We start from the raw sequence: 245,273 nt of genomic DNA, 5'->3' as shown, positions 1-245,273 counted from the left end.
CTGAAGCCAAACGCCAACTCGAGGACTCCTCTTCCTACTGCCCCCCTCGACCATGACTGCACCCCCATCACCAAACCATCATCTCCCAGACTACACAGAACCTCATCACCTCAGGAGATCTCCCACCCACAGCTTCCAACCTCAGTCCGGGAACCCCGCACTGCCCAGTTCTACCTCCTTCCCAAGATCCACAAGCCTGACCACCCTGGCCGACCCATTGTCTCAGTATGCTCCTGCCCCACTGAACTCATCTCTACCTATCTCGACACTGTCCTATCCCCCCCCTAGTTCAGGTACTCTCACATACGTTCGAGACACCACCCACGCCCTCCACCTCCACCAAGACATCTGTTTCCCCGGCTCCCAACGCCTCATCTTCACCATGGATATCCAATCCCTCTACACCTCCATCCGCCATGACCAGGGCCTCCAAGCCCTCCATTTTGTTCTCTCCAGACGTCCCCAACAGTACCCTTCCACTGACACTCTCATTCGTTTGGCCGAACTGGCCCTCACCCTTAACAATTTCTCCTTTGAATCCTCCCACTTCCTCCAGACCAAAGGGGTAGCCATGGGCACAGTATGGGCCCCAGCTATGCCTGTCTCTTTGTCGGCTGTGTAGAACAATTGATCTTCCGTAATTACACTGGCACCACTCCCCACCTCTTCCTCCGTTACATTGATGACTGCATTGGCATCACCTCCTGCTCCCGCAAGGAGGTTGAGCAATTCATCAACTTCACCAACACATTCCAGCCTGACCTTAAATTTACCTGGATCATCTCTGACACCTCCCTCCCCTTCCTGGACCTCTCCATCTCCATTAATGACGACTGACTTGACATTGACATTTTTTACAAACCCATCGACTCCCACAGCTACCTGGATTACACCTCTTCCCACCCTACCTCTTGGAAAAATGCCATGCCGTATTCCGAATTCCTCCGCCTCCGCCGTATCTGCTCCCAGGAGGACCAGTTCCACCACAGAACACACCAGATGGCCTCCTTCTTTAGAGACCGCAATTTCCCTTCCCACGTGGTTAAAGATGCCCTCCAACTCATCTCGTCCACATCCCGCACCTCTGCCCTCAGACCCCACCCCTCCAACTGTAACAAGGACAGAACGCCCCTGGTGCTCACCTTCCACCCTACCAACCTTCGCATGAACCAAATCATCCACCGACATTTCTGCCACCTCCAAAAAGACCCCACCACCAGGGATATATTTCCCTCCCCACCCCTTTCCGCCTTCCGCAAAGACCGTTCCCTCCGAGACTACCTGGTCAGGTCCACGCCCCCCAACAACCCACCCTCCCATCCTGGCACTTTCCCCTGCCACCGCAGGAACTGTAAAATCTGCACTCACACCTCCTCCCTCACCTCTATCCAAGGCCCTAAAGGAGCCTTCCACATCCATCAAAGTTTTACCTGCACATCCACTAATATCATTTATTGTATCCTTTGCTCCCAATGCGGTCTCCTCTACATTGGGGAGACTGGGCGCCTCCTAGCAGAGCGCTTTAAGGAACATCTCTGGGACACCCGCACCAATCAACCACACCGTCCCGTGGCCCAACATTTTAACTCCCCCTCCCACTCTGCCGAGGACATGCAGGTTCCTGGGCCTCCTTCACCGCCGCTCCCTCACCACCAGACGCCTGGAGGAAGAACGCCACATCTTCTGCCTCAGAACATTTCAACCCCAGGGCATCAATGTGGACTTCAACAGATTCCTCATTTCCCCTTCCCCCACCTCACCCTAGTTCCAAACTTCCAGCTCAGCACTGTCCCCATGACTTGTCCGGACTTGTCCTACCTGCCTATCTCCTTTTCCACCTATCCACTCCACCCTCTCCTCCCTGACCTATCACCTTCATCCCCTCCCCACTCACCCATTGTACTCTATGCTACTCTCTCTCCACCCCACCCTCCTCTAGCTTATCTCTCCACGCTTCAGACTCTCTGCCTTTATTCCTGATGAAGGGCTTTTGCCCGAAACGTCGATTTCGCTGCTCGTTGGATGCTGCCTGAACTGCTATGCTCTTCCAGCACCACTGATCCTGAATCTGGTTTCCAGCATCTGCAGTCATTGTTTTTAACCTCTTAAAGTTTATAGCTTGACTTAAATCATAAGACGTAGGAGCAGAAATTAGGCCATTCGGTCCATCGAGCCTGCACCACCATTCAATCCTGGCTAATAATTTTCTCAATCCCAATCTCCCATTTTCTCCCGGTAACCCTTGATCCCCTTGAGAATCAAGAACCTACATATCTCTTAAATATACTAAATAACCTGGCCTCCAGCCTTCTGTGGCAATGAATATGAATTCAGTTTAAACTTGATCTGCAGGTGCTGTAACTTTAGTTAAAAGTTGGTTATTCCTGTGTGTGCTGAAAATGTGTTGCTGGAAAAGCGCAGCAGGTCAGGCAGCATCCAAGGAACAGGAAATTCGGCGTTTCAGGCATAAGCCCTTCATCAGGAATCTCCTGTTCCTTGGATGCTGCCTGATCGGCTGCGCTTTTCCAGCAACACATTTTCAGCTCTGATCTCCAGCATCTGCAGACCTCAATTCTCCTCGAAGATATTCCTGTGTGTTCCAATATGTCTAACCATGTTGCCTGATTGAAGCTCCTTTTGTTAAATGTGAATTCCAGGAAGCAAAACAAGCTAGGGAGGGAAGAATTTGTTCATGTGCAGTACAGTGGAGTCGTTTCCACACTTCCCTTTATGTTGGAAACGCTTTCCTTGCAATTGTGATTATTGGGATTTCATCTTTATTGTTGAATTTCCTATTTTTTTACCCATAGAGTCATCACAGTTTATAGCATGGAAACAGGCCATTGGTTTTCACAATTAATCTAGTTCAATTTGCTGCGTGAGGTACATATCCTGCCTTACCTATCCCATCCATGGACCTGTCCAAATGTTTCTTATTTGACGAAATTGTACTTGCTTCCCACTACCTCTGGCAGCCCATTCCAGACACTCACCAGCCTCTGTGTGAAAAAAAAACCCTCTGGGCTCTGTTGTATCTCTCCTCTCTCACCTTAAATCTATGCCCTCTGTTTTAGACTCCTCTGCCATGGGGGAAAGCTTTCTATCTTATCTATGCATCTCATGACTTTAAAAACCTCAATAAGGTCACCCCTCAGTTTCTTACTGTTCAGGGAAAAAAGTATCAGCCTATCCAGCCTCTCCTTATAACCATCCAGTCTGGGTAGCATCCTCGTAAATATTCTGCACTCTTTCTAGATTAATACTATCCTTTCTATAATAGGGTGAGTGGAGCTGCAATCCATAGCACCAAGGAATGTGTATCAATACAAAAAACACCTTCACAAAGCACTGAGAGTGAGTTTAATAAAATCTCAGTTGCTACTGAGTTGGCTTTCACAACCATTGGGAAAACATCATAGAATCCCTACAGTGTGGAAACAGGCCATTTGGCCAAACAAGTCCACACTGACTCTTCGAAAAGTAACCCATTCAAACCCATTCTCCCACCCTATTATTCTACATTTTCCTCTAACTAATGCCTCTAACCGATAGGAAGGAGACCAGAATTGCACGCAATATTCCAAAAGTGGCCTAACCAACATATTGTACAACTGCAACATGACTTCCCAACTCCTACAATCTGACCAATAAAGGCAAGCATATGAAATGCCTTCTTCACTATCCAGTCTACCTGCAACTCCATTTTCAAGGAGCTATGAACCTGCACTCCAAGGTCTCTTTATTCAGCAACACTCCCCAGGATCTTACCATTATGTGTATAAGTCTGGCTCTGATTTGCTTTTCCAAAATGCAGCACCTCACATTTATCTAAGTTAAACTCCATCTACCATTCCTCAGCCCTTTGGCACATCTGATCAAGATCCCATTGTAATCTGAGGTAACCTTCTTTGCTGTCCACTGCACCTTCAATTTTGATGTTATCTGCAAATTTACTAACCATACCTTCTATGTTCACATCCAAATCATTTATATCAATGATGAAAAGTAGTGGACTCAGCACCAGTCCTTGTGGCACTCCACTGGTCACAGGCCTCTACTCTGAAAAGCAACCCTCCACCACCACCCTCTGTCTTCTACCTTTGAGCCAGTTCTGTATCCAAGGCTGGAATCAAACCCAAGTCCATGGTGCTGTGAGGCAGCAGTGCTAACCACTGAGCCACCATGCCATGGTTGATCTCAGCGAAAACCCTTTAAGAATTGTTCAGTGCATTGAGTACAGGAATTAGGATGTCATGTTGCAGTTGTACAGGACATTGGCTAGGCCACTTTTGGAAAACTGCATACAGTTCTGATCTCCTTGCTGTAGAAAATATGTTGTGAAATGTGAAAGGGTTCAGAAAATATTTACAAGGATGTTGCCAGGACTGGAGAGTTTCTTTTATAGGAAGAGGCTGAATAGGCTGAGGCTGTATTCCCTGGATGTTGGAGGCTGAGGGTTGACCTTATGGAGGTTTATAAAATCCTGACAGATATGGATAGAATAGAGTGACAAGGTCTTTTCCCCAGTGTCTTTTCTCCAGACTGGTGCAATTACAGCATTTAAAAGGCATCTGCATGGATATATGAATAAGAAGGGTTTAGAGGGATATGGACCAAATGCTGGCAAAGGGACCTAGATTATTTTAGGATATCTGGTCAGCATGGATGAGTTGGACTGAGGGGTCTGTTTCTGAGCTGTACGTCTCCATGACTCTAATTCATCCCATTTCGCCCTGGCTTTGCACATCTATCAAAAGTTGGCCTTCCCTTTAACATTAATACGCTGCGACATAAAAAAAAATTGCAGGTTCTTTATAAAACAATGTGTTGCAAGAGGAGGTAAGAGATACAGAGATGAGATGTGAGCAAAAAGAATCCGGGTTTAGATGTTCAGACCTTGAGAACAAAAGTTTGGAATGTTATTATCATTAGTTGATAATCCTCTGCTTTTCAGCATTTCAACGTCATCTCCATTCCCAAAAGAGACTGTGAGTTTCCTCAGCCTGCTTGATACATACAATTGGAGTGAACTCTGTGGCACAAATCACCGCAGATTTTGATTTAAAGTTAATGGCTTTAGGTGATATTGTTTCTGAGGTGATTATTAACTGAGTGATTCTCAGTGCTGCGTTCCCTGAGGATTCAGAAATATTGCAGTCTGCAGAGTATCATCATGTTCCAGCACTGTGAATGATAACTGAACACTACATTTGAAGCAAAGCTTTTATGTCTAAAACATGCAATCCTTTGAAAGACATCTTGTGTTATTCGGACTGACTGTATCCTATCGAATTCACATTACTGTTCCCATATGACTGTACCCTATTGTACCCTGTACCCTCCTGTGATACCCTCAGAGATAGTGCCTTGTTACTGTATCCCAACTGATGGGTTTCCCTGACTGGATTGAATCCCTACAATATGGAAGCAGGCCATTTGACCCATTGATTCAACACCGACTCTCTGAAGAGCATCCCACCCATACCCCCTCCCCCACACTAGCCCTGTATCCCTGCATTTCCCATTGCTAATCCACTGAGCCTGCACATCTTTGGACTGTGTCCATATTTTTGTGCATGTCTGTTACCCTTGTGCTTGTGTACAGATCAGTGTGTATATTTGTATTTGGGCCATGTCTGTGTGTATTTTTATGTGCACACCCTCTGTGTATAAGGATTGATGTGCATTTTATAAGTGTATTAGTTTGAGTGTGGGAGAATGTCCCCTTTGTAAGTGTGACAGTTGCTAGCTGTGGCACAGTCAGCCACCTTTCCACCTCCAGGTTTTGAGTTCAAGTCACAATCCAGGTCCTGAACGCAGTATGCAAACACAACATTCCAGTGCAAAGCTGTGGGACTACTACACTGTCAGAGATGCTGTTTTTTTTGTGTGTGAGACATTAAACTGACGCTCTAGGTGGATGCAAGTGTCTCTATTTAAAAAAAGAGGAGGGCAGTTTTCTCTGGTGTCCTGACCAATATTTATCCATTATTATGATCCCAGCAGATGGTACTACTGGATATATAATCTCACAATGAAATCTGACTTAATGGATCATTTGAAGTTAGTTAGCATGATAGTTAATCATGAAGCATATTCACATGAGGCTGCAACTGTTCTTTAACAATAGAACTTAAGTTTATTTCACTATAGAATAAACCTACCACAGCCAAGAAGATCTTAACATGGACCACAAAACAATGTCTCAACCTGTTTCCCTATATTACCCATGACAAAATCTCAATCACAGAACAATTATCCCCTATCTCAACTCTATAAGTTTCTATTTAACTGACTCCTTTCCAGGTTCTTTTTCATAGACTGAGAAGATAATTTGATTTCTTCTCAAGTCCACTATCATTAATGTTTCACAAATCCAAGTTCCTAAACTTTATTCATTCTAATAGTTTGGGCAGTTCCGCTGTGATGATAAAAGCTACCAGCAGGGGTCCCTGTCAGGCACAGGAATGGGAAATGAACCCTGTGTAAAGGACTGATACTTCATGTATTGACCAGATAGGTTGCTCTGTCCTTTGCTGAAACAAAAGCAGGTCAGATTTGGCATCAACAAGTTAGGTTAATTGTTCCAATCAAGTTCTTCGGTTCTAGAAACTTCACAAACTAGACAGTTCTGCTGGGGTTGAAAATGTGTTGCTGGAAAAGCGCAGCAGGTTAGGCAGCATCCAAGGAACAGGAGATTCGACGTTTCGGGCATAAGCCCTTCTTCAGGAATCACATTCCGGAGTTCCTGAAGAAGGGCTTATGCCCGAAACGTCAAATCTCCTGTTCCTTGGATGCTGCCTGACCTGCTGAGCTTTTCCAGCAACACATTTTCAGCTCTGATCTCCAGCATCTGCAGACCTCACTTTCTCCTAGTTCTGCTGGGGTGACTGGCTTCCAGGAGAGAAAGTCAAAGCTTGCTTCTGAGCTCAACACTGATATTTCTCGAATTGCCACAGCTACTTGTCTTAAAATGTGTTCAGTCTACCTGTCATAAATGTAACAGTACAAACATCTTCCTATACACCACAGGAGTCACATGCTTTCTGAGTAACATTAAATTTACATCACTGTTCCAGAGTGACTTGCTGACCTTTTCCAAAAACAACATTTTCACACTCATCTGCCTCTCTTTCTAAAAATAATCTAAATTCCAAAAATGGGGTTAGCATATATTGCAAATATTTCATCATACCATCAATCAACAATATATATCCATTCATTATCACTTTAATACTTGTGGGGGCTTGCTGTGCATGAATTAGCTGCTGGGATTCCTGCATTTTACACCCTACAAAATATGTATAAAGCAATTTGGAACAAATGTCCTGAAGCTGTGAGAAGTCTTGTACAAGTGCAAGTCTTTCTGTCTGTAGGCATATTTCTATGTGTGTATTTGTGTGAACAATCTTTTTGTGGTTTGGGCAACATTTGATCAGTGGATGTACATCCAGTCATGTTACCACCACCATCTAAATAGGATGCCAGGAGAGAAAAAGAATAGTTGCAGGAATCCGGCGGGAAAAAGGAATGTGACGTTGCATTACATGAGTATGAGCCATTCTTCCACTAGATGGACCTCTACTCCAATCAATACAAACGTGAAGCTCAACTTTGGGCAGTTTCACTGTGATGATAAAAGCTACCAGCAGGGGTCCCTGTCAGGCACAGGAATGAGGAATGGACCCTGAGTCTCATGGAACTGATGTCTCATGCATGGACTGACCAGATAGGTTGCTTGGTTCTTTGCTGTAGCAAAAGCAGGTCAAATTTGGCATCAACGAGTTAGGTTAATTGTTCCATTTGCATTTTACCGCTTCCTGTGAGTTAGCTTAAATATTTCCAGCTAGTTTAATGGGGCTTCTATCAACGAAAAGAATTAAACTCAGGAAGATGAGGTTAATGGAACTACTTTGCAGTTTTGCTAACCTATCACAAGCAAGCGTGCACTGCCTTCGGTTTAGAAGATTAAGTCTGGTCTGAATGGGGTGTATAAGATGACTAAAGGTATTGTTAGGGTAGATACAGCAAAAGCTAATTTCTGTGATAGGGAATTGGAGTTGAGAACAAGGAGTTAAATTCTTAAGATTAAATATGCATTCTTTAGGGATGATATCTGGAAATACTCCTGCATGCAAAGGATTGAAGGAATCCAGAATTATTTGGCTCAAAGGGCAGCTGATGTTGATTCTAGAGCCAATTGAAAATTTAAGAAGTGATGTAAGTTTCTGATGGGTTGGAGTTTCAAGGGATATCAAGCAATGAGTTATAAATGAAGTTTGGTACAGACCAACTCTAATTTAACTGAAGGTGGAACAGACTCGGTGTGCTGATTGATCCTGTTCTGTTTCTGTAGTGGGCAGGTAACTTGGCACAGCCAAGAGTATGGTGCTGGAAAAGCACAGAAGGTCAGGCAGCATCCGAGAAGCAGGAAAGTTGATGTTTTGGTCATAAGCCTTTCATCAGAGTGGCACAGCACACACCAACTGAGATTCCTACTTTGAGTCTGTCCGTGTACTGCTTGAAGCTAACTTTCTGCTTTTGTGGTATAATGACCTGTTGTTGAAAGCACTACCCTCCTAATCCTTTTCACTCTCTCATTCACTTGTTCTGTTATATTGTTGAATTTTGCCAAAACGATCTAGGAATTGTATTTGTAATGTAGTACTGTGGACAGGGGTCAGTTAGCTCAGTTGGCTGGTTTGTGATGCAGAGTGACACCAACAGTGTGGAACCTGTCGAGGTGACCATGAAGGTCCCACCTTCTCAACCTTACCCCTTGTCTGAGGTGTGGTGACTCTCAGGTTAAACCACAACTCATCATCATCTCTGTCTGACTAGAAAACGTACATGTTCAAATGTTATCATTTTGCAGCACACGGAGAAATACATTCATTGTCATCACCAGTATCTTAAAAAATGTAATTATTACAAATTTATGCCAACCATAACACATAACACTTGCTACCTCTCTATCTCTCATTCTTCCCAATTCTTCCTCTGTCCCTCTCTCTTTCCCTACTGTTTTCATTCCCTGTCTCACATACATAGGTACAGGAAACCTTTCAACCAAGCTTTTGTGATGCATGCAGTAAATACCAGTGTAGCTAAAACATTTCCAAATGGGGTAAATCGCTCTTTTATATAAATAGTCACTTGAAAGATACAAGAGCAGTGAAAATGATTCAAAATGTGTGAGGAATCTTGCAAAGTAACCCTGCAGCTGCCATGAAACCAAGTGAATGACAAAGTTTCTCAGAGTGTGCTTGATTGCTTCACTGCCTTCTGCAATGATTAGAATGCTATGTTGTTATGGATACCGGCCTTAGTGATGGTGATTGTGCAATGCACTTTCTATTTTTCTAGCATGCAATCTTCTGATATGTTAGATATGGACATGGATGGATCAATCAAACAGTGAATGGCTTTTCAATACTGCTCTCTTTTTGTTGAGAAAATTGATGTGTTTTATATTGCAAGGAGCATTTAAGACCACAGCATTTATATTAAGCTGAGAAAAGCATTTGGGAACTCATTGCGTGAAATTATATGAACCTCGTGGCATCACAGACAGCTTTACAATAAATGATTCCTTTTGAAGGTTAGTGAATGTTGTTTTGGAGAAGGCCACTTCAGACGCTTCTGCAAGATCTCACCATCACAATGTTAGGAGGAAATATCTTTATATTTATGCGATATCAATCCTGACTTGGATACTTTTAGTGTAAGGTAAAACCCCGCACTGCCCGGTTCTACCTCCTTCCCAAGATCCACAAGCCTGACCACCCTGGCCGACCCATTGTCTCAGCATGTTCCTGTCTCACTGAACTCATCTCTACCTACCTCGACAGTGTCCTATCCCCCCTAGTCCAGGAACTCCCCACATACGTTCAAGACACCACCCACGCCCTCCACCTCCTCCAAGACTTCCGTTTCCCCGGCCCCCAACGCCTCATCTTCACCATGGATATCCAATCCCTCTACACCTCCATCGGCCATGACCAGGGCCTCCAAGCCCTCCGTTTTTTCCTCTCCAGACGTCTCCAACAGTACCCTTCCACCGACACTCTCATTCGTTTGGCCGAACTGGTCCTCACCCTTAACAATTTCTCCTTCGAATCCTCCCACTTCCTCCAGACCAAAGGGGTAGCCATGGGCACCCGTATGGGCCCCAGCTATGCCTGACTCTTTGTTGGCTACATAGAACAGTTGATCTTCTGTAATTACACCGGCACCACTCCCCACCTCTTCCTCCTTCCTCTAGCTTATCTCGCCACGCTTCAGGCTCACTGCCTTTATTCCTGATGAAGGGCTTTTGCCCGAAATGTCGATTTCGCTGCACTTTGGATGCTGCCTGAACTGCTGTGCTCTTCCAGCACCACTGATTCAGAATACTTTTAGTGTAGTCAGTGCTGTTATGTGGAGAATTGTGGTGGCCAGGTTTTGTATAGGACGTTTTCACAAGCAGCAACTTAATAACCTGTCTTGAATGATGTTGATCGAGAGATAAATATTGGGCCAGGTCACTGGGGGAGGACAGTGCTGTTAAGGAGGGTGTCCCAGGATTTGTATCCAGTGACACTGAAGGAATGGTGATATATTTCTCAGTCAGGATGGTGCGGGGTTTGGACGAAACATGCAGGTGGTGGTGATCCCCTGTATCTGCTGCCCTTGTCCTTCAAGATGGAAATGGTCATTGGTTTGGAAGGTAATATCTCAGATGAATGTCTGCAGCGCAGCTTAGATCCTGAACTGAGGAGAGGGGGGAATGCCACACTCGATTCTCAGGGATTCTCGGCATTTTTGCTGCGTTCAAGAGATTCTCTGTCATGGTGGAAAGGTAGGCCTTGATGTCAAAGGTAGCCACCTCTGGAATTCTGCTTTTCTGACCTAGTTGAAATGAGCTCGGGAGCTGTGTAGCCCTGGTGGATTCCTAACTGAGCACTGGTGAGCAGATTACTGCTGATGGAGAGTCACTTGACGGCATCTTCAATCACTTTGCAAGTTGAGAGTAGACCGAATGGGACAGGAATAGGCAGGTAGATGCTAGTGTTGTAGCTGGGAACTACATAATTAAAATCCCATTCGCAGTATGGAAATCCTCCACAGATTAATTGATCCTTCACTCTTTGTGAAGTGTTACTGTGCGTGATATGACCAGTGCATCTGCCATTGTAGCAACTTTTTTTAAATTTCAAAAATATACTTTATTCATAAAAATATTTTGATCTGTACAATTGGTCATGCCATACGTACATAAACATTCCATTTCTTTGCATACAGAGATCGAGTAATCATTTGTATATACCGGTCTGTACGTTTACTGTCCATATATTTAGCAGAGGTGTCAGCGGAGCCCACTTACTTCATGGGCCCCCTGTTCTTCTTAGGCAGGCAGACCTTACATGGTGGTCTTTCCCCACTGCGCTTTGGCGGCAGCTGCCCCAAGCTTCAGCGCATCACTCAACACATAGTCCTGGACCTTGGAATGTGCCACTCTACAACACTCAGTCGGGGTCAACTCCTTCAGCTGGAAGATCAACAGGTTTCGGACCACCCAGAGAGCGTCCTTCACCGAGTTGATGATCCTCCAGGCACAGTTGATGTTCGTCTCAGTGTGCGTCCCGGGGGATAGACCGTAGAGCACGGACTCCCGCGTCACGGCGCTGCTCGGGACGAACCTCGACAAACACCACTGCATTCCTCTCCAGACTTCTTCTGCATAGGCACATTCCAGAAGGAGGTGTGTGACAGTCTCGTCCCCCCACAGCCGCTTTGAGGGCAGTGTGTGGTGCGGCTGAGAGTCCGGGTGTGCATAAAGGATCTCACAGGCAGAGCCCTTCTCACCACCAGCCAAGCCATGTCTTGGTGCTTGTTGGAAAGTTCTGGCGATGAGGCATTCTGCCAAATAACTTTTGACAGTCTGCTCAGGGAACCGCTGGATAGGATCCGCCCTCTCCTTTTCCCGAAGGGTCTCAAGGACACTACGTGCTGACCACTTCCTGATGGACTTGTGGTCAAAGGTTTCTACATAAACATCTCCACGAAGGATAGGTGATAGGGAACGGTCCAACTACGCGGAGCGTTCCACGGCAGCGAGGCCAGGCCCATCCTTCACAACACCGGGGACAGGTAGAACCTCAGTACGTAATGACACTTGGTGTTTGCATACCGGGGATTGCGCACAGCTTGATGCAGCCACACACAAAGGTGGCCATCAGGGTGAGGGTGGCATTGGGTGTGTTTTTTCCCCCGTTGCCCAGATCTTTGTACAGCGAGTCCCTTCGGACCTGGTCCATCTTTGATTTCCATATAAACAGGAAGATGGCCCGGGTGACTGCAGCGGCACAGGTTCTGGGAATAGGCCAGACCTGTGCCACGTATAACAGCAATGACAATGCCTCACACCTGATGACCAGGTTTTTTCCCGTGATGGAGAGTGACTGTAGCTTCCATCTGCCCAGTTTCTGCCTCACTTTCTTGATACACTCCCCCCAAGACCTGGTGCACGCCCCAGCCCCCCCGAACCAAATACCCAGCACCTTCAGGTGGTCAGTCCTGATGGTGAAGGGGGATCGAGGATTGGTCGGCCCAGTTCCTGAACAGTATGGCCTCGCTCTTGCTTCGGTTGACCTTGGACCCCAAGGCCTGTCCGAACTTGTCACATGTGCACAAGAGTCTGTGCACGGACAGCGGATCCGAGCAGGAAATGGCGACATCATCCTGGGGTCAACAGCTTGGTGTTCAGCTTCCACATTCCCTTACCAGCCCACTGCTGGTCCTGTAGGTGACAGTCGGCCAGCAGGAGGCAGTGGCCATAAAAGAACACCGAGGTAAAAACAATGACTGCAGTTGCTGGAAACCAGATTCTGGATTAGTGGTGCCGGAAGAGCACAGCAGTTCAGGAACCATTCAAAGATCCATTGGTGGATCTGACCGAGAATGTTCGGGACACAAACATGTAATCTATCCTGGAGCATATAGACCCTAGCAACACTCTGACTTGTGAGATCTCAAAGTGCCTCACAGAGTCTATATTTAATGGGGTTGAACCTGGACCAGTATTCTGATGGGAGCATCTCCGTATAGTTTACTGAAAGTAGGCAGCATTATTTTACAGTCTCAGGCAAAGGGGCAGTAACACCCGCAGCCTTCTCAACAGTCACACTGTTTCACACACAATGCCTTATGTCAAAGGGCGTCATATTGAGTCAATCAAAGTGCCAGTCTAAAGCAGTTGTAAATTAGATAGCATACTGTATGCAGCACAGTCCTTAATCAGCCACTCAGAGACAGTGCTTCATTATGTCAAATTGTTTGATGCTAATGTCTCTCCAGGGCTTAGGTGGAGGCATGCAGTAAGCATGATATCATCAAACTGTTTTCCTAGAATCAATTACAGCAAGAACATTGCACTGAGAATGCCCCCTTTCTCTGCTCACTATACAGAAGATCTTCCAGAGTTTCAGAAATCAGGAGGAGGGCATGGAAAAGTGGATGTGCCCCTGGAAGATCTTTGAGGTAATATGGAATTTTATTTGAAAATGGGGCTTTTGCACAAAACTGGATGCATGAATCCACTTCTGAAGAAACACAGGGCCGATTGGAAAGACAAGACAGAAGGGCTGGAAAAGAGGGGAGTAATCAGGAAAGTGACAACTCCAACTCCTACCAAATGGATCAGCAGCATGACAGCAGTGAAAGAAAAACTGACAGTGTGCATCAATCCAAAGAAGATCCTGAAGAGAACTCACTCCCCCCTGCCAACCGCTGAAGGAATTTTTGCCACAACTTGCAAAGGCACATATCTTCACTCCCCTAGCTGTGAAGGATGGTTACTGCACGTGAACGTGATTGAAAGCAACATCTTTCTAACCGCATCCTGGGTGCCATTTGAGAAATGCTGATGGTTGCACATGTTTGCATGTTATGTCCACAACTGGACAGAAGTATCAAAGCAGATGGTATGAGATGGTTAGTGATGTTCCTGGACTATAATCGATGATCTGCTCATTTGAGAGTGCAGGGACACAAAGGAAGATGTGATTGTTGACCAAGTTCAAAATCTAATGTAACCGCACGATAGAATTTGCCAGAAGATCCTGAGAGAAAAAAAGTTGCAACTAAGATTCCCGAAGTCAAGTACAGAGGCCAGGGACTGACAGCCAACGATCTTCACCCTAATCCTGGAGAGGTAAAAGCTGTCGCAGTGGTGCAGTGACCAGCAGATTTAAAAGCAGTGCAATAGTTTGTTGGATTTGTTAACTACTGAGCAAAATTCCTGCCCATGTCACTGGTGGAGTGTGAACTATTACACCAACCACGGACAAGGATGTGCAGTGGTATTGGGTACGGAACGTGAAGCAGCATTCATTCAAATCAAGCAACTAGTGACAGTGACACCAGCGCTGAAATTGTCTCATGCAAATAATGTAGTCACGTTACACTGTCACACCAGTGAGACAGACCGTGGAGCAACAATAATCTAGCAAGAACCACCATCTGTACATTAACAGAAATGGAACTGTACTATGCTCAGGTTGAGGAATAGGCTCCAACCACTTGCTGACTTGTGAACATTTTCATCAAAACATACCTTCAAGAGAAAAAGTGAGAGTCAGATTCAATCAAAAGCAGTTCAAAGCTGCTACTTTCTGCTCAGGAGCATCTTGAAAGAATGTCACTCTGGTTACAGAGATATTATCTGGATGTGACGCATGAGCAAGGAAAGTGGGTGCACATTACAGACATGTTGTCGAGGGCAACACTCCCAGTATAGATAATAGAATGCCAGGGTCTTCCAGATTCAGTTTGAAGCTGCAACTAGCCATACACTGGGGGTCATCGATCCAGCAGAGATCGATGTTTGAGTATAACAGAAGAGAGTAAAAAGTGAGGTCTGTAGATGCTGGAGATCAGAGCTGAAAATGTGTTGCTGGTTAAAGCACAGCAGGTCAGGCAGCATCCAAGGAACAGGAAATTCGACGTTTCGGGCCAGATCCTGATGAAGGGCTCTGGCCCGAAACGTCGAATTTCCTGTTCCTTGGATGCTGCCTAACCTGCTGTGCTTTAACCAGCAACACATTTTCAGCTATAACAGAAGAGAGCCTTGGTCAAAACAAGCAAATAAGATATAACTCTCCAAAATGTGCAGAAGGTAGTTATGAAAGGATAGCTTGAAATCATCCAGACAATTCCAGCCTTGGGTGACTGACTGTGTGGAGTTTGCATATTCTCCCCATGTCTGCGTGGGATTCCTCTGTGTGCTCCAGTTTCCTCCCACAGTCCAAAGGTGTGCGGGTTAGGTGGATTGGCTGTGGGAAATTGTCCACAGTGTCCAGGGATGTGCAGGTTTGGTGGATTAATCTTGGGAAATGCAGGGTTAGAAGGATAGTGGGGGGGGGGGGGGGGGGCAGTGGATCTGGATGGGCTGCTCTTTAGTGGATCAGTGTGGCCTGCTTTCACACTGTAAGGATTCTATGTTCCCATGACACTTGAATAATACAATTTACATTGGGAACACAGAGATGAACTGACAGCTGAAGGTGGTATGTGCGCAAAGAAAATGGAGCCATTCTGCCGAAGGTGATGTGAGGCAAACTAGACATTGTAATGAATGACAATGGGCCTCTGGTCATTCCTGAAAAAAATTCAGCTGTTTTGTAAAAGACTGGGAAATCCATCACTCTCCACCCCCTCCATCCCATCCCCAGTCAATTGGAAAAGCTTAGCTGGTAGTCCAACTCAGCAAAGGAATCATAAAGAATCAAGCAAGTCCCACATAGATGTTGAGAAGGCAATCACAGAAAACATGGAAAGGTAGTTCAGTACAATAACTAATCTCACATTGCCCTCAAAATACTGTGCAAATAGCACTAGAAAAACAACTGAAGCCAGAAATAGCAAGTGGTGAAGCTAAATTTCATTTCACCAAGGCTGCCGGCCATTTTCTGGATCTAGGCATTTGAAAACCGGTCAGAGTATGAATCTTTAACACTCAACAAGAGTCAGCCCAAGTGGCAACTTGAGTCCTGCCACAGAGCAGTTGCCACCTCAATCATGCAAATCAAAGATCAGATATGCCATCACAAGCTTGGGGACATTGGCACAGTTGGAGAAGCTGCAGTTGGCTGATTGGGAAGAGGTGAACCCACCAGCCCCCAGAGTCCTTGGACCATCCATCAGCTTCGGAAACTGAGTGGCAGCAAGTACTATGGGAACAACAAAAGACATGGGGGCGCCGTGTAATCCCTAGGGTAGAGACCTCATTGAGATGAAAAGCTAACAGGATTGCATATGTGCACCATTAATACACTTCATGACTTAATGTTTATGGGCAGAACCCTAGAGGGATGAGCTGTGTCAAGATTTGTGACAGAATCATATGAGAAGAATGGGAAATTCCTCCAGATATTTAAGCCTGCTTGAACCCAGGTGGCAATCTCAGACCACGCTAACGTTGTGGGGAGGAGGATGTTCAATCTTTGCCCCACCCCAACCAACAAGACCCTGCACGTTCCTCATTTCTTCTATGTCTGCGGTAAATGTCAGAAACCATGCAGGGCAACTCCAGGCTGGGGGTTTAACCAGAGCTCAGGAACGCTGCACCATAACTCATACCCCTCTGTATTCCAGCCCTCTCTAGTTCAAAGCCAACTTACAGGATGCTAAGAAGCCTGGATGGAGTGGATGTGTTTCCATGGAGAAAATGTTTCCTCTAGTAGGACCCAAGGTTACAGCCTCAGAGTGAAGGGATGACCCTTTAGTACTGCGATGAGGAGGAATTTCTTCAGCCACCAAACATTGTAATGGGTGTCAATGGGCCTGTGGTCATTCCTGAAAAAAAGTTTCAGGATGGTGGTGACTCTGCGGGATTCATTGTCGCAGAAGACTGTGGAGGCCAAGTCATTGAGAGTATTTGAGATAGAGATAGATAGTTCTTGATTAGTAAAGGGATCAAGGATTAAGGGGAGAAGGCAGGATAATGGGGTTGAGAAATATATCAGCCATGATTGAATGGCAGAGCAGTCCCATTGAGCCAAATAGCACGATTCTGCTCCTTATCTTATGGCCTTTACTTTCTATTAGTCTGCAAATCTTTCAATTAGTTCTTCAGAACTGGGGTGACTGTACTCAAAGCATTCACTCTGTTTCCACAGATGCTGCCAGACCTGTTGAGTTTCTCCAGATATTTCAGTTTTTGGTTCTTTCTATTAGTTTTTCTATTACTGTTTTTCTGTACCTGTTCTGTTGGAGTAATGACCTTTCTCATTCGAAAAAAAGAAACACTCTCTGGAAGAGCAAAGCGGTACAGGAAGGAGAGCTGAACTGTATCCCCTTGGAATGGTGGAGCACTCACTTATGTGGCTGACATCTTTGGCCTGTGTTCTAATTATATCCTAAAGAGGAAAAGCTGACAGCATATCACAGCTCTTGTACACTAGTCAGAGGTTCTCACGTCACTTGGGATATTTGTGGGACCCTTGGGGCAGTGGTTAGCTGTGACCTGAAAGAACTAATTCACTTTAGGTTATATGTGAGATAGTGGGAGATCATCACTAACCAGACAGATGAGTACTTTTGTATTGGCAAGTGTAGCCTTTTGAAGTTGATTGTAGCAGAACATGGCTTTACTTAAAAAAAAGAGCCTCTTTCTGAATTCCCAAGATTTATTTTATCAGAGTCATTCAGCACAGAAACAGACCCTTTGGTCCAAATTGTCCATGCTGACCAGGTCTCCCAAACTGACCTAGTCCCATTGCCTGTGTTTGGCCCATATCCGTCTAAACCTTTTCTATTCATGTACCTGTCCAGATGCCCTTTAAATGTTACAATTGTACCCGCCTCTATCACTTCCTCTGGCAGTTCGTTCCATAAACTTGGGAGTCTAAATCGTTTGAGAATACAGTCTAATGAATCGACTGTTGTTATAAGTAATGGTGAAGTGTTGTGCCTTTCTAGCATTCCTCTGTATGTATGTGAGCTGATCAGATATGTCTGGATCCCTACTGTACGTCAATGTTTTTCAATACATCAGAATTTTGCACAGGACTGCTATAGGATGGGATTAAGGTACATTGTGGCCCTGCTGGGTGGGATGCTATCACCTTGTTCAGTTCTTATTGATGTGCTCATAGCCCGAGTATCAATCGCAAAGTCTTCTTTACCTGCTCCAACACTTTTACCTCTAGCAGGTCCCCCAAGGATATATCCTTGCCACGATGATGGAATGAGAGGAGATCTATTTGAGATATATAAGATTTTAAAAGGGGATTGACGCATTAGGTGTGGAGAGGATGTTTCCCCTTTATGGGGCAATGCAGAATGAGTGGTTTTGGGGATAAGGGGTGACAGATTTAAAGCAGAGATGAGGAGGAATTATTTCTCTCAAAGGGTCATGAATCTGTGGAACTCATTATCCCAGAGTGCAGTGGATGCCTGGATGCTGAATAAGGAGGAAATGGGTACATCTTTAATTGGTAATAGGTTAAAGCGTTATGGGGAGCGGGCAGGAAAGTGGAGTTGAAGTTGAGATGTGTTCAGCCATGATTGCATTAAGTGGCGGAGCAGGCTCGAGGGGCGAATTGCCTGCTCCACTCCTAATTCTTATGATTTTATATTAAATTCCTGTGTCTTTCAATTGATAAGTCAGGGAAAATTTTATAAGTGGAAATCAGTTATCTTATGCTTCCTTCTCATGAATGAAAACATCCAAAGAAGGAAAACCGAGAAGTAAAGTTCTGATCAGCACAAGAATCATTTCAGCAAACCCTGTGTAAAGAAAGCACTGATCTGCCTTCCCAATCTTTCCGTCTGCCCATAACACCAATGTTTCTTCACTGTCTGTGTGTGCAAGGGGTGTAGCTTCTAAGAGAGTTAGAGTTTGTAGCTAGTAAAGTTATAAACTGACGGTTTATAATTGTTTACCTACAGCAACAGCCTACTCATTTGTAATAATAAATAGCTCTTATTAAGTAAATGATTTGATTTGATTTGATTTATTATTGTCAATGTACTGAGATACAGTGAAAATTGGTGTTTTGCCTGCTCGAGCCAGATTGTACCATACAAGTGCATCAGGGTAGCAGAACAGAGTGCGGAATACAGTATTACAGCTACAGAGAAGATGCACAGAGAGAGAGATCAACATTAACATTTGAGAGATCTGTTCAAAAGTCTAATATCAGTGGGGATAAAGTTCTGACAACAGAAACCTTGTCTGTGCTTTCTGTCACCCTGGGCCTGAAGGTCAGGTAATTTGAGGAATTCTCTGTACTTTTTGAAATATTTAAGTTTTGTGATGATTCCAGGAATAACAGGGTGCGACAGAGGGACATCCTGGATTGTGTATGAAATGTATTGTGATGTGATCTCAGGCTCCTAGAATTAGGCAGGAAGACAAGGTGTCTATGAAACAGATAGGTGGCTTGCAATCTCAATTATTAGATAGAATTTTTGAAAATTTAACTAAAAAGGATTAAGATAAACAGTATGAGAGTACCATATTTAGCCCATTTCCTTTAATAGAAATGTAACAGATAGATTTGGAAATAGAAGCCTTAAACCAAACAACTGACTCAGAAATTGAAACAAAAAAATACAAAGAATGAAAGACAAAGTACTAATGAGTAAATGTAGACCTCTCCAAATACTGTTTGATAAGGAATGGACAGTGGTCCCTTAGACAGTATGAGTACCATAATGAAATTTTATCAGTGGTTCACAGACTACCAATAGCTGGCCATTTAGGTATTAAAAACTTACAGGCATCCTAAAATATGTTCAGGATTACATAAAGTTAGCAAAGTTTTGCTTGATGTGCCATGCATGTCAGACAATGAGAGAACTTCAACCCTCAATTAAACATCCATTTTTAATTCCGATACCAGGTTTTGAAGACGAGTTTAGTAGGATCTTAATAGATTGTGAAGAATCCCTAGATAAAAACAGGAATGGAGTCATTATTTTTTAATGATTATGGATGTCTCCACAAGATTGCCGAAAGCATTGCCCTTAGAAAAAAAAAGTACTGCAAAAGTGACAGTGGAAAAGATTTTTTTTCTTACAGAATATGGATTACCCAGAGAAATACAATCAGATCAATGCTCAAACTTTATGTTGCAAATATTGATGACTGAAATGATTAGTTGGGGAATCAAACAATTTACATTTTCTGCACACCACATAATCTCATGTTACTTTGGAAAGATGTCATGAAGCCTTGAAGGCCATGATTAGATATTGTTACCAAGTATGCCCCAGAGTGTGAGTCAAGGGAATGCCATTTGCAACCTGCCTAATTAGTCTCCATCATGTTGTTTTCATGAGTAATATATGGACATGAAGTAAGAGGACCTCTTAAATTGATTAACAAACAGTTGATTATTGAACAATTTCGGCATGCACGATTTGTCACGAAAATGGACTTGCACAAATGATATCGGCAAGTTACTTTAACTGATAGAGCTAAAGAAATAGCACTGGATTGTGACACTGGATTGACTTTATCAATACAATTTGGAATGGTAAATGAGCCAACAATACTCTAACAAGTAATGAATAATGTCATTGAAGGATGCTGACATTGCTGATTTGATTGCTACAGCAAATGTGGGAAGAACAATTTTAGACCACTTGACTAAGCTGTTTGATTGTTCCAAAAGCCATTTTTGTTCTAAATTTGGCCGAAAGTGAACTTGCCAAAGCATAGATGGTTTATTTGGAGCACACTGTGGAACAAGGACAAGTAGCAGCTAGGACTGAGAGTGGGGACATTTGTCGATATTTTCATATCAAGGACAGGTTGTGAAATTTTCTATTGAGTTAGGATATTGACATTTTATCGCAAGTTTGTTCTGACATGCAAGTTTGGCACTCCATGTGCTGTACATGTATAAATATAGGGTGGCTTGGCAATGGAATACTGTGCAGTTATTTCTGGGTACTTCTGGGATCTGGAAAATAATGTTTTAGGGATTATGGGGCTATACATTACCATAGGTTTCTAAGTCTTTAAATTTGTATTAAATGTAAATAGTTCAGTTTATTTTGTTTTATGTTCATTTATTTTGCATAATAAACCTTTGGTTTAATTAAACCTGAATCTATAGTATTGCATGTTTATATTTCAGTGAGAGACACCCTCTGTAAAACCAAAAGAACAAAGCATGATCTATCAAGCTGGCTTTCGATCTGGGATCCGGGATCAGCTCAGATTTTAATACTCCCTCAATTTCTCACCAACCTGCTACCCAACAGTGACATCAGCCAAAAGCAGGCTGTTAGTTTTCACATGTACAATTGATGGTTATTCTGTTTGTGACTTTGGTGTCATACTTGATCCGAGATGATTATCCAACCTCATTTTTGTCATCAGTGAAATAGCCTGTTTCTGTCATTGCCTTGTTTCTTCCTGGTTCCTTATTACCTTTCAACATGACTATTCCCAGCTTTCCTTACTGCTGTCTTACGGTTAACAGTCCACAAACCTCAGCTCATCCAAACCTCTGCTGTTGTGTTTAACTTTATAGCAATTCCCTAACAACTCTCCTGTGAGAACATGTTTCCCAACTTTTTGTGCTTTTCGGTCGACTTTTGATTTTAAATTTGAGTCCCTATCCTTAATTTTCCAGCTAGTAGAAGAAGTTTCTCTTCATCTTTCCTGTTCAAAATTCCAAAAATTTCAATCTACCCCTCAACCATTTAAATTCTCAGAATTCAAGGCTAGTATATAACAATGTTCCCCATCATCTAACCCTTGGAATCTGACCAGCATTTGAATCACATTCATTCCAAGGACAATAGACAATAGGTGCAGGAGTAGGCCATTCTGCCCTTCGAGCCTGCACCACCATTCAATATGATCATGGCTGATCATCCTTAATCAGTATCCTGTTCCTGCCTTATCTCCATAACCCTTAATTCCACTATCCTTGAGAGCTCTATCCAACTCTTTCTTAAATGAATCCAGAGACTGCGCCTCCACTGCCCTCTGGGGCAGAGCATTCCACACAGCCACCACTCTCTGGGTGAAGAAGTTTCTCCTCATCTCTGTCCCAAATGGTCTACCCTGTATTTTTAAGCTGTGTCCTCTGGTTTGGCACTCACCCATCAGCGGAAACATGTTTCCTGCCTCCACAGTGTCCAATCCTTTAATATTCTTATACGTCTCAATTAGATCTCCTCTCAGTCTTCTAAACTCAAGGGTATACAAGCCCAGTCGCTCCAGTCTTTCAGCGTAAGGTAGTCCTGCCATTCCAGGAATTGACCTCATGAACCTAGGCTGCACTCCCTCAATAGCCAGAATGTCTTTCCTTAAATTTGGAGACCAGAACTGCACACAGTACTCCAGGTGTGGTCTCACCAGGGCCCCTGTACAGCTGCAGAAGAACCTCTTTGCTTCTATCCTCAATCCCTCTTGTTATGAAGGCCAGTATGCTATTAGCCTTTTTCACTACCTGCTGTACCTGCATGCTTACCTTCATTGACTGGTGTACAAGAACACCCAGATCTCTTTGTACTGCCCCTTTACCTAAATTGATTCCATTTAGGTAGTAATCTGCCTTCCTGTTCTTGCCACCAAAGTGGATAACCATACATTTATCCAAATTAAACTGCATCTGCCATGCATCTGCCCACTCACCTAACCTGTCCAGGTCACCCTGTAATCTCCTAATATCCTCCTCACATTTCACCCTGCCACCCAGCTTAGTATCATCAACGAATTTGCTAATGTTATTACCATCTTCTATATCATTAACATATATTGTAAAAAGCTGCGGTCCCAGCACGGATCCCTGCGGTACCCCACTGGTCACTGCCTGCCATTCCGAAATGGAGCCGTTTATCACTACTCTTTGTTTCCTGTCAGCCAACCAACTTTCAATCCAAGTTCGTACCTTGCGCCCAATACCATGCGCCCTAATTTTGCTCACTAACCTCCTATGTGGGACTTTATCAAAAGCTTTCTGAAAGTCCAGGTACACTACATTTACTGGATCTCCCTTGTCCTTTGCAAGATGTTGTCCCCAGAACACAGCTGCCCCAGATATAGTTTCACCAGGACTTTGTTTTTTGTAACAAACTCTTCTCCCCCTTTACATCTTCCACTTTTAGTTACATTTGAAAACTTCCATTAGCCTGTTGTTTTCCCTTTGTACCTGATCACTACGTCCTAATGATCTGTAACCTGCAAGGGAGTGCTTTTTCTCACAATATTGTATCTCTTTTTGGTCCAAATTAGCTGACTTCATATTTATCGAGTTTAATATCTGTGTGCCCAGTTTTGCATCTCTCATTTCTCTTCTTCTTGAGTGTAAAGCAGGGTCACAACCTTCACCTTGAGACAGGCAAACGGGCAGATGCCCAAATTTGTCCCAACCAGGACGGGCCAGTACACCAGTCTGCATGCTAATGGCACCAACCTGATCGACTCTGGACATCTGACCATCTGAGCCAACAGCTCTTCCCCCCACCACCCCTGCACCCCAGGAGTCCGGGTTTACCTGCACGTTGCAGCCTAAAGCTGTCAGTCGCGATGGAAGGGACACCAATTCCTTTCTGTCACGTGGCTGACCACGAATCTCCCTTGCTCTCCTCTTTTGCCATTGTGTTATATTATGAGGACTCTGGCCTCAGCACTGACCCAGCGAGGCGTTCTCTTAGCCAGCATCGGTGTCCTCTCAGCCCAGTGTGGCTACCTCTCGACCCGATGTGGTGGTCTCCTGGCCCGGTGGCTCGACGTGGTGGTCTTTCGGTGTCTCTTGGCAGTCTTTCACCTTCAGCTAACCTCGAAGTGATTCCACACCTTGTGTGAACTGAAGGCAAGTGGACTGGGATGGAAGGACTGTTGTTCTGAACTTTGTTATTTCTCTATTTTTCTAATTTATTCCTATAACCTGTATTGCTGAACTTCTTAGTTGCTTTATTTTTAATACTGCTTTTTTCTCTACGACCTTGTACTGAAGAATCTGTACCTAGGTACTTTGTTACACTATAAATGGAGCCTTGTAAACTTTTAAGCGTATTCATTTGAATACTTGTGATGATAAAAATTAATTCAATTCAATGTTGAAAGGATTGACAAAGTTAATGCTCCAGTCTCAATGTCCATGCTAAGAGCGTACCTTCCTTTGTCACCTGGAGTGGGATTCAAACACCACGCTCCTGGTTTGCAGGCAGGGGTGCTTGTTACAGGACCACTTGAACAATCTATCTGTATTCCCCTGTAATATTTTGCTCACGTCTGCCTATTTGCTGTACAACATATTGCATTGTATCTTCGGTCCAACCTGTCTCCAGATAACCTTTGCCCTCCTTGTGACCTGAACCAAATTGCCTGAATGCTATACAAAGCACTTTGCTGAGACCCTCAGGCCTTGCACACAATTCCACTGGAGCTCCCATTTCTGGAAGCAAAACGAGTGAATCACCAGTTGCTAAGCTGATGGCTTCTTGTTGGAATTTAGCTCTTCACAATCTGAGTTCTTCAGATAGAAGAAATCAATCTGGTCGCTTCACTGGAAATCCTATTAGACCACAGAAGAGATCTTGTTGATTTAAAGCCAATTGAAAAGCTGTCAGCCTTGGGTAAAGCAAGACAGGGAAAAAACGGTGTGCCTGATGGGAGGGCTGGGAACGACCAGCCGGGAGAAATGAACTTGCCAGTGTTCCACCCCTCAATGATAGCTGGGATCATTAAGGTCGGTGTCAGAATATGGAGCGTTCCGAAGACCAGGAGGCCAATGCAGTTTGACGGGGTTGTCAAAAGCGAATGAGAACTGCATTTATTCTGCTTCTTATTGTTGAAATATACAGCACGGAAACAGACCCTTTGTCAACTCGTCCATGTCCACCAGATATCTTAAACTGATCTAGTCCCATTTGCCAGCATTTGGCTCATATCCCTCTAAATCCTCCCCATTCATGTGCCCATACCTTTAAATGATGTAATTGTACCAGCTTCTACCACTTCCTATGGCAGTTCATTCCATACATGTAACACCCTCTGAAAAAAATGCCACTTAAGTCTCTTTCCTCTCTCACTTTAAACCTACATCCTCTAGTTCTGGACTCCCCCACCCCAGGGAAAAGACAGTGGCCATTTACCCTACCCATGCTCCTCATGATATTATAAACCTCTATACGGTTACCTCATGGCCTCTGACGCTCCAAGCGAAATTCAGCCTGTTGCTTTAGCTCAAACCCTCCAACCCTGGCAACACTCTTGTAAATCTTTTCTGAACCATTTCAGTTTCACAACATTTTTCCTATAGCAGGGAGACCAGAGTTGAATGCAGTATTCCAAAAGTGGGCTAATCAATGTCCTGTTCGGCAGCAACATGAACTCCCAACCTCTATACTCAATGCACTGACCAATAAGGGCAAGCATATCAAACACCTTCTTCACTGCCTTGTCTATCTGGGACTCCCATTTTAAGGAACTGTGAACGTGCACCCCAAGATCTCTTTGTTCAGTAACACTCCCCAGGAACACTATCACATCAGGGCTGCCCCAGTTTGCCTTACTAAAATGCAGCACTGCACATTTCTCTAAATAAAACTCCATCTGTCACTCCTCAGCCCATTTGCCCATCTGACAGAGGTCTTCACTTTCACCACCTCACAATGTACCTATTTCAAATATGTTCCCAACACTGAAAGATGGTCACCGAAAGCTGGCTACCACCCAGATATTGCCGGGATGTTGTTTGGCTGTTTCAAGGAGCTATAGTGCCAATCACTCACGCAATGCTAGACAATACATTTTGGATGATGCACACATCTCCCATTGCTCCACACTGTCAGTGTGCACTGGGTGCGGGTTTGCGTAGGGTGTCCTGTGAGCTTGCTCTGAGTCAGCGTTCGGAAGAAGAATGATGTATTCCACAGGTCAGTCATTCCAGCTCTCGTACGGCCCTTTCTGAGAGATGGGCATGCTCAGACATTTCCAAAGAGGTCAGTCTGTCCTAAAGAGCCAATGCAAAGCCACCTTTAAAAGGGTGCCTATGCGTATATATATTTTGTTGCAAAAATATACTTCATGCATAAAAAATTATCTTTATGTACACATGCAGACGATACTAAAATAATTCTGTACAGTCTTTGCAGGGAAAAAAAACAAACACATTGGAATTTGGCATTCTTCAGGGATTCCGTGCAGTTCCAAACAATGGTATTTTCTCCTCACATAGGACACTACTTACATTCATAATAAGGCACCAGGAGGGTCTCATAACTGAATGAACATTTACTACACTTCAGCACAAAGACCTCACTCAGTGGTCTCTTCCCATGTCCCTTAGCACATAGCCCTGGGTCTTGGAATGTACCAGTCTGCAACACTTGAATGAGATCAGCTGCTTACTCTGGAAGACCAACAGGTTTTGGGCAGACCAAGGAAGGCCTTTCACCGAGTTGATGGTCCTCCAGGCAGAGTCAATGTTCGTCTTGGTGTGCGCCCCGGGGAGCAGACCGTACAGCACAGAGTCCTGCATCACGGAGCTGCTTGGGACAACCCTCAACAAAAACCATTGTGTCTCTCTCCAGTCTTCCTTCGTAAAAGCACATTCCAGTAGGAGATGTGTGACATTGCTGCAGCCAATGCCCTGCTGCCATTTCAGGAGCTCATGCCTTGGGCCTGCAAAGCCAGGAGTCCCCACTGACACCTCTACAGCCTCCCAGCAACGTCAGTGAGATGAAGACAAAATGAATATTCTGCATTGGTTTTTACTTCATTCTTGAGACAATCTCTTCGGTGCCATCTGCAGAAGTCAGAAATCCCACTGTATTTCCATTGCGTCCTGTGCCACTCATCAAGTTTATTTGCATAATGTCAAGAGATGCCCCAAAGTAATTTCTGTTCTAACAGACTGTCACAAAGGAATGCATCCCATTTCTGCTCTGCTACTAGTATGGTTTTGTTTGAGTTTATTGTTTTCATCTAAAAGAAGTGAGACAGACTGAAGGTAGGTGAGGTGGGGTGGGAATGACGAGCAGTCAGATCAGCCATGAGCAGTCTCGGGAGGCCAAGTGGTTAACCGCTGCTCCAAATCTGCTCATTTGTAAATTCTCGACATTGTCCCCGAACAGGCTGACAACCCATCCTGACACATCGCAATCCTGAAGAAAAACTTCAGCAACATTAAAAGATGAATCTCTTCACCGTGTCCTTGGAACATTTCTCTTTCCCAGACATTGAGTAATGAGTCTTCTTGATTGGTGTAGGGAGGCAATGTGTCATGAGGATGGACCTGTCAGCCGACCAATGGCTGCAGTGTTGGGGTACGTCACGAGATCAAACCTCCAGAAATTTATTTAATCACTGTTGGCAACTCAATCACTAAACAGCTGAGCTGTCAATTTTATAGCTGAGCTCCTTTGTTCTACACTTGCCCCTCTGTCTGAACTATATGTGGTGGCCACCATAGTTGATCGACCTCTGCCACGCACTGTTCAGCTGCACATGCTGCAAGTGGTAAGACATTCGGGAAATGAGTGTGCCTCAGCAGTTTCATAGAGTCATACAGTATGGAAACAGGCCCTTTGGCCCAACTTGTCCAGGCCAAGTTTCCCAAACTAAACTAGTTCCATTTGCCTGCATTTAGTCCATAACCTTCTAAACGTTTCCTATCCATGTACCTGTCCAAATGTCTTTTAAATGTTACAACTGTACCTGCATCTACCACTTTCTCCGGCAACTTGTTCTATAATTCCACCACTGTCTGTGTGAATAAGTTGCCCCTCAGATTCTTATAAATCTTTCACCTTGAACCTATGCCCTCTAGTTCCCTATTTACCTTATCTATGCCCCTTATGATTTTATAAAGCCCTATAAGGTTTATAAAATCTCAGCCTCCTATGTTCCAGGGGAAAAAGGTCCCAGCATACCAGCCTCTGCTTATTATGCAAACCGTCCAGTCTCAGTAATATCCTTGTCAATCTTTTTTTGCATCCTTTCCAGTTTAATAATGCCCTTCCTTTAGCAAGGGCAAGGGATTCCTGAAGAAGGGCTCATGCCCAAAACGTCGACTCTCCTGCTCCTTGGATGCTGCCAGACCTGCTGCGCTTTTCCAGCAACACATTTTCAGCCCTTCCTTTAGCAAGGCAACCAGAATTGTATGCAGTATCCAAATGTAGCCTCACTAATGTTCTGAACAACAGAAAACCAGAGAGACAAAAATCCCGGAGATGAAAACACCCACATTCGAATTCTATAGGGCTATGTTCTCTCTGATTGAGATTCAAAGCCAACAGTGGAATGAGTCACGCTGGTAGTCAGTAAACACATGAGATAACGGGAAAAAAAATTGATGAACAATCCACCGCCAGAGTTCATACACAGAGGGACAAAGTTTTAATGCATGAATGTTGAATCCACATTGATCTAACCCACAATGAGATTAAGACGGATCGATATACCATAACAGATCTAAAAGGTTCTCATTATCCATTTAGAAGAGGCTGCAGAATTATTAAAGTCTCTTGATGCTCTATTTTACTGCAACAGCCTGTGTGAGTGCTGTGAGAATGATGGGGAGCGGGGGCACGGTTATCTCAATTCTAGTCTGCTCGCTTTCAAAGCCTCAGTTCATTCTCACACTATCTCTAATTGGTACTTACAATGCTTGAAATTACAATGCTCGCCACGCAATAATTTTAATTTGCAAAAGGTAATGGAAAGTGTAAAAGCAATTTAAGAAAAGAGATGTACACAGTTAAAAATCACACAACACCAGGTTATAGTCCAACAGGTTTAATTGGAAGCATTAGCTTTCGGAGCGACGCTCCTTCATCAGGTGGTTGTGGAAGGAGCAGCCGCGCTCTGAAAGCTAGTGCTTCCAAATAAACCTGTTGGACTATAACCTGGTGTTGTGTGATTTTTAACTTTGTACACCCCAGTCCAACACCAACACCTCAAAATCATAAGAAAAGAGGTGTAAACCTCAAGTGTCCAATAGATGTGCTTTAAACTAATCCTTGCAAAGTTGATATGGAATGTATATTTGAGTTTGTGATGTGCGAAGAGGGATCTTGTGTTTGCCTGTCAGACAAAATCTCACGAGGTTCACTCTCAACTCTCAGTCAAATCAGCATGGGCCCAAGCCCCAGTTTTGAGACTCGAGGTTAATCTCTAAGTTGACACCCTGATGCAGTACTGAGTGAGTGCTGCACTCTGGGAGGTGTTGTTCCTCATTCTAGGTACTAAACTAATCTCTTTTAGTGAGCTCCCCACCATCACACGTGCCTGTCTCTCAACTGGATTCACCCAATGGCCAGAATCTTATAAGGGCCTGAAGGGTTTTGGGCTATGCCAAGATTTGTGGCAGACTCACATGAGAAATCCATCGAGGCCTATCCCAACACGGGGGACAACTCGCTCCAACGACTTTACGTCTGCTGGGCGGTGAAGCGAATTTCTCACCAGACAGTGCCAAGGTGCCATTCATTACTTATTAACAGCACATCTCGCCTCATTAATAAGCAGCTTCCTGTGTTCTCAAAAGCACTGAGTAAACAAGACACTGAGGATCCTTGAGCTGGAAGTCAGAGCGGCTGCCTGGTGACTTCACCTCACTACTCATTCCTTCAGCCTCCATGTTGACATCATGGCATGGTCCATGGGCACCAGCATGAACATTGACGTTTGACATGTGCCAGCCTCTAAGACCCCTTGTGGCACATCTCCAATCCATTTATGCTTCTCCACCTCGGTCTGCCCCACTAACTCTCATTGTAACGCTGCAGCAAGGACACTGTGAGCTCATGGCCTGGACCAGGCTGTATCCCCAGGCTGTCCGTTCACTTTTATAGCCTTCACTCACTCTGAACCTGCCTGGATGCCCACCTTGCCCTTCCATTGCCTTCCTCGTTGTGTATTGCCCCCTTAGCCAGAAACATGCTTTGCACTAGAGTTCTGCGATCCTTCTTCCCGCTCCCACCACCATCATTGAGGATATAGATATTTGTTGACCCTCCTCCTCCAATGAGTTGTTTAATTTTCCACCACCGTTCACGACTGGATGTGGCTTCAAGGACTGCTGAACTTAGGTCTGAGCCATGGGTTGTGGGAATGCTTGGCTCTGTCTATCACTTGCTCCTTATGTTGCTTGGAATGCGAGTCGCCCTGTTTGGCAGCTTCACCAGGTTGATACCGTCAGTTCCAGAGAATCACGGGTTGTGGGAGAAAAGGCAGGAAAATGGAGTTGAGGATTATAAGATTAGTCATGATTTCATCAAATGGCAAAGTAGACTTGATGGGCTGAACGGCCTACATCTGCTCCTATGGTCTTAAAGGAGGAACAGGAGTGAGATGGAGTGGTATATGAAGGGACTTAATGAGTTTAGGGACTAAGCAACTTGAACTCATGACAGCAACAGTGGAGGAAGAAAAATCAGGTCTGCAGAACAGATCAGAGTTGTCAGAATATGGACCTTGTTCATCTAGTTACTAGACAGAAAAAAAACTACCTAATTGGATTGAAGCAGTCCTAACAACTGGTTCCTTTAATTGCACATTGATAATTGATTCATTAATACAACAGTGTTAATCACCCAGGTTCACCCTCGCAACGCCTCCTGAGAATTGCAGTGATGTTACTTCAGTACTGGATCATCTAAAGTGCAATGCAATTACAACATTACAAATCGACTGTGTGTGTGTGTTTTAATTACATTAGTTTGGGCCTGATAGGATTTTAATTTTCGTTCTTGCCCTTTAACATGTCTCAGAAAGCAAACTCTTCAGAACCAACTCAAGAGATTCATGCAGGGCCTCATGGGAGTAACATTGCACATAGTTGTTCAGTACACAGACAAGGAGCCAAGTGAAGTATTCACATTCTGATTAAAAATCAACAAACTCAGCAAATTGACAATGAAATGTGAAACTGCGAGGTACTGGTCTAGGGGCACTGGCGAAAGTGCACAAAATAAGGTTGACACCTCAACTGGGAGAGAGGTTATTATTACGGGTGGGGGGGGAGACTGATTAGGGTCTGGTTTGATTCTGGCAAACAGGAGGCCAAGGGCTACCCAACTTGTATAAGGATTTGATTGGGTCACTGTGGAGAAAATAGGGTTCGAAATGCATGGGTGGGGGTGGTAGGGGAAGGGGGAAGGGGGTGCAGAGTTTGCACGGCTGCTTTCAAAAGCACCCTCTCTCCCCAAAAACCCTGGGGAAATTCCATCGGGGGACAACCAACAGAATTAGGGGAAAGTCAGTTCCATGTATAGGAAAGATGGAGTCTGTGAGCAGCTACCCCTCCAATTACTAACTCTTTCTCTCTCATGTGAGTAGAGCAGTAATGGTGAGAGAGAGAGCGAGAAGAGAAAAACACTCTGAGAGGTTGTGAGAGAAAAAGAGACAGAGCAGAAAGAAAGAGAGAAACATTCCAAGAGGTTGACAGAGAGAGAGAGAAAGAAAGACAGACTCAGAGGTGGAGAAAGCAAGAGAGAGAAAAGTGGGGAGAGGGAGGTGGAGAGAGACAGAGACAGAGAGAGAGGAAGAAACTGAGAGATAGACTCTGAGACGGTGGCGGAGTGAAAACCACCGAGAGAATGAATGAGAGTAGCAGACGGTGAGAGGAAGCCTCAGATGGGGTGAGGGAGACACGCCTTGAGGGGGTGAGGCAGACCAACACTGTAGAGGGTCAGAGTGAGATAGAAAGAAAGAAAGATTCCAGGGGAGGCTGAGAGAGAGCAAGATTGTGAGAATGCCACAGAGAGAGAGAGAGAGAGCGAGAGATAAGATTCTGAGGCGGATGGTCTGTCACTGAGGGATGAGAGAGTCTCTAAGGAGCCAAAAAGAGGATTAGGAAATGGGGTTGCTGACTGTGTGAGTGGCAGGTGGGTGGGAGGAGATATGGGAAATGGGGAACCTTGTGCCCCTCCACTTCTGACTAATAGCACTTCCAGCTCCTTTGGAAGTTGATGTACCGTTTTGGTTCAGTGAACTGACAGCCCCCACTAATTTATCAACATGATCCCCAGCCACTATCTGTGTTTACTGGGTGATTGTATTATTTCACTTGCAAGGAAGACACAAACATAATAAGTAGATTGTCATTAATAAATCCAAAAGCCAATGCAGAAGGAGGCTTTTTTTCTCAGAGGGGGAGTTCAGAATGTGAAATTTGCTCCGATTTGGTGTAATTCAAGTGAATGGCCTAGGTGCCCCCATTAAGACGAAGCACAATAATGTGCATGAAGGCTAAAGGTACAGAGAGATGTGTCAATCAGACGAGATGAGGAGAGAAGGGAAGAGGGTCATAAATCCTGGCATGGACTAACTGGGCCGGTCTGGCTTGTTTCTGTCCTGTAAAATTCTACCTAATTCATGAAAGATACTGTATAAGGTGAGGCAATTCTTTCTTTAAGTTGTTTAGCTGACATTACCAGCAAATAACCAAGTGGTGGAAGTGATACGGGTGAGGAAGTGTAAGGCTCACAGGCAACTGGAAATACAAAGAGTCTGAGCACCAGTGAATGTAAATTAGCTACATGATTTGAACTTGCTATCCTGTGAGTGACCAACTTAATAACGCAAATGTAATAAATAGCATATAAAAGATTTTTAAAATCCCCATTTTTTTCGCAAAACTCTAATTATTTCCTTCAGCAGTTTTAATAGCACTGTTAGCATTCGAATTAGACAAGGCTGCGAAGATTACATCTTAGCTTGGAGGCAACGTGGGAGTTTACTGCTAGCGTGGAGCAAATGGAGGTTTTCTTCACTGTCGTAGCAAGCAAATCATTTCAAGATTTCCTTTTGTTCCCAGGGAGGTTGTTCTGGCTATGACTGAGTTGACAGAGCTCTTCCACAGAGGTTGTGGGTTCAAGTCCCATCTCAGAAAGTGAAGGTTGATGCTCCAATGCAGGAGTGAGGGGGGCACTGTCTTTCAGAAGGCAGAACCTCATTTCTTCCAAACCCTTCCTATTCATATATCCATCCAGGTTCCTTTTAAATGCTGTAATTGTACCAGCCTCCAGCACTTCCTCTGGCAGTTCACTCCGTACACGTACCACCTTCGGTACGAAAACATTGCCCCTTAGATCCTTTCCCATCTCATCTTAGACCTACTCACTCCAGTTTTGAACTCCCCTACCCCACCCTTTTCATGCATCTCATGATTTTACTAACTTCTATAACGTCACCCCTCAGCCTCTGATGCTCTAGGGAAAATAACCCCAGTCCCTATAGCTCAAACCATCCAACCCTGGCAACATCCTTGTAAATCTTTTCTGAACCCTTTCAAGTTTCACAACACTTTTCCTATAGCAGGGCGACCAGAATTGAATGTGGTATTCCAAAAGTGGCCGAACCAATGTCTTGTACAGCTGTAACATGACCCCCCAATGCAATGCACTAATAAAGGCAAGTGTATCAAACACCTTCTTCAATACCCTGTCTCCTGTCAACACAAATACAGAAAGTATTGTTACTACATGACTGTATTACCTCATAAATGAGAATGAAAAGTGAGCCCCTGAGAACCAAAAAAATGTAGGCCCCAGAAATCAAAAATAGCACTGAAGGAAATCTCAAAAGCAGTCCTCCAAAAATATGATTTTGACACTGGGCCAGGCTTAACTATGCCAAGCTATGTATACAATATGAACAACCAAATTATGGGTAATTGTCTGATTAAAGTATTGGTTGCAAAGTGTATAACTGTGAAAACCTGAGCTTTAAAAATGGAGACATCGAGTGCCAACTTTTTACTGAAGCACTAAAAAGAGTTTGAACCCCATTGCGGCTTTGGGCACCAGGAAGATGAAGAAATTGAGTAGAGAGTTCACAACAGATTGACTAGAATAGCTCCAAGGATGAAAGATGAAGGGGAAGCTGGGGTTTCTCTCCTTGGAACCAAGAGGTCATAGGGCAATTGATGGAGTATATGTGTACACTGATAAATGGTTTAGATAGAATGGCTAGAAATTGCTATCAATGATTAAAGGTTTGGGCTAGATTTAACTTTATTTAAGTTGAGTTGCAAAAAAAAAGAGAGATGATACTGGGAAACAATTTATCCAAGTGGTGGTTTGGATTTGAAATGCACTCCCTGCGAGAAATTGAGGTAAATATGGATTCAAATTAGTGCTCCAAAGGAAATCGGATAAATAAATGAAGAAAGGAAAGGAAAGGCAGTGGTAGGACTGACTGGATTTCTCTTCAAGAGTACTGGTGTAGTCTCAATGGCTTCCTTCAGTGTTGCAGTATTCTGTTGTAACCAAAATGTATCAAGAAGGCACTTGACAGAAGGTGGTGAGGGTTAAAAGGTGGGGGGAGGCAGAGAGTGAGGAAGAGATAAAGCCTGAAAACAGGACAGACATGAGGGCCCGCGATTTCTCTCCCTGGCCCTGGTACTCATCAGGCAGGCTGCTTTTTTCTGGATGGTATCAAGCTTCTTGAGGGTTGTTGGAGCTGTACCCATCCAGGAGAGTGGGGAGTAGTCCGTCACACTCCTGACTGATTCCATGTAGTTGGTGGAAAGGCACTGGGGAGTCAGGAGGTGAGTTACTCAGCACAGATAGATAATTGTCACTGGAGACAATTAGTTGCTTCAAACAAGAGAAAGGGCTTTCTTTGCAGCTAGGTGGCTCTCTGCTGCACTGGCCCAATACAAGTCATGGTCACCTCGTCAGGAGACAATCGACACACTGTTGTCAAGCAATGATCCCACTTAATTCAGAACCCACTGGCTCTGTGTCATCTACTTTCGCTCTCTCTGTTCCAGGGAAAGCAAAGCTGTGAACAACTCACCTATGTACACTGGTAACTGTGAGTTTTAAAACTGCAGCCATCTCCTTACACAGTCTCCTTGGTTTAAAGCACTATCTCCCTTAGTTACTTCACTGTTCAAAAATAAAGGAAATACAAGAATGTGGTGATGTTTGAGCAAGGATTATAATGAAGTATGAAGATGAGTAGCCCTGCAAATGAAGTCCCAGTGTGCAGGTTATTGCTGAGCAAGTGCTTTATCCCTTTAATCCCGAATATTCTTCCATTTGAATTGGTACCTAATTCCTTTTTGTGGTTCCTATCGAATCTGCTTCCACCAAACTATTTAAGCAATGACATTTGGATTAAAACAATGTGCTACATTCAAAATGGATGACAGCCAGTCAGTAACCTGTTTGCATCTCTACTGATACCCACTTCCATCACAGATTACGATATTTGGAAAATAACTGGCTGGGTTCATTATTTATGAATCTTTGATCTAGAAGTGGGCGGCACGGTGGCACAGTGGTTAGCACTGCTGCCTCACAGCGCCAGAGACCTGGGTTCAATTCCTGCCTCAGGCGACTGACTGTGTGTGGAGTTTGCACATTCTCCCCGTGTCTGCGTGGGTTTCCTCCGGGTGCTCCGGTTTCCTCCCACAGTCCAAAGGTGTGCAGGTCAGGTGAATTGGCCATGCTAAATTGCCTGTAGTGTTAGGTAGGGGGTATGGGTGGGTTGCGGGTCGGTGTGGACTTGTTGGGCTGAAGGGTCTGTTTCCACACTGTAATCTAATCCAAAAAGTGTAAATTTCCAATGCAATAATTTCACAATCCAAATTTAATGATGTATTTAGCAATCTAAATAGACTTCTTGTGTAAGATTGTTTGAATTCACATTTTCGGTTGCAATACATAACTAATTCTGTGGCTATGGTTTAGCTGTGCAAGGTTTCTTTAAACTAGGTCCAACGCCAACCCTTGCCAATATTGAGGTTATGTCTTTGACAGTTCTAGGTGCCAAGAAACTGTGAGCAGACCTGATTGAAAAGATTGATCGGAGGTCAAGACAGGCATTGCTGTGTTCATCAGTCCAGGCAATCACTCAGTTGTGAGATTCATTGACTCGCTTTTTTAAAAATCATGTCACAACGTGAATTTACAATTAAAAAAAGCTTTCACAAATGCATCTGTCCTCAATCTGGCAACTCTTTATTTGAGAACGTGTGTCCTGAAAGGAGAAATTTGTGCTAATACCAATCCAGCAAACCGTGAAAGATCTAACAGGGCGGGAGCGAAAGCAAAGTCATTTTCTGGTGCAGCAGTCTGGATGGGGATGATGCAGCTGTCAGATTAGGACCTCACCATTCCAGATGTGGGCCAGGAAATGTTTTAACACAAAGCATAGTGATATGCTGGACTTCTGCTACTAGTGGATGCCAGGAGGCAATTGCAGCTTCTGTTGTTAAGGCCTGTAGGTTTTTGTAAGGTAAGTTATCAAGGAGTAAAGGTGGCGTAATGAAGGGCTTGCTTGATGCTGCTGATGAAGGGATTATGCCTGAAACATTGACTCTTCTGCTCCTTGGATGCTGCCTGTTCTGCTCTGCTTTTCCAGAGCCATACTTTTTAACTCTGACTCTCCAGCATCTGTAGTCCTCACTTTCTCCTTCATGCACATTATTACCAGTCTCCGTGGCCAGCACATCGATAGGTGGGACTTGAACCTAGACCAAGAGGTAAGGACAGTACCTCTGCACCACAAGACCCATGGATTAGTGAAATGTGGGATGACCATGATCAAATTGAATGACAGAGCAGATTTAAGGGGTTGAGCACCTCATTACTGCTCTTAGTGCTGCTATGTTGGACAAAGTATAGAAGTTTCACAAGCATTTAACTCACTAACAGGAGAAAATGAAAACTGATAACTTTTTTGTCAACCATGCTGTCCTACAGGCCTTTTCCTGCTTTTGGTGCAGCTGAGTGCCGGTGCAGAGCAGACTGGAGGCTTGGAATGGAGCGGGATTGCCGTTGGACTGAGCCCTGCGGTCAGACCACGTGCTCACTGTGCTGATGTAATGTAATGTCGATCTGAAATTCTTTACCGGTCTGCAAGGTCAATCCTTTAACTGTGTTATAACTATCTTGCTTCTAACTTGTTTTTTAGACACTGTAAGTAATGCTACTACTTTTCCTTTTATTCCTCTTTTGTATCCAAGATCTGTACCTCAATACTTGTACCTATGGTGGCACCATTAATGGCAGCCATTGTGAAAACTTCTCATCGAACTCCTGTACTTCTGTAGAGGAGTAAACGTGACAATGAAAGATATTCTATTCTATTCTAAGCTATTTTATTCTATTCTCAACTATTCTATCCTATTCCACAAATCATTATTCAAATTTCACAATAGACCAAGAGAGAAGGTTATAAGTACACAAAGCTATGAGAAAAGAGGTGAGATTGAAATTGTTCTCCTTTCAAATGCTCACATCTCAAACGATTGGCAGGCTGACCACTTCTCTCAGTGGCGTGGGTCATTTCAGTGTGAAGAGCAGACTCCTCAGATTGAGCTGAAGCTTATGTGTAGTAATTGTGTAATGCCTGTAGACAAGAAAGACGATAGCCTCGTGGAAGGGGTGAAGAATCAGATGTGGGGTATGTCTTTGGGTTGAGATGGTGTGAACTAGGGAATCGTATGCACATGTGTAGGATCCCTGGAGTTCCCTCGCAGTCCAATCACACCTAATCACCTCTAGGTTTTGGAGTATGTCAAGGATTACTTCCCATGTTGCTTGGCATTATCACCTGCATTACCAAAGGGAGGCGATGACCTAGTGGTATTATCCAATATTAACTCAGAGATCCAGGCCATGTTCTGGGTGGCCAGGGTTGGAATCCAATCATGGCAGCTGGTGGAATTGGATTCAGCAAAAAGTCTGAAATTACGAGATTAATGACAACTGTGAAAATTGTCACAAAGACCCACTTGGTTCACTGATCCCCTTCTGGGAAGGAAACTGTGGTTTCACCTGGGCCGGCCTACATGTCACTCCAGACCCAGGCAACGTTGTTAAGTCTAACCTGCCCTCTGGACAATTAGGGATGAGTGATAAATGCTGGCCTGGCCAATGATGCCAGAATTTAGAACAAAAATCGACTTTGTTTCTCTTGTAACAAGAATAATTATTAGTGCTTGCAGCGAATTTCAAATACAGCATCTGAAGCCCGAATCTCGCCCCTATTCTGCCCATTCCCAGTGTCAGATTAGGCCGAAGCCTATAGTAGAGTCGAGAGTATGATGCTGGCATAAGCCCTTCATGCCCGAAACGTCGATTCTCCTGATCCTCGGATGCTGCCAGACCTGCTGTGCTTTTCCAACAACACACTCTCGACTCTGATCCCCAGCATCTGCAGTCCTCACTTGTTCCTATGAAGCCTATAGTAGGGCCTGTCTCCAGCCAGTGGGTGAGGTAGAGCATGGAATGTATAAATCTATGGTGTGGAGAACATATTAATGCAGTCAAACATTTTGTCAGTTCCCAGATTGTCTGTGGTTAAATAAAGCCCCTTAAGATCATGAAGTCTGTCCCAAAAAGATTACCCTCAATAAAAAGGGAAAATCTTTATAGAATCCACATACTATGGAAACAGGCCATTTGGCCCAACTCTCACAGGCCATTTGGCCCACACCGACTCTCCAAAGAGTATCCCATGCAGGTTCAATCCCCCACCCTCAAGCCCTGCATTTCCCATGACTAACCTGCACATCTTTGGACTGTGGGAAGAAACCAGAGCATCCAAGAGGAACATGCAAACTCCACACAAACAGTCACCCGAGGCAGGAATTGAACCCAGGATTCTGGCGCTGTAAGGCAGCAGTGCTAACCACTGAGTCACCGTGTGAGTCTATGAAAAGGTGTGATACATTTCTGCAGATGCAGGAAATGCCGGAATGACTCAGGAATCAGCTTCGGAATTCTGCTCCTCTCTGTCTCCCCGGATGTTAACTAGTCTGTTTCACCTCCCACCATTCTCTGCTTTCCAGAATCTGTTCAGTTCTGCTGCAGTTTTTGCATTTCTGTAGCACCTCTCACGACCTCAAACCTTAGTGCTTTACAACCAATAAATTCCTTCTTTTAAGAAAGGTGTGATAATGGTGGCCATCTTCAGGCCTCCAGGAGATGGGGGAGAATCCCATGATCCTCTTCACTGGGATCTTTAGTCATCCAGGAGGTCATCCAGCACCCTCTTCAAACCTCCCAGCACTTGCTGGGTACAACAACACACTGTCAGCCTGGATTACATAACCAAGATTTTGATTTGAACGCAGAAATATAGAATGCTGCTTATCAGCCTTGCTTGTTCTTAACCAATAATTTACTTTGCCCGGTGTACCTGAGAACAATGTTCAATTTACAGACAGAGGTGAATTTCAGGCAAGCTCACTATTTAAGTAATAAGGAACGGTTTACAAGGGCAAACAGCAATTTGATAAGGTCACATCAAATTTGCTTTCCTCTCTATTTTTCCCACCTTCCCCTCTTGCCTCACTGATGGCTTCGTCCTGATAACTCAGAAGTAATGAGTTCAGAATTTAGAGTGAGAATAAACTCTTTGTCCCTCACTGTCACCTCAATAAGGGCAGTACGGCTGGAATTATTTAGCTGTGAAAGGATCTTATCTCCAAACTTCTCGCTGGGGAGAAAGAAATAAGTAATAACTTTGGCTATTATTACAGCTAGTCATTTATTTGGATTTGTTCAATTGACCGATGATATGTGAGGAGGCAGTTATGATTGTAAAGTGAGAGGGGATAGTTAAAGCACTCAGATTTCTATGAGGCATGTTAGCTAGCACAGAGATTGCAATGAGCGAATGCTCAACTCCCAGTTGTGGTAAAGTGTTCAGCACACAAACCTCCTACTGCCTGCTCACCCCCATGATTGTGGCACTGTTAATCTGTGCTAGCCTCTGGCTCAGCAAGTTGAAGGAGGGAGGGCTAAAGGTGTCCATAGCAATCACAAGTCACAGCTTAGCCTAACCTTCTTAAAGGCAATTGCAACTTGGCATCACCAGAAACATCCAGAAAGGTAACTTATTGAATTGCACTTAACCGAGTTGACATGATTAAAAGATACTTCCATTTATTGTCCGTCCCTAGGTGCGCCTTGAGAAGGTGATGGTGAGTTGCCTTCTTGACCTCTTGCAGTCCATCTGTTGTGGGTTGACCCACAATGCCCTTAGGGAGGCAATTCCAGGATTTGGACCCAGTGACGGAACAGCGACATATTTCCAAGTCAGGATGATGAGTGGCTTGGAGGGGAGGTCAAAGTGGTGGTGTTCCCATCTATCTGCTGCTCTTCTCCTTCGAGATGGAAGTGGTCGTGGGTTTGGGAAGTACTGTCGGACGGCCCTTGGTGAGTTTCTGCAGCGCATCTTGTAGATAGTACACACTGCTGCCACACAGCTGAATGTTTCAATGAGATGCCAATCAAGCGAGCTGCTTTGTCCTGGATGATGCTGCAGGCAAGTCAACATCTAATACTAAACCTAAGGCATAGACCACTTGCTCTCCACCTAAATCTGTCTCCCCTTCAAGCCAACCCTCCCCTTCTGCCTTTCTGCTTTCAGAAACTCAGGACTTGGATGATCCACTCCAGGACTACACTGAAGGGCATTATAACCGCGATGTTTGGGCCATTTGCAGTGCCTATTGCCAGTGTCAAAGAACACAGAGGAGTCAAGTTCCAGTTGGGCAACAGGGCAATGCATAGAGTGTGGAGCCCATTCTTTCCAAAGTGGAAGTAATGGCCAACAACATGAGGGCACGTGTGAAGTCGCCTCTGCCGCAGTGTAGAACAGGTAGAAACCATTGACCCTCTTAATGCTGTAGGTTAGCTTAGATAGAGCTACCAGATTGTTACCATCGCGGCAATGTGCTCCAAGGGGCTTCCAGCCTCATGCTGCAATCCAGCTTTCTGTCCTCCCCCCAGTTACCCGAATCACTGCAGTGCTATCCCAAAGGAGAGCATGCAGTTCTGGGGTGAACATGCCTCCTGCCCTCAACGTGGCAGCATTTCTGCTCCCACCACTGCCCTGGCTTTTGTCTATGAGCCAGGGTGCTGCCACTCAAGGCCCAGTGCTGTTCAATAAAATTCCTACAGTGTGGAATCAGGCCATTCAGTGTGGTGCTGAAAAAGCGCAGCCAGTTGGGCAGTACCCAAGGAGCAGGAGAGTTGATGTTTTGAGCATAGGCTCTTGATCAGGAACCATTCTGAAATGTCAGCTCTCCTGCTCCTCAGATGCTGCCTGACTGGCTATGCTTTTCCAGTGCCACAATTTTTGTCTCTGATCTCTAGTCTTCACTTTCTCCAAGCAGGCCATACCAACCAGACCCACGATCCCTCCCTGCAAACCTTAATATCCCCTGGCTAACGCACCTAACCTGTACATCAAGGGCAATTTAGCATGGCCAGTCCACCAAACCTGCACATCCTTAGACTTTGGGAAGAGCCTGGAGGAAACCTCCACAGATTTAGAGTCATAGAGATGTACAGCATGGAAACAGACCCTTCGGTCCATCTGTGGGCGGCACGGTGGCACAGTGGTTAGCACTGCTGCCTCACGCGCCAGAGACCAGGGTTCAATTCCCGCCTCAGGCGACTGACTGTGTGGAGTTTGCACATTCTCCCCGTGTCTGCGTGGGTTTCCTCTGGGTGCTCTGGTTTCCTCCCACAGATGTGCAGGTCAGGTGAATTGGCCATGTTAAATTGCCCGTAGTGTTATGTAAGGGGTAAATGTGGGGGTATGGGTGGGTTGCACTTCGACGGGTCAGTGTGGACTTGTTGGGCCGAAGGGCCTGCTTCCACACTGTATCTAATCTAATCTAGTCCATGCCGACCAGATATCCCAACCCAATCTAGGCCCACCTGCCAGCGCTGAGCCCATATCCCTCCAAACCCTTCCTATTCATATACCCATCCAAATGCCTCTTAAATGTTGCAATTGTACCAGCCTCCACCACATCCTCTGGCAGCTCATTCCATACACATACCACCCTCTGTGTGAAAAAGTTGCCCCTTAGGTCTCTTTTATATCTTTCCCCTCTCACCCTAAACCTATGCCCTCTTGTTCTGGACTCCCCAACCCCAGGCAAAAGACTTTGCCTATTTATCCTATCCATGCCCCTCATAATTTTGTAAACCTCTATAAGGTCACCCCTCAGCCTCCGACGCTCCAGGGAAAACAGCCCCAGCCTGTTCAGCCTTTCCCTATAGCTCAGATCCTCCAACCCTGGCAACATCCTTGTAAATCTTTTCTGAACCCTTTCAAGTTTCACAGCATCTTTCCGATAGAAAGGAGACCAGAATTGCACGCAATATTCCATCAGTGGCCTAACCAATGTCCTGTACAGCCGCAACATGACCTCCCAACTCCTGTACTCAATACTCTGACCAGTAAAGGAAAACATACCAAACGCCTTCTTCACTATTCTATCTACCTGCGACTCCACTTTCAAGGAGCTATGAACCTGCACTCCAAGGTCTCTTTGTTCAGCAACACTCCCTAGGGCCTTACCATTAAGTGTATAAGTCCTGCTAAGATTTGCTTTCCCAAAATGCAGCACCTCGCATTTATCTGAATTAAACTCCATTTGCCACTTCTCGGCCCATTGGCCCTTGAGGAGAACACAGAACACCACATACATGGTCGCCTGAGGGTGGAACCAAACCTGGTCCATGGTGTTGTAAGGCAGCAGTGCTGACCACTGTGCTGCCACTCAGTTGCAGGTCTTCCCACTGGATTTCAGAAACTCAGCTATAGCCACTGTAATAGAGCAAGGTCAGGTGACCAGGACAGGCAAATAACACACAGAGAACAAGCATAAAGGGAATGCATATGGGCTGAATTGTATTTCAATACTGGGTGAGCTTTGTATAAAGTGCCTGTGAACCGATTATTTAGAGGTGTACGTTCTTCCAAGGTCTTGGCCAGCAAGATGTTGTGATAGTCCATGACAGAGAGATGGAAGAATATGGAGCAGTAATGGTGCATATAGATTACTTTAGGGGAATCGAAATCTGATTTTCCAATCAGTGCCCAGGCCTAAAACATGGCCTGATGGAACCCAATGGGAATAAGAATTGGGCAGTTTTTTATAGAATAGGTGTCCATCCCCAGTATTAGTTTGGAATGTGCACAGTCAGTTGAAATATGCCTCACTCTGTTGCTGTGGTATAGCAGCTCCTTCTTTTAAGGAAGTCCATCTCCTTTAAGGCCACAGAGCTGAATCTGATCCTGAGTGAGTGAGAGATCAATTGCCAGTGCCAAGGGAAGTCTGTAGGTTGGTAGAAGCTGTTAAAACCATTTCATTGAGTTAAAAATCACACAACACCAGGTTATAGTCCAGCAGATTTATTTGGAAGCACCAGCACTCTGAAAGCTATAACCTGGTGTTGTGTGATTTTTAACTTTGTCCACCCCAGTCCAACGCCGGCTCCTCCACATCTTTTCACTGAGACAGAAGGGGCCAATGAGAAGCGACCAATTCCACTCTCTTCTTTGCCCTGATTCTTGGAATTGAGGGAGAGAAGAGACTTATTCAGTTTCAGTCAAGTCTCCGATTTGAAAATCACATCTTTTACTTTCCTGCAAGATTTTTGCGACCAACCATGAGGCTTCTAGGTGTCTGGTGGGAAAGATTTGTGTCTAATTACTTTCTCTAATCTTATTCACTGAGGATACTTGTTTGCCAGAAGGAACTTTCTGGGTTCAGTGCTTATTGCTATAGCTCAGCCAAGAATGAATGCCTGTAATAAAACATGGAATAGTGCCCTTGTAATTCAGTTTGATTCAATGGTATTCAATCCACTAAACAGACCAAACATAGCAATCTCGTAATGTGCTGCAGACATAGGAAGCAATCAATTGCTAAGCATACATCCCAGGGTCATGGGGAAATGATGCCAAACAAATGTGGAGGGGGAGGGAGTGAGATCTATGGCCACAGACTGTGAGTAAGGACAGAACTGTTAAAAATGCATGAAAAATAATAGGATAGAGGCAGCAGTTGTCAATTGAGGAGCCAGAGTGAGTGAATCACACCGAGACAGTCTGCAATGATTCACATTAAACAGGGATATATTAGTGTATAGGTACACATGCAATCCTAATTCATGACTGACCTTGGCCAATGTGGGAGAACAAAGAATAAAGAACATGACAGCACAGGAACAGTACCTTCGGCCCTCCAAGCCTGTGCCGATCCAGATCCTCTATCTAGACCTGTTGCCTATTTTCTAAGGGTCTGTATCCATTTGCTCCCTGCCCATTCATGTATCTGTCTAGATACATCTAAAATGATGCTATCCGTCCTGCCCCCACCACCTCTGCTGGCAACACGTTCCACCTCTGTGTAAAGAACTTTCCATGCATATCTCCCCTAAACTTTTCCCCTCTCACTTGGAACTTGTGACCCTGAGTAATTGAGTCCCCCTCTCTGGGAAAAAGCTTCTTGCTATCCACCCTGTCTACACCTCTCACGATTTTGTGGACTTCAATCAGGTGCCCCGTCAACCTCCTTTCCAATGAAAATAATCCTAATCTACTCAACCTCTTTTCATAGCTAATGCCCTCCATACCAGGGAATATCCTAGTGAACCTCCTCTGCACCCTCATCCTTTTGGTAATGTTGCGACCAGAACTGTATGCCGTATTTCAAATTTGGCTGAACCAAAGACTTATACAACAGTAACATAACCTGCCAACTCTTGTACTCTATACCCCGTCCAATGAAGGGAAGCATGGCATATGCCTTCTTAACCACTCCACTGACCTGCATTGCCATCTTCAGGGAACAATGGACCTGAATACCCAGATTTCCCTGTACACCAATTTTCCCCAGGACTTTTCCTTTTACTGTATAGTTCACTCTTGAATTGGATCTTCCAAAATGCATCACCTCACATTGGCCCGGATTGAACTCCATCTGCCATTTCTCTGCCCAACTCCTCAATCTATCTATGTTCTGCTGTATTCTCTGACAGTCCCCTTCACCATCTGCTACTCCACCAATCTTAGTGTCATCTACAAGCTTGCTAATCAGACCGCCTACACCTTCCTCCAAAACGTTTATATATATCACAAACAACAGCGGTCCCAGCGTGGATCCTTTTTGAGAAACTTCCTTCCACTACTACTCTCTGTCTCCAGTTGCCTAGCCAGTTCTCTATCCATCTAGCTAGTATACCCTGGACCCCATGTGACTTCACCTTCTCCACCAGCCTACCATGGGGAACCTTATCAAACACCTTACTAAAGCCAATTTATATGACATCAACATTTCTTCCCTCATCAATCAACTTTGTCACTTCCTCAAAGAATTCTATTAAGTTGGTAAGACATGAACCTCCCTGCACAAAACCATGTTGCCTATCACTAATAAGCCCATTTTCTTCCAAATGGGAATAGATCCTATCCCTCAGTATCTTCTCTAGCAGCTTCCCTACCACTGAGGTCAGGCTCACCGGCCTATAATTACCTTCTTAAACAAGGGGACAACATTAGCAATTCTTCAGTCGTCCGGGACATCACCCGTGTTCAAGGATGCTGCAAAGATATCTGTTAAAGCCCCAGCTATTTCCTCTCTCCCTTCCCTCAGTAACCTGGGATAGATCCCATCTGGACCTGGGGACTAGTCCACCTTAATGCCTATTAGAATACCCAACACTTCCTTCCTCCTTATGCTGATTTGACCTAGAGTAATCAAACATCTATCTCTAACCTCAGCATTAGTCATGTCCCTCTCCTTAGTGAATACTGACGCATAATACTCATTAAGAATCTCACCCATTTTCTCTGACTCCATGTATAACTCTCCTCCTTTGTCCTTGAGTGGGCCAACCCTTTCTCTCGTTAGCCTGTTGCTCCTTATATATGAATAAAAGTCTTTGGGATTTTCCTTAACTCTGTGTGCTAAGGTTATCTCATGACCCCTTTTAGCCCTCTTAATTCTTCATTTCAAATTGGTCCTACATTCCTGATATTCTTCCAAAGTTTCAGTCACCTAGACTTTAGGTATGCTTCCTTTTTCCTCTTAGCTAGTCTCACAATTTCACCTGTCATCCATGGTTCCCTAATCTTGCCATTTCTAACTCTCATTTTCACAGGAACATATCTGATGATTCAGTCCAGCTCCCACATCCATGTTTGTAATGGCCTAGTGATGTTATTGCCAGATTGTTATTCCAAATGTCCAAGTAATGCTATGGTGCCTGAGTTCAAATCCCACCACAACAGATGATGGAATTTAGGTTTAGTTGAAAAAAAGGTCTGGAATTAATTATGACCATTAAACCATTGCTGATTTGTTCTGGAAAATCTATTGATTCACCAACATCCTTTAGGAAAGGAAAGATTGCTGTCTTTAGCTGATCTGGCCTACATGTGACAGCAATGGGATTGATCTTTTAACTGCCGAATGGGCAATAAATGTTGGCTCACCCAGGGATGTCTCATTGAATGAAAAGAAAAGCCCAACATTCCTCAGGGTAGTGGTGACTGCACGCTGTCCTATTATCAAAATGGGGAAGGAAATATAGGCACTGGATTTGTTTTATAGTCGTTCGGAGGATGTTTGGCAAGGTCCGCATCGATGCTCATCCCTAATTACCCAGAGGGCAGCGTTAATGGTGGCAGAGGTGTTAGCGTTTACTGTCAAGATGCCAGTGAGAGAACTAGCAATTTCAATAGACGTGCAGGCTGTGGAGCCCAACCCATAGATTCACTATGGATAAAGCTTTGCTATTGCAAGGAGTTTGCTCTTTATCTCCCTAGCTCCAAGATTAACCAGGTAGAAATGGCCAGTCTGGAGTTTGGGCTAATTGTCCACCTATAAAGATTTTCTTTCACTGTGACATGTAGGGCCGGTGTTCTCTGGTGGAAGGGGCCTCCAACTTCAGTTCAGACTCCATTGGAAAGCAGGGATGAATGTGAACAGCAGTAGTATGAGCTGTAGCAATGTTTGAAAGTGGAATCTGGGGAGCTCTGAATGTCTCTGAACTTTCCAAACAACTTTTAAACATGACCCTGGAAAAGTTTATAACTTGCTAAAATACTATGTTTTGAACAGGATTCCAATATAATTTTTATTACTTTTAAAATTATTTAGTTTGAGTCATTTTTAAGATGGTTTTGTTATTACTCGTCTGACCTTTAAAAATACATATAAATTCATGAAGTTTAAAATCTCTATTTATTTGACTTGTTAACGTTTTTCCAGAGACTTTTTAAAGTGATTCTGTTATGACAGCCACTGTTGTAGCTAACACACAGCTTAGAATGATATCCTGTCGTGGGAATATTTGAGGGGGGAACAATATCAAGGGGCTTTACTTTTGTAAAGTTATGGAGTCATACAGCATAGAAACAGACCCTTCAGTCCAATCAGTCATTGCTGACCATAATCCCAAAATAAACTAGTCTCACCTGCCTGTTCTTGGCCCATATCCTTCCAAACGTTTCCTATTCATGCACGTGGCTAAATATCTTTTAAATGTTCTAACACTTCCCACATCCAGCACTTCCTCTGGTAGTTCATTCCATTCTGTCTCAAAAGTTGCCCCTCATGTCTTTTTAAAATCTTTCTTCTCTGTCCTTAAACATACGCCTGCTTGAAATTCCCCACTCTAGGGAAAAGACACCTGCCATTCACCTTATCTATAACCCCAATGATTTTATAAACCTCCACAAGGTTAGCCCTCAACCTCCTATGCTCCAGTGAATAAAGTCACAGCCTATCCAGCTTCTCCCTATAACTCAAAGCCTCCATTCTTGGCAACGTCTCCAAACTCCCTTTCCTATCCAAAGGCATTGACTGTGTTGTCACATCCCCGACATGTTTTGATATATCATGGAACTCCATGTTTGTGTCTCTCCAGTCATGCTTTCTCTCTCCCACCACTGTATCAAAGCAATTCTTGTATAAGCACCGGTGACATGTTATGGCAACGTGTCTGTGTCAAAGTTACTGTATCCTTTCTCGATTTCCTGGACCTTTCTGCAGTCTATGACATGGTTGGTCACACCAACACCTCTCTTGGCCTCCAGCTTCATGGTTGGGTTTGCCCACGTTCCATTTCTATCTGTCCAATTGTACCTTTGCCAACGATTTCTGCTCCTGCACTCTTACCTCTTGGTGTCTCCCAAAGATTCACCTTTGACACCTCTCTTTCCCATCTGAGTACTACCCCTTGGTGTCATCATCTGACAACACATTGTTGTGGTGGGGAGAATGAAACTGGGTCAGGGAGTCAATGGCCTGATGGTATTATTGTTCAACTGTTAATCGAAAGACCCAGGTAATGTTCTGCAGACCCAGGTTTGAGTCCTGCAAGAGCTAATGATGGAATTTGAACTTAATAAAATTAATGATGACCTTGAATTTATTGCTGATTGTTAGAAGGAAACCCATCTGGTTAATTAATCCCTTTTAGGGAAGGAAATCTGTCATCCTTACCTGGCCTTGCCTACATGTGAATCCAGACTCACACAGCAACGTGGTTGACTCTTAACTGACCGCTGGTAATAAATGATGGTCTAGCCAGCAATGTCCTCATCCTCTCAATGAATAAAATAAAAGAAAATAAGGCCAACATTCAATACAATACAGGCAGTGGGTATGCTTTGTCCTTTAAACTGACATAAATGCTTGAGCTCAATGTTCAAAACGCCACTAAGTGACTGCCTGCCCTAAGGGGCTAGATCCGTACCAGGCTAACATCATTGAGAGTCACTTGTGCAGAAATGATTAGATGGGCTGTTTGAGCTGTAAGACAAATGGAGAGGGTTTGCCCCATGGTTCCATGCTGAAGATTTTGGGCTGGAAGGAAGGGGACAGGAGATGAGAGAGCCCCTTCTTGCAATGGGGCAGGAGGTCCTCCAAACAGGCCTTGCCAAAGCATGACAATCAATACCAGCTCCCAAGACACCCAATGAGTTCAGTGAATGGACTAGAGCAATGAAGATATCATCAAAGGCCATATCGTGGCAAATGGACTTCTCACATTGCTCCAGGCGGGACACACCCTTCATTCAGCTACAGATTTGACCACTGCTCACTTTCATCCTCTCATCGCATCCTGACCCATATAGCGGTGCTGCACATCTCACAGCCACATCTCTCAGCATGGGCACACTTCCAACTATTCGACAGCAGAAACCAGCGTCACACTTGCTGACACATTTAGCCTCATAATCAGAGGGCAGCAGCTAACTGTCCAGAGAGGGACATGTCTCTATGCTCTCACCCTCATTGAGGGAAATGGTGATTGTCCACATTGTCGTTTTTTTCAAAAAAATCATACATGGGATGAAGGTGCCTCAGGCAAGGCCAGCATTTATTGCCCAAGAGGGCAGTTTAGTTGCTGTGGGTCTGGACCAGGTAAGGACATTAGTGAGCCAGATGAGTTTTTCCAACAATTGGTCATCATTAGAATCATAATTCCAGGTTTTTTTCATTGAATTCAAATTCCAATATTTGCTGTGGTACGAAATGAACCAGGTCTCGAGGACATTACTGGGGTCTCTGGATTAATAGTCCAGTGATAATCCCACTCGGCCTCCCCCTAAATGGCCACAGGCATCTCCTAGATAGCAGCAGGGGCTACAGCGACAGAAGCTGATAATTAGTTTGTGTCTAATCCTCCTTCCCCACTTCACCTTCGTTCCACAATCTCTTCCAACTTGCCAGCTGCAGGTGATTTACACCTGCACTTCCTGTTTTCTCCACTTTCCCTCACTCCAACTCTGCTCTTGTTTCCTTTGTCCTTCAGGAATCACTGGCAGTTTACGAATCGGATGCAGGAACATGAAGTGCCGATGGAACAGCGTGTGGTCGAATGACTGGACGGAGTCCTGAACCAGGTGATCAGCAGATCGATTATGTTGCCCAGCAACCACCGTCTGGTTTGATGTGAAGTCAGAAAGGGTAAAGTGGACCGAAACAAGGTTAAAGCACCTTGAGTTCAAGGGAGTTAACAACCTCGTGGTGTTATCACTGGACTGTTAATCCAGAGACCCTATACCGGGACTGAATGATGGATTTCGAATTCAATTTTTAAAAAATGGTGAAAACAATTCTGGAATTAAAAGTCTAATGATGAATGTGAATCCGTTGTCAATTATTAGAAAAATCCATTTGGTTAACTAATGTCCTTAGGGAAGGAAAATGCCATCCTTACCTGGTCTGGCCTACGTGTGACTTCTGATCCACAATGTGGTTGACCCCTAATTGCCCTCTGGGTGATTAGGGATGGGCAATAAATGCTGGCCTAGCTTGAGATGCCCTCATCCCATGAATGAATAAAAGACAAAAGCAAGCATATACCCACTGGGCGATGTGTGACAGGATCGGTATGGTGACGTGCCAACCTGCACATTGAGTGCATGGTCAACTTCCTGTACTGAGAATGTGCCCCCCCCGCAAAGCCACGAGTCTGCAATCGATGGCACCTTGTACCACTGGTAAGCCACTATCCTGGTGAAACCACCATCATAGAATCCCTACAGTGTGGAAACAAGGCCTTGGACCCAACAAGTCCACACCGACCCTCCAAAAAGTAACCCTCCCAGATCTGCACATCCCTGAACACTATGAGCAATTTAGCATAAACAAATTACCTAACCTGCACATCTTTAGACTGTGGGAGGAAATGGGAGCACCCGCAGGAAACCCACACAGACACAAGGAGAATGTGCAAACTGTCAACCGAGGCTGGAATCGAACCCAGATCCCTGATGCTGGGAGGCAGCAGTACTACCGACTGAGCCACCATGCCAGGCATACTGTACTTTTCCCTCTGCTCCTGCCTGCTTAAAGACAACACTATACACCTCCCTCTCCTGACATAAAGAGTTTCAGTCAGTACTCCAATGCCCTCTGCAGAAACTTACCAAGGCTCCTTTGCAGTGGTCACATTTCAATGCAGGAAATAGCCAGAGGGGGAGGAAAAAGCAGTAAAAGAAATATAATAACATTTGGAAATAAATGTACTGGTCACACCTCACCTCCATTTGGAGGTGTGCATGGTGAGTCATTGACCAGATTTACTGGGACTTCCCTTCTGGGTGACTAGAACTGCTAACAGTCTGGGAGAAATAGAAGAGTAGGTATGTGGCAGATTTCAGGGAAGTGTACAGTAATAGGGTCACGATGGTAGGGATTTCAACTTCCTGAACACAAACTGAGATGGTCATAGTGTGAAAGGCTTGGAGGGAGTGGAATTCTCAAAATGCTTCTTTAAGAGTTTCTCCAACCATGCAGTAGGAGGCCATAGGGCAGTGAAACTGGCTTGAACTATCTGAGGTGGAGCATTTAGCAGATAGCAATCATAACTCCATTACATTCAAGACTGGCACTTGATTTAATTCAGTTCAGATTAGAGTTAGATTTATTGTCATGTGAACTCAGTTGCAAAGTACAGGAGTACAGTGAAATGTGTACAATATCACCACATGTGGTGCCATTTTAGGTACAAAGTACCTCGGTACAAATCTTATATGCTAAAACAGATTAGATACAAAAATAGAAAAATAAAGAGAAAAGCTAAAAGTTTAACATTACAGTTCCACGTAGTATAAATTAGGAAGATAAAAAAAAAGTTAAAAGTTAAACATTACAGTAAACTATTAGATTTGGTGATGGATAGCTAAACCAGGGGTGTTTCAGATATGACAAGTCTGTGCCCCACCTTGGATCTGAGGAAATCCAGTACAGACTTTCCAAACTTTGAGCACCTTATCGATTGGCCAACACCTCTAATTGGGAGGCATTGCTTCAACATTGCGCCCAAGTCCTGGCCTCAATTAGGCCGGCAAGTCCTGAAGTGGAAATCTGTCTCCGAGATGAGGGTTCTAGCAAGCATTAGAGATTAGAGTTCAAACTGAGCATGTGCCAGACACCACAATAATTCATTTTGTTCAGGGAGATGAAGAAAACTGATTGTGTGAGCTTTGCCTGAAGTGCTTGGAGGTTGATTAGGAACCTGAGTGATATTTCAGCTCCCTTAGTAATTACAACCCATCATCCTGATTAAATCACAAGGTATCTGGTTTGACGTTGGACATCCTCAAGTAACCATTTTAGTTTCAAATTGATATGTCGACAGTTCTCAGTTTGTGCTCAAACTGTTAACCAATTACATTATCCAATACTTGATATAGGCATTTCTTCATCTTATCCTAAATTTTTGTCTATCTTTGATCTCTCCATTTCTCTGTTGCTAGCTTTCTCTTTCTCTGTCTCTCAGTTTCTCGGTTAAACTGTTCCTCTTCCTACTTTTTTTTCCTCTCGCTACCTCTCTGTTACTTTCAGATGATATTTGTGTCTTTTTCTACTCTGTCCATCATACCATCTGTAAGTCTACTTCCCACTCTCTGTCTTTTACATTCTGTCTATCATTTTATTCTTTCTCAATTTCCGTTTGTCTCATTTCTCTTTCTCTGCCTCTCTCCCTCCCCATTTCTGTGTTGCTTTGCTTCTCTCTCTCTGTCTCTCCATCACTTTCCCTCCATTTTTACTCCCTCTTTATTTCTCTTCTGTCTCTTCTTCTGACCTCTGCTTTTTATGTCCCTCTGTTTCGTTCTCTTTCTGTCTTTTTCCTCTCTCCTCTCCAAAACTTCAGTTCAAGACTGAGGGATCTGTTTCCTGTGCTGTCTGGCTCTATGACTCTATAAGTCAGTTCTCCTCATTCCTAAGCACCAGTCAGGAGTAAGTCCAGAGCACTGGCAGGAAGTAAGTGACTCCCATCAGGAAATTAATGCACAAAGAATTAAAAGCCTGGAAGTTTCCCTTTTGTGTTTCTGGCCTCTTCCTGGGAAGATGGTAAGGCTCGTGTCTGAGCCAAGTGCTTATCCTCTGCATTGCAAGTATCAGGAGGTCATTTAACCGGGGAGGTATCACAAGTCAGGTTTGGCGTAGGCCGAACATGCAAAGATGCCAGCTAGCTGTGGACAGAGAGCTGCCAGGGGTCAGAGGTCTGACAGTCTTCAGGAACTGACCCCTCGGTAATCCTGATGGATTGCTCTCATCTCTTGCCTCCAAGATCAGCTCATTCCCAACAAGCTAGGAGGTCAGTCTCAGTCCCTAGGTGAGTGGAGCTCAAGCCAAACTGGGCAATGTCTTCCCCATTACATTGGAGAGGAATCCCGTCACACAAAAGAGGGGTACCACCAGTTTCTCAGCGTTGCACCCAAGACGGTGGAACGGTCCCTTAGTATTGTCATTCAGCACTGTGTCACTTGATGAAGCGTTAGCATTTCATTCATTATCACCATGGTAACCAACCAGTAAATAAGGAAGGAAGCCAGTATGCCTTACTCACTGTTTGGAAATTCCTCTCTCCTTGCCTACTGAACCTTCGTTGACCACAAAAAGCGACTGAGACCAAAGTATTGAGTGTTTTCAAGAAGGAGTTAGATACAGTTCTTTGGGATAAAGGGATCAAAGGGTATGGGAAGGATGTGGGAACAGGGGACAGAATTGAATGTTCAGCCATGGTCACAATGAATGCAGGCTTGAAGGGCTGAAAGGCCTACTCTTGTTCCTACTTTTCTATGTTTCCATGACCCAAGCAACTCACAAGGAGCTCCAACATGAAGCTGATTCCTGAGGTGTCAGGCTACCCACAGAGCTCAACAATTCTCAACGAAGGGAAAATGATTGAGTCACCTTTTCTGAGTAGCGTGTACTCTGCATATTCAGCACACATTCCTGATGAAGGGCTCACGCCCAAAACATCGACTCTCCTGCTGCTCGGATACTGCCTGACCTGCTGTGCTTTTCCAGCACCATACTTTTCGACTCTGATCTCCAGCGTCAGCAGTCCTCACTTCCTCCGATAATACTGCCAGCCCAGCATCGCAATTTCAGTCTGGATCCTGTGCTGTAACTTTCTGGTTCCATAAACAAGCTGTTATGGCTCCCTCTCAACCCTTCGCATGGACTGGCAGTAAAATTGAGGGCTGTCGTTAGATAGAGAGTGTGATGCTGGCCTGTGTTGGAGTTTTACCAGGCAACTAGGTGTCTGGCAGCCTGCCCATGCTTAGTCCGATTGAGGGGCCTGAAATAATGGCTCATTTCTGCTGTGATTCACCAGAAGCAGCAGTGTCAGTGGCATTAATATGCCATGATGTCTTGACTGGTGTCTGACAGCTCCCTCCCTTCCAGGTACCTCCAATGGAAGGAGCAGACCATCGCTCACCACCCCATCTTTCCAATCACTACCCTACTTTTTCACTGGGACTCGTCTGACACCCACTCACCTACTCCTGCCTTATCAGCTTCTCTAGCCTCCATTGTTTCTCCTGGTTCAGAACTGGCTGCAGTCCCAGTAGTGACCACTGCAGCTGGTGGCGCTGCTGGTTCTGAAAGGCTGTCAGCCCTCTGATGGGCAAGCCACTCTGAGATGGTTCATCTTGCCTTGGAGGGACCAAGACCTCGGGCAAATAATTGTTTGATGACTGTAAGGTTCAGTTGTGGCTGGTGGGGAAGAGCTAGGCCTTGATTTGATGTAATATCAGACAGCTCAACGTCGAGAAGTTTGGAGTGATTCATTTTGGCTGGAAAAATAGTGAGAGACAATATAAATATTTGAAGACATTGGGAGTGCCAAAAAGCCTATTGAGCATGGTTCCGGGAATAAGGAATTTCAGTTTGGTTAGAGAGATTAGTGAAGTTATGGCTATTTTACTTTGATAAGGAAAGGCACAGAGGAGATTGATTTATAAAACCATGGAGAATATGGATAGGGTGAATAGCCGAAGTTGTTTTCCTAGGGTAAGGGAGTTCAAAACAGATGGTATTGGTTTAAGGTCAGAGGGAAAAGACATAAAAGGGATCTAAGGGGCAACTTTTTCATACAGAGGGTGGTGTGTGTATGGAATGAGCTGCCAGAGGAAGTGGTAGTGGCTGGCACAATTACAGCATTTAAAAGGCATCTGGATGGGTATATGAATAGGAAGGGTTTAGGAGGCTATCAGCTAAATGCTGACAGGTAGGGTTAGATTAGGATATCTGGTCAGTGTGTACGAGTTGGACCGAAGTGTCTGTGTGCATGCTGTACGTCTCCATGACTCTATGACTCTGCTTGGTGCAGGTATTCGGAATCATGAGGGACCTAGACTGTGGAGAAACTGTTCCCATTTGTGGAAAGATTGAGAACAGGAGTGGAGAGAGGAAAACTGTTTTCTCACAGCGAGTGGTCAGGATCTACGCAACGCACAGGCCGTGAGTGTGGTGAAAGCAGGTTCAATCAAGGCATTCAAGATTCCTCATCAAAAAAGGAAGAATGTGCAGAGTTACAGGGGAAGAATTGCACATTAGGAGAGTTAGCACTGAGAGGATGAGCTGAATGGCCTCCTACCATACTGTATCAATTCTCTAGTTTTGCAGCCGGTGATATGTCTGGATAAATGCGAGGTGATGCATTTTGGAAGGTCGAATTTGAAAGCTGAGTACAGGATTAAGGATAGGATTCTTGGCAGTGTGGAGGAACAGAGGGATCTTGGGGTGCAGGTACATAGATCCCTTAAAATGGCCACCCAAGTAGACAGGGTTGTTAAGAAAGCATATGGTGTTTTGGCTTTCATTAAGAGTCATGAGATCTTGTTGCAGCTCTATAAAACTTTGGTTAGACCACACTTGGAATACTGCGTCCAGTTCTGGTTGCCCTATTATAAGAAAGATGTGGATGCTTTGGAGCGGGTTCAGAGGAGGTTTACCAGGATGCTGCCTGGATTAGAGGGCTTATCTTATGAGGAGAGGTTGACTGAGCTCGGACTTTTCTCGTTGGAGAAAAGGAGGAGAAGAGGGGACCTAATTGAGGTATACAAGATAATGAGAGGCATAGATAGAGTCGATAGCCAGAGACTATTTCCCTGGGCAGAAATGACTAACACGAGGGGTCATAGTTTTAAGCTGGTTGGAGGAAAGTATAGAGGGGATGTCAGAGGCGGGTTCTTTACACAGAGAGTTGCGAGAGCATGGAATGTGTTGCCAGCAGCAGTTGTGGAAGCAAGGTCATTGGGGACATTTAAGAGACTGCTGAACATGCATATGGTCACAGACATTTGAGGATGCATACATGAGGATCAGTGGTCGGCACAACATCGTGGGCTGAAGGGCCTGTTCTGTGCTGTACTGTTCTATGTTCTATGTTCTACAATCATGTGGATTGAGGATGCTCAAGATAGTGTGTGAATAATCCTGTGGCCTGAGGATTGTCAATACTGTGTGAGAATAATCTAGTAGCCAGATGATGGTCAATACTGTGTGTGTATAATCTTGTCGCTGGATGAAGGTCAATACTGTGTGTGAATAGTCCGGTGGCATGACAAAAATCAATACTGTTTGTGAATAATTCTGTGGCCTGAGGATGGTCAATACAGTGCGTGAATAATGCTCTGGCCTGAGAATGGTCAATACTGTGTAGGAATAATCCTGTGCTGTACTGTTCTATGTTCTATGTTCTAAATCCTGGCCATAATCATTTAAACTAACAGTGAGTCACAGCAACACTCAACAAGCATGCATTTGTATATAAATGTGGCTGTGTGATTTGCAAGTATGTTTAGGTTTTATATTTATACGTGTACACTCTCTGATAGTACCTGTATGTACATGTGTGCAATTCTAAGAAGACTGAACAATAAATCAGATCATTGAGAGGATTTTCATTTCTATCAAAATGCCATTTCACTTCCACTTGCATCACTGGGCTTAAGTGACTCAATATCACACAGGGATCAAAGTAATCATTCTGATTCTTGAAAATGATCAGCCAGAGTTCAACTTCTAGACTGTTGCAATTTTGAGCCTCTTGAGAACTGAAATGGATGTGTGTGGAGAGTCATTCATTCGTCTTTGATTGGCTTGCATCTGTCAGTGACACATCGAGATTGGGAACAGTCATCTGCTAGCAATGGGAGATCAGTCACAAATTAGGTTTTGTCCACAGTGCGATAGGTGTTTCCACAAAATGTGCAAGGCAGCAGATAGGGTTTAACAGTGCAATGATGGACGGCACCCATGCTGATTAATGGTAAAATAGTAACGGAGGAACTTGAGAGAGGGCTAGGAGTCTTTATAATATGATGATGCTGCTCATTTGGAGGAATTGAGGACTGCAGATGCTGGAGAACAGAGTCGAAAAGTGTGGTGCTAGAAAAGCACAGCAGGTCAGGCAGCATCTGAGGTGTAGGAGAGCTGACGTTTCGAGCGTAAGCTCTTTCCAGAATCTGTTTTCCTGCACCACACATTTCGATGCTACTCCTTTAACAAGGTTATGTTGTCCTTGGTGTTTCTTTCAGAGGGGTCATAAAGGCAGAGGTTCCAATACGTCTGGGTTTATCTACTTTTAAAAAAAAATCACTTGTACAATGAAAGGAGAGTGGCCAGTTCTCCCAGCTCAGGATTTGGTTTTAGCAAGCTGTTTTTGCTTACAGCCGCTGGTTAAGTTTTAGCAGGGAACCCAAAGAAACCTGTTGACGACCCAAAGAAACAGTTCCATGCTGATCCTATCTCTCTCTGACATTTCCCCTGTAAGATCCTATGTTTGATTTTACCTTTATCGCCAAGGGCTGTTGCAAGTATCTGGAGCAGTGTCATTAAGTTGCAATACAGTCGATTAAGTTTTCAGATAAGTTGTGTTATTCTATATTCTGTTCTCTTTAGTTTGTGTATAAATGAATTCTGTTTTGTTTAAAACTGAGTGGGTGGGCCAGCTGCACCACTCCTAGAACACATACTATCCCCCTCCTTAAAACAACCAGAAAAGTTAGAGTCTGTGCTATCTTCTTGAAATGTTTTGAGGAGGTCTGGCCTGGTCGATAAAAATAGTACTCATTTCTAATCAAAAAAATGCTGAACTTGTTACACCCAGACCTCAGGTGAGTTTCCCAAATTGTCCAGTTCCAGACGGAATGCCCCACATTGTTTGACTTTCAAGTGAGGAGATATGAACTGGTTTCCCCATCTTAATTCATCCATACAATTGTGTGGTCTCAAACAAGGTTAATTTACAAAGGATAATATCCCTTGTGGGTACCTTTCTGACAGACTTGAATTCCTTATAGAGTCATAGAATCATACAGCATGAAAACAGACCCTTCGGTCCATCCAGTCCATGCCAACCATAATCCCAAACTAAACTAGTCCCACCTGCCTGTTCCTGGTCTGTGTCCCTCCAATTCATGCACCTATGTAGGCTTTCTCCAGTCAACAAAGAATGCATTTATTAATTACTCATTGCAAGTAGAAACATGCACACACATGCACGCACACACTAATAATAAGAGATGAGTCCAAAAAGGAAATAAAACAGCTTTATGGACTGGTCTCTGAATACTTTGCGTAAAACAGAGAGTTTAACATTGCAGCTCTGCACTGGAGGTTACCATTTGCACTGATGTTGGAAGTTGAAATGTCGATCTGAAGATACTTAATTCTGCAGAGGATGGTGGGCTTCTATTGTTCTTATATTGGCTTCTACTTTCAAGTGAGAAGCACTTTCTGACGGTCGCCGTTTCAGCAATTTTCCTCTGTCCCCTGTCTAAAGGTAGGACTAGCCCACTGCACTGTGATCACCAGCACAGTTAGACAAAGAGGTAGGTGCTCAATACACTCCAGTCAGAGCAGACATTACACTCCATGCACCAATCTGATTCTCAGCAGCTGTCCAGCCAATCAGCTCCTCAAGAAGTCTGCGTTGCTGTAGTAACATACATTTCTTACATGCATGTAGTAGCCTTGTAACTATGAATAGAGGGTGCAATTTCTTTCCATCACCTGGCTGGTCAAGAACATCTCCCACTCTTACTGCCTGTCGATGGTGTGTACCAAAAGGCTTTGCAACTTGATACTCAGTCTGTTTAGTGAGTTGCTTGACCGTCAAATCCTGGAGCAGGATAGAACCTCTCGCTTAGAGGAATGGACCCCACCCACTACAAAATAAAATCTCCAACTGTTTCATTAGTAATCAACAAACATGTTTTGAAGGAACTGTTAACAGATTGTCGACTCAATAATAATTTGTTTTCATTCTAATCACTTGATATCAAATTGGGGTGATTTTATAATGGAGGCAAGTGATTAATAGGGACTTGCAGACTGTTAGTTGGGTGTTGGAGTGGCGGAGGTTGGTTAGCTTGGAAAGCTGGTTTGTGTTGCTGAGTGACACCAACAGCGTGGCTTCAATTCCCAACACCAGCTGAGGTTATCATGAAGGTTCCACCTTCTCAACCTCTCCCTCACGAGGTGTGGTGACTCTGAAGTCAAACCACCGCCAGTTCTCTCTCTCTCCCTCTCTCTCTAATGAGACAGCAGCCCCATGGTCCTCTGGGACTATGGTGACCTTTCCTTAATTGGTGATTGAGAGCAGTATATCAGCCAGTAACTAAGCTGATAAGGAGTTTGTTACTCTACTTCCATGATGCAGTGAAGCTAACCTCCATAGGTTTTACAGTTGGAGGAAAATTCTGCTCAGTTTGTAATTTCAGTTAGTTTGCCTCACCCATTTCTAAGAACAGACTGTGATGTCATCTGGCCTTTGCCAGAACTTGTATTGAATTTCTAAGTAACTACTTCACAGGACCATAGGTACCTACAGTGTGGGAGCAGACCATTTGTCCTATCAAGTCCACCTTGACCCTCTGAAGAGCATTCCACCCAGGTGGACTCCTGTAACCCTGCATTTCCCATGGCTAACCCACCTAGCCTGCACGTCCCTGGACACTATGGGCAATTTAGCATGACCAATCCACCCTAACCTGCACATCTTTGGACAGTGGGAGGAAACTAGAGCACCCAGAGGAAACCCACGCAGACACGGGGAGAATATGCAAATGTTACATAAGTTTTTGTCCGAGGGTAAAATCGAATCCAAATCCTAGGCACTGTGGCTCTTGTGGTTGTGGTTAAATTGTACCCCACAGACCTGAACACAGCCTCCAGGCTGATACTGCCTGGCCAATGATGAGGAGATGCTGAATCTTGGGTATGATGTTAAAACATAATAATCTATCCTCTCTGGTAGATACACAATTGTTGAAAAAGGGACACATTTGTCAAAATTCTTTGCAAAATGGACATTTGCAAAAATACCAATTTATATTGCGTGAAAGGAAAGTGCTGATTGGTTGGCGAGTGGTCTCAAATTGGTAAAGGCGTTGCCATGGAGAATGCACCAAATCAGGCTGTTAGGCAACGTTTTAACTACCAGGCTTTGCTTAATTTTAAACTAGGTAGGGCGACTCCAATTGGCAGAGCCCTGTGCGTTAATAGTTGCAGGTTCCAACACACACACAGGCATCACGCTACAAACCTGACCGACAGCCCGAAATTAATTATTCTTCAGAAAGTCAGGGTTATCCAAAAAATGCTGTCCAATTTCAAAATTACATTGAAGTCAGACATTGTGTTGTGAGTTTTGAGGGTGCAGGGTGGTTGGGTCTGATCAATACATTTGTTGTGAACATCTGAAGGGATATGCTGTTTAATTTGATTTGCCAATCTTTAGGGGCACATAGCCCGTCTACCTGGCATCATGCTGGCGCTGAAGTTCATGTACCACATTACTCACAGACAAAACATTTTCTTGGATTGAGGGCAGCATCCTGTTGGTGGTGGATACCACTTGTGTTGCTGCTACATGTAGCAGACGCTAACTTCACCTGTAGCCCAGACATTCGAGATACCTTGCCCTCTCAGAATAGTCTGAGGAAAACTGGGGACTATTCAGGAACAATAATGACTGCCATTGGGCCTTTCATGAATTTGCTGAAAATGTGTTGCTGGTTAAAGCGCAGCAGGTCAGGCAGCATCCAAGGAACAGGAAATTCGACGTTTCGGGCAAAAGCCCTTCATCAGGAAATATGAATTTGCGCAATTTATGGCAAGAAATGATCTGATTAGGATAGCCTGCAGGATGACTTAGATACATCCTTTTTTCAGCATCAAGCTGAGTCACGTCTCAGGCCTTATTTATGAGCCTTCCAATAAGGCCAGCTTTTAGGACCTGGAATTATAGGACATGCATACCAACCAGTAGAGGGCAATTTGCAGTAGGTATCATTGGAGAAACTCCCTGACTGACTTGTCTACAGGCACACTGAAGGAAAAAGGCTCATTTGGTGACTCAGTTCTGAGATGCATTTGAGTGCAGGATGGAACTTAATAAGACATGGAAGTAAATTCTTATGTGCAGCTGCAGATTCAAATATAGGAATCGTCCAATCTACGTATTGGAAACATACGAGGGGAAGGAAGTTAGGTGTCATTCCATCGAACCCCACGTTTCTTGTGGAACTTGACAAACATGTTTGTGAAGCTGATCCTTGTGTAGCCACCTATTTGAGAATACATGGTGCTGTTTAAAACGAAACTCAACTGTGCGAGTTGCTGAGTTCAAAATCTCAATGAATACTGATTCACGCAGTGGTGGTAGGTCTGGGTGACCATGAGAAAAGGTTACAGTGCAGGCATCTAGTGCTTCCTTGAATGGGCCCCCTTGGAGAATGACCAGTAGTGTCGAATGAGCACGTGAACATTGCACTGCTATTGATATGCAAGTCCCTGATGGTCTTTGCAAATGTGAAGGGATCCCTGATCGTGCAAGTGGAAAACTTGCTCAAAGCTGATTGTAACAATTCGCCCAACTATTTGACCTGGTCGTGTTGTGTGGAACTGGTCACAGCCAGGAGGGGGTGGAAAGGGATATCAGTTTTGAGGTGTCTTAGACAGCTTACATATATGTGGATGCAGTGAGCTGTGGGGATGAACTTTGCCACAGGTTACTATGTTTCCAAATTCCAAGAGTAACTGCAGTTTGGAAGTGCTTTATTTTCTGTAGGATGCTTTGAGGTCATGAAGATGCTCTGTAAGTGTCTGTTTTTCTTTCTTTTACATTCCACCATTAAACCTCATGGCGATATGCTATTGTAACGCAGGCAGTTAAATCAATTGTGGACATTTGTTGAATTAACATCTTATAAATGCAGGATAAATACCTGCACTTCCTCTTGAAGCTAATTCTTTTCACAGGTTAGCCCAGTTCTGAAGCTGGCTTTGGCTAGCAACAGGAGTAACTGAGTTCATTAAGGCTTCCTAACCCAGTCCTCCGCTGAAAACTTTGACTCTTACCAATTTGCGCCAAATTAAGTTAACTGGACTTGGACACCTGGTCTGTGCGCTCATCAACAGAGATCAACAATTTTCCCCAGTAGTGTATATTTTATTCATGAAGGTTGCAAATGTAATTTTTTTATTCACTCAAGGGCTGTGGGCATCACTGACTTGGTCTGTTCTTATTGTTCGTCCCTAGTCGTCCCTTGAGAAGATGATGGTGAGCGGCCATCTTGAACCACTGCAATCCACCTGCTGTGGGTTGACCCACAATTCCCTCAGGGAGGGAATTCCAGGATTTTGATCCAGTCACAGTGAAGAAACGAGCTTGGAACTGGTGCTGTTCCCAAATTACGTTTCGTGACAGTGAAAATTTAACATTACATGAAGTACAGTATAAATCAATAAAGTATATGAGAAGTCTCACCAGGTTTGCCAGTAAAGATCATAACTACAATTTCATGTCAAATATTATCTGGTACCGGGGTATTTTCCTCATTTCCTGCCTCTCAGTATACTATGGTGAGAGGACCTTATGCTGTGGCCTTTCCCCATGAGTCTTTACAGCAATCTCCCCAAACTTTAGTGCATTCTCAGAACAACATGCACAGGGTGGTGCATGTATGGACTGAGCTGCGAGAGGAAGTGGTGGAGGCTGGTACAATTGCAGCATCCAAAATATTAGATTTGGATTTTTAAAATTTCCATCTGAGAGATTTTAACATATCATCCAAGCAATTACAGTCAGCACTGTTCTGCAACATCATTCTGGATTATGCAGTCGTTGTCTTCCGAGTGGGATTTGAACCCAGACCCCTCAGAGTAGGGTGCCTCTCACTGAATTGCAGCTGACAGGTAGGAACCCTGATTGATCATTCCCTCTCTACTCCTCCTGGTTTCAATAGCCAGTCGTTGCTCTGTATGACTATTACTGTGTCAAACAGTGTCTGTTACCTGGAGAAGGGGTCCAATTCACATTGAACCATCTCGACCTTCCACCTCTCCCCCTAACCTTCTCAGTCTGATTGCGTGATCCCTTGTGCAGTCCTTTTTATTCAGGGTTTGGCCCGTCAGGCCAATGCCTCCGGGTCTCTTTTTGTTTTGTCGTTGCTGTACTGCACCTTTAATAACAGTTGCCAACGCTGGAAGCAGCTGGATTGAAAGGCTGAAGAGACAGGCTTGGAGTGAGAGTCACAGAAAGATAAATGGTACTTACAGCAGAAGACAGTGTGTTCAGCACTCTTCCCAACACTAATGATAGTCCCAATGAGACAGACTGAGAAAAGCCTTGATCGAGCACTGATTTCCGATGCCTGGAGGGACAGTTTAGTTACAGTTGTCAAGGAGGTGTACCATTGTGAGGGTAACTTGACATCCAACTCTATGGTGGAAAGTTTGTCTTCAAGCATGATCTTCTTAGCTCCACAAAAGTCAAGCCCTCTGAGGAGTGGCCACTTGTCCCAGTTCTATTAAGGAATGGACGTTCTTATGCGTTTAAGAGATATTCTTCACAATAACAGAGTGTAAGTGCATCGGTATTTGTAGGAAGCATATAGTAATAGTTGTTATATAAATAGTAAATACGTCAGCACATTTACACTGGCACGGGTTACCAGAGTATATACAAGTACAGGCCCAAGCTCAAGGGTTAATAGCTGGGATCTAGTATTGACAAATTCTGAAGCAACTATTCTGACAACTTGCTTTCTATCAGTCAGATTACATGGGAGTTCACATTACCTCAGCCTAGTATCCACGGCTTTAACAAGAATGTGCCCTCAAATCTTACCAAGGCTTTAGTTTTACTCAAGTCAATCAAATGTTCAACTGGAGCCACTTCCTGGCGATGCGAGACTCTCCTTACAGACCCGTGTTATGAACCCAGTTGAAACCACTAACTTCATGTCCCGAACATATGAATTCTTAGAATCATAAAATCCCTACAGTGTAGAGTAGACTATTTGGCCTCTTGAGTCCACATCAATCCTCCGAAGACTCACTTTATCCCTGTACCCTGCGTTTCCCATGGCCAATCTGCCTAACCTGCACAGCTTTGGACTGTGGGAGGAAACACACGCAGACATGCAAACAGACACCCAAGGATGGCCTCAAACCTGAGTCCCTGGCTCTGTGAGGCAACAGTGCTAACCACTGAGCCACCATCTCACTCGACAGCTATGAGTAGGAATAGACCATTTGGCCCCTCAGTCGTGCTCTCCTATTAATAGCTGATCTGATTACCCCACATTCCCATCTACCATCATACTTCTCCTCGGTTACCAAGAATCTTGTCTTAAAAATATTCAAAGACTTTGCTTCCACTGCCCTTTCAGGAGGGGAACTCCAAAGACTCACAGCCCTCTGCAACAAAAGCTTTGTCCACCTCGCTGCCTTAAATGGGCGATCCCTTATTTCGTACACAGTGACTCCTAGTTTCTGAAACTTCCTGCAGGAGGAAGCATTCTTCCCATGTCCACCTTGTTAAGACCATTCAGGATCGAATACACTAAAATCAAGTCACCCTCACACTTATAAACCCCAGGGAAAACAAGTCCAATTTAATGCCAATTTGCGAGTGGTTCAGGGAATAATCAAGACGTTATTATCATTGAGATTCTGTTTCTTTATACCATATCTAGCTTGCTATGCTGACCTCTTATCATGTCTATGCTTTCGGTACCTACATGCACCATAACAACTAGATCCTTGCCCTCCTGCTAAAGTTCCTCTCCAGCCCTGGGCAGATGTCCAAACCGAAGTGGTGGGCAGACAATACAACCATCTGGACCTTTGCTCATAGCTGTAGAGAACAGAGTCACTGTCCATCCCCTTATTATTGGCTACAACCACTACCTTCCACTTTGTCCCTCTCTGACACAAACGGCCAGTTAGCTTGTTCATCCCGTAGTTATCGCTTGCATCCAAACAACCAAAACAGCCTCAAATCTGTTGCATAAAGACTCCTGCACTGCTGCCCTCAGTCACCCTCAGTCACGCTTCCCTGTCACTGATCACTGGTCCAATCAGAAGGCCCTTTCATGGAGTGTACGACTTTTGATACTGAATATCCCGGTAAATGGATCCCTCAATAAGCTAATGCAGGGTCCTCAGCTCAGCATCCAGCTCCATGACTCTGAGCTGAAACGCCTCAACTCATGGCTACACTTCCTGCACTTCCTGAATACAATGGCCAGGACTACCCACATACTGCAGCTGTGACACAATACCAGTCCTACCACCTTAAATATGTTTTAATTAACTGCCTAATTATTTTTAAAAATATTTTCATTTCTAACTTATTTTATTAACTTTATCAAAGTTTTTTGTACTATTTTAAACATTAAGAATAGATATTCTCCAAATATTTATTTGTTCCCCTTTCAGTAAAGAGCCATATTCCCCAAAGTAAAAATCTTACAGGCAGCAAAGAAGAATCTCCTTCTGCTGGTTCTCCCTTTCTCTCCCAATTCCCAGTCCTCTCTTCAAAGTGATCTGATTAACCACCAATCCTTGTTGTTGAATGTAAGAGAAATTTGAAATCCTAGGTCCTTACTAAGAGCAAATGAATTCAGGGCAGGAAGTTGCTTTGAATGACCTTCCTTTATCAAAATCTCTCCCTTGTCTGCCTCTTATTTCACTCTGCAGTTATTAAAGATTTTCATTCACTTCATTGCCTAGGTGATCCTTTGACCCATCAAAGATATCCAACCGTACATACGTAGGTAGAATGAACCACAGTCTTGACATTGGGTAAGATCCCAGAGTGATACCAGATGCTTGGTTGTCCTGGGTAATTAACATGTCCAGGCTGTGAGCAGTCGATGGAATCACTTGCATCATGGCTATGTCTGTGTCCTTGTGTACATTGAGAGGGAGGGCTCACTGTCAACGAACAGACTTTTTTGATCAGCGGGCAGTGGGTTACCGAATGTTGAATTATCAGTGTAATTTGAGAAGCATCCTTGGAATTTTCATTTCTTTTCATGGTTTGGAAGTGGTGACCTTTTGGAAAGAGAGAACATATTACCATTTTTGATTTGGTTACCTGTCAATTTTTGTCAATACTGAGTTGCGATGTTTGATTGACCTTGGAGTAGAAAGAGAGGATGTGTTACGTGCGGCTTAATCCTCCAAGGTAAATTAACATGACCTTTCTCCTTGCTTCAATAACATTGCATTTATTGAAAATGTTTTGCAGATAGACAGCTATATTTTTGGAAACAGTGGCTTGTTACTTATTCGATCGATCTTATCCACAGCTCAGTTATGCCCTCGCTTCTGCGTCAGAAGGCTGAAGCACCTCCCATTTGCCCAGAGACTTGAGTCCTCTGTGATAACCCCTACAAGGCCCCTGGGGAATCACTAATTAATCTCCTCAATGAGTATGAGTTTTCTTTGTCATAGGCAATGCTCTCTCTGGTTGGAACTCATCACCTGAGTCCATTATAAAGCAGACTGAGGGATGGGTCTGCAGATCTGTCTGTCCTGGGCTGGGACTAACCTATGTATGCCATGGGTAGTGGATCTATTTCGGTTTTCAACAATAACCCCCTATCTCAGGCTGACCCTCTAATCCAATGCAGAGGGAGATAAAGGATACTAGACTCGGGTTGAGTTTACCCCCTCAGTTGGACACAAATTTACCTTGGTGCTACTCAAAGGAACACCATGCTTCTTCCCTGATAATTACCTCCCAACTCACATCAATAAAACCAAAGATGCGGTCATTGTATTGTAAGGTAACTACTACCTGAAAGGATTAACTGACATCACATGATAAGCCCCATCAGATGTTCCCGGGAGAAGCTAATCAGTCGCAGTTCATATGCTATCAGAATATTTCTGTAACAATAACTCTCATGTGTAGCCTGAGGTCCGACCCAGGGCTGTCAATTATCTCAAATGTAATGTAACTTACTATCAAGTAATACAGTCTAAATATATTCTATTTATCAAGACTGAGTCTTATTTCTACTCGAGATGTTGTGTGAGCATCTTTATCCACTTGGCTTCAGCAATGTTGACCATTATGAGAAGGAAGGGGCGGCTAATGAATCTACCCATGGCATCCCGGATGGTTCCGGTGCCCATAGCCACAACATTCTCAGAGTTATTATTCAAATTGCTATTTTATGGGAGCGTGCTGTGCACAAATTGATTGCTGTATTTCCTTCATCGCAACACTGCTTCAAATGTATTTCACAGGCGACAAAGTGATTTCGGCATCTTGAAATTGAGAAAGGTGCTATGTAATGCAAGTCTCTTCTCCTTCATTGCTTCATATCAACCTCACTCTCTCTCTGCTTTTCTTTAAGAACATGATATTTTCAACAGAATCCCTTCACTTCACTTCCTGCGGGTCAGAAACAATTTGCATTTTTAAGGGGTCTGATCAAAGTCTTCAGTTTATGGACACGAGTGGAACATGTACTCCTTACGTGAAGATTATGGGGGTGAGGTCGAAGGAACAGGAGCCAGGTGAGGAACAGAGGGTCAGGCAGGGCAAAAGCCAGAAGGAGTCACACATCCCAGTGAAGCTGAAGTGGGGAAAGGTAACCATAGATACGGTGGGAGAGAGTGGAATTGGAATTGACAAATAAAAGGAGTTTATGTTCAATCTCATTGAAGGTCCCAGGCAATCTTCCTCAATGGGTCCCATACAGGACACTCGACTCCCCTCCCAATTATCTCTCCACCCGGAGGCTCCCTGCCTCACGCCTGACGAAGGGCTTTTGCCCAAAGCATTAATTTTCCTGCTCCTCGGATGCTGCCTGACCTGCTCAGCTTTTCCAGCACCACTCTAATCGAGACTCTGACCTCCAGCATCTAGAATCCTCACTTTCTCCATACAGGAGACCTCAGGCTGAAGAGGGATTAACTAGCTCCCTCTCCTTATTCAGCCATTATCATTTTTGGTTGAAATAGGTTAATTTAAAAAGGGGCCCTTTTCTTTATTCTAGAAGCTACATGAGTAAACCACTTACTGCTTTTGCATCTCTTACTCATGCACATTTAGATAATGACACATACATTCACATTTCAGGATGTGCTAATATTTATGCAAATTCATTTGTCAGTGGTCCCTCTATCAAAGTGGATTGCAGACTTGAGACTGAGTTAAGACAGTAGGGTTCCCTTCCAAAAGCTGATGCAGACTCAGTGTAGCCTAAATGGCCAACAAAAGATTGTACAGCCTGGAAGGATGTTTATTGCTGACTGACAACAGAAACTTCTATTCAAATATTTAAAGAGAGTTTGTGGACTACTGAGTACAGAGGAGATGCATTTTTCATTGAAATGCTAACAGCTAAATTGCTAATCTGGTACAATTTTGTCGAAAATTTTGTTAGCAAATTATTTGTCTTTCTTATATATCTAGACCCAAACGCTTTTAAATAATCTAACTACTTTCATTTCATGCTGCTGGCTCAAACATTGTAAATTGGTGAATGCAGTCACTGCAACATTGTATTAGAGTCATACAGATGTATAATACAAAACAGACCCTTTGGTCCAACCCATCCATGCCGACAAGATATCCCAACCCAATCTAGTCCCACCTGCCAGCGCTTGGCCCATATCTCTCCAAACCCTTCCTATTCATATACCCATCCAGATGCCTTTTAAATATTGTAGTTGTACCAGCCTCCACCACTTCCTCTGGCAGCTCATTCCATACACGTGCCACCCTCTGCATGAAAAAGTTGCCCCTTAGGTCTCTTTTATATCTTTCCCCTCTCACCCTAGACTTATGCCCTCTAGTTCTGGACTCCCTCACCGCAGGGAAAAGACTTTGTCTATTTACCCTATCCATGCCCCTCATGACTTTGTAAACCTCTATAAGGTCACCCCTCAGCCTCCGACGCTCCAGGGAAAACAGCCCCAGCCTGTTCAGCCTCTCCCTGTGGCTCAAATCCTCCAACCCTGGCAACATCCTTGTAAATCTTTTCTGAACCCTTTCAAGTTTCACAACATCTTTCCGATAGGAACGAGACTACAATTGCATGCAATATTCCAAAAGTGGCCTAACCAATGTCCTATACAGCTGCAACATGACCTCCTAACTCCTGTACTCAATACCCTGACCAATAAAGGAAAGCATACTAAACGCCTTCTTCACTATCCTATCTACCTGCGACTCCACTTGCAAGGAGCTATGAGCCTGCACGCCAAGGTCTCTTTGTTCAGCAACACTCCCTAGGACTTTACCATTAAATGTATAAGTCCTGCTAAGATTTGCTTTCCCAAAATGCAGCACCTCGCATTTATCTGAATTAAACTCCATCAGCCATTTCTCAGCCCATTGACCCATATAGTCAAGATCCTGTTGTAATCTGAGGTAACCCTCTTCGCTTTCCACTACACCTCCAATTTTGGTGTCATCTGCAAACTTACTAACTATACCACTTATGCTCGCATCCAAATCATTTATATAAATGACGAAAAGAAGTGGACCCAGCACCAATCCTTGAAGCATTCCACTGGTCACAGGCCTCCAGTCTGAAAAACAACCCTCCACCATCACCCTCTGTGTTCTACCTTTGAGCCAGATCTGTATCCACATGGCTAGATCCCTGTATTCCATGAGATATAACCTTGCTAACCAGTCTCCCATGGGGAACCTTGTTGAATGCTTTACTAAAGTCCATATAGATCACATCTACCACTCTGCTGTCATCAATCTTCTTTGTTACTTTTTCAAAAAACTCAATCAAGTTTGTGAGACATGATTTCCCACGCATAAAGCCATGCTGACTATCCCTAATCAGTCCTTGCCTTTCCAAATACATGTACATCCTGTCCCTCAGGATTCCCTACAACAACGTGCCCACCACCAATGTCAGGCTCACTGGTCTATAGTTCCCTGGCTTGTCTTTACCGCCCTTCTTAAACAGTGGCACCACGTTTGCCAACCTCCAGTCTTCCAGCACCTCACCTGTGACTATCGTTGATACAAATATTTCAGTAAGAGGCCCAGCAATCACTTCTCTAGCTTCCCACAGAGTTCTCGGGTACACCTGATCAGGTCCTGGGGATTTATCCGCTTTTATGCATTTCAAGACATCCAGCACTTCCTCCTCTGTAATCCAGACATTTTTCAAGATGTCACCATCTACTTCCCTACAGTCTATATCTTCCATGTCCTTTTTCACAGTGAACAGTGTTGCAAAATACTTGTTTAATATCTCCCTCATTTTCTGCAGCTCCGCACAAAGGCCTCCTTGCTGATCTAATCAGTTTATCTTCAGTTATGGAAAAGCATTTAGAAACTATAATCATTAGAAAAGCTAATAGTTTCTTGGACGTAATCGATAGGGAAACTAGGATAGATATGAAAAAGGAAAATTGGATATAACTATTAATGAATTCTGGAGCATCAGAAGCTGAGGGGTGACCTTACAGAGGTTTGTAAAATCATGCGAGGCATTGATAGGGTAAATAGGCAAGGGCTTTTCCCTGGGGGAGAAGAACCCAAAACTAGAGGGCATAGGTTTAGGGTGAGAGGGGAAGGATTGAAAAGGGACCTAAGGGGCAACTTTTTCACACAGAGGGTGGGCATGTAGGGAATGAGCTGCCATAGGAGGTGGTGGAGGCTGGTACAATTACAACATTTAGAAAGGATCTGGATGGCTATATGAGTAGGAAGTGTTTAGAGGAATATGGGCCAAATGCTGGAAAATGGGGCTAGATTAATTTGGGGTATTTGATTGGCATGGACAGGTTGGGCTAAAGGGTCTGTTTCCATACTGTACATGTCGTTGATTCTATGACTTGCACATTTTTTTTTAGATTAGATTAGATTACTTACAGTGTGGAAACAGGCCCTTCGGCCCAACAAGTCCACACCGACCCGCCGAAGCGCAACCCACCCATACCCCTACATTTACCCCTTACCTAACACTACAGGCAATTTAGCATGGCCAATTCACCTGACCCGCACATCTTTGGACTGTGGGAGGAAACCGGAGCACCCGGAGGAAACCCACGCAGACACGGGGAGAACGTGCAAACTCCACACAGTCAGTCGCCTGAGTCGGGAATTGAACCCGGGTCTCAGGCGCTGTGAGGCAGCAGTGCTAACCACTGCTGAGCAGCATGAGTTAATATTTATGCCAACTCATTTGCCAATATACCCTCCATTAGAGCGGCTTGTAGACTTGGGACTGAGTTACGACTCATGTGGTGCAGAGGTAGTGTCTCTACCTCTCGGCCTGGGCTCAAGTCCCACTTGCTCAAGGGGCGTGAATGGGTCGATTAGAAAATATCTGAAATTGCAATGTAGCTCAGGAGCTCCCCCCAGTGGCTCTGTGGCTCAGCTCTCAGCTTCGGGCTGGTGCTGAGCTCTGTAACCTGAGTGGCCACTGGGTACAGGATGGCTTCCCAGTCTTAGGGTGGCAGGAGCAATAACAGCAATCACTGGCACCAACACAATCCTAGGGAGGCTGGCACATATGGCTGGTATGTAAGGTGGAGTCAGAACATCTGGCCAAAGAGAAGAGCTTTCAAACAATAAGAACTAGAGAGGAAGATTATGGAAGAGAATTTCAACAATCAGGTAGACATTGTGCCAACGTTCACGACTGAAGCTTAAAAAAGTGATGATGGTTCAAATCTGCACTGTGAAATACCTCAGATCCTGTGATTGACTCGATAACACATTTCATGATCTCTTTATATTCAACAAAGGGCTTATTTTAAAAAAATAGATTTGTCCACAGTACCACAGGACATACAGCAGCATGTGATCTGTTTCAGTGAATGTTGGCTGAAGGAAGAACGCGAGCCAAGACTCCAAGGGGATATGCAGTGTTGTCTTCTTCATAAGAGTGCTTAGGATTCTTTCACAGACCCCACAGCTCGGTTCATCATCACTTCTAAAGACCACCATCAGAAACAGAGCAGCACTCCCTCTGTACAGTACTGGAGATGCCAATGTAAATGGCACTGGAGCAGAATCTGACCCTAGGAACCTCTGGCTCAGCCAATAGTGCTACCACACCTGACACTCGCAAGCTCAAAGCATTACAAGTTAGGCTATTGTAACCCATTGTCACAATTTCATTCACTCCTTTTGACACCCATTCCTTCAGCTGTATAGGCCTGAAGCTTTAGAATTCCCTCTTTAAACTCTTCTTCCTCTATCACCTTCCCAAATTGGGTCCTTAAAATCTCCCTCTTTGGCCAAATCCCATTGTTAATGCATCTGAATGCCCTCCATGGTGTAACTTTGATGAGTAAAGCATTTCACTAACATTCTTCCTGCATCAAAGGCATTTCACAAGTGCAAGTCTTTAACAGGTGCAAGTGGGAACAGGCCATCCAGCCCACACTGACTCTCCGAAGAGCATCCCACCCAGAGCCATCAACCTACCCTATCCCTGCCCAATCCCACTAACCTGCACATCTTTGGACTGTGGGAGGAAACCCACGCAGACACAGGGATAATGTGCAAACTCCACACAGAGAGTCACCCGAGGGTGGAATCGAACCCAGGCCCAAGACGCTGTGAAGTAGCAGTACTAACCGCTGAGCCACTGTGCTGCCCCATCACTGATATTGAAAACCTGAGATTTCAAGTCAGGTACAAAACAATATTTGTCACCTACACCCCACTATGTTTCCTTTATCTCTATTCTCTGTCTCTTCTCTCCCAAACTATGGCCAACCCTTGTCAGAATTCTATGCTTTTGTTAACATGCCTGCAGCTTCCCTAAACCATTTCTTTGAATACCTTTGACCAGAAGGTCCTGATGACTTCTTTATCATAACTGTTTTCCTTTGTCCAGTACCATTTTCTAACAATATTTTATTGAGTAATTTCCTCCTGTGATTTATCTTCAGCTTCCCTCTTGCTTTCATTTTATCATCGACTTCAAAACAATATTAATTCATCATTTTCTAACTGTTCATCAGTCTTAATCTGCAGTTATATTTAATAAGTCCACATTCCCCTTACAACACTATTTCCTTCCACAGATTTATAAAATGTCTTATTGTTTAGATTTCCTATCCCTTGCATATTTTCCTTGAAGCTTCTGATTATTTTTCCAGTACGTTTTTATTACTTTTATTTAATATCTCCCTCAATTTATTAGATTTCCACTTCCCCTTACACTTTACATCACCTGTTATATTAACTTGATCCTGCCTTTGAACTCACTTGTTGGCAATTCTTGCACCATGACATGTGCAGTTGTTTTGCCTTTTCAGAGTGTGTATTTTTCTGAGTAATGATTTGTGTGCTTGGCTGATGCTTGTCTGTAGGTTTAGCCATGATCAATTCAGCCCAGGTTATTGTGATCAATCTATTTCTTCACCTTTTTGTCTTACTTATATTTAAAAGCCTGTTTTGAGACTCGACCTTTTCTAAATATCTATGATATATTCACAAGATGTCCCCTTAGTCAGATTGCAAACTTAGTCTCATCTGTTATTCATCACTGAATTTAAGTCTTGTCAGTTCTAAACCGTATGTGACAGCAGACTGTTCGTTATACAATTTTAGATATTTTTCCCCTTTGCAATCTGAGTTGTTTTACTTCTTCCAGTTTTCATTTTAGTTCACTCATGGAACATGGATGCCACTGGCCAGACCAGTATTTATTAGCCATCCCTAGTTGCCATTGAGAAGGTGGTGATAAGCTGCCTTCTTGAACCACTATAGTTCATGCCCTTGTGCTCTAGGTAGACCCACAATGCTGTTTAGGGAAAAACTAATGAAAATTAGTCATTCAACCATAACCATACTCACCACAATATGTTGACATACAGTCAATGAGGAACCAATGATTTCTCTTTAAATGAATTGAAGAATTTAATTATTCATTTCCATTTACAATTCCCAGATACTGAAGCAGTCTGTGCTGCCATGAAGGAAAATCTGTTCCATCTTCAGTCTAAGGAAGGCTAGTGACAATTAATATGCACTCCAAAAGGGACCAGGCGGTGCCTACCTCCACCTAACTATCTTCCTTTAACATTCTGTGGTCTAATGAATACAGCTGTATCAGAACGCTATTCCAACGAGCCACCACACAGTGCTGCACAGACAAACTTCGGAAAACAGAGAAGAACCACCTATACGACGTATTCAAAAAGAACAGATATTCAAAAAATACAGTGTGCAGATTCCTCAAGAACAAACCACGACAAGCAGACAAAACACAGCCAGAAACCCTAACCACCTTACCATACATCAAAGAAGTTTCAGAAATGACAGCCAGACTACTAAGACCCCTCGGAATCCTAGTAGCACACAAACCCACCAACACTCTCAAACAAAAACTAACAAACTTAAAAGACCCAGTACAACCCATGGACAAAACCAACGTCATCTACAAAATTCCATGCAAGGACTGCCACGAACACTACGTAGGACAAACAGGAAGAAAGTTAGCCACCAGGATACACGAACACCAGCTAGCTACAAAAAGACACGACCCTCTCTCCCTCTTAGCCCTACACACGGATGAAAAAAAACACCATTTCGACTGGGACAACGCATCTATCCTGGGACAGGCTAAGCAAAGACATGCCAGAGAATTCCTAGAGGCCTGGCACTCCAACCACAACGCCATAAACAAGCACATAGATCTAGATGCCATCTATCAACCCCTCAGAAAATGAACAGGAAATGACATCACCACAAACCCCAGGAACCCCATCCAGGAGAAAGATATAAATAGAAAGCGGGAGACAACAGCTTCGCTTCACTTGGAGGTCGCCACTGATGATGTTACCGAGCCAGGTAATGAAACGTCTGGATATCAAACCTACAGCTCAGCGAGCAAACCTACACCCTAAACCTCAACCTGAGCTACAAACCTTCACAAACCTTGCGAAAATATTATTGATATACTAGTGAAAGAGTTGTGGGTATGGAGTTGGTGTAGGACTGGAACAAGGAATGTCCCATGTACCCACCTCCCCTCACACCCCACAAAGAGACAGGCATAATTAGGGTCTACATGGATACCCATGGCCACCCCTCTGACCTGCAGAAAGGAAAAGGAGTTGAAGGGAGAAGTTGTTGAGGGTGAGGATGAGCTCGGTCAGGTGGAGGAGGGTGGTGGTAGATGGGAGTAGTACAGGCCTTTGCTCCTGGAAGAAGTGGAGAGACCTGAGACCATCCTGAAGGGGGAATTGGACGTATAAAGGATTTGCACGTTTGTGGTAAAGAGGAGGTTGCTGGGCCCTGGAAAGCGGAAATTCTAAAACTGACATAACTGCGTTGGAGGAGTCGCAAATATAAACGGGAAGGGACTGGGCAAGGGGTGAAAAATATCCAGTCGAGGTCGGGTGCTGTAACTGCATACTTTGGCTCAGCAACTATTTCTACCTTGTTACAATGCAGCACACACAGTCTTTTGTGGTGCAGTGGTAACATCCCTGCCTTTGGGCCAGAGGTTCCATGTTCACATCCCACCACAGGTATGTCATCACATGCCTGAACGAGTTGCTTAAAATAACTACAGTGTGACACAGTGTACTGCACTCCTGCCAAGGGGAGTGCTTAAGTGCCCATTAAGTCTTGAAAGGTTGTACAAACACAAAAGCTCTAATAGCCTCTTTCTGCATCATACCAATTCTGTGAAATCGCCTCAATTGTGAGGTCCATTGGCAGACCGTTGTCTCAGCACTGAATCACCCTAATCAATCCAAGTTCCACATGGTTAATTGCTTCCTGAGTGAAGTGGCTCATGTCAGCTCCATTGTCAACCATCAATCCGAGTTTTAAAGGCTGTTAGATTTTTACCAGTGAGGAAGACTGAGCTTGCACTTAACAATGCAACTTGGTCATCTCAAACTCCCTGCCGGTCACTGAATGGCTGTTGAAAGGTAGTCATTGCCGGGACTTAATATTCCGTGTTTTGGACAAGTTTTTGACAGTCAAAATAATACACGTGCTTACCAGTGTGCAGAACAACGTCGCAATTCAAAACTTAGTGAACAAAATGAACGCTCACAACATGGCATAGATACAGCACTGGCTCAGGAACAGAAGACTAGAGGGAAATAGGCTGTCATGTTCCAAGTAGTAAACATTGCTGTCTATCATGTTCGTTAATGGCCTGAATTTGGGTATGCAGGGCTTGGAATCATCAAGCCGTACTGAATGGAAAAAGACCCTCTGATCCAACCAGTCCACTGGAGAGGGAAAAGATTAACCAGGATGGTGCTGAGAATGGAGGGTTTACACTATAAAAATAGACTCTGACCTTCACCTTCTTTTTATTTATTTGTGGGATGTGGCTGGGCTGGTATTTATTGTCATCGTTAAGTTGTCCTTGAGAAGGTGGTGGTGAGCTGCCTTCTTGAACTGCAGCATGTCCATGTGCTGTAGGTAAACCTACAATGCCCTTAGGGACAGAATCACAGGATATTGAGTCAGTGACGCTGAAGGGGCATTGATATTGTTCCAAGTAGGGATGGTGACTGACTTGGAGGGGAACGTGCAGGTGTTCCCATGCTCTTGAGTATGGGTTTGGAAGTTGCTGTCAAGGGAACGTTTCACTGGAACGTCGGAAGATGAGTGGTGATTTTTTTAGGTTTATAAAATCGTGAGGGCCATAGTTAAAGTGAAGGACAAGGGTCTTCTCCTAGACTTGGGGAGTTCAACACACATCCCTCCAAGCCCTTTCCTGCTCATGAACTTATCCAAATGTCTTTTAAAATTTGTAACTGTTGTACCTGCATCCACCACTTTCTCTGGCAGTTCATCCCACACACGACCCACTCTCCGTCTAAAGAAAATTGCCTGTCCTTTTCAAACCTTCCTTCTCTCACTTTAAAAAAATCTCTCTCCCAGTGATGTTCAAATTTTCAGACAACATAAAGCTCAGAAATGCAATAAACAGTAAGGAGGATAGTAAAAGACTACAGGAGAACGAGTTAAATAACAGAGGAGAACTGGGAAGTGATACATTTTGTTCAGAAGAACGCAAATGGGAGACATAAAGAGTACAATTCTAAAGAGGAAGACCTGGAGGAACAGAGAGACCCGGAGTGCACCAATATATATCTCAGGAAGTTGCAGCCAAGTTCAAAAGGCTGGTATAAAATGAAAACAGATGGGATCCCTGACTTGTGTCATCCATGCAGTTTAATTCAGCAGGAAAAAAGATAGCAACAATGGTGCAGGAAGAGATACCAAAGACTGTGGCTGCTTCATAGGAGGTCATAGCATATGGAGTCTCACATATGCAGATCACACCACATGGAGAGCCAGAAAGAAGGAAGAGGCAGGTCTACTCAAAAGACGCAGTGACAATGTTGGACTGAACATCAATCAGGCAAAGATCAATGTTAATAGCTCTACATGACAATGGAAAAGTCAAGACTGGATGCTCTGAAGGACTCAATGATAAACATCTAAATTGCACACAAGAGTAAAAGTCAGGTTAGTTTAGGTGCAGCAAGAGATATTACCAGCAACTTAAGTGGTGTCTGGAAGTGCAAAATAAAGCTGGGACAATGTCTTGCACCATCAGTAGTGTGGAGTGCTACAGTCTGTCAGTCCCAGAGTTGGATTCTGAAGGAAGAGCATGAGAGGGAGATGAAAACGTTTGCCATGAGGGTTGTGGTAGAAGGTGCTCAGAATCAGCTTTGTATCGGAGGTTAGATCAGGGAGGTTAGGTCAAGAGTAGAAGTTCAGGAATTGAAGGGCTTATCAATTGAGGAGGAAAAAAAAAGATAGGTGAGTGTGGACATTGACAACAAAGACTCAACACTTTTATCCTGGCAATAATTGAAGGAGAAACTGAAGGTCAAAATGGAAAAGGAAGAAAAAAAATGCACAGGTGGAAACGTTGGGATGAGACCTGAGATAGGATTGAAGGAAGCCAGCAAAGAAATAAAATATCGCTAATGACTCCACTAAAGCAATGAGAAATAAATGAACAAATAAATCTTCATTCTTCATTTTATTATTGGAAGGACATTCTGGAAATAGTACTGAATATTTCAGCTTCAGAAATGGCTGAGAGCCTACCAGTCTGTTCCAGTACAATTACAACAGCAACTGGCAATGTCGAATATTTCCCAGGTACACCTTGTACATAAAAGGAGGTTGTTGGAGATCAGTCATTTCAGCTCCAGGACATCTCTGCAGGAGATCCTCAGGGTAGTGTCCCAACCCCAACCATCTACAACTGCTTCATTAATGACCTTCCCTCCATCATATGGTCAGAATTGGGGTCTTCACTGATGATTGCACAATGTTCAGCATGATTCATAATTCCTCAGATACTGAAGCAGTCCATGTTCAAATGCAGTGATATCCAGTTTTGAAAAATGTGGCACTGGAAAAGCACGGCAGGTCAGGTAGCATCCAAGGAGCAGGAGAGTCGGCGTTTTGGGCATTATCCCTTCGTCGGGAATGCTTATACTTGAAACGTTGACTCTCCTGCTCCTCGGATGCTGCCTGACACACTGTGTTTTCTTTTTCAGCGCCACATTTTTCAACAATGACTCTCCAGCATCTGCAGTCATCACATTCTTCGAATATCCAGTCCTGGGTTGACATGTGGCAATTAACACACAAACCTCACAAATACCGGGCAACAACCATCCCCAAAAAGAGAAAATATAATTTCTCCCCTTGACATTCAATGGCATCACCATTGCTGAATACCCACTTTTGATAACATGGAGTTAACATTGTGTTATGGACTAGGCCAGACCACTCAAAACATTCTTGAGCAAACAACCCAGACCATAACTTTGTAATTTGTTTCGGTAAGTGTACAGTGAAAACTACCCAGAGTCTGTAGCTAGATTGACTACTAGGATTTAAAACAGACAGCAATTTATTCACAAAATTACACAATGAAACACAAAGAACAGAATAATGAATCCTTACAGAACTCAGTCTATCCAAACTAGACTTAATTATGCTGTTCCGAATATATACTTCAGTCCCAATATGCAAACCCCATTAAAAAAAGTTAAAAATGGAACAGATACTTGCAGGTTGAAGTTAGAAGAGCAGAAAGAGAGAGAGAGAGAGCCTGTTTCCACACAGTTGAACTCCTAACTGGTTCTGGACTGAACTGCTCAGTTAGAGAGCTGACCATTTCTCTTTCATTATACAGGTCACTTCTAAAACATGACCACTTTGGTCTGAAGTCTCATCTGTTTACATTTAAACAAAAATGCCTCTCAATACTCGTTTATCTCTGTTCCAAACCAGTCTAATCAGAGCCAGGAGTGTTTTATTATCCCTCTGAAAAATACCAAGGACACAGTATCCTTAAGAAAAGGAATATCTTTTTGAAAAAAAGGGACTAGCTTTGTGACAATTGTTCCAACCAAATTTGGAGGGGTGCACTATTTCCTTTTCAGATTACTTGTGGCTTGGTACTAACACATTTTAAATGTTACCAGGTCGATGCTACAGCCACTTTTATAGGGTTAAGGCTGTATCTGGTTTGACATTAGAAACAACCCAGATTTCTTTAGTCAACTAAAAAAGGTGGTTTATAATAAATAAAACTTAATTAATCATGCTCAGGCTATTGACAAAATAGATTGTGTGCAAAGATGGAGAACATTTACGGTCTAACATCCCAAACGTAACATCAAGATAAAAGACAAAATATGGATGACACCCCACTGGATGCTAACAAATGAGTAATTTGTAAGCAGTGGAATTTTCATAATGAGGGGTCCTCCACACTGGGGTGAGTACTACACTTATGCTGCTAATTGCAAGACTGCTGTGCAACAGTGATAAAGATCCCCAGGAGTTGGTGACCCAAGAGTGGGATGACAAAGACCTCAGTTCATCACCTCCATTGGTAACCAGGCAATGGGAGAGAACAGGTAAAAGCTTCTTAAGGAGCCACAAGCCCAGGAGAGAGGGAGTTCAATTCCAAATCATAGATTCTGTCCCTGTCACATTGGCTCCAATCCGCCAATTCCCTCTCTGCTGTTTTCACCACTCCTCTACATAGAGAAACTATGATCTAATGAGGATTTCCATGACTCAGAATCCCAGTTTCCTCACTCTCTCCATATTCACTGAAACCCCTCACCTTAACTCCACTTTCCTTTCTGTATCCCACAATCCTTAGCTCCCTTGGCAATCACAAATCCTTAAATCTATTCAATGACCCAGTCTCAAATGGTGTATTGGGAAGAGAATTCCAAACAATGACCCTGGGAGAAGATACTCCTCATCATCACTGTTTTAAATGGAGATCCCCTTATTTTAGGAAACACACTGTAGTATCCTATCCAAGGGGTCATCTATGCTGTCAATCCCATGCTGAATCTCATGTTTTCTCAAGATCAAATCATATTCTTCTAAGCTCCAATGAATGTAGGCCCAATCAGCATAACCTTTCTTCATAAGGTAATCTCTTTATCCCATCAATCAATCAACTGAGCATACCACTCTGCAAACATATCCTTCTTTTAAATGAAACCAAAACTGCCCAGGTGATTTTCGATAACTTGATGGTGGCGTTCATGTCTAACCCTGCATTATCAAAAAAATTGTGATTTAGATACAGCTCTTAAATTGTTAGCGATGTAATCATGTTACAGCCCACACACATTTTAAAAGTTCGCACTTTAGAAACAGTGCCCCATTTGTCAATCGCATTATAGTGAATTCACGTTAATGAAACACACATTATTGCAAAACAACCTTTATGTAGCGCTCTTAATGTGGTCTCAACAATGTTCAGTCCAGTTGTAGCATTTCATACCCATCATTTTATACCCCATTCCCTTGTAATATAGGTCATTATTCCAGTTTCCTTCTCGGTTACTTGCTGTCCCTACAATGTAACATTTTGTGACTCAGTTATTAGGGTATCAAGGTCCCTTTGCACAACAGTATTCTGTAGCTCTGTCTGTGTGAGGGGAGTTAAAAATCCTCAACATTTTGACAGAGTGAATACTGAAAAACTGTTCCAGCTTTAGAACGGTCTGAAACCAGCCATTGCAAATTGAAGCTGGAAATCACAGCGGGGAGGGCAGCATTTGTGGAGAGACAGCCAGCTATTGTTTTGAGTCTAAATGACTCTTCAACAAAGCTTCAATGAAGAGCTCTAATGAAGAGTCATGTAGACTTGAAATGTTAATTTGCTGTTTCTCCATGGATGCTGCCTGACCTGCTGTGATTTCCAGCATTTTGCATTTTCACTACAGGTTCCAGCACCTGCAGTAATTTGTTCCTATCACAAATTTAAGGGTCACCAAAACTGACAGCAGACAGCAATCAAGATTTTCTACGAATATAAAGGGATCTTGATCAAATGGGTCAATGGGCTAAAAAAAATGGCAGATGGAGTTCAATCTGGATAAATGTGAGGCATTGCATTTTGGTACAACAACACAAAGCCCTGATGAAGGGCTTTTGCCTGAAACTTCGAGTCTCCTGCTCAGATGTTGCCTGACCTGCTGCGCTTTTCCAGCACCACACTCTCAACTCTAATCTCCAGCTTTCGCAATCCTCACTTTCGCCCAATTAATAGTAGAATCTAGCGCAGTGTTGTAGAATAGTGGGATGTAGGAATTCAGGTACATAATTCATTGAAGTTCGCATCCCATATAGAAAGGATGGTTAAAAAGGCATTTGACCCGCTTGCCTTCATTGCTCAGCCCTTTGAGTATAAGAGTCATATAGAGGTTGTAATAGGACATTGGTGAAGCCTTTTTGGGAATACTGTGTTCAGTTCTAGTTGCCCAGTTATTATTAAGTTGGAGAGGGCTCAGAAGAGATATACCAGGAAGTTGCTGAGTATGGAAGGTTTGAGTTATAAAGAAAGGCTGGATAAGTTGAGACTTTTTTCACTGGTGTTTAGGAGGCTGACCTTATAGAAGTTTAAAAGATAATGAGGGGTGTAGATAGAGTTAATGGCAATTGCCTTTTAGCGAGGCTGGGGGATTTCAAACCTAAGTGACACATTTTCCAGGTAAGCGGAGAGAGATTTTAAAAAGACGTGAGGGGAATTTTGCTTACACTGAGTGTGGTTCACGTGTGGAATGAACTTCCTGAGGAAGTGGTGGATGTGGGTACAAGTACAATGTTTAAAAGATATTTGAATAAGTACATGACTAGGAATGGTTCGAAGGTATATAGCCCAAGCAGGTGGGACTAGTTCAGTTTGAGACTACGTTTGGCATGGACTGGTTGAATCAAAGGGTCTGTTTCTGCGCTACATGACTCTTCAACTCTATGACTGACCAAAGAAGCAAGAGCCACACGAAAAACTTTCTTTTTTGCAGACACCTATTGTGATCTGGACTACACAATGGAAAGAGACCTATGACTTCCCAGACAGAATCAGCTCAGCGCTTGAAGTGGGTAAACATTCCTGAACTGTGAGGAACAAGTAGGGGAATGGGCAAGATGGGTCAAACAGATCCCCCCTCCTCTGTGCAACACTTTTCTATGATTCCAAGGATTACTCGCTGTGTACCAGTATGCAGTTCCTGTTCAACACTCTATCATTGTCACACTTAGGAGAAAGTGAGGACTGCAGATGCTGGAGATCAGAGCTGAAAATGTGTTGCTGGAAAAGCACAGCAGGTCAGGCAGCATCCAAGGAACAGGAGAATCGATGTTTGGGCATAAGCCCTTCTTCAAGAATGAGGAGAGTGTGCCAAGCAGGCTAAGTTAAAAGGTAGGGAGGAGGGACTTGGAGGAGGGGTGTTGGAAGTGCGATAGGTGGAAGGAGGTTAAGGTGAGGGTGATAGGCTGGAGTGGGGGTGGGGACGGAGAGGTCAGGAAAAAAATTGCAGTTTAGGATGGTGGTGCTGAGTTCGAGGGTTGGGACTGAGACAATGTGGGGGAGGGGAAATGAGGAAACTGGAGAAATCTGAGTTCATCCCTTGTGGTTGGAGGGTTTCTAGGTGGAAGATGAGGCGCTCTTCCTCCAACCGTCATGTTACTATGGTCTGGCGATGGAGGAGTCCAAGGACCTGCATGTCCTTGGTGGAGTGGGAGGGGGAGTTGAAGTGTTGAGCCACGGGGTGGTTGGGTTGATTGGTCCAGGTGCACCCGGACCAACCAACCCAAACACCCCGTGGCTCAACACTTCCAACTCCCCCTCCCACTCTGCCTAGGAACCATCCAACCACAAGGGATGAACTCAGATTTCTCCAGTTTCCTCATTTCCCCACCCCCCACCTTGTCTCAGTCCCAACCCTCGAACTCAACACCACCTTCCTAATCTGCAAGCTTCTTCCTGACCTCTCCGCCCCCACCCCCACTGTGGCCTATCACCCTCACCTTAACCTCCTTCCACCTATCGCACTGCCAACACCCCTCCCCCAAGTCCCTCCTCCCTACCTTTTAACTTAGCCAGCTTGGCACACTCTCCTCATTCCTGATGAAGGGCTCTGGCCCGAAACATCGATTCTCCTGCTCCTTAGATGCTGCCTGACCTACTGCGTTTTTCCAGCAACACATTTTCAGCATTGTCACACTTAGTTGTGTGATGTTGCTATTTACTCACTTGGCTTGGCGATGCAATAAGACTGTGCTGAGTTTCCTGTCAAAGGAAGGATTAATCACTGTGTAACAACACAATGTTCTCACTTATTCAGCAGGTTTAATCAGTATTCTTGTTTATTCATGAGAGTGAGGATTATTCTCTGTGGCACCGCAATCTAATAAAATAAGAAGATGCTGACTTGAAAGAGCTGTGACGTGGCAATTATTTATTTTTTGAGAAAATTTGCACAGACTTACAGCAGCTTGCATCTACCGTGTTCTGGATTAGATGAAATCAATTTGTAGGAGATGGCAACATATAAACAAGTATGTCACGGCAATCAGAGTAAATAAAATGTTACACGATGGAAAAGGCGGCTACAGAGTATGGGTGACATGACAAATTGCTACAAACAGTCAAAGTTAACTGAGAAGTGCATGTGGGGACTTTGTAACCCCGTACGCTGTCACAGTGTAACAAAAGATCAGCTTTGCACATAGTTTATCTGTAAATGGCTCTGTTTGTTAAAAGAAAACTTTCAAAGTAATCCCACTGTTTTCCTGTGACCTAACACTTTTGATAGCAGAGGAAGGCATTCCTGCTGGAGCTCCACTGTTCTCCTTGATCTTTCTCCCGGAGCAGCGTGTGGGGATTCAGTGTGAGGGGAAACCCAACTCCCGGAGCAGTGCGAGGGGAAACGATCCCGGGGCAGTGAACTTACCTTGGTGCAGCTGAGTGCCGGTGTGGACGGGCAATAGAGCAGCTTTGTTATTGGATAGGGATCTGCTACAGGCGGCCAGACCATGTGCAGAACTGCTGCAATTTGAAATTCTTTAACTATGTTATAACTATCTCACTTCTAACTCATTTTTTAGACACTGTCTTCCTTTTATTCCTCCTTTGTATCCAAGATTTGTACCAAGTTACTTGTACCTAAGATGGCGTCATTAAAGGCAGCCATTGTAAAAACTTTTCATCGAACTCCTGTACTTCAGTACTGGAGTACACGTGACAGTAAAGGATATTCAAAATCAAGTGAAACTGTGCTGGGGCATGAGAACAAGCTGTGCTTTAGACTAGCAGCAATCTGACCCATAAGCCATGCTCTGAATGGTGAAACAAACAGGTTCAACAGGAACATTCAAAAGGGAGTGGGATTCATTCTTGGAGGAGGAATCATTTGCGAGACCATGGGGTGAAGAGCAGCAAAAGTAGTGTAAAAGCATAGACTTTCAGTTTTTACATTAGATTGCTGAACAGTGTGGAAACAGGCCCTTCTGCCCAACAAGTCCACACCGACCCGCATACCACCCAGACCCATTCCCCTACATTTACCCCTTCACCTAACACTACGGGCAATTTAGCATGGCCACTTCACCTGGCCTGCACATTTTTGGATTGTGGGAGGAAACCGGAGCACCTGGAGAAAACCCACGCAGACACGGGGAGAATGTGCAAACTCCACACGGAGAGTCGCCTGAGACAGGAATTGAACCCGGGCCTCTGGAGCTGTGAGGCAGCAGTGCTAACCACTGTGCCACCGTGCCGCCCAGTTATGCTGCATGACTTGACTGTTCTATCATCTATTAATAGGGAATTCCGTTGTCTTCTTTGGCAAAGTGCAGAATGAGAGAAATGCATAAGAAGACCATCTGGCCCATCAAGTTCTTTCCCTCCAACAAACCATTTTGCATGAACATGGACCCATCTTATGGGTAGTTTTATAAAGTCATAGAGGTGTACAGCATGGAAATAGACCCTACAATCCAACTTGGCCATGCCAAACAGATGTCCTACATTAATCTAGTCCCATTTACCAGCATTTGGCCCATATCCCTCTAGCCCTTCCTATTCATATACCCATCCAGATGTCTTTTAAATGTTTAATTGTACCAGCCTCTACCACCTTCTCTGGCAACTCATTCCATACACGTACCACCCTCTGTGTGAGAAAGTTGCCCCTTAGGTCCCTTTTAAATCTTTCCCCTCTCCCTTAAACATATGCCCTCCAGTTTTGGACTCCTCTATCCTATACTGGGGAATGGACCTTGGCTATTCACCCTCTCCATGCCCCTCATGACTTTATAAACTTCCATCAGGTCACCCCTCAGCCTCCGAAGCGACAGGGAAAATAATCCCAGGCTAGTCAGTTTCTCCCTTTAATCCAAATCCTCCGACACTGGCAACATCCTTGTAAATCTTTTATGAAACCTTTCAAGTGAAAAACAACTTATATTTAACTATAACCTTGATATCTGCCAAGAAGAAGCACAATAGTATGCATCTGATCTCAGGCAAAAGTGAGGTCTGCAGCTGCTGGAGATCAGAGTCGAGAGTGTGGTGCTGGAAAAGCACATCAGGTCAGACAGCATCCAAGGAGCAGGAGAGTCGACGTTTTGGGCAAAAGCCCTTTTGCCTGAAATGTCAACTCTCCTGCTCCTTGGATGCTGCCTGACCTGATGTGCTTTTCCAGCACCACACTCTCGTCTCTGCATCCGATCCCAGTCCACCTAACAAAATATTTGGAAATGGTGACCAAAGCTTGGTCAAAGAGCATCAGTGTTAAGGAGGGCTGAGAGGTGGACAGAGTTAGAGAAGATAACCTTTAATACTTAGGGAACAGAAGGCATGATTGCCAAGGATGAAGTGATAGAAACTATATGATGTCCAACTGGCCAGCATTGGAGGAGTACTGAGATCTCAAAGGGTTATGATAAAGGAGGTTTGGAGATGGGCAGGTGAAGTCACGAAGGGTCTTGCAAGTGAGAACTTTAATTCAAAGCATTGATGGGCCAGGAGTTAATAAAGTTCAGCAAGGTGAAGCGTAATGGGTGAACGGGACTTGGTGCGAGTTCTGACGTGAGCAGCGTAGTTAAGAGAAGCCACAGCCTTTGTGAAAATTCACCTTGGTCCCCACAGAATGTGGTAGAGAAAGTCCATAACCCTCACCAACCCAACAGTACAATCCGCAGCATCTGACGTTGCTTAATCACATTGTGCTGAGGCACTCCGGCGCCAGGTAAACTGTCTGTGCTCTGCAGTGTTTCATAAACTCTGACTCTGATCTCATCTTAGCTGGTCTTTACAATGATTCAGTTCATTGTGACAGCATTTAATCACCACAGTTCTTGACAGACATTTCTTCTAGGTAGCTCCTATTGCTAAAGTGGCAGAAATATATTTCTCATTTCCATATTCAGCATTTAGATTTAAAATAGCTCTCAGGTTCAATCTATTGTAATGCTCAGTGCCTGCTATCAATGCTATTCCGATGGTTTCTACCGTGAAATTCCCTCTCTTATTCCTTTCATATTATAAGCACTCCAATGTCCTATCTGGGTGCTGTGCTGAGACATGATACTTAGAGTTCCCAGCCTTTGATTGAAGGTGGGCTAAGAGGAGAGGTCAAGGTAAAGTCACCATCGCCCCAGAGGGCTGCTCTCCCATTGATGAGAGATAACTGGTTTAACCTGAGGGTCACCACGCCTCAGGCAAAGGGAACACGTTGAGAAGGAGCGTCCCTCATGGTAAACTCAGCCGCTGATGGGAATCGAACCCATGTCATTGGCATCACACTGCTTCACAAACCAAACAACGGAGGGTAAGCTCAAAATGAAGCCTGGAAACAGTGACCAGGCTTCTCCACAGTTAGACTGAGCTGGGACAATAGGACTATTGGTGAGTCCAGAAAGTGCCTTCCTCAGAGGCAGACCTGACTGAGGCTCTTTTACACAGCAAAGTACAGAATGAGGGAAGCGAATATGACTCATCCCTCCAAGTCACCTCGTGTATTTTGCACCAACGTGGGACCTATCCTATGGGTGGTTTTGGAGGATTCAGAGTGAAGAACATTATTTCAGGACCACCTTTACAAATGCCCAGAAGTATCACAAGAGGGTTCAGCCTGAGGAGGCCATCTTCATCCCCATCCGCCAATCACTTGGGCATATCCATTCTGCATCAAAGGAAGGATTTCTAATTAAAGAACTGAAGAACATGGACCTTTTGGGCTGCAGGTCCTTTAGGAATGGAGGGGGACCCTTTTAATAACTCCTTGGGTCACTTGTTCTTTCATGGAGGTCCTGCTGTGTGATCTGAGGGACTGTGGTGAGATGAGCTTCCCCATGGAAAGGAGTTGCCTAGAGCATCAGAGAAGATGTGTGGGCCCTTCAACTCAGAAAGTGCACCAAGAACTTTCAGGAGGGCAGGAAAGGGTATAACACTGCCAGATGTTGTCCTGCACAGGGCTCCTCAGAACAACACTGCTCACTGCTCCTCCACTGTTTCTTCCTCCAGGTCACCTCCTTGCATCCCCATGGCCAACACACTCACCCAGCGTCATCTATCACCTCCTTCTCACACCTACTTCAACTGGAGTCCTTCACTCCTCACCAGATTTTGAATCTCACAGAGAAGAGGGCACATGGGAAAGAAGCCCTGTCGGCAGGGTCGGGGGGAGAGGGGGGTCTGGGGATGGGTATTGCAGAGACTGGCACCTTGTTGGCCACTGGAAATGCATGCTCCCTTTCCTGCTCCACTGAGCAATGCAGCCTAATTCCAGGAGGCTGCAGATTTCAACTATGACCTTGTGCTTAAAAACCCAAGGAGACACACATACTCCCACGTTTTTTTTTTACATTAGATTCCCTACAGCGTGGGAACAGGCCCTTCAGCCCAACCAGTCCACACCGACCTTCCGCAGAGGAACCCACCCAGACCCATTTCCCTCTGACTAATGCACCTAACACCATGGGCAATTTAGCATGGCCAATTCACCTGACCTACACATCTTTGGACGGTGGGAGGAAACTGGAGCACCCGGAGGAAACCCACGCAGACACGGGGAGAACGTGCAAACTCCACACAGACAGTCACCAGAGGCTGGAATCGAACCTGGACACTGCTGCTGTGAGGCAGCAGTGCTAACCACTGAGCCACTGAGACAGCTGATCCTCTGTTTGTACATCTGTGTTTTGGGGGGGAATGGGAAATCTGAGTATCGACCTCTGTGGAGCATCATGTGTCTGAGGAACTGTCTAACTTAAGTCAATGGCAGATGTGGAAGTAGAGAGCAAAGACCACCCTGACATCTGTAATCTCATTCCAAAGAGTCACAGGATAGTGAAATTAAACTATTATTATACCTGGGGAAGACAGCAATCTTGGTCAGGAGTCTGAGTAACCAGAAGGACCGAATGATGCATAATGGTCTGACTCATCTGTTAAAGTTCAACATGGAGCTCCATTATGACCAGCTCTCACTGAGGATGGCTGCACTCTTTCTGATGGCTCCCTCTATGAAATGACTTGAAAGTGCTTGAAACAGCTCCCAGATCCAATATCCCTCGCCTCCAATGACAGAACAATTATTTCAAAAACTATTGAAGAAATGCATGGCATCCATTTAGAATTACCAAGACACTGCAGCACAGAAACCAAACATGAAGTCTACGCTGGTGTCTCAGTTCCATACAAACCTTCCCCCACTCTACTTCAAATTCCCTCACCAAGATATCTTTCTATCTATTTCTCCTTCACCTACTTTAATCAGTGAATTTCACAACCAATCTCGGAGAAACCGGTTTGGGCGAAGTACACAACACAGAATCAGATAATTGTTGTTTCAAGTCTGTTCAAGAGAGAGGCTGTATTAGTGAGTGCAGTGGATTCTTTCTTGATTATATGTTTTTGGAGATAAGTCTCTTGATTAAACTTAAAATATAAGCCATAGCTATTAATTTAACCTGGGGCAGTGTTTGTAGAGGAATAAGACGGTGTTATTTTCTGGGTCTGTAGATTGTGAGGGAGCAAAAATGGCTTTTGCAGTGATACGTACTTCTTGTCAGATGTGGGAATTTAAAGAGAGTTTAAGGGTTACTGCGGATTATATTTGTCATAAATGCTGTTGGATGTGAATCTTATCAGATCGAGTGGATCGGTTGGAGAGACAGATAGAAACGATGAGGAATTTGCAACAGTACGTGATGGATGGCAGTTATAGGAAGGGGTAAAGTCTCAGATACAGTCACATAGATGGGTTAACTCCAGGAAGGGTAGGTAGGCTGGTGGTGCTATCCCCATTTCAAACAGGTATGCTGTTTTGGAAAATGTAGGGGGGTGGTGGATTCTCAGGGGAACATAGCACGAACAGCCAAGTTTCTGGTATTGAGACTGGCTCTAATGCAATGAGGGGCACTTCGGCTTCCAAAAGATCAATTGTGTCAGGGGATTCTGTAGTCTGAGGTACAGACAGACGTTTCTGTGGCCAGCAGAGAAAAAGCAGAATGGTGTGTTGTTTCCCTGGTGCCAGGATCAAGGATGTCTCAGAGATGGTGCAGATTGTTCTCACGGGGGAGAGGGGCCAGCAAGAGGTCGTTGTCCACATTGGAACCAACAACATAGGAAGGGAGATCACAGGAAGTTAAGCAGAAATTTAAAAAGGAAGTCCTCAAGGATAGTAATATCTGGATTACTCCCAGTGCTATGAGCTAGTGAGGGCAGGAATAGGAGGATAGAGCAGATGAATGCATGACTGAGGAGCTGGTGTATGGGAGAAGGATTCACATTTTTGGATTATTGGAATCTCTTTTGGGATAGAAATGACCTGTACAAGAAGGACGGATTGCACCAAAATTGGAAGGGGACTAATACACTGGCAGGGACATTTGCTAGAACTGCTTGGGAGGATTTAAATTAGTACGGTTGTGGGGTGGGACCCAGGGAGATAATGAAGAAAGAGATCGATCTGAGACGGGTACAGCTGAGAACAGAAGTGAGTCAAACAGTCAGGGCAGGCAGGGACAAGGTAGGACTAATAAATTAAACTGCATTTATTTCAATGCAAGGGGCTGAACAGGAATGCAGATGAACTCAGGGCATGGTTAGGAACATGGGACTGGGATATCATAGCAGTTACAGAAACATGGCTCAGGGATGGGCAGGACTGGCAGCTTAATGTTCCAGGATACAAATGCTACAGGAAGGATAGAAAGGGAGGCAAGAGAGGAGGGGGAGTGGCATTTTTGATAAGGGACAGTATTACAGCTGTGCTGAGGGAGGATATTCCCGGAAATACATCCAGGGAAGTTATCTGGGTGGAACTGAGAAATAAGAAAGAGATGATCACCTTATTGGGATTGTATTATAGACCCCCCCAATAGTCAGAGGAAAATTGAGAAACAAACTTGGAAGGAGATCTGAGGTATCTGTAAGAATAATACGGTAGTTGTGGTAGGGGATTTTAACTTTCCAAACATCGACTGGGACTGCCATAGTGCTAAAGGTTTAGATGGAGAGGAATTTGTTACGAATGTACAAGAATTTTTTTCTGATTTGATATGTGGATATACCTACTAGAGAAGGTGTAAAACTTGACCTACTCTTGGGAAATAAGGTAGGGCAGGTGACTGAGGTGTCAGTGGGGGAACACTTTGGGGCCAGCGACCATAATTCTATTCGTTTTAAAATAGTGATGGAAAAGGATAGACCAGATCTAAAGGTTGAAGTTCTAAATTGGAGAAAGACCAATTTGAAGGTATTATGCAAGAACGTTTGAAAGCTGATTGGAGGCAGATGTTTGTAGGTAAAGGGACGGATGAGATAATGAGAATCCAGAGAAAGTATATTTCTGTCAGGGTGAAAGGGAAGGCTGGTAGGTACAGGGAATGCTGGATGACTAAAGAAATTGAGGGTTTGATTAAGAAAAAGAAGGAAGCATACGTCAGGTATAGACAGGATAGATCGAGTGAATCCTTAGAAGAGTATAAAGAAAGTAGGAGTATACTTAAGAGGGAAATCAGGAGGGCAAAAAGGGGACATGAGATAGCTTTTGCAAATAGAATTAAGGAGAATCCAAAGGGTTTTCACAAATATATTAAGGACAAAAGGGTAACTAAGGAGAGAATAGGGCCCAAAAATGTGTTGCTGGTTAAAGCGCAGCAGGTCAGGCAGCATCCAAGGAACAGGAAATTCGACGTTTCGGGCTAAAGCCCTTCCTGATGAAGGGCTTTAGCCCGAAACGTCGAATTTCCTGTTCCTTGAATGCTGCCTGACCTGCTGCGCTTTAACCAGCAACACATTTTCAGCTCTGATCTCCAGCATCTGCAGACCTCACTTTTTACTAGAGAATAGGGCCCCTCAAAGATCAGCAAGGAGGCCTTTGTGTGGAGCCACAGAAAATGGGGGAGATACTAAATGAATATTTTGCATCAGTATTTACTGTGGAAAAGGATATGGAAGATATAGACTGTAGGGAAATAGATGGTGACATCTTGCAAAATGCCCAGATTACAGAGGAGGAAGTGCTGGATGTCTTGAAACGATTAAAGGTGGATAAATCCTCAGGACCTGATCAGGTGTACCCTAGAACTCTGTCGGAAGCTAGAGAAGTGATTGCTGGGCCTCTTGCTGTGATATTTGTATCATCAATAGTCACAGGTGAGGTGCCGGTAGACTGCAGGTTGGCAAACGTGGTGCCACTGTTTAAGAAGGGTGGTAAGGACAAGTCAGGGAACTATAGACCAGTGAGCCTGACCTCAGTGGTGGGAAAGTTGTTGGAGGAAATTCTGAGGGACAGGATGTACATGTATTTGGAAAGGCAAGGACTGATTTGGGATAGTCAACATGGTTTTGTGTGTGGTAAATCATGTCTCACAAACTTGATTGAGTTTTTTGAAGAAGTAACAAAGAACATTGATGAGGGCAGATCAGTAGATGTGATCTATGTGGACTTCAGTAAGGCATTCGACAAGGTTCCCCATGGAAGACTGATTAGCAAGGTTAGATCTCATGGAATACAGGGAGAACTAGCCATTTGTATACAGAACTGGCTCAAAGGTAGAAGACAGAGGTTGGTGGTGGAGGGTTGTTTTTCAGATTGGAGGCCTGTGACCAGTGGAGTGCCACAAGGATCGGTGCTGGGCCCTCTACTTTTTGTTATTTACATAAATGATTTGGATGCGAGCATAAGAGGTACAGTTAGCAAGTTTGCAGATGACACCAAAATTGGAGGTGTAGTGGACAGCGAAGAGGGTTACCTCAGATTACAACAGGATCTGGACCAGATGGGCCAATGGTCTAAGAGGTGGCAGATGGAGTTTCATTCAAATAAATGCGAGGTGCTGCATTTTGGGAAAGCCAATCTTAGCAGGTAAGGTCCTAGGGAGTGTTGCTGAACAAAGAGACCTTGCAGAGCAGGTTCATAGCTTCTTGAAAGTGGAGTTGCAGGTAGATAGGATAGCGAAGAAGGCGTTTGGTATGCTTTCCTTTATTGGTCAGAGTATTGAGTACAGGAGTTAGGAGGTCATGTTGTGGCTGTACAGGACATTGGTAAGGCCACTTTTGGAATATTGTGTGCAATTCTGGTCTCCTTCCTATTGGAAAGATGTTGTGAACCTTGAAAGGGTTCAGAAAAGATTTACAAGGATGTTGCCAGGGTTGGAGGATTTGAGCCACAGAGAGAGGCTGAACAGTCTGGGGCTGTTTTACCTGGAGCATCGGAGGCTGAGGGGTGACCTTATAGAGGTTTACAAAATCCTGAGGGGCATGGATAGGGTAAATGGATAAAGTATTTTCCCTGCGGTGGGGGAGTCCAGAACTAGAGGGCATAGGTTTAAAGTGAGAGGGGAAAGATATAAAAGAGACTTAAGGGACAACTTTTTCATGCAGAGGGTGGTACGTATATGGAATGAGCTGCCAGAGGATGTGGTGGAGGCTAGTACAATTGCAATATTAAAGAGGCATTTGGATGGGTATATGAATAGGAAGGGTTTGGAGGGATATGGGCCGGGTGCTGGCAGGTGGGACTAGATTGGGTTGGGATATCTGGTCGGCATGGACGGGTTGGACCGAAGGGTCTGTTTCAATCCTGTACATCTCTATGACTCTAAATATATCTATGCTTTTTACTAAAGCTCACAATACCGCAATGAATCCCACATTCTAACCACTACCTGGAGTACAAATGTTCTCCTGAATTCCTTATTCCTTATTGTGATTATCTTATATCTGCAGATCTTAGTTTTGAACCCTTCTCCCTCTATCTACCCTGTCAAATGCTTCAGTTGCCGATAAAGGAAAGAATCATTTTGACCCAACAATTGAACTTGCTACTTTAGTTTCTCCTCCAATTGTGAAAAGATACACAGAACAATTCCTGGTTTGACAGAACATTAGATTTTTTTTTATTGTACATGTAAAGCAAAGTAAATGCGACAGCAATTATCAATAATCATCCTGAGCTACAGGAGTGAGCTCATCGATGAACTTGTACAGACAGGTCCGAACTGGTGCATCCCTTCTGTAGGTCACAGCACTCAAGTTGTTTACTAAAGTGTAGCTTTGTCCTCGGGTCTTATCACTTGGATGCAAGACGTGTGATCTCATCATAGGTTGCATTGAAAAAAGGATCGATCCCTCAGGGTGAACATTAGCTTTCATTCTCAAGGCAGAGATTTCATGTTGCCTCCAGAGTTAGCAGCCTGGGTGAGGTTGGATATATAACTGTGGACATAACTTTTACTACATGCCCTCCTGCCTCCAATGTCACTATGTCTGTTCATCCTGCCCCTGATAAGGTAATTCGCCACTGTCAATCTTCAACCCCCGAGTTGGATACTTTGATCTCTGATAAACAGGAAGATCTTCTCTCAAAACATCTTGTTTCAAATACAGCTCCATTTTTCCATTGGGGTTGAACAGTATTCTTTCAGCTCTGGAGGTGGAGGTATGGTACATGATCCAACAACAAGCCTGGGATGTTTGGAGTCCCTGTTACAAATTTACAAACAAATACATTAAGAAAGGAGTCAGCTGCTTGGCCCCTCAGTCTTTTAGTAGGATTGTGGCTGATTTGTTTAAGGCCCCAAAGGAGCCTTCCACGTTATTCAAAGTTTCACCTGCACACTCACAAATGTCATTTAGAGTCACAGAGATGTACAGCACGGAAATAGATCCTTAGGTCCAACCCATCCATGCCGACCAGATATCCCAACCCAGGCAAAAGGGAGGTCTGCAGATGCTGGAAACCAGAGTCTAGATCAGAGTGGTGCTGGAAAAGCACAGCAGGTCAGGCAGCATCTGAGAAGCAGGAAAATCGACGTTTCGGACAAAAGCCCTTCATCAGGAATGGAGACAGGGACCCTCCAGAGTGGAGAGATAAATAGGGGGGAAGAGGGGTGGTGGGGCTGGGGAGAAGGTAGCAAAGAGTACAATAGGTGAATGGGGGTGGGGATGGATGTGATAGGTCAGAGGGGAGGGTGGAGTGGATAGGTGGGAAGGGAGCTTGGCAGGTAGGACAGGTCATGGGGACAGTGCTGAGCTGGAAGGTTGAAACTGGGGTAAGGTGGGGGGAGGGGAAATGAGGAAACTGGTGAAGTCCACATTGATGCCCTGAGGTTGAAGTGTTCCAAGGTGCTCCACCCTCCCCTCTGACCTATCACCTCCATCCCCATCCCCATCCACCTATTGCACTCTTAGCTACCTTCTCCCCAGCCTCACCCCCTCCCATTTATCTCTCCACCATGGAGGCTCCGGGCTTCATTCCTGATGAAGAGCTTTTGTCCGAAATGTCGATTTTCCTGCTCCTGGGATGCTGCCTGACTTGCTGTGCTTTTCCAGCATGACTCTAATCTTGACTCTGATCTCCAGCATCTGCAGTACCCACTTCTGCCTATTTCACAATCCCCCATAGTCATTCATTTCCACCTCATCCTTAAAAATCTGCAAAGTTCCATCTCCCCAGCCTGTCAAGCAAGAGGGTTCCAAAGATTCAAAACTTGCCTTGTTTCTACCTAAAATGGGCAACACCTTCTTTTAAGACATTGACTCCTGGGGGTCGTTGGTTAGCTCACTGAGCTGCTGGGTTATCGTGCAGATGTTTTGTCAGCATGCTGGGTAACATCATCAGTATGACTTCCATAACGCACTGTTGGTTTTTGTGTGGGTCCAGTCTGTTGGGGCGAGTGTCACTTCCAGGTCTTCTCTGCAGCAGTGTGCACACCGGGTCTACCTCGTTGCGTTTGATGATGGCCTTTTTGGTTCAAAAGGCTTCCAAGAACTCTCTTGCGTGTCTCCGGTTGGCCTGCCCAAGGATAGCAACTTCGTCATAATTGAATCGATGGCCCTTTTAGTCTGTATGTACGGAGATGAGGGAGAGTGAACCATCACTTCACAAACACCAACTGGCTACTAAACTACATGATCCAGTATGGTAATGAAACGGCTGCACGAAAATACAGCAGCTCGGCCAGCTAACCAACTACCTCATCCACAACCCGAACTACAAATCTTCATGTAAACCTTATTGACTCCGAGCTCTGTATACCAAAGAAAATATCCTTTCCTGATAGTCATCCTTTCAAGACCCTCAGGATCTTATGTTTTGAATAAGCCACCTCTTTGTCTTGTAAATTCCAGCCTAGCCTGATCAAACTTGCTTCATATAACAAATGGTTCCAGGTATTAATTCAGTAAACCCTCTCTGAACTGCTTCAAAAGCATTTACATCCCTCCATAAATAAGGAAACAAGCGCTGTACGCAGTACTCCGGATGTGCCCTCACCAACTGTATGTGCGCTGTACAACTGAAGCATAACGTCACTACTTTTGTATTTAATTCCTTTCGCTATAAACCATAACATTTTAGTAGCTTTCCTGACTACTTCCTGCATACTAACCTGCTGTAATTCATGCACTAAGACACCCAGATCTCTCTGCGCCTCACAGCTCTGCAACCTCTCACCATCTAGATTAAGTGCTTCTTTACTTTATTCCAACCAAAAAGGACGCTATCACATTATACTCAATTTGCCAAATTTCTGACCACTCAATTAACCTATATTGCAAACCCTGGATGGCCTCCTCACAACATACTTTGTTACCTATCCTTGCGGCAATTATTCTGTTTTAGACTCATATTGTTGTATCACAAAACACTCACAGTTGACCACATGTTCCTGTGTTATTCTACAGCAAAAACCCAAATGTCAGGGAGTTTTTATTCAGAGGGTTAGACTCTCCTGTCCATGCATGTCAATCAGCTGCCCTATAGCTTGGCCTGATTTGCTTAGCTTCCAGACTTAATCTAATGAACTCAAGGTGCATCAATTCACACAAACAGTATGGAAATCTGGATATCTGGATCTCTCTCGTCCCAAGAAGTTGCTGAGCTTTTGGCAGGTGGGGGGGGGCAACTGAAAATTTCCAAAGTAAGATTATGGCTGTTGTTAGGCAAGGCTAATGAGAGGCAGAAGACCAATAGGCAGACAGAGTTAAGATAACACTCGGTGACAGTTCAGTTGGATGGGCACAAGGAGGGAACACAGCCAGCACTTTGCAAAGTCAGATGGTTTCTCCTGTCTCTTATACAATTTCCTTCTCATTACAGTCGCTCAATCGCCATCGCCGTGTGCCTCTTGGGCTGCCCAACGGAGAGTCAACATTTTACTTTGGAGGGAACACACTCTGGTAAACATCTGAAGTGTCAACTGGTTCCCGACATGGACGGTGCAGCCTCTTCGTCTCACAACGAGCAGCAGTTATTTAAATTGATTCTTTGTGTTGCTAATTTCCGAGTTCAGTCCAGTGGTTCCAACCTGGTGACTTCGGCTCCGTTTGGGTGTCTTGGGGTGAGGCATTGCGTTGGGTTGGATCTAATCGGAGATCTATGCAAAATGCCATATCTTCTCCAAAGGAGTACAGTTGGGCTGATCGAGTGATGGAGCAATGGGGTGGGGGAGGGTGGGCAGGCCCATCTTTTGGGCCTTTAGCTATTGTGCCTTGATAGATTCAATGGAGCAGAGGGGCATTTCATCCAAGGGAGGTAAGGTGCTTTATCTCAAACAGGGCTTGTCCTTTAAATTGATGGCAGTGGGCGCATCTAGAGAGGTGATCGTATATCTCGAGCGGGAGGTTTGGCTGACTGTGCTACTGGTTGTCTGCCTCTTGTTGCAGAACAGGAGGTTTCTCAGCTGAACTCGGAACTTGTTGTGGAGGGAGGCGTAGATGAAGGGGTTGTAACAGGCGGAGCTCATGGCAACCAAATGGCAGGAGACCTGGATCACATTAACGTAGCTCTTGTCTATGATGTTGATGTCAATGTCCCGTATCAGATTGACGGTCTGCAGAGGCAACCAGCACAGGGCAAAGGACAGGGCAGAAATGGCTAGCATCCAGAAAGTCCGCCTCCTCCTCCTCCTCCTTGACAACTTCTCCTGGTTGTAGGAGGCTGCACCGGGCACCTTCTTTTTCTTTAAGTGGTGGGATATGGCGCAGTAGGAAATGGAGACAGCGCAGAGTGGGAGCATGTAGGAGAGCAGCAGCATGACACAGGAATAGATCAGCCTTTGCCCTTCCAAGTTAGTCCAGTTCTCCTCGCAGATAAGCATGTTGTACCCAGCATGTTTGAGGGCAAAGTAGTTGGTGTGTAAGTACGATGGCATTGAAACACCAATGGAGACCAACCAGATAAAGGCAACGATATAGACACAGTACCGTGGTCTGATTCTTTGGTGGATTGGGTATGCCACCACCACATACCTGTCCACAGCTATGGCAGTGAGGGACAAGACAGACACATAGACGGTGGTGGATTGCATGAGGGTGATGAAGTAGCACATGAAGATCCCGAAAAGCCACCCTTTGGTTTCGAATGCGTAGGACGCAGTAATTGGAACACAGAAGATGCACATTACCAGATCGGAGGCGGCCAGGTTGCCAATGAGAAAGTTCGTGGTCGTGTGAAGCTTCTTGGTGACGGAGATGTTAGCCACAAGGAGGAGGTTACCAGAACAAGCCACAATCACCAGCACCACATAGAGCGGGATGAAGAGAGGCTTCAACTCAAAGAGGAGGTGAAGGCCTGGGAACACAGGATCCATATTGTCCATTGAATAATTCAGGGCCATGGTGGGATGTGCCAGAGTCATTCGGGTCAATGCAAACTCACCTGTATAAAAAAACAAAAACAAGAATTCAAATCCTGCAATAGCAAACCACTTCTTGACCGTCATCTGTTTTGATTGCGCAACTTTGTTTCGGCCCGCTCTTATTTTTCTTTTCTCATTACTGTTACTTAAATTAAGATATAACCCAGCCGGAAGCCAAAACTCTCTCCCAGATCTTTTGTTTTAATCCTTCAGACAAGATGAGGGATTCAGGGTGGGGGCAGCTGTGAAGGAGGTTGCTGGTAATGTGAAGGAGGCTCCAGGGACTGAATGACCTCCTCCTGCTCCCACTTTCTAAGTTTCTATGTTTTGAACGGCATGTTTATTTCTTGTTCCCAGTTGTCCTTGAGGAGGTGATGACAGGCAACCTTTGGGGACCCTTGCAACGTAAGATAGAAAAGTAAGAAATAGGAGCTGCACTAGGTCATTTGGCCCTTGATCATTCAAATCAATTATGGTTGATCCCTTGTACTCTGAGTTTGTTTACTAAATTCTTGTATGGGACCATATTGAATGCCTTATGAAAATCTAACTGCATCACAGTCACTGGTTCCTTCAAACTATTCTCATAGTTACCTCATCAAACAAAACTGCACAATACTTGTTAAACATATTTCCCTTTCATTAATCCATGTTGACCCTGCTCATTCCTACTATTATTTTCTGAAAGTTCCATGATCACATCCTTTAGAATAGATTTTAGCATTTTCCCCACTGTTGATGTCAAGCTAACAGGTATCACACTCTCCTTTTATTAATACGAGGGTTACATTTGCTATCCTCCAGTTCTCAGGAAGTATTCCAGAATCTATTAAAGATCACCATGAGTGCATCCATCATCTCTACCTCCACTTCATATTCTGGGATGTAGATCATCAGATCCAGGAGATCTATAAACTTTCAGTCTCAATGCTATTTTTTACACATTTTTTTCAGTTCCTCATCCTCACTAATCCATTGGTTCGCTAGTATTTCTTGATGAGTTTTTTGTTCCACAATGCAGAAAAATATGAGTTATTTCTTTAATTTCTCTGCCATATTCTCCATTATAAATTATCCTGTCTCTGTCTATAATGAGCCTGCATTTGTCTTTGATCATTTTTTTCCTTACAGATTTTTTTACAGCCCTTTATATGCTTTTTTACTAGTTTACTTTTTCTATTTTCTATTCTATTCTAATATTCTATTTTCCCTTTCTTTATCTATTTCTTGGTCCTCATTTGCTAATTTCTAAATTGATCCTAATCCTCATGTTTACTAAGTTTTGGACAACTTTATACATTTTCTCTTTTGATCTAATACAATCTTTAATTTCTCTTGTTATCAATGGTTGGATCACTTTTTCTGTTGGGTTTTTGTAATGTAAATTTGTTGCAGACCATGTACATTATTCCTTGTTTACTACCATACTTTTTAATGTAGTTCTATAATCAGCCATAAACAACTTCTCATTCATATTGTTGCACTTTGTTTTGATGTAAGACTGTAGCTTCAGATTGAATTTCATCACTTTCAAACTTAAAGTAAAATTTCATCAAACTAGGATTGCTCCTCTCTAAAGGCTCCTTCACAATGAGATTATTCATTAGTTCTTCCTCATTGCACAATATTAAATAAAAACAGAATGTTTCCTATACACCCTATTCGAGAAAACCATTCAAGAATTTGTCCTCCATAACATTAGAATTGTTTTGCCTAATATGTATGTGGAATGGATTCTTCCTGTATTATTGTTTCACCATTGTCCACATACCTCTAATTTCCTGATTTATATCTTGTCTTACATTAGCACTACTGCTTGGTGGCCTATTTAACAACTTCTGCCAATATTTACTGCACCTTCCAGTTTCTTAGCTCCAATCAAACTGATTCCACACCTTGATTTTCCAATCTAAGATTCACTCTTAGTAATGTCATAATTAAAGTCCACCTCCTTGTTCTCTTATGAATATCCTCCCTTAATATTAAACATTCTTGAATAATCAGTCAGCTTTGGTCAAACTGCAGTTATGTTTATAAAATGGCAATTTAGTCATTCCCATATCTTTCCACTTGCACCATCATTAACCTCCCTTGTTCTAAATTTTGTGGGCATTCAGATAGAGTACATTTAATTTTGCCTTTTAAAATCTTCCATGTAATTGAGCCTATTTGATCCTTGCTTCTGATTGCACTACCTCATCTCACTTCCTATTTTTCTTACGGTCATTCCCAGTTTTGTTTCTCTCCTACCTCTTGTTAGTTAGTTACTTTAAAACCCTGTCCACAGCACTAGTAAATCTCCCTGTGAGATCTTCATTCAAGTTCTATTGCGTATCCTTTTTGGACTGGTCTAATATCTCAGAAATGTAAAGCTCTCTTTCCTATACCACCTCTCGTTTACTTGTTCTTTCCTCCTATTTCTGTTCTCAGTAGTGTTGTAATGGCCCGAAAGGGTTAATTGTTAGAGACTGCATTAGGCTCCACCAGATCTGATGATGTCACATAGTCATGGGCAGGGAAGTTGGGAGACTAGCTCTGGATCTTAAAAGGGACAGACGTGTCATCGATATCTCCTAATAATCTTGGTAACAATGTCTAGCTATCATGCAAATAACCTCTTCTTGTTCCTCTATCACTGAAAACTAAATAGACCCTTAGACTAAAAAAGGAATGGGGATCATTTTACCCAAACATACCACAATGCACATGGCATTGGGAGTAATCCTGAGATTACTGACTTTGAAGTCTGCTTTGTAAACTCTTTCCTAGCTGTCTGAAATCTGGTTTCAGGTGCTCATCCCTCTTTCTACTTGCAACATTGGCACTGATGTGGACCATGCCTATTGGTGCATTGTCCTCACCCAGTGTTCCCACAGGGCAGGGAGCTTTGGGATTTTTAACTGAGCAATAACAAAGGAACAGTGAATAATATCCAAGTCAGAAGTGACAGTGATCCTGTGCACCTGATGCCCTTGCCTTCTAAGTAGTGGAAGTAATGGAATGGTAAGTGACCTTCCTTGACCAGGACAGCTGACCACAAATAGCATCCATCCCCACGCAACCAGGAGCAGGATTCCTTGATGATTTCACCAGAATCCTCCACATCTACCCATGTGACACCGAATCTAACTACTGTTCCACTGACACAGGGTTCAATCTGGCTAAGCCATTTTGAGTTTTTAACAGGGCTTTCCAGCGCACGGTCTTGTGAGAATTCTTCCTGTATCTTATCATACATGCTTCATTATCCATTCCGGCTCTATGGCATCCTGCTTGTCAAATTCTAGCCCCATCTCACCATGCACCGTTCCCACATTGACTCAGTGGATATTCAGGACTTGGGGCCCCCATGTACCTGCCATCTTTGAAAGGAGGGTGTGCCCTTGCACAATCTGGTACTGCCCCTCATTGGCGACTTATTGGCACAGCAGCCACAAAGTAGCGCTGCCCAAGGCACGGATGACACTGTCTAACACATACCACCCCATTCCCTCACCCTCATCACTGTTTAATCACCAGGCCACACGTTCTACCTGGCCTTAGATATAACCCATCTAACAGCTCTCTCTAAGTCACCACGACTCTGGTCTCAATGGAGATCTGCAGCTTGAGATTGTCCAGGAGGGGCAATCTTCTTTTCACTATGACAACGCTGGCAAGGCAGGTAATGTTCGGGCTTCTAAGTTTATCTGCTCCAGGCGGGCAGCATCCTTTCCTCTCTCTCTCCTTTTCATCATTTCTCTTTTTATTTTTATTTTCCTCCTTCATCTCTGAGGTTGGAGCGGTGTCAGCGGGGCGGCGGCTGCAGTGTGGTTGGTGTGGATTGGGACTCATGGCAGCAGTGCCTGGAGCAGGGGTTCCTGGTTGTGGTAGGCCTGGAGCCTGGACTCTTGGGTGGTGGTGGTGCCTGGAGCGGGGACCCTTTGCTATGGTAGGCCAAGACCCTGGACTCTCAGCATTGGTAGTGCCTAAGCAGGGGCCTTTCACTGTGATAGGGCCCAAGCCTGGAATCTTGAGTGGTGGTGGGCCCAGAGCCTGGATTGTTGGCAGTATTAGTGAGGTGGTGGCAACAGAAGAGCTGGGGGTGTCGTCATTGCTGTAACTGGAAAAGGGCATCTTTGAGGCCCAGAACACTTTACAGAAGTCCTGCAGCCATGTTGAGACCCAGTTTTAACAGAAGATTTAAGTAATTCCTTTTTATTCTTTTTTTAACTCAAAATGGATTGTGGTGACAAAACACTTTTCACTGCATCTTCCGAGATATTTGTGACAATATAATCGTGTAAAATCATTCATTCATTCAAAATCATTAATTCATTCAATTTCAAATGTAAGTTCTGTAAAAGTGACCAACAATAAGACCAATTGAGGCTGCAGTTCACCCCCACAATGCAAACCACATGCTGGCATTAGAAACAGTGACATTGACAGCAACAGTCCATGATGGTCTTCTGCATCTAGCTGTATCTACGGTGTCAATTATTGCCCTGTCTGCCTTTCAATGTCCAATGTAAAGGAGTTCTGTTACCCACAAGGACAGCTTCCTTCAGCTCAATGTCCTCATCCATCTCCTTGGAAAAATTCTCCTATTCCCTCGGCTTCTCATTGCCTGCTGCAATTGTGCAGGGCACAGTATATCGGAATGGGTGTGGCACACTTTGTCCAAACGCCCGCAGATTGCTCCATGCCACATCTTCAGCAGCCCTACTTGTCTGTTCCACCCCAGCCGTGGTCACAGAAATGTGCGCCAACTCAGTGAAGTCACTGCGCAAGTTGAGTGACAATGGTATTACGTTCAATAAAAGAAGTGTCTGCGGCACTCTGACCCCTTTCCCATCCCAGACCCACCTCAACTGCTTCACTTTGCTCTGAATTCATGAGAATCGTATTGACATAACATATGCTGCAACAGTGTACAGAAACTCTGGAAGTTCCAAAAGTGACGGGTCACCTTTGCCCAGCAGTCGCCCCTTGTTTTAAGTCATCGCCACCAACTTGAGCATCATTGAGATGCCAATATTCAATTTTCACAGACTGATGGCATGCTGCAAAATCATCTTTGACTAGAGTCTACACCCAAGCATTGAAAACGGATGAAGAAATGAAAGGTAGCTGAGGTTTTGTAACACTTGCTTCACTATTTGCCCATTCAATACCCAAACATCCAGCAGACCTATGTTTTTGCCCTTCAAAAACCTGGCACTGCCTCTCTTTATCTTAGGCACTATTCCAGCCATTTTCCAGTTGCATTTCGCATCCATCAAACAGCACATGATGGTAGTGAACGCAGTGGACACCATCAAAACCGGGCCTCACCTGGTCACCAGCTATACTCACTTCCACCTACACACCTCCGCAGCCTCCATGACCCCTTTAACCTCGCTGTACCCCAACAGCCATTCCCCCATTCCACCCATTCCCTCAATGTTAAGTCCCAGCACATTGAACATGGCCTCTAATTGCTCCCTGCACTCTCACATTACACCTTAGTGATGCCTACTTTACTCTTCTACCCTCCCTATGTGAAGGCGATGGGGGTGTTCAATGCCATTAGCTTCCCATGACTTACCATACCTAGGCTTCGATGCACCTTGAGACTGCCTCTGTCATCATCATTCTTGTCATCTTTACACATGCCCCTGCCTTCCCCCTCACCCAGCCATGATTTATCAACCCTTTTCAGCAATGATCTCCTACTGTCCCCTTTGTACCCTCCTCAACAATCAATGCACGGTCACATCCTCAGGACCCCACTCCCCCAAATCTGTGACTGACTTGAATGAGCAGCTCCTGGACATATCTGAGTGCTGACCTCTGAGTGCTGTGCTTGCAGCTGATGATACACAGTTCTCTGGAACTGGTGCTGCTCGCCCTCCATTGCCTGGGTCTCTAGACTGTGGTCAGATTATATTCCATCATTGTCACCAGGTAGGGTGGATGACTGACTATGGCCAAGCTGCTAGACTGTGTATGTGTGACTGACAGTAGTGGGAACCCCTGACTGACAGCAATCTGCTAACCCTGCTTGACTGAACTGAGGACTGGCACCGCCCCCCTCTCCCAAGTCCACCTTCCCACAAGGCCATTTTTTGGATGTACAGGGACTGTGTTGTTGGCACTGGCACATGCTGTGGGTGTTGGATTGAGAAGTTCACGGCGCAGATCCATAAATGTTCCTGATGGGCCAAGCAGGTCTTCTGATCCAATTCTGCCACAAATCCACATGAATGGAAGTACGATTAATTCATTAATGTCTGGATTTAACATTCCACGGGAACGACACATTTCAGACATAACTTCATTGCACCCTGCGGGGTAATCAATAGTTAGCTCTTTCAGATTCAGCCTGTGGTGAAGAAAGGGAAAGTGGAACAAATTGTGAGGCTGCTCAGAGGAAAAGACAAAGGGGTTACTAATGGCATTGAAAACAAGATAGAGATGTAAAAAGAGCATCAATGAAGGTCTGAAAGGGAGAGAATAGGCCAGCTTTGTGTGTGTGTGTGTGTGTGTGTGTATGTGTGTGTGTGTACGTATGTATGTGTGTGCGTTTGCTTGTGGTGTGGATGGGGGTCCAGGTTTAGGAGGGAACAAGGGAAAGGGTTTGGAAGATGCAAGAACAATGGAGGGTCAGAGGTCATGCTGTGAAGTTGTGGAATTCACTATTGAGTGTCAGTAAGTGGAAAGTGAGATGTTATTCCTCAAGCTTGTGTTGCTCTCTGTTGGAACATTGCAGCAGGACTAAGATGGAAGTGTTTGGACGGAAACAAAATGGCTTATTGTCCTTTGGTCCTCTTATCTATCAGAAGAGAGAGAACCTGCACAGTTACTGCTTTTGCTGTTTGAATTTGTGTATCGCTGGACATTGGAGTGCATCTGGGAAATTAACAAACAGTGAAATTCACAACTAATCTTGGAGGAACTGTTGGGTGAAGTTCACAGCACAGAATCAGATAAGTTAATTGTTGTTTTAAATCTGTCCAAAAGAAAGGCTGCAGTAATGAGTATAGTGGATTCTTTCTTGATTATATGTTTTTGGAGATAGGTCTCTTGATTAAACTTAAAATATAAGCCATAGCTCTTAATTTAACCTGGGGCAGTGTTTGTAGAGGAATAAGACGGTGTTATTTTCTGGGTCGGTAGATTGTGAGGGAGCAAAAATGGCCTTTGCAGTGATATGTACTTCTTATCAGATGTGGGAGTTTAAAGAGAGTTTAAGGGTTACTGCGGATTATATCTGCCATAAATGCTGTTGGCTGCGAATCTTATCAGATCGAGTGGATCGGTTGGAGAGACAGATAGAAGCGATGAGAAATTTGCAACAGCAACAATATGTGATGGATGGCAGTTAAAGGAAGGGGGGGGAAGTCTCAGATACAGCCACATAGATGGGTTAACTCCAGGAAGGGTAAGAGAGGTAGGCAGCTAGTATAGGAGTCTTTTGTGGATCTACCCATTTCAAACAGGTATGCTGTTTTGGAAAATGTAGGGGGTGATGGATTCTCAGGAGAAGTAGCGCGAACATAAAGTTTCTGGTATTGAGACTGGCTCTGATGCAACGAGGGGTACGTCAGCTTCCAAGAGATCAATTGTGTCAGGGGATTCTGTAGTCAGAGGTACAGACAGACGTTTCTGTGGCCAGCAGAGAAAAAGCAGAATGGTGTGTTGTTTCCCTGGGCAGGCAGTGACGAGGTAGGACTAATAAATCAAACTGCATTTATTTCAATGCAAGGGGCCTAAAGATGAACTCAGGGCATGGTTAAGACCATGGGACTGGGATATCATAGCAGTTACGGAAACATGGCTCAGAGATGGGCAGGACTGGCAGCTTAATGTTCCAGGATACAAATGCTACAGGAAGGATAGAAAGGGAGGCAAGAGAGGAGGGGGAGTGGTATTTTTGATAAGGGATAGCTTTACAGCTGTGCGGACGGAGGATATTCCCGGAAATACATCCAGGGAAGTTATTTGGGTGGAACTGAGAAATAAGAAAGGGATGATCACCTTATTGGGATTGTATTATAGACCCCCCAATAGTCAGAGGGAAATTGAGAAACAAACTTGTAAGGAGATCTGAGGTATCTGTAAGAATAATACGGTAGTTATGGTAGGGGATTTTAACTTTCCAAATGTCGACTGGGACTACCATACTGTTAAAGGTTTAGATGGAGGGGAATTTCTTAAGTGTGTACAAGACAATTTTCTGATTCAGTATGTGGATGTACCTACGAGAGAAGGTGCAAAACTTGAACTACTCTTGGGAAATAAGGCAGGGCAGGTGACTGAGGTGTCAGTGGGGGAGCACTTTGGGGCCAGCGACCATAATTCTATTTGTTTTAAAATAGTGATGGAAAAGGATAGACCAGATCTAAAAGTTGAAGTTCTAAATTGGAGAAAGGCCAATTTTGACGATATTAGGCAAGAACTTTCAAAAGCTGATTTGAGGCAGATGTTCGCAGGTCAAGGGACGGCTGGAAAATGGGAAGCCTTCAGAAATGAGATGACAAGAATCCAGAGAAAGTATATTCCTGTCAGGGTGAAAGGGAAGGCTGGTAGGTATAGGGAATGCTGGATGACTAAAGAAATTGAGGGTTTGGCTAAGAAAAAGGAGGAAGCATATGTCAGGTATAGACAGGATAGATCGAGTGAATCCTTAGAAAGAGTATAAAGAAAGTAGGAGTATACTTAAGAGAGAAATCAGGAGGGCAAGAAGGGGACATGAGATAGCTTTGGCAAATAGAATTAAGGAGAATCCAAAGGGTTTTTAGAAATACATTAAGGACAAAAGGGTAACTAGGGAGAGAATAGGGCCCCTCAAAGATCAGCAAGGCGGCCTTTGTGTGGAGCCACAGAAAATGGGGGAGATTCTAAATTTTGCATCAGTATTTACTATGGAAAGGGATATGGAAGATATAGACTGTAGGGAAATAGATGGTGACATCTTGCAAAATGTCCAGATTACAGAGGAGGAAGTGCTGGATGTCTTGAAATGGTTAAAGGTGGATAAATCCCCAGGACCTGATCAGGTGTACCCGAGAACTCTGTGGGAAGCTAGAGAAGTGATCGCTGGGCCTCTTGCTGAGATATTTGTATCATTGATAGTCACAGGTGAGGTGCCGGAAGACTGAAGGTTGGCTAACATGGTGTCACTTTTTAAGAAGGGGGGTAAAGACAATCCAGGGAACTATAGACCAGTGAGCCTGACCTCGGGGGTGGGCAAGTTGTTGGAGGGAATCCTGAGGGACAAGATGTACGTGTATTTGGAAACGCAAGGATTGATTCGGGATAGTCAACATGTGCGTGGGAAATCATGTCTCACAAACTTGAATGAGTTTTTTGAAGAAGTAACAAAGAACATTGATGAGGGCAGAACAGTAGATGTGATCTATATGGACTTCAGTAAGGCGTTCGACAAGGTTCCCCATGGGAGACTGATTAGCAAGGTTAGAGCTCATGGAATACAGGGAGAACTAGCCATTTGGATACAGAACTGGCCTCAAAGGTAGAAGACAGAGGGTGGTGGTGGAGGGTTGTTTTTCAGATTGGAGGCCTGTGACCAGTGGAGTGCCACAAGGATCGGTGCTGGGCCCTCTACTTTTTGTCATTTACATAAATGATTTGGATGCGAGCAGAAGAGGTACAGTTAGTAAGTGTGCAAATGACACCAAAATTGGAGGTGTAGTGGACAGCGAAGAAGGTTACCTCAGATTACAACAGGATCTGGACCAGATGGGCCAATGGGCTAAGAGGTGGCAGATGGAGTTTAGTTCAAATAAATGCGAGGTGCTGCATTTTGGGAAAGCAAATCCTAGCAGGACTTATACACTTAATGGTAAGGTCCTAGGGAGTGTTGCTGAACAAAGAGACCTTAGAGTGCAGGTTCATAGCTCCTTGAAAGTGGATTTGCAGGTAGTTAGGATAGTGAAGAAGGCGTTTGGTATGCTTTCCTTTATTGGTCAGAGTATTGAGTACAGGAGTTGGGAGGTCATGTTGCGGCTGTACAGAACATTGGTTAAACCACTGTTAGAATATTATGTGCAATTCTGATTTCCTTCCTATTGGAAAAATGTTGTGAAATTTGAAAGGGTTCAGAAAAGATGTTTACAATGATGTTGCCAGGGTTGGAGGATTTGAGCCACACAGAGAGACTGAACAGGCTGGGGCTGTTTTAACTGGAGCGTCGGAGGCTGAGGGGTGACCTTATAGAGATTTACAAAATGATGAGGGACATGGATAGGGTAAATAGACAAAGTCTTTTCCCTGGGGTCGGGGAGTCCAGAACTAGAGGGCATAGGTTTAGGGTGAGAGGGGAAAGATATAAAAGAGACCTAAGGGGCCACTTTTTCACACAGAGGGTGGTACGTGTATGGACTGAGCTGCCAGAGGACGTGGTGGAGACTGGTACAATTGTAACATTTAAGAGGCATTTGGATAGGTATACGAATAGGAAGGGTTTGGAGGGATATGGGCCGGGTGCTGAAAGGTGGGATTAGATTGGGTTGGGATATCTGGTCGGCATGGACGGATTGGACCGAAGGGTCTGTTTCCATGCTGTACATCTCTATGACTCTATGGTTCTAAAGCTATCAATTATCATGCTGAAAACTTCAACCATCCTGCAGCATTCGCTGCCTTCTGTTGCAGGGACACCTAGTTTTCTACTACCTTCTGTGTGAAAGAATGTCTCCTGGTTTCTTCCTGGGAGACCTAGCTCTAATGTTAATATTTTGCCCTTGGCCTGAACCAGAGGAAACTGTTTCTCTGAATCTGCCAATGATCAGATCTCCCTGAGACTGCTACTTTTCTTAAACATCTCAGTCCATACATGGGCGGCACGGTGGCACAGTGGTTAGCACTGCTGTCTCACAGTGCCTGAGACCCGGGTTAAATCCCCGACTCAGGCGACTGACTGTGTGGAGTTTGCACGTTCTCCCCGTGTCTGCGTGGGTTTCCTCTGGGTGCTCCGGTTTCCTCCCACAGTCCAAAGATGTGCGGGTCAGGTGAATTGGCCATGCTAAATTGCCCATAGTGTTAGGTAAGGGGTAAATGTAGGGGTATGGGTGGGTTGTGCTTCAGCGGGTCGGTGTGGACTTGTTGGGCCGAAGGGCCTGTTTCCAAACCGTAAGCAATCTAATCTAAAGATTTTTGTTATATTTCAGATGGAACCAATAATCAGTTGTACAAACATGTCTTTGAAGTTTAAACTGGTAAATTTAATTTGTCCAAATGTTCACTTGCTTTCAAGTTGGATCGTGTGATAATAAATCACACTTGTTTAATTAACATTGTTTGCTATGTGTATCATCAATATAACTTTCACCATAGCACCAGTTATAACTGAATGGATCTGAAAGACTTAACTCTTGATTACCCCATAGGATTCAAGACAAGTTACGTCTAAAATTTTTCATTCCAATATACTGACTAGGAAAATTAAATCCAAGCATTAATTAATTAGTTGTACTTACACTCGTGGTCTCAGTAAGTGCTTTTCACACTGCACTTTCATAAGTTAGTTACTGCCTTAATGTTAGCAAGTGAACAGTCAATTTGTACACAGCACGATCCCGGACAGTAGTATTAAAATGCCTGGCTCATTTGTGTTTTAGTTGAAAAATGTGGTGCTGGAAAAACACAGCAGGCCAGGCAGCATCCGAGGAGCAGGAGAATCTCCAGCACCTGCAGATTCTCCAGCACCTGCAGTCCTCACTTTCTCCTCATTTGTGTTTTGGTTATGTTGAATGAGTGTCAGAAGCCTCTGTTCTTCCTTGAGGGGGAGGGGGAGATTCTGAGAAGATAGACTGTTTGAGATTTCTTGTCAGCACCACTTCCAGAGCCACCAGAAGGTGGATCTCCCCCGTCAAGTACTTCCTCTTGCTGAACATTTAAAATTCCTGAATGATTCCTGAACACACTAAATTACTGGGAAGTGTTTCTCTGTCTACAACACAGCAAACACCATTTTCCAGCCCCTTTTCAATTCTGAAGAAGAGGCATATCAGCCTCGAAACGTTTATCCTGTATCAGTCTCTCCAGGTTCAGCCAAACCGTCTGAGTTTCTCCAGCACTGCCTGTTTTTACATCAGAAAATCAAAGGATAAGGAGTGAGGTAAACTGGAATCTGGGTCTAAATCAGCCATGATTTTGGCACAGTGGTTAGCACTGCTGCCTCACAGCACCAGGGTCCCAGGTTCGATTCCAGCCTTGGGTGACTATTTGTGTGGAGTTTGCAGATTCTCCCCGTGTCTGCGTGGGTTTCCTCCGGGTGCTCTGGTTTCCTCCCACAATCCAAAGATGTGCAGGTCAGTGAATTGGCCAGGCTAAATTGCCCATAGTGTTAGGTACATTAATCAGAGGGAAATGGGTCAGGGCGGGTTACTCTTCGGAGGGTTGGTGTGGACTTGTTGGGCCGGAGGGTCTGTTTCCACGTTGTCGGAGATCTAGTCTAATCATGATTTGGTGATTGCATATAAACTAACATTTTCTTAGCTACCATCAGTTCTGAGGAAGTGTCACCAGACCTGAAACATTAACTCTGATTTCTCTTCACAGATGCTGCCAGACCTGCTGAGCTTTTCTGGGATCTTCTGTTTTTGTTTCTTATTTAAAGCATCCGTAGTTCTTTTAGGTTTTTATGACTGAGTGATTACTGGGGCTGAACAGAAAAAGGAACAGGAAATCAGGACCTCTCCGCTCCCCCTAACTGCGGCTGGAGGTAGATGTTTGTCATGTGAGGATATCAGAGTTAAGCAAGCTAAGGCAGCTAAGACCATAAGACATAGGAGTGGATGTAAGGCCATTCGGCCCCTCAAGTCCACTCCACCCTTAAATCATGGCTGATGGGTATTTCAACTCCACTTACCCACACTCTCCCCCATATCCCTTTATCCCTTGCAAGATCAAGAATTTATCAATCTCTGCCTTGAAGGCATATAACGTCCCAGGCATTATCTTGCAAGTTTCTATTAGATCTCCCCTCAACCTTCTCAACTCTAATGAATACAATTCCAGAATCCCTCAACGATTCATTGTGCGTTAGGCCCAGGAAGGCAGAGTTAAGAGCCAGATCAGGCATGATGCAGTTGAACTACAGAGATGTCTGAGTGTTCTCCTCTGTTCCTACCTGTGAGCCCAGAGGTTAGGAGGAAATTAAAAGATGTTGAGGTAACGAACAAAGCTGTACATAAAACATAGGCAGCCGAGGAACAGGTGGGAAAACGGTATCATTTATGACACCAGCATGGCTCATAAAAGTTCTGAGACACTGTGGACGTGGGTTTACAAGCGTCGTGCGGTTACACTTGACATATTCATCAATTCTGAAATTTGTACAGTAGCTGAGAAGAAAGAAATTTAAATCCCATATAACCCCACTGTAAATTTACTTTGAACCATTCAAAAATCAACGCAAAGTTAATTTTCTGCACAATTTAAATACAAATAGAAACAGGATCACATGTACAAGGTCTATCCAGTGACTGAGTTATCCTCCATTCAAACCAACTCGCATCTCTCCTCCTTCAAATCTATCACTATAATTCTGAGTTCCCTTCTCCCTTACACGCTTTGCCAGTTTGACACCATCAATGCTATTTACTATAACTACATTCTTGTCATAGTTAGTCCCACGTTTTCAATATCCTTTGGAATTCTGAATTCTCGGTGACTATCTTATACAGAAACATAGAAAACAGGAACTGGAGTAGAGCATTCAGCCCATCAAGCCTGCTCTACCCTTCAACATGATCATGGTTGATCATCCAACTAAGTCCTCACTTTCTCCCCATATCCTGTGATCCCATTAGCCCTAACACGTGTATCTAATTCATACAGTCATAGAATCAGAGATGTACAACATGGAAACAGACCCTTTGGTCCAACCCGTCCATGCCGACCAGATATCCCAACCCAATCTAGTCACTCCTGCCAACACCTGGCACATATCCCTCCAAACCCTTCCTATTCATATACCCATCCAAATGCCTCTTAAATGTTGCAATTGTACCAGCCTCCACCACATCCTCTGGCAGCTCATTCCATACACGTACCATCCTCTGTGTGAAAAAGTTGCCCCGTAGGTCTCTTTTATATCTTTCCTCTCTCATCCTAAACCTATGTCCTCTAGTTCAGGACTCCCTGACCCCAGGGAAAAGACTCCGTCTATTTATCCTATCCATGCCCCTCATGATTTTGTAAACCTCTATATGGTCACCCCTCAGCCTCTGACGCTCCAGGGAAAATAGCCCCAGCCTGCTCAGCCTCTCCCTGTGGCTCAAATCCTCCAACCTTGGCAACATCCTTGCAAATCTTTTCTGAACCCTTTCAGGTTTCACAACACCTTTCCAATAGGAAGGAGACCAGAATTGCACGCAATATTCCAAAAGTGGCCTAACCAATGTCCTATACAGCCACACCATGACCTCCCAACTCCTGTACTCAATACTCTGACCAAGAAAGGAAAGAATACCAAACACCTCCTTCACTATCCTATCTACCTGTGACTCCACTTTTAAGGAGCTATGAACCTATAAACTCTAAGGTCTCTTTGTTCAGCAACACTCCCTAGGACCTTACCATTAAGTGTATAAGTCCTGCTAAGATTTGCTTTCCCAAAATGCAGCATCTCGCATTTATCTGAATTAAACTCTATCTGCCACTTCTCAGCCCATTGGCCCATCTGATCCAGATCCTGTTGTAATCTGAAGTAACCCACTGTCCACTACACCTCCAATGGCATCATCTGCAAACTTACTAACTATACCTCTTATGCTCACATCCAAATCATTTATGTAAATGACAAAAAGTAGGGGACCCAGCACTGATCCTTGTGGCACTCCACTGATCACAGGCCTCCAGTCTGAAAAACAATCCTCCACCATCACCCTCTGTCTTCTACCTTTGAGCCCAGTTCTGTATCCAAATGGCTAGTTCTCCCTGTATTCCATGAGATCCAATCTTGCTAACCAATCACCCATGGGGAAACTTGTCAAACGCCTTACTGAAGTCCATATAGATCACATCTAATGCTCTGACCTCATCAATCTTCTTTGTTACTTCTTCAAAAACCTTAATCAAGTTTGTGAGACATGATTTCCCACGTACAAAGCCATGTTGACTATCCCTAATCAGTCCTTGCCTTTCCAAATACATGTACATCCTGTCCCTCAGGATTCTTTCCAACAACTTGCAACAGGCTCACTGGTCTATAGTTCCCTGGCTTGTCCTTACCATCTTTCTTAAACAGTGGCACCACGTTAGCCAACCTCCAGTCTTCTGGCACCTCACCTGTGGCTATCAATGATACAAATATCTCAGCAAGGGGCCCAGCAATCACTTCCCTAGTTTCCCCATAGAGTTCTAGGGCACACCTGATCTGGTCCTGGGGATTTATCCACCTTTATGCATTTCAAGACATCCAGCACTTCTTCCTCTGTAATCTGGACATTTTTCAAGATGTCACCATTTATTTCCCTACAGTCTATATCTTCCATGTCCTTCTCCACAGTAAATACTGATGCAAAACACTTGTTTCCTTCTTGAAAACATTGAAGATCAGTAGATATGCTCTTCCCCATAGGAGGAAACATTAATCCAAATGCTCTGACTCTGGACTGTATTGGTCAGACATTTGATTGAAGATCCCGTGGAACTCCTGATCCTTGGACCCTCGAGGGAATTGGTCAGGAAGTTTAAACTTCCAATGGGTAATTCCTCTGCTCTCCAGGACCTTTTGTGAATATTTCTTTCTCTGAAATAGAATTGGAGAACTCGCACAGCTCCAAATTGCACATCGGGATAGTCAGCCAGGAGATGTTAGACAGATTAAAACTTATCCCAACATTTAAGGAAAGTATCGAGGAAATATTCCCCCTGCCCCCCTCACCGCACCCCCTCCCCCACCCCACCCTCCCCTCACCCCACTCCCAACCCCATCCCACGTTCATAATCCAACTTAACAACACCCCATGACCCCCGTACCTTTGACATTTGACCCAACATAATCAGCGTCCTTACTCGTACATTACGCAGTATCGATCAAACTGTTCTGCCTGACCCAAACCCCCAACTACACAACTCTCCCATCAGCCAACCACCACTCTCAACTCCCTGACTGCCCCAACCTGACTATTAAGATGGCATGGTAGCTCAGTGGTTAGCACTGCTGCCTTACGGGTTCAATCCTGGCCTCGGACGACTACCTGTGCGGAGTTTGCACATTCTCCCCGTGTCTGTGTGGGTTTCCTCCGGGTGCTCCGGTTTCCTCCCATAATCCAAAGATGTGCAGGTCAGGTGAATTGGCCATGCTAAATTCTCCATAGTGTTCAGGGAGGTGTAAGTTTGATGCATTAGTTGGGGTTAAATGTAGGGGAATGGGTCAGGGTTGGTTACTGTTTGGAGGGTCATTGTGGACTTGTGGCCGGTTTCCACACTATACGGATCTATGATTTCCTGCTATGACAGGCCCCGGCTGATTAACTAAATCCCCTCCACCTCAAACTGATTGCATTACAACTGCCCCCAACTCAAACTGCCTACCCTCCTGATTCAATCCAACCAATCTACACCACCCCAAATACCTGATGGAACCCTGGCAAATACTTTAATCAAATGTATTAGCAAGGTATACATGATGGAATGGCATGAAGGAACCCTGCTCTGACCTGCTCTGACCTCACCTGGGTGAGGTGGGAGCTGGTGAGGTGGTGAGTTGGGTGATGTGGGAGGTGGGTGATTGGGGGGAGGTGAAGTGGAAGGTGAAAAGGTCGGTGAGGTGGGAGTTGTTGATATGAGTGAGGTGAGAGGTGATGTGGGTGAGGTGGGAGTTGGTTGAGGTAGGTGATGTTGGAGGTGGCAAGTTGGTGAGGTTGGTGAGATGGGTGGGAGCTGGGAGGTGTTGAGATGGGAGTTGGTTGAGATGGGTGATGTGGGAGGTGGGTGAAATGGACAGTGAGGGGTTGGTGAAGTGGGTGAGGTGGGAGCTGGGTGACATATTCATTCCTGTTCTGGCTTAAGCCATGTTTCTATCAATGTTACTGTCATATCCCTCTTTCTGCTTTCAGTTCCCCAGTTTTGTTCACAATACTCTGTGCATTTACATACACACAATTTAACCCTGCCATTTTCTCTTTCTTGACCATTGGAAGGTGACCACTTTGTTCACTGTCAACACTCAAGCCTTCCCTCACTTTTTATTTCCATTCCCCACCTTCTCTCTTTGGCCCTCTGCGGTACTTCCAAAATTAAGCCCATTAGCCAACCTAACTGTAACCCCCCAACCCTCTCCCCCAAACCAGGCCTTACAAGTTTAAATCTACTAGGAGAAAGTGAGGACTGAAGATGCTCGAGATCAGTGTTGAGAGTGTGGTGCTGGAAAAGCACAGCAGGTCAGGCAACATCCGAGGAGCAGGAGAATTGACATCTCGGGCATAAGCCCCGATGAAACGTCGATTCTCCTGCTCCTCGGATGCTGCCTGACCTGCTGTGCTTTTCCAGCACCACGCTCTCCAAGTTTAAATCTATCCCCACTACACGATTCACTCTCTCAGCCCAGAGATTGGTTCCATTTCTGCTGAACAGCTTCCGCCTTTCCCAAAATTGATTCCACCAGCCCACAGGCCATGCATTCACCTCCCCTATCTGCCTTTGCCTAAATGGTGAAGCTGTGAGTATATCAGAGATTACTGCCCTGGAGATCCTACTCCTTAACTTCTGACATTGATTCTGCAAGGACCTCTGCACTGTCCCTTCCTACATTGTTAGTTCCCCTGGCTCTGGTCTCCCTCACTCCTCGAAATTTCCTTTCTGCATCTAACCGGCCTCATCCTGTTAGAATCTTATAGATTTCTATGAGATTCTCCCTCATTCTTCTCAAGTGAATGCAATCCTAACTCAGTTTCTCCTCCCACCAACTAGGAATTTATTTGATAGATCTTTGCTACACTCCTTCCCCAGTCAGGACACCCTTCCTCAGGTGAGGAGCCCAAAACTGCACACAATATTCTTTGACAGAAACTGTCTTTTTTCAGAAATAATCAGTTCAACATATTAGATGACTAAATGTCGAATTAGCACATGCAACTTTTACACATTTGTTATCGTGCAATAAGGAACGTATTGCTCAGTTAACAGCCTCTTCCAGTTAAGGTGCATTAGTGATTGTTCCTCTACTCTGTAAAGCAATACGCCCTGAGGTCCAGTCAAAGAAAGAGGACTGGTGATAACATCCTTATAGCCTTGAATAACAAATCCAAATCCCCCACGATAGTTCAAGCCTAATGGTGGAAGAATAGCAGAAATCTGAAAATCACTCCTTTAAAAAGTGCAATAGATTTCACAGAGCTCAAGGTGGGGAAGGTTACCTTCAATTAGGATTAGTCACGGTCTCAGCAGCACTGAGTGGACTTGTATAAAATGCTGAATAGGCTGGGGGCTCATTACATTCAGGGAGAAAGAAAGAGAGAGAGAGAAAAGCTGAGAGGTGATCTAATCCAGGCCTTTAAAATTACAAAAGGATTTGATAGAGTAGAAGTAGAAGAAATGTTTCCATTTGTGAGGACGCAGAAGTCATAAACTTAAGACACTAATAATAAGAAACCTCTTTACCAGGCTACAGTTAGATTCTCCCATTCAGGGAGAATCGGGGAAGATTGGATAAGGACATGAGAAAAGATAAAGAGAGAAGAAATAGAAGGAAATATTGACAGAGTGAAATGAAGAAGGCTGGGGGGAGGCTCGCATGGAGCATCATTGCTAGTAAACACTAGGTAGTTTGCATGGCCTGTTTCTATGCTGTATTTTGCAAGTAACTATAAGTGAGTTAAGTGAATGGTGGAATAGGTTCAAGGGTTAAATGTTCCAATTTTTCAGTGTTTAGTATTTAATATATAATCTTGTTCTATATTCTGGAGGGGATAGTTGAATTTTGTTCATATTCTGTCTGAATTACTTTTGATGGTAGTTCATGATCTTGATGGATAATACAAGGCCACACAACACTGTTGTCACCATTGCAAGAAGTTTACTGAGCAATATCCAGTGGTTCATTGTTTTATTGAGAGCTCTTACGCACGACAAGCTTGCACTTATATAGCATTTTTGATGGAATAAAATGTCTTAAGATGCTTCATAGGATTGTAGATCAGGCAGATAATGACACTTGGCTAATACAAAAGCAAATAGTCAAATCTAGCTCAAGGGTGTGAATTTTAAAGTCGAATAATTGTTGGATTCAATGCCGATTAATGAGTACAGGGGATCTGGGTAACTTAAACTCAGTGTCTGATGATCTAGACAGCAAAGTATGAAAGACGGGAGAGCAACCAGAAAAGAGTTTAATCTAATAACTTCTCCACTTTTAAATTCAAAAATGATTTGCCAAAAGATTACAACTTGCAAAAACAATGTTTTTTCAGTTGTACTTAAACAAACACTTTCAGGGCTAAGAGAACTGCACCATGACGTTTTTTCGAGTCTCCTGGTTGTTTTGCACATGCACTTTCCACCTCAGTATAGTCCATCTCAGTATAGTCCACCTCAGTATAGTCCACCTCAGTATAGTCCATCTCAGTATAGTCCATCTCAGTATAGTCCACCTCAGTATAGTCCATCTCTCTGAGATCACAGTTATCACCAGGGATTCTCCCTATTCATGAGGGATACATCTCAGCAAAATTCCAACATATAGCAAAAGAATTTTATTTTCCAAAAGAAATAATGCAATTAAGGGAAAGAGGGTCAATACACACAGATAAATTCTTTAAGTTGCCTTTATTGTGCTTTTACATCATAGGAAATAATGGAATAAGGGTGGGTTAGGTTCTACAGTATCATTGTACATGTATGTTACTGTACACCTGACAACCTTTACATGCCAGAGGTTAAGAGCAACCTCATGACACACTTTCACTATGAGAACTAAGAACACAAAGAGTGCTGAAAGGGAATGCTGCATAGAGGATGGATTTTAGTTTGCATTTTGCTAATACAAACAAGGACAGGGCTTATACTATTAATGGCAGGACCCTGGATAATGTTGTAGAGCGGGGAGACCTAGTGGTTCAGGTACGTAATTCTTTGAAATTTGTGTCACATGTAGATAGGGTGGTTAAGAAGGCGTTTAGTCTGCTGGCTTTCATTGCTCAGACCTTTGAGTATAGGAGTTGCGACGTCATGTTGAGGTTTTACAGGACATTGGTGAAGCCTCTCCTGGAATACTGTGTGCAGTTCGAGTTGCCCTACTATAGAAAGGATATTATAAAACTGGAGAGGGTTCAGCAACGATTTACCAGGATGTTGCCAGGAATAGAGGGTTTGAGTTACAAAAATAGGCAGGATAGGCTGGGACCTTTTCTCACTGGAGCCTAGGGGTTTGAGGGATGACCTCAAGGTGAACTACAAGGGTCTTTTCCCTATGGTGGGCAAGTTCAAAACTAGAGGGCATAGTTTTAAGATGACAGGAGAAAGATTTCAAAAGGGCATGAGGGGCAACATTTTTACACAGAGTGGTTCATGTGTGTGATGAACTGCCAAAGGAAATTATGGATGTGGGTACAGTTACAGCATTTAAAAGACATTTGGATTAGTCCATGAATAGGAAAGGTTTGGAGGGATATGGGCAAAGCGCAGACAGGTGGGACTAGGTTAGTTTGGGATTATGGCTGGCATGGTTGGACCGAAGGGTCTGTTTCCATGCTGTATGACCCTATGGGGGACAGGAGATGCCATGATGGTACATTACCATGCTTAGCAACATGCCGAAGTAACAACGCAAGACATGAAACTGTTGAACTAATATTGAAAGTTGTTCCCTTATGAATTAGGAATGAAAATGTGAAACAATGACTGTCAGAGCACGTGATAGTATAGACCCTCAGTATAGGCTCTTCATAATTACAGACATTTCTCACCTTCATTCCAGCCTCACCTCATTCCAGACATGCATCCCAAACTTTAAAAAAAATCCAAAGAACTGTGGATGTTGGAAATCAGAAACAAAATCAGAAATCGCTGGAAGATCTTATCAGGTCTGGCAGCATCTGGAGAAAGAAAGCAGAGGTAACATTTCAGATTCTGAAGAAAGGTCACTGGATCTGAAATGTTAGCTCTGTTTTCTCTCCACAGATGCTGCCAGATCCGATGATCAGCAATTTCTGATTTTGTTCCTGACCAAAGCTCAGTCTCAACTCTCTTCCCCCTTATATCATCTCTCTGTCTTTTATAGTTTCTCACAGATACTTGGAAAACAGGATTCTTCCACCAACAAGGTTGCTAGGCATAAAGACTATGGTCCCTTTACCATTAGAGATTTGGATCAGAGGATGTTGTACACAGAAGATCTTTGTGAAGGAAGGGCAAATTGGTTCATGGATTCTGAGGCTGCCTGTATTGTTTGATAGTCTCAGGGAGTCCACGTTCTGTGTGCACTTTTGCAGTAGATTACAACATCATTGTCTTGTTTAAAGGGACTGTTTCTTAATTTCTCGCTATTGTGTCCCACTGCTGATGTTCAGATGGAACAGGGTGTGGGCAGATCAGAGAACCTCCTTGTGTGTCTGCTCCTGGCTCGGTCAAGTCAGCCATTAAAGGTAGCTATGATGAGGGTCATTAGACTTGACTACCTGCCTCTCTCCCATGGCCATGTCACAGCCCAGGAATCACTGCAGAGGGAGCAGGTGGAGTGCACTGTTACACATGAAGCTTTCCTCAAATGGAGACCACCACAGGGTCTGCAGTAGATCACTCTCCCCTAGAAGCAATTCTTTGAATTCAATTTGATAAGTTTTCTTTGAAATTTGCTTTTGTCTTTGGAACAGTGCCCCTTTAAGGGCTGAGTAAAAAGTGAGGTCTGCAGATGCTGGAGATCAGAGTTGAAAATGTGTTGCTGGTCAAAGCACAGCAGATCAGGCAGCATCCAAGGAACAGGAAATTCGACGTTTCGGGCCAGAGAAGTGCTCTGGCCCGAAATGTCGAATTTCCTGTTCCTTGGATGCTGCCTGACCTGCTGTGCTTTGACCAGCAACACATTTTCAACCCTTTAAGGGCTGGTTCTTTGATTAACCTGGTTAATTTGTTTATTAGTTTATTATTTGTTTTACAAAGTAGTATAAGGATTGGGGCACATTATAGTAGTAATGCCATAAGTGATAGTAAAAGAGGCAGACAGAATGGTTACGCTGTTCAAGTACATCAGTGCCAAATACATCATAGACACATGAACTGACCTGGAGGCTTGACATCACTTTAGGGACATTGATCTGCAATCACTTTTCAGTATAATAATGTGAATAGCTCACCAACAGGAACAAGCACATTATTTTTAGGTCTCACTGTTACACGAGATCAGAACTGTAAACCAGACTCATCCTGGCAGTAACTGTAGAACATTAATCTTCTATTCCTCTTGGCGAAGCAAAGCTGGAGAGGAGCTCTGATGGAAATATTTGAAATCATGAGAAGTCTGGACAGGGTGAATAGGTATAATGTTTTCTCACTTGTGTTACAGCTAAGAACAAGAGGTTGCAGTAATTTGTTAAAGAAGCAAAAGTGAGACAAGGAAAATCTTTTTCATGTAGTAAGTGCTGAACAAAGAGACCTTGGAGTGCAGGTTCATAGTTCCTTGAAAGTGGAGTTGCAGCTGGATAGGATAGTGAAGAAGGCATTTGGTATGCTTTCCATTATTGGTCAGAGCTTTCAGTATAGGATTGGGAGGGCATGTTGCGGCTGTACAGGACATTGGTTAGGCCACTGTTGGAATATTGCGTGCAATTCTGGTCTCCTTTCTATCGGAAGAATGTTGTGAAACTTGAAAGGGTTCAGTAAAGATTCACAAGGATGTTACTAGGGTTGGAGGATTTGAGCTACAGGGAGAGGCTGAACAGGCTGGGGCTGTTTTCCCTGGAGCATCGAAGATTAAGGGATGACCTTATAGAGGTTTATAAAGTCATAAGGGGCATGGATAGAGTAAACAGACAAAGTATTTTCACTGGGGTGGGTGAGTCCAGAACTAGAGGGCATATGTTTAGGGTGAGAGGGTAAAAATTTAAAAGGGACCGAAGGGGCAACTTTCTCACACAGAGGGTGGTGTGTGTATGGAATGATCTGGCAGAGGAATGGTGGAGGTTCCTACAATTACAACATTTAAAAGGCATCGGGATGGGGACATAAATAGGAAGGGTTTAGAGAGATTATGGGCCAAGTGCTGGCAAATGGGACTAGATTATTTCAGGATATCTGGTCCGCATGGACGAGTTGGACCAAAGGATCTGTTTCTGTGCTGTACATTTCTGTGACTCTATGTCTCTAAGTGGTTGGAGTCTAGAATGCACTGTCGCAGAGTGCAGTGTGGCAGGTTCAGTCGAAACTTTCAAAAGGGAATTACATTGGTTACTGGAAGGGGAATAATGTGATGGGTTGTGGAGAGAAAAATCAAAATTGATGTCTCAGGATTGTAAGGTTTTATCCCCAGAGATACTTTCCTTCGTGCGTGTTGCTTAATCTGCTCAGTATTATGGATTTTCTGTTTTCAATTTCAGGTTTCCAGCATTTGCAGTCTTTCACCTTTACACTGAACACTGGAAACCTAGAGAACTCTTGACAATGCAGTGAGTCCTGTCAATGTAATGAACACCATCAATATGTTGAACACTCCTAATGCAATGAACACTGTAAATGTATTAAACACTGGATATGCATTGAACACTGAAAGTTTCAACCATTGAACTGTATTCATTTTCAAAGTATACATAGTTCCAATAGTGATTGTCCTATTATTGAGGTGATATAGTCCAGCATATTCACAGATGAACTCTGTGAAGTTACGTGGGAAACCGTGCATCTGTCTTAATTCTTAAGAATAGCTATTCAACTGTGACATCAGATTGCCATATGGAAGGACAGCTGAGGATATCAGACTCAGGTTAACAATGGTGAAAACCTGATGCTCCTGGCAGGTTGTGGGATGACTTAATTCACAAAATGGCAGATTGCCTAAGCAAGATTGACTGGAGATCTGAATAGGAGATCTGATTTCTGAAGATGGGCTTATGCCCGAAACATCGATTCTCCTGCTCTTTGGATGCTGCCTGACCTGCTGCGCTTTTCCAGCAACACATTTTCAGCTGGAGATCTGAATAATCTAGGAAGAATGTAGCTCACTGGGAACAATTTCTGTACGTTTAAAACAATTCTTTGGACTTGACAGGCACAGGTAATGCAGTCCTTGCCCTACTTGCAGCTGTAAACGTGACTGATTTTTGGGACAATCTTTGTGGTGATGCTTATCGACAGGTGCTCTCTTAAGTTAAAATAAAAGAATTGGTCTTTAAAGACCCTGGACGAGTGTTTTTGAGGGGCCCTTATCCTCCTCCATCCCCCAACAGTTTTTCCAGCTCTGGGCTTGCCTCATTTCATTCTTCCTGTCATGCTTTCTACCCACAGGTCATCCTTGGTTCGAAGCAATTTCTTTCAACACAAGACTTTCATTGTCAGAACCACTGGAGCGTAAGAGGTTGAGAGGCGACCTTATAGAAGTTTATAAAATAATGAGGGGTATAGATAGAGTTAATGGTAGGTATCTTTTCCCCAGGGTGGGGGATTTCAAGACCAGGGGACACATTCTTAAGGTGAGAGGAGAGAGATTTTAAAAAAGACCTGAGGGGCAAATGTTTTTTACACAGGAGGTGGTTCATGTGTGGAATGAACTTTCTGAGGAAGTGGTGGATGTGGGTACAATTACAACGTTTAAAAGACATTTGGATAAGGACATGAATAGGAAAGGTTTGGAGGGATATGGGCCAGCAGCAGACCGGTGGGACAAGTTTGGTTTGGGATTATGGTCAGCATGGACTGGTTGGACCGAACGGTCTGTTTCCGTGCTGAATGATTCTATGACTCTGTGACAGGACAGCAGGATAAGCCAGAACACAATCCATAACTGGAATATACAATGTTAAAAATCACGCAACACCAAGTTATAGTCCAGCAGGTTTAATTGGAAGCACTAGCTTTCAAAGTGCTGCTCCTTCACCATCTGATGAAGGAGAGCACTCCGAAAGCTAGTGCTTCCAGTTAAACCTATTGGACTATGACCTGGTGTTGCGTGATTTTTAGCTTTGTACACCCCAGTCCAACACCGGCATCTCCAAATTATAACTGGAATGGTAATCAACCGTGGGAAGGCCTAAAATGACAACAAACTAACTAGCAACCAGAAGGGAATAAAATGACACAACTAAAGAATAAGTAGTTTATGATTACTTTAAATCATAGAGAGGGTGGAATGAGTTACGGCATGCATTTAATGTAGTACAGCATTATCATCAGTTGTGTAACATTAAGGCAGAATGTTGGCTGGAGGGTAGGGTATGGGGTCAAATTATGCCACAAAATCAGCACTGCATTATCATCCTGAACACTATTCACTCACAGGCCTGAGGTGGTGCTCTTACTGCCAAAGGTATGAGAGCCCTGAGCCATTAATAAGTGGCATAGGGCTGGAGCACTATGTAAGGCAGCACCTTGGGGAGGTTTCAATGTGATTTATGTTTAAAACTTTATCCACTCAGTCATTTCCAGGTTAGGAGGCAGACAAACTCACAGAGAGAGGGAGAGAGAGAGAGAGAGAGAGAGAGAGAGAGAGAGAAGCCAGCCACTGTTGTACATTTGTGGTAGTTTGATCAAGGTTTTGTAAATGAAGAAGGCAGAGCAGAAAAACAATAATGTGGCCTTAAACCACATAAATGTCCCCGCCTCACTGTTACATTCTCTCCAGTGTTTTCACCAACATTTATTTCTCTCTCAGCTCCATTCCTGATCATTCAGCTCCCTGCTGATTCCCAGGAGCTTGCTGGGTGAAAATCGGCTGCTGTAGTTTTCACAGAGTAACAGTGATTACTCTTCAAAAAGTACACCATTATTTGTGAGGTCCTTTGAGTTGTTCTGAGGTCATGCAAGATGCTGTTAAGATGCAAGTTACCTCTTTGCCTTCCTTGTTGTTAATCCAGCTCCTTTCACACCTCCACGGCATTCCACAGTCTTGTAGATGAACAGAGATAAGGCAGGACGAAACATTCCTACAACTGATGTCACTCGAGGTTTGATTATTGGCAAGGACCCCGGGATCATACCCTGATTTTTCTTGAACAGTTTCCTGGGTTCATTTGCACACATCTGAACTGATGGACGTAGCCCAGGTTTTACATTTCTGACAGAGTAGCTTTCCCTCAGTACTGCTGTGTCATTGATGCACAGCATCTTTACAGGGCGGAAAGAGTCCATTCAGCCCATTGAGTCTGCTCTGACACTCCACAGAACATCCCACCCAGAACTAGCCCCCGACACCATCCCTGTAACCCTGCATTTACCATGGTTAAACCAACTAGCCTTTAAATCTTTGGACTGTGGGAGGAAACCAGAGCACCCAGAGGAAGCCCAGACAGACAGACAGGCACCTGAGGGTGGAATCAAACCCAGGTCTCTGGTGCTGTGAGGCAGTAGTGCTAACCATTGAGCCACCAGGCAGGATTAGGTGCTCAAGTCTCTGAAGGTGCACTTGAAGCTGTGAGATTCTGACTCGTGGATAAGAAAGGTTGTGGCTGTTGGAAAATAATCAGAGCATTTAAGGCTCAGAGCTGTTGTAAAGGTAAACTCACCATAATTTTACAGTCTCATTAGGGACAGAGAGAGAGAGAGAGAGTGAGAGAATTGGAGGTGTCACTCTACATCGCAAACCAGCCATCCAGCCAACTGAGCAAACTCATCCCAGTCTGAGGAACAGCTCATCTGAAAAACTGGGCTGCTATTAAACCAGATAGACTTAGAGAGAAGCGATGGACGGATACTCTTTCCTCTGCCAAGCATGTCCTGAACAAGGGGAAGATAACCTTAAAGTTAGGACTAGGGATGGCCAGGGGTGACCTCAGCCAGGACTACCTCACACCAAGGGGAGGGGAAATCTGTGGAACTCTCTCCCTGCAAAAACATGATAGAGGCTGGGGGTGGGGTCAAGTGAAAATGTCAAAACTGAGATTGATGCATTTTTGTTAGGCCTGGGTATTAAAGACTGCAAAATGAAGGCAGAGGATGGAACTGAGATCCAAACCAATCACGACCTTAATTGAATTTTGGAATAGGGTCAAGGGACTGAATGGTCAAAAGGTTCTACCATACATCAGCAGAGTATGTGAAGGTACTCTAGGTATTTTCAAGAATAGAACCAAAACAGGTCATTCAGCCTCAACAATACTCCACATGAACCGCTTCCCACTTTAATCTATACAGAACTCACTATTGTTCTCCTTACATATGGATTCTGTACCATTTCAATACACCTCAAATATCCCATATGGCAGTGAATATTTCATTCTGACCACTCTCCAGATTCACAGCGTTTCCCCTGAATTCCTGATTGGATTTATTTGTGTCTTTCTTTGGCTGGTCTTGTCCTAGTTGACCATCACAAAGTTCAGCTCCACCTGCCACATCTTTGACGGGAGCCACAGTGTCATCTATCTACTCTTCACAAGTCCCACCATTCAGAAGTGAAATCAGAAACATTTTACAGTCAGTTGGGATACAGTGTATGAAGCCTCTTACCCTGACCCACTGTAACAGCGATTCACAATGGACATGCACACACACGTATACACACACACACACGTACACACGCGCGTACACACACACACATGCACACGCACGTGTGCACACACACACACACTCACTCACTCTCTCTCTCTCACAATCAGTCACACACACACACACACTCACTCACTCTCTCTCTCTCACAATCAGTCACACACACACACACACACACACACACACACACACACACACACACACACACACACACACACACACACACACACACGCGTTTGGTAAACTCCAGGAAACATCATACTCAATTCAATCTTTTCTCTGAGGCCAACTCTTTTTGCTGTTTACAGGATCGATAAGCGAAGAGGAGACACACACAGCCGGTTAATGTTCCAAATCATGTGTCCCTCTTACCAGAGAGCTGCACTCAATACACACACGGCTTCTGATTTTATAGGAATTGCCTAGACAGAGCACCACCTGAACTGTGAAACAGGAAAGAAGGAAGCACCCACGTTGATGTAGTAAACATGAGCCATGCAGGAGAAGAAAAGAGCTGATTGTAACAGAAACCAGAAAGCACACCGGACAAATCCTGAGCAGGGAATAGCAGCATGTGGTCCAGGAGGTCACCTCTTGGAGTCGGGCTCCAGGAACCTTGCCCAGAGTTTCATACTCACATAAGTGATCAAGGTCACTCAGTACAGTTCCCAATTACATTTCCTGCTCCCTTCGCCACTTGCCTCTCCCTCTTCTCCACCAGCCCCTCACACGACACCACTGTCTCTCCCTGCTCCGCCACCCCATCACACAACACCCCAGCCTCTCTCCCTGCTCCCCCAATCTCTCTTCCTGCTCCCTCAGCCTCTCTCCCTGCTCCCCAGCCCCTCTCCCTGCTCCTCCAGCCTCTCTCTCTGTTCCCCTAACCTCTCTCCCTGCTCCCTTAACCTCTCTCCCTACTCCCCCAGCCTCTCTCCCTGCTCCCCCAGCCTCTCTCCCTGCTCCCTTAACCTCTCTCCCTACTCCCCCAGCCTCTCTCCCTGCTCCACCAGCCCCTTTCATGCTCCCCTAACCTCTCTCCCTGCTCCCCTAACCTCTCTCCCTACTCCCCCAGCCTCTCTCCCTGCTCCCCCAGCCTCTCTCCCTGCTCCACTAGCCCCTTTCATGCTCCCCTAACCTCTCCCCCTGCTCCCCCAGCCTCTCTCCCTGCTCCCCCAGCCTCTCTCCCTGCTCCCCCAGCCTCTCTCCCTGCTCTCCCAGCCCCTCTCCCTGCTCCCCCAGCCCCTCTCCCTGCTCCCCCAGCCCCTCTCCCTGTTCCCCCAGCCCCTCTCCCTGCTCCCCCAGCCTCTCTCCCTGTTCCATTAATCTCTCTCCCTGCTCGTCCAGCCTCTCTGGATTGGTGGTGCTGGAAGTGCACAGCAGTTCAGGCAGTGATTTCACTGCACCTTGGATGTTGCCTGAACTGCTGTGCTGTTCCAGCACTACTAATCCAGAATCTGGTTTCCAGCATCTGCAGTCAATGTTTTTGCCTCCTAATCTCTCTCCCTGCTCCACCAGCCTCTCTCCCTGCTCCCCTAACCTCTCTCCCTGCTCCACCAGCCTCCCTCCCTGCTCCAACAGCCTCTCTCCCTGCTCCCCTAACCTTTCTCCCTGTTCCCCTAACCTCTCTCCCTGTTCCCCCAGCCTCTCTCCCTGTTCCAACAGCCTCTCTCTCTGCTCCCCCAGCCTCTCTCCCTGCTCCCCCAGCCTCTCTCCCTGCTCCAACAGCCTCTCTCATCACCGTTTCACATCACCATCACTTACTCTGCTGTAATCTCTAACAAGACTTGAGCCTAATATTCAGCTGTCACCTGTAATTATCTAGTCCTGCTTCAAAACTAAGCCTGCTGGACACACTTTCCTCATTCCTGATGAAGGGCTTGTGCCTGAAACGTCGAATTTCCTGTTCCTTGGATGCTGCCTGACCTGCTGCGCTTTAACCAGCAACACATTTTCAGCTCAAAACTAAGTACCTCAATTAGTCCACAAATCAGCGAGTGTCACATTCTAACCACTCTCCTGATCAGGATGATCCTCCTGAATGCTTTAGGGGATTTATTAATCCTTTCTTCTACTTGTTTCATCCGAGTGACAGTTTCTGAAGATCATTGGGAAGTTCAGGTCCACTGACACTCCTGCAGTCTAGGCCTAACTCTCACATACTTTCCAATTAGCTCTTGCCCACCAGTGTTTCACAGACCATCCCCATGCCAAGCCCGTCGCTCCAGCTATTCAGCTACGGTAGGCATTTCACCCAAACTCATTGCAACACGGTCACTGACATGTTTGTTTCTTTCTTGCAAGTGAAGGCGTCCCCTAGTGTGAATGACCTCAGTCACTGTACCTCTGGAGTTGAAGGTGCTTCCCAAAACAGGGAAGGCTGTGACAGTGAACCTGCCAGATCTGACACCCTTCCAGGAGGAGAGAGGGATGCAAGCTGCAGCTATATTCTGGGCAGTATTCAGATGGTACAGCCCATACTGTTTAAAACTCCCATTGCCCTGGAAAATGATCAACACCAACAATATGAGATAGACAGTGACCTTTCCAGAGTGGAAGTGATCATGGATGATCCATTAGTGGAGATATAATGGAAGAAACCATTACAGACCATGATCAGACCCGAGAGAGAGCTTGCCATATTAACCTGAAGCTAAACAAGGTTAAAAAATCTGACTGACATCAAGTCCACGGTTATGTCGTGACAGTGAAAGCATTTTAACCTGATGCTGATGACATCTGAGCTGTAGCTGAGATGCAGCAACCATCAGGTGTGATGGCAGTGTAACAGTCCATTGGATTTGCAAGGGATTAGTTCGTTTCCTGCCCAGTTTAACACCAGAGTGTGTACCTCTCTACAAGCTACAGTTAAGGATGTGGCATGGAACTTGAGCAGAAGGCAGCTTTCACTCACATCAAAAGACTGGCGATGGCAACTCCAGTCCTGAGGTCCTGTCATGTCAGTGAGGAAGTCGCCCTGCAGTGAGATAGCACTTAACCTTCATGTGGCAAAGACAACGGTTTCACTTGCATTAACCAAACTGAATGCACAGCTTGAGAACGAATGCCTGCCAAATGTCTTTGCTAGTGAACATTTTAATCAGTACCTCACTTAAGATGCAATTAGTAAACCAGGAGGTCCAGGTTTAAGTCCCACTGGCTTCAGAGGTGAGAAATAACATCTCTTAATCAGGTTGATTAGGAAAAACAGGCTTATAATTTAAAAGAATGAAAGGGACGGTGGGGTCTGACCACAAACTACTTAAAGCATCTCTCTCAATCTGCTTCAATCCAAAGCTTCTGTGAGGAAAGGCACTTTGTTTACGGAGGCAATAACTGGAAGGGAATTACAAACACGGGAAGGGGAGGAGGATGCTGTCAAGAGCAGCACTCCTTTTCAAGGAAGTTGATGACACTAGAACAGAATCATAGCATTCCTACAGTGCAGGAAGAGGCCATTCAGCCCATCAAGTCTTCCAACCCTCTGAAGAGCATCCCACCCAGAACCAAAACCCCACCCTATAACTCTGCTTTTTACCATGGCTAATCCATCTAGCCTACACACTGTGGGACTATTTAGCATGGCCAATCCGCCTAACCTGCAGATTTTTAAATGGTGGGAGGAAACCGGAGCACCCGGAGGAAACCCACACAAACACAAGGAGGATGTGCAAACTCCATACAGACAGACGCCCGAGGGTGGAATCGAACCCGGGTTCCTGGTGCTGCAAGGTAGCAGTGCTAACCACTGAGCCACCGTGCCGTAGAGTGTGAAATTTTCCAGCAACAGCAATGATACAGTCTTGAAGTTATCGAGTCAACAGAGACTCTGAATCCGACAAACTTAAGGTCCTGCTCGAATCAAGTAAATTAACAACAAATGGAAACTCCCAAGTGCGTAAGAGTGTACTTGGCATTCTGATATTAAGCAATAGCCCAATTTTGTACAAAGAAAATAGAGTCAGTATTGAAATGGAGACAAGAAGCAAAATGCTGGAGCACATCTGTATGAATCATCAAGGGAATTAAGTCTCATCTGAGGAAGAGATTACGATGTTCTATCTTCAGCAATAAGACCAAAGACCTCATCAGCCAGTGCAGTGAATATCAAGTAAAGAAAACCTAAGCTAAGGCACTCATGACTCATGTTGTTCCAGACAAACTATGGAAGGAGCGTGAAGTTAACCTTTTCACTCTCACAGGAACTGTCACCATCAACTTACCAAGCTGATTGCTGGGATTGAAAAACATCAATGACTGAAAGCAGATTTCAGTCATTACAGCAATCCAGACATTGTGATGAATGACAATGGCCCTCAATTCACAAATGGAGAATTCAGGTATTTTATAAATGCTTGGGAACTTCTGCAACACACATCATCTCTACACTACCCCAATCAAAGTTAAAAACTGAGGCAGCAGTAAAGACTGCCAAAGGGGAATCATTAAGAGCAGAAAAATCCAGCACAGAGGTGGACATGGCAATGTGCACCATGTGCATAAACACATATTTTGAAGTAATCCAACCCAGGTATTATTGCCCTACCACACCAGCGTACTCTGCAAATAGCTCAAACTCAAAATCCAGAACTGTAACAGGAGTGGGTGACAAAATCAAAGTGAAATGACAGAAAGCCAAATTTCACTTTAATAAAGGTGCCAAATCAGCACTGTAAGTTGGAGAGCTAGTCAGAATGCAAACATTTAATGGTCTTAATAAAATCTCCCCCCTCAGCAACTTGGGACCTGTGCAAAGAAGCTGTCGTTTCCGTTGTACACTGTGGAAAAGAATGACCAGGTATGTCATTGTAACAACAGACTTTTGTGCAACTAGTGAGACCGCTGATGGGGAGGATGTGATTTCAACAATCACACCTCGAACTGAATGAACATTAGTCCTGGCGGGCCAACACTTAATACACCAATGATATTCTATATAAAGACAAGATCACTGTAGGAATGGATGGACACCAGATGAAAAAGCAATAACAATTCAAGTTGCATCACTAGATGACCCAAACACTTTAAGCATTGTTAAAAATCACACACCATCAGGTTATAGTCCAACAGGTTTAATTGGAAGCACCAGCTTTCTGAATGCTGCTCCTTCATCAGGTGGTTGTGACTTTAAACATTATGTGTGCAATGCATGTGTAGGGACAGACTACAATACAAAAACAGTTTTCTGTACAGAGGTAATATTCATCGTGGATCACACACAAGCTTAGCTTGCAACTGCAAATTACAGTTCTTTTCGTTCACGGGAGGAAGATGTTGTTGGACAGACCAACATTTATTACTTCATCCCAGAGACCAGTTAAAAGTCAACTGCATTTTTCTAGGTCATGTAGTCCAGACCAGGTAAGGACAGCAGTTTCCTTCCCTAAAGGACATTAGGGAAACAGATGGGCTTTTCTGACAATTGGCAAAGATTTTATGAATACTATTGATTACAGATTTTTATTGAACTCAAATTCTATCATCTGCCATGGTGGAACATGGCCTGAGTTTCTGGATTAACAGCCCAGCCATTAGGCCATGGCCTCCCCATGGACGTTGGACAATGTCTGGCCATTGTTTTACCTTAGGAGAAGTATCTTTGAGGCTCCGTGCTTTGCTGTAGTGATTTGAATTTTGTCATCCATTGTATATGGAATGGGGTTGCAGGCACTCAGTATCAGGTCACTGGGATAGCTGTGAAACCAGTCTGGGGAAGGGTGGGGGATGCTAGCAGGAACAAGAACCCGCTGCCTTCTTTCAGAATATGTGCTCCCACCAATGTCACTGCCAAATATTAATGGTCAGCCCATGCAGGGACAAGTGCAGTCTGAAGCCAGCTGCTCTGGGCAGAGAGAGTTAGAATGATGCACATTAAAATATAAGAAATAGGAACAGAAACTGGCCATTTTTGGGCCCTGGAGGCTTCTCCACAATTCAGTAAGATCATGTTTCATGAAATCCCTACAAGTGTGGGAGCAGGCCATTTAGTCCATCAAATCCACATTGACACTCTGAAGAGCATCGCACCCACTCCCTTGTCACTCTGCATTTCCCATGGCCAATCCACCTAGCCTGCACTGTAGGAGGAAAGCCACGTACACACGGGAGAATGTGCAAACTTCACAGACACAATTAGCTGAGGGTGGAATTACCCAGGTCCCCAGCACTGTGAGGCAGCAGTGCCAACCACTGAGCCACTGTGATCTGGCTAAGGGCACAACTCATTTTATCTATCAAAAATCTGTCGAACTCAGTCTTGAGTATATTCAAAGTTCTGGCCTGCAGTGTTAATCTGGAGGTTTGGAATTCATCCTCACCTCCATCTCAAAAGAAAGCCCTTTAATTCTGAAACTGGGGCTCCTAGTAATAGATTCCCCAACAAGACAAGAGACAGTCACAGATCTGTGCTCTTAGAATCATTTCTGTTTCAACAAGATCTTTTTTCTAAACCGCCAACCCGTAGTAGCTTTCCTCATAAGACAATCCCTTTAACCCAGGAATCAACCCCAGTGAACTTTCACTGAACTGTCTTGCAATGTGAGGACAGTGCTCCTTAAATATTGCTCCATAGACAGTGCTCTGGGTGGGATCTAACTATGCTGCCTACTTTTGGAGCAAGAATTCCCTACTTTTACACTCCAACCTCCACTGCAGTAAAGCCCAGCATTACATCTGCTCTGATAATTATTTGCTGCACTTAGAACTCTCTTATGATTCAGACGCTGATCCATCTGTATTGCATTCTGCCGTCTCTCTCTCTCTCTCTCGATTTAAATAAGTCTTTTTTTTTCTTCTTCCTTCGGAGTGGACAACCTCAACTTTTCCCAGATCATACTCCATCCCACTCCCTCAACCCATGTAGATCCCTGTGCAGGCGCTTCCACCTGTATCTTGATATCATCAGTAAGTCTGGCTACAATACAGACGGGCCCGTTACTACTATGGGTTGTAAAGGATTTAAGGCTCCACCACTGATCCCGTGGGTTAGCCAATGCAAAATGTATCCATTTACTCCAACTCTCTTCTCCCTGTCAGCGCGTTCGTTCCCTGCCCATGTTAAAGCATCATCCCCAAAATCATGAGCTCCGAACATTAGCCGAAAGGGTCAGAATAGCGTGTCATGCCTCAATCTAAAACACTTCAAAACTGACCTGCCTCTGCCTCAGGTTATTCCCTTACAGACATCTAATGATACTAATAAGGTACAATAAACCTTCATTTGATTGTAACCTTCCACATTTCACATCAAACCAGTCGATACTTAGCGAAGATTATATCTGATCTAACACTGTCAGAAATAGAATCCCATGAAATACAGCAAGAAGCAATTTCTGTTTGATGCCTCCTCGGTTTTTAACTGAATTCATAAGATAAATAATAGCCCTACTCAAGCAAGCCACTTTTTCAATGTTTAAATTCAAAAAACAAAGCAGTGTTCTGTATATGATTAATAACTATTCATTTTACTTGTTACTGTGATAAATTAGAAAGCTGTCCACAGACCTGTGGGGTGTTGCCAACAATTTCAGAAAAAAAGTGTTCCTGATGTGATTCACTGAATCCGGTCCCCGGGGTGAGGAGATAGCTACAAGGTCCAGGAGATGACCCAGGGGCTGCTCAAGAGTACTGGATCAGGGGTAGACTGAGGCTGCAGAAGGTGTCAGAGCCACATCTTCCACCGAGCTCACACAACTGACAGGTCCCTCAACTCCCCCTGCATGTTCAACTGGAGTCTGTTTTGAGCAGAATGTGGAACTGGAATCTCTCTGACACATTATTTGGAACCGGAGTGGAGTTTGATACAGAATGTGGAGCTGGAATCTGTCGGACACATTATTTGGAACCGGAGTGGGTTTGCTACAGAATGTGAAACTGGAGTGGGAATTTTGCAAAAGATGTGGGTCAGATTGGTGCAGAGTGTGGAGTTGAAGATGGCGAGGTACAGAATGTGGAAATGGAATGAGCTTGATTTAGAATGTGGGACGAATATTAACCAGATTGATACAGCCCTTGCGAAGGTGGTGCCGAGCTGCTTTCTTAAACCGCTGCAGTGCACGGGCTGTGGGTTGATCAGGGAGAGAGTTCCAGGGTTTTGATACCGTGACAATGAAGGTGCAGTGATATATTTCCAAGTCAGCATGGTCAGTGGCTTGGAGGGGAACTTGCAGGCGTTCCCAAAAATCTGCTGCCCTTCTCCTTCTCGATGGAAGTGATCGTGGGTGTGGAAGGTGCTGCCTGAGGATCTTTGGTGAATTTCATCAGTGCATCTTGTAGGTAGCACATGCTGCTACTTCAAAACCTGGATGGTGGAAGGGAGTGGATATTTGTAGCATGGTGCCAATCAAGCGGGATGCTTTGACTTGGATGGTGTTATGTTTCTTAAGCGTTGTTTGAGCTGCACCCATCCAGGAAAGTGGGGAGTATTCCATCACACTCCTGACTTGTGCCTTGTAGATGGTGGATAGGCTTTGGAGAGTCAGCAGGTGAGTTATTTGCAACAGTATTTCTAGCCTCTGACCTGCTCTTGTAGCCATTCTGTTTGTGCGGTGAATCCAGTTGAGTTTCTGGTTAATGATAACCCCTAGGATATTGTCAGTGGGGGATACAGCAATGATAACATCCTTGAATGTCAAGGGGTGGTGGTTAGATGGTCTCTTATTGGAGATGGTCATTGCCTGGCATTTGTGTGGCACACATGTTAATTACCACTTGTCAGTCTAAGCCTGGAACTTGCCCAGACCCTATTGCATTTGAACATGTACTGCTTTGGTATCTGAAGAGTTGTGAATGGTGCTGAATATTGTGCAAACATCCACATGTTGTCAATTGTCAGTTGTTATATACCTGGATAAATGAAGCTTGTTAACAATCTTAGTGACAATGGGAATCTACTGACAAGAGGTCTATACTTCAGACTCCCTCAGGGAAACCACAGACCTCTTCAAGTTCAACTACACTTGGCAGCAGTGTTTAAAAGTGAGCAGTCACTACGACTGGCAACGTTGTGAATTCCATCTGTCTCAAGCTGCAGGAACGAACGAAATTCTCAACACTGAAAAGGTAAAGGCTTCTCAACACCTTCCAATATTCAGAAGTCCAATGCTTACAATCAGTGGCATATCATACATGATCCTATCTCACTGTCCAGGAAGTTTTGTTTTATTCTTCTGTGGGATATGGGCTTCAGTGGTCAGACCAGCGTTTTTCACCCATCCCTAACCGCCCCCGAGAGGATGGCGATGAATCGTCTTAATGAACTGATGCAACACATTTGTTAAATGCAGCCCGAGTGTTGGTTTGGGATAGAGCTCCAGGACTTTGACCCAGCATCACTGGAGGAACGGTGATAAAGTAGCAAGTTGGAAAAATGTGTGGTTTCAAGGGCAATCTGCAGGCAGCGGGTGTTCTCTTCTGTCCATGACTTTCGAAATGGAATAGGCTTGGAAGATGCTGTGGGGGGAGTTTTGGCGAGTGCATCGGGTATATAGTACACACTACACACCAGTAGTGGAGGGAGTGAATGTTTACAATGAGGAATGATGCATTCAAACCTATTCCAGTTCCACATTCTGTATCAATCTGAGTCCAGTCCCACAGTCTGTATCAATCTGAGTCCAGTTCCATATTCAGCATCAAACCCACTCCTGTTTTACATTCTTAGAGTTGCAGAATTATTACTGTACAGAAGAAGCTATTCGGTCCATCGCTTCTGCCCCACTATCCAACAAGCATTATGACTTAAGAATCTCCCTTAAGAGTCTCCTCCCTTAACCCAACAAATTGTTTCTAATCAAATAATATTCCAATGCCTTAATTGAGCCTGCCCCCATCACATTTCCAGGCAGTGTCTTCCCAATCTGACTGACTTGTGTGAAAAAGATTTTTCTTACATCACACTGCTATAGGAAGGATGTTGTGAAACTTGAAAGGGTTCAGAAAAGATTTATAAGGATAGTGCCAAGGTTGGAGGGCTTGGCCAAAAGGAGAGACTGGATAGACTGGGTTTATTTTCCCTGGAGCGTTACAGGCTGAGGTGTGGCCTTATAGAAGTTTATAAAATCACGAGTGGCATAGATAGGGTGCATTGCTAAGCTCTTTTCCCCAAAGTGGGGGGGGGGGGGTCCAAAAATAGAGTGCAGAGATTTCAGGTAAGAAGGGAAAGATTTAAAAAGGACCTAAGAGACAACGTTTTCAGGCAGAGGATGGTGCCTGTATGGAATGATCTCCAGAAGAAATGATGAAGACTGATACAATTACAGCATTCAAAAAGTTTCTGGATAGATATATAAATTGGAAGTGTTTAGAGGGATATGGGCCAAATTTTAACAAATGGGACTAGATTTATGTAGGATACCTGGTCGGCATGGATGAGTTGGACTGAATGGTCCGTTTACATGCTGTACATCTCTATGTCTCCGCAACTCTATATTTTCTACATTTGCAAATCACTTTAAATCTGCGCCAACTTTTTCCCAATTCTTTAGCAAATGGAAAGTTTCTTTCTATCTACTTGATTCACATGCCTCATGGTTTTGAAAACTTGTATCAAATCACCTCTTAGCCTTTTTCTTTCCAGGGAGAACGACTGAAGTTTCTCATCCCCAGAATCCTTCTCCCATAAGTCTATTCTTCACTCTCTTCAATGTATTCACATACTTTCTATAATTATACACAATACTCCAGCTGAAGTCTAACAAATGTCTTGTACAAGATCAACATCATCTCTTTGCTCTTGTACTCTATTCCCCTTTTAGCAAAGTCAAGGACCACATATCCTTTATTAAATCCTGTACCTGGTTCTCCTGCCACCTTTAGTAATCTTTGTACATATATACCCAGATCCTTCTGACCCCTATCCCCCTGAGTATTGCATCCCTACTTTACATTATCTGTCCATGTTCTTTCTACCAAAATATATCACCTCACTTTTCATGCATTGAACTTCATCTCCCACCTATCTGTCCACCCCACCAACTTGTCTATGTCCTTTTGTCAATGTCTTCACTGTTAGATTTCATATCATCTGCAAACAAGGAAATTATGCCAGGTAGGTTCAATGCCAGTGGGAGAATATTTGGGGGACAGTGATCATTCTGTTGTAAGGTTTAGAATGCAAAGTCCTCCTTACTTGTGCCAAAATCTGGAGAGCTGATTCACAGAGTAACATTGTCATACTCACAGGATCATACATTACAGACAATGTCCCAGGCACTACCATCACCATGCCTGGATATGTCCTCTCCCACCAGCAGAACAGACCCAACCTGAGGGTAGCACAATGGTTCAGTGATTAGCACAGTTGCCTCACAATGCCAAGGACCCAAGTTCAATCTCACCCTCGGGCGACTATCTGTGTGGAATTTAAATGTTCTCCCTCTGCCTGCATGGGTTTCTGTTGGGTGCTCTGATTTCTCCCACTGTCCAAGGATATGCAGGTTAGGTGGATTGGAAATGCTAAATAGCCCTGTAGTCAGTAGGGATGTGAAAGCTAGTGGGTCACCATGGGAAATGCAGGATTACAGGGATAGGGTGGGGGTGGGATGTTCTTCAAAGGCTTGGTGCAAACTCAATGAGCAAAATAGCCTCTTTCTGCACTGTAGGGATTCAACATGGCAGAACAGTGATATACACAGTCCAAAGAAGTGCTAACTAGGTGGTTTGGCCATGCTGAATTACCCATAGTGTTCGGGGGTGTCTAGATTGATGCATTAGCCATGGGAAATGCAGGGTTACAGGGATCAGGTGGGGGAAAGAGTCTAGGTGAGGATTTGTTGGGTCAAATGGGCTGTTTCTACACTTTCGCGATTCTATTCTAAAGTTGAGAGGGAGTTGTCCTCAACATTGACTCCAGACACCATGGAGTCTCATGGCTTCAGGCTAAACCTGAGCAAGGAAACTTCCTGCTAATCACCAGGTACCATCCACCCTCGGCTGATAGAAGTCATACAGCTTGGAAACAGACCCTTCAGTCCAACCAGTCCACGTCAACCATGGTACCAAATGAAACTAGTCCCAACTTTCTGCGCTTGGCCCATATCCCTCCAAAACTTTCATATTCATGTACTTTTCCAAATGTCTTTTAAACATTGTAACTGAACCTGCATCAACCAGTCCCTCCAGCACAATCTGCAACTTCATGGTTTGGCATACCTCCCACTCAACCATTACCATCAAGCCAGGGGATCAACCCTGGTTCAATGGAGAATGCAGGAGAAGCTGCCGGGAGCAACACCAGGCATACCTGGTGATGAGATGTTAACCTGGTGAAGCCACCAAACAGGACGACTTACAAGCCAAACAGCATAACCAGCAAATTATAAATGGAGCTAAGTGATCCCATATGCAATGGATCAGATCTAAGCTCTGCAGTCCTGCCACATCTGGACATTTATGGTGGGGGACAATTAAACAACTCGCTGGAGGAGGAAGCTCCACAAATATCCCCATCCTCAATGATGGAAGAGCCCACCACATCAGTGTAAAAGATAAGGCTGAAGCATTTATAGCACCCTTCAGCCAGAAGTGCTGGGATGGTCTATCTTGCCTTTCTCCAGTGGTCCCAGCATCACAGATACCAGTCATCAGCAACTTTGATTCACTCCAGGTATGTCCTGTACATTAAAAGCAGGACAAGTTCAACACAGCCAATTACCACACAATCAGTTTACGCTTGAGCATCAATAAAGTGATGGAAGTGTCATCAGTAGGGCTATTAGGCAGCACCCGGTCAGCAATAACCTGCTCAGTGACTCCCAGTTTGAGTTCTGCCAGGGCCATTCAGCTCCTGACCTCATTAAGGCCTTGGTTCAAACATGGACAAATGAGCTGAATTCCAGAGGGGAGGTGAGGTGAGAGTGACAGCCCTTGACATCAAGGCTGCATTCAAGCACGTGTAGCATCAAGGAGCCGTAGCAGAATTGGAATCAATAGGTATCAGGAGCAAACTCTCCAGTGGTTGAAGCCATACTTGGCTCATAGGAAGATGGTTGTGCCTGTTGGAGGTCAGTCACCTCAACTCCAGGACATCCCTCAGGGTAAGCCCCTTTTCATTAACCTGTTCAGGGGAAGGTGTGACGCACGTCTGTGGCAGGTATGGACTTGAACTCAGGGTACCTAGATAAGAGGTAGGGACACTACCAACACAAGAGCCCATGAAGGACTCTCCTTCTCAACCTTGCCCCTTGCCTGACTTATGGTGACCCTCAGGTTAAACCGCTACCAGTTGTCTCTCTCTCTCTCTATTTCTAGTGAGAGAATAGCCCCGTGGTCCTCTGAGACTATGGCAATGACTATTGCCTTTCCATTTTTTACACCCTTTGGGATTAGATTAGATTAGATTCTCTACAGTGTGGAAACATGCCCTTCGGCCTAACAAGGCCACACTGACCCTCCGAAGAGTAACCCACCCAGACCCATTTCTCTCTGACTAATGCACCTAACACTATGGGCAATTTAGCATGGCCAATTCACCTGACCTGCACATCTTTGGACTGTGGGAGGAAACCCACGCAGACACGGGAGAATGTGCAAACTCCACACAGCTAGTCACCCAAGGCTGGAATCGAACCTGGGACCCTGTGAGGCAGCAGTGCGAACCACCGCGCCGCCCTAAAAATGACAGTCACCTGAGGCTGGAATTGAACCCAGGTTCTTGGTGCTGTGAGGCAGCAATGCTAACCACTGAGCGACCGTGCCATCCTAGGTCCCTTCACTACAGAAAGAGAAGCCTGAGAGAGATGGCCTAATGGAGGTCTTTAAAAGTATGAAAGGTTTTGGTAGCATTAACATTTAACAAGAAGAAAGAGCAAAGCCAAAAGCCAATGATGCAAGATAGTCATGAAGAATTCAATAGGAAAGTAGAAGGAAATTTTGCACTGGGAGAGCAGTGAGAATGTGGAATGTACTACCACAGGGAGTGATTAAAGAGAATGGTATGGATACATTTAGAGGGGAGCCAGGGAGTTATTGAGCCAGAGGAGGTTACATGGAGAGCTGAGGACAAGGAAGGATTGAAAAACAAGGATGCAAATTTAAATCAAGCCATCAACAGGTCAAGAGCGGTGGATGGGTTAAAAAATGGATAGCATTATTGAAGCTGCGGGTGGGAAGTCAACTGGCAAAGCATTGGAATAGCCAAGTGTACAGGTAACAAAAGAACTGGGTGAGAGCCTAATGCGCCTTCCACTCAGTGGTAAGAATATGCAAGTGTGTAGGTATTTATGTGGATACACCACATTTTACCATGTTATGTTATCTTGTGGCAGGATCCATGCCTGTGAGGAATGTGAGCTGCAGTAGCTGCCAGACCATCAACAAGCTCAGATATTGACATCCTTTCGTGGTTTTGACTCGCTGGTTCCCTGCATTTGTACCTGACTTGGGGTAATGAGTCCAGAGCCATCTATTGAACTTTGCTGAGGTTATCAACTTTAGTTGGCATAGGCAGGATCAGAAAGCTGGGAATGGTCACGAATAAACCAAATGGCAAAATCTGTAACAGAAGGTTTCCGGTGGCGGAAAGCGATGGGTTTCTTCCATTATGTTCCTTTGAAAGAGCAATTGGAACATTTTCTAGGAAAATTTAAGAGTTCAAGTACAATAATTAGGGTACAAAAGAAAAATAAAGGCTAATGGATTTTTTGCCATTTATCGCAAGAGGATATTATTACAAAGGGATGGAAGTTATAGTACAACTGACAGCACTCTGGATGGGTCCCATTGGGAGTATAGCAACTCAGGAAGGATACATTGGTCTTCGAGAGGGTGCTGTACAGTTTCAATACACTAATAGCAGGGGGGACAAGTGTTAGATTATGAGTACAGATCTCACTCATTCTACTTGCATTTTCCCGAATACAGTAAAGTGCTGCTTTTCAGGTCCTTGGTATTTGCAAATTTGCTACTCTGAGCAAGGCATTCCTTACCCATTTCACCCATTGCAGGTTCAAAATTCACTTACCTGCTATTCCCAGCAGCAAAAAAAAACAACATGCTGGAGATATAGAAAAAAAATTAAAGGTCACCTAAATAATACTAAGCTATATTATTGACAGGGAACCATTTCGAGGCCTGGACAGTGTACACTGTGCATGCATCAGCTGTCCTGTTGTACATGGCCCACATTAGTGAAATGGTTTATAATGCAGTGAGCCCTCTTTGACAAACTTTATACGCTTCTTATTTTGTTACACTGTTTCTCCAGAAAAACATCTTCATATTTGTTAAAACATTACTTTATCTACTGCTGCGTACTGTACATATTAAGCTTTTGGATGGTTTGAACTGACATATTTGGTTCCCACTCTAAAACATGAAAGCTGTTTGTAAGGTTTTTGCAGGAACTTAACTGTTATTAACGGCAGGGCTTTACTGTGAGAAGATTAAGTTTGAATGAGTCATTTCTGATTACTAGGATTTGATTTTATAACGAAGGAGGAACTATCTTCTCTAGTGGGAGACTTCAGAGTAGGAAGACGTAACCCCAAATTTAGACCGAAAGCTGCTCAGAGATAATGCCAGTGAGCACTTACTCACATTAAGAGTCATAGTGTTGGAGAGTCATACAACGCAGAAACATACCCTTCGGTCCAACCAGTCCATGCTGAACATAATCACAAACTAAACGCATCACACCTGTCTGCTCCTGGCAAACCACCCCCCCCCCCCCCCCCACCCCATTCAAACTTTTCCTGTTCTTGTACTCATCCAAAAGTCTTTTAAATGTTGTAATTGTACTCATATCTACCATTTCCTCTGGACGTTCATTTCACACACGATTCACCCTCTGTGTAATTTTTAATCGCTCTCCACTCACCTTAGAAATGTACTCTCTGGTCTTGAAATTCTCCATCCTACGGAAAAGGCAACTACCATTAACTCTATATACATCCCTCGTTGTTTTATAATCTTCTATAAGGTTGCTTTTCAGATTGGAGGTCTGTCACCAGCCATGTTCCACAGGGATCAATTCTGGGTCCTCTCTTGTTCATCATTTACTTCAATGATGTGGATGAGCATACAAAAGACATGGTTAGTAAGTGCTTACGCTCTAGTGAAGAAAGTCCCAGCCTATCCAGCTTTTCTTTATAACTAGAACCTTCCATTCCCAGCAACATCCTGATAAATCTTTTCTGAATCCTCTCCAGCTTAATAATATCCTTCCTATAACAGGGCGACCAGAATTAGACAAGGTACTCCAGAAGAGGCTTCACCAACGTCCTGTACAATCTCCACATGATTTCCCAACTCCAAAACTCAAATGACTGAGCAATGAAGGCAAGCATGCTTAATGCCTTTTTAACCATCTTGTCTATATGTGATTCAAACTTCAAAGAATTATGTATCTGAACCCCTGGCTCCCTCTGTTGTACCATACTACCCAAGGCCCTACCATCAATTGTATAGACCCTACCCTTGTTTGTTTTGCCAAAATAGAATACCTCGCATTTATACAAATTGAACACCATCTGCTATTTTTCAGCCCATTTGATAAAAGTCCCTTTGTAATCTTAGAAAACCTTCTTCACTGACTACTATGCTACCAATTTTAATGTTTTCTGAAAACCTACTAACCATGTCTTTTGTATGCTCATCCACATCATTGAAGTAAATGACGAACAAGAGAGGACCCAGAATTGATCCCTGTGGAACATGGCTGGTGACAGACCTCCAATCTGAAAAGCAACCCTTCACCAGAGCAGCACGGTGGGCTCAGTGGTTAGCACTGCTGCCTTACACGGCCAGGGACCTGCCTCAGGCGACTGCCTGTATGGAGTTTGCACATTCTCCCTGTGTCTGCCTGGGTTTTCTCTGGGTGGTGCTTTCCTCCCACAGTCCAAAGATGTGCAGGCTAGGAGGATTGACCATGCTCAGTGTCCAGGGATATGCAGGTTAGATGGGTCAGCCATGGGAGCTGCAGAGTTGCAGGGATAGGGTTGGGGGGGATGCTGTTTAGAGGGTTGGTGTGGCCTTGTTGGGCTGTATGGCCTATTTCCACGCTGTAGAGATTCTGTGAAACCACCATTCTCTGTCTCCTGCCATTAAACTAATCAGGTAGCCAATTGGCGATCTTTGGACTTTGTGAGGAAACCGAAGCTCTCAGCAGAAATCCACACAGTGTCATCCAAGGCTGGAACCAAATCTGGGTCCCTGACATTGTGAGGCAGCAATGCTAACCACTGAACCATCATGCAAACATTGAACCAATGTTTGCATTTCTGTGTATCTGCAAGACAGGTATGTTGTTCATTTGTTCAAAAAGGCACCCATGCATTACAGTTCTTTTGTATACTGCATTTATGTTCATGTGCACAACTGTGTGAGTGAGAATTCCCTGCCCCTGAAAGCTGGGTTGATTGAAAATGTCAATGGTGAGATGGATAGATTTTGTTCAGAATGAACATCAAGGGTTAAGGAACTATAGTGGACAATTAGAGTCGAAATACAGACCAGTTAGGAACAGGCTCAAGGGTTTGAGTGTTCTTCTGATTTGGCTAATCAAGCTGGAAGATGTTATTTGGTTTCCCTGACTGCTACTGCCATAGACACCGCACTCCTGAATGTTTATATCACACTGAAGATTTGGAGCAGATTATGTTGCAAAAGTTAATAACAGAAAACACAACTACTTGAGATGACTATAACCATTCCTCTCACATGGTGGTGATATAATGTCCTTGGCAGAGGCCCAGAGAGAGCCATAAAATTAATTCCTAGCTTAGAGGATCTCTGCCATGCAGATCAACTTAAGTATATTTACTTTACACCAGCCTGGAATTAGAAATAGTTAGGTAAGATCTATGAGATAATGACACATAGGGTTGGAAAGAGTCCCTTCTAGGCGATTAGCCCCGATTAACAGAGAGAGGAAAAATAGATCTGCAGTTTGGTGATGGTGGGGGGGTGCAAGTTACGAGGTGAGGAGGAATGTGGGGTGTGGGATAGATGGGGATAATTAAACTACAGATAAGTGGACAGAAATGCAGGAAGTACTGGAGAAGCTCAGCAGTTCTGACAACTTCTGTGGAACGAGAAACAGTTAATTTTTCAAGGCTGATATGGCTCATACTGGATTCAAAATATTGACTCCATTTTTCTCTCTGCATAGATGACACCAGATCTGCTGAGTTTCTCTAGCACTTCCTGTTTTGTTTCGGATTTCCAGAATCTGCAGCATTTTGCTTTTGTATGAAGAGTAGACATGGACTGGACTTCCGTGCAGTTCCTCTTCTCCCAGAGATTATGGACCTCTGGAGAGTAGGCATAAGCTGTATTCCACTCGGCCCTTGAAATCTCTTGGACTCATTTTAATCACCTGAAAGGATCAGAGAGGAATATTCAAGAGAATTGCTTCCTTTATTTTTCCTCAACAGTTTCCCTATTTTTTTCACCTCTTCCAAAATGTAAACATTGTTAAAACATTGTGATATGAAGTTGCATCTTTTCATTCTGTGCTCATCAGGGCTGACATGCAAGAAAATGTAGGGACCTAGCCATCTCGTCAATGTGTAGGCATGATACTATATACTGGTCTTCAAAACTATCCTGCAGGCTACCCTGATCAAATGAATATTCACTGTACATCACTGTACATCATGGTAGGGCCTATGACTGTCACTGTAGTGATTGTATCAAGGTCAGCTGGGTGAATCTGAGTTTCCTGATTCAGGCTGTTAATCTGGTCCAATCAAGGACCCCCGGCTGACAGATATAAACAGGAGTGTCAGAGGTTCTGCTCACTCTGAGAGCTGGCTCTGAGGGAACTGGATCAATGTCAACGACTCTCCATGTCTAAACACAGGGTGACTTGGTGATGGGATACCAGTTTTTGTGGAGTTATTTCAGTCACCTTGGGCCTGGAGTGGTGTCCAGTCTATCTCAGATTGCCCTAGGTATGGGAAGATGTCTTAAACACTTGAGCAACAGGTGAAGCTAGCCATCTCACACTGTTACTTAGTGGTAGACACAAGTATAGCTTTTAGTCACTGACTAGGGGCTGCTGAGTCAAGATTACAGTGGTGCTGGAAAAGCACAGCAGGTCAGGCAGCATCCAAGGAGCAGAAAAATCGACATTTCAGCCAGGAGCCCATGACTGGATACTGCCGTCGAGCCAAGAAGACATTCTGACTACCACTGTGTTTGTGTGTTTCAGTACTGGTAGGATGCCAACCTTATCAAACAACAAATCCTTTTGATCAGTTTGCTGATGATGCTTAATCAAATCTCAGAGCATGGTGTCTGACATTTGATTCAACGACTGGACAACATTTGTTAATAATCCTGACCGCGTTGAGAATTACACCAGAAGTCATTTTTTAAATTCCTACCTGGCACATAGAAATTGAGATTTAAATTAAATAATATTTTAGATAAATGAGTTATAACAGGGGTAATATGAGTACAAGTAAGTACTGTAAGATAACTTTTTGCAGGCAGGAATTTTGCATACGGTAAGGCCTATGTTAGCCTTGGCAACAGACCGGAAAGTATGGACATAATTCTGTGGATAGAAGAAGAGAAAGGTCTAGAATGGGCAGATTTCTGAGGGCATCTCTGGCTAGGCCAGCATTTATTGCCCATCCCTAATTGCCCAGGGGACAGTTAAGAGTCAACTATAGTGCTGCGGGTTAACAGTCACATGGAGGTCAGAGCAGGCAAGGGGGTCACTTCCCTTCCCTAAAGAATATTAGTGAACCAGAGGGGTTTTTCTGCTAATGGATTCATGGCTATCATCAGATTCTTAATCCCAGATGTTTATTGAATTCAAATTCCACTGCATACTGTGGTAGGATTTGAACCCAAACCCCCAGAACATTACCCATGTGTCTGGATTAACAGTCCAGCGATAATACCACTGAGTCCTTGCCTCTCTCTAATCTAACCTAACCTAAAATTATAAATTGAACTTGTAGTGTGATTCATTTGTGCATGCTAGAAGCTGCATTAATTCATCCTAAGGACCAGTTCTTTACAGACAATAAAAACATGGTCACATTTTGTACCTTTTTCAGTCAGTAAGGGACTATGGAGATAGTCAATCCCTGCTACGTCCTCAAGGTCATGCCTTCACTCTACTGTACCTTAATCAGTTAACTAAGATAGTTAACAGTTTCTGCTGTGTCTCCAACACAAACAGCAATCAACAAATCAGCAACCTTTTGTCATATCACATGAATTGATCCTTCCTCTTTTTTAAGTTCATTTTTTATCTGCTTGTGGTTGATTCCTGATGAGTACAAGATGAAAAAGTCTCCACTTCCTGTCTTCTTTTAGCAATGTGTCGGATTACAGGGCTAAAGGGTTGGAAAGAAGGAATGGTTAGATTGTTAGCGTCACCTTGGCACAAAAGGAAGCCATTTGGCCCATCAGATCCATACCAGCTGTCTATAGACAATCACAATTAGAATGGTGCTGGAAAAGCATAGCAGGTCAGGCAGCATCCGAGGAGCAAGAAAATCAATGTTTCGGGCAAAAGTCCTTCATCAGGATTCCTGCTGTGCTTTTCCAGCACCATTCTAATCTAGACTCTGATTTCCAGCTTCTGAAGTGCTCACTTCTACCTATAGACAATCAGTTCTAATCTCTCTCCACCAGCTGTATTCCAGTAGAGTCACAGCATCAGAGAGATGTACAGCAAGGAAGCAGACCCTTCAGTCCAACTCGTGCATGCTGACCAGATATCCTAAACTAATCTAGTCCCATTTGCCAGCACTTGGCCCATATCCCTCTAAACCCTTCATATCCATATACCTATCCCAGTGTTTTTAAAAATTGTAATTGTACCAGCCACCACCACTTGCTCTGGCAGCTCATTCCATTCACGCACCCTTAGGTCCCTTTTATATTTTTCCCCTCTCACCCTAAACCTATGCCCTATAGTTCTGGACTCCCCCACCGCAGGGAAAAGACTTTGTCTATTTACCCTATCCATGCCCCTCATGATTTTATAAATCTCTCTAAGATCACCCCTCAGCCTCCGACGCGCCAGGGAAAACAACCCCAGCCTGTTCAGCCTCTCCCTACAGCTCAAATCCTCCAACCCTGGCAATATCCTTGTAAATCTTTTCTGAACCCTTTCAAATTTCACGACATCCTTCTGATAGGAAGGAGACCAGAATTGCAAAAGTATTTCAAAAGTGGCCTAACCAATGTCCTGTACAGCCTCAACATGACCTCCCCGCTCCTATGCTCAATACTCTGACAAATAAAAGAAAACATACCAAACGCCTTCTTCACTATGCTATCTGCCTGAGACTCCGTTTTCAAGTAACTATGAACCTGCACTCCAAGATCTCTTTGTTCAGCAACACTCCCCAGGACCCCACCATTAAGTGTATAAGACCTGCCCTGATTTGTCTTTCCCAAAATGCAGCACTTCACATTTATCTAAATTAAACTCCATCTGCCATTCCTTGGCCCCAATGCCAATCTGATCAAGAGTTGAGAGTGCATTGCTGGAAAAGCACAGCAGGTCAGTCAGCATCTGAGGAGCAGGAAAATCGACATTTCAGACTGGATCCCTTCATCTGGAATCAAGGTTCCATTGTACTCTGAGGTGACCTTCTTCACTGTGCACTACACCTCCAATTTTGGTGTCATCTGGAAATGTACTAACTATACCGCCTATGTTTACATCCAGATCATTTATATAAATGACGAAAAGCATTGGCCCCAGCACTGGTTCCTTGTGGCACACCACACACAAGTCTGATAAGCAACCGTCTACCATCATCCGCTGTCTTCTTTCTTCGAGCCAGTTGTGTAGCCAAATGGTTAGTTCTCCCTGTATTCCATGTGATCTAACCTTGCTAACCGGTCTACCATGCGAAATCTTGATGAATGCCTTACTGAAGTCCATATAGATCACATCCACCGTTCTGCACTCATCCTCTTCACTACTTCTTCGAAAAACTCAGTCAAGCTAGTGAGACATGTCTTCCCATGCACAAAGCCATGTTAACTATTCCTATTCAGTCCTTGCCTTTCCAAATACTTTAGGTCCTGTCCATCAGGATTCCGTCCAACAACTTACCCATCACCGATGTCAGGCTCACTGGTCTATAGTTCTCTGGCTTTTTCTTACCACCTTTTTTTATAATAGTGGCACTACATTAGCCAACCTCCAATCTTCCGACACCTCACCTATGATTATCAATTATACAAATATTGCAGCAAGGGGCCCATCAATCATTTAGGAGAAAGTGAGGACTGCAGATGCTGGAGACCAGAGTTGAAAAGTGTGGTGCTGGAAAAGCGCAGCAGGCCAGAGCAGGAGAATTGACGTTTCAGGCATAAGCCCTTCTTCAGGAATGAGGCTGGTGTGCCAAGCGAGCTGAGATAAAAGGTAGGGGGGAGGAATTTGGGGGAGGGGCACTGGGAATACGATAGGTGGAAGGAGATGAGGGTGAGGGTGATAGGTCGGAGAGGGGGTGGGGGCGGAGAGGTCGGGAAGAAGATTGCTGGGGCAATTGGGTTGGTTGGTGCGGGTGTCCCAGAGGTGTTCCCTGAAACATTCCACTAGTAGGCGGCCTGTCTCCCCAATGTAGAGGAGACCACATCAGGTGCAGCGGATACAGTAAGTGATGTGTGTGGAGGTGCAGGTGAATTTGTGACAGATATGGAAGGATCATTGGGGCCTTGGAGAGAGGTGGGGGGGAGGTGTGGGCGCAGGTTTTGCACTTCTTGCGGTTGCAGGGGAAGGTGCCGGGTTGGGTTAGTGGGGGGGTGTGGACCTGACGAGGGAGTCGTGGAGGGAGTGGTCTCTCTGGAGCGCTGATAGGGGTGGGGAGGGAAATATATCCCTGGTGGTGGGGTCTGTTTGGAGGTGGCAGAAATGACGAAGGATGATACAATGTATCCGGAGGTTGGTGGGGTGGAAGGTGTTAACCAGTGGGGTTCTGTCCTTGTCGTGATTGGAGGGGCGGGGTTCAAGAGCGGAGGTGCGGGAAGTGATGGAGATGCGGTGGACAGCATCGTCGACCACGTCGGAGGGGAAATTGTGGCCTTTTAAGAAGGAGTCCATTTGGGCTGTTCGGTAGTGAAATTGGTCCTCCTGGGAGCAGATGCAGCGGAGGCGAAGGAATTGGGAATATGGGATGGCGTTTTTACAGGGGGAAGGATGGGAGGACAACCAGTACCTACATTCAGACCAACACAATTTGGACCCAACCAGGACAACCAGTACAGATTACACCTCCTCCCAACCTGCCCCCTGTAAAAACGCATCTGTGTCACACAACACAATGGAGTGCATTGTCAATGTGAAGGTGGGATTCTGTCTCCACAAGGACTGTGCATTGGTCCCTCTTACTGATACTTTCATGGACAGATTCATGTGGAGCCAGCAGTTTGATAAGGATGAGGTTATGTATGTTGTTCTCTCTTGTTGATAGAGCCCTGTTTGCCACTGTCATTGCTGTGCTCTGGACAATGGCAGGTGCCCTGTCTGGTGTGATACTTTTCTTGAGATTGTTCAGTGGTTAGATATAGCTGGGCATCTAGCTGGGCTATTTCAGAGCGCGCAGTCAAGAGTTACATGTAAGCCAGACCAGGTAAGGACAGCAGACACCCTTCCTCCTTTTGTGAACCAGATGTGTTTTTACAACAATTGACAATGGTCGTGGTCATCATGATACTTTTAATTTAATATGTTTTTTAAAAATTCAAACTCCACAATCTCACAGTTTTTAAATGGCTAGTCCAGTTCAATTTCGGGTCAATGGTGGTCCTCAGGATATTGAAAGTCAGTGATACCATTGAACGATAAGGGAAACTGGTTAGAATTATAGAAGGCTAGAATCCCTACAATATGGCAAGAGGCTATCCCACCCATTGAAACTACACATCTCTCCAAAGAGCATAGCTCCCAGACCCAGTCTTCCACCCTATTTCCAAAACTTGCATTTACCACAGGTAATCCACCTACCCTGAACATGCCTGGACACTACAGGGCAATTCAGCACGGCCAATCCACCTAACCATATCTGATCCATTGATTGCAGGATCACTTACCTCTGTCTATACTTTCTGCTTATGCTTTTTAGCATGTAAGTAGTCCTCTTTAGTAGCTTCACCAGATTGATACCTCATTTTTAGGTATGCCTAGTGCTGCTCCTTGCACACTATCCTGTACTCTCCATTGAACCAGGGTAATGGTAGAGTGGAGAACATACTGGGCTGTGAAGTTGCAGATCGTGCTGGTAATCCACCCAGCCTTCATGTCTCTGGACACAGTGGGCAATTTAGCATGGCCAACCCACCTAAAGTGCACATCGTTTGACTGTGGAAGGAAACAGAGCAATCAGAGGAAACGTACGCAGACATCAGAAGAACTTGCAAAAACCACTTTAGACTAATCTTAGGTTTTATTAGCTCTTGTTGGAGAAGATCACTTGCGTGATGCCAATGTTACTTATAACGTTGTTGGGTAATCAGGAGTTGACAATGACATATCCTTTTCTCCCAGTGGACAATCAACTTGTCCGGGGTCACAGGAAAGAATAGCCACTAGGATGAGGCCATGGAAAACCCCGACCACCCCCAACCTCACTGGCAGTGGCACTGTTGGGGGTTAGTGGGGAGGCTGGTCCTGGAAGGTGGTGTATCCAGAGTGAGAATTGGCAGGAAACAAATAGTTGATTGGTTTGTGCAATTGTGACCAGTCAAAGATGCCAAAGGTCATCAGCAGCTCAATGACAACCTAATGGTTTCTGGTGGCTATAATTGGTACAGTCTCCAGTGTACTGGTTGGTAAGGTGTTGTGTCTCTCGCGCTCTCTGTCTGTGCAGTAAAAATATTTGAAGCCTGAAGAAAGCCAGTTTTTTTTCTCCCACTAGTTAGATGTTTTTTAGATTAGATTAGATGTTGGAAGCTGTAGCCTTTAACCAATAATCAAGAGACTTTGTAGTTAGTGTACCAGTAGCCCTGTGTCTCCTCCAAATAATTGACTAGGACCTGGAGACAAGAGATGCTTTTTGCTTTATTCATGCACAAATGTTGGTGTCTCTGGCGAGACATTTATTACCCAGCTCTAAATACCCAGGGGCAATTAAGAGTCAACCACATTATTGTGGGTCTGGAGTCACATGTAGGCTAGACCAGGTAAAGATGGCAGTTTCCTTCCCTAAAGGGCATTAGTGAACCCAATGGGTTTTTTCAACAATTGACAATGACTTCATGTTCATCATTAGACCCTTAATTCCAGATTGTTTTTTTTAAATTGAATTCAAATTCCACCATTTGCTATGGTAGATTTGAACCTGGGTCCTCAGAACATTAGCTGAGTTTCTGGATTAATAATCTAGCAATAATATCACCACTGAGCGACTGAAGAACAGAAAATCATGAGGAATAGAAGGATCATCTCAGTGAACCATATGAACTAATACGATTCAACCGTTTCTCAGTTTTGCTGGCTCCAACCCATAAAACCACGTTTTGTTTTTGTCTGTGTCTGTATGAGTGGAGGTTTTTAAAAGGGAGGGGGGTTTGAGAGTTTTAATTAGAGCCATACGTTGATAAATCATTGCTGTTTACTTGTGATTAGAATTTACCTATTTGTAATGTTGGAACTGTTAAGTACAGGAACTTGTTCAGGGCTTTCTGTTAATGTGATTCCAAACAGGTAAATCAAGGAGTTTGGATGCTTTGATTAAATCATGATGAATCAAAACTATTCTAAAAGATGAAAGACTAAACAGCAATCTAGGTTTGTTCAATACATCGTATCGGTTGCATGGCACTATGATCTTGTGCTAGAAATTCTGTGTTTTATGATCCTGCCCGACTAGCTACCTGACAAAGGAGCAGCGCTCCGAAAGCTGGTACTTCCAAATAAAGCCATTGGACTAAGACCTGGTGTTGTGTGATTTTTAACTTTGATTAAATCATTAACTTTTGTGGTGATTCCAGGCTTGGTGGGGTTTGAGAATCAGTGCACTCTCCCAGGTGTAATAGGGTATATTGTAACTTCTTGTAAATGCAGTTTGAATAAAGGCACTGAATGTGGCTCACACATTAGATTTGATCAGAGTTCTTCTCCAAATGAAAACAAAAGATTTATAAAGAAGGCACTCCACTGGATTTTGAAGTTGTGCTCCCCGCAGTGGTGTTAACAAGAAACCTATATAGATCATGGCATCATGAAAGAAGAAAGAGAGACCTGCATTTGCATATCACCTTTCATAACCTCATAGAAACATAGAGTATTACAGCACAGAAGACCATTCGACCCATCGTGTCTGTACCAGCTCGCTAATGAGCTACTTAGCTACTCCCACACTCCAGCCTTAACTCAGTAACCCTCTAACTTCAACACTTCCGTTGCAGTAATTTTTCAAATCAATGTGGTTTCTTTTCAGAGATTTTCTCACTGTTGTAATCTGGCGAATGTGGCGGGTAATTTGCATACAGCAGGCTCCCACAAACAACACTGTTATAATCACCAGTCACATTTCCTCGTCACATTTTAATCACTCCACTTTCGGTAACCATGGTTCAGCTCCATGGAAACCATAGAACTGATACAGCACAGAAGGGGGCCATTTGGCCCATCGTGTCCATACCGACCCAAAAACATGCAGATGCACTTTCTCATTTCAACTTCCTGCACACGGCCACGCAGCCTTTAAGGTACAGACCCAGATACTTTTTCAAAGAGTTTAGGTTCTCTGCCTCTACCATCAACACAGGCAGCAAATGCCAGACACCCAGCATCTGCCAGGTTAAAAAAGCTTTAAAAAAAGCTCCCTCTCATGCTTCTGCCACCTGTTTTGAATCTATGACCCCTGCTGTGGAAATCTCTGCCAAGGGAAACAGGTTCTTCCTGCTGACTCTAGGCTAAGAGTCTCAGCTCCATAATTCCCTTTCTAAACCATTCTGACTTTCTATGCCTTTGTCCAACTCTAAAGTACTTCTTAAAACTTTGGCATTCAGTGACCTTACTTTATGTTTCTTTATGTAGCTCAGTGTCAAGTATTTTTTGACACTCACTTCTATGAAGCTCTTTCAGACACTTTCCTGTTTTAAAACTGTTTTATAAATGTGAGTTGTTGTTCTGTTAAAACCCTATGTCTGACCTATGCCTGGAAGTAAAGGTTAAGCGCTGCAAACTTACACCTCTTGTCAACGTAGAGTATTATTGGCTGGTTTACATAGATGTCCCAGAGCTTTAGTTTTAAATGCATGATTACAAATATCCAGTGGAAATGATGAGCTGAATCACATTACAAGGCAATTAACAGATGTTCTGACAAACCCAGAAATACTGTGAGTGCCAACAATTAATGTGGAAGTGTAAATTCCTGCAAAGTACTTGTGTCACTCCCACAAAGAGACAAACGCAGCAAGTCTCAAATGGAGTGAGTCGCTCCAGCAATCATTTTTAGAGATATTGTTATGAAGAATTAACTTGTAGAATTATGTTGTACTTGTAGAACTGATTTATTTTGGAAATATAATGTTACTTTATCTGAGTGGTAATGGGAATGGGGTGAAACGCAGTCGCTACCTCTCCATGTCCAATGTTTAATTTGATTAATGAAAATGTTTGGATAAGGAAACACTTCACTGTGCCATTTTCTGTTGTTGGCTCAGTTATAGTAAAAGCATTGTAAAACTAAACCACATCAATCAAGTCCTGAGTCTAAATAAAGGAAACTATAATGGTATGAGGTGTGAGTTGGCTACGATAAATTGGGGAGCGTCACTCAAAGGGATAATGGCGGATAGGCAATGGCAAACGTTTAAATAGTTACTGCAAGAATTTTTCATTTCTGTCTGACGCACAAAACACAGTAAAGGTGGCTCAACCATGACTAACAAGGAAAATTAGCTATAATCCATTATAAAAGATTTAATAGCTAAGTTATGGAAAACAATACAGGATCTGACGGAGTCAGGGTGGATTTAGAAAAGGCAACTCATGCTTGACAAATCAACTGGAACTTTTCAAAGGTTTAACTCATAGAGTTGATAATGGGGTGCAAGTGGATATGGTTAACTTAGACTTTTGTAAGGTTTTCCATAAGGTCCCTCATAAAAGATTAGCATGTGAAGGTAAAGCGCATCGGATTGGGGGGGTAGTGCACTGACATGGATAGAGAGCTGATTGGTAATCAGGACTGACATGTAAGGAGGTATTTGACTGGTCAGGACTAGCTTCACAGGGGTTTAGAAGAATGAGGGGGGAATCTCATAGAAACCTATAAAATTCTATCAGGACTAGGTAAGATAAATACAGGAAGGATGTTCCCGATGACTGGCCAATTTTGCAGGACTGTTATGGTGACCCAAGGAGGGGAAATCTGAGGCTCTCTCCTTCCAGTCAACACAATAGAGGCTGGGGGAGGGAGTAAAGTCAAGCGAAAACATCAAAATCAAGATTGTTTGGCCTGTATTTGTACTAAGGACTGCACAGCCAAGGCAGTGGATGGAGCTAAGATCCAAATCAGTCACAATCTAACTGAATGGCTGAGAATCCTGGGGAAGAGGAGCTGTATGGCCTCCTCCTTTTGTGTTCCAAACTTGAATCATCATACATTCCCTACTGCGTGCAAGAATGCCATTCAGCCCATCAGGTCCACACTGACACTCCGAAGAGCATCCTATACAGACCACACACCTGCCTGTCCCAATATCTGTAACCCTGCATCCCAGTTCCAACCGTCCAGCTCAGCACCATCCTCATGACCCATCCCATCTGTCCATCTTCCTTCTCATCTACCTGCTCCACCCTCCTCTCTGGCCTATCACCCTTACCACCACTCCTCCATCCACCTATTGCACTCTCAGCTCCAAATCCCCATCCCCCATTTATCTCTCCACCCCCAAGGGTCCCAGCCTCATCCCTGATGAAGGGCTTTTGCCCGAAACGTCAATTCTCCTACTCCTCGGATGCTACCTGACCTGCCGTGCTTTACACCCTCGACTCTAATCGCCAGCATCTGCAGTCCCCAGTTTGGCCCTGCATTTTCCATAGCCAATCCACCCAACCTGCACACCTTTGGACTGTGGGAGGAAAGAAGAGCACCCAGAGGAAACCCACGCAGACATAAGGAGAAGGTGCAAATCCCACGGAGTTACCAGAGGCTGGAATCAGACCTCGGTCCCTGGTGCTGTGAGGCAGCAGTGCTAATCACTGAGCTACTGAGCTAGCATGAAAATTGAATTGTATCAATTCCGAAAACACCAAGGACTGTGAATGACTTCAGGGCCTGGAAATGAGGAAAAGAATATTTAAATTTCTGCGCAGGGAAAAGTGGGTGAAATGAGAAGAGAAAAATGAGTCCTTCAAGAATGCTTATGATTAATGAAAGAAACTCAAAGTTAAATTGAAACATTTTTCTTACATCACTTCAGCGATAATTCCGTTCTGGAGAGGTGCTGATTTTGTTTGAGTGCCTCTCCAATATGAAACCTGGTACCAATCTGTACTCAGCACAGTTAAGGACAGGGAGAATAAACACTCTGAGAGCACACAGTCCTGATAGAGCAGGAATTTTAAATGACTGTCATCTATTCAGTGAGTAAGCCAATTGTTTATTTGATTTATAAATATCTTATAAATAAACAATTTGCACAAAGAGTTCAAACCCAATGTGATTGACTGTAAAGAGCACTGGCACTCTGAATCTTAAAAAAAATTACATAACAGTGAAGTGGAAACTCAATTTAATGTTCTCAATTTTGTCAGGAACACTCGTCTGACAATTATAAACCATCAAAACCTGCATTTGCAAGGCAAACACACACCAAAAAAAATACCAAGACAAATAAGCCAAGGTGCTTCACCGAGACATACAAAACAACAAGGCCAAGTAGGAGATATTTGGGAAAAAAACTGCAGAAAGCTGCAACACAAAGGGATTTAGAGGTACGCAGAAAATGAGCACACAATACAGCGGGTAATCAGGAAGGCTGAGGGAATGTTGACCCATACTTCAAGGGGGTTGGAGTATAAGAATAGAGAAGTCTTATGCAAATGGAAAGGCATTAGTGAGGCCACATCTGGAGGACTGTGAATAATAGCTCTGGTCCCCTTATTTAAGAAAAGATATCATTTCATTGGAAGCAGTTCAGTGAAGATTCACTGGGATGATTCCCAGTGTAGGATGTTTCTCTCACGAGCAAAGGCTAAACAGGCTGAGAACCTACCCACTGAAGTTGAGAAAAATGAGAGGTGATCTCATTGAAACATATAACGTAAAGTCATAGAGATATACAGCATGGAAACAGACCTTTCAGTGCAACTCATCCACGCCGACCAGATTAATCTAGTCCCATTTGTTAGCATTTGGCCCATATCCCACTAAACCCTTCCTATTCATATTCCCATCCAGGTACCTTTTGAATGCTGTAAATGTCCCAGTGTCCATGACTGCCTGCGGCAGCTCATTTATTGAAATATTCGTAAGAGGCTTTGACAGGGTAAATGCTGAGAGGAGGTTTCCCCCTCATGGGAGAGTCTAGGACCAGCGGGCATAGTCTCAGAATGAAGAGGTGCCAAATTAAGACTGAGATGAGGAGGAATTTCTTCTCTCAGGGGGGTTGTGAGTCGTTGGAACTCCTTGCCACATGGAGCTGTGTGGGGGCAGAGTCCTTGTGTATACTTAAGGCTGAGATAGATTCTTGATCAGACGGGGATTCGAGGGTTATAGAAAACTCAAGAAAGTGGACAGGAGGAAGATCAGGTCAGCTATGATCCTGATGAGTGACAGAGCAGGCGCGAAGGATTGAACGGTCTACTCCTGTTCCTTATGGCCGTATATTGCTAAACCTTACCAAATGTTTGCTAAATAACTAGGGCAAAAAGGGATCCAAACCCAATTTTAATTGAACTACCATTAGTGACCGTGTTTCTCTTGTGTCATAGCCAATAAGGCATGGAGAAAATCCCAAAGGAAACACTATTGTTTTCAGGTTTAAATATGAATTGGTTAAAAATGAGCGACCTTGCTGAATGCAAAGAATGGCCAGGGCCCAGGATCATATTTCCAGAAAGCTTCTGAACCCTCTGTATTGTACAGACCTTCCAGCTAAAACTAATACAAAGGGCTTGGAGATAAGCTAGGAGAAAGTGAGGACTGCAGATGCTGGAGATCAGAGTCGAGAGTGTGGTGCTGGAAAAGCACAGCAAGTCAGGCAGCATCCAAGGAGCAGAAGAATCTATGTTTCGGGCTTAAGCTCTTCATCAGGAATGAGGCTTGTGGGTCTGGGCTGAGAGATAAATGGGAGGGGAGTGGGGTTGGGTGAGGTAGCTGGGAAAGCAATAGGTGTGAAGGTGAGGGAGAAGGTGATAGGTCAGAGAGGGGAGAGATGGACAGGTCTGGAGGACAGTGCCGACTTGGAGGCTTGGGACTGGGATAATGTTGGGGGGAGGGGAAATGAGGAAGCTGTTGAAATCCACATGTATCCCGTGTGATTGCAGGGTCCCAAAGCGGAATTTGAGGTGTTCCTCCTCCAGACGTCGGGTGGTAATGATTTGCAGTGGAGGACGCCCAGGGCCTGCATGTCCTTGGTGGAGTGGGAGGAGGAGTTGAAGTGTTCAGCGACGGGGAGGGTGGGGTTGGTGGGTGCGGGTGTCCCAGAGATATTCTCTGAAATGATCTGCAAGAAGGCGTCCTGTCTCCCTGATGTAGAGGAGACCACATCAGGTGCAACGGATGCAGTAGATGACATTGTTCGAGGTACAGGTAAATTTCTGACGGATGTGGAAGGATCCCTTGGAGTCTTGGAAGGAGGTGAGGGGAGTGGTGTGGGCACAGGTTTTGCACTTCCTGTGGTGGTAGGGAACGGTGCCAGGAGTGGGGTGTGGGCTGGTGGGGGGGAGTGTGGACCTGACGAGGGAGTCACGGAGAGAATGGTCTTTTTGGAACGCTGATAGAGGTAGGGAGGGAAATATATCTCTGGTGGTGAGGTCCATTTGGAGGTAGCAGAAGTGGTGGAGGATGATGTGATGTATGCGGAGTTTGGTGGGGTGGAAGGTGAGGACCAGGGAGGTTCTGTCCTTGTTGCATTGGGAGGGCTGGGGATCAAGGTTGGTGGTGCATGAAGTGGAGGAGATGCGCTGGAGGGCATCATCAACCACGTGGGAAGGGAAGTTGCGATCGTGGAAGAAGGAGGCCATCTGGGACTTTCTGAGGTGGAATTGGTCATCCTGGGAACAGATGCGGCCAAAGTCGAGGAATTGGGAATAAGGGATGGCATTTTTACAGGAGGTAGGGTGGGAGAAGGTGTAGTCTAGGTAGCTGTGGGAGTTGGTGTGCTTGTAGTATATGTCTGTGCTTAGTTGATTGCCAGATAAGGTGATGGAGAGGTCCAGGAAGGGAAGGACATTGCCGAGATGGTACAAGTGAATTTGAGGTCGGGATGGAAGCTGTTGGTAAAGTTTATGAACTGTTCAACCTCCTCGTGGGAGCATGAGATGGTGCTGATACAGTCATTAATGTAGCGGAGGAACAGGTAGGGGGTGGTGCCGGTGTAACTGCGGAAGATGGACTGTTCCACATATCCGACAAACAGGTAGGCATAGCTGGGTCCTATGCAGGCACCCATGGCTACCCCTTTGGTTTGGAGGAAGTGGGAGGAGTGGAAGGAGACGTTGTTGAGGGTGAGGACCAGTTCAGCCAGGCGGATGAGGGTGTTGGTGGAAGGCATGATTTGGAGATGCTGGTGTTGGACTGAGGTGTGCAAAGTTAAAAATCACACAACACCAGGCTATAGTCCAAAAGGTTTATTTGGAAGCACTAGCTTTCAGAGCGACGCTCCTTCATCAGGTGGTTGTGGAGTATAAGATCGTAAGACATAGAACTTATAGCAAAGCTTTACAGTGTGATGAAATTATATATTGAAAAAGACCTGGATTGTTTGTTAAGTCTCTCATCTTTTAGAATGACCATGTTGCGTTCAGTTCTTATATATATAAATCGCAGAACAATAAAATGTTACATTCTCAAGTGAATTTTAACAATTGGTGTCATGTCAGCCCAGATAATGTATTGAAGGTGTGAGCTATCCTGTAAGAGACTGTCTGTGCCACAATGGTCAGACTGATTCTAATCTAAGAAATGGATTTACAGAATCTTACATGGATTCATGCAGTTTTTGAGCAAAGTAGAATGTAATTCTGCAAGTTCAAATTCACCCCCCAAACTTATATGTGTATGTGTGCATGTGGATGTGCGTGTATGGGGGGTTTGGGGGTGGGGATAGGGATTGAGTGCCCGTGAGAGAGTGAGTTATGTGCGTGAGTATGAGTGTAAAGGGGTATAAATCTGTGAGAGGGTGCATGTGTGAGTGTGGGAGTGTATGTATCAGCATATTCGAGAGGGTCTGCGAGTGAGTGGGTCTATAGGAGTGTGTGTGTGTGTGTAGGAGTGTCTATGTGACTGTGCCTGTCTATCTGTGTGTATAGTGCAATGGAGTCACCTGTAGTGTGACATGAACCTAAGGTACCGGTTGAGGCCATCCCCATGGTTACCAAACTTGGCTATCAGCCTCTTCTCGACTACTTTTCATTGTTGCCTGGCCCGAAGTCCACCTTGGAGGATGGTCACCCGAAGGTCTGAGGTCGAATGTACTGGACCGCTGAAGTGTTCACCAACTGGGAGGGAACCCTCCTGTCTGTTGATTGTTGTGCGGGGCCCACTCATCCATTGCCGTAGCCTCTGCTTGGTCTCGCCAATGTACCATGCCTCAGGGCATCCTTGCCTGCAGTGTATGAGATAGACAACGTAGGCTGAGTCGCATGAGTACCTGCCACGTACATGCTGGGAGGTGTCCCCACGCGTAATAATGGTATCTATGTCCACACTCTGACACGTCTTGCAGCACCTACCGTGACAGGGCTGTATGGAGTTGTCCTGAAAGCCGGGCAGTTTGCTATGAACAATGATCTGTTGGAGGTTTGGCGGTTGTTTAAAGGCGAGAAATGGAGGTGTGGGATAGGTGTTGGCGAGGTGCTCATCCTCATCATTAATGTGGTGCAGGCTGCGAAAAACATGGCGTAGATTTTCAGCTCCTGGGAAGTACTAGACAACAAAGGGTACCCTATTGGTTGCAGCTTGTGTCTGTCTCCTGATGTTGAAGGCAACTTGAAACCCATTGTACAGGGGACCCCCCTGGCTTCTGTCACAACAGATTTTTTACAGAAACTCAGCAGCCACGACCTGTCAAACCAGGAACATTCCTCTTCACAATGGACACTTCACCAGCATCCCCCACAATGACAGCATCATGGCAACAGCCTCAGTACTCAACACCAACAACTGCTAATCTCCAAGCACCAGTCTACAACTCATCTGCTTTATCCTCGATCACAACGTCTTCACCTTTGACAACAAGTTCTTCATCTAGCTACACACAACAGCCATGGGGACCAAATTTGCACTCCGATGTGCCAACATTTTCATGCACAGGTTCAAGCAAGAATTTTTCTCTACGCAGGACCTCCAACCAACATTATACACCAGGTATGTTGACAACATTTTCTTCCTCTGGACCCATGTCGAGGAGTCACAGATAAAACTACACAGTGACATCAACAGGTTTCATCCCATCATTAAACTGGACTACTCTCTACTATCTGTCTCATTCTTGGACACATGCATCTCCATTAAGGATCAGCACCTCAGCACCACACTCTACCGCAAACCCACAGACAACCTCACAATGCTACACTTCTCCAGCTTCCACCCAAAACATATTAAAACAGTCATCCCCTATGGACAAGCCCAGGAGGCATGTGATGGACACCTGGATGCCCTCATAAGAACAGGGCATGATGTTCAACTCATCGACCGCCAGTTCTGATGTGAGAAACCGTAATGACCTCCTCAGGAAACAGACATGTACTACAACCAACAGGGTACCCTTCGTTGTCCAGTACTTCCCAGGAGCTGAAAAACTACGTCATGTTCTTCACAACCTGAAACACATTATCGATGAAGATGAGCTCCCCGCCAAGACTTTCCCCACATCTCCATTTCTCACCTTTAAACAACCACCAAACCTCAAACAGATCATTGTCTGTAGCAAACTGCCCGGCTTTCAGGACAACTTCATACAACCCTTTCACGGTAGACACTGCAAGACGTGTCAGAGTGTCAACACGGGGTATCACCATTACGTATGGGGACACCTCCCACCATGTATGTGACAGTTAATCATATGACTGAGCCAACATTGTCTATCTCATACACTGCAGGCAAGGATGCCCTGAGGCATGGTACATTGGTGAAACCGAGCAGAGGCTACAGCAACGGATGAATGGACACCGCACAACAATCACCAGACAGGAGTGTTCCCTCCCAGTTGGAGAACACTTCAAGGGTCCAGGACATTCGGCCTTGGACCTTCAGGTGACCATCCTCCAAGGTGGACTTCAGTAACAACGAAAAGTGGCTGCACAGAGGCTGATAGTCAAGTTCGGTACCCATGGGGATGGTCTCTCTCCCTCTCTCTCTCTCTCTCTCTCCCCCCTAAAGGTACACACACACTCCTACAGACCCATACAGTCATGCAGACCCTCTCACACACGCTCACACATACACTCCCACACTCACACATGCACCCTCTTACAGACTTATACACCTTTACACTCACACACATACTCACACTCACACACATACACACACTCTCTCACAGACACTCATAACGCTGCCCCCCCCACCCCGATTATGTTCACGATGAAATGGAAACTCTGAAGCAGAGGTGGAGGGGGGGGAATGGGGGAAGTCATGGGAAGTTCCACTAACAGATTAATGACCTTTGACACCTCAACACATGAAATGCCCATAGAGTCATACAGTCACACAGCATGGAAGTAGGCCCTTCGACCATAATCCCAAACTAAACTAGTCCCACCTGCCTGCACTTGGACCACATTCCACCAAACATTTCTTATTCCTTTACTAATCCAAATGTCTTTTAAGTGTTCTAACCGTACCCACATCCTCCATTGCCTCTGGAAGTTCATTCCACACAAAATCCATTAAGCTGGTGAGGGTTCAGAAAAGAATTACCAGGATGTTGCCAGGAACGGAGTGTTTGAGTTGTAGGGAGAGGCTAGATAGGCTGGGATTTTTTCCACTGGACCCTAGGAAGGTGAGGGGTGACCTTTTCAAGGTTGATAAAATAGTGAGGGTATAAGTGAGGTGAACGGCAACATCGTTTACCCCGGGTGCGTTTTTCGAGACTACGGGGCATATTTTTAAGGTTAGACGAGAAAGATTTTAAAAAAGACAGGAGAGGCAACTGTCCTGCACAGAGTGGTTCAGAAAATTACTGGGCCCTGCTTTCTGAAGTAATTGTCATTGGATAGTGATCTACTGGAAATAGAAACACATGTGAACTGATTTTAACACAAATGGATTGACCAAAGCTTGTCACTTAGGATCTACCTCTTCTCCTTTCCCGTCTTCTTAACTTCCTGAGTGCTCCTTTGTACACATGGAGTAGTAGTGTAACTACTCTGCATTTTCAATGTTTTCTTCATAAAACCCATTTTTGATTTAATTTTAAAGGATTTCGCAGTGAGCTCATTTGAGAAAAAAAAATCCATAGACCAAAATTTGGATGAAACATCTTCAGTCTACCTCAGCCAGGGTTGACGATAAGAAGAAAATCAAACAACACCTCACCGCCTCGGGTTTAAGAGGGGTTCATAACAAGGAAGAAGACTAAATCTTTCAAACCCTATCCTCTATTCAATAAAATTATGGCGGCCCTGAAAAGCGATCATAATTTAACTTCACCTCATTCCATCTTCGCCCTTCACAGTTGCCCTGGTCCTATTCCATGTCTGGAATATCCCCCCTTGCTGGATCTCCGTCTCAACTTAGTCCTTTCAGACACTGCATAATATCTATGTCGCTGACCAAGCTCTTGATCATCTGACCTAATATTTTCCCATGTAGCTTGCGGTTATATTTTATTTTGTAACACTCCAGTGAAGGGACTTCATAAAATATTAAAGATGTGATTATGAAGGAAAGTAATATTTGATGTGAAAGAGAGGAATGCAGAGGTGTTTCGGGGGGGATGTCTAGAGAGTAAGGACCTTGCAGCAAAAGGCATTGTTCTAAATGAGTTCATACAAGAGACCAGCACCAGTAGAATATAGACTGTTGGAGGAGGAGCAGTTTCATGGATGAAGTGGTTTGTAGTGATAAGCAAAGGTCAATAACGGACTGAAACACGGGAAGAACAGTTCAAATTTGCCACAGAGGTTCTGGAGCTGAAGGGTGCGTGGGGATTTGCTGTGAGACAGGACACAAGCAGCAGCATTTTTAATCCAGTCAGGTTTAGGACAGGACAACAAGAAATGCAACGTATCTCTCCAAACCCTTTCTATTCATTTACTCATCCAAATGCCTCTTAAATGTTGCAATTGTACCAGCCTCCACCACTTCCTCTGGGAGCTCATTCCATACACGTACCACCCCCTGTGTGAAAAAGGTGTCCCTTAGGTCTCTTTTATATCTTTCCCCTCTCATCCTAAACCTATGCCCTCTAGTTCTGGACTCCCCAATCCCAGGGAAAAGACTTTGTCTATTTATCCTATCCCAGATGGGACTAGATTGGGTTGGGATATCTGGTCGGCATGGACGGGCTGGACCGAAGGGTCTGCTTCCATGCTGTACATCCCTACGACTTTATGACTCTATAACTGCAGATTCTGGAAGCGACAGGGAGCTGGAGTGTGTGGTGATGGGCAGTGATTTTTGATCTGCTTGTGGGTGGGGTAAGCTGAAGGGAAAGGAAGCTGGAGTTGGGTGGCACAGTGGCTCAGTGGTTAACTTTGCTGCCTCACAGTGCCACGGACATGGGTTCAATTCCACCCTTGGGCGACTGTCTGTGCGGAATTTGCACATTCTCCCTACATCCTCGTGCTCTGGTTTCCTCCCACAGTCCAAAGGTGTGTAGGTGAGGAGAATTGGCCATGCTATATTGACCCATAGTTTGCAGGGATATGCAGCTCGATGGATGAACCATGGTGAATGCAGGGTTACAGGGATAGGGTACAGAGGTGGGTCTGGGTGGGATACCCTTTGAAGGGACAGTGTGGGTCTTGAAGGGCTGAATGGCCTGCATCCACACCATGGGGATTCTATGATGTGTTTCTAGGTTGGCCTTCAGCCATGGGAGAAGATTGGCACAAATTGAGCAGTCTGAATCTTAGCTTTCAAGAGGAAGTGGGCATAGGGTCTCAGGCCTGGAGTGGTAGTGGGAGGGGGGGAGGGTAAGAAGCAATGCAGTAACGAGGATTGGCATCAGTAGCTGCAAAAGAAGGGAAAAACAAAATTGTGGAATTACTGGGCAGGAGCAGGTGGGAAGAGGCAGTAAAACAATGCCATGAGAAACAAAGGATGGAAAATAAGAGGGTTAGAAATTAAGAGCTCTGCACTGAGACAACAAAAAAATGAACATGTGAAGGCATGAATTTAAATAAAGGTCAACACATCAGAGCTTAGTAGGCTAAATTTAGTAAGTAAACTCTAGAATGTCAAATTCTAATCTTCAAAACTGAAATATCAATGGAGTCATTTGAATTTCCAATTCGATAGGTCAATTAGCATCTTCCCAACTGTGAAGAGCTTGCAAGCTCTAATGGAAATCTAGAAGAATACTCAACTGTTACGACACTAACAGCAAATGGAATCAAACAGGTCATGGCTGCTTTTGGGGTGTCTTTGTTCTGTTCTGTTGCTGGAAAAGCGCAGCAGGTCAGGCAGCATCCAAAGAGCAGGAGGATTGACGTTTCGGGCATGAGCCCTTCTTCAGGAATGAGGAAAGTTTGTCCAGCAGGCTAAGATAAAAGGTAGGGAGGAGGGACTTGGGGGAGGGGCGATGGAGATGCGATAGGTGGAAGAAGGTCAAGGTGAGGGTGATAGGCTAGAGTGGGGGTGGGGTCAGAGAGGTCAGAAAGAAGATTGCAGGTTAGGAAGGTGGTGCTGAGTTCGAGGGATTTGACTGAGACAAGGTGGGGGGAGGAGAAATGAGGAAACTGGAGAAATCTGAATTAATCCCTTGTGGTTGGAGGGTTCCTAGGCAGGAGATGAGGTGCTCTTCCTCCACCTCGTGCTCCCGCGAGGAGGTTGAGCAATTCATCAACTTCACCAACACATTCCATCCTGACCTTAAATTTACCTGGACCATCTCTGACACCTCCCTCCCCTTCCTGGACCTCTCCATCTCCATTAATGACGACCGACTTGACATCGACATTTTTTACAAACCCACCGACTCCCACAGCTACCTGGATTACACCTCTTCCCACCCTACCTCCTGCAAAAATGCCATCCCGTATTCCCAATTCCTCCACCTCTGCCGTATCTGCTCCCAGGAGGACCAGTTCCACTACAGAACACACCAGATGGCCTCCTTCTTTAGAGACCGTAATTTCCCTTCCCACGTTGTTGAAGATGCCCTCCAACACATCTCGTCCACATCCCGCACCTCCGCCCTCAAACCCCACCCCTCCAACCGTAACAGGGACAGAACACCCCCTCCCCCCAAGTGCTCACCTTCCACCCTACCAACCTTCGTATAAACCAAATCATCCGACGACATTTCCGCCACCTCCAAACGGACCCCACCACCAGGGATATATTTCCCTCCCCACCCCTTTTGGCTTTCCGCAAAGGCCATTCCCTCCGTGACTACCTGGTCAGGTCCACACGCCCCCAACAACCACCCTCCCATCCTGACACCCACCCCTACCACCACAGGAATTGCAAAACCTGTGCCCACACCTCCTCCCTCACCTCCATCCAAGGCCCCAAAGAAGCCTTCCACATCCATCAAAGTTTTATCTGCACATCCACCAATATCATTTATTGTATCCGTTGCTCCCCGATGCGGTCTCCTCTACATTGGGGAGACTGGACGCCTCCTAGCTGAGCACTTTAGGGAACATCTCCGGGACACCCGCACCAGTCAACCACACCGCCCTGTGGCCCAACACTTCAACTCCCCCTCCCACTCTGCCAAGGACATGGAGGCCCTGGGCCTCCTTCACCGCCGCTCCCTCACCACCCGACGCCTGGAGGAGGAATGCCTCATCTTCAGCCTCAGAACACATCAACCGCAGGGCATCAATGTGGACTTCACCAGTTTCCTCATTTCTCCTTCCCCCACCTCATCCCAGCTCCAAACTTCCAGCTCAGCACTGTCCCCTACCTGCCTATCTTCCTTTCCACCTATCCACTCCACCCTCCTCTCTGACCTATCACCTCCATCCCCAGCCCCATTCACCCATTGTACTCTTCGCTACCTTCCCCCACCCTCCTCCCTGACCTATTATCTCCAACCCCACCTCCATTCACCTATTGTACTCTATGCTACTTTCTCCCCACCCACACCCTCTTCTCATTTATCTCTCCACCCTGCAGGCACTCTGCCTGTATTCCTGATGAAGGGTTTTTGCCCGAAACGTCGATTTTCCTGCTCCTCGGATGCTGCCTGAACTGCTGTGCTTTTCCAGCACCACTCTGATCTAGAATCTGGTTTCCGACATCCGCAGCCCTTGTTTTTACCTAACTGACGTTTCGAGTCCAGTGACTTTTTGACAATGGGTTAACTCTGATTTTCTCTCCAAAGATGCTGCCAGATCTAAAACACTGACTGGATTTCCTATCCAGTGCTAACTACAAATTGCAAACAGAAAGCAGTTCAAAAGCTAAAATGATAAGGAATTTAAGCATTCCCTTACAATACTCCAGCTGCCGTCCAGTTAACATACAGCTCGAGGTAAAAGTTGGACAATTGTGATGTTTTCACCTTCACCCTTAAGTGCTCATTTTGTGAATGACAATGGAGTGTTGCAAGTGGTGAGCACATTCTAAAGAATGTGACTGATTTGTAAAGGCTTTTGATTTTCAAAGGGGACTTAATAAAACCTGACTTGAGGACATTAGTGTCATGTTTTACACAATCATTTCATTGACTCTCCTGTGTCACTAGGTAATGTTCTGTCGACTCTAGCCTTACTAGCTAGAAAACAATGGCTATCTGTTCTCCTCAAGAAGACCTCGAAGCCAGATCGACATCACGCAAGGTCCTTCGGTTTCTTTCTTGTGCTGGTCTCTTTGCGTTGGCTTGCCTGAGCAGAACTCAGTGTTCTTACCAGTCCTCTTACTAATAACTTCTCTCATTATTCTCAGTTTACACTGGTGTTTAATCACCAGCGCAGGCGTGAGGAAGACTATTTTTTAAAGAACTTATAGAAAATTCATTTTTGGGACATGGGTGTTGCTGGCTGGCCAGCGTTTACTGCCCATCCCTAGGTGCCCTTGGAGAAGGCAGGGTTGAGCTGCCTTCATGAACTGCTGCATTTCATCCACAATGCCATTAGGGAGGTGAGTGACTTGGAAGGGAATTTGCAGGTGATGATATTCCCATGTATCTTGCCCTTCTAAATGGAAGCGGTCGTGGGTTTGGAAGGTGCTGTTTGGTGAATTTCTGCAGTGCTTCTTGTAGATAGTACACACTGAGCGTCAGTGGTGAAGGGAGTGGATACTTGTGAATGTGATGCCAGTCAAGCAGGCTGCTTTGTCCTGGATGGTGTCAAGCTCCTCGACTCTCAAGATTCAAGAGTAGTAAGTGTGGGGGTCCAACAAATGCAGCCAAATGGATTAGCCAACAGGCACCTGCTCTCCGTGATGTAGATGTTGTGGGATTTTTTAAAAATAAGCGTTCTGAGAGAACACCTCAGTTTGAAATGACATCCCGAAGACAGTCACTTTGACAGTGAAACACTGGTTGAAGAGACAATGGTGTCAGAGATACCATGGCGCAATATCAAAGAAGGAGCAAGGAGTTACTCTCAATGTCCTGGCTGCATTTATTGTTCAAGATAGCATCACTGCAGGCAAACTATCAGGTATTTACTCCATTGGTACTTGTACGAGCTTCCCCTCTCAAGGTATCCTCCGTAAGTGATTCCTGATGTCGTGAAAGATGGTGTAAAAATACAAGTTGGCTCCATTGAACAAGCAGCTGACAAACAAGGTTAACAGCACCATCTGCTGGCCTCAGTCCAAAACTACAATATTGGTTTAGCGTCATTGAGTCATAGAGATGCACAGCATGGAAACAGACCCTTCAGTCCAACCTGTCCATGCCGATGAGATATCCTAACCCAATCTAGTCCCACCTGCCAGCACCCGGCCCATATCCCTCCAAACCCTTCCTTTTCATATACCCATCCAAATACCTCTTAAATGTTGCAATTGTACCAGCCTCCACCACTTCCTCTGGCAGCTCATTCCATACACGTGCCACCCTCTGTGTGAAAACATTGCCCCTTAGGTCTCTTCTTTATCTTTCCCCTCTCACCCTAAACCTATGCCCTCTTGTTCTGAACTCCCCGACCCCAGGGAAAAGACTTTGTCTATTTACCCTATCCATGCCCCTCGCAATTTTGTAAACCTCTATAAGGTCACCCCTCAGCCTCCGACACTCCAGGGAAAACAGCCCCAGCTTGTTCAGCCCCTCCCTATAGCTCCAATCCTCCAACCCTGGCAACATCCTTGTAAATCTTTTCTGAACCCTTTCAAATTTCACAACATCCGATAGGTAAGAGACCAGAATTGCGCGCAATATTCCAACAGTGGCCTAACCAATTTCCTGTACAGACACAACATGACCTCCCAACTCCTGTACTCAATACTCTGACCAATAAAAAAAAGCTACCAAACGCTTTTTTCACTATCCTATCTACATGCGACTCCATTTTCAAGGAGCTATGAACCTGCACTCCAAGGTCTCTTAGTTCAGTAACACTTATACAACTTAAGTGTATAAGTCCTGCTAAGATTTGCTTTCCCAAAATGCAGCACCTCATATCTGCCACTTCCCAGCCCATTGGCCCATCCGGCCAAGATCCTGTTGTAATCTGAGGTAACCTTCCTCGCTGTCCACTACACCTCCAATTTTGATGTCATCTGCAAACTTACTAACTGTACCTCTTTGATACAGAATTAACTATAAATACTGTATCAGGAAGGGCTCCTGCCCGAAATGTTGATTTTCCTGCTCCTCGGATGCTGCATGACTTGCTGTGCTTTTTCAGCACCATTCTAATCTTGACTCTAATCTCCAGCATCTGCAGTCCTCACTTTCACCTCTAAACACTGTATGTTAGCTTAAATAACACCTTGAGGGTAAAGATGGGTGAGATTTTAAACATGGGGAGCAAAAGGAATCTTGCACTCTCAACCACACGCTACTCTCTTTGTTGTCATATATCTGGGGCTTCTTTGGCGGTCCCTTCAGGGGATGATGAGGTCAGCCTGAACTCACAAAGGGCTGTAGATAGGCCTTGCTCCTATTGGTTTCTCCTCAAGAAAGAAACTGTGCTGAAAAGTTATCAAAGATGAGCACTATAACATTTTCAGATGACCCACACTTTGACTCGCCTGCAATAGCAATGCTCAAGTCAATGCACTCCACTTGCTCCTCTTTCTGAACAGCCAACGCTCACATTTGCATGCATTCCTCTACCCTCTCACACTCATCTAACACTCTCACTCTCTAACTGCATTCACAAGTTTGACGATCGCATCACCGGAGTGGGTTTAATCTTAAATAACAATGAGACAAGAGTAGTGGAAAGAGCTTACTGGCAAGATGTAAAGACAACAATCTCTCCCTCACTGTCATCAAAATGAAGGAGCTGCTCATTGACTTCAGGAAGTGGACTGGATGGCACGCCCCTGTCTGTATCAATCGTGCTGAGGTGGAGATGGTCATGTGCTTGAAGTTCCCAGGAGTGATGATCACCAATAATCTGTCCTGTTCCACCCCATATTGACAGTAGAGTCAAGAAAGCGCAGCAACACCCCAACTTCTTCAGGAGGCTAAGGAACTTCAGCAATGTCCACAACGACTCTTACCAATTTTTGTACATGCACCACCGAAGGCATCCTGTCTGAATGTCTCATAGCTTGGTATGGGAACTGTTCTGCCCAAGAACCATAAGAAATTACAGACAGTCATGAACACAGCCCAGGCGGTCACATAAACCAGCCTTCCATCCATTGACGTCATCTCTCCATCCCACCGTCTCGGGAACACAGCCAACATACTCAAAGAGCCTTCCCAACCCAGTTATACTCTCTTTTATCATCCTCCACTGGCAGAAGTTTGAAAACACATGTCAACATATTTAAGAACAGCTTCTTCCCCGCTGTTAACAGACTGACGAATGGATCTCTCATATATTAAAGTTGATCTTTCTCTGCACCTTCTCTGTAGCTGTTACACTATACTCAGCATTCTGTTCTATTACTCTGATGTACTTATAGAGATTTGATTTGTCTGGTTAGCACGCAAAACAATACTCCTCACTGTATCTTGGTATATGTGACAATAACTGCTGAAAATGTGTTGCTGGGTAAAGCGCAGCAGGTCAGGCAGCATCCAAGGAACAGGAAATTCGACGTTTCGGGCACAAGCCCTTCATCAGGAATCTGATGAAGGGCTTGTGCCCAAAACGTCGAATTTCCTGTTCCTTGGATGCTGCCTGACCTGCTGCGCTTTAACCAGCAACACATTTTCAGCTCTGATCTCCCGCATCTGCAGTCCTCACTTTTTACTATATGTGACAATAATCAAATCAAAGAAAACCAAATCATGTCTGTTCATCATCAAATACTGCCTTTCCCTCCTCTGTACACAAGCTTAAATGTACTCACATTTCCTTGCTGGGGGGTGGTTTCAGGGTCATGGTTGGGGGGGTTACCTTCTAGTGACAGGCACCTTGTCAGGTATCGGAAATGTGGGCCCATCTTATCGTGTGAAAGGATATCTGTTTCAGGAGACCGAAGGAGTCAGCAATAATCTGTCATAAGAGGGTGTGGGCCTTACACGCAGAGACCTGTCCTGTAGACCTGGTCTCGCTTCCTTTCCTAACTGGATCTCAGGGAGACGACGGCGAGTGTTGCTGTTGCTGCTGTGTCCTAGTTGGCAGAGGTGGAGGGTTAGATTGCAGTGCTGCTCCTTGCCAGGGGGAAGCATGGTAGAAGAGAAGTGCAGCTGAATATGAAGTTGGCAATCGCCTGACAAGCAGTGGGACCTGTGAAAGTGCCCTGAACAGTAGCCTGGCCAAGGCTTTCAGAGTAACTGCTCAAAACCTTTCCAGCCCATCGTTTTCCCTGAAGGACCTCTCCCTCCAACTACACCTCGAGAGAGTGCAATCCCAAATTGACAGTTAAAAGTGGCTTTTACATTACTTCGATTACTCATCAACAGATCCAAAGAGGGCCCCTGCATAACTTCAATCCACATCCCCAACAAAATCAGGAACAAAGTTAGATGATGTCTAGATCTGACCTGATGTTTGTTTGTGGAGATTTAATTCCCCGCCTACCTCCAAACCCACATCTCATTATCTTTATTATAATTATTAGTCTGGGTCAGACCGACAAAGGGGTATCTTCCAGTGATCAGTCCTGGCACCATTGGTCTTCACTGTCTTGATGAATGACCTGGACACTGGTGAGTCTGAGTATGTTTTAGATGATGCCAAACACTGTACTAGGTTTCACATGGTGGGGGAGAGTTGTCAAATATACAGCTATCAGAAGAGAGCTACAAGAATAATTCCTAACCTGAACACTCTTGAGTGCTTATTTGTGATGCACCAGTCACTGTGAGCCAGGAGAAGACAGAATGCAGTATTTTTGCACTTTGCATTCAATTCTTTAAGCTACTGTGTTGCAATTCTGTCAGCGGGTAGAATTACAAATGTCCTTTTGGGCAGGAAGAGCTAAATCTCTCACTTGCTGCATTACATGATCGGTGTACCACAGAAACTACTCACTAGGGTTTTTATTTTAGCATTGAAAACAACTATAGTTGTACACACAAGAGGGGCTGAAAATTGGAACAAAGATGTCACACATCAGTGTAGGACTTAGGCAGAAGCTGCCAAATATTAAGCTAAAGGTTTCTGAGATTTCTTCTTCTCAGAGGGCTATTAGTTTGTGAACCTCTCTTTCCAGAAAGTGGTGGAAACAGGGACATTCAATATTTTAAGAATAAGTTAGACAGATTCTTGATTGACAAGGGAGTCAAAAGTCACATAGAGTAGACAGCAAAATAGAGTTGGGACCTCAATGAAATCAGCCGTGCTCTTATCAAAGTTTAGAGCACCCTCAAAGGTCGAAGGACCTAAACCTGCTCCTAATTTCGATATGTGTACGTGTCTTTCACTTTAAAGCGCACAAGCCAATAGCAGGAATACCAAGAAGGAATGCACTGAAATACATACTTTAAGAGTAGAGTTGAAATGGAGGACAGAATAGGATTGGGTGAATGTAAAAGCAAGCAGTGCTGTTTGAACAAAGATAGGTATAATGAGAACTTTAACTCCCCTCAGTTGGTTCCATCCTGGCAATGAGAAAGAAGTGGGAGAGATGTTCAAGTCATAGAGTCATAGAGTCCTACAGCACGGAGACAGACCCTTCGGCCCAAACTGGTCCATGCCGACCAAAATGTCCATCCACGCTAACCCCATTTCCCTGCCCTTGGCCCATATCCCCATAACCCTTTCCTATCCATGTATTTGTCCAAATGCATTTTAAATGTTGTTAATGTACCTGCCTCAACCACTTCCGCTGGCAGCTCATTCCATATGCGTACCCCCCTCTGTGTAAAAATGTTGCCCCTCAGGATCCCTTTTATTCTTTCCCCTCTAACCTTAAACTGATGCCCTCTAGTCCTTGATTCCCCAACCCTGGGAAAAAGACTGAGTGCATTCATCCTATCCATGCCTCTCATGATGTTATACACCTCTATAAGATCCCTTCTCAGTTTGTTACGCTGTAAAGAAAAAACTCCTAGCATGTTCAAACTTTTGCGATAACTCAGGCCCTTGAGTCCTGGCAACATTCTTGTAAATTTCTTCTGCACTCTTTCTAGTTGAATAGTATCCTTCCTTTAGTATCCTTCGAACTCCCTTCAGGCTCTCTGCCTGTATTCCTGATGAAGGGCTTTTGCCCGAAACGTCGATTTTCCTGCTCCTTGGATGCTGCCTGAACTGCTGTGCGTTTCCAGCACCTCTCTAATCTAGACTCTGGTTTCCAGCATCTGCAGTCATTGTTTTTACCTCCTTCCTATAGCAAGGTGACCAAAACTGAACACAGTACTCCAAGTGTGGCCTCACCAACGTCCTGTACAACTGCAACATAACTTCCCAACTTTTATACTCAATGCACTGACTGATGAAGGCCGGTGTGCCAAAACCCTCTTCATTGCCCTGTCTGCCTGTGACTCCACTTTCAGAGAACCGTGAACCTGAACTCCAAGGTCCGTCCAAGGTTCCATTACACTCTGTAAGGCCCTACCATTTACCATGAAACTCCGATCTTGATTTGACTTTCCAAAATGCAAGATCTCACATTTATTTATACTAAACTCCATATGCCACTTCTCAGCCCACTTCCCCAGCTGATCAAGGTCCTGCTGCAATTTCTGATAACCTTCTTCACTGTCCATGATATTGCCTATTTTAGTGTCGAGCAGTTGTGCTTGCCATTTAGCACACCCCCCCCCCCCTTTTATTTTACAGCTGTTAAAATTTAAAGTATTTGACAAAAGAACCAAGGAGAAAATATTTTACGCTCAGGATTGTTAATAGCTGGAATGCACCACCTGAAGGGGTGGTGGAAGCAGATGAAATGGAACTTCCAAAAGGGAACTGGATATTTAATCAAAGGGAAATGCTGTAGGGCAATGGGGGAAGATGAAGGGAGTAGGCTAATTGGATAGGTCTTTCAAAGAGCCAGTACATACATCATGGACCAAATGGCTTCCTCTTGTGATATATAATTGTACGATTTAGGTCAGGCTTCCCAAAGTGAAGGCTGGTAACCCAAATGTGATTGTAATCTTTAATTATGGGGTCTCAGACACTGAGGGAGCAATGCTCAAATCACCATACCCCACCCACCAAACTCCCTTACCCCTCCCACCCCTGCTCTCATAGATCTTCTCCCCCACCCCATCCCTCACCCCTTCTGCTCTCCCTTAGTTCTCTCAGACTATTTAACATACAGTGTGGCTGGTAGAATCAATGTTATTGGATTTTGGTGCAGTAAAATTCTTTTGTTTTAAACTGTGCATCTGTTGGCTTCATTCTTTTAATAAATACCTGGGTTTTCGAATTCAAAAAAGACTTATTAAAACCAAGATTGTAATAATGATGTTACTAAAATCAAACTCTCCCAAGGTAGTGGCATTAACATGCTGCTATGTACTGCAGAATCCGAGATCTACTGTCAGGATCAAAGATATTAGAGTTTCAGTTCTCTTTGAGGCAAGAACAGGGTCTAATGCAAAATTTCCTCCTGCCATCAAACATGCAACTCCATGAACCAGAAAGTACACAATTTAAAATCAATGGACAGCTGATTGCAACACTTCAGAACAAAGGAAGGCAAATCACAGAAATTTTGTATATGATCCAAAATCAAGGGTGCTCATTATTAAGTTGAAGAGATCTACAACTCATCTATAATTATAAAATCATAGAATCCCTACAGAGTGAAAATAAGTCATTCAGCCTAACGAGTCCACACTGATCCTCCAAATAGCAACCCCCCCCCCCCAACTCAAACCACATCCCAACCCCTCAACTACACATTATCCGTGACTAATTCACCTAACCTGCACATCCCTGGACTTTATAGGCAATTTAGTATGGCCAATCCACCTAATGTGCAAATCTTTGGATGTAGAAAAATTGGAAAGCAAAGACAAACTACAATAATTTGGAACAGAGCTTGTAAAACTATTTAGAGGTCTTGGGAAGCCAAAAACAGTTCATCACTTCACATTAAGAAGCAATGCCGAACCAGTGTTTGTTCAGCCCAGGGAAAGGTTCCCAGCCCCTTTGCATAGAGTAAAGCAAGGAGTTGAATCAATGCTACATCAAGGAATTATCTGTAGCAAAGTCTACAAGGTGGGATTCTGAAAAGGTTCCGGTACCAAAACAAACAGGTCACTGTGGAGAAAGTGAGGACTGCAGATGCTGGAGATCAGAGTCAAAAAATGTGGTGCTGGTCAGGCAGCATCCGAACAGCAGGAGAGTCAATGTTTTGGACATAAGCCCTTCATCAGGAATATTGAGTGGGGTGGCCCCAAGGGGGCTGTGTGATAAATAGGAGGGGGGTGGGGCTGAGGGGAAGGTAGCTAGGAATGTGACAGGTGGATGAACATGGGGGTAATGGTGATAGGTTGGAACAGAGGGTGGAGCGGATAGGTGGGAAGGAAGATGAACAGGTAGGACAGGTCATGAAAGCGATGCCAAGTTGGAGGGTTGGGTCTGGGATAAGGTGGGGGGAGGGGAGATGAGGAAACTGGTGGAATCCACAGAGGCTTCCAGCATCTGCAGTCCTCACTGTCTCCTAGTTGATTATAACCTTACTGCAAAGTCTCTTCCAAGGATGCCCACCTTGAAGGAGTTCTCCCCCTCCATCCACAAGGATCAGCACCCCCACCCCACATTTCTGATGAAGGGCTTATGTCTGAAACGTCGACTCTCCTGTATCTTAGCTGCTGCCTGACCTGCTGTGCTTTTGCAGCACCACACTTTTGGACTCTGATCTTCAGCATCTTCAGTCCACACTTTCTCCCACTTGATTATCACCTTACTTCCAAGGATGGCCTATTTGAAGTTGACCTCCCTTCACAAGGATCTTCTGTAGTTACAGTGGCATCATTCCCCACCTTTTCTTCCGGTACATCGATGACTGTGTTGGTGCCACCTCGTGCTCCCATGAGGAGGTTGAACAGTTCATCAACTTCATGAACGCCTTCCACCCTGACCTCAAGTTCACCTGAACCATCCCGGACACCTCCCTTCACTTCCTGGACCTCTCCATCTCCATTTCCGGTGATGACTCAACATGGACATCTACTTCAAACCCACCACCCACAGCTACCTGGATTACACCTCCTCCCACCCACTCTCCTGCGAGTTTTGAGAAGATTTGTAGCTCAGGTTGAGGTTCTGGATGTAAGTTTGCTCAACTGAGCTGGAAGGTTTGTTTTCAGACATTCCGTCACCATACTAGGTAACACCATCAGTGAGCCTCCAGTGAAGCACTGGTGGTGTGCCCCGCTTTTTATTTAATTGTTTAGGTTTCCTTAAGTTGGTGACATCATTTCCTGTGGTGGTGTCATTTCCCTTTCTCCCAATTCCTCCAACTCCACTGCATTTGCACCTAGGAGGAGCAATTCTACTTCAGAAAATCCTAGATGGCCTTCTACTTCAAGGACCACAATCTCCCCACTCACACGTTCAACAATGTCCTCCAGCGTATCTCCTCCACCTCCCACTCCTCCGCCCTTGAACCCCACCCATCCCAACGCAACAAAGGTAGAACTCTCCTGGTCCTCACCTTCTACCCCACCAAACTCTGGATGCAATCTATCTCTGCCATTTCAGCTACCTACAGTCAGACCTCACCACCAGAGATATATTTCCCTTCCCACACCTTTCATCACTTCACAGAGGCCATTGCTTCCAAAACTCCCTTGTTAGGTCCACGGTCCCACCCACTCCCCCCACCAACCCAACCTCCACTCCCGGCATCTTCCCTTGCCACCTCAAGAGGTGCAAAGCCTGTGTCCATGCCTCCCCCCTCACCTGCATTCAAGGCCTCAAAAGTTCCTTCCACACCCAGCAGAGATATTCTTGTACATCTAAAAACCATAAAAACCATACCCACTGTGTCTGTTGCTCTCGATGTGGTCTCCTCTATGTTGGGGAGACAGGATGCTAACTTGCAGAATGTTTCAGAGAACACCTCCAGGACACATGCACTAAACAACCCCATCGTCTCATTCCACTCCGCCAAGGACATGCGAGTCCTGGGCCTCCTCCACCGACAAATCCTAGCCACCCGACAACTGGAGGAAGAACACCTCATCTTCTGCCCTGGGACCCTCCAACTGCAGGGAATTAGTGTCGATTTCATCAGTGTCCTCATCTCTCCTCTACTATCCCCCACCCCCCCCTCACCTTTTCCCAGATCCAACCTTCCAACTTGGCACCACACTCTTGACCTGTCCCACCTAGCCATTTTCCCTCCTACCTACCCATTCCACCCTCTGCTCTGACCTAACACCATCACCCCCCCCACCTTCATCTACCTATCGCCTTTCTACCTACCTTCCCCCAGCCCCACCCCCTGACTATTTATCTCTCAACTCCCTTGGGGCCAACCCCCAACATTCCTGATGAAGGGCTTATGGCCAAAACGTTGACTCTCCTGCTCCTCGGATGCTGCCTGACCTGCTGTGCTTTACCAGCACCACACGTGTTGAAACAGGTCACTGTGCTGATCTTATGCTGTTAACCAAAGCTATGGAGAGGAAGATTCAATTTGAGAGCATCTGTGGATGATCACCTGACAAAGCTAGTGAACAGCTGAATTTTCATTGAGCTAGATGCAAACTATGGCTTTTGGCAACAACCTTTGGGTGATAAATCCAAACTGCTGGCAACATTCATCACACTGTTTGGGAGACACTGGTGGAATCTTCCCAGTTGCTGATGAACATGAACAACACTGAGAAAGTTGAGGAATTTAGGGGAGACCGACAGAAATGAGATTCTCGATGTTGAGAGCAAACGGTCCCATTCTCCAACCTCGTGTTGAACAGCCTCATCATACCCTCATAATGTTGTACTTTGGGGTGCATTGGCATCTACCATTGAAATGCTGCTGCAAGGAGCCCTTGCATCTATAGTCAACCACCCAGTTCATAAATTTGAGTAGGCTACAGTTCAGAGCTTCTCACGTGCTCTCTTATCACTCACTCACTTTGCACCTACATGCGTATAATATCTTGACTTGCCCTTTTGTGCTTTTCCTCCTCATCCAGTCATTCAAAGCTCACAGCACTTGAGTTTTGCCTTGCCTTTCAGTGCAGAAATAAATCCAGGCAGCTGATCATGGTTGCCAGCGGTCATCGATCAAGTGGATGGACATAATGCTGTACAGAAATGACTTGGAGATGCCAGTGCTGGACAAAGTTAAAAATCACACAACACCGGGTTATAGACCAACAGGTTTAATTGGAAGCACTAGCTTTCGGAGCAGCGCTCCTTCATCAGGTGGCTAGTGTTCCTATAACATGCATTTATTAAATGCAATTTGTGAATTGCAGACCTTTCTTTTAATAAAGCAAACTCCCGTTTGCTGCTACATGATTCCATCCTCAGTATGAGCTGCACAGCAAAACACAGCCTCAGGATCCTCTGTCTGCAAAATGCAAATTCAGTGTGTTCAGCTAAAACAGGTAAGCAATCAGATCTGCAAGCCTTGAAACGGAGCTTGAAACTGGGAATTGTACTGTATGTTTCGAAGGAACTTTATGTCAAACCGGGGGAGAGGCTTGAGGAGGACTGGCCTTTCGCATCGGCATCACACACTTTCTGGTGAAAGGTACAGTGTTGTAGTCAGTGGTTTTACAGTTAAAGTGTTAAATTTACTGTATCATCTCATTAAAATATATTATTTGAAGATTTACTTAGATTGTGCTATCGTTTGTGTTAGGCAACTACTCGAGAGAGAGTGGTGCTGGAAAGGCACAGCAGTCAGGTAGCATCCAAGGAGTAGGAGAATCGATGTTTTGGGCATAAGCCCTTCCTTCATCAAGAATGCTATACCCAAAACAGGCTTATGCCCAAAATGTGGATTCTCCTGCTCCTTGGATGTTACCTGACCTACAGGGCTTTTCCAAGAACACACTCTCGACTCTGATCTTCAGCATCTGCAGTCCTGACTTTCTCCTTAGGGAACTCTGTGTTTGTTTCAATTTTTACTGATTTTTTTGGTGGTTTGCCCCAACCTGTTTTTCCCATAGGTCCCATTATTTCTATTGCACAATTTTCAATAACACGGTGTCACACAGGAATGCAACTACTGAGTTATAGGCGAACTACCTGGATGTCATCGTGTTATGTCAATCTCACACCTGCAGCATGTGCCAGCAGTAAATACACTGCATGTGCTTCAACCAAATAACGGTCATATCTCAAAGTCCAAAAAAAAGTCCTCAGTCATGGAATCTCTACAGTACAGCAAGAGGCCTTTCAGCCCATTGTGTCTGCACCGACCCTCCAAATAGCATTCCACCCAGACTCACAACCCCCCACTCCATTCTTGTAAAAGGGGTTTTTACAGTAGTTACTACACCTAACCTGCACACTATGGGGCAATTTAGCGTGAAAAATGTGTTGCTGGAAAGCGCAGCAGGTCAGGCAGCATCCAAGGACCAATTGACGTTTTGGGTATAAGCCCTTCTTCAGGAATCATTCCTGAAGAAGGACTTATGCCTGAAACGGCGATTCTCCTGCTCCTTGGATGCTGCCTGATATGCTGTGCATTTCCAGCAACACATTTTTCAGCTCTGATCTCCAGCATCTGCAGTCCTCACTTTCTCCTAGGCAATTTAGCATGGCCAATCCACCTAAACTGCACACTATGGGGCAATTTAGCATGGCCAGTCCACCTAAACTGCACATGGTTGTGACAATTTAGCATGGCCAATCTACCTAAACTGCACACGATTGTGGCAATTTAGCATGGCTAATCTACCTAAACTGCACACATTTGGGGCAATTTAGCATGGCCAATCTACCTAAACTGCACACGTTTGGGGCAATTTAGCATGGCCAGTCCACCTAAACTGCACATGGTTGTGACAATTTAGCATGGCCAATCTACCTAAACTGCACACGATTGTGGCAATTTAGCATGGCTAATCTACCTAAACTGCACACATTTGGGGCAATTTAGCATGGCTAATCTACCTAAACTGCACACGATTGTGGCAATTTAGCATGGCTAATCTACCTAAACTGCACACATTTGGGGCAATTTAGCATGGCCAATCTACCTAAACTGCACACGGTTGTGACAATTTAGCATGGCCAATCTACCTAAACTGCACATGTTTGGGGCAATTTAGCACGGCCAATCTACCTAAACTGCACACATTTGGACTGTGGGAGGAAACCGGAGTACCCAAAGGAAACCCACACAGATATGTGGAGAATGCACAATGCCACATAGACAGTAACCAAGGGCCGAAATAGAACCCAGGTCCCGGGCATTGTTAGGCAGCAGAGCTAACCACTGAGTCACCTAAACTGCACACTATGGGGCAATGTAGCATGGCCAATCCACCTAAACTGCACACGTTTAGACTGTGGGAGGAAACCGGAGTACCCAGAGGAAACCAACACAGATATGTGGAGAATGCACAATGCCACATAGACAGTAACCCAAGGCCAAAATAGAACCCGGGTCCCGGGCATTGTTAGGCAGCAGTGCTAACCACTGAGCTACTGTGCTGCCCAGTCTGACCAGGGGAGATAGCCTTCAGTCAGGGCGTGCCAGCACAGTAGGTCAAGGACATTATCCACAGGCTTGGCCATGGTCAGCAACTGTTTGGGGTATTCAGGAATCTATATCATTACAGTCTGGGGAGTGGGCCATGGGGTCAGTCTTGCAGCTTCAGTGCAAGCAGGCTAGACAGTCATATATGTAATGGTGGGGAACTGCACAGAGATCTATTCAGGCTCTGGTCATTTATCAGTCAGAACTTTCCATACACATCTGTTGAGGAGGTGAGCTACTATCAGTCCTGGGGGTCAGCTCAGTTAAAGTCAAGGGAGTTGTCTGGAACCAGTTGTGTGGTGGGGAAGTTGAGAACTCATTTGTGGGGATTGGAGGCAACAAATACATTTTTGGAACTATGAAGCAGGTTTACCCTTTCAGTCAAATAAGTTTTAATTGTCTCTCAGAGCCACTTGCTAACCTTTGGATAGTGGAAGGAAAGAGGAAGCCTCACGTTTCACAAGGGGAAAAGTAGATTAGATATTTGTTAGTGTTTTCTCCTGAATTTCTGAACCTATCTCCTGAACCTTTTCTGAAGCCCACCTTGTAGATTTTGCTACAGGCAACTCCTTGATGTAACATTGATTCAACTTCTTGCTTTACTCTGTGCAAAGTGAATGGGGAACTTTCCCTGGGCTGTACAAACACTGGATGGACATCCAGTCCCTGTACACCTCCATCCCCCATCATGAAGGACTCAAAGCCCTCCGCTTCTTCCTTTCCCACCGCACCAACCAGTACCCTTCCACTGACACCCTCCTTCGACTGACTAAACTGGTCCTCACCCTGAATAACTTCTCTTTCCAATCCTCCCACTTCCTCCAAACTAAAGGAGTTGCCATGGGCACCCGCATGGGCCCCAGCTATGCCTGTCTCTTCGTAGGATATGTGGAACAGTCCATCTTCCACAACTACACTGGCACCAACCCCCACCTTTTCCTCCGCTACATCAATGACTGTATCGGCGCTGCCTCGTGCTCCCACAAGGAGGTTGAACAGTTCATCAACTTTACCAAGCCCTTCCATCCTGACCTCAAATTCACCTGGACTGTCTCAGACTCCTCCCTCCTCTTCCTAGACCTTTCCATTTCTATCTCGGGCGACCGAATCAACACAGACATCTACTATAAACCGACTGACTCCCACAGCTACCTGGACTACACCTCCTCCCACCCTGCCCCCTATAAAAACACCATCCTATATTCCCAATTCCTTCGTCTCCGCCGCATATGTTCCCAGGAGGACCAGTTCCAATACCGTACAGCCCAGATGGCCTCCTTCTTCAAAGACCACAGATTCACCCCAGACGTGATCGACGATGCCCTCCACCACATCTCCTCCACATCCCCCTCCTCTGCCCTTGAGCCCCGCCCCTCCAACCGCCACCAGGACAGAACCCCACTGGTTCTCACCTACCACCCCACCAACCTCCGTATACAGCGTATCATCCGCCGTCATTTCCGCCACCTCCAAACGGACCCCACCACCAGGGATATATTTCCCTCCCCTCCCCTATCAGTGAACCGCAAAGACCACTCCCTTCGTGACTCCCTCGTCAGGTCCACACCCCCCCACCAACCCAACCTCCACTCCCGGCACCTTCCCCTGCAACCGCAGGAAATGCAAACCTTGCGCCCACACCTCCTGCCTTACCTCTCTCCAAGGCCCCAAGGGATCCTTCCATATCCACCACAAATTCACCTGCACCTCCACACACATCATCTATTGCATCCGCTGCACCCGATGTGGCCTCCTCTATATTGGGGAGACGGGCCGCCTACTTGCGGAACGCTTCAGGGAACATCTCTGGGACGCTCGGACCAACCAACCCAACCACCCCGTGGCTCAACACTTTAACTCTCTCTCCCACTCCACCAAGGACATGCAGGTCCTTGGACTCTTCCATCGCCAGAACATAACAACACGACGGTTGGAGGAAGAGTGCCTCATCTTCCACCTGGGAACCCTCCAACCACAAGGGATGAACTCAGATTTCTCCAGTTTCCTCATTACCCCTCCCCCCACCTTGTCTCAGTCGATTCCCTCGAACTCAGCACCGCCCTCCTAACCTGCAATTTTCTTCCTGACCTCTCCGCCCCCACTCCACTCCAGCCTATCACCCTCACCTTGACCTCCTTCCACCTATCACATCTCCATCGCCCCTCCCCCAAGTCCCTCCTCCCTACCTTTTATCTTAGCCTGCTGGACACACTTTTCTCATTCCTGATGAAGGGCTTGTGCCCGAAACATCGAATTTCCTGTTCCTTGGATGCTGCCTGACCTGCTGCGCTTTAACCAGCAACACATTTTCAGCTTTGATCTCCAGCATCTGCAGACCTCACTTTTTACTGTACAAACACTGGTTTGGTACTGGCTCTCAGTCTGATGTGATAAGCTGTTTTTGGCTTCCCAAGACCTCTAACTGGTTTTGGGATGCAAAGGAGACAATAATTAGCAAGGGGGCAATTCAAAATAGATAGGGGAGGAAATTGGAGGATTGGATTGGAGGAAATGGAGGGTTCCTGTGGGAAGGGATTCATTGACAGTCACAACCATTCTGGCTTCAATAGTGGAGGAAGGCAGTGCAGAGTGATGGTTAGCATCGCTAGACTGTAGACGACACAGGGTAATTGAGGAATTGAAAAGGTCTTCTTTAGATAAGGTTCTATGGTGGGATGAACTTAAGGATGGGTAACCTGAGTAGCTTGGTTTTTAAATAACAATGCATTTGCGAATGTACACTTGTATTTGTAATGAAATGTTGGCCATACCGCCCTTGTTCCCTAAGAATCTTTCCTTTTGGCTCCCCTTCCATTGTTTGTAAGGTGAAGGGCAGTTCCTGGTTGACAGTGTTTGACTGGGTGTGTAGTTGGGCTTTTGATCTGGTGCCAGGAATCCCAGGAGGTCCAAGCAATGGCAGGTACGTTCACCTCTAGCGAGAGGGAAGGTAGTGAATTTGAGCTGGGGGTGGGGGTGGGGCGGGGTTTGCACGAGGTGAGTTTCGAAATTAATATAAGAAATCTGGCCAGGGCTCAAAGAAAGAAACACTCTGTGAAACTTGCCGAAATTGACACTTTGCCAATGTCTGGTAAACATGTATCCATTGACTACCTTTTCAGAGGATAACGTCAGATATCCTAGAAGGATCCAAGTGAATAGTTTTCCAGTCATGCATGACATCCTAATCCATGGTTTCTCAACACCAGTGCATGACACCAGAGTGAAAGCACAAGACTGAATTAGGGGGAAAAAAATCTGGATGTGTTTACTTCAAACCCCCTAAACAACTAGACTAGCTCAAAAGTTCAACTTATTTGAATACTATTCCAGGAGACTACATTGGCCACAGTTTATACAGTGCATTGCTTCATATTTCATCCACCTTAACAAATGTGCCCTTCACCACAAGGCAGTAACTTAATTAAACCTTATTCAGAAGGTTTGCAGAGAGTCAGCACTTGTCACACAGGTCAGCAACCTCAGAACAAGAAACACTACCAAACACCTAATCAGTTTTCCCCTTGCAAAACTTGAGACTTCCTCTTTTATTCCACTATCCAAAGGTTAGCGAGTACATCTGAAAGATAATTATAGCTTATTTGACTGAAAGGGTAAATTTGCTTTACAGTTCCAAAAATGTATTTGTTCAGGTCTTGGTAGCCAAGCAACACCAGAACCCTGAACTGTAAATCAATCTTGCTCACTCAGTGCAGCAAGGCACTAGACTTCATAATTCAAAGCAATCAGCCACCTTTTCTATTGATTATTTCATGGTTTCGAACACTGCCAATCATCTAGTTTCTTTCTCTACTCTCCTGCTTCAAACCCTCTTACTCTAAGAGCGGTGCATCAAACGATATATCTTCTTTGGAAGTAAGTTTCCTGAGTGCTCAGTTAGAGATTCTATACTTTTAACACAGTTAAACAGAATTCTAATTCTGCAAACTCTCTAAAGAAGGTTTAATTAAATGACTAGGAGAAAGTGAGGACTGCAGATGCTGGAGATCAGAGCTGAAAAATGTGTTGCTGGAAAAGTGCAGCAGGTCAGGCAGCATCCAAGGAGCAGGAGAATCGATGTTTCGGGCATAAGAAGGGCTGAAGAAGGGCTCCTGCTCCTTGGATGCTGCCTGACCTGCTGTGCTTAATTAAATGACTGCCTTGCATTGGAGGCCAGATCTAATAAGGGTGGGTTAAATATGAGGTAATGCACTGTATAAAGCATGGGCAATATAGTCTCCAAAAGGTGTTCAAATAAGCTAACTTTCAAGTTAAGCTAGTTGTTTAGTGAGTTTGAAGTGAACACTTCCAGATTTTCTCCCCCAATTCAATCTTGCGCATTTACGTGACATCATTAGGTTTGCAGAAAGAGGCCATTTGGCCCAGCATGCCTGTACCGGCTCTATTATGGAGTCTGTCTCTATTGTCCAGGGCCAATCTTGTGCCTTTTTCCCATATTACCAATCAAAAAACAACCAAAGTCCTCTTGAATGCCTCAATTGAAACTGCCCCCATCACATTCTCAGGTCATACGTTCCATACCCTGTGTGGAAATGTTGTTTTCTTTCATGTTACCCTTGCTTCATTTGCACATCAAACAGGATAGCTCCTTTTTTAAATTCATAAACCCAGGCCTTTGTTTTACTCAATAGAGTGGAAATTAAATATTGAGCTCAATTATTTTGAATGGAATGTACTATTGCTAATTTATCGGAACAGGCATTTAATTTCTGATTTGGCTTTATCTGCACTCCCTTTAGTCCAAGGTACACAGACACAAAGGGCAATGGTTTGCAACTGGCTTTGTCATTTATCACTTGATCTGGATTTGACTGGACCACACAAAACATTCACAAAAGGTTTTCCCAGTGCAATGGTAGTGCCACTACCTTTGAGCCAGAAGGGTGAGGTTTAAGTTCCCACCTGCCCCAGAGGTGTGCCGTAACAAGTTGGTTAAAAATATCTAAAACACTTCCAATCATCCTGGAAACCAAACATAACCCTTGGCCTCTTTTCTCTGCTGCAGTCTTCCTGTTTTAAAGCTGTCTCCTTCACTCTTGCCACTGTCATTAAGATTCAGACCATCTGATTAACTGTCTCTGTCATTTCCCTTCTTTCATCCAGTGCACTGCATTAAATGCTGCTTCATCTTCTTTCTCTAAGTTAATCTTGCTCGTGAGCCCCACCTCCTGCTTTCTCAAGCCAGAGTCCACTAAAATGCTGACCACCTCACTTCATCCTGCTTTCCAACGCATTAACAGTTCTCTCTCCTTAAGACCTTTCCCACTTGCCTTCAATTTTGTTATGGCATGGGATAAACTCCTCCCAGCCCCGCTAATTTAAACCTGCAACACAGAAATGATTTAACCCATGCTGTAATTTGTTAAAATTCAAGAGGCCAAGAACTATCCCATTTGGGTCACTATTTATTTGTAGTTAAAAGTCTAACAGAGAATAATTAACTAACAACTATTTACAATTCCTTTCTCTAACCTAACTTTTACTTTCCCTTCTATAATACTGGTTCGGTAAAACCCCAGATTAAGAGTTACCAAAAAATTCAAATTTCAAAACCAGTCAGCTGTTGAATCTTCTCTTTGTATCTTCCTCTGTCTTCTTTTCTTCTTCTTAGCGTTTCTATTTCACAGGTTATTGACAGATAAAGGTACCTTTAAGAGAGCTATTCTGCTGGTAGTCTGCATGTGTTGGTGGTTGTTCAATTTGTTTCATACTTATACCCCGAAGAATTGGATCACTTCATTGGTCTTACTATTGTCAAAATATCAAATTCAAACTTCAAAGATTGGAGTTTGGTATTTTGGGGCATAATTTAAACTGATTGGCAGAATTTGAATTAGTTTTGTCTCATAGCAATTCAGCCTGTGCTAGCTGCTGGACCAAATGTTACATTGTAAACTCTCTTAAAGGTAAAGTATCCCTCACATCTTCATAACATCTCTCCCCTTCAGAAAAAATGAACCATCGTAATGAAAAGATGGCTTCATTTTATTTCTATTCTTAACCATAACATATACACTACCATAACATACAGAACTTAATCTAAGTTCACTTTTACTTCTTCCCATATATATATATATATTTATAACGCTGGATAAATACAAATCTCATCTAAACTTTATCAGTTAAATCTGCGATAACGTATCTGCAAATACATTATGATCCACAATACGTACAATCTTTAAATTAAAAGTCTGTAATGTAAGACTCCAATCAAATAGTCTCATATTCTTAATTGTAAAGTAAGAATGTAAAAGGACTGCTACCTGTGTGCACAACCATCTCTGACACATTGTTCGTGACATACACATTAAAATGTTGTAAGGCCAGTACCAAACTCAATAATTCTTTTTTGATCGTGGAGTATTTCCACTGGTGGATGTTGAGCTTTTTCGAGAAGGAACCAACTGGCAGTTCAATCCCACCTGCTTCATTCTATACTATGCTCTCTTTAGGTGCTGTTTAGTTAACTCACATTCGATTTAATCTCTCCCTCACCTCCGATACATAATCTAAGTGTGCCATCTCTGACTTTGGTCCTGTCAATTTTTCTTTAATTAATTTTAAAGGGCCTCTCACTTCATGCCTGAATAATAACATGAAGGGAGTGAACTGAATAGATTCATTTGGGGCATCTCTAATAGCAAAAAATATGAATGGGAAACCTTTATCCCAATCATTTGGGCAATCCTGACAGTATGCTTTCAACATGGTCTTCAAGATCTGATGCCACCTTTCTACCTTGACACTCTGTAATAGAATTGCCTCCAGAAATCCGGTGGATACATCCATTGTGTTAACAAGTACTGGTTCCTACTTCTAGTTCTCTGGAAGGGACCTACACAATCTGCGTGAAAGGTTCTTCAAATGCAGGAATTGGCAACAAAGAAGCTGGTTTTATTACCCTCTGCTTATCTACCATTTGGCATGTATGACATGTAAGGCAAATGTTAACCACATCCTTGTGCATTCCAGGCCAATAAAAATATTTTTGTAGTTTAGTCTGAGTATTTTGGACTCCTAGGTGACCTGCTACAGTTAGTCCATGTGCTATCTGTAACATTTCCAGTCTGTACGCTATCGGCAACACAATCTGGTGCACTCCAGCCCATTTCTCCTCTGCACTAACCTGCCGTGGTCTCCATTTCCTTCTTAGGATTCTACCTTTCAGATAATAACCCTCTGGAATATTCTCTGCCCTCCTTTTTAGGGTACGCATCCACATATATATCTCGTATCGTCTTGTTTTGTTGTTGCAAGTCTCTTAGCCTTTCTAAACTAAACACTTCTGTCTGACTCTCTGCCTGTTCAGGTTTTTCCTGTACAATTACGTCAAACAGGATATCCGCTAACTGAACCTCAACTCCTTCACCTTCATGCTGTGACTTAGGACAATGGGATCTGGTTATTACGCATTCTGGGAAAATACCAGGATATTTCTGTTTTAACTCCTCAGTTTATAGGTTTTCTTTGGGCTTCTCCACAACAAGGGGTGTCACTCCCACCTTGGATCCTGCCAAATCCTTCCCAAGAACAAACTGAATTCCTGGAACTAACACTTTGTCAATCACTCCCACTGTAACTTCTCCAGTTTTGAATTAGCATTCCAACCTGATCTTACACAGGGGAACGCTAAATTTCTACCTCACAAATTACTACACTCTCTTGGGTAGCAGATCAGAAAAAGTGCATATTTTCTCATCCCTTACTGTCAGCGACTGGTTAGATCTTTTTTCTCACAAAATTATAACTTCTTGTCCTTCTCCCCCACAGAGGCGAATTCTTTGTAGAGATCAGGTACTAAGTCCATACCCAGCCCCTGCCTGGGCTGTGTGCTCTCCTGCAGCTCCTCAGCTCTTCTTGGGGTCTCCTTTACTACCTTCACTAATGCCACTGGCTTAGCTTCTTTTACCACATCTTTTCCCACAGCGCCTTTCTTTAATGACCAGCATTGTGATTTTATGTGTCCTTCTTTACCACAGTGGAAACATCTGAGACCTTTCACCTCCTTCCCACCCTCTTGGACTTCTTTTTTATCCTGTGGTAAATTCTTACCACTGTTCTCTACTCTTAGTTTCATAGTATAGGATCTCCCCTTCTCTCACTCCTATCTCTCACAGGATGAAGATCTGGCTGGTAGCTTGTCTTATGTACTGTGTATTCATCTGCTAATATTGCTGTCCTTCTCACTTGCTGAACTTTCTGTTCCTCCATGTGAATTCTTGCCATCTCTGGAAGTGAGTTTTTTTTTAACTCCTTTAGGAGAATTATCTCTCATAGAGTCTCAAAGCTCTTATTTATTTTTAAAGCACACATCCATCTTTCAAATGACTGTGTTTAATTCTTTCGAACTCAACTTAAGTCTGACCTAGCTCCTTCCTTGTGTTTCTGAACAACTGTCTATATGCTTATGGGACCAATTCATCAGCACCTAAAATAGCCTGTTTAACCTCTTATAAGCTCTTGACCCCTCATCTGACAACGTTGCAAATACCTCACTAGGTCTGCCTACCACTTTAGTCTGAACTAGCATTACCCTTAAATCCTCGGACCACTCCATTTGCCTAGCCAATTTTTCAAATGAAAAAAAGAAGACTTCAACATCTTTCTCATCAAAATGTGGCAGAGTTTTTACATATTTGTATATATCACTACCTTCTCTTTTGATCTCCATCCTGTTAACTTGACTTTGCTGACTAAGTCACAACTTCCCCAGTTCAAATTCTCTCTTTTTGCTCAGCTAAGCTCTCTTTTCCCTCTCTCTTTCTTTCTCTCCTTCTCTCCCCTTCTTCTCTCTCTCCCTTTCTTCTCTCTCTCTCTTTGCTCAGCCAATAGCCTTCTCTCTCTCTTTTTTTCCTTTCTCTCTCCTCTCTCTCTGTCCCTTTGTTTACCTTCTAACTCCATTTTCCTCAATTGTAATTTAAGTTTATCTACCTCTACTGCGCCTGTCTGTTTCTCTGACACACCTAACACTTTCAGCTTTACTTTTGTCCTTGGTTAAACCCAAATCTAACTTCTTTGCTAATTCTAAAAGTATGACCTTTTTCTTTCCTTCTAAACTTCCTTGGCAAATTTGAGAATCATCTTTAAATCCCAGAACCTCTTTAACAAATTTAAGGGCCATTTCTCCCTTTTAATTTAATAAACCACAAGTCACCAAAATTAAGCAAATTGTCTCACCCAAGTTTTATTTAAAGATCTAGAACACTAACCTGCAAGTGTTTAAATCTGCTGTGACTTTTCAAATCTATTCAAATCTGTCTAAATCAGTTCAAATCTGAGATGAAAGCCCCCAAACTGTAATGGGATAAACCCTCCCTGCTAATTTAAATCTGCAACACAGAAATGATTTAACCTGTGCTGTAATGTTAAAATTTGAGAGGCCAAGAACTATTCAAATGGTCATTATTTAAAATAAATGTTTACAACTTTATTTTTACTTAAAAGTCTAACATAAAATAATTAACTAACAACTATTTAAAATTCCTTTCTCTAGCCTATCTTTTACTTTCCCTTTTATAAGACTGGTCCAAAGAAACCTTTGATTAAGATTTACCAAAAAATTCAAATTTCAAAACCAGTCGAATTTTCTCTTTGCATCTTTCTCTGTCTTCTTTTCTTCTTCTTAAGATTTCTATTACTCAGGTCATTGATCGATAAAGGTACTCAAAATTTGTGAGAAGATTTGTAGCTCAGGTGCTCGTTGTTGTGGTTCTGTTAGCCGAGCTGGGAATTTGTGTTGCAGACATTTCGTCCCCTGTCTAGGTGACATCCTCAGTGCTTGGGAGCCTCTTGTGAAGCACTTCTGTGTTGTTTCCTCCGTCATTTATAGTGATTTGTCTCTGCCGCTTCCGGTTGTCCGTTCCAGCTGTCCGCTGCAGTGGTCGGTATATTGGGTCCAGGTTGATTGTTGATAGAATCTGTGGATGAGTGCCATGCCTTTAGGAATTCCCTGGCGTTTCTCTGTTTGGCTTGTCCTATCATAGGAGTGTTGTCCCAGTCGAACTCATGTTGCTTGTCATCTGTGTGTGTGGCTACTAAGGATAGCTGGTCATGTCGTTTTGTGGCTAGTTAGTGTTCATGGATGCGGATCGTTAGCTGTCTTCCTGTTTGTCCTATGTAGTGTTTTGTGCAGTCCTTGCATGGGATTTTATACACTACGTTGGTTTTGCTCATGCTGGGTATCGGGTCCTTTATCCTGGTGAGTTGTTGTCTGAGAGTGGCTGTTGGTTTGTGAGCTGTTACACACACAGACCAAGTCCTGAACTATGAAAGCAACCACCCCAACACACACAAAAGAAGTTGCATCAAGACACTGTTCAAAAGGGCCACAACACACTGCAGCACACCTGAACTGCAAAAAGAGGAAGAAGAACACCTATACAATGTATTCGCCAAAAACGGACACCCCCGCAATTTCATCAACAGATGCCTAAGGAAAAGACAACGGAATGAGGACATGCCACAACCAAAGGACTAGCCACGTTGCCAGACATCAAGAACATTTCCGAACTAACAACCAGACTACTATGACCACGAGGACACACACACAGATAACAAGCAACACGAGTTTGACTGGGACAAAACTACTATTATAGGACAAGCCAAACAGAGAACAGCCAGGAAATTCCTAAAGGCATGGCACTCATCTACAGATTCAATCAATAAGCACATAGACCTGGACCCAATTTCCCGGTCACTGCAGCAGACACCTGGAACAGACAACCGGAAGCGGCAGAGACAAGCCACTATAAATGATGGAGGAAACAACACAAAAGTGCTTCACAAGAGGCTCCTAAGCACTGAGGATGTCACCCAGACAGGGGACGAAACGTCTGCAACACAAATTCCCAGCTCGGCAAACAGAACCACAACAACAGATAAAGGTACCTTTGAGAGAACTATTCTGCTGGTTGTCTGCATGTGTTGGTTGCTTGGTAGTTCTCCCCCAGCTGTTCAATTTGTTTAATATTTATAGCCCAAAACATCGGATTGTTTCATTGGACTTAATATTGTCAAAATACCAAATTCAAACTTGATTGGCGTTTGGTATTTTGGGGCATAATTCAAACTTATTGGGCTGAATTTGAATTTGTTTTGTCTTGTAGCAACTCAGCCGGTGCGAGCAGCTGGACTAAATGTTACATTGTAAATCCTCCAGCACACTGTGCTTGCTAAGTCCTTCAACTCTCTAAAAGGTACAGTACCCTTAACACCTTCATAACATCTGCCATCATCATTGCTTTCTAAATAAAATTCTTTTGATTTCTCCTTGCAAAGTAGCCCACTTACCATTTCATATCCAAAGTCCATGGTCATGTTTTCACTTCTCAATCGATGTCATTTGTTTCTCAGACCTCCACACTTGAACCCTTCCAAACCAGGGTTGCATCATGTCACAATCTCAAAGTAGCCCTTGTCAAACACCCTATGTGATTGTGACCAAGGTAAATTATCCTCCCGTGTCCCTCTTGACCTGTCTGCAGCCTTTAACCTGACTGACCTCACCATTCTCCTCCACATGAGCGGACACATGCAAACACACATATCATATGTGAAATGTTAAAAATCACACAACACCAGGTTATAGTCCAACAGGTTTAATTGCAAGCACTAGCTTTCGGAGTGTCCCACCTTCATCAGGTGGCACAACCACATGATGAAGGAGTGGCACTCCGAAAGCTAGTGCTTGCAATTAAACCTGTTGGATTATAGCCTGGTGTTGTGTGATTTTTAACTTGGTACACTCCAGTCCAACACTGGCATCTCCAAATCATAGAGTCATATCGATGTACAGCACAGAAACAGACATCCCAACCCAATCTAGTCCCACCTGACAGCACCCTACCCATATCCCTCCAAATCCTTCCTATTCATATACCCATCCAAATGCCTTTTAAATGTTACAATTGTACCAGCCTCTACCACTTCCTTTGGCAGCTCATTCCATACACGTGCCACCCTCTGTGTGAAAACGTTGCCCCTGAGGTCTCTTTTATATCTTTCCCCTCTCACCCTAAACCTATGCCCTCTAGTTCTGACTCCCCGACCCCAGGGAAGAGACATTGTCTATTGATCCTATCCATGCCCCTCATGATTTTGTAAACCTCTATAAGGTCACACCTCAGCCTCCAACGCTCCAGGGAAAACAGTCCCAGCCTATTCAACCTCTCCCTGTAGCATGAAATGTTTTCCATGAGCATCTTGTCCTCATGGAAATTGAACCCGTGCATGAAAAAGTGCTTGTACCACAGGCATCATTACATGATGGCTTTCATTCAATATGTGATGGAGTTGGATCAGACTGCTCTTGCTGGTTCCATCTTTACTGATCAAATCATAATGACTTCCAATGGCTTCTCTTCCCATTCCTGCACTGTGACTCTGCTGTCACCCAAGAATCTATCCATTGGCCCCATCATATTTCTTGTCTTTCCCAAAGGGTGTATTGTTTCTGCATTGCAAGTGTTAATAATGATATATTTTCAATCTGACTTTTTTCATGAGCTTTTCAGAGGCCTTCAGTGAACAGCAGAAGACTTTTTTTCTCAGCTCAGAAGCTTCAAAAGGAAATATATGCATTTTAAAAGAAGGATTTTGTTTGGATTGAAAAGCTGAACAGGTATTTTTTTTTAAAATAAGGAGTTGGGTTTTCGTTTTGGGGAGTCCTTCATGTGGTTGGCTCTGGAGAATACTATTTTTCTTTGAGGAATTTATTGAAGAGGAGTCATTTTAATTCTATTTAAGAATTTATATGTCTGATTTTTAAAAGAAATTATGTTGCATTTTAACATATCTTTCTGTAGGTAATCAAAGGCAGTTTATTTTGTATATCAGGTGTTATTGAAAGTTTTTAGGCTTAATGTTATTAAGGGTATATAAAAGGTACAGAGTGAGATGGTTAACAGATTTAGAGAGGCAATTACACTGCAAGATTAGTCAGATAAATGGGTGACTGTCAGGAAAGGTAAGAAGGTAGTTCAAAACTCTCCAGTGGCTATTGCTCTATCAAATAGATATTTCATTTTTGGTACTGTTGAAAGGGATAGTCTCTCTGAGGAAAGCAGAAGGGGCAGTCAGTTATTGGACACTAGGAATGATTCTTATGTTAGAGTCGACAGTGTGGTGCTGAAAAGCACAGCATGTCAGGCAGTATCTGAGGAGCAGGAGAATTGATGTTTTGGGCAAAAGCCCTTCATCAGGAATGAGGCTTATATCCCAAGCGGAGAGAGAGATAAATGGGAGGGGGTGGGGTGCTGAGGGAACAGTAGCTGAGAGTGCAATAGGTAGATGAAGGTGGGGGTAATGGTGAAGGGTCAGAAAGGAGGGTGGAGCGGATAGGTGGGAGGGAAGATGGACAGGTAGGATAGGTCGTGAGGGCAGTGCTGAGTTAGAAGGTTGGTTCTGGGATAAGGTGTGGGATGGGGAAATGAGGAAACTGGTGAAGTCCACATTAATCCAGTGTGGTTGAAGGGTCCCAAGGCAGAAGATGAGGCGTTCTTCCTCTAGGCATTGGATGCTTAGGGTTTGGCAATGGAGGAGGCCCGGTACCTGCATGTCCTTGGTGGGGTGCGGGGGTTAGTTAAAGTGTTCGGCCATGGGCAGTGGGGTTGCTTCGTGTGTGTGTCCCAGAGATGTTCTCTGAAACATTCTGCAAGTACGCATCCTGTCTCCCCAGTGTAGAGGAGACCGCCTCAGGAGCAATGGATACAGTAAATAACATGTGTGGAAGTGCAGGTAAATCCATGATGGATGTGGAAGGCTCCTTTGAGGCCTTGGATGGAGGTGAGGGAGGGGCGGGGTGTGGGCGCAGGTTTTGCAATTCCTGCGGTGGCAGGGGAAGGTGCTGGGAGGGGTGAGTGGTTTGGTGGGGTTGGGGGAGAACGTGGACCTGACAAGAGAGTCATGGAGGCAATGGCCTTTACTGAAAGCGGATAGGGGAGGGGAGGGAAATATATCTCTGGTCGTTGGGTCCGTTTGTAGATGGTGGAAATGGCAGAGGATGATACAATGTATCCAGAGGTTGGTGGTGTAAAAGGATGAGAACAAGGGGGTTTTGTCCTTGTTGCAGTCGGATGTGTTGGGTTCAAGGGCAGAGGTGCGGGATGTGAATGAGATGCACTGAAGGGCCTCATTGACCAAGTGGGATAAAATTGCAGTCTTTGAAGAAGGAGGCCATCTGGTGTGTTCTATCCTCCTGGGAGCAGATGCTGTGGAGGCGGAGGAATTGGGAATAAGGGATAGTGTTTTTTCAGGAGGCAGGGTGTGAGAATGTGTAGTCCAGGTAGCTGTGGGAATCAGTGGGTTTATAGAAGATGCCCATGTTGAGTCGGTCACCGTTGATGGAGATGGAGAGGTCCAGGAAGGGGAGGGAGCGGTCTGAGATGGTTCAGGTGAACTTAAGGTCGGGGTGGAATGTATTCGTGAAATGGTGCTTTTAGGGAAAAGATTAAAGCTTTACTGAGTGAATTTAAAAGGTTAGTTAGATTTAAAAATAGAATCTTAACAGTAGTAATCTCTGGTTTACTCCCAATGCCAAACTCAATTAAGAGAAAGAACAGAACGATACAGGAAATAAATTAATGGCTGAAGAGGTGGTGCATTGTGCAGGAATTCATTATTTTGGACACGTGGAATATCTTCTGGGACAGAAAAGACCTATTCATAAAGGAGGGATTTAACCTGAATTGGAAAGGGATCAATACCTTAGCAGAGGAGATTTGCTAGTTCCATTCAGGGAGATATTATATTGATAGAGAGATGGGGTGGAGGAATTCTAAGTAGGAGTATAAATAGAAAGAATGATGGAGAAGGTTCTGAATGTGAACAAAGCAAGTCAATTAGAAAAGAAAGACAAGAGAGAGAGTCAGAGTGTGTTTATAACTCTGAAGAACTAATTGCATTTATCTCAGTACAAGGCGTCTTACAGGTAAGGCTGATGAACTCAGCATTTTTAAGATCACGGGATTGGGACATCATAGCTATTACAGAAACTTGACTAACAGATGGACAGGATTGGCAGTTCAATGTTCCAGGTTTTAGTGTTATAGGAAGGATAGGAAAGGAGGTAAAAAAAAAAGGAGGGGCAGTGATGTTTTTGATTTAAAAATACATTACTACTGTAACTAGGGAAGATATTTCCAAAACATCATCCAGTTAAAATATATGGGTAGAATTTAGAAATAAGAAAGGAAAGATCACCTTGATGGGACAGTAATGTAGGCCCCTTCAATAGTCAGAGGGTGAGAAACAAATATGTCAGGAGATCTCAGCTATATTATGATGTGCGTCCAAGGAGCAGGAGAATCGACGTTTCGGGCATGAGCCCTTCTTCAGGCCCATCTCATGCCCGAAACATCGATTCTCCTGCTCATTGGATGCTGCCTGACCTGCTGTGCTTTTCCAGCAACACATTTTCAGCTCTGATCTCCAGCATCTGCAGTCCTCACTTTCTCCTATATTATGATGTGGAAGTATTGGATGAGGTGGGCAAGGTCAGAGGTCACATGACACGGGTTATAGTCCGACAGATTTATTTGAAATCATAAGTTTTTGGAGCACTGAAGTGAAGCAAAAAGGCACAGATTTTATAGGCAGAGATCAAAAGTACAAGCAGTTTGAGTGGAGTGTCCACAGGCTGAATAATGAGTCTCTGCAGGTCATCAAAAGTATCAGATGGTGTGAGTAAAGTGTCAACAGCTGAATAGCAAGTGAAGGGATGACCTATGATCAGATTAACTGAGGCGGAGAGATAAATTTAAATTTGCAAAAAATTTAAAATAAAATGGTGCTGGAGACAAATCAAATGGCTAGAATAACATGAGAGGTATACGAGTCACAAGAAGAGAGCCTAACCAAAGTAACAAGTAAAGCAAAACTGTAAAATCTCTGGGACTTGATCTAATGTATCTCAGAACATTGTGGGAAGTGAGGGAAGAAATTGCGAGACCCCTTGCAGAAATTTTTGTGTCATCTATAACAGTGGGTGAGGTGCCGGATGACTGGAGAGTGGTGAATGTTGTATCTTTGTTTAAGAAAGGTTCTAAGGAGAAACTGGGGAACTATAGACCTGTGAATCTGACTTTGGTTTGGGTAAATCTTTGGAGATGATTTTGAAAGATAGGATTTATGGACACTTAGAGAGGCAAAAATTGATTTGGGATAGTCAGCATGGTTTTGTGCAAAGAAAATCATGTCTCATAAACTTGATTGAGTTCTTTGAAGTCACCAAAATGATTGATGAGCGTAGAGCAATAGACATTGTTTACTTGTACTTTAGTAAAGCTTTCAACAAGGTTCCACATGGTAGATTAATTAGTAAAGTTGGTCACATGGAATTCAGGGTGAGCTTGCCAATTGGATACATAATTAACTTAACGGCAGGAGACAGAGAGTGGGGGGTGGAGGATTTTTTTTAAATGGAGGTCTGTCACCAGCAGAGTTCCACATGGACTGGTTTTGGGTCCTCTTTTGTTTGCCATTTATATAAATGAATTGGATGAAAATATAGAAGGCGTGGTTAGTAAATTTATGAATGACACCAAAATTGGTGGCATAGTAGATAGTGAAGAAGATTTTCTCTAAGATTACAAAGGGATTTTGATCAAATAGGTCAATGGGTTGAGCAGTAGCAGATGGGAGTTCAATCTGGATAAATGTGAGGTATTTCATTTTTGTAAAAAACACAAGGGTAGGACTTGCACAATTAATAGAAGGGCATTGGATAGAGCTGGAGAGCAGGGGAACCTAGGGATTCATGTGCATAATTCTTTGGAGTTTCCATCACAAATAGACAGTGTGGTTAAAAGGCATTTAGTGTGCTTGCCTTCATTGCTCAGTCTTTTGAGTATAGGAATTGGGAAGTCTTGTTCCAGTTGTAAAGGACATTGGTGCAGCCGCTTCTGGAGTACAGTGTCCAGTTCTGATGGCCCAGTTATGATTAGATTCGATTCCCTACTGTGTGGAAGCAGGCCCTTCGGCCCAACAAGTCCACACCGACCCTCCAAAGAGTAACCCATCATCCCCCCCCACCCGACTAATGCACCTAACAACTATGGAAAATTTAGCATAGCCAATTCACCTGACCTGCACATCTTTGGAATCTGTGGGAGGAAACCAGAGTATCTGGAGGAAACCCACGCAGACACAGGGAGAATGTGCAAACTCCACACAGGCAGTCACCCAAGGCTGGAATCAAATCTGGAACCCTAGCGCTGTGAGACAGCAGTACTAACCACTGAGCCACCATGCCCTCCCTATAGGAAAGATATTATTAAGCTGGATAGGGTTCAAAAGATATTTACCAGGATATTGCCAGATATGGAAGGTTTGCCTTATAAAGAAAGGCTGGATAGGCTGGGACTTTTTTCACTGGATCGTAGAAGGTTGAGAGGCGATCTTATAGAAGTTTATTACATAACGAGAGGTATAGATAGCGTTAAAAGTAGTTTCTTTTCCCTAGAATGATGGTTTTCAAGACTAGGGGGTATATTTTTAAGGTGAGAGGAGAGAGATTTAAAAAAGACATGAGTGAAAACTTATTTACATAGAGGGTGGTTCACGTGTGGAACGAACTTCCTGAGGAAGTGCTGATTGTGGGTAGAGTTACAATGTTTAAAAGAAATTTGGAGGGATATGGGCCAGGAGCAGGCAGGTAAGACTAGTTTAGTTTGGGATTATAATCGGCCTGGACTGGTTGGACTGGAGCCTCTGCTTCCGCGCTGTAGGACTCTATGACACCATCTGTAAACATTGCAAGTTTTCATATTTATCCCAATTGGCACCCTCATCACCACCTCTCCTGACTTCTCCAGTGTCTATACATTGTCAGATGTTCAGTATTGGATGTGCAGGGATTTCCTCCAACTGTTGGGGAAGACCAGAGTCGTGGTCTTTAGTTTCTAACACAAATTTCTTTCTCTAAGCACTGCCTCCAACTTTCTCCATGGCAACAACCTGGGGCTGAGCCAAGTTGTTTGCAATCTCAATATTTGGTTTGACACTAAAATGAGTACCTAACTGCAGCCCTGCAATGTCGTTAAGACCATCTATTTCCACCTCTATAACAGTGCCAACTTTGATCCTATCTCATTTCACTTGCTGCTGAAACCCACCTCCTCACTTTTGTCATTACCTCCATACTGAATGATTCCAACACATTTCTGGTCCACCAGCCATGATTATTCCCCTCCCATCATCCCATAAACTGGACGCCATTTCATCCTCAACTTGCACCAAGTCTTGTTGCCTGTGCCTTTTGCTCATTGACACACCATTAGCTTTCCCTTGGGCAATTGTTCGACTTTAAAATCCTCATCCTGGTTTCTAAAGCCCTGCATGGTCTCTCCCTCCCTATCTCTGTAATCTCCTCCGAGATATCATATTTTCAAATTCTGACTTCTTGAGCATCCCCTGTTTTAATCAATTTATGATTAGTGGCTGTACCTTTAGCTGATGGGTCCCTAAGAGCCAGGATTCCATCCTCAGAAATTTTTTAATCCCTCTTCCCTCCTTTGAGACTTTTCTGAAAACTTACGTCTTTGGCAAACCTTACTGCTCCCTGTCCCAATATTTCCTTATGCGGTTCAATATCAGTCTTTGTCCAATTACGTTTCAATGGGCATCTTACTAATTTTAAGCTGCAGTCTAAATACAAGTTATCACTCACTCCCAGAGATGAAGTTCACCTATTTTCAGAATCAGCTTTGTCATAAGATGGCTGCAGAGTAGGACGCTCTAGTTGGAGTTCATCTACTCCGCCTGTTCTTTTTCTTTTCTTTCTCCTTCATTTCCTCTCTTCTATGTTTTTCTTCTCCTCTTCTGTCTTCTGGGACTCTTGATTCTCAGCCTCAGACACCTGGACCTGGCCTCTGCCTCCCAGCTGCTGAAGCAGGATCGGCGTCCTGGAGCGGGTATGTCAATGACCAACGGTCTGGAGTGGGGATGCCAAAAGGCCGGAACACGGACTCCAGCGACCAGCAGCCCAGAGCAGAGCAGGGCAGTGGCCTGGTGTGGAGTGTGACGGCAGCCAGCGGTCAGAACACATGGAGGCCCCTGCACTGGAATGCTGCAGAAGTCCTTGGAGAAAGACTGAGTTTCTCCTTTTAACTTCGCTTCTTGTTTTTCTGACCTATAGTTATACGGTGTATAGCTATAATGTAACTGTTTTTCTTTGTTTCTCTATTCTGTAGCTAACTATTCGCTGCACTCATTCGAATACACGTAACAATAAAGCTAATTCTTATTCTAATTGGATGGTACCGACACACCTCTGAACAATTCAGAGAGTCTCCAATGTCTCGATCAGTGTGTTGCTTCCTCAACCTATGCCATAACAATAGGATTACTGTTTGGGCCAAATGTTGTGGAGAGGGAAGAAGTCAGCCTCTGGAGCCAAACTTAGGAGGAGACTTTGAGACCCCAAGGTGGTATATGGCTAGGGGCAGCATCTAATTAAGGGCAACAGCCAGAATGCAAGAGTGCCCAGACTGGCAGGTCAGTCCACTCCATGGCAGTGATCCTGCTAGGTCAGGGTGCATCAATTGGTTTAGGGCCTCCAAAATAGACGTTTGGGGTTAAGGAAGCCAGGGTCAGACTGACTACAGTTTAAAAATGTGTTGCTGGAAAAGTGCGTCAGGTCAGGCAGCATCCAAGGAGCAGGAGAATCGACGTTTCGGGCATGAGCCCTTCTTCAGATTGACTACATTGCCACAATGGTGACCATTGCTGACGAGGCTTATTCCTTAGCCACGGAGTGTCCATAACGGAGAACCACACTCCACCCTACACAGAGCCCTCTTGTAGAACACCAGGTTTACCTGTCAGTCTCCCCACATATTGCTAGGCCTGCCCTGTGCAGGCAAAATGCTCATAGGGTTGAAAAGTGGCCCTTAAGTAGGCACTTAAGCTGGATCTTTGGCAAGAAGCCAAGCTGCCAACGTCCCCACTGCTGGCAAAATGGAAGTGATAGGAAGATGTTCGGCACCTCTCCAGATGATTTTTATAAATGACTTGGATGAGCAAGTGGAAGGGCGGGTAAGTTTGCCGATTACACGTAGTAGAGTTGTTGGTAGTGTGGAAGAGCTGTTGTAGGTTGCAACAGGACATTAACAGGACGCAGAGCTGGGCAGAGAAGTGGCAGATGGAGTTCAACCTGGCAAAGTGTGAAGTGATTCATTTTGGAAGGTCAAATTTGAATGCAAATTACACGGTTAAAGACAGGATTCTTGGCAATATAGAGGAACAGAGGGATCTTGGAGTCCATACCCATAGATCCCTCAAAGTTGCAACCTAAGTTGACAGCGTTGTTAAGAAGGCACATGGTACAGCTCTATAGCCCTGATTAGACTACAATTGGAATATTGTGTGCAGTTCTGGTTGCCTCATTATAGGAAAGATATAGAAGCTTTAGAGGGTGCAGAGGAGACTTACCAGGATGCTGCCTGGACTGGAGGCCCCATGTCTTATGAAGAAAGGTTGAGGGCTTTTATCATTGGAGTGAAGAAGGATGAAAGGTGACTAGAAAGAGGTGTACAAGTGGATAGCCAGAGACATTTTCCCCAGGGCAGAAATGGCTATCATAAGGGTGCATAATTTTAAGGTGACTGGAGGAAGGGTTGGGGAAGATGTCAGAGTTAGGTTCTTTACATAGAGAATGATGGGTGCCTGGAATGCATTGCTAACAGTGGGTGGTGGAGTCAGATACTTTAGGGATATTTAAGCAACTCTTGGATAGGCACATTGTTGGTAGTAAAAATGAAGGGTATGCAGGTTAGTTTGACCTTAGAGTAGGATAAAAGGTCAGCACAAAAAGCGCGGGGCTGAAGGGCCTGTACTGTGCTGTACTGTTCTATGTTCTATGCCTTCCTGATTCACGTTTTTCAACCTTTCTGTCACCAAACAGCCTGGAAAAAATCTGTCTTTTGAGACAGACGCTTTGTGCTGTTTACTCATATCGGATTACAAAAAGCAATTAATTACATTTACTTTGGGACATTCTGAGAGAGATATAAAGGCACTTCATAAATGCAAATTACTTTTTTTAATGAATGGAGTTGTTATAATCTCCACTGCCTGAAAAGAAGGTGGAGGCAGATTCATTGATAAAAGGTTATTGTGTAAACACTTTAAGGAGAGAAAAGAAATAGCAGGGGAGTAGGATTAATCAAATAACCTCTCCAAAGAACCAGCATAGTACAATGGGAATGCTCAAGTACCAAGAATGATTTATTTATTGAAGTTGTGTCTGACCTAATTGGAAAGTGTCAGGTCTGCAAGTATCTGATTCTCAATCAGACTGAAACCAATTAGACAGGAAGTGAGTTTGATATTTATTCAATTGTGTGAACTGTTGTCAGATGAGACTTGAAGGGGGACCCATCAATCTCTCAGAACGAATGTGAGCAGGTTGCCACTCTTGTTGTATTTCTCAGACTGCAGATCACACTGGTCAACCGTTCTTATCTGAACAGCACTTGATCTTCATCAATAACCTCAGTAGTCAGCAAAAGAGGTCTGTGGGTTTGCAAGTGCGGCTGGCTTAATCAACTGTGGACATCAAGAATACTGGATCTTGTGCTGCCTGCATTCAGTCAATGATCCTCCACTTAAGCAACTTTGGGCAATGTGCAGCAAGATGGCAGCCCAGGATCAAGACTGCAAACTTGGTTGGTAACAGCTCACACCATACCTGAGCAGTGCAACTACAGTTGGAGCCAGGGACAAAAGCAAGGCTTTTATGGAGGACAAAACAGAAAAAGCAAAGCAGAGGTTTTGATTTGATTTGATTTATTATTGTCACATGCACCTAGGTACAGTGGAAAGTTCGGTTTTGTGTGAATTACAGGTAATCATACCATACAAAGTACATTTGAGGCATCAAACAGACTGAAGAATATAATTTTACGGCTGCACAGAAGCTGCACAAAGAGTGAGATCAACATTAATTTGCAAGGTCCATTCAGAAGTCTAATAACAGCAGCACAGAAGCTGTTCTTGTATTTGCTGGTCCATGTGTTTAAGCTTCTGTATCTTCCACCTGACGGTAAAGATTGGAAAAGATTATAACCGGGGTGGGAGGAACCTTTGATAATGTCGGCTGCCTTCCCGAACCAGTGAGAAGTACAGATGGAGTTAATGGCTGGAGGGTTAGCTTGTGTGATGAGCTGTGCTATGTTCACAACTCTCTGTAGTTTCTTACAGTCCTGGGCATCATACTAAGCCATGGTGCCTCTGAACAGGATGCTTTCTATGGTGTATCTATAAAAATTGGCAAGAGTTCTTATGGACATGCCGCATTTCCTTAGCCTCCTGAGGAAGTAGAAGCGTTGTTGTGCTTTCTTGGCCACAGAATGAATGTAGCTGGACCAGGACAGATTGTTGGTGACTGTCACTCCTAGGAACTTGATACTTTCAACCATCTCCACCTCAGCTTCATTGATGTAGACAGCAGCGTGCCCTCCACCTTGCTTTCTGGAATCAATGATCAATTCTTTTGCTGAAGTTGAGGGAGAAATTGTTACCTTTACACCATGCCACCAAGCACTCTATCTCTTTCCTACATTCTGTCTCATCATTGTTTGAGATTCAGCCTACAATGGTGGTGCTATCAGCGAATTTGATGCAGGTCTTCTTGTGTCTGGCTGAGAGGCCTCAGTTAAACATCTCATTCAGCACTGGTTTAACATCTCATCCGGAGAGTAGTTCTCATTTCTGCACCCTGGAGTGTCAGTCCACATTTTGTGCTCTAGTCGCTGGAGTCAGTCTTGAAGATATGATTGTCTTAATCAAAGGCTATGTACTGAGCCATGGCTGACATACGCAATTTGCATTTCAGACAGATCTGAGGAAAATACTACCCTCAGAGGCTAAGAATTTCACCTAAATTGGTTCATGAAGCTCGTCAGGCACTCAAAGCTGTTTCGTCAGTGATTTAAATCATGGCTGAAAAAAGTCACTTCTATGATTACTTTTGAAATGTTGCCAAGAGACTGAGGGCATTAAAATGATGAAACCAAGAAGTTTCAAAAGGCATTTTGATCGCTTTGCCTTCCCCTTGCCAAAATATTTATACAAGAATAAATCAAAATGAATTTTTGAAACACAATTAGAATACTTGCATATTGGCAGTGGAGTGAGAGAAATTTAAACTGAAGTGGGAGGAGTTTGAATACTCACTTCCAACTGTATGACATGGAAATGTGCTTTGTGTTTATGTCTGAAATGTGACTAGTGACGGAAGTACAATGTCGAAGAATTTTTTTTTTAGAAAACTGCCAGTAGATTTCTCTTGGCCTCATTCACAGAAAGTCAATAAACTAGGGTATGGTCCACCAAATCTTTATTATCCATCATCTGGGGACTGCAATTCCAAAGTGTGAGCAGCAGAAAGATGACAGAATGAGGGTATGACTTCTTCCTCACCATGTTCAGGTTACTGAAACCACAGCTGACCCAAAGTAAACAGAGAATGCTGGAGAAACTTAACAGTTTGTGATGAGAGAAACAGAGTTAATGTTTACTGCTAGTATGACTTTTCTTCAGAGCTGTGAATTCCATGTTTGTATTAGATTCTGCTTTTGTTGAGGATGATCTTTGCCTTTACTTGTATGCTACAAAAATAACTTGTTCAGACCTTGCTGCACATAGAAATTGACTGCTGCAGTATCTCATGAGTCACAAATGGTACTGAACGAAGTGGGCATCAGTAAACATTCCACTCTGATATTATTATGAAGGGAAGGTCATTGATTAAAAAATTAATGACGGTTGGCATGGAACACCACATTGATCAACTTGTGCGCCAAAGTCCTGGAACTGAGCACCAACAACCACAATAATCTTCCATTGTGCTAACATGATTACAGCCTGAATTACAGTTAGCTCAATTGTGCTCATGCTCTTTGATGCCAACCTTGGTCAACTGCTGTCTTAATGTCAAGGACTCACTTTATCTCTGGTTGTCATTTCTTTTATGCATGTTCAAACTAAGTCTGTAACAAGATCAGGAGTTGAATGCGACTTGGCAGAACCTGAACTGAGCTAACTAAGTGCTGTCACTATCCTTTCACTATTTTGATAACTGGTCAAATTGTTTTTTTGTCTTTTTCATGGGTTTCTCGTCACTGAGCAGTGTTAAGTGGATTACAGTGTTCCACTTGTATCAGTATAGTTTGGGAATAGCTAGTTCTGGAGAGCCAATTTCAGTACTACTGGAATATTGGTGGGGTCCACAGCCTTTGCAGTATCTGATGCCTTCAGTCATTTCTTGATATCACACAAAGTGAATAAAATTGGCTAAAGACTAACATGCAAGCAACTAGGCATCTCAGGAGGAGGGGGAGGAGGAGGAGGAGGATGAGATAGATCATCCACTTAGTACCTCTGGCTGAAAGTGGTTGCAAATGCCTTAATATTTGGAGTGATGTACTGGATTTCCTCACCATTAAAGATGTGAACATTTGTGGAGTCTCCCCCTTGATTGTTGAGGTTTAATTGTTCATAGCCAATTGTGACTGGATATGCCAATACTGCAGAGCTTTGATCTGACATGTGACTGTAGGATCATAATTCCCTGTCAATTGCATGTTGTCTCCACTATTTGGCAAGCAAGTAGTCCTGTGTTGTAGCTTCACCTGGTTAACATATCATTATTCCTGGCAATGGTGCTCAGGGTAGGGGCACCTAACAGCCTTTGGCCCGGAGCCTGGACTCTTGGCAGTGTCAGCAAGGTCTGACGGGAATAGGGCCGGGGTCTCCTGGGGCACTAGCGTCATTGTTGCTGTTCCTGCAGTAGGACTCCCTGAGGATCGGATACCATGCAGAGACCTAGTAGATGCCTCGAAGCTGTGCTTAAGACCCCAATTTGAACTGAAGATGAGCTCTTATTTAAGCAATTTCTTTTAATCCTTATTGTACTTCAAAATGGCGCTGGATTGTGGCAACAAAACACTTTTCACTGTATCTTCATACATGTGACAAAAAAATCAATAATTCATGTATTCTATTGACCAGAGACCTAACTAAATTAACTATAGAAGTGCTGTGGCTTTAAGAGCAAGTCAAAGGCTGGGAATTCTGTGCCAAATTCTCCAGACTCCCCAAAGCTTGTCCACCATCCACAAGACACAAATCAGGATGGAATACTCCTGACTTCCCTGGATGAGTGCAGCTCCAACAAAACCTAAGAAGTTCATTCTGGTTAAAGCAGCCAGGTTGATTGAAACACCAGCCACCAACTTCAATATTGAATTTTTTCATTACAGTGGCAGCGGCGTACATTGTCTGCAGGACGCACTGCAGCAACTTACCAAAGCTTCTTTGACAGTGGTTTGGGTTGCAATAAGGCTTATGACTCAGGGCTCTATTCTTCACTTGGAGCAATCTGTAACCTTGTCTCTTCTGGTATTTTGTGGCTTATAATGGTTTCCCCTTACCGTAGAGTGACTGCTGTCTGACACTGGTGGGCTTCTGCAATCTCTTTGATTTACATGTGTTATCATGTACAATTGTGAATGACCATTGTAGGAAAAATGCAGATGTATTGGAGAGAGTGCAGAAGCAATTTACAAAAGTGGTTCCAGGAATGAGAAACTTCAATTCTGATGATGAATTGGAGAAATTGGGACTGTTCTCCTTGGAGAGAAGAAGGCTAAGAGAAGATTTCATAAAAGTTTTCAGAATCATGAGTGGCTGGACAGAACAGATAAGGAGAAGCTGGTCGCATTCATTAAAAGAAAAAACGAGAGGGCTAAATTTAAAGTGATGTGCAAATGAAGCAAGTGTGATGTGAAGAAAAAACATTTTCAATCAGCAAGTAGTGATGTATGGAATGCACTGGAGATTCAACTGATTAACTCAAGAGGACAGTGGATGGGCTAGAGAATGGGGAGAAAGCAGGACATTGGCACTAGATGAATGATGCTCATTTGAACAGTCACAGCAGGCAGGAGAAGCCAAATGGTGTCCTTCTGTGCCATTTCTTATTCTGAGATTCTGTGACATTACTGTACATAATACTGATCTCCAATAAGTACATCCCTCATTGTATAGAATACTCCATCCTTGCTTCATTGCTTTTTGCACATGACTGCTTGTCCTTGTTATAACATACTTTATATCATTATTGTATCCATTCTCACCATGCTACAGACACCACATCGCAAATCTGTGACCGTGAGCATTTAGAAGAACAAGGTCAGCAAACACATGGGAATGAACATCACCTGCAAGTTACTCACAATCCTGGCTTGGAAATAAAGAATCATAGTATCCCTACAGTGTGGAATTATGCTATTTGGCCAATTGAGTCTGACTGTCCAAAGAGCATTCCACCCAGACCCACCCCCTCCCCATAAACCCTACATTACCCATGGCTAATCCACCTAGCCTGAACATCCCTGGACAATATGGGCAATTTAGCATGGCAAATCCACCTTACCTGTGGACTGTGGGAGTAAGCTAGATTACCCAGGAGAAACCCATACAAACGTGAGAAGAGTACGAAAACTCCGTGCAGTCACCCAGGTCCCTGGTGCAGTAAGCTAGTATTGTTAACCACTGAGCCGCCACACCACCGTCCTTCCGTGGAACTGAGTCAAAATCCTGGAATTCCCTTCCTAACAACACTGTAAATATACCTACACTATATGGACTGCACTAAGACTCACTGCCACCTTCTCAAGGGTAACTATACCTAACCAGTATCTCCCACATCCCATGAAACATTCAAGATTCAAAATTATCCACACTCAGAGCACATGGGCTCAAACTTAAAAAACAGTGAAGCATAAAATTTAGATTTAACTGTCGAAAAGTGTGGTGCTGGAAAAGCACAGCAGGTCAGGCAGCATCCAAAGAGAAGGAGAATCGATGTTTTGGGCATAAGCCCTTGATCCGAAATCTGGAATTAAAAGTCTAATGGTAACAATGAATCCATTGTTGATTGTCAGAAAAACTCATCTGGTTCATTAATCCATCCTTACCTGGTGTAGCCTACATGTGAAACTAGACCCACAGTAAGTGGTTGTCTCTTAACTGTCTTCTAGGCACTTAGGGATGGACATTATATGCTAGCCTTCATCCTGTAAATGTATATAAAAACACAAGGCTGACATGTGACTTATTACATGTTTCCCCATGCCCTCCCACCAGGTTCCTGATGAAGGGCTTATGCCCGAAATGTTGATTCTCCTGCTCCTCGGATGCTACCTGACCTGCTGTGCTTTTCCAGTGCCACATTTTTTGACTTTGATCTCCAGCATCTGCAGTCCTCATTTGCTCCTTGTCTAGATATAACTGTCTTACAAAGAGAATCAGATGGAATGAACTGTTCGGGGAAGTAGATAGTGAGCACAAGTTAATAGAGTTTAATAACAAGTTCAGGAAGGATAACTGTGGGGTCCTTGTTTGGAGGTAAGATGTGTAGATGCAGTCTTACTACCTCTGGCTCTGATGTTAATGAAAAGTGAGAGAAATGCATAATGAACTGCTGATGGGAATTGACCATTTTATATGACGGTGCAGCAAAATGAACCTGCAAGTTCTGTACTTCAAGGCATGAGGGGGTTTTACTCCATGAAAGGATTGACAATGGAATTTGAATTGATCGATATGTATCATGTCTGTTGGCCAGAATGCTACAGTAGACCCAGAATCACAAAAAGGCTAATTTTGGAGGGTCCCATGGAATGCGTAAGCTGGCGGGAGGGCATGAGGAAACATGTAATAAGCCACACATCAGCCTTCTGTTTTTACATACATTTACAGACGAGGGCTTCACTTGCTAGGCTAGCATTTAGTGTCCATCCGTAAATGCCCAAAGTTTAATAGTCTTATCTTTATTTTTATTATCCAATCCCTCTAGTTTCAGAGTTTAAGGTAATTTTACTGCAGTTTAAAGGAAAGCAATATCATCGCTTATGAGGTACAAAGTACTCTTTTCAATCTTGTAAAGCAGTTTACTATAATTACAAGCTCTTTCCTGAACTGTTCACACCTCCTTCTCCTTCTTTCAGATGCACATGTTTGTTATGTGTGCAACAATTTCCAAATAAAAAATCCCTCTCCTCGTGTTCTTTCCATTGAGATGATGTTCGTTTCAGGATCTTTAGGAACCTGCTGCTTACATTGTTTATCTACATCCTCAAAGTGAAAGGTTTGTTATGTCTGATCTGCCTTTCTCACTTATTGTATTTGATATCAAATTAAACTGTGAAATCAGTGTGATCTGGCCAATTTTCAAGGCTCAAACAATTTTCAAATGCTTTCAAATATCAATGCTCCTTAATGCTTTCACAATGTAGAATACAACACCGGTGTTCATATAATGACTTCAAGATGTCCCAAATGAATTTATAACCAATTGTTCACTTTTGAAGTGTACTCACTGATATTAAGCAGGAGACATAATTTCATAGTCCTGCCTAGTTAAGTCGTAACAGTGTAAGTGAAAATTTATTTGCCATCCAGCTTACTGCCAGGCAATTTTTAACTATTACTAAATAGGTACTGGAAGATTATTAAATCCTGTTACTCAAGCATAGGTCTTGCATGCCAAACCAACTTTGTGCATTGTCAAAAATTATATAATCGTTATCTGCTACAGCACAGAAGTAGCTTTTCAAGTCTGACCTGGTGTTTTTCATCACAGGAAGAAAAGCTAGCTTTGCTTCATTCTATTTGGTCTCCATTTTCAGAATGTTTTTTAATCACTTATTTGGCTGTAAATCTATTTTGAGGATGTTGCTAAGAAATTGACAGGCGCCACTGAAATGCAGGGCTTCCTTTCCTTCTCAATTAAAAATACACATTTTTGCACATACATGGTTCTCATGACAGATGCAAAACTTGGAGAAGGAGTGGGAATACACTAAATGGCCGAGTTGTGTGCTCGTAAATTCTCTAAACGGCATAGGGATTTAATGGTTTAACCATCGTCTGTGTAATTTAAAAAAAAAACTTCCCTCCAATAAATTTCTGAGATTCTCCTAACCCTTCTATGCCCCTTCCTTACCAGCTTGGAAAGAATGAAATAACAATAAAGGCAGTTTTGTCTATCTGGGTAGTTTCACTTGCTCAAATTGAGGTTTGCATCGGCTTGCTTAGAACTTTCTTCCTTTATTCCATGTGACTTCAATCAAATGATCAAAAATGGTTACATTAAAACTACAGTAAACTGTTCAATAACGTGCAGGTCTATTGGTGGGCAATGTTTGGATTTAGTTTTCATTACAATTTTCAATAGCTTTGAAATGTAATTTTCTCAGTGGGATAACTTACATGACAAATTTGTAAAAGACTGGGTGGAAATTTATCGGACTCTGACCGGTGAGGACAAAGGCAAGATGTGCTGTAGAATATTTGCCTCAAAGTTGAGATCATCTCACACCAACTATCCTGCATTGCTCATGACAAGATTCTTTCCAGGGAGCACAGAGTTATTGCTTGTAAAACAGTTCTTTAATTGCCTGGATTGCAATCTTACTACAAAAACTGTTGGCAAAACTCAACATGGAAACTAGAGTGAATTCTTGGCAGGTTCAACTCACCGCTTGCTCCAGAGAATCCATGTCGGTCACGGATAAAATGGGAGCAGGCTTCGATTCATCACCACCAGCTTCACATACTGTTCCATCATGGACATCAGCGCCATCACCTCAAACTTTCAAGGAGGCATCACCACCATCTTGGCATCCTCCAATATACTGGCAATATGCCCTTCATGGGTTGACTAGTCTAGGAAGGCAAACCAACAATCAGCAGTGTTTGACTGCATTGGGTACTGCACAAGGGAAGGAACCTATTATACAGTGTGGACTAGGCTGCTTACCGAGGATCCTCCCTTGCTGTCTCTGTGCACGTTCACCTGCTGACTATCAGCATGTCCTCAGCATGCATATCTTGCCATGCATGCCATGCCTTGGCATTTGGCACAGTCAGACAACCAGCCAGATGGAAGTGCTGTGCAGCGATCCTTATTTGAGAATGCCTATATCTTCATGTACATGAATGTGCCAAGTCTAGAGTGATAGGGCACCTCTATCACGTGGCCAGAGCATCTGCGCCAACACATAGCATCTCAAAATGATGCCAGATTGTGGCGATAAAACATTTTTCACTGTATCTTCAAGATATATGTGACAATAAATAAATTAATCATTCATTCATCTGCAGTGAGCAGTGGGATATGTCTCAAGGTCTTTGGACAGTAGTCCACAGGAGAGTCATTGGGGGGTAGGAGGTGAAGTATGGAGGAAATGACGTTAGAAGTGGTGCATATGGAGGAAAAGGTGTTGCGGTGTTTCAAGGGAACAATGAGGCAGCATGGAGAGCATGCAGGGTGGTTGGTTGTGGCAGAATATGGGGCAATGAGGGTGAGTGAGGAAAGGCATTCCAGGGGCTTTGGACAAGGTACCTCACAAAAGGTTAAGTCATAACAGCCCACAATGTTGGAGATCACATATTGGCACAGATAGAGAAATGTCTCATGCATAGGAAACAGCGAATGGAGATTAGGGGCTCTTTTTCATGTTGGTGACCAGTGACCCAGTGGGGTTCCAAAGAGATCAATGCTGGGACCGCAACTGTTTACAATATATGTTGATGATTTGGAGGAAAGAAGTGAATATACTGTCGCCACATTTGCAGACAATATTTAGGTGGAAAGGCGGGTTATGAATGGGATACAGAGAGATAATGAGTGGGTAAGTTAGTGGGCAAAAAGTTGACAAATGAAGTCTAATATTTGAAAATGCAAAGATTGTGGAAGGGAGAACAAAGAATAGAGTATTGTTTAAATGGATAACAAAACACAGAAAGCTAGCATACAGGTGCAGCAGGTAATAATGAAGACTAATTTATTTCAAGGAGGCTGCAGTATAAAAGTATAAGATGTCTTACTGTAAGTGTACAACTCCAGATTTGAGACCACATCTGGAGTTCTGTGTGCAGGTATGGACCTGTTATTTAAGGAAAGTTATCATTTCATTGGAGGCAATTTGGAGAAAATTTACTAGGATAATCCCTGGTATGGAGGGATTGTCTTATGAAACTCATAAGGTTGGGACTCATTGGAATTGAGAACAACGTGAGGTGATCTTATTAAAACATATAGGATTCCTTAGGGGCTTGACAAGGTAAATGTTGAGAGGATGTTTCCATCATGGGAGCATCTAGGACTGAAGGGAATAGTTTAAGAATAGAGGTGTGTCAATTTAAGACTGAGATGAGGAGAAATTTCTTCTGTCAGATGGCTGCGTTCTTTGAAACTTCTTGCCACAGACAGCTGTGGAAGCAGAGTCTGTGTGTATATTTAAGATTGTGATAGATTCTTAATCAGTCGAGGAATCAAGGGTAACGGGGAAAGGGCAGGAAAGTGGAAATGAAGATCAGCCACTATTCAATTGAAAAGTGGAGCACGCTCAAGGAGCTGAACAGACTAATCATGTTCCTATTTGTTATGGTCTTATGATTACTGTTTTATTCTATAGAGTGCACATCAGAGCATAAATATTGGTGAGAGATGTCGTGGCACAGATAAATATGAGGCAGCAGAAGAGCAGAACATTGCACCCAATCTGGCAGAGAGGGAACGACCACTGACCTTCTTACTGCATGGAGATGGCACTGGTCCAGGTGGCGATCTCAAACCATGGTCTGGTGCTGAGGGTTCCTCTGCAGGTCCTCTGGGAAGATAACTCCTCTACTCTTGACAACTGCATCTACAAGGGCCTTGGTTCCTTCTTGGAGAAATATGGTGTCAGAGGGTCCTGGAAAGAAAGACATGACTTTCCACCCATGGGGAGAAGGTTACTCTTTAGCAGAATTGAAAGTGGTTAATGATACAAAAGACTTTAAACAGTATTTACCCGATCATAATCCATAGACTACTGTGCAATTGTTTGGAAATGGTCATCGAGTGGGTGTACGATAAATGGGCATCACAGCTGTAAACTTCTGCTCAACACTGTCTCCCGTCTTCACAAATATCACTCCCCTGCACATCCAGTGAAACGCCATAGGCTGATTCAAATCATCCATGCTACACCTCATTTATCCACTCCTCAACAACCTGTTCAACTCACCTACTGCCTGCCTTCCTTCTCGGTGCCTCATATGACCAGCCTTCCTGAGTAAAGAATGTCCTTTAGTTCAAGGAAACAGGGGAACTCACTAGTAGTGACTAATCCCATTTGTTGAATGACAGGTTTGAAGTTCCACGATGAAAGAGGCCCTTGTCGAGTGGGTCAAGGACAAACCATTAGTATTTGATCTAGTAATGAATCAGACAATGAGGCTGTGCTTCTGGAGAGAAGAATGAAGTGATTTGGGTTGCCAGTTATCTAGGAAGTATAGAATAATCTCCTGCCCCTGTGCAGCCTACCTCCATCGCTGGAGCCTCAGTACAAATATGATACGCGGTGGTGGACAGACAATAATGCACACTCCCAAGCAGTGTCCCTCAAAGTAGCAGACTAACTAACTTAACAAATGAGGTGGTGATTATTTGTCTCTGGGGATTTGCATTTGTTAAACAATTAAAGAAGCAGGGAATTATATGGAAGGGTACAAATAAAACAGAATGTTCAGGTGAGTTAGGAGGCAGCAGATTAAATCATTAAAATAACAGTGGTTCCCACAATGATCTAGTCACAATGTCTCATGATTGCTATCTGGTTTGTGTACTTTGGAGGGAGTAGTCAGGTTGCAACCAGCACAGAGGTTCATCACCTTACAGACATTACAGGGACCACAAAAGGAGTGAGTTAGGGCTACAGACATTGTTGTGAATGAACAGAGTTGCTTTAAAGCTAGTGGTGGCAAACAGAGCATTTGAAGGTTATGTTGGTGCAATTGTGCAGGCAGGAGGAATTTAAACTCTTTGCTTTATTTTATTCAGAAGATGTGGGTCCAGAAATTATCGGCCAACTTTAGTTGCCCTTGAGGTGGGAGTGGAAAGCTGCCTTCTTGATCTGCTGCAGTTCATTCAGTGTAGATATACCCACAGTGCTGAGTCCCAGGATTTTGACCCAGTGGCACTGAAGGAACAGTGATATATTTCCAAGTCAGATGAAGAATGAGTTAGAGGGGATCTTACAGGTGCTGGTATTTTCATGTATTTGCTGCCCTTGTCCTTCTTGATGGTAGTGGCTGTCGGTTTGGAAGTTACTATCAAAGGAATATTGAATTTTTCCAGTGTATCTTGTAGATTACATAAATTGTCCTATTGAGTATCAGTTTAGGAGGGAGTGAATGTTTGAGGATGTGGTGCTAATCAAGCAGGCTGCTTTATCCTGCTGCTTTATGAGTGTGGTTGGAGCTGAATGAATCCAGCCAAGTGGACAGTATTGCCAAACTGCCCTGTATTCTGTGGGCTCTCAGTTTCTTAATCAATCTGCCAAACTTGTCAAGATCTTGTCAAAGGCCTACCCTCACCTACACAGTTAGTCACCTCTTTGTAAATCAAATGCATTTGGAAAGGCAAGGACTGATTAGGCATTGTCAGCATAGCTTTTGGCATTGGTGATCGTGTCTCACAAATTTGATTTTTTTTAAGAGGTTACCAAGACAGATGAAGGAATAGCAGTTGACATTGTCTACACGGATTTTAGTAAGGCCTTTGACAAGATCCCACATGGTAGACTGGTTAGTAAGGTCACATGAGATCCAGAGAGAGATAAAATGTGGAGCTGGAAAAAGCACAGCAGGATAGTCGATGTTTCAGGCAGGACCCTTCATCAGGGTTTCCAGCATCTGCAGTCCTCACTATCTCCAGGAAGAGATAGCCAATTGAATACGAAAGTAGCTTAATGGTAGAAGTTAAAAATCACACAACATCAAGTTTATAGTCCAACAGGTTTTTCTGGAAGCACTATCACTCCATCAGGTGGTTGTGGAGAATAACACCATAAGACACAGAATTTATAGCAAAAGGTTACAGTGTCATGCAACTGAAATGATATATTGAACAACCTGGATTGTTGTTAAGTCTTTTATCTATTAGAATGGGTTGCAGGTTTCGGTTCATTAATACGTAAATTCCAGAACTTATTTTAAGTCACCTTCTTGAGATAACTTAAGGTTTTATAGCAAAAGATGACATCTCATCTCAGACAATGTTTTAAAGATGTTGGGTCTGGCTATATCCCAATCTTGAGTCAGACTGGTTCTATTTCCAAAGCAGTATTTACAAAATATTACATGTATTGACTGCCTGCAGATTGTGTATTTTTGTGCAAAATAGAATGGATATGAAAATATAATCTGCAAATACAAATTCACCCCATAGACTTATATGTGTGTACACATGCATAAGAGAGTAAGTGTGTGCGTGTGAGTACACTTGAGTGTGTGTTTGCATGTGTGAAAGCTTGATAAGGTGTGTGTTTGGGTATGATGGAGTATAAGCCTGTGACAGAGTCTGTGCATGGGTGTGAGTGTGGGGGTGTATGTGTGTGTGTGTGCAAGTGAGAGAGTGTATATGAGAGAGGGTCTGCATGAGTGTGTGAGTATGTAAGCATAGGTGTGTGTGTGTGAAAAAGTGCACAGTGTAGTGAGGTGACCTGTAGTGTGACATGAACCCAAGGTCCTGGTTGAGGCCATCCTCACGGGTACTAAACTTGGCCATCAGCCTCTGCTCGGCCACTTTGCATTGTTGCCTACCCCAAAGTCCGCCTTGGACGATGGTCACTCGAAGATCCGAGGCCAAATGTCCCTGACTGCTGAAGTGTTCCCCGAGTGGGGGGGAAACACCCCGTCTGATGATTGTTGCGTGGTTTCCATTTATCCGTTGTTGTTGCGTCTGCTTGGTCTTGCCAATGTACCATGCCTAGGTGTATCCTTGCCAAGAGCGTATGAGACAAACAATGTTAGCCGGGGCAGTGGGGTTGGTTGATGTAGGTTTCCCAGAGATGTTTTCTGAAGCATTTTGCAAGTAGGCGTCCTGTCTCCCTAATGTAGAGGAGACCGCATTGGAAGCAGCGGATATAGTAAGTGAGATGTGTGGAGGTGCAGGTAAAATTCCGATGGATGTGGAAGGCTCCTTTGGGGCCTTGGACGGAAGTGGGGGCGGGAGGGGAGGGGAGAGGAGGTGTGGACAGAGGTTTTGCAATTCCTGCAGTGGCAAGGGAAGGTGCCGGGATAAGAGGATGGGTTGATGGGGGGGGCTTGGACCTGACAAGAGAGCCACGGAGGGAATGGTCTTTATGGAAAGCGGATAGGGCAGGGAGGGAAATATATCTCTGGTGGTGGGGTCCCTGTGTAAGTGGCAGAAATGGCAGTGGATGATGCGATGTATATGGAGATTGGTGGAGTGGAAGGTGAGGACCAGAGGATTCTGCCCTTGTTGCAGTTGGAGGGATGGTGTTCAAGGGCAGAGATGCAGGAAGTGGATAAGATGCGCTGGAGGGTATCATCGACCATGTGGGATGGGCGGCCAATTGGTATGTTCTGTGGTGGAACTGGTCCGCCTGGGAGCAGATGCAGTGGAGGTGGAGGAATTGGGAATAAGGGATAGCGTTTTCACAGGTGCCAGGATAAGAGGAGGTGTAGTCCAGGTAACTGTGGGAGTCGGTGGGTTTGTAGAAGGTGTCTATGTTGAGTCGGTCACTATTGATAGATATGGAGAGGTCCAGGAAGGGGAGGGAAGTGTCCGAGATGGTCCAGGTGAACTTAAGGTCGGGGTGGAATGTGTTGGTTAAGTTGATGAACTGATCAACCTTCTCGTGGGAGCACGGGTTGGTGCTGATACAATTATCAGAAGAAAAGGTGGGGAATGGTGCCAGTCTAACTGCAAAAGGTGGATTGTTCCAAGTAACTGACAAAGAGACAGGCATAGCTGGGGCCCATGCAGGTGCCCAAGGCTACCCCTTTGGTTGGGAGGAAGTGGGAGAATTCAAAGGAGAAATTATTGAGGGTGAGGACCAGTTCAGCCAAACGAATGTGTGCGTCAATGCAGGGGTACTGTTCGGGACGCTGGGAGAAACGGAGGGCTTGGAGGCCTTAAGTCATGGTGGATAGATGTGTACAGGGACTGGAGGTCCATGGTGAAGATGAGGCATTGGGGACCAGGGAAATTAAAGTCTTGCAGGAGGTGGAGAACATGGGTTGGGATGTCATGTTGTGGCTGCACAAGATATTGGTGAGACCACTTTTGGAATATTGCAATTCTGCTATTGGAAGGATGTTGTTAAATTAGAAAGGGTGCAGACAAAATGTAAAAGAACATTGCCAGGACTGTGGGGCTTGAATTATAAAGAGAGGCTTGGACTTCCTTTCCGCTGAAGTGTTACAGATTGAGGGGTGACCAAATAGACATGTATGAAATCATGAGGGAAAGAGATAAGGTGACTAGCCAAAGGTAGGTGAATCTAAAACTAGAGGGCATAGGTTTAAGGTGAGAGGAGAAAAATTTAAAAAGGACCTCGGGGCATTTTGTTCCACACAGAGCAGTGTATGTATGGAAGGGGAAATGGTAGAGACAGGTACAATCACAACATTTAAAAAACATTTGGACAGGTATGTTGACAGGAAAGGTGTAGAGAGATACAGACCAAATACAGGTAAATGGCACTAGATATTTAGGATACGTGGTCAGCATGGATAGGTTAGGTCTGTTTCCATGAGATAGGTCTCTATGAACCGAAATTCAATCAAGCTTTTTTCCATGATCTTCCCTGACAAAACCGTGCTGACCATCCTTGATGAATCCTTGCCTTTTCAAACCCTGATCACTTCTATCCTTCATAATATTTTCCAAGTTTCCCTACCAGAACCTAAACAGAGGTGTCCTAGACTTTCCTGGCTTTTTTTTTCTTGCCACCACCTTGAAAAACGGTACCACCTTAGCGTTCCTTCAGTCCTGTGGCCAGAAATGATTTGAAAATTAACGTTTTGCCAGCTGCAGCACCTGGTCTAACAGGATAAAGTAAACTGTGTGTAGCTGTGACACGATTAAACACCATTCTCTCATGAGTTGGGTAAAGTAAACACGAAGATATGTGATTCCGATTTCCTGATGTGTTCACGAAGGATCACTAGATCAAAAATGTTAACTTTTTTTTCTCATTCCACAGTTTTCCAGTAACTTCCCTTCTCGTTTGTTGCTTTCACTTTTCTGATGCCTCTCGTCTGGCCATCGAGGGCGAGGTGAGTTTCCGGAAACAGCCGAGGCGCCGCCTGGCCGAGTTCCGGAAACAGCCGAGGCGCAACCGGAAATAGCCGAGGGTGGCCTGATCGTGTTCCGGAATGAGCCGAAGCGCAACCGGAAATAGCCGAGGACAATGAATCGCCGAACACCGTAAGCAGGTCATGGCGGAAATAACCGAAATTTGGACGTTAATAGAACCAGCTTGATTTGACTGGGGATTAAACAAAAACCTCCGGAACGAGAACAGGAGCCTCCTAGATGTGTCACCACTCCGGGACAACTGCTTATTAACGGCAGGGAGCCGAGCATGAGAAGCTGGGAAACCCCGTACATTGCGGGTCACGTGATTCTCGCCGGCGACAGTTATCGAGCGCTGATTTGAATTTGCTCCGAGCTGGTTAAGAATTCGTTAATGCATTTTTTTTTTGTCAATGAAACCGAGCCCCAAACATCCGCTGTATTTCGTGTTGTTTTCGATCGTCAGTTTTGGGGTGGAGGACTCTCCCGCGCACGGGCCTGTTGTGCTCACGTGAGTCGCTCGAGCTAGGGGTTGGGGACCGATGCGAGATGACGTACGACGTCTGATGTCAGGGAATCCCGCCAAAGTGACGTGGCAGCTTCGGATGTTACAGTTTCCTGGTTTTGCCTGCTGAAGGCAACAGGCTGGCTCAGCTGCAATTTGGGGGAAGTAGTGCAGTTCTTCCTTTTAGAGAAGGGGAAAAATATAGCTCAGCACATAATTGGTGGTAGGAAAAGCAAATAGTGCAGTTCATTCTTATTTTGAGGAAGGGGAAAAAGTTTAATTTTGGAGTGGAATAGTGTAACTAAATCTAATCTTAGATGGGAGGGAAAGTACTGCAGCTCAGCACCAAATGGGGAAGAACAGTGCAGCTCAGTACCAAATGGGGTGGGGAGGAGTGTGGTAAGAGTGCACTTTAGCACCTAATGGAGGACTAATGCAGCATAAGATGATCACACTCTGATGTACATGGCACAATCTCAATATTTGCAGATGCCACTATATTTTGAAGGTGTTCTAAACTGAGGAGGATAGTGATTGAGTGGAGGGCAGAGGCTGTTTAGAGTCATAGAGATGTACAGCACAGAAACGGACCATTTGGTCCAACTTGTCCATGCTGACCTGATATCCTAAACAAATCTAGTCCCATTTACCAGCACTTGACCCATAACCTTCTAAGCCCTTCCTATTCTTGTACCCATCCACATACCTTTTAAATGTTTGTAACTGTACCAGCCTCCACTTCCTCTGGCAGCTCATTCCATACACGCACCACCCTTTGCGTGAAACAGTTGCCCCTTAGGTCCCTTTTAAACCTTTCTCCTGTCACCTTAAATTTATGCTGTCTTGTTCTGGATTCCCCTACTCCAGAGAAAAGACTTTGTTTATTTACTCTATCCATGCCCCTCAGGCTTTTATAAACCTCAATAAGGTCACCTTTCAGCCTCTGCTTCTCCAGGGAAAACAGCACCAGCCTCTCTGTATAGCTCAAACCTTCCAACCCTGGCAACATCTTTGTAAATGCTTTCTGAACCCTTTCATATTTCACTGTATCCTTCCTTGCAGGAGTGAGACCAGAATTGCACACAGATTCCAAAAGTGGTCTAACCAATGTCCTGTACAGTCACTGCATGACCTCCCAACTCCTATACTCAATACTCTCACCAATAAAGGAAAACATTCTAAATGCCTTTTTCACTATCCTATCTACCTGAGACTCCACTATCAAGGAACTATGAACCTGCAGTCCAAGGTCTCTTTGTTCAGCAACACTCCCTAGGACCTTACCATTAAGTGTATAAGTCCTGCCCTGATTTGACTTTCCAAAATGCAGCGCCTCACATTTATCTAAGTTAAACTCCATCAACTACTCCTTGGCCCATTAGCCCATCTGTTCAAGATCCCGTTTTATTCTGAGGTAACCTTTGGCAGACTACGATTAATGCAGATGAATGTGAAAGGGAAATAAAGGACTGGAGAAACTCAACAGATCTAGCAGCATCTGGGGAGAGAGAAATGTTTAATGCTTTGAGACTGATATGACAGGTTTTGAAATGATATTTCTGTTTCTGTTGTCGCAGATGCTGTGAAACTGTTCAGTTTCTCCATCATTTTCTGTTTTCATTGCAGATTTACAGAATATGCAGTATGTTGCTTTTGTATAGGTGTGAAATGATGTATTTTGGTGGCAGGAATAAAAAGGCACAATGTGAAATAAAGTATACAACTCTTCAGGAATTGCAAGAACATAGAACCATGGGGATATGCAGAATTTATTGAAGCTAGTAGAATAGAAAGCAGTCAGTAAGGCAATGGAATCTTAGGCTTTTATAAATAAAGGCTCTTCTGATAAGCCCTATTTTGAATTGAATTGAATTTATTGTCACGTGTACTGAGGCACAGTGAAAAGCTTTGGCTTGTGAGCAATACAGGCAGATCACAGAGTAAAATAGCATAGATAAGTAAATAATAGGTAAACAGCAGCAAAAACAAAAACACAGGTACAAGTGAATGTTAATGGAGTTCAATGTAGATAAGTGTGAAGTGATTCACTTTGGTAAGAGTAACAAGGAGATGGAGTACTGGGCTAATGGTCGGATACTTGGTAGTGTGGATGAGCAGAGGGATCTTGGTGTCCATGTACACAGATCTCTGAAAGTTGCCATCCAGGTAAATAGTGCTGTGAAGAAGGCATATGACGTACTGGCTTTTATTGGTAGAGGAATTGAGTTCCAGAGTCCTGAGGTCATGTTGCAGTTGTATAAGACTCTGGTGCGGCCGCATCTGGAGTATTGTGTGCAGTTTTGGTCGCCATACTATAGAAAGGATGTGGAGGCACTGGAATGTTGCAGAGGAGGTTTACAGGATGTTGCCTGGTATGGTAGGAAGATCGTATGAGGAAAGGCTGAGGCACTTGGGGCTGTTTTCATTGGAGAAAAGAATGTTTAGGGGTGACTTGATAGAGGTGTACAAGATGATTAGGGGTTTAGATAGGGTTGACAATGAGAACCTTTTTCCACGTATGGAGTCAGCTATTACGAGGGGGCATAGCTTTAAATTAAGGGGTGGTAGGTATAGGACAGATGTTAGGGGTAAATTCTTTACTCAGCGAGTCGTGAGTTCTTGGAATGCCCTGCCAGTAGCAGTGGTGGACTCTCCCTCTTTATGGGCATTTAAACGGGCATTGGATAGACATATGGAGGATAGTGGGCTAGTGTAGGCTAGGTGGGCTTGGATCGGCGCAACATCGAGGGCCAAAGGGCCTGTACTGCGCTGTATTTTTCTATGTTCTATGTTCTAAGAATTTGTGAGTCTATTCAATATTCTAACTACAGTAGAGAAGAAACTGTTTTGAAATCAGCTGGTGCCTGTGTTCATGCTTCTGTACCTTCTCCCTGATGGTAGAGGTTGGGGAAAAGCATTGCTAGGGTGGGATGGATCTCTGAGAATGCTGGTGGCCTTTCCTTGACAGCGGGCTTGGTAGATGGATTCTTTAGATGGGAGGTTGGCCTTTGTGATTGTCCGGGCTCAGTTCACCATTCTCTGTAACCATCTCCAATCTTGAATGGTACAGTTGCCATACCAGGTAGTGGTACATCCAGACAGAATGCTCTCGATGGCACACCTATAAAAATTGGTAAGGGTATTTGCTGTCATGCCAGATTTCCTCAGCTGCCTGGGGAAGAAGAGACGTTGTTGGGCCTTTGCAAGCAGTGTGTCCAAATGAAGAATCCAAGGAAGCTTATTGTGGATGACCACTCCCAGGAACTTGACACTCTCTACTCGTTCCACTCTGTGCTATTAATATGTAGGGGGGCATGAGTAACATCCTGCCAAAAGTCAATAATGAGTTCCTTGGTTTTGCCAGCATTGAGAGCTAGGTTGTTCTCAGTGCACCATTTTTGCAGGTCTCCCACCTCCCGTCTGTAGCCTGTTTCGTAGCCATCTGAGATTTAACCAATTATGGTGGTGTCATCAGCGAACTTATAAATGGCATTAGTCTGGTGTTTGGCAACGCAGTCATGGGTATACATGAGTACAGTAGGGGGCTCCAGTGTTGAGTGTTAGTGATGATGAAATATTTTCCCCAATCTTCACTGATTGTGGCCTGTGGGTCAGGAAACGGAGGATACAGTTGCAGACAGTGGGGCTTAATCAGAGATCACTAAATTTAGCATTCAGCCTCGAGGCATAGGTATTGAAGGCTGAACTGTAGTCAATGAGGAGGATTCTAATGTAGCTGTTCTTAATGTCAAGATGTTCTCAGGAGGAGCGAAGGACAAGTGATTTGGCATCTGACGTGGATCTATTGATCCGATAGGCAAATTGGAGTGGGTCAAGAGTAGTGGGGAGGCTGGAGTTGATTAATGCCATGCCCAGCCTTTTGAAGCACTTCATGACCACTGAAGTTAGGGCCACTGGGCTGCAGTCATCGAGACATGCTGCATGAGCCTTCATAGGCACAGGGATGATGTTGGCCCTCTTGAAATACGCAGGGACAGTGGTCTGCTGCAGGGGGAGGTTGAAGCTCTCTGAGAAGACCTCTGCCAGTTGATCTGTGCATGCTCTGAGTGTACGGCCTGATACTTGATCTGGTCCCATCGCTTTCCTTGGATTCACATGAAGGTAAACTGATCTGACTTGATTCTGATCAGCAAAAAAGCACTTAAATTCAGTGGTTTTTGTATACATTTTTTCATGGAATATATGTGTCACTGGAAAAAAAACAATGTTTATTGCCCAACAACACATTGCTGTGGGTCTAGAGTCACATGTAGGCCAGATTAGGTGAGCCTAGCAGATTGCTTCCTTAAACGACATTAGAAAACCAGCTGGGCTTTTACAACAGTGATTACTGGAATTGCCCACTGGAGATTTAAATTTCATTGAATCATAGGACCCCAACAGTGCATAAAAAAAACTATTTTTCACCTAACCAGTCTGCATCAACCCTCCAAAGACCATTACACCCAAATTCCACCCCAATTCCCGTAACCCCTAGTTTACCACAGTTAATCCACCTAGCCTATACATCCCTGGACACTACTAGATAATTTAGCATGACCAATCCACCTAACCTACACAATTTTGGATTGTGGGAGGAAGTCGGAGGACCCAGAGGAAACCCACGGGAGATCTGGGAGAATGTGCATATTCAGCACAGTCACCCTAAAGGTGCACTCAAGCCTAGATTGCTGTGAGGCAGCAGTGTGAACCACTGAGCCACCGTGCTGCCCTTGACAACTTCACAAGCACTTGCTGCAGAGTTGCTGCGTCAGGCCTTCCACATGGTTCCTGACGTGTAACCCAAGTCGCTGCTGTAAAAATGTGCACGGTCACTGTCTGTGTGGGAGTTTGCACATTCTCCCTGTGTCTGCGTGGCCTTCCTCCCACAGTCCAAAGATGTGCAAGTTTGGTGGATTGGCCATTCTAAATTGTCCATAGTGTCCACACCCCAAGTTTTCTTGAAGGTTTTTGTTATATTATGATTTAAATCATATGTAAATGTTGAACAGAAAGCAAAACGATTGCTGAGTTAAAATTCAGAACTAATAGATCTTTAGTAATGCTGATTTTTAATTAAACCATCACTCGCATTTTACGGCTTTTTCACTGATTACAGTTTGTAATATTATTTTAAATCCATATCATAGATTGAGGAGAATTTGTAACAACTATTAGTCTGAATATAATTTTTAAAGTTTTGTTTTTTTCGTCTCTTAGTTTTGTTACCACAATGGCATGGGAGTGGTTCAGGAGATGCAGTTATGTATTTTACAGTTCCTATGCTGGAGATTAGCTCATCTCATTTGAGAGAAGTATGCCATTTGTGTCAAACCGACAATCTTTGCTGTTAGCACTGTCTCTACCCATACCCATCAAAACTGTTGCAGCTTTCTCAAAAAGTCTAAGACCAGGCCCCCTCTCTCTGCAGTCTATTGCTTAGGAAAGCTTGGAATATGTTATCACCAACCAACTCCATTTGTTTCATAGAATCAAAGAAAAATGCAGCACAGAAGGACGCCATTCAGACCATTTGAGTCGATGTCAGTTGTTCTGAAGAGCAGTCCAGTTCATCCTATTACCTTGCTCTTTGTCCACATCCTTACAATGTATTTGAGGGCAAATATCAGGTAGCACATTCTAAATGCTGACCATTTGTTGTATGAAAAATAGTTTTTCCTTTTTATCACCTCTGGTTCTCTTGCCAATCATTTTAAATCTGTGCCCTCGTCAGCCTTTAGAAATAGTTTTTGCTTGTCTGTTTGCCAATTTTCGTTTCTCTTTACCTGCTACAAACTGCCTGATGACAAGCAACATAGAGAAAATGAGAGAGCCCAAAGCGAATTCCAATAAAGCTTAGGTATGGGACTTTGAAAAACATGTAAATTACTGAAAGCACTATTAGAAATGTACAATCAAATCCAGAATCAAATAAAGATGTTTCACAGGTGGCAATTTACCATTATTGTGTCTGCTAGCCTGTTCACTATGCACCGTCACTCTTCATTCCAGAACACTGTGGGGTTTGGAGTGTATATTTTCTCCCAGCTTCCAATAGGATTCTTGGTACAAATAAAGCATTTTTGTGAAGAGTATCAAACAGGATTTTTTTTTTGTTTGAACATGTTCTTCTAGAAATGGAAATTGAACTGTCTCTAGCTCTGCACTTCATATCAGGTTCTATATTAAAATGAATTTGACTTGTTTTAGTTTAAAGCTCTGAGATTTTCATTTATTTTGTTTAATCTATTTTTCGCATCAATATGTTAAGAGATATTATTACACACCTTTAGCAGTTGGGACTTGAACCCAGATCTCTGAGTTCAGTGATAGGGACACTACCACTGCATGACAAGAGGGCCTCTGAGGTTTTCATCACTTTCTTGTACATAGATCATGTATATGTATTATGCTTTTGTTGGTAGTCTTAATAAGTTTAGAATCTATTTGCAATGATTTTTTTCAGGTTAAACAAGTCCTTTTAAAAGCTAATGGAGTATACTGTTGATCACAGCAGTTCAGGCAGCATCCAAGGAGCAGTGAAATCGACGTTTCAGGCAAAAACCCTTCATCAGGAATAAAGGCAGTGAGCCTGAAGCGTGGAGAGATAAGCTGGAGGAGGGTGGGGGTGGGGAGAAAGTAGCATAGAGTACAATGGATGAGTGGGCGAGGGGATGAAGGTGATAGGTCAGGGAGGAGAGGATGGAGTGAATAGGTGGAAAAGGAGATAGGCAGGTAGGCACGACATGGTTGAAGAACTTCAGGGCAGAGGAAATGAGCTGGGAGTTGCAGTGGGAGAGGATGCTGGAAACCAGTCATTGTTTTTACCCCTATACTGTTGCTCATATAACTTGGATTGTTTAGCATGGGTATGGGAAACATAACATGAAGGTTGGCAAATTTACCAACAACATCAGTTCTTCCATTCACTCCCCCCACCCACCCACCCGCCTGGCTAATTTTCAGTCACAGCAATCCAAAGAATTTTTGGTTAGTGAACCTCCCTCAGACACCTCCCTTAAGTTGTCATCCTTCACATAAATCTAAACGTGAACCTCTTAAGGGTTTTTTTTAAACTGGTTACCTAGAATGCTTGTTGTACATTGAATCTAAAGGCCGTAATACTGCTTCCTCCAGGGTGGCCTCACATTACTTCTGTTCAAAGAGAGGCTAGGCTCCATCTGTAGAGTAGTACTGTAACCTAAGCGCTCCAAATAAAGTTGTTTTATAGGACAAGATATGACACTAAGCTACACAATCATAGTTGGTAAAATAGACAGGTCCTAAAGAACATAATTGAGGACGGAGAAGTTTGGGAGGATTTACAGAGCTTGGGGTAATTGAAAGTCCTCCAGCAAAGGTGAAGTGATGAAAATAGAGATGCTCATGACCAGATTTGGACATACACTTATCAGGCCCACTGCTTGCCTTTTTGAGACCTTTAACGACCAATTATAGCCACTTAAAAGCTGCATCCTATTATTTGAGATTGGGAAGAGGAGAATTTTCCTCGTGGGTTACCCGTGTGTAATGGAAGCTTTAAATTGCTGAGGAGCAGCTGCCATTATTTTAGTGGGCTTACCACTGACACTTTAGATGGGTTGTCAGGGACCCAAAATTAAGCTCTTATGAAAATTGTACAGTGAATTGATGGTCCAAATGATATTTGTGAAAATTCTGAGTGGGTAGTGAATCTTCGGAATTCTTTACCACAGAGGGCTGTTCAGGCTGGGTCATTAAGGATTGTCAAGGCTAAGAGACAGATTTTTAACCAGTTGGGAATCGAGGACTATGGGCAAAGGCAGGAAAGTGGAGTTGAGAATGATCAGATCAGTTATGAGCTCATTGGCGGAACAGACTCAATGGGCTGAATGGCCTGTGTCCTTTGGTCTTACTTCAAAAACAGCCTCAATAATGCAGGATGAAGGTGTGACACAAATGTCATTCATCAAACATTACTTGCCACTTTCTTTGGCTAAAGAAAATTACATCCAATTCTAAGGGTCAGCACATTCTGCTTCTACCTTTCTCTCAACCTTACATACATTTAATAAAGGGAGCTGAGACTGACCTCCAACTCATTGATATATTGATGGTCTTCCCAGGGAATAGTATTGTTTATACTGTCATCAATGCTTGTCTGCCTCCTGAAAGCTGTTCTGAAATTCTCTTTCTTCAAGTTGTTTCATGGGATGAGTCACTACCTCATAATGATGGATTTATTGCCCACTTCCCCTTTGAGCTCAAAAAGGCAGTGAACTGCCTTCTTCAGCCTTGGCAGTTCATTTAGTTTAGCTACATCTAAAATTTTTATTACGGAAGGTTTTCAGGATTTTCAGTAGGAACAGTGATTTACTGCCAGTTCAACATGGCATGGGCTGGAGAGGGAAACATGCAAGCAGTGTTGCTCATATGCATCTGCTGCCTTTAATCTATTTGGTAAAGGTTGCAGGATGCTGTTAAAGGAGCCATGGTGAGTTGCTGCTGTGCATTTTGTATTTGGTTTACTTCACAGTCGCTATATCAGGGATGGAGGGAATGAAAGGTGAAGGTGGGGATGGGGTGCCAATCAAGTGGGCTGCTTCATCTTGCATGACATTGAGCTTCTTGAGTGTTTGGAACTGCAGTCATCTCGGCAAGTATTCCATACTGCTCATTATTTGTGTGTTGTAGATCGTGGAAATCGACTTCGGGAACTCTGAAGGTAAGTTACCTATTTCAGCTCCAGCTGAAAAACCAGAAGGGTCACTGGACACAAACCATTTACTGTGCTTTCGTTGCAGATGCTGCCAGAGCATCTGAATTTCTCCAGCAACTTCTACTTTTGTTTAGGATTTCCAGCGTCTATAGTGCTTTTCTTCACACAGCTTCCAACCTTTGATCAAACTAATCCTGCGAAGTTTCTGGTTAATAGTTAACTCGCCCCCAGTGCTGTTGAATTTGAGAGAGAGGATGGTTAAATGCTTATTGGAGATGTTGATTGCAAATGTGGGCTAATCATTACTTGCCATGTATCAGAGCTGAAAATGTGTTGCTGGTTAAAGCACAGCAGGTCAGGCAGCATCCAAGGAACAGCATCTGCAGACCTCACTTTCTGATCTCCAGCATCTGCAGACCTCACTTTTTACTTGCCATGTATCAGTCCAAGCCCGGAATGTTGCCTAGATCTTGGTGCATTGGGATGTGTACTGTTTCAGCATCTGAGGAGCTGTGTATAGTACTGAACACTTTGCCTGCATTCAAAAACATCCCCGTTATTTGGGCCCAGTATATTATCCTGAGGGTCTCCTATAACAATATTCTAGGAATGAGACAATTGTTCCAACAACAAAGTACTAGTAAAATTCCAACATCCCAAACTCGGCAGTCCTCTATAGTAAAGTATTCCACTACCCTCCAAAAGAATAAATTCTTTATCATCTTTGTCTTAAACGTGTATCCCTTTTATTGAGATTCTATCCTCTGGATCTAAACTCCCGGACAAGGTGAAACGACCTTTCTGCATCTACACTATGAAATCACCTTTAAAATAGTCCAGAGCTGAAAATGTGTTGCTGGTTAAAGCGCAGCAGGTCAGGCAGCATCCAAGGAATAGGAAATTCGACGTTTCGGGCATAGGCCCTTCATCCTGATGAAGGGCTTATGCCCGAAACGTCAAATTTCCTGTTCCTTGGATGCTGCCTGACCTGCTGCGCTTTAACCAGCAACACATTTTCAGCTCTGATCTCCAGCATCTGCAGACCTCACTTTTTACTTTAAAATAGTCCAGTATGTTTTCACAATCTTCTCAATCTTCTAAATTCCAATGAGTAAAAGCCCAACACACACAATCTGTCCTCATCAGAGTCTCTCTGCTGCCTTCTCCCCACCCCCAAAATACCTAATATCAGCCTAATAAGTGTTCTCTGGACTGCATCCAATGCCATTACATCTTTCCTAAGGAGCCCAAAACTGTTCACAATATTTCAGTTATGGTTTGACTAGTGCTTTGTATAGTTTTAGCGAAACCTCCCAACTTTATTATTCCATTCCTTTCGAAATAAAGACCAGCATTCCCTATCATCTGCTGACCTTGTATGTTAGCTTTCTGAGATTTGAAGACACCCAAATTCCCTCTGTTCTCTAGCTGTCTGCAGACTTTCTCCATTTAAATAATATTGAGCTCCTCTATTGTTCCTGCCAGATTGGCATTTTTCCACGTTATATTCTATCCGCTCAGTTTTTTCCCACTTGCTTAACTTGTCTATATCCCTCTGCAGAGTCTGTATCATCTCACCATTTATTTTTGTGTCATCTGAAAGCTTGGCTATAGTAAATTCATTTTCCTCATCCAAGTCATTTTGTGGCCCCAGCACTAAACTCTGTGGTATTCCACTAGTTACAGGTTGCTATCCTGAAAATCTCATTATCCCAACTCTTAGCCATTCCTTTATCCATGCTAATATACAGCCAAGAACCTTGTGTCAGAACAATCTAGCCAAAAGCCATTAATCTAAAATGTAAACTTTGTCTATCCACCGATGCTGCCCATCAGCTGAGTATTTCCAATATTTTGAGTCCATCATTCTCCATTTTGTTAATGAGAATTTCAGCCTCTCTATCCAGCAGAGTAGAACTTGGCAGGAGTAGTCTTCACCAAGAGGGACTGTCGACATCAGTCCTTACCAATGCTCTCTGCTCATACTTCCTTGCGAACTGTGATTCCTCAAGTTGAAATCCAACCTGGCTCTCTAACAGAACACCATTATCGTGATGGTATCTGTGCTGTTAAGTCTGTGTCCTGTGATAATACATTCTCAGAAGGAATCAGCTCATTTGAAAAACTTATAATGCTAAGGCACAGATTCCATTCTTCACGTGCTGGCTCTGGTGAAAAAAACTGATATAACTTATTGTGGGAGTGTAAAAAAAGCCTGAAATTCAAATCATCATACTTCAGTCAATGCTAAAATCAGGCCAACATGACTGAATCTTATATGAAATTTAGGCTGAAGATGTTTAATGCTATTGTCATTCAGTAATGAAGTTAGAATATCTTCATCTCCAGTGTCCACTGGTGCTGATATCCCAGTTATCTCCATGGCTGACATCTGGTCCTCACCCTTGTAAATTGCACTGTGTTCTGTATGGTAGCGTAATAGATCTATGCATATCTAAAGCATGTGCTCAAACAATGGACGTTGTGCATTCAGCGAGGTTGGTAATTAGACATATGCATTGTGAGTGGATCTGGCATGCATTTGAGAACCAGGTGACAGTATCATTTCAGAACGTGTATTGAGAATTGGTGAGCTGATTAAGCAGTATCACATTGCTGAAAAACTGCAATGCATGGTAGAAGAAAGTGCTGAGTGTTTTATCCCTGAAAGGTAGGAAAACATTAGTTCAGCTGTTCAGTGGTTAGCACTGTTGCCTTACAGCACCAGAGTCTCAGGTTCAATTCCAGCCTCGGGCGGCTGTCTGTGTGGAGTTTGCACATTCTCCCCGTGTCTGCGTGGGTTTCCTCTGGGTGCTCGGGTTTCCTCCCACAGTCCAAAGATGTGCGGGTTAGGTGAATTGGTCACACTGCTTGGCTCTCTTATTCCTGATGAAGGGCTTATGCTCGAAACGTCGAATTCTCTATTCCTGAGATGCTGCCTAACCTGCTGTGCTTTGACCAGCAACACATTTGCAGCACACTAAATTGCCCATAGTGTTAGGTGCATTAGTCAGAGGGAAATGGATCTGGGTGGGTTACTTTTCAGAGGGTCGGTGTGGACTGGTTGGGTCAAAGGGCCTGTTTCCACACTGTAGGGAATCTAATCTAATCATAAAGAGGGAAACTCCACCTTAGCTGCAGAAGGTAGAAAACCTCTGGAAAAAAATAGGTAGTCACCATTTAGAAAAGTGGAAAAATCTCTAAACAACAGTAATGGGTGGAGAAATGGGGAAATCCACTCTAAATAGAAAATAACGTCAGTGAAATAACTCCACAGAGGCCAGTATCCCGTCACCAAGTCACCCTTTATTGACACGTGAGGAATCCTTGACACCGATACAGCTTCCTCAGAGCCAGCTCTCAAAATGAACAGGATGTCCGACACTCCTGTTTATATCTATCCCTGATTGGATCCGATTAACAGGGAACTCATATTCTATGTTGTGAAGGTGCCAGAAGTCACGTGATACCAGGTTATAGTCCATAGGTTCATTAGAAATCACAAGCTTTCAGAACCCCGATCCTTCATCAGGTTCACCAACTTCACCCGAGGAAGGAGCAGAGCTCCGAAAGCTTGTGATTTCAAATGAACCTGTTGGACTATAATCTGGTGTGATGTAATTTCTGACTATATTCAATATTCAATGAGGTCCACCTGGCTGACCTCGTGACAGACACTAGCGTCAACTTTGTTTCAAATTTAAGTTTTTCCCTTGCTTGCATGTGGTCCATCTCCAATTTTTCCTTTGTCTCCCATGACTTTTTGTCTTTATTCCTGGAGACAAGCCATCAACTAATGTCCCCTGGAAGCCAGCTTCATTCCTTCACTTGTCAGTGCCAGTGATGCAGAGACCTGGACTAACGAGTTCAGGTCTCACCACAACAACATAAATTTAGCATTAGAATAGTGATTAAAAAACTACCACAATGTCATAAAATCCTGTTTAGTTCACTTGTCCTTTGTGAAAGGAGGATCAATTGTGTAAGGTAATTGTTCCTTAATGGATAATGCTCATGCTAGGTTGGCTGCATCGATAATGCTGATATCACACACCGTTGGTGGGGGAAGGGGAGAGGGAAACAAATAGTTCTACTCTAGCTTTCAGAGGGAGCAGCTTTAAATGTACCAGTTCCCCAAGGGCCTAGTAAATATTCCTGACCAAATGTTGTTGTATTTATTGCTATCATACAATAAACTTGTAGATTGGGCTAAGACAAAGTAAACACAAAGGAGGATTAGTGAACTACCTCAAACAATCCTGACCTAGTATCACATATAGGTAGAAGCAGCAAACACCACAAGGTACCAGGAATAGTATCCGAAAAAAAACCCACATGATTACAACTGTGTGGATCTGATTCTAGCCACAATGGGAAGAAATTCCTTTGGAAAAAAATGTCAAGCAAGCGAGTTAATCAAATTAAGAGCAGATTTGTTTTCAAAAAAACCGTATCTAAAGAACAGAAGCAGTTTAAACATGATCATTAACAGTCATGGGATCAACAAGAGGGCAAGTTCAGTACTGACAACAAAAATCAGTCAGAAGCTGGTAAGGAGCACTAAAGCAAAAGTATGCACTTAGCTAACAGAGAAAACAGCCCAACTTAAAGCATTACCTGAGTGAAGGAGGCTTTTTAAGGAGCAACTGAAGGCTGCAGGGCATAAAGTTAGAAATCCCTAAGGGTAAAAAAACAAATAACTTTAAGAAAAATCTCTTCAGAACAAGAGGGCAACGGAAAGGAGAAGATAGTTCTCATCTTTTACAATAAGCATCACCACTTATGGTCCATGAGGCGCAGCTGCAATCAGAGGTTAATCTGCCAGAAGAGAATTTTAGATCAGGTATGCTTCTGCATTTATTTAATCTGAAAATCAGCAAATCTATAGAAATCGATTAAAATAACATGGCAGTAGCAAAAAAAGTGAAGAGAAGTAAGAATTTAAAAGGACTGAGACTCTAATTAAGCCACAATTTTGGTGGTAAGATTTCTAAAGGCCACAAACATAGAACCTATTAAAAATGTAGAAGAAAGTGCTTGGTGTTTTATACACTGATGAGTAGAAAATGTATGTGTTGCCTAAGGCTTTGGGGTGGCATGATGGCTCAGTGATTAGCACTGCTGCTTCACAGTACTAGGGATCTTAGTTCAGTTTTACCCTCGGATGATCGTCTGTGTGGAGTTTTCACATCCTCCCCATGTCTGCGTGGGTACTCTCTGGATACTCTGTTTCTTTTCTCATAGTTCAAAGATGTGCAGGATAGGTGGATTGGCCATGCTAAATTGCCCATAGTGTTCAGGAATATATAAGTTACGTTGATAAGCCTTTGTAAATGCAAAGTGATAGGGTGGGGAAATGGGGCAGAGTGGGTTGCTGTTCAGAGAGTCAGTGTGGACTTGTTGGGCTGAATGGCCTGTTTCCATTTTGTGAATTCTATGAAAAAAAAGGTGGAAATTCCACCTTGGCTGTAGAGAATGGAAGAATCTTAGAAAAAGCAGGTAGCCACTATTTTAGTCATTTTTAAAATGTGGGAAGCTCGAGCAAACAGCAGTACAGATGCAAGAAACCAGATTTAAAAAGCTTGAAAACAGTGAAGCACTACAGAACTGCCAGTAATACACTTTAAAGCCTTATTGAAGAATTCAATACAGTATTACAGAATTACAAAGATTGGCAAATAAACATTACTGTGAGAGAGAAGATAGCAAGCCCTACTGTCATTCAGTTTAAACCAACATTGATAAATTAACAATAACATCTTTAAAACAATATTAAAAGTATACAGATCTAAATATACCTTTCAAGTAATAAGATTAATTAACACATTAATCAGAAATGAAAAGAAAGGATATGGTACTTCCTAACAGATTCAAGATTAGCTAAGGACTACACAGAACACAAGATTGAATTTCATGCAAGTGTCAGTTCTTAAGCTACAGCATTGCCTCAAGCCCAAACATTAAGACTGAAGCTAATCATGTTAATGTTCCAATAAGTGTTGTTAAGAGATAAAATATCAAAGGGAGATCATCATCAAAGCCTTTGATAATTGCTTCAATTTAAGAACAATAAAATTATTGAATGAACAATAATTAACAGAAGAATTTCCACTTCCAGGGAAATCCACTGACAGTTTAGTTGATGAGCTTCTACAGATTTGAGATAAGTATACTTGTGAAACTTTGGAAACAGAATTTGTAAGAGGCAAAATAGTTGTCAGAATTTTTGATGCAACTTTATCAGTCTTCTCGCAGTCCAAAGAAGGTTTAGCTTTGGAGAAAACTAATCATATTGTGCTCGAAGTAGAAACCAGAATGACTTAAAGACAGATTCAGAGAGGAGAACACCAACACATTCTCAAAGAGTCTATGCACTTTAGATGGTGAATATACTCTAGAGAAGCATGTGTCAAGCCTACCGAGGGCACAAGTCAGATACCAGATGCAAGAAAAAGCATCAGGACTGCAAGACAACAAGGCCTTATAGGCACAGACAAGATCCAAAACCACCACTAAGGAATGCTGCAGTTTTAAAACTGTAGGTTACCTCCAAAAGTTTTGCAGAAGAAAGTCAGTTTCAGAACAGTAGATATGCTGGCAGGCACACATGTTGAACCTACACAGTAAAACACAGCACCATTAGAAAAGATAACTGCATTTGATGAGAAGCCTCCATTAGAGAAAAAATATGAGTCATACCTAAGAGAACGAGCTAATTCAGACAAGCTACAAGAGACTGAAATTGACTGGGTCAATGGACATCCTGGAGATTTTTGTTTGATACAGGAGCAAGTGCTACTATTCTACCAGCCCAGTCACCATGGCTGAAGAAACAGAAATTACAGCACACAGAGGTAAGACTACATGGTACAGGTGGAGCAACTGTCAGAAGCATAGGAATGTTACAAGTTATACTGCAAGACAACATAAAAAATAGTTGAACATATGCAGGTTGTTCAGTTAGAAAACTGAGCCTGCAGTCATGTCTCAACTGCAACCTTAACATACTAATTGGAGGAGATTGACAAGCTCCCAAAGAACAACTGGTCCAGAGCAAATTGCTTCCGAGGACAAACTACTTTTCACCAAGCAATTAACTGACACCAATGTAATGGGTTTCCCAGACTGATAGCAGAGTACAAACAGATGAAAGAATCAAGTGAGAATTTTTTTATCAAAAATAAACTTTATTCATATAAAGTTATTTGGATCCCTTTACAATTGGTCATGCCATTCTTGTGCACACATTACATTGCTTTACATACATCAAAATTTATTTTTCCTATATACAAGTCTGTACATTTACTATCCAGCTCTTCTGCTGAGGTGTCAGCAGAACCCACTTACTGCATGGGCCCCCGGTTCTTCTTAAGTAGGCAGATGTTACACGGTGGTCTTTCCCCACTGTGCCTTGGCAGCAGCTGCCCCAAGCTTCAGCACATCCCTCAACATATAGTCTTGGACCTTGGAATGTGTCAGTCTGCAACACTCAGTCAGGGTCAACTCCTTCAGCTGGAAGATCAACAGGTTTCGGACCGCCCAGAGAGTGTCCTTCACCGAGTTGATGATCGTCTCGGTGTGCATCCCGGGGGACAGACCATACAGCATGGACTCCCGTGTCACGGCGCTGCTCGACAAACACCACTGCATTCCTCTCCAGACTTCTTCTGCATAGGCACATTCCAGAAGGAGGTGTGTGACAGTCTCGTCCCCCCTGCAGCCGCTTCGAGGACAGCGTGCGGTGCGGGAGAGAGTCCGGGCATGCATAGAAGATCTCACAGGCAGAGCCCTTCTCACCACCAGCCAAGCCATGTCTTGGTGCTTGTTGGAAAGTTCTGGCAATGAGGCATTCTGCCAAATGACTTTGACAATCTGCTCAGGGAACTGCTTGATAGGATCCGCCCTCTCCTTTTCCCGAAGGGTCTCAAGGACACTGCGTGCTGACCACTTCCTAATGGACTTGTGGTCAAAGGTGTTTTTCTTCATAAACTTCTCCATGAAGGACAGGTGATACAGAATGGTCCAACTACTCTGAGCGTTCTGCGGCAGCGAGGCCAGGCCCATTCTTTGCAACACCGGGGACAGGTAGAACCTCAGTACGTAGTGACACTTGGTGTTTGCGTACCAGGGATTCATGCACAGCTTGATGCAGCCACACACAAAGGTGGCCATCAGGGTGAGGGTGACATTGGGTGTGTTTCTTCTACCGTTGCCCAGATCTTTGTACATCGAGTCCCTTCAGACCCGGTCCATCTTTGATCTCCATATAAATTGGAAGATAGCCCGTGTGACTGCAGTGGCACAGTTCTGGGAATAGGCCAGACCTGTGCCACGTATAACAACACTGACAGTGCCTCACACCTGATGACCAGGTTTTTACCTGCGATGGAGAGTGACCGTAACTTCCATCTGCCCAGTTTCTGCCTCACTTTCTTGATAAGCCCCAGCCTCGTCGTACGAAATACTCAGCACCTTCAGGTGGTCGGTCCTGATGGTGAAGGGGATCGAGGGTTGGTCGGCCCAGTTCCCGAAGAGCAAGGCCTCGCTCTTGCCTCGGTTTACCTTGGACCCCCGAGGCCCGTTCGAACTGGTCACATATGCACATCAATCTGTGCACGGACATCGGATCCTAGCAGAAAACGGTGATGTCATCCATGTACAGGGAGGCCTTAACCTGTAGGCCCCCACTACCAGAAATAGTCACCCCTCTCAGGCTCGCATCCTTCCTGATGGACTCAGCAAATGACTCTATGCATCACACAAACAAGGCAGGAGAGAGAGGGCAGCCCTGCCTGACTCCAAATCTGACTGGGAAGCTATCTGATTCCCACCCATTGATTGAGACTGCACGGACAATGTTGGTGTAGAGCAGTCTAATCCATTTGCAGATTCCCTCCCCAAAGCCCATTTTGGAGAGAACATCTCTCATATACGTGTGTGATATCCTGTCAAAGGCTTTCTCCTGGTCCAGGCTGATGAGGCAGGTGTCCAACCCTCTGTCCTGCACGTGGGCGATCGTATCCCTGAGGAGTGCGAGACTCTCAGCGATCTTCCTGCCCGGCACAGCACAGGTTTGATCAGGGTGAATCACTGACCCCAGAGCAGACCTGACCCGGTTGGCGATGACCTTTGACAAAATTTTGTAAACTGCATTCAATAGTGAGATTGGTCTCCAATTTCTGATTTCCTCCCTCTCCCCTTCTGCTTGTAGATGAGGGTGATGATGCCTTTCCTCATGGATTCACTCATGGTTCCTGCCAGAAACACACTGACATACTCCTCCAGCAGGTCCTGGCCAATCAAGTCCCACAGAGCAGAATAGAGCTCAACCGTAAGCCGTCGCTTTGTTCTTTTCGAAGGACTCGAGGGCCCTGGTCAGCTCTTCCAGAGATAGCGGCTGGTCCAGCCTCTCCTGTGTTCTGTTGTCTAAGACCTCCATGATAGAGGACAGGAATGACTGGGAGGCCGCGCTGTCCATTGGCTTCGAGTCATACAGACTGGCATAGAAGGATTTGCTGATCCTCATGACGTCAGCCTGAGATGACGTTATCAAGCCATCTTCTTCCTTCAGGCTGCTGAGCACAGAGCTCTCTTTGTGCACCTTCTGGAAGAAGAAACGTGAGCACGTCTCGTCCTGCTCCACCGAGTGGATCCTGGACCGGAAGATTATCTTGGAGGCCTCTGAGGCAAAGAGCAAGGCTTGCTGGCCCTTCACCTCCTTGAGGTCCTCCGTGACATCGACTCCATCATCTGTAGCAGGAGCAGGTTCTGCATACTTACCTGGAGCTGGGACAGTTTCCCCCGCCTCTCTCTTGTCTCCTGAACACCTTTGAGGATGAAGAACATTTTGATGTTCCCTTTTACTGTTTCCCACCAGTCCGCTGGGGACTCAAAGAGGGGCTTCACAGTTGTCCAATCTACGTAACCCCCCTTGAGCTTCTCAATGTTTCCCAGGGTCAACAGCTTTGTGTTCAGCTTCCACGTTCCTTTACCAGCCCGCTGCTCATCATGTAGGTGACAGTCAGCCAGCAGGAGGCAGTGGTCAGAAAAGAACACTGGCTTGATCTGACCAAAAGCATTCGGGACACAAACAGGTAATCTATCCTTGAGCGGATAGACCCATCTGCCCGTGACCAGGTGTATCAATTGAGATGTTACATTGGTATAAGAGAGCTGTTTGACTTTGTCAACATAGAGGAAGTCACAGACTTCACATGAGAAAAGGCACCAGCCTATTCAAAGTGTCCAACTTTATGGTCCATCTTGTTGAATGCTCCATAATAGGCCTGGTGGCCAAGCACGAATCCCCCTCACTGTGCTGCTGGAATGAAAGTTGCCCACTCTTTGGCGTTACTGACATCCTTGCCACTGGATGGATCTCACCAATGCAGATGCCACTGATGCCATTGGTACTGAATAGGCTGGGGCCTTTTCTCGTGTGAAGTCTGTGACTTCCTCTATGTTGACAGAGTCAAACAGCTCTCATACCAATATAACATCTCACTTGATTCTTTCACTTGTTTGTATTCTGCTATCAGTCTGGGGAACCCATTACATTGGTGTCAGTTAATTGCTTGGTCAAAAGTGGTTTGTCCTTGAAGGCAGTTTGCTCTGGACCAGTTGTTCTTTGGGAGCTTGTCAATCTCCTCCAACCAGTATGATGAGATTGTGGTCGAGATATGACTGCAGGTTCAGTTTTCTAACTGATACAGGAGCAAGTGTTACTATCCTATCAGACCAGTTACTATGGCTGATGAAGCAGGAATTACAGCATACAGAGGTAAGACTACATGGTGCAGGTGGATCATCTGTCAGAAGTATAGGAATGTTACAAACTCAACTCCGCTGCTGCCATGAGTCCGTGTTAGGCCCACCTTGTGAATGATGCTGCTGCTGATGCTACTGGGTCTCTTACTGGGCTCAAACTCACCTTCAGCTGCTGCCTCCATGAATCTGTGCTGGAAGCAGAAGCCACCGGGAACCCAAACTTTTCTCTTCCTCCTCCTCCTCCGCAGCATCAGCCATGACTTGGCGCTAGGACTGCCTCGATGATGGTGAACCCAACCCTGCCTCTGTCGCCGTCACCATTAGTCTGTGCTGCTGTGCCTATTCGAGTCCATGCTGCCGGGCCTACCTGCCATCACCGAACTTGTCACTGCTAGAAAAACAACAAGAGAAGCGAGAAACAAAAGAGAAGAAAAGCAGATGGAGCGGACAAGCCCAGGGCTCAGAAGTCGTACTCACTGCCATCTTACCTCCATGAAGAATATCAGAGAGATAAAAGATCCTACAGCAGAGAAGTGATGCACAGTCTTCAAGGGAAAGAGTCTGAAGAAAGTGAATTCTGAGTAAGAACATTTTATATATTTCTACCTACTTTTGAGAAGTCAGAGACGGTGTGGTAGGATATTGGCTTTGTGTTTATATAATATACTTACATACATAATTATATAATGGGTTAACTATTGGGATATAAACTAGGAGGCGGGGTGAAGATGTATGGTTCTGAAGGTGTTAATTGGCACCACTCCCTCTACTGATGTCAGATACAATCTGATGTGGGGATGCATGCTAGCTTTCAGAGGTAAGGCCAAGTAACATGTAGTTGTGTTTATTGCTATCATGCAATAGATCTTCCACACAAATGTTTCTGATCTGTTTCTATTTATTTAAAAACAATTCTCTCCACCAAGGTTGACAAGGCCCTTGACTGTATTCATTTTATTTCCCATACTTCTACTGTCAACCCATTCTACATTCCCCACCCCATCCAACGACCATGATATGGTTCCCCATATCCTTACTTTTCACTTAACCAGTAATCAATGTACCGTCCTCTGTCTTTTCTACCAGTGATCCCAACACTAAACACATCTTTTCTGATAAGTGTGGGTAAAAAATGAGGTCTGCAGATGCTGGAGATCACAGTTGAAAATGTGTTGCTGGTTAAAGCACAGCAGGTCAGGCAGCATCCAAGGAATAGGAAATTCGACGTTTCGGGCATAAGCCCTCTGATCCTCCCTTTTTGGAGTTGGTAGCGGGATTTTAGTGCTCTTACTTGTCATGGTTTGTGTAAACATTCTCCCGTAATTTAAACTAAATCAAGTAATTCATTAAAAGTCCAAAAACAGACTGTACACAAAGGATATAAGAGATTAGGGAAAATGGACAGGTTGCAGATTTGAGCAGATACATTCTGTGCCATGTGGGAATTCCAGGATGCTTCTCATGCCCTGAACAATGATACGTGCAGGAAAGATGATTTTGGTAATGACTTATTTCACTTAAACTCTACAATACACAACACAGTGAAACGCTTCAACTGTTGCCACAATCCAGCATCATTTGAATACTCCAAGAATAAAAAGATAAAGCTGAAAGAAAGTCCACCTCTGCTCTGCTGCCTCCACAATGTGCCCCAAGCCCTGAGCCGGCTGACCAACAACAACCGTGCCGTAACCACCAACGTCATAGTCATCACTCTTCAGGCACCATCTCATTGTCAGTGGACCCACCTTACTGACAAGTCACCAATGCCAGGTCCCATGCTGGACCTGCACTCGCCCCGCAACCAGGACTCTCCGGCTTCACTACCACCATTGTCTTGACAACAACAAATGACCCCAGCTCCAGGCTGCCACAACCAGGAACTGCCGCCACTACCATGTCAATAACCAGAACTTCCCGCACCAGGCCCACCACAACCAGGAGCCCCTTGCTTCACTGCCAGGCCAGGCCATCACCCTGCTAAAGGTCCTACTCTGGCAGCTCCCCTCCATGATGTCACCTTTTCCACTGCCACCAACAGGAAGAAGATGAAGAAAAAGAAAAAAGATAATAAGAGTAAGTCTGCCTGGCGCCCGAAAGCTGCCATCTCCCAGTACCACTACCTTACATTTTTGTTGTGAAGGGGAGGAACTCAGACTCCAAGTTTCAGAGTTTGAGCAGCATTTTGCAGTACTACAATATATTGTGAGGGAATATGAGAGCTATGTGGATAGCATGCTTCTGTAAGCAGTAGTCTAAAATAAGTAGATGGCAAGAGATGTGGCTGTTCTTCCAGCAGAATGGAGCAGCAGGCAGGTATGGCAGAAGTCCTTTGAGTGTGTTTCACTTGATAAAAGAAATTTGATTCTAAAATGGTCCAGGTTGGATGTCAATGTTGTGTAAAGGGTTACCATGTGTATGTAAACAAGATAATCGACATCAACATTGGGAAGAGATAAAGTATTACATAACTGCTAGTGTCTGCGTCATTCTCCCTGTGTCTGCATGGGTTTCCTTCGGGTGCTCTGGTTTCCTCCCACAATCCAAAGATGTGCAGGTCAGGTGAATTGGCCATGCTGTTCAGGGATAAATATAGAGTAATAGGGTAGGGTAATGGGTCTGGATGGGTTATTCTACGGAGGGTCGGTGTGGACTCCTTGGGCCAAATGGCCTGTTTCCACATTGTAGAGGGTTCTATGAAATAGCTCTCTTGAGGCAGTAGCATAGTAGAGATAAAGTCATGTTTTATACATATTTCGTGTTTGAATAATTCTTTATGAACACCAGACAACAGCACCATCCTTGTCAGCAGGCTTGACTACAAAGTCAGGATTGAATTTAAGAGCATAGAGTGCAGACAATTCAGAGGGAGATAGATTCAAATGAGCGAGTGGGGTCAGAGAACGTAAAGTGTCTAATGTCCACTAAAACCCACCAACCCTCACAGTTAGCTTGACTCTATATCCTCACTCCCTACATCCTATAAAAACTCTATTCCATTCTCCCAGTTTATCCATATCTGCCGCATCAATTCCGATACTGCCAGTTTCTACAAGGGGGCTTCAGCAGAAGATTCACCACCACCATGATTAACAGGGCCCTCACCTATGTCTGACCCATTTCCTACACTTCAGTCTCACCCTTTCTCATCCCTCCGACAACAGTAATGGGACAGCAAACCCCAGTCTTCACTCACCACCTCACTAGTCTCCACACCTAACGGATCATTAACTGCCATTTCTGCAATCTTCAGCAGGATGCTAACCACCAGACCATAATCCCCTCCCTTGTCAGCCTTCTGCAGAGACTGTACCATCTGAGATATCCTAGTCCACTCCTTCTCCACTCCCAAAACCTCTCCCATTCCCAATACATCCTTATAACACCATGGCACCTTCTCATGCAATCACACAAAGTCTAACACCTGATGTTTACTTCCTTCTTCCTCATTATCCAAGGCCCCAGACACACCTTCCAGGTGAAGCAGTGATTTACCTGCACTTCACTCTATCTAGTTTACTGTATCTGCTGCTCACATTGAGGTCTACTCTACGCTGAGGAGTCAAAATACAGCCTTGGATGACTGGTTTGCAGAATGATGTGGAGGTGCCAATGTTGGACTGGGGTGGACAAAGTTAGAAGTCACACAACACCACATTATAGTCCAACTGGTTTATTTGGAAGTACAAGCTTTCAGAGTGCTGCTCCTTCATCAGTTAGTTAGTGGGGCAGGATCATTGGAAACAGAATTTATAGTAAAAGATCAAAGTGTCAAACAGCTGATGTGATGTATTGAACAAACCTCGATTACTGTTAAGTCTTAAACACTTAATCACTTGCAGGTTTCGGTTAATTAATGAATCAAAATCTGCAACCCATTCTAAGTGATTAACAACAGCAATAACTGAACAGCAATCTAGGTTTGTTCAATACATTGCATCAGTTGTATGACACTTTGATCTTTTACTATAAATTCTGTGACTGTGATCCTACCCCGGTAGCTACCTGACAAATTAGCAGTGCTCTGAAATTTTGTATTTCTAAATAAACCAATTGGACTATTACCTGGTACTGTGTGATTTTTTTTAACCTGGTTTCCAGAAGACCTATGTTTTGGTCACAAAAATGACTCTGAGCTCCACGTTGCCTGCTACGTCAACACACCACTGTGATTCCCTGGCCAACATCTCTATCTCAAGCTTGCTGCAGTGTTCCAATGAAACTCAGTGCAAGCTGGAAGAACAATACCTAATTTTCCACTGAGGACCCTGTAACTTCAGGACTGGGTATTGAGTTCAATAATTTTAGGGCCTGAGCACATTCTACCATGTCTTTATCCCAAACCCCATACATTAGGCCTTGAATGTCAAACACAGACATCTACTATAAAGCGACTGACTCCCACAGCTACCTAGACTACACCTCCTCCCACCCTGCCCCCTGTAAAAACGCCATCCCATATTCCCAATTCCTTCGTCTCCGCCGCATATGCTCCCAGGAGGACCAGTTCCAATACCGTACAGCCCAGATGGCCTCCTTCTTCAAAGACCGCAGATTCCCCCCAGACGTGATCGACGATGCCCTCCACCGCATCTCCTCCACTTCCAGCTCCTCCGCCATTGAGCCCCGCCCCTCCAACCGCCACCAGGATAGAACCCCACTGGTTCTCACCTACCACCCCACCAACCTCCGTATACAGCGTATTATCCGCTGTCATTTCCGCCACCTCCAAACGGACCCCACCACCAGGGATATATTTCCCTCCCCTCCCCTATCAGCGTTCCGAAAAGACCACTCCCTCCATGACTCCCTCGTCAGGTCCACACCCCCCACCAATCCAACCTCCACTCCCGGCACCTTCCCCTGCAACCGCAGGAAATGCAAAACTTGCGCCCACACCTCCTCCCTTACCTCTCTCCAAGGCCCCAAGGGATCCTTCCATATCCACCACAAATTCACCTGCACCTCCACACACATCATCTATTGCATCCGCTGCACCCGATATGGCATCCTCTATATTGGGGAGATGGGCCGCCTACTTGCGGAACGCTTCAGGGAACACCTCTGGGACGCCCGGACCAACCAACCCAAACACCCCGTGGCTCAACACTTTAAATCCCCCTCCCATTCCACCAAGGACATGCAGGTCCTTGGACTCCTCCATCGCCAGAACATAACAACACGATGGTTAGAGGAAGAGCGCCTCATCTTCTGCCCGAGAACCTTCCAACCACAAGGGATGAACTCAGATTTCTCCAGTTTCCTCATTACCCCTCCCCCCACCTTGTCTCAGTCGATTCCCTCAAACTCAGCACTGCCCTCCTAACCTGCAATCTTCTTCCTGACCTCTTCACCCCCACCCCACTCCGGCCTATCACCCTCACCTTGACCTCCTTCCACCTATCACATCTCCATCGCCCCTCCCCCAAATCCCTCCTCCCTACTTTTTATCTTAGCCTGCTGGACACACTTTCCTCATTCCTGATGGAGGGCTTATGCCTGAAACGTCGAATTTCCTGTTCCTTGAATGCTGCCTGACCTGCTGCGCTTTAACCAGCAACACATTTTCAGCTGTGATCTCCAGCATCTGCAGTCCTCACTTTTTACTTGAATGTCCCACAACCAACTCATTGTCAGCTAATAATAGTCCCCATTAGCAACTATTGATTCTCTCAGGCTGACCTTTACCCATTTCTTTGACTGTCCTACTGTTGTGATCTTTATCTAGGCTTTATTTCCACCTATTGTTTATTCTTCTACCCCTTCCCCTAGCCCATGTTCAGTTTATGTACCAATCATTTCCTCGCTACAATCAGTTCCGAAGAGGGGTCACTGGACCCAAATGTTAACTCTGCCTTCTCTCCACAGATGCTGCCAATCTGCTGAGATTCTCCAACAATTTTTGTTTTTGTTTGTTATTTATATGACTCGTCAGGTATTTGTCTGGTCAATGATGATCGCATCAGGATGTCAATAATGGTGCCGTCATTAAAGGAAGGTGATTAGAGTCTTTTGTTAGAGATGGTCATTCCCCAGAATTAGCATACTGTAAATGTTACTTGCTCCTTGCTGCAAGTAGACATGGATTGTCTCAGTATCTTGAGGAGTTGCAAATGGAACTATATGGCAATCAATCAGAATACATATAGATTATGCACAGATGGCAGCAGTTGGAATAGCAGCGCTGTGTCCAAGGTCCTGGCCTGGGACTCTTCTGCTTGCTTACTTTCATTTCTTTCTTTTTCCTTTTGCTCTTTTCTTTTGCTTTCCATTTTTGTTCTCTTTGGAGGCCTTCTTGGCATCTTTGGCACAGCGAAAGTGGGCCCAGCCTCCTGATAATAGCAGCAGCGGTGGCAGGAGTCGAATCCTTAGGGAGAGGGAGCCCTCGGAGGGCTCACGACAGCAGTGATTGTGGGCGCAGCAACAAGAGATGGTGCCACAGTGTGGCGACTGTACTCAAGGCGGATGGCGATGGCAAGGTGACCTCTGCAGTTGGTGGAAAAAGCAGCACCTGCGGTCTGCATCAGTCAGCTGTGGCAATGCAGTCGGGCCCGAATCAGTACTCTTGCAAGATTGACCGGAGTGGTGGTTGCTTCGGCGGTACAGCAGGTCTGGTGTGCCTGGTGGCACGGCAGTGGTGGCCCCAAAGCGGGTCTCCTGAAATAGGGAAAGCATGTGAAAGAGAACGAGATTGAGCCTTTGTAGGAAGTGTGGTCCCAGCATTGCTCAGCATTTCAGAAAGACTGCAATGGTTAAACTTGTACCTTTATTTCTTAATTTTTCTACTTAGCTCTAGGAAGATCTATAATATTTAACTTTTAACTTTATTTTTTCAATTTTTTACACAGTACTAAGAATGACTTGCAATGTTTAACTTTTAACTTTGTTTCTTTTTACCTTACTCTTAAGATTTTGTACCCAGGTACTTGTACCTAAGATGTGCCATGTGTGGTGACAATGTACACTTTTCATTGTACTCCTGTACTTTTGTACTTGAGTACACATGACAATAAACTCTAAATCTAAAATAATCCATAATCTGCACATGGAACAAACATTCTCACGACTGAACCTATGAGAGAAGGAATGTCATTGATGGAGTAGTTGAAGCTGCCCTGATTCCAGCAGTGATATCCCAGGAAGGGGTAGACTGGCCTCTAAAATCCACAACCATCTTTCTTTGGAGAAAAGAAAATGGATGGAAGCACAATTGTGAGATGAATGTGATTCACCAGCAGTGGTAGAAGAAGCAAACAGCAAAATTGCTGTGATAAGTTTAAAAATAGAGACGCACGTGTCTGTAATGCAATAGCTGATTCCAAGTGAAAGAGATACTATTAAGCTGTGAGTAATAGCAACTTCAAAAAAAAATTATCCTCAGGATATGAGCATCATTGGTAAACCAACATTTATTATCCAATCACTTGAGAAAGTGGTTGTGAGGCTTCTTCTTGATAGTCTGTAGGTCTCGTGGTGAAGGTACACACACAGTTCTGTTGGGCAGGAGGCTCCAAGACTTTGACCCAGTGGCGATGAAGGAACGGCCATGCATATAAGTTAGGATGATGAATGACGAGTAAGGTAATTCGGAGAAGTTGTTCCCGCCTACCTGTTGTCCTTATCCTTCTAGGTGTGGGATAGGGAAGTTTCAAAGATGGGGCCAAAAGTGACATGGAAATGTTGCACATTCTGTAGGTGGTACATGCTGCACCTTGCTACACTGGTGCTGAATGGAGTGGATGTTTAAGCTGGAGTTTTGGATGTTGACCAAATAGGATACCTTCTGCAAATGTGTTGCTGGTCAAAGCACAGCAGGCC

The 245,273-nt window shown here is 44.2% G+C and overlaps 1 protein-coding gene across 5 annotated transcripts; it reads right to left on the bottom strand.

Moving 5' to 3' along the window:
- Positions 1 to 95,009: 95,009 nt before the first annotated feature.
- prlh2r (prolactin releasing hormone 2 receptor) lies at positions 95,010 to 217,876 on the bottom strand. 5 transcript variants are annotated; one of them, XM_060828801.1, is made up of 4 exons: positions 212,189 to 217,876; positions 211,924 to 212,107; positions 209,870 to 210,056; positions 95,010 to 98,291 (listed from the first exon to the last, which is right to left on the bottom strand). In XM_060828801.1, exon 4 carries the CDS (start codon positions 98,269 to 98,271, stop codon positions 97,177 to 97,179), a length of 1,095 nt encoding a protein of 364 aa, XP_060684784.1. In that variant the 5' UTR covers positions 98,272 to 98,291; positions 209,870 to 210,056; positions 211,924 to 212,107; positions 212,189 to 217,876; the 3' UTR covers positions 95,010 to 97,176. The 5 variants fall into 5 exon arrangements, 2 of the variants coding, with proteins under 2 accessions (XP_060684784.1, XP_060684785.1); XM_060828802.1 differs by having other exon boundaries at positions 211,924 to 212,062; positions 214,983 to 217,876; XR_009644962.1 differs by lacking the exon at positions 95,010 to 98,291 and adding an exon at positions 159,515 to 159,600 and having other exon boundaries at positions 211,924 to 217,876.
- Positions 217,877 to 245,273: the final 27,397 nt, after the last annotated feature.

The sequence above is a fragment of the Hemiscyllium ocellatum genome, chromosome 8 (genome assembly GCF_020745735.1).
Source record: "Hemiscyllium ocellatum isolate sHemOce1 chromosome 8, sHemOce1.pat.X.cur, whole genome shotgun sequence".
Taxonomy (NCBI): domain Eukaryota; kingdom Metazoa; phylum Chordata; class Chondrichthyes; order Orectolobiformes; family Hemiscylliidae; genus Hemiscyllium; species Hemiscyllium ocellatum.
Note: the sequence above shows the minus strand (reverse complement) of the source record. Positions and strands in the feature narration are given on the sequence as shown.

Bases quoted from the DNA above. Each gene is read 5' to 3' on its own strand.
- prlh2r (XM_060828801.1), bottom strand. From the start codon at position 98,271: ATGACTCTGGCACATCCCACCATGGCCCTGAATTATTCAATGGACAAT.